Raw genomic sequence first — 270,898 nt, forward strand, 5'->3', positions numbered from 1 at the left:
CTACACACACCATCTGACTGTCCTTCCAGCACGTACACCTCCAGATGCTTGGGTTGGCCTGACCCAAAACAGTCTACTCTCCCGGCCAAGCCAATTGCCCCTGGGATTTTCTGCTCCTCCAAGATCCCGTGCATAGCCCTGGTGGTGGCTCATGCCCTTAATCCTTAGTTACTCTAGATGCTGAGGCAGGAGGATCGCTTGAGGCCGAGGAGTTCAAGACCTCCCCTCTCCCAAATATTTGTAAATGAAATTAAAAGAAAGATCCAGCCCAAGTGTCTCTTCTGCCCTACTGACTCCCACACTCTTAAAACAGATGACCTCACAGCACTGAGGCGGACGGCTCTGGTGTCCAGCAGGCACGGAATTAATACGCCTTGCCTGTCCTGGCCGGTTGGCTTGCCTCTCTCCTGCCAGAATGCAACCTGGCTTTATGCACCTAGATGTCCCCAGCGCCCAGTTCTGAGCCAGGCACATCAAATGTCAAGGAATTGACTGAACAAACTAAGAGCTCCTGGATGGGTCCGGGAACTCGCCCGGGCACAAGGTGCCAAAAGGCAAGCAGCCCGCCTCGCGGCCTGGGGAAAGAACCGACAGGAGGCCGCAGTGAGCGCCCGGGCGCCCGGCAGGTGGCGCCGCAGCCCCGGGCCCGGGCCCTCTTGTCGCGCGGTCACGCAGCCCCTCTTCCTTCCGCCGGCTGCGCACTCACAGTGATCCCTGCGCGCGTCTCCTGCTCGGGTCAGTGCGCCGCGCTGCGCTGGGCGCCATGGCGCTCCCCGGAGCCCGGGCTCGCGGCTGGGCGGCAGCAGCCAGAGCGGCCCAGAGGCGCCGCCGCGTGGAGAACGCAGGAGGGTCCCCGAGTCCTGAGCCTGCGGGCCGGCGCGCGGCGCTTTACGTACACGTGAGTAGGGGCGGGGGCGGAGCCCACGGTGTGTGGCCGCAGCCCTGGCCGTGACCGTGGCCGTCCAAAACCCAGGTGGCGGTTTGTCACTCTATGAACCCGCCTGCCGTGTTTCCGTGCCCCCGTACGAGGTCTGGGATGGGACCCTGTGCTTTGGCAGGGAAATGACTTGGTCCAGAAACCTGAAGTCTCTGCTACTCACCGGCTCGGTGACTCTGACCAAATGGTTCAAATTTCATAACAATTTTCCTCTTAGCAAGACAAAATTTTCTTAAGAGCAGTGTTCTGACTCGGTAGCTGGGAAAATGGCTCATAGGAAAATTGTATGAAAATTATATGATCCCAGAAAGAGCTTGGGTTGAATTCCTTCCTGACGTCTGCTGGTTGGAAGAGGCAGCGTAACAAAGGAGTGAGCCTCAGTTTTCTCACATTGAAGTGGATGTAATAACCCCAGTGCGACCTGCCTTGGGGAGTTGTGTGGCTTAGATGTCCTAGCTACTGTGGAAAGACCTCGGGATAGGGGTGGGGGTGGGGTTGGGGGTGTGTGCGACTGAACCCTGGAAGTGGCCAGGGCAGCTCTCACCGCGCACGTGCACTCACTGCCCCCAGTGGCCTTACTGCGAGAAGCGCTGCAGTTACTGCAACTTCAACAAGTACATCCCTCGCCGCCTGGAGGAGGCTGCCATGCAGAAGTGTCTGGTGACCGAAGCTCAGACGCTGCTGCGGCTCAGCGGGGTGCAACGGTGGGTAGTGGGGGCTGTAGGCAGCGTTTTGGGAAATATTTGGAGGAGTGGTGGGGGATAGGTGCAGGCATCCCAGAGGGCTCCCCCAGGTCTCATTTCTCCATTCTCTTTCCCCAGGGTGGAGTCTGTGTTCTTTGGTGGGGGGACCCCCAGTCTAGCCAGTCCCCACACGGTGGCTGCTGTCCTGGAGGCTGTGGCACAGGCAGCCCACCTGCCTGCAGACTTGGAAGTCACATTGGAGGCTAATCCTACTTCAGCTCCGGGCTCCAGACTGGCAGAGTTCGGGGCAGCAGGGGTTAACAGGTTGTCTATAGGCCTCCAGGTAACCCATGGCACTCACCCCATCCCAGTGCACCCCGCCCTTCAGTGCCATCTCCTCTTTGGTCACATTCATTCATTGGGCAAACATTGATTGAGCACCTTCTGGGTGCCAGGGACACAGTAGGGCCTAGTGCGACACTTTTATAACTCCTTAATTGTCTGCTGCTGTCATAGACCACAGACTTTATGAGAAAGGGATCAGGTGTGGCTTTTCTATTTCAAACACTTACCATAGTGCCTGGCACATAGTAGGTGGTCAAAAAAGATTTGCTACATGACACGGGAGACGCAGACATGTAGCCAGATTATTGCAGCATGGTAAATGTCACCTGTAAAGGGGGTCTCTATAAAAGGCTTCTAGAGTACAGCCTGAAGGGAGGTCACTCTGATGAAATCACTGAAACTTCTCTGGAGGAGATGTTTGAATGAAGAGGAAGAGTTCACCAGGTGAGGGGGTGTGGGGGAAACGACACAGGCCATGGAAGAGCCTGGCATGTTTTGGGGGAGTTGTGAGTCATTCCTTGTGATTGGAGAGGCTGGAAACAAGGTTGCAAGGTAGAGTCCAAAACCTTTGGTGCCTACTAAGGAGTGTGGGTTTTGTCCTAGTAATGATAGGGAGCCATTGAAGGTTTTTAAGTAGGGAGAAACCTAGTCGTCTCAGGTTGACCTCCGATATTTCCGTAGGACTTCCGGGTTGTGGGCTTTGTTCTGATGGAATATGCTGACAGAAACACATCACTTCTAAGATATTCTTACCCCAAAGCGCATATCTTGAATCTAATTGTCAGGAAACCCTGAATTAAGAGATTTTTACAAAATTATTGTGGTAAGAACAGACAGCATGAGATCTACCGTCTTAACAAGTTTTTAAATGTACATACAGCACTGTTAACTATAAGCACAGTGTTATACAGCCAATCTGTAGAAATTATTCATTTTAAATAATTCATTTAAATAATTATAATTCGTAAATAATAATAATTTATTTAAATTCATTAAATTATTCATTTTAAACAACTGGCCTGTATTCTTCAAAAATGCCAGTGTCATGAGAGACAAAGAAAGGCTGAGAATCTAAAGGAGACAGAAGAGACAGCTGAATACAATGTGTGGCCCCTGACTGGGGAGGAAGGAGGAAATTACTACAGTAGATGTTATTGGGACCATTAGCCAAATTTGAATATGACAATGTATTATGTAATGGTGTTGTGTCAGTGTTGCATTTCCTGAACTCTGTAATTGGATTGCAGTTATGTAAGAGAATGTCCTTGTTCTTTAGGAAATACACACCTAAGTATTTAGAGGTTAGGGAGTATAATATCTATAACTGCTATTCAATATAGTGGCCACTAGCCACAGACTAGTGAGCATTTGAAATGTGGTAAGTTAAGTTTAATTCACTTAAATTTAAATAACCACATGTGGCTACTACCTATCATATTGGACAGTACAGATATGAACATTTCCACCATTGTAGAAAGTTCTTTTGGACAGTGCTGGTTTATAATTTACTGTTAAATGATTCAGCATAATAACAGGTATGTATGTTTAAAGAGAAACAAATATGGACAAATGGTGAATCAAGATGAAGGTTTTTTTTGTGATTTTCTTTCAACTTTTCTATAGGTTAGAATTATTTAAAATTGAAAAGTAAAGTAAATAAAGACTTGATTTTGGAGTCAGACAGTCCTAAATTCCAGGTCGAACTTTGCAACTGTATGGCCTGGACAAGTTACTTAACACCTCTGAACCTCAGTTTTCTCATCTGTAAAATAGAACTAATATTGGAGGGTTACAAAGATTAAATTAGACACTACATAAAGGTGCTTGGCACATAGCGACCCTTCTGTGAATGGCAGCTCTTGGTGCCAGCTTGACCTTCCCCCTCCTGCCTTCCAGCTGCCTGCCACGTGCTGCGTTCTCCCTGTATCTGTGTCTACAATGGGGAGGAGGGTTCTTGTCTCTCTCTGAGCTGCTGGTATGCTTACACCCACCCTCTTTTCCCAGTCCCTAGATGACACTGAGCTCCGGCTGTTGGGACGGACGCACTCGGCCTGCGATGCTCTGCGGACGCTGGCAGAGGCCCGGCGCCTCTTTCCCGGGCGCGTGTCTGTAGACTTGATGCTGGGGCTGCCGGCACAGCAGGTGGGGCCGTGGCTTGGGCAGCTGCAGGAACTGCTGCACCACTGTGATGACCACCTCTCCCTCTACCAGCTGTCCCTGGAGCGGGGCACCGCACTCTTCGCCCAGGTGCAGCGGGGTGCCCTTCCAGCCCCTGACCCGGAGCTCGCAGCTGAGATGTACCAGAGGGGCCGGGCTGTCCTTCGGGAGGCTGGCTTCCACCAGTATGAGGTCTCCAACTTTGCCCGGAATGTAAGTTCTGGGGCTGATGGCTGGAGGTGGAGGATGGGCAGACTGCAGTGTGACCAGGGCGTTGTGACCTTCTGAAGAGAAGGATCCTGGCCGAGATGGTGGGACATTCTAACCTGGGGCCCCTTACCTGAGTCTAAAAATGAGGCCTGCCCTCTTCACTCTGCACTATTTCCTCCCTCCCCGCAGGGGGCGCTCAGTACCCACAATTGGACTTACTGGCAGTGTGGTCAGTACCTTGGCGTTGGGCCTGGTGAGTCCCGTGAACTACAGAAAGGGTGACTCAGGAGAGGAATGTCGTGGCTGTGTGAACTTGGGCCACATTAACCTCTCCAAGCCTCTATTTTCTCATATGTAAAATGTGGCAAAAAATAATACCTCCCTATAGAACTGTTGAGCATGAATTATAAGGGGCTTAATGTTGCACCTTGCACTAGGGTTCTCAGCCTTTAGTGTGTATGAGAATCTCCTGGAGGGCTTGTTAAAACCCAAGCTGCTGGGCCCCACCCTCAGAATTCCCAATTGGACAGGGCTAGAGGAGAGCCCAAGAATTTATATGTCTTGGCATTTTGGGATAGATGATTAAAAAAAAAAGAAAAAGAAAAAAGGGCCTGGTGTCATGTGCCTCTAATCTGAGCTACTTGGGAAGCTGAGGTGGAAAGATCGTTTGACCCCAGGCGTCCAAGACCAGCCTGGGCAGTATAGTGAGACACCACCTCAAAAAAAAAAAAAAAAAAAAGAAAGAAAGAAAGAAAGAAAAGAAAAGAAAAATAATTTATATTTCCAGTATGTTAGAGGCAGTTGCTCCAGGGACCACATGATTTAAATCTGGTAAACACATAGTATTAACAGCCATTAATGTGGGGATGGTTGTTGATGTTGTCAGGGGCCCATGGACGATTTATGCCCCAGGGGGCTGGAGGCCACACCCGGGAGGCTCGGATCCAGACACTGGAGCCTGACAACTGGATGAAGGAGGTGATGCTGTTTGGCCATGGCACCCGGAAGCGTGTCCCCCTGGGCAGGCTGGAGCTGTGAGCATCCAAGGGCACAGGGCTCTCCTCCAGGATCCCCACACCCCAAGACCATGTCTATTTGTATATCTTTTATTTCCTGTCTTGTCCTGGCCCCTGCCTTGCCACATACTGTATGGTCCCTGTTAGCCTCCTCTAAATGCATCCCAGTGTAGAATTTGGAGAATGGGAGGAGCACAGGCCTCCTCTCTAAGACTCCTTGGTGATTTTTCTTTGAGGCTGGAGGAAGTTTTGGCCCTGGGGCTACGCACCGATGTGGGGATCACTCACCAGGTAAGGAGTTAGGATTCTTGCACACCACTCCCTCCTAAAGTCTTGCAGAATCAATGCCCCCTCCCTGCCACCCCCCCCACACACATATACCTCCAATTTCTGTGAGATTGGCAGCTAGAAGTGGGGCCCAGGTCCAGCTGAGGCCTGATGGGCAGAAGCAGTGAGCAGTGGTGCATAGCTAAGAACCCTAGACCAGGGCTGCAGAGACCCAAGTTCCAGCCCTCATTTTACTGCAACCTTGGACACAAATCCTTTCACCTCTCTTAACCTCAATTTTCTGAGCTCTGTGAAGCAATAGATAGATAAAGGGTTTCCACTTGTTTTTAGGGAGCACTGAAACCTCTCATAGGAAGCACAGTAGATAATTATCAAGCAAATCCAGAGCTGCTCTGGATAAAGCAGAGCCATAAAGCCCTGGCTAGAGCTGGCTGAGAGGGGAGGGAAGAGAGGAGGCATAGAGGAAGGCCTGGCTTGGCTGGAAGCTGGGTTCCAGTCTCAGTGGAATAGGAGTGAAGCTGCCCTCCTCCCTGCTGGCCCATTGGCCTGGTTCTGCTTTCATGCATGTCAGCTGCTGAGATCTCCATGCTGAACTGGACCCTCCCCCACCTCTCACCATACCCCAACTATGTGGCCCAGAGTAGCCAGGCCAGCTCCCCACCTCTGACCCTCTGGCTTCCCCAGCACTGGCAGCAGTTTGAGCCCCAGCTGACCCTGTGGGATGTGTTTGGAGCGAACAAGGAGGTGCAGGAGCTGCTGGAGCGGGGCCTACTGCAGCTGGATCACAGGTGTGTTGGGGGGTGCCGGGCAGAGGGGGCTGAGGCATACCAGGGAGCCCTGACTACAGCTCTCCACAGACCCAGGAGAAGTGAGAAAGACTGACTGGTAAGGCGGGACCTGCGGGTGCTGGGAGCTCGGCCCTGCTGGGTGATGGGCTTGAAATTGGTAAGATGAAGTAGTCACCTTCAGGCCTCTTGGTTTTCCAGGGGTCTTCGGTGTTCCTGGGAGGGTCTGGCTGTGCTGGACTCTCTCTTGCTGACCCTCCTGCCTCAGCTCCAAGAAGCCTGGCAGCAGAGAACCCCCTCCCCTGTGCCAGGAGGATGACAAAAATGTTCCTGTGTTCCAGGGTAATGCCAGGTGGGTTTTGAGAGCTGGGTCGGTACTGCAGACATCTCTTCTCCGTTGTCGGGTGCCGTCTCTGCTCCTTGTGGTTATTGCTCAGCCCTGGCATCCCCAGGGGAATGGCAGCAGTGAGGTAGATGGGAGGACATTTCTGGTCAGGGAACTGGCATCCCATTCAGCATCTCAGGACTCACAGGCCAACATGTGTTCCATGGCTGGGAATTGCCTACCACCCACATCAGCTTCTGTTTACCTTTTTGGCATCAAATAATGAACAGTGTTTGGAAATCTTTCTACAGGCAATTACCTCCCCAAGAGAAGCCTTCCTTATTTTGGAGTAAGGTCCTAAGATAGCTGGATGAATCAGGAAAACCATGTCCCCTCTAGGTATTATTAATATAAGCAGGAAGGGATCTACTATAGGAATGAAGTATTTATAAACCACTGAAAGGGATAGAGAAGTGAACATTGGAGAAAGCCAGTAGCAACTGTGAGAAATCAGCAACTTGCAGGAGGCACAGAAAACTCCTGCTGATGGTCTCAGCTTCCAGCAGCACAAAAGCAGATGATGTACTGGAAAATGCTCAGAAGATGCTACAAAACCTCATGCCTACTGTCTGCCACTGCTGGAGAAGGAATCATGGTTTCTAGAAGTGCCTCTCATTAGTGGACTTTAAAGCAAATCCTGGCTGGCAGGAAATTCTGAGGAATATAGCTCTTAGGCTTCCAGCCTCTACCATGCAGGAGAGAACACAGAAGGACTGATGTATGTTGGTGGATCCATGTATGTGTCCAGCACAGCGGCCTGCTGGACTCTGAGAACTGGGAAAGATCAGAGCAAGCCTTGCCTCTTATCTTCGGGAAACCAGAATATGTTTGGGGTGGTAGGAGCCACACAGACTCTTCTGAGCCCCCTCACTCACTTCCTTCCCCCTGTGCCTTTCCTTTGAGAGTGAAGGTGGGTGGAGTTGACCAGAGAAAGGGGAGAGAATTCGGGAAAGACCCAAAGTGTTTGTAATTCTTCTTTGTCCTTTTACCTACAGAAATGGTCACATGGTTCTATTTAAATAGCCTAATAAACACATCTGGAGCCTGTCTTGACTGTGGTCCTCTCCTTTGAGCTCCTTCCTAGAGCGTGGAATCCTGATTTTGGGACTAGAACCTTAGCCTAGGGCTGAGATTCCTTCCCCCGCTCCCTACATTTTATTTTGAAGGATTTCAGACCTACAGAAAAGATAAAAGAATAGTTCATTGGAAGCCATATATCCTTTGTCTACTATGTAACTATAAAGTCTGGAAATAGGCAAATATTCATAATGCCATCAAGAACATCTTCAATCTATTGAAAAATATGATAGGCCAGATGGGGTGGTGCATGCCTATAATCCCAGCACTTGGGGAGGCCAAGACGGGAGAATCACTTGAGCCCAAGGGTTTGAGGCCAACCTGGGCAACATAGCAAGACTCTGCTTCCAAAAAAAAAAAAAAAAAAGTTTCCATACTTTGTGGTTACCCTATAGATTCATCAATTGTTAATTTTTGGCCACATTTACTTCATCTTTAGATAAATATGTCTGTATAATTTTTTTTCTGAATAATTTAAAAGTTGTAGACATCAGGCCAGGTGCAGTGACTCACACCTATAATCCCAGCACTTTGGGAGGCCGAGGCAGGTGGATCACTTAAGGTCAAGAGTTCAAGACCTGCCTGGCCAACATGGCAACACCCCTTCTCTACAAAAAAGAAAAAAAAATACAAAAATTAGCCAGGCGTGGTGGCACGCACCTGTAGTCCCAGCTACTCGAGAGGCTGAGGCAGGAGAATCGCTTGAACCTGGGAGGTGAAGGTTGCAGTGAGCTGAGATTGTGCCACTGCACTCCAGCCTGCGACAGCGAGACACCGTCTCAAAATAAATAAATAAATTCATTAGCTACATACAATCATTGTAGATAATTTTAACCTTTCTCCATTAAAAAAGAGCTTTCCATTTTTTAAAGGGCTGATACTTTTTTTTTTTTTTTTTTTGAGACAGGGCTTCACTGTGTCGCCAAAGCTGGAATGCCATGGCATGACCACAGCTCACTGCAGTTGTGACCTTTCAGGTTCCAGTGATCCTCCCACCTCAGCCTCCCAAGTAGCTGAGACTACAGGTGTGCACCACCATGCCTGGCTAATTGTTTTTTTGTAGAGATAGGGTCTCCCTATATTTCCCAGGCTGGTCTCAAACTCCTGGGCTCAAGTGATCCTCCCACCTCGGCCTCCCAAAGTACTGGGATGCAGATGTGAGCCATTGTGCCTGGTGAAGGGGTGATACTCTTAACCTGGAAGTTGTATGTTATATGTGTGAGACAGAGGGAGTGGGGAGGGGCATTTTCCTGGGAAGAGGCTCCATAAGTTTCATACCTTATGTCATAGGGTACCATGATGCCAGAAGTAATCTAGTACCACTGCCAAATGAGGCATGCTAAGCTCAGCCTCTAGCTGAGTGACTAAGAATGGGGCCTCCCCACCTCTCAGGTAAGCACGTGCGTTTCCCATGTGCCCAGTGGGTGTGAATATCAGTCCTTCCTTGACCCTGTGGTAATATGGTAAGTGTTACTACCTCTCCTTTATTCATGAAATATTAAGCAAGCACAAATGGTGTGCCAGGGACTGCACTGGGCAGCAGGGAGGAACAAGACCTGTCTTGGCCCTCGAGGCACTCACTGCCATGTTGATAGATGTGTAAAGAGATTAATTCCAGGCTTGTCAGTCAAGGTGTGCAGGCAGGTCGTTGGAGCCAGGGGCACGTTTGGTTCAGAGGGACTAGGAGCAGGACAGGGGATACCCTTTTCTTACCACCTCCATTGCCCCTGCTGCCCTGGAAAGCCTGGCCCTGGGGCAGCCTGTGGGGTCACCCGTGCTGCTCGGGGAGCTGTTTCCTGAGACTTCCCCTGATCTTGACATTCAAGAAGCGAGCACGGGGCCGAGGCAGGTGCGCCATCAGATAACCTGGGACCACTCAGGTTTCTCCCAGCTGCCAGGGCTCGTGCCACTTGAGACATCCGGGCGCTCCCTGCCAGGACACCTCATAAGGCCCGTGCAGAGGAGCTGGGTAGGAGCCAGGGCCAAGTCGGGGTGGCACAGATCACCTTCTGTGACTCAGTCTGGTCTTTCCTTCACCAGATGAATCAGAAGCTCCCGGAGGTGGAGCCCCAGAATCTAGTTTTTCAATGCTCATACATGGCCCTAATGATCATTCCCTTTTGGGAACCTCTGATTACAATCATTTCTTGCCTTCCATGCCAGGAGGCTGGGGGCAGGAGGAAAGGGAGACATGGCTATTTCCAGTGTCCTGTGACAAAGTGGGAAGGGGGGCCTTCATTTCACATCCCAGCCCTTCCATGACTCATCCATCAGGGGGCTTCTCCTCCTCCATAGTGGGACCTGGCTTGTCATCTTTTCACCTGCTCTACATGGATGCAAGTAAAAGGGGTGAACAACCCCCTTTGGTGATGAAGTTGGGGACATATAGTACATGTGGGTATGTGGTTACAGCTTGAAGCACCAAACCCTCTGTGTGCAGGCAGAGCACTGATCATTTGAAAGCCCTCCAACTGAGCCACCCCTCCCTGCTGCCGAATTGTGTGAGGTCAACAGGACAGCTCTTTTCATTTCCATCTTACAGATAGGGACATTCATGGAGGCCCTCTAACTCGACTCAAGTCCTATAAGCAGTAAGCAGAAGGCCCGGTATAACACTTCTGGGCATCCAGAACTTTGTGTCCCATCGTTGTTTTCTCCTTGCTGTAGGTCCAGGTCAAGTGGTCTTCCTCTTAAATTAGGCAAAGTCCAGACCTCTCAAATTTAGGGACAGGGAGGGTGAGGGTCTCACTGTGTCCCCCAGGCTGGAGTACAATGTTACAATCACAACTCACCGCAGCCTCAAACTCCTAGGCTCAAGTGATCCTCCCACATCAGCTCGCCAGCCCCTTGTAGCTGGCATCATGCCTGTGAGACCGCTCACTTCTCCTCTCACATCCTTCTGCAAAGAAAAGAACTTTAAATAATAGAATGAAATCACTTGTGTGGTAGATTGTATCATGTCCAAAATGTTTGCTACCCCTCCTTGGCATGAGCCTCACCTGAGGGCCTGGGGAGGATTATATACCCCTACCTTGTTGAACCTGGAAGGGCCACGAAACTTGCCTGGCACTGGTTGTAAGAGCCGGTGGGTGGTCCATCAGCTCTCTGTTGCAGTGACCTGCAATGTTCACATGGAGACTGTTTTGTCAGCCTAGGTCCCAGGGTGAAGAGGATGGTCAGAGCAGCCAGCCACAATAGACATGAAGAGTAGAGAGAAATTAACCCCTGCCATTGTAGACCAGTAGACTTTCCAGTTGTTGCTGCACCATATTTGAGACTAAACTGTCTGATTCAGTTTGTAATCCCACCATTCAAAGATTAGCCATTGTTAAGATTGTGGTGTGTATCTTAGCAGAAATTCTGATATGCAAATTAATGTATTTAGATACACAATCTTACAAAAATGGGATAATACACATCTTGCTTTGAAGCTTTATTGTCTTATCTAATATGTACTAAGTGTCTTTCCATGGTAAATTTATATCTAGATCCAATTTTTCAGTGTTGGGATCACAGTATGGCTCCATAGTGTACTAATGCATGGTTATGCCAAAAAATGTTGTTTTCCCAGTTTCTTTTCTTTTCTCTTTCTTTCCTTCTTTCTTTCTTTTCTTTTCTTTCTTTTTTTTTTTTCATCTCTGTCACCCAGGTTAGAGTGGAGTGCAGTGGCACAGTCATGGCTCACTGCAGCCTCAACCTCCTGGACTCAAGCAATCTTCCCACCTTAGCCTCCTAAGTAGCTGGAACCACCACACCTGGCTAATTTTTAAAATTTTTGTAGACAGGGTTTTGCCATGTAACTCACGTTGCTTTTGAACTCCTGAGCTCAAGCAGTCCTCCCCCGTTGGCCTCCCAAAGTGCTGGGATTACTGGGGTTACAGGTGTGAGCCACCGCCCTCAGCCTCCAGTTCCTTTTTTTTTTCTTTTTTTGAGACAGAGTCTTGCTCCCTTGCCCAGGCTGGAGTGCAGTGGCGCAATCTTGGCTCACTACAACCTCTGCCCCCCAGGTTCAAACAATTCAACATCAACCTCCCAGGCTCAAGTGATCCTCCTGCCTCAGTTCTCCACCCCTTTGTAGCTGATACTACAGATACACACCAGCGTGCCCAGCTAATTTTTAAATATTTTTACAGAGATGCAGTCTCACTATGTTGCCCAGGCTGGTCTTTTTTTTTTTTTTTTGAGATGGAATCTTACTGTATCACCCAGGCTGGAGTGCAATGGCGTAATCTTGCCTCACTGCAACCTCTGCTGCCCAGGTTCAACTGATTCTCCTGCCTCAGCCTCCCGGTGTAGCTGGGATTACAGGTGCCTGCCACTGCGCCCAGCTAATTTTTGTATCTTTAGTAGAGATGAGGTTTCACTATCTTGGCCAGGCTGGTCTTGAACTCCTGACCTCGTGATCCATCTTCAGCTTCCCAAAGTGGTGGGATTACAGGTGTGAGCCACCGCGCCTAGCCACCCTGGCTGGTCTTGAACTCCTGGCTTCAAGTGATCCTCCCGCATCAATCTCCCAAAGTGTTGGGATCACAGGCGTGAGCCACTGCACCCCCCTTAATTTTTAATAAATATAAATTCTGTGATGAACATGTTACGTAAATATTTTTATGCAATGGTTTGATCATTTTCTTAGGTTTAGGTTAAATCTCAAGAAGTGGAATTGCTAACTCTAAGGATTTGCACATCCTTTGTTTGGATACACAATGCCAGACTACCCTCCAGGAAGGCTGCCCAATTCACACCACTTTTGCCAGCCTGCTAGTGCTCTTTTCTCAACCTCATCAATGGCAAGCATGATCAATTTTTCCAGATGATTCCAACTTGAAGAGCATTCCTTTTTTATTTTTTTTTTGAGACGGAGTCTCGCTCTGTCACCCAGGCTGGAATGTAGTGGCTTGATCTTGGCTCACTGCAACCTCCGCCTCCCAGGTTCAAGCGATTGTCTTGCCTCAGCCTCCAGAGTAGGTGGGACTACAAGTGCACACCCCCACACCTGGCTCATTTTTTGTATTTTTAGTAGAGATGGGGTTTCGCCATGTTGGCCAGGCTGGTCTCAATCTCTTGACCTCGTGATCCGCCCACCTTGGTCTCCCAAAGTGCTGGGATTACAGGCGTGAGCCACCACACCCGGCCTAAAGAGCATTCTTGATCCTAGCTTTATCATCAGTACTGCCTTGGCAACTGTTTCATCCATCTGATTGATCACTGCCAAGTCAGAAAGCAAAGGGGATACAACCTCTGGGACCACCTAGGTAGAAGACTGAGCTGGAATTCAGTCTGATTTCCATGTCTTGTACATTACCTCTGAGTTTCTCTTACTCAGCCGACCCCCTCCTGGGAGAATCCTAGGTCTCCCTTTTATCTTTCTCTCCCTGCTGTCCCTTCTCCCTGAGGGGATTTTTAAGGCCAATTTTAAAATTATTATTATGAAACAAATAACAAAATAGAAACATTGGACAGAATTCTAAATGAAAAAGAAAAAAGGATCACCCATAATCAGTGGTCCCAACAAAATACATTTTTTTATTTGCCTTATTTGCTTGTGTTCCCTTCCAGTCCTAGTCCAAATGCAAGCCATATTTTTACCCAGATGTGACCCTGGCCCAGATCTAATTTTGCATTCTGCCCCTTTCAATTCTCTTGTCATAAGCAGTTTTCCACATTGCTACATGGTCATCATCTTATTCTAATTGTTGCACAACGTTCCAATGAGTGAATAATTTAATCATCATTACCCTAATGTAAGTCACTTACATGGTTGCTCAATTTTCCTATAATAAATACTGCTGTAGTGCCTGCTTTTGTGGATATGGCTTCTTCCTTCATTTGAATTATTTCCTCAGGTCAATTCTCAAGAGTGAGATAGGTCAAAAGGTATGAAGGCTTTAATGATTCTTGGCATGAGAACCGGAACATTGTTTTCCAAAGGGTTTTTCTTTCTTTCTTTTTTTTTATTTTCCTGCTCAAAAGTTAATACATGCTATCTTTCAACAATTTAGAAGAAAGCAAAAATTCTACTACCCAGAAATTACCACTACTAACATTTGGCCAACCATTCCTCCAGGCATCTCTGGATATACACATCTATCTATATGTATAATCTGCATAGATATACATATAGATGTAGACATAAAAATAATTTTTCACAAAAGAGATCACATCCCCATGCCAGTTTTGCAACCTGCTTTTTTACTCAACAACATGTCCTGGGTTTTTCTAATTGGTTCTGCCACCACCAGTGCCTAGGTGGTAGCAAAATGTAGTACAGCAGTAGCTGTAAGCCACACACTGTACCAAGAATTTTATGTACATTAGCTAATTTAAGCTCTGCAATAACCAAATGAGATAAGTTCTATTATCATCATGCCCATTTTACAAATGAGGAAACAGGCTCAGAGAAATTGCACAGGGTCACAGAGCTAGGGAGTGGTGGGGCTAGCACTCCAAAACAGATGTTTATACAAGTAATACACGAACACATGTCTATTGTAAAAGATAAAAATAATAAATGCAAGCAAGAGCATAGCATAGAAACTAAAGTGTGGGCCGGGCGCAGTGGCTCATGCCTGTAATCCCAGCACTTCGGGAGGCCGAGGCGGGCGGATCACGAGGTCAGGAGATCGAGACCATCCTGGCTAACATGGTGAAACCCCGTCTCTACTAAAAATACAAAAAATTAGCCAGGCTTGGTGGCGGGCGCCTGTAGTCCCAGCTACTGGTGGGGGCTGAGGCAGGAGAATGGTATTAACCCAGGAGGCGGAGCTTGCAGTGAGCGGAGATGGCGCCACTGCACTCCAGCCTAGGTGACAGATCGAGACTCTGTCTCAAAAAAAAAGAAACTAAAGTGTGAAAGTCCCATTTACACTTCCACAGAGGTTTGGTGTGTGTATCAGTTAAGTTTAGGTTCAATTGCATGTAACAGAAAACCAAAATAGCATAGGCTTAAACAAGATAGGATTTGTTTTCTTCACGTAAAAGAAGTCTGCACATAGCATTTCAGGGCTAGCATGGTGGGCCCATGCTCATTAGTCATGAAGAACCCATTTTCAGTTTATGGCTTCGTCCCTAAGGTCTCCACGTGGACTAATATTGTCCCTGGAGCTCCAGCCATCATGCCTGCATTCTAGGCAACAAGGAGAAGGCTGGAGGAGCAATGCCATGGTTTTTCCCAGATGAATCAGCCTCTCTCTAAAGAGCTTTCCCTAAAGTCCCCCACCCTATGATATAGCTTTATTTCTTTTCTAAAAAATTTTTTTTTATTTTTTTGAGATGGGGTCTCACTCTGTTGCCCAGGCTGGAGTGCAGTGGCACAATCTTGGTTCACTGCAGCCTCCACCTCCCGGTTCTAGTGATTCTCCTGCCTCAGCCTCCCAAGTAGCTGGGAATACAGACGTGCACCACCACGCACAGCTAATTTCTGTATTTTTAGTAGAGACAGGGTTTCACCATGTTGGCCAGGCTGGTCTCGAACTCCTGACCTCAGATGCTCCACCCACCTCAGCCTCCCAAAGTGCTGGGATTACAGGCGTGAGCCACTGCACCCAGCCTGATATCAGTTTATTTCTAATTGGCCACCCCTATCCACAGGGAGACTGTGCAGTGTAGTTTTTAAACTGAGCATTTTGCAGCTTCTCCAACCCCAGCTCCCCCCATAATACAAGTGCTTGGTTAACTTTTTTTAAGGGGGAAAGAATGGATATTAAAAGAAAATTAGACAATTCTGCCACCATGTATATCCTTCCCAATCCTTTCTTACAAATTTATATATGTATATATTGTGAAAGTTGATTGTACAAATTGGGTCATTCTTGCCATACTCAACTAAATCAGAGTCAATGGGTTGGGGGAAAAAGCACTTGGGACACATAACTTCGCTCCAAGAAGTACATTTTCCACGAGCTTGGCTGCTGAAACTGCCTCTTGTAACCTGAAACTAGTTTTATCTGATGGCTACTGAAACAACCTGCTGCAACTCTAAGACTGGCTTTACCCACCACCTTCACTCACCAGTCAGCACTTGCCATCCCCAAAACCTTACTGGCACCAATGAGCTATCTTTCAAAACAATTCTCCATTTCATAAAACCCCCAAGCATCTCTTTGTTCGTTGGCTGTACTAAAGACCACCCAGTCTGTGTGTATGCCCCAAATTGCAATTGTTGCTTCTGAGATAAAATGTTAAATTTAGAGATTCATCTCTACATTTTTATTTTGACTTTGACAGTATGTACATATATAATAACATAGTTTTAAATGGTACATTGTTTTAATTTACATTTTAAAGCCTTACTGACCAGATTAAACATTCTCCATTAAATATTTGTTTACTAATTATTGTGTTGTGTGCACAGTTAAGCTCTTTGCTTATTTAGCCAATTAAAACCTAGAAGATATCTTGATCCAGTTGAATGGACTATCAAGGTAAAGAGATAGAGGCAGTCTCAGTGGCTCACACCTGTAATCCCAGCACTTTGGGAATCCAAGGTGGGTGGATCATGAGGTCAGGAGATCGAGACCATCCTGGCCAACATGGTGAAACCCTGTCTCTACTAAAAATACAAAAATTAGCTGGGTGTGGTGGTGTGTGCCTGCCTGTAATCCCAGCTACTCGGGAGGCTGAGGCAGGAGAATCGCATGAACCAGGGAGTCGCAGGTTGCCGAGATCATGCCACTGCACTCCAGCCTGGGCAACAGAGCAAGACTCCATCTCAAAAAAAAAAAAAAAAAAGAGAGAGAGAGATAACAAATAGATGAATAGACGATAGGTATATTAACTCTTTGTATTACTTGCTGCAAGTGCTTCTAATATGCTATCCTTTTTATTTTTCATGGATTTTAATTTTTTTGGAAGTGAGTTTTCCAGAAATTTCAACTACATTTATATATTTAAGTCCATCTTTTGCCTTGGGGCTTTTTGTTAGTCCCAGGCTCAGACGTTAGTCCCACCTCCAGAGATATGGTTGGTGTTGAAGTTGGCCTTCTCCTCCCAAGAGGGACAGTCTAATGTTGGTGGCTAGGCCCACCTGGGTTCTAATTTGAATCTTGACTGTCACTTCCTACTATACAACTAGGAAAAACACATCTGTCATCTAAGTTCTAGTTTTCTTGACTGTTGGTGAGGGAGTTGTATCAACCCCAGGTTCTTAAACTTGTCTGTGCATCAGAACCGTCAGACGCTCCAAATTGCACATTCCTGCCCCTCCACCTCCACACCTCAGCTCAGATCTACAGAACCCGAATCGCTGTATCCAGGAGTTTGTATTTTTTAAAATGCTCCCCTGAGGCTGACATTCAGACATGTTCCAGAATCGCCGCACCAGCCAGTGTCTGAGAGTGCCTCCTACACCAGGCTCTCTGTGCAGTGGGTGAGTGAGATGAGGGTGGTGGCCCTTGGCCACTGTGTCCCCCGAAGCCAGTTGGCCCTGCCTTGTCCTCTTGGGTCAGAGCTCCCATTTCACATCCAACCTGAGCCGCAGCCCATTCTCCCTGCTTTCTCAGGGCTGGGGCTGGGGCTGGGGGTGAAAGGGTGATCAGGATCCTGCAGTGTGAGTGGGGTTGTGGGGCTGCCACAGCAATGCCCCTAGGAGGGGCCAGTGTTCCCTACTGGCTGGCTTCCCTTAGTGAAGCCTCTCATCCTGTGAATCTCCACCTCTTCAGCTCTGACAGCAGGACTGAGACCATGCCTTCCTTGCAAGGCAGTCCTAAGGTCTGCGATGATGGGTGGATGGAAAAAGTCTCGAGCAGTTCCTGCCACAAAATGTGCATTTGACAAATGTGGTAGATGTTACTATTAGTGCTTTCTTTTTTTTTTTCTTTTTCTTTCTTTCCTTTTTTTTTTTTTTGAGACAGAGTCGTTCTGTCGCCGAAGCTGGAGTGTAGTGACACGATCTCAGCTCCACCTTCTGGGTTCAAGAGATTTTCCCGCCTCAGTCTCCCGAGTAGCTGGGACTACAAGTGCTCACCAGCATGCCTGGCTAATTTTTGTATTTTTGGTAGATGTGGGGTTTCACCATGTTGGCCAGGCTGGTCTTGAACTGTTGACCTCAAGCGGTCCACCCGTCTCGCCTGCCTCGGCCTCCTAAAGTGCAAGGATTGCAAGTGTGAGTCACCGCACCCAGCCACTATTAGTGTTTTCATTGGAATTTACAGTTGTAAGGGAGGCAAAATTTTATCCCCTACCATCTTGGGGTTTTTTGGCTGGGACTCAGAATTAAACTGACATAAGACAGATTAACAGGAGAAAAACATTCAAATTTATTTAATACAGTTTTTATGTGGCACAGGAGACTTCATAAGGAAATGAAGACCGAAAGATGCAGTTAGAATTGAACACTCAGCTAGGCGCGGTGGCTCACACCTGTAATCCCAGCACTTTGGGAGGCCAAGGCAGGCAGATCACTTGAGGTCAGGAGTTCAAGACCAGCCTGACCAAAATGGTGATGTGAAACCCCCGTCTCTACTAAAAAAAAAAAAAAAAAAAATACAAAAATTAGCCAGGCATTGTGGTGTGCACCTGTAGTCCCAGCTACTCGGGAGGCTGAGACAGGAGAATCACTTGAGCCCGGGAGGCAGAGGTTGCAGTGAGCAGAGATTGCAACACTGAACTCCAGCCTGGGCAACACAGTGAGACTGTCTCAAAAAAAAAAAAAGTATACAGTTGAACACTCAAAGACTGACTTGGACAAAGGGTAGTAAATTATGAAAATCTGAGCAGGCTGTTGTGCTTGGGGTAGGGTAGTTAATTGGGTAGAAAAGTGACTAGGAAGATAATGGTTAGTTTAAGGAGGTTGGTTTGTATAGATTTACCTCAGCCTCAAATTCCCATCCTTGATAATAAGAATGATGTTTTCCTCTGGTATAGAGGGGATGTGTTTTACATGGGAATTTCATCTACTGCTTTTTTTTTTTTTTTTTTTTTTTTGAGACACAGTTTTGCTCTTGTCACCCAGGCTGGAGTGCAGTGGCACGACCTCGGCTCACTGCAACCTTCGTTTCCCGGGTTCAAGCGATTCTCCTGCCTCAGCCTCCCAAGTAGCTGGGATTACAGGCATGCACCACCACACCAGGCTAATTTTTGTATTTTTAGTAGAGACAGAGTTTCACCATGTTAGTCAGGCTGGTCTCGAACTCCTGATCTCAGGTAATCCACCCACCTTGGCCTCCCAAGGTGCTGGGATTACAGGCATGAGCCACCGCGCCTGGCCATCTACTGCTTTTAAGAAGCAGAAGGTTGGGAGGCTGAGGCAGGCGGATCACAAGGTCAGGAGATCAAGACCATCCTAATACAGTGAAACCCTGTCTCTACTAAAAATACAAAAAATTAGCTGGCGTGGTGTCATGTGCCTGTAGTCCCAGCTACTCAGGAGGCTGAGGCAGGAAAATCGCTTGAACCGGGGAGGCGGAGTTTGCAGTGACCCAAGATTATACCAATGCACTTCAGCCTGGACAACAGAGCGAGACTCTGTCTCAAAAAAAAAAAAAAAAAAAAAAAAGAAGCAGAAGGGGCCAGGCATGGTGGCTTACACCTGTAATCCCAGCACTTCGGGAAGCTGAGGAAGGAGGATTGCTTGAGTCAGAGGTTCGAGACCAGCCTGGGCAACATGGTGAGACATTCATCACTATAAAAAATTTTTAAAATAGCTGAGTGTGGTGGTGCAGCTGTGGTCCTAGCTACTCAGGAGGCTGAAGTGGGAGGATTGATTGAGCCTGGGAAGGTCAAGATTGCAGTGAGCTATGATCGTGCCACTGCACTCTGGCCCGGGTGACAGAGTGAGACCCTGTCTTAAGAAAAAAAATAAAAAAGCAGAAGGAAGGTTCACATGATCTTCTTGCACCTGCTATTTTTCAAATGCCTTTAACTCAAAATAGTCAATAAGCCAGAGCAGCAGATTTTAGGGTAGCATGTTCTTAACTCCACGGTGCCCTGGGCATGCTGGCTCTAGAGAACACAGGTCTTGAACAGGAATTCCTGGTGCCTGACAAGACAGAGAGAGACCTGTCATTTCCCTGTGCTGCTGAAACTTCAGTAGACAGCCCTGACTCCTGGAAATTTTTCCCTCTGGCTCAGCATAGAATTTGTCACCTCCTGGGTGGCTGGGAGGCTGTGCACCATGAGGCCCACTGGCAGCCTCCAGGCAGTGGGCACCCACACTATGTGACTCCTCCTACCAGTGCTCCCTGCCTTCTCTCAGCAGGTCAGGCAGGAGCGGCTCCATTCCTCAAGTGGCTGACTAATCCGGGCAGGGACTGCCCCACCTGCCTCCCAGATCCCTGACACCCGGGACACCCCAGAGGTTGCCTTTCCTCTGCCCTCACTCTAGATTAGGCCTCTCTTGGAGCCCTCCCTGCAGGCAGGGCCTCGGCTTAGGGAGGCTGCTTTAGATCTTCGGGGAAGTTGCTGAGGAAATGTGCCCCTCCTCCCAGTCCCCACCAAGCATGGACCCTTCAGATTAATCTACTAACAATAATAAGATGAGCTGTAAAAACCATCAGGCTGGCAATCCTCAGCTTGAGCGAAGTTCAAAGGTCACAGGACAATTTAAGGATCCTGCTCACACACCCTAGTTTGAGCACAGGAGCCCTGAATGGCTCCCACCTGGGTCCCCGGAGTGTGCATACTGTGTTCAGATTCCAGCTCTGCTGCCCATTCACTGCTTAATCCTGGGTGGGGCACTTAGCCCTGCTCTGCCTCAGTTTCCTCATCTGTAAAATGGGAATGCTAATGATATTCTCTACCTCACATGGTTGTAAATGTTCAGGAAGTTAGCACCCATAACTAAAACACCAAAGAAAAATAGATACATTGGAGTTCATCAAAACTTTAAAAATGTTGTACATCAAAGGGCACTATTAAGAAAGTAAAAAGAAAACCCACAGAATGGGGGAAAATATTTACAAATTATGTATCTGATAAGAGTTTAATATCCTCAATTTATAAAGAACTCCTACAGCTCAACAATGAAAAGACAACCCAATTTAAAAATGGGCAAAAGATCAGACGCAGTGGCTCACACCTGTAATCCTAACACTTTGGAAGGCCGAGGTGGGCAGATCACTTGAGGCCAGGAGTTCGAGACCAGCCTGGCCAACATGGTGAAACCCTGTCTCTACTACAAAGACAAAAATGGGCCAGGTGTGGTGGTGCACACCTGTAATCCCAGCTACTCGAGAGGCTAAGGCACAAGAATTGCTTGAACCTGGGAGGTGGAGGTTGCAGTGAGCCAAGATTACACCACTGCACTCCAGCCTGGGCAACAGAGTGAGACTTTCTCTCAAAAAATAAATAAAATAAAAATAGGCAAAGGATTTGAAAAGATGTTTCTCTAAATAAAATACACAAGTGGCTAATAAGCACATGAAAAGATGCTCAACATCATTAGCCATTAAGAAAATGGACAACAAAACTATGATATGACCCCCCCAACCCCCACTAGGATGGTTATAATAGAAATAATAATAATAACAAGTGTTGGTGAATATGTGGAGAAATCAGACTGCTGGTGGGGATGCAAAATGGTGCAGCTTCTGTGGAAAACAGTCTTGCAGTTCCTAAAAAAGTTAAACTTAGTGTCACCATATGATCCAGCAACTCCACTCCTAGGTATATGCCCAAGAGAATTAAAGACATGTAATCATACAAAAACTTATGCACAAATGTTCATAGCAGCAGTATTCATAATAGCCACAAAGTGGAAACAGCCCAATGCCCATCAATTGATGAATGGATAAATAAAATATGGCATCTTCATACAATGAAATATTATTCAGCAGTGAAATGAATACATGAAAACATTATGCTAAGTGAAAAAAAAAGACACAAAGTAGGTCTATACTGTATGATTTAATGTATATGAAATGTCCAGAATAGGCAAATTCATAGAGACGGAAAGTAGATTAGTGGTTTCCAGGGATTAGCGGGTAGGGAAGAATGGGGAGTGACTAATGGGTACAGGGTTTCTTTTGGGATGATGGAAATGTTCTGGAATTGAACAGTGGTAATGGTTGTACAACCTTGTGAATATACTAAGAAGAAAAAACACTGAATTTTATCCTTAAAATGGTGAATTTTATGTTATATAAAATTTTTTATGTAAATTATCTCAATTTTATTCAAAAAGGAATTATTACACATAAAATGCTTAGAAGGCTATGCAGGCCATGATAAGCCTTCAGTTAGTTGCCATTTAGTTTATAAACTCCACTGAATTTATGGGTTGGTCCAGATTTCCGAAGGAAAACATAAAAGGAACATCACCTTTAGAAATCGAATTCATGGCCTGGCGCGGTGGCTCATGCCTGTAGTCCCAGCACTTTGGGAAGCTGAGGCAGGCAGATCATGAGGTCAAGAGATTGAGACCATCCAGGTTAACACAGTAAAACCCCGTCTCTACTAAACATACAAAAAATTAGCCGGGCATGGTGGCACGCGCCTGTAGTCCCAGCTACTCGGGAGGCTGAGGTAGGAGAATCGCTTGAACCCAGGAAGCGGAGGTTGCAGTGAGCCGAGATCGCCCCATTGCACTCCAGCCTGGGTGACAGAACGAGACTCCATCTCAAAAAAAAAAAAAAAAAAAAGATTGAATTTGCATACTTAATACATGTTAAAGCATTTATTTGCATGTAGTTTCTTCTCTCATTTCATACTCCATCTTGATTTGACATGCTTTATATATATACATATATAATATATATAAGCATTTATTTGCATATTGTTTTTAAATTGTATTTTCATGATCACTTTTATCACTTTTGATATTTTTGAGGTGTGTCCAAGGCTTAAATCGCATTTGTTTTTGAAGTCTCAACTGGATTGAGTCTAGGACTGCCATGTAGCTCAGGGAATCCGCTTATGGTCAGGCCTGTGAAACAGCAGGATGCTCTTTGACTTTGGGCTGAAAGCCTGAGACGGAGGCTTAGCTCCATTGCTTACAAGCTATGTGACCTGGGACAAGACTAAGGTTGTCAGCTTTAGCAAACAAAAATACAGACACCCAGTTACATTTGAATTTCAGATAAACAATGTATATTGTTTAATGATTTTGTTTAATGATATATTGTTTAACGATATATTAATGAAGAACAATGATATTAAACAATGACCAGATAAACAATGAATATATTTTTTGTGTAAACATATCCAAAATATTATATGGGAAATACTTATACTAAAAAATTATTTTATATGAAATTAAAATTTAATTTATCTGTGAGAGTTTTCAAGGGAATCATATTTAATTCTCACAACGCCCCCTGCTGCCCTTTCCCATTTTTGTCATGAAAGAGACTGACTCGGAGAGGTTAAGTGACTTAGCCCAAGGTCATCGAGCTAGAAAATTATTGAGCTGGGATTTGAACTTGGGTGCGTCAACTGTAGCATGCTCTGCTACTGGAACTCAAGACAGATATGTAGCAACCTACTTTTTTTTTTTTTTTTTTTGAGACAGAGTCTCACTCTGAGGCCAGGCTAGAGTGAGGGCAGTGGCACGATCTCGGCTTACTGCAACTTCTGCCGCCCAGGTTCAAGCGATTCTCCTGCCTCAGCCTCATGAGTAGCTAGGATTACAGGAGCCTGCCACTGCGCCTGGCTAATTTTTGTAGTTTTAGTAGAGACGGGGTTTCACTATTTGGCCAGGCTGGTCTTGAACACCTGACCTCGTGATCCACCCGCCTCAGCCTCCCAAAGTGCTGGGATTACAGGCGTGAGCCACCGCACCTGGCCTGGCAGTGACCTACTTAATGATAGCCTGGGAGCCATGAGCTAACTTGGTAAGAACAGAAGCTTTCATGGACTGAGACGGACTTTTGAATAGGAGTTAGAGAATTCGATTTCAAAGTGTTTCTATGACCCTGTCTGTGTTAGTTTCCTGTTTCTGCCTTAACGAATGACCACATATTTAGTGGCTTAACACAAATTTATCTTGCAGCCTCTGGAGGTCAGAAGTCTGAAATGGTCCAGGTGTCTGCAGAGCTGTGTTCCTTGTGGAGGCTCTAGGAGAGAATCTGCCTCTTGCCTTTTCCAGCTTCTTAAGGCTTGCGGCATGTCTTGGATCGGAGCCACACACTCTGACCTCCGCTTCCATTAGCACATTTCCCTCTCTGACGCTGACCCTTCTGCCGCCCTCTTGTAACGACGCTTGTGATTACATGGGGCCCACCGGATAATCCCGGATCATCTCTGAATCTCAAGATCCTTAATCACATCTGCAAAATCCTTTTTGCCTTGTAAGGTAACATATTTACAGCTTCCGGCGATTAGGAGGTGGACATCTGTGGTGGAGAGGTTATTCTGCCTATCACACTAAGAGAGAAATGATCTAGTTGACTTGAGTGTCCCAGGCCTTAACTATAATCCCTTTCATCTGTATAGCTTTCACACACATTCTTTTTTCCACCTTGCATCCATCCTGGAAAGTAGATGAAGGCTGTGCTGAGCCCATTCTGTGAGGGAGGAAGATGAAACTCAGAGCGGAGGCCTCGTGCTGGGTGACACAGCTAAAAAGAGACTCAGGCCCAGGGCTTTTGATTCAGCATCTGCCCCCTCAGTTCCCAGCCATGCATCACTAGAACACTATTCTCACCGATGGAGAAGGACAATTCCTCAGCTACCCCCACAATTTAGGAAGAAGTCCCCAAGGTGAACCAGCTCCCTCAGCCCTGAATCTGCCCTCAGAAGGTGGCCTTCTGCCCAGAGCGAGGATGGAGGGGTGCAGGCAGAGAACCATTTTTTTGGTGGAGGTCCACGGGACAGAGCCCAGAACTCAATGTCCATCCATCTTGGGCGTGTCCTCCCCAGCAGCCCAGGCTGACTGGACCGGCGCAGGAACTCCTGCATGCTCAGAGGGAGCCCTGATTCTTAGAACTGTCTTCTCATAGCAGTCTTCTTAGGAGTATGTTGCTGTGGTTTGTGATTCTGCCCCTGGGTGCTGCTGCATGGGAGGAGCCAGCTCTCTCCCTGCCCCACAGATCATGGAAGGCAGCGACCATAGGCTCACTGATGCTCCTGCAGGCTCCCTACACCCATCCATTAGGATGGCCCACATGTGCCAGCCAGGAATGGGGGACACAGCCATGAAGCCGACAGATAGGCTCCTGCACCTCTGGAACTTGTGCTTTAGCGGGGCAGACAGATCCCACAGAAGTGTATGTGTAGGAGTTCTGAGGATGACAAAAAGGATGAGGCAATAGAAGGTGACTGTGACCTTGTGAGACAGGCACTGTCCCCAGTCTATCACTCTATTTTTGTTTCTTTGGGTTTTTTTGAAGCAGGGTCTCGTTCTGTCACTCAGGCTGGAGTGCAGTGGTGCAATCATAGCTTACTGCAGCCTTGATCTCCTGGGCTCCAAGCAAGCCCCCTGCTTCAGCCTCCTGAGTAACTAGGACTCCAGACACACACAAACACCACACCCGGCTAATTTTCAAAATGTTTATTTTTAGTACAGACGGGGTCTTACTATGTGGCCCAGGCTGGTGTCAAGCTCCTGGGCTCAAGTGATCCTTCTGCTTTGACCTTCCAAAGTGCTGGGATTGCATGTGTGAGCCACCATGCCTAGTTCACTGTCCCCACTCTAAAGCAGACAGCCCAAGTGGGGGCAAAGTTGAGAAGCAAACACACACTGTACTCCAAAGCCTCTGAAAATCCCTCCTTGTGTCCTTCCTAAGAAGGTCCCAGAGTCTCTGTGTCATCCCTGAAGCTGAAGTCAGTCCATTCTGGGAGCAGAGTCCAGCTGTGTCCTGTGTTTGGGGCTAAGAAGAATGTGAGATTCCTGCTGAGTGTGAGCTGAGCAAGGTTGTAGTAAGGAGGGCAGTGATGTGATGCATTGTTTAAGGGGTGCAGCTGCCAGATGTGAGTGGGTGAGGGCAGATGTGAGGGGCATCAGCCAGCTATGTGTGGGGGTGGTCAGACCTGGTTGGGGAGGCACAATGGAAACAATAGGGGAGCAGGCCAGGTGGGTATGCGAAAGTGAGACAGAGTGGCAGGATGAACCGGGAGGGGGATCAGATGTGAGGGGCTGGAGAATAGATGACCCCGAGCCTCAGTCTTTAGGAGGGTGGCTGTCCCTGGGAAATGGATGATGCGGTCTGTGGAGGAAATGCGCTTTCTATTTAGGGAGGCTGTTTAGGAGTAGCTGACGACATGCTCAGCACCTGGATGGGTGGAAATAAACAGAGACATGAAGCAATAATTTATGCCGTGTCCTCTGTCAACCTAGCCACCACCTCCTCCTCCCTGGGCTCCAGGAAGTTGCTCAGAGTTGTGGCGCTGGGAGGAGACTGCGGGAGCTATGCTGGTGAAGCGATGCTGTCATCTGAGCTTGTGCTTTACACACACTGGGCTTTTTTTTTTTTTTTTTTTTTTGAGACAGAGTCTTGCTCTGTCACCCTAGGCTGAAGTGCAGTGGCGCAATCACAGCTCACTGCAGCCTCGACCTCCCAGGCTCAAGCAATGCATCCACCTCACTCTCTTGAGTAGCTAGGACCACAAGGGCATGGCACCACATCTGGCTAATTTTTAGAAATTTTTTTGTAGAGACGGGGTCTCACTATGTTGCCCGGGCTGGTCTCAAACTCCTGGGCTCAAGTGATCCTCCTGCCTCAGCCTCCCGAAGTGTTGGGATTATAGGCACAAGCCATCATGCCCAGCCCCCTCCAGGCCTTTGTACCTTCTGTGTCCTCACCTGGAGTACCTGCCCCCTGAACTACCCATTGAACTCTTTATTTAGTGGCCCACCTCCTCTAAGAAGTGCTACCTCCTCTAAGAAGGCCCCCCTCATATCCAGTCTGTGGTTCCTAAATTGCAGCTAATGACTACCCCATGAGCTCACACATTAGAGTTGGAAATCTACTTTCAAATGACCCCACTTTGTGTCTAAAGCACTCTGACCTTCTTCTACCCCCACCCCAGTCGCACATCAGTGAGCTTCAGGGAATCTCTGGAATTGAATACAAAGTCATGTGCAAAATCAGATGTGCAAATGTATGGATAAACAAAATACAGTATACCCATAAACGAAATATTATTCAGCCACGAAAAGGAATGGAGTCACTGATACGTGTTAAGTGAAAAAAAAAAAAACAGACAGAAAAGGCCAAATATTGTATGATTCCATTGATATGAAGTATCAAGAATAGGCAAATCAGTAAAGACAGAAAGGAGCTTAGCGATTGTTAGGGGATGGGGGTCGGGGCTGGGGAATGACTGGTAGAGGGTTTCCTTTGGGGATGATGAAAACATTCTGGATGTAGGTAGTGTAGGTAGTGGTGATGGTGGCACTACATTGTGTGTGTACTAAATGTCACTCAGTTGAATATATTAAAATGGTGACTTTTATGTTATGTGTATTTTACAACAGTTTTAAAAAAAGTCAAATGCACGTTTCTCAGGAGAAGATTCCTAGGTTTGATTGGCTTCTCAAAAGGTGAAGCAGCTCTGATCTGGTCTGGACCCCTTCATGTCATGATGCAGATGGTGATACTGGGACACAGACAGGGGGTGAGACCTGTCCAAGGTCACTCAGGGGCTGGTGGCAGAGCCCAGCCAGGTTGCATGCCTGCCTGACCACATACTCCCCTACCTGCTTCTTCCCTTGTCCTTTGGTCACCAAACCCTCCCGTCACAATCCCCAAGCCTCTGTCCTGCTCCCAAACATGCCACCCACAAGCTGTGTAACTTCCCAAAGTTAAAAGGCCTTCTTCCTGAAACTGGGTGCACGGATTAGAGTTTCATGAGCGTTTGTCTTTTGCTCTAGAGTGGACTCTGAGCTCCTAGAGGGCAAGAGGAAATGTTTCTTATTTTCCTCCATATCTTACAGAGCTTCTGGGACAGCCACGGAGGTGAGCCATTCCTGTCTCCCTTCAAGAAAGAACTTGCCATTCACCCTCAAGGAGGGCAGTTAGCTGACAACTTCTAACAAACATTCTTTGCCCAGAGGACATGCTGGGTTGGCCAAGACTTTGTTAGATCTGCAGCACAGTCTGAGGCTCTCCCAGCCCTTTCCTGCTTCCTCTCCCTCACCGGCCTTGCCACTACCCCCTCTCTCCGCAATAAACCTCTTGCGGTCCTATGTTCATCTCAGTGCTTGCTTCCTGGAGGACCCACATGGCACAGCACCTAGCCTGCTGGATCATAAGTGCTCAGTCGCGAAGTAAACGGAACTGGGGATTCTCTAGAGGGTAGAGGGAAGCCAGAGCCTGGGCCTCGGAGAGCAGGAGAGGGGCTGTCCGTGGAGGATGCCTCAGTCATAAGGAGAGCAAGGTCTAGAGCAGTGTGAAGAAGGGGCCATGGCCCTGGAGCAGGACCCAGCAACGGGCAACACACAGGGAACTCAGGGATTCACCAGCACTGCTGGCATCGTCTCTAGCTCCTCCGCTGTCTGGGGCAGCTCTTGCAAACTCAGAAATGTCCCAGGAGACAGGGTTCAAAGAGCCCTGGCCTTGGACTTTAGAAAACCAGGTTCAATTTGTGCTTCCCGCTAGTCAGGTGACATTACACCCTTCTCTCTGGAGCTCAGTTTCTCCGTTTGTAAAATGGGCTTATAATGTGTCCCCTCCCTTCAACCCCAGCATGATTTTGAGAATTGACTGAGAAGATACTACAGTTTATGGAGGGCACCCTGTTTCGTAGTTTAAATGCACACTCAGGCCAGGTGAGGTGGCTCATGCTTGTAATCCCAACACTTTGAGAGGCCAAGGCGGGAGGATCGCTTAAGCCCACGAGTTCAAGACCAGCCTGAACAACATAGCAAGACCCTGTCTCTACAAAAAATTTAATAATTAGCTGGGTGCAGTGGCACATGCCTGTAGTCCCAGCTACTCGGAAGGCTAAGGCAGCAGGATCATTTAAGCTCAGGAGTTTGAAGCTGCAGTGAGCTATGATTGTGCCACTGCACTCCAACCTGGGCAACAGAGTGAGATACTCGCTAAGAAAAAGAAATACATACATATTCATTTAACCCTGGCAGTGGCCTTGTGAGAGCAGCATTATGACCTCCATTTTATGTATGTATATATGTATGTATGGATGTATGAGATGGGGATCTCACTTTGTTGCCCAGGCTGGAGTACAGTGGTGCAATCAGAGCTCACTGCAGCCTGGACCTCCTGGGCTCAAGCAATCTTCCTGCCTTAGCCTCCAGAGTAGCTAAGACTACAGGTGTGGGCCACCAAAGCCAGCTAATTAAAAAAAAATTTTTTTAGGCTAGGCACGGTGGCTCACGCCTGTAATCCTAGCACTTTGGGAGGCCGAGGCGGGCAGATCACGAGGTCAGGAGTTCGAGACCAGCCTGACCAACTGGTGAAACCCCATCTCTACTAAAAATACAAAACTTAGCCAGGCATGGTGGCACTCGTCTGTAATCCCAGCTACTCAGGAGGCTGAGGCAGGAGAATCGCTTGAACCTGGGAGGCAGAGGTTGCAGTGAGCCGAGATGGCACCACTACACTCCAGCTTGGGCACAGAGCAAGACTCCGTCTCAAAAAAAAAAAAAAAAAAATTTTTTTTTTTTTTTAGAATGGAGTCTCCCTACGTTGCTCAGGTCAATTTTGAACTCCTGGCCTCAACCAATCCTCCTGCCTCAGCCTTCTAAAGCACTAGGATTGTAGGCCTGAACCACTGTGCCCAGCAGAGAAAACCGGCTCTCTAGGTCAAGGCATTGGCTCAAGAACACACAGCTAACAAGCCGACATAGCTGGGATTAGAACCCAATTGTCTGGCTCTAGAACCCCTTCACTATTTGAGGTACAATTTACTGCCTGACTACTAGTGCTAAACTTTGGGTTGGGGGCAGGGCCTGAGGCAGCTCCTGCTCTCATACATTCTGAGAGCCAGTTTGACAATAGGCAACTACACAAAAAACCGAAATAATCCCAGAATGCCTCAGGGCTCCAGGGGAAGGCGAAAAAAGCGGGTGCGTTTATAAACTTAAAATAATCAGAGGCAGCATCTCCAAGGACTGTGAGAATGCCCCAAGTCAGGGCAAAAGTTTTGGCTGGTTTGGGAAGTGATGAAAGGCCAAAGTGGCTGCAGCGAGCGTGGACCCGGGAGGTCTCCAGGCGCGTTGGTGCGAGTTGGGGACGGCAGGCAGGGACACCTAAAACCTACGGTACGCCACGAAGGGGTTTCAGCACGTCCTGAAAGGCCCGATCCCCCCCCAGAACCGCTGTGAGGGGGGCAGAGGGAGGTCCCTCGACAGGATGTGGCCTTAGTCGAGGAAGGCGGGAAGCAGGGGCTGGCACCCCCGACGCCCCACCCGCCCCCCGTGGCCTAGCAGCAGGGCGGGGCGAGGCGGGTCATGCACCCCTACCAGCCAGCCACTCCCACCCAGCCCTCGGCTCCCGCAACTCGCGGGGGTCCTCGCCCGGGTCCCCCGCCCCGCCCCGCCCGGCTGGTGACGTCACGGCGCTCGTCGGCGCCGCCTGTGGCGTCACAGGCCGGGCCCGCAGGGCTTTCTAGGGGTCCGTCGCTCTTGAAGCCGCCGGCGGCGGGCGCGTGCGCGGCCCGATGAAGAAGGAGGTTTCCAAGCCGTCTCCGCCCAAGTTGATCGGTGGATGCGCGCCCCCGCGCGGGGCACCGGTTGCTGTGGACGCAGTGGCGGCCGTTGGCTGGCGGGTGCGGCGCAGCCTCGGTGTCTCTGGGCCGGCGGTGCAGGGCAACGTTTCATGGTGCCGGGCGGCACCATGAAGTCTCTAAAGAAGGATTCCCGCCTCAGAATAACTCCGACCAGATTATTAGAGGCCTCAGAGAATGTCAAAGGTTGGCGCTGGCTGCCTTGGGCGCTCGGGAGAACCCGAGAGGGGAAGCGGTCCCCGGAAAGAGTTCAGGACACGGGGCCTGGAGGATGGGGATGGCACCAGGGATGGAGGAAAGATCACGGGGAAGTGGGGTACTGGGCATAGGACCCTTAGGGATGGGGGGCAAGGCAGGAAGAGCCTACAGCGCACTGGGCCTTGGGGATGGGGACATAGGAAGTGGGAGACTGACAGAGGGGCCTCAGGGACCACTGGCTGGGGAGATGGCCTTGCGCTACCTCTAACCACATCTTAGGGTGGCATGCAGGAGGCAGGATCCCCGGACTGGATGAAGTGCAGAAGAGCCAGGAAAGAGTTTAAGGGTAGAAGGGCCAGGAATTGGGGTCCTTGGGAAGAGGAAAGAATGAAGTGTTGAAACCAGCCACCTTGATGGGATTATTTGGTAGAGGAGGGTCGGGGAGCGGGGCAGGCGTCACTTAGGATTCCTGCTGGAAAAACCCAGAAGAAAGGCCTTGCTTGGCTAGTTCTCTTTTTGACTGCCTTTTCCTACCACGTGCACTTTCCAGCTGGATGACACTTATCCAGCTCCTTTAGCCTGGAAAGAATCGCTAGATATGACTGCTTCCTACCCTCTACAGCTTTCTTCTGGTTGCACCTGGGAGAGCCACAGGGCGTCTGATAGCGGACTGACTTCCATGGACATGTTCTCACTTGCAACCCACCCCCTTTTGATCTTTTTTGGCTGTTTCCATTTATTTATTTTTAAATTTAATTTTTAGCTTTTTTTTTCTGTGTGTGTGTGTGTGTGTGTGTGTGTGTGTGTGTGTGTTTGTAAACAGGGCTCTCGCTGTGTTGCCCCAGCTAGTGTCAAATTCTTGGCCTCAAGCGATCCTCCTGCCTCGGCCTCACAGACTGCTAGGATTCCAGGCATGGACCACTGCGCCCAGCCTATTTTTGTTTACTGAGAGCTGATTTTGTGTGGTACTGTGGCTCACCAGAAGGGTATCGGTATTAACTGTGTGACCCTGGTCCTCAAGAAACTCAGTCTAATGAACACCTGGAGGAGTAACCTGACAAAGGTAGAAATACAAATGCTGTGATGTAGGTGCCCATCGGGCTTAAGGGGGCTCAGAGCACCTGAGCCAGACCAGGGATGGTTGTAGGGGTACGTCTTCTGAAGAAGGTGACATCTATGGCAGACAAGAAAAAAAAGGAGAGGTTTGCTTCTCTAGGTCTAGGAAGCAGCATGAGTTTATGGAACTGTAAATGTGGGAACCAGAAGAGGCTGCACAGGTGGGTAGGTCAGGGGCCAGACCATGAAAGGGCTTTATGTACTAGGTCAGAAAGCCTGGATGTGCTCTTGCAGGCCCTGGGGAGACCCAGCCTCAGAGTTGTGAAAGCTCATTGTGAGGAGAGGGGACCCTCAGAAAACTAACAGGAGCTTAGTCGCTTTTCAGTATGGCTTTATGTTTCTTCACGTATAAAAGTCCAACGTTGAGCCGGGCATGGTGGTGCACATCTGCAGTCTCAGCTGCTCAGGAGGCTGTGGCAGGAGGATTGTTCCAGGCCAGGAGTTTATGATCACACCTGTGAATAGCCACTGCATTCCAGACTGGGCAACACAGTGAGACCCCCATTATTAAAAAAATAAAAGTCCAATGCTGTTTTATGACATACTATATATATATATGTATGTATTTTATATATATTATGTATATGTGTATATATGTGTGTGTGTGTGTGTGTGTGTGTGTATATATATATATATATATATATATATATATATATATGTATTTTGAGACAGGGCCTCGCTCTGTCACCCGGGATGGAGTGCCGTGGTACAGTCATAGGTCACTATAGTCTTGAACTTCTGGGCTCAAGTGAACCTCCTGCCTCAGCCTCCCAAGTTGCTAGTATTACAGGTGCACACCACCATGCCTGGCAAATTTTTTTTTTTTTTTTTTTTGTAGAGACAAGTTGCCCAGGCTGGTCTTAAACTCCTGGGCTCAAGCGATCCTCCCACCTTGGCCTCCCAAAGTGCTGGGATTACAGGCATGAGCCACCGTGCCTGGCCCGTGACATACTTTTTAATAGTTGAGAGAGAGGGAATATCTGGTCTCCTTTCACAAGGGCAGTCAAGGGCTTTCCTAGCCACTGCCTCCTGCTCACATAGTTTCTGGGAGATCGTATCAGATTTGAACTGCTGTAAACAAATCAAGGAAAGATTTTTCACTGCATATTTATTTTTAATAAGCAGAAAATTTAGTTTGTTAATTAACCCTTGAGTTAAGAACATGCACCAGAGTGAGGAGGGAAAAAAAATGAAGTGTTTAGCATGCAAGATATCTTTTTAAAAATATCTCAGGGGAGCCTCTAATGTTGTAGAGCAGTACTCTCCCCCAGCCCCCATACAAGGCAGCTAATGACCCAGTGTCATTTTGTAACCTTGTGCGATGTTTCTCCAAAGTCTCTGACTCATAAGCAAAAAGGAAAGCAAAAATAGTGACTTAAACCTGTTTCTCGGGACCTGAGAGCCCTTTTGAGTCCTAGTACCCTCCCTTCCTGCTATGCACCACCTCCCCACCGCTGTCTTGTTGCTAAGAAACCAAGAACCCTCCTAGCAATATTAGATTCCCCTCCCCAACCAATTAAAGCTCTGCCCTAGTAGGGACAGCCCCTCCATGGTTCCCCCAGCCCAACCCTAAGGTCAGAATTTCCCAAAGACTTTAATCAACACTAAAAACGAATAATACTTAGATAAAACAAGAAGCAGAAGAAATAGAGTCCGGGTTTCTTCTCCCTCCATAGTTTCCCCGCTCCGTATCTCGCTTCCTACCCCCACCTGAGCACCTTGCTTCCAGCCCTCTGGTCCAGCTCCGACAAGAGACTGACTACCCCGTGCAAGCGGGGTGGTCTCTTTTACCCCTCACTGTCAGCATCAAGGGAGAAATGTCAGCTGGGTGGCTCACTAGGAGCCCTATCAGCTTGGGATTCCAGACCAAAGAACCAGAAAGAGCTGGGCCTGTATAGGCTCAGTAGTCAGACATACCTCAGCCCTGTGGAGTCTTCCTGCAGGTCCTAAAATGATCCCTGGGGCTCTTCCTTCCCTGGTCTCCCCAGCTTGCCTCTGCCTCTCCGGTCCATCTGGCTCTCTTCATCTGATGAATCATTCTGAAATGCACCTGTCATCAACTCACTCCCCTGAACCAAAGATCAGATGCCTGAGCCATGCTTTACAAAGCTGTCATGCCCTGGTTTCCCTCTCATCCCCAACATCACCACCTCTCCACCTCCCCAGCAAGTTTTCTTTTTTTTTTTTTTTTGAGACGGAGTCTTGCTCTGTCGCCCAGGCTCTGGAGTGCAGTGGTGCAAACTCGGCTCACTGCAAGCTCTGCCTCCCGTGTTCACGCCATTCTCCTGCCTCAGCCTCCCGAGTAGCTGGGACTACAGGTGCCCGCCACCACGCCTGGCTAATATTTTTGTATTTTTAGTAGAGACGGGGTTTCACTGTGTTAGCCAGGATGGTCTCGATCTCCTGACTTCGTGATCCACCTGCCTCGGCCTCCCAAAGTGCTGGGATTACAGGCGTGAGCCACCGCGCCCGGCCCCCCAGCAAGTTTTCTGTGTTATCGTGCCACTCACGTGCCATGCTCAGCCCTGCCCCTTGCTTTGCTTGGACTTTGACTTCACCTGGAGCATCTTGGTTTGCCGCTGTACCTGTGCAAAGCTTGCCTCTCCTTTGCAGCCTGCCTCAGCCTGTGGAGCCACCTCTGCAGCTGTTCCTCTGAACACTTCTTCAGAGCCCTGAACTGTGTAATCCACATGGATCTGTTCCTTTTTTGATGTCTAACCAAACCTATTGCCTGTACCGCAAATGTAGGAACTCCTCTAGCTATGATTGGTGTGTGTTCCTGTCACATTTTTCAGTACCTCAAGAGAAGGAGCCATATCTTAACCTTTTATACCATCTTTGTAGTTTATAGCACATAGAAGGGGCTTGGTAAGCACTCTCGAGGAGCAATTTAACTTTAAGATACATATATATCCCTGGGCGCACTGGCTCATGCCTCTAATCCCAGCACTTTGGGAGGCCGAGGTGGGCAGATCACCTGAGGTCAGGAGTTTGAGACCAGCCTGGCCAACATGGTGAAACCCTGTCTCTACAAAACATACAAAAAATAGTTGGGCGGCCGGGTGCGGTGGCTCATGCCTGTAATCCCAGGACTTTGGGAGGCTGAGGCAGGTGGATCATATGAGGCCAGGAGTTCAAGACCAGCCTAGCCAACATGGTGAAACCCAGCCTCTACTAAAAATACAAAAAGTTAGCCAGGCATGTTGGTGCATGCCTGTAATCCCAACTACTTGGGAGGCTGAGGCAGGAGAATCGCTTGAACCTGGGAGGCAGAGATTGCAGTGAGCCGAGATCACGCCATTATACTCTAGCCTGGGCAACAAGAGTGAAACTCCATCTCAAAAAAAAAAAAAAAAAAAAAAGCTGGGCATGGTGGCGCATGCCTGTATTCCCAGCTACTCGGGAGGCCGAGGCAGGAGAATCACTTGAGCCCGGGAGGCGGAGGTTGCAGTGAGCTGAGATCACACCACTGCACTCCAGCCTGGGGGACAGAGTGAGACTCCATCTCAAGAAAAAAAAAAAGATGTATATATCATTTTAATGAATATTTTAATAACTAGAACATACCACTCCCTGACTGTATGCAGTAACAGAGCATTTATTGGACTACATTAAAGATAACTTTCTCAGAATAACCTTAGACCAGAGTTTTACTATTTCAATCTAAAGCAAACATGAAAGATTAGCTTCTCTATCACTGAAGGGATGGGAGCTTTGGCCCCCAAAAATCTTCGGCAGTGTTGAAAGTTTCTATTGACACGTGGTAATTGTGCACCCACCAGTAAAAAGCACACATCTGGAGACGTTTAATCACTTGGAAAGATGTCAACCCAGCCAAGGTTATGGATAAAGGAAGCAAATGTCCTAGAAAGTACAGATAATACCAAAATATTTACAAAAACAGACCTTCAGCTGATCTCAGTTCTCATAGGCTGCCACCCACTTTGGTGAGTTTGTGTAGAAGGGAGAAGGGAGGTAGAAATCAAAGCCCAAGGCTGCATCCCCACACATGGCGGCAGATGAGACTGGAACTCGGGGTTCAGCCGGCAGCCCTGCATGTGTGTTTGTGTGCACAGAGCCATGCATTTAACAGACAGATACTTCCAAACCTCTGCTGACCCCATTACAGAAACAGACTGTGGATGATAGGCTGAATTTATTATTTTTTCTAATAGAAAAACAAAAATTATTTTTAAGGATAGGTTCTCCTGTGTTGCCCAGGCTGGTTTTGAACTCCTGGCCTCAAGCAATCCTCCCATCTCGGCCTCTCAAAGTGTTGGGATTACAAGCGTAAGCCACTGCACCTGGCCAACAGGCTGAATTTAGAACTATGTTTGGAATGATTTTGGTGTGAGTTTTTTTGGCCACCAACTCTATGGAAATTTCCTAAAAAAAGTTGGATTTTGTTAACCAAAACACCTGCCTTTATGTTTTCGTGATATTGCCTCTTAAAGATTACGGTGCTGTAAGAAGCAGTGGATAAAACCAAATTTTGTTTTAAACTCCCTAAAGGCCTCAGGACTTAGGTTTTCTTTTGATTGTTTTATGTAGGGCCTTATATCAAACCATTCTGAACCAGAGGGAAAATGACAGGGTTGACCAGCCAGAGAAATGAGATGTGTTTGATCCTGTTAAGCCACCTCTGTGAAAGGAAGGCAGGGAGTGTGTCCTCGTTGGAGAGTGACCTGTGACCCCCTTCTGCCCCGGGTGTTGTCAATGTCATGCTGTGGCTGCCACAACGGACTCTTAAATACATTCATACACTCATCCTCAGTCATGCAGGTTTTTTTTTTTCTTAGAGACAGGGTCTTGTTCTGTCACCCAGGCTGGAGTGCAGTGGCACAATCTTGGCTCACTGCAGCCTTCACTTCCTGGGCTCAGGTTATCCTTCCCCTCAGCCTCCCAAGTGGTTGGGACTACAGGCATGTACTACCATGCCTGGTTAATTTTTTGATTTTTTTTATAGAGCCCAGACTGGTCTTGAACTCCTGGGCTCAAGCGATCTGCCTGCCTTGGCCTCCCAAGATCTTGCAACTCTTAATCCATTCCTTGGCATGCCATTGCCCATGGGGTAAGCCTTCACATGGCTCACTGAGCTCTTCACGATATGGCGGCTGCTGCTGTCTCTGGGCTCTGCCTCTTCCCTCCCACCTCACCACACTCCAGCTATTCAAAAACACATGCTTTGAGTTCCAGGGATGTGCTCCATTCTTTGCCACTATGCCTCTTTATGTTATTTTCTTTGGAATGCCTGTTCCCCAGGGCCCTTTCCTTTCTCCAGCTTCTTCAGCTCTATTTAAACATCCCTTCCTTAGGAAGCCCTCCCTGACTCCCCCACCTCCCACGCCCGCCGACTCAGGGCTGGTTGTTCCCCCCCACCATGTTCCTGTAGTTACTCTGGCTCAGTCTGTTTCACGGTCTTGTTTCCCATTGGGCATGTGCTCTTTAAAGACAAGCTCTGGCATGTATCCCTAGAACCTAGCACAGTGCCTGGCATGTAGAAGCTGCTTAAACAATCTTTATTAAATGAATATGCAATAAATGGCCAGTGGTGAATGCTCTGCTTCCCCCACAGAGATTCTGCACTTTAACCAGTGTCTTGTGAAACCCTGTGCCTTCACCCAGAAGCATGGATCAGTGCCAGCACTGGAGGAGGCTGGCAAAACATCTAGTTCAGTTGTCCCAAACCACTGTGCATCAGAATCACCTAGGGAGTTGAAAAAAGTACAGCTCCCTAGGCCCTGGCTCCATGCAGTAGTCAGGAAGCTGTATTCATAAAACTCCCCCAAAGATTCTGAGGCAGACATTGGACTAATAACTTGGGAACCACTGATTTAGTCCAACTGACTCTTTCTACACATGGAAAGCCTGAGGCCTAGAGAGGTTAAGTGATGCGTACCCAAGACTGTCCAGCTTATAAATAGCATAGCCTGAAATGGAACATCTTTTTTGTATATTAAAAATAATCTTTTTTGTACAGATGGAGTCTCAACTATGTTGCCCAGGCTAGTCTTGAACTCCTGGGCCCAAGCAATCCTCCTGCCTTGGCTTCTCAAAGTGTTGGGATTACAAGCTTGCACCACGGCACCCGGAATGAAACATCTTTTTGTTTTGTTTTGTTTTGTTTTTGAGACAGAGTCTCACTCTGTTGCCCAGGTTAGAGTGCAGTCACACGATCTCAGCTCACTGCAACCTCTACCTCCCGGGCTCAAGTGATTCTCCTGCCTCAGCCGCCCGAGTAGCTGGGACTGCAGGCATGGGCCACCACACCTGGCTAATTTTTGTATTTTTAGTAGGGACGGGGTTTCACCATGTTGGCCAGGTTGGTCTTGAACTCCTGGCCTCAAGTGATCCTCCTGTGTCAGCCTCCTAAAGTGCTGGGATTACAGGCATGAGCCACCACACCTGGCCTGAAACGAAACATCTTCTGATCTCAATTCTGGCTACAGAAGTCTTAGTCACTGTGGTGAGCCAGGGGCTGTGGGTAGGGGGACCCTCCAGAGAGAACTCCCATTGCCCCAGCAAAGTGCTACCCAGGCCACCTTGGCAGCCTCTGCTATCTATCCAGCTGGTCAGCTCTGCCCCCCACCATGGAGTCTAGTATATATTTTTACTTTTATTTTTGTATGTATATATTGATATATACAGAAGGAGCTCTTTAAGGACTTAATAACTTTCTGCTTCTCTTCAGAAAAGAAGCGGGCAAAGGGACCTGAACAACCCACACCCACAATTCAGGAAGAGCCTGAACCTGTTAGCAATGTCCTACAAGGAGATGACATTCTTGCCTTGGCCATTAAGAAGGAAGACTTGAAGGAGGTGAGGATGAAGCCCAAGCTTCCCTTACCATAGAAACGTTTCCCTGCCGGCAGCCTGAGTGGTCTAGAACACCAGCCATGTCCCTACTCATGGGGAGTGTCTAACTCCATGGAAAAACCCACTGAACACAGATTCTTTTCACTTTACCACCTTAAGGAATTCACTGTGTTGTCTGTTTTAACATTTCTGAGATTCATATAGAACCACAGGGGAAATGAGATGATGAGGTATCTTGCTTCCCATAGAGGTAGGTGCCATCATTCCCATTTCACAGACCGGAGGATGAGTTTAAGGAGCCAAGGTACAGCTCTGGGTAAAGCTGCTAAACCCTAACCCCATGCTTTACCTGGGAGAGTCAGCCATCTCTCACCCAAACTGTCTGGAGGCATAAGATGTTCTTTTTTTTCCCTCCAGGATATTACTAAGTCACATATCTGTTACACAGGCATTTCCTTGACAGAACATATGGACAGAGCTGAAGAAACAGATCTGTCAGCCTTCAGGAACTCCACCCAGAACTAGAACAGAAGAGATGGGTGGTGCTCTTCCTCCTGCCACCACAGGTGGAATTCTCCTTTGTTTTATTTCTTTTTAGCAACACATTCCTCGCCTTACTGAAAAGGAAGATAAACGTGTCATCACCCAGAAATTTATCATCCGTAAACTCAAACCCATGGATCCTAGGAGGAAGGTCTGCCACCTTGTAGCACGTCCTGCGAATCCTGATGAAGCCACAAAGCCTCTGGACTACTCCGGTACACCCAGTCTCAGCCCTGGCTTCACTGTCTTTCAACTCATGGGTCAGCCTCAAGAGAAACCCAGTCTCCATCAGAAAGTTGCCCTCTTGAAAGTTGTCCACCCACAGCTTCTTTCCCCTTTCTTCTTTTATCCTCCCAGGTCCCGGTGACAGCTTCGATGGCAGTGACCAGATCCTGCCCCACCACATCTTGGGGAGTCTCCAGGATTTTAAGAGAATTGCACTTGCTCGAGGGAACACCCAGGTTTGTTTGCACAGAACTACCCGGATGAGAGCAGTCACTGAAGTCATTTTGGTCTCCCACCTGACACAGTCAAGCAGGGCTGGGGTTAAAGAGACAGTCTAGTCTGTAGGTTTTGAGTCTGAGTTGATAAGGGACCCTCTCCCAGAATAGTTGGACACTTCAGGCAGCTGAAGCTGGCTTCAGTGAAGTCAGGGATTTACTGTAAGGATTCCAGAGATTGCCTCATGGAACCCAAAGGCGGGAGTACCTGGGTCTGGGTAGACTGCACCCAAAAAGGCATCAGGACTCAGGGCCCACATGCCTCATTTCCCTCTGCTCTGTGCACTGTCTTGATTTTCCCTTCTCTGGAGACTGGCCTGCCCTCCTCAGTCCACGTGGTGGAGGAAGGTGGCTTCCCACTGCTTCCTGGGCCACGGGAAGATTCTGTATCTTTCCAGCCTTCCCATCATGCAGTGCTTCACCTGTCTCTTCCCCTTGCTTCCCTGGTTCCAGGCTGACTCTGATTGGTCAGGCGCTAAGGGGCCTGGGGCCCTGTAAGAATGCTTCCATTTACACATGGGTGAAGGTGGCAATCAACATCAGTTGTGAGGACAAATACACTAGATGTTGACCCCAATCTTGAAACAGAAGTTCCCTTTGTGGGGGAGAGTGGACTGACAGCTGCTTTCAGGGCCCCCTGGTTCTGGGATTTATTTTCTGTCACTGGCTACTCTGGAGTCCTGAAGAGGAGGGACTCTCAGCGCAGTGGGATAACAGCACGGGTTTAGGCCTCGGGAAATGTGTGCTCAGCCCTGCCCAGAGCCTTCTTACTGCCCTCCACATACCTATGTTGTACTTTTCAGCTGGCTGAGCGGATACCTACCTCACCCTGTCTGATGACCCTCATCTCTGCTGAAGGAGAGTCAAAGCAAAAAGCCCCAAAAGAAGAGAAGAGACCTCCCTGGGCCCCACCTCCTCAGCACAACTTTCTGAAAAACTGGCAGCGTAACACAGCCCTGCGGAAGAAGCAGCAGGAAGCCCTCAGCGGTGAGCAGAGCAGACAGGGCTCCCGCCCGGCCTCCATCTGGCAGCAAGGCTCTGCTGGGTTGTTTGCTCTCCTCCAGAGCCTGGCCTTGGGCTGACCACATTTGTGCTTTCACTCCCAAGAGTGTCTCACTCTGAAGCTTCAGTGGATCCTGAAATCAGCCCTGTGAGGGAGGCTGCCCGATGCAGACTGCCAAGGCCCCTGTTTGTTCTGGTTCGGCAGAGTGGCGGCAATCTTGCCTCTCTCTCTAGAACACCTAAAGAAGCCAGTGAGTGAGCTGCTCATGCACACCGGGGAGACCTACAGACGGATCCAGGAGGAGCGGGAGCTCATTGACTGCACACTTCCAACCCGGCGTGATAGGAAAGTGAGGCCACCTGTCCTAAGTGCCCGGGGGCAGGGGGGTCCATGGAGGAGGGGGCGGGGGCAGGTGTCTGGACACAGGGATGCTGGTCTCAGGTGGCACAGCTGGGGAGAAAAAACCTATCCATTGCAAAACATCATTAGGCCCTCAAGGCCTTTACTAAATTATATGATTAGTCAGTAAAGTTATTCAGCCTGTGGTGACCACACAGGTAGCAAGTTATTAGAGTAGTCTTAGTGTTTGTCTCCTAGGAGCTTAGACTGAGTGGAGCCTACACCCTAAAGAGAGAGGTTGAAGAGTCCCCCACCTTTTTTTCTGGTAGACCAGTGCAGTACCTGTACCAACCCACACCATCTGGCTGGGGGCAGGTAAAGATGACAACAGGGTGTCCAGAAAACACGGCAGTGGATGCTTCTGTTATGCAATCACGGCAGCAATGAATTCCCCAGAGGAAGCATCTGTAGCCTGTGGTGGTGCTCTTGTCTTCCCACATCTCCACCAGCATCTGGCTGAGGTGTCCTGGTAATCTGACTCACCTTTCCTTCCTTGCCAGAGCTGGGAGAACAGTGGGTTCTGGAGTCGACTGGAATACTTGGGAGATGAGATGACAGGTCTGGTCATGACCAAGACAAAAACTCAGCGTGGCCTCATGGAGCCCATCACTCACATCAGGAAGCCCCACTCCATCCGGGTGGAGACAGGTGAGGCGCAGGGCTGTAAGCCAGCTAGCATCTTGTGCCTGGCCCGGAGGCAGGGTAGTGTGGAAGTGGCCAGCATAGCTCTACAGTGAAACAGGCCCAGGGCCTGTTTCTCTGTGGTTCTCTGGGGTCTTAGGCAAGTCCCAGAGTCTTCCTGAAGTCCGGCTCCCTCTTCTTTTTCTTCAGTAAAACGGTGAGAGAGCTAGGAAACTGGAGTGCAGCCATAGAGCTGCCGTCCAGTGTGGAGCCTTGAGCCACATGCCGCTGGTGAGCGCCTGGATCGTGGCTGCCCTGCCTTGAGAAGTGCTGTCACTGTCAACTGGACACTGGCTTTAGTGTGAAAACAATATATTTTATTAATCATTTTTATATTGATTACATGTCAAAATGACAATATTTTTGATATACTGAATTAAATAAACTATATTACTAAAATGAGGGCGGGCACAGTGGCTCATGCCTATAATCCCAGCACTTTGGGAGGCTACGGCGGATAGATCACTTGAGGTCAGAAGTTCAAAACCAGCCTGGCCAACATGGTGAAACCCTGTCTCTACTAAAAATGCAAAAATTAGCTGGGCATGGTGGTGCGCGCCTAGAATCCCAGCTACTTGGGAGGCTGAGGCAGGAGAATTGCTTGAATCTGGGAGGTGGAGGTTGCAGTGAGCCAAGATCATGCCATTGCACTCCAGCCTGGGCAACAAGAGCAAAACTCTGTCTTAAAATAAATAAATAAATAAATAAATAAACAAACAAACAAACTATATTACTAAAATGAATCCCACCTGTTTCTTTTTTCCTTTTTCAGTGTGGCATCTAGAAAACTTTCAGTGACACGTGTGGCTTGTGCTTGTGGTTTGCATTCTGTTTCTCTTAAGCAGCACTGCTTTAGAGCCTGCCAGGCTGCCTGGGTTCAGGTCCCAGCTGTGTCGTGTTAGTGAACCCCAGAGTGGTTGAACCCCTCTGGCCTGTAGTTTCCTCATCTGTAAAATATGCACAGGGTTGTGATAGGGCTAAATGAGATATGAAATGTATTAAGAGGTTCTGGCTCATTGTTAAGCACTCAATAAAAGGTAGCTGCTGTTATTATTTTTATTATAATCCAAAGATTTGGCTATTTGGAAGCTAATTTTTCAGGAGTCTTGTGTAGGGCTGCTGAGGAGGTATAGGACAGGAGAACGGGAGTCTAGCTGCCACAGGGAAGCTGTATTTTTAGTCCTTCCTAGAAATGGTGTTGGGATAGGCACTCTCAGAGCCCTTGAGAAGTGGGTGAGCAAGGGGACATGGCAGCAGCCTGTGCTGAGGGTCCTTGGACCTCATGCTAGGATTACCAGCCCAGAGGGACGCTTCATACCGCTACACCTGGGATCGGAGTCTGTTTCTGATCTACCGACGCAAGGAGCTGCAGAGAATCATGGAAGAGCTGGATTTCAGCCAGCAGGTTGGTATGGCCTCCATGCCCCAGTCAGAAGCCCCTTGGGGCGATGCCTGTCTTCAGTCAGCTCATCTTACCTTTCTCCATCTCTCGGAGGATATTGATGGCCTGGAGGTGGTGGGCAAAGGGTGGCCCTTCTCGGCTGTTACTGTGGAAGACTACACAGTGTTTGAAAGAAGTCAGGGAAGCTCCTCTGAAGACACAGCATACTTGTGAGTGCAGCCTGAACCCTGGGGAGAGAGGCTGAAGAGTTCTCCAGCACCTACCAGTATTAAAGAGCGGGCTTCCCTCCCTGAGATCAGGGTGCCTCTAGCCTAGCTTCTGTCCAGTGGTTGCCACCCACTCCTTGAACCCATTCCAGCACCTGTGCTGGCTTTCCTATTGCCATCTGCTCCTTTCCAATAACCAACTCCTAATGGGGATTTCCCAGACATTCCCTTGCTGGTCAACTGAGGGCTCTCTAGACCCTCCCACTGCTATGCATCTTGAATGCCTCTGGCATGGAGAGTCTGTGTATTTCTGTGTACTGTGAGTGGCTCTGGCAAGAGGGCTTAAAGAGTCTGTGTGTTTCTAAGAATCTCCCATCTACAGCAATGGGTCAGGAGGAAGCTGCGTGGGAGTGGAGTTGATCATACTCCATTGCAGGGTAGAGCTGGTTGTGTTTCTAGGCTTCCTGGTGACCGTTTCTGTGGGGTTCCACATGGCATGACTGTGGCAGCCTAAGAGAAAATAAGTCATTGGCTTTTCTTACAGAGGCACATTGGCCAGTTCCTCTGATGTCTCCATGCCTATTCTCGGCCCTTCTCTGCTGTTCTGTGGGAAGCCAGCTTGCTGGATCAGAGGCAGTAATCCACAGGACAAGGTAAAACAGCCTCCACCACACCTGCTGGGAGAGCCTCCCTCAGGGGTGCAGCCCTGAGGTGACTGGCAGTTACCAGCAGCCTGCACAGTCTCCTGTTTGGGTTTTTATCTGGTCGTGCATTCAGCACGTCTGAAAATGGTGACAGCAACACTGACTTGAGCAAGAATAAAATCACAAGGCTGCGAGTGTCATAAGCCACTTGGGGCTTATACCCAGCCCCCAAGCATGTAAACAAGCAAACTCAAGTAGGTATGGCTCTAAGAAGGTTCCAAAATATTCTTCAGATGCTAAGGAATAGAAGTGTTCATTGGATATAAAATATATTTTATCTGGCCAGGCGCAGAGGCTCACGCCTGTAATCCCAGCACTTTGGGAGGCTGACGTGGGTGGATCACCTGACATCAGGAGTTCAAGACCAGCCCTGGCCAGCATGGTGAAACCCCATCTCTACTAAAAATACAAAATAGCAGGGCGTGGTGGTGGGCACCTGTAATCCCTGCTACTTGGAAAGCTGAGGCAGGAGAATCGCTTGAACCCGGGAGGCGGGGGTTGCAGTGAGCTGAGATCACGCCATTGCACTCCAACCTAGGTGACAAGAGCGAAACTCTGTCTCAAAAAAAAAAAAAAAATATATATATATATATTTGTTTTATCTTCTCTTCTTGCTATTGAGGGTAACCTCAGAGACAACCACGCTGGAGTAGGATACCACTCTGTGTGACAGTGGCCAAGCCCTGGAGGCCTGGGACACGAGACTTGCAGTGCTAAAGCCAGAAAAGTCCTGGGCAGACCAGATGAGTTGTTCACTCTAGGCCAGGGTTTGCAGCAAAGACATTTCTTGTCCCTCCTCCTTCCAGAGGCAGGTTGGGATTGCTGCTCACTTGACCTTTGAAACCCTAGAAGGCGAGAAAACCTCCTCAGAACTGACTGTGGTCAATAATGGCACCGTGGCCATTTGGTATGACTGGCGACGGCAGCACCAGCCGGACACTTTCCAAGACCTTAAGAAAAACAGGATGCAGCGATTTTACTTTGACAACCGGGAAGGTACTCGGGAGAAGCCACCCTATGTGCTAGCTCCTGTCTGGGGCTGGTTTTGTCCTCCGTGAGACATCAAAGTTTAGTTATGGCCCAGCTCCTGTAAGTTTGAGCCCTGCTTCCCTGCCTTGTCCCTCTCATTCCTTCTGTGAAATGTGTGGCCTGACTACTCATGTCTGTTGAGAGACTGATGGAACTTGAGAACCTGGGGAGGTGAGCCACCAGGGAGCAGAAGCGTTCTAGGGGCTCAGTTATCTAGGTGCACAGGCCTGGGGCTAGGATGGCCAGCTGTCTCTGTTTGCCTGGGACTTTAGCACTCAAATTCCCACATTCCAGGAAACCTCTCAGCCCTGGGCAAACTGGGATGGTTGGCCAGCCACCTGGCCTGGGACTCAGTTAACTGCATGTAGGAGCATGTAGGCCTGGGGCTCAGCCAGCTCCTGCATGTTGAAAACCTCGGGTCTCTGTCCCTCTCAGGTGTGATTCTGCCTGGAGAAATTAAAACATTTACCTTCTTCTTCAAGTCTTTGACTGCTGGGGTCTTCAGGGAATTTTGGGAGTTTCGAACCCATCCTACTCTATTAGGAGGTGCTATACTGCAGGTCAATCTCCACGCGGTCTCCCTGACCCAGGACGTTTTTGAGGATGAGAGGAAAGTACTGGAGGTAAGGGACCCAGGACCATGGCCCCTGTGGACATCAGGTAGGGTATCCTGGTGTTCTTCCTGGCAGTGACTGAAGGGATCATATTTCTCCCAGCCTAAGAGGAGAATTGGATTTTTAGCAAACAGGTAACTACTCTTGCTCCACAAACACTTCCCAGGGCTTGTGATTTAAAAGATGGGTGCGCTGGCTAGGCAGGCATGGAGCAGCTTGCAGCAATGCCATGCATGGCCCCACTGAGTTAGAAAGAAATTAGACTGAGCCTTAAGAGGCAGACTGTAAAGTACAATGTGTGGCCCTATGTACTGGTCTGTGTTTTGTTCATCGCTGTCTGGTACTACACAGTGGAGTTGCATTTAAGCGACAAGACTTCAAAACCAGGGAGAATAATTAATTAATACATAGCAGCATGAGTCTGCCCACCGTCCCACTCAATCAGCTGACAACTCGAGTGAGTGTGAGGTGGGAGCTTGGAATCTGTCGTCCGCAGTCAGTTTCACAGTGTGGCCATTTGAGCCGTGCATCCTGGGATTTGGTGGAAAGCTGTGCTTTTTTATTCATTGTGGCCCCCAATCACAAGGCCGGCTCCTTCATGTGGGGCTCAGCCAGTGGTGATCAAAGGTAATTTTGACAATGTCATGCTTGCTTTACTCATTGACTGTACAACCCATGTCTCACACAAGGCGCCCCTCCCGTGTTTCTGTGACACTCACTGAAGCCTGATGAAGGTTCACCACCATCCTCAGAAGCACCCCCACTATGTGCCCTGCCCCTTCTTCCTAATCTGGTGACATGCTAACTGTGTGACCACCAGGCCCCAGGCAGCAGCAGCTGTCACTGGAACTGGCCCTCCTCTGGATCCTTTTCATCCATTTTTAGGGAACAAGGATGTCTGGAGAGACTCAGAGGTTTTCAGGTCTTAGAACAGGCGTGTGTGTGTGTGTGTGTGTGTGTGTGAGAGAGAGAGAGAGAGAGAGACAATGGCAGGAACTCAGACCCTAGGAAGGCACAAAGTCCTGGGGGCTCCAACTTCCTGAAGGATGCATTGGTTTTGATAGCCTGGGCTGCCATCCTCTGCCACCTTCCCTTTTGCAGAGCAAGCTGACTGCCCATGAGGCAGTCACCGTCGTTCGCGAAGTGCTGCAGGAGCTGCTGATGGGGGTCTTGACCCCGGAGCGCACACCATCACCTGTGGATGCCTATCTCACCGAGGAAGACTTGTTCCGGCACAGAAATCCTCCGGTGAGGCCCAGCGCCAGCCCCTGCCCCCTCATGTGTGCCCTGCGTCAAGGGTCCCCAACCCGCAGGCCGCACAGCGGCAGGTGAGCAGTGGGTGAGCCAGCATTACTGCCTGAGCTCTGCCTCCTGTCAGATCAGCGGTGGCATTAGATTCTCATAGGAGCACGAATCCCATTGTGAACTGCGCATGCGAGGGATGGAAATTGTACACTCCTTATGAGAATCTAACTAATGCCTGATGATCTGAGGTGGAAGTTTCATCCTGAAACCATTCCCCAACTCCCTGCCATCCGTGGAAAAATTGTCTTCCACGAAACCAGTCCCTGGTGCCAAAAAGGTTGGGGACTGCTGCCCTAGGTGACAGTAATAGCAAACTCTTTTATGTGCCAAGCTCTGTTCTGCGCATCTTCCATGAGTAACTCACCTCTCTTCACAGCAGTCCTATGAGATGGGTACTATTTATTTTTGTTTATTTTTTTAAGAAATAGCGTGTCATACTGTCACACTCCAGGCCAGAGTACAGTGTCCCACTCATAGCTCATTGTGACCTCAAACTCCCCGGCTCAGGTGATCCTCCCACCTCAGCCTCCTAAGTAGCTAGGACTACAGGCATACATCACCATGCTCAGCTAATTTCTCTTTTTTTTTTTGGTAGAGATAGGATCACTCTATGTCATACAGGCCGGTCTTGAACTCCTGAGTTCAAGTGATCTTCCTACCGTGGCTTCCCAAAGCACTGGGATTGCAGGCTTGAGCCACTGTGCCTGGCCCTTGTACTATTTATGTCCTTATTTACATTGAAGAAACTGGGGCCTGCACCCCAGCCTCCCCCTCACATGCCTTCCCATCCTCTGCTGCAGCTGCATTATGAGCACCAAGTGGTGCAAAGCCTGCACCAACTGTGGCGCCAGTACATGACCCTGCCCGCCAAGGCTGAGGAGGCCAGGCCAGGGGACAAGGAGCACGTCAGCCCCATAGCCACAGAGAAGGCCTCTGTGAATGCTGAGCTGTTACCACGCTTTAGGAGCCCCATCTCCGAAACTCAAGTGCCCCGGCCTGAGAACGAGGCCCTCAGGGAATCCGGGTCCCAGAAGGCCAGAGTGGGGACCAAGAGTCCTCAGCGGAAGAGCATCATGGAGGAGATCCTGGTGGAGGAAAGCCCAGATGTGGACAGCACCAAGAGCCCCTGGGAGCCGGATGGCCTTCCCCTGCTGGAGTGGAACCTCTGCTTGGAGGACTTCAGAAAGGTGCTTCCAAGACCCTGGAAGGCAATGGTAGAGAATATTCCTGCCTCGAACCAACAAGGGAGGACCCAGCAGCCCCTCTTGCTCTATGGGCAAAGAAACAAAACCTGAGAGCCCAGAGAAAGTGATCTCTTGGGTTATCTATCTATCTATTTATTTATTTATTTATTTATTTTTGAGACGAAGTTTTGCTCTTGTTGCCCAGGTGGGAGTGCAATAGCACAATCTCGGCTCACTGCAACCTCCACCTCCCAGGTTCAAGCGATTCTCCTGCCTCAGCCTCCCAAGTAGCTGAGATTACTGGCATGTGCCACCACACCTGGCTAATTTTTTTTTTTGATGGAATCTTGCTGTGTTGCCCAGGCTGGAGTGCAGTGGTGCAATTTTGGCTCACTGCAACCTCTGCCTCCCGGGTTCAAGTGATTCTCCTGCCTCAGCCTTCCCAAGCAGCTGGGACTACAGGCATGCGCCACCACATCCAGCTAGTTTTTGTATTTTTGTAGAGACGGGGTTTCGCTATGTTGGCCAGGCTGGTCTCAAACTCCTGACCTCGTGATCCACCCACCTTGGCCTCCCAAAGTGCTGGTGTTACAGGCGTGAGCCACCACGCCAGGCCAATTTTGTATTTTTAGTAGAGACGGGGTTTCACCATGTTGGTCAAGCTGGTCTCGAACACCTGACCTCAGGTGATCCGCCCGCCTCAGCCTCCCAAAGTGCTGGGATTATAGGCGTGAGCCACTGTGCCCAGCTGGGTTACCTGTTTTTGTCTGGGGTGCCCAAGCTGCTATATTCCAGGAGGGGGGCCTACTCTCTGACCCTGGCAAATCTTGGAGAAGGGGTTCATAGGTACAGATTTCTGAGGGGGGTCCCTGGCTCCCACCAAAGGCACCCAGACAGCTCTCCATAGCTGCATCCCCTCCTGGTTCCTGGTCCCCTGCCACCCATCCCCACATCACCATGCCCTTCACTAGAGGACACAGCCTTGGTGTCCTGGTGCAGAATGGTGCCCATGACCCTGCCAGGCAGTGATGGTGCTCCCTGATGAGAACCACAGAGAGGATGCGTTGATGAGGCTCAACAAAGCAGCCCTGGAGCTGTGCCAGAAGCCAAGGCCATTGCAGTCCAACCTCCTGCACCAGATGTGGTAGGTGCCCTGCCAGGAGAGCTGCCCCATCTCCTTCCCTTTGTGGCATCTGCAGGGGTCCTGGGCAGGCAGTCCTGGGACTCCAGGGGTCTGAGCTTCCGTTGAGCTCAGGTTGCTAGAGCATGCCGCAAACATTCCACGTTCTGGAACCCTGCAGTGCCTACTGCTCACTGGAGAGCAGTCACAGCAGATCAAACACCTTATCTTTTTTTTCTTCCCCTTTTTGCCTTGTTCCTTCTCAGTGAGCAGGGGAATGGAAAAAGGAGAAGCCAGAGGGCAGGAAGAAGACGGGGGGCAGATTCCAATAAAAGCTTCATTTCTCTGTTGTCACCCTCCCCTGTACCTGTTTGGAACTTGCTTGTATAGGCGTGGGGTCCTTTTCAAGGCCCTCAGGACAAGCCCCAGGAGCCTTATGCTGGAAGTCTCATGCAAGGTTCAGCCCCTCCAGTGCGACTGGACCCAAGTCTGGCCCTGGCCTCAAGCCCTCTGAAGTAGGACTGAATTCATGCAGGCCTCCTAACCCTAGTCCTGGGCCATTTTTTTCTTGGTTGCCACCCAAGGCAAGCCAGAACCCCCTCCAAGCACTTGCCCTGGCGGGGAACAGTGAGGATGCTGGCTGTTCAGGGGTGTGGCATTTCCACAGCAGCTCGTGGCACCAGGGTCTTTGAAGGGAGGGACCCAAGCCTCTGCAGGTTCAAGGACAAATGAGGAGTGATGGCATTTCTCCACTGTGTCTTGCCCTCTAGTTTGCAGCTGTGGCGAGATGTGATTGACAGCCTGGTGGGCCATTCCATGTGGCTGAGGTCTGTGCTGGGCCTGCCTGAGAAGGAGACCATCTATTTGAATGTGCCTGAAGAGCAAGGTCAGATCTTGTGCAACCAACCACACCTCTGCATAGCCCTCCTCATCTCTCTGAATGGACAAGCAGCAGTGCCTGGGCCAGTCATACTCCTTTGGTGGAAGCTCTGCTAGGTTGAGCCCATGGAGTAGGCCCCTTACCCCTTTCTGTCCGCTGCCAGGATGTGGTACCCAGAAGCTACCTTAGTGACCACCTTGGTTTAGTAATCCCAGCAAAGTTAAATGACTTATCCATGGCCATTCATGGCATGGCAGAGCTGGGACCAGAACATAGGCACCACAGTCCTGTTTCATGAAGCCACGCGCCTACCAGGGCTCAAGGCTATTGCCCTTTGCTTTTCCACCTCCCCTCAAGCCTCCTCACGTACCTGCAGCATCCACTAGGCTGTTGGGGGCCTGCCATATTTTCTTCCACCCACCTCCCTTAGATCAAAAATCACCTCCTATCATGGAAGTGAAGGTACCTGTGGGGAAAGCTGGGAAGGAGGAGCGGAAAGGAGCAGCCCAGGAAAAGAAGCAACTGGGGATCAAAGACAAAGAAGACAAGAAAGGAGCCAAGCTGCTCGGGAAAGAGGCATGCTGGGGCGTGGTCTGGGCCAGGTGGGGCTGGGGAGGGGATTGGAGGGGCTGCGGAGGTGGGGGCTGTGGAGGTGGGCATGTGCCCAGGCTCTCCCAGTGAGCTACTGTTGAGGACATCCTTGGCCTACCTCTGGAGCTCCTGAAGGCTATGTGTGTCTCCCTCCCCCAGCAGGACCGTCCCAACAGCAAGAAGCACAAGGCAAAGGATGACAAGAAAGTCATAAAATCTGCAAGTCAGGACAGGTTTTCTTTGGAAGACCCTACCCCTGACATCATCCTCTCTTCTCAAGAACCCATAGACCCCCTGGTCATGGGGAAATACACCCAGAGCCTGCACAGTGAGGTGAAGGGAAGCGCCCAGCAGCCATTCCCCTGCCTCCCACCTGCCTTATTCATTCCGTTCAGTCTGCAGACAATAAGTGCCCACTCCATCATGGTGGAAGCAGAGCTGCTTCAGGAAGGGCATCCTCGTGTGTGAGACAGGCCTCATGAATAAGGAATGCGCCTAGCATGTTAGGTGATGAGTACGACGGGAGAGAAGATAGACCAGGCAGGGAATGGAGGCACAGAGGCCTCAGTGAGGAGGTGACAACCCACAAAGATTTGAAGGGAGGGGAAGGGTGGCCAAGTAGACGTCCAGTAAAGAGTGCTCCAGGCATGGGGAGCAACTGCCATAGGAGGGAGGGGCCAGAAGGGAGAGGGCAGTAGTGGGGAGCAGGTCATAGGGGTGGGGGATGGTTTGCAGGCTATTGTGAAGACTTGGGATTTTTCGGAGTGAAATGAGAAGTCACGCAAGGTTTTGAATAGAAACGCAATAGGGTCTGATAGGCTTTAGAAGGTGGCTCTGGCCGCCCTTTGGAGAACAGACTCTAGGGGAACAGAGAGGAAGGAAGCCCTTCTCTTTCTTACTCCCCGTTAGGTGCATCCTGGCAGATGCGTTCCTTGGGAGAACACCATGCAGGGTGCATTCCCATCAACTGTAAGAGTTTGAAGGACTAGAGAGACTTCATCCTAATCCGTTCTTAAGTAGCAGGTCCTTAGAAATTCACCCAGGTTTTCCGTTTTGTTTGTTAGTGTTGTTGTTTGTTTTGGAGGGGAGGTCCACAAAGCCATTTTCAATATGTCAGTATGTCTATTGGCGACGTCTTGCCTTCCTCTAATGTGGATAGCTGGGGAGCTGGGATTACATCATGTATTGTGGTCACACTCTGGATCTCATTTGATCAAAAGTTCCATTTGCCACTGGTGACATCACTAAGATATCAGATGGTTGATGGGGTCTAGAAAGTAATTAAAGGGCTCTGAGGACCCATGGGGGTCAACGTCAACCCTTCCATGGCTCTTTGATATTAAGAATCAACTTGCAGACCAGGTGCGGTGGCTCGTGCCTGTAATCCCAGCACTTTGGGAGGCCAAGGTGGGCAGATTGCCTGAGCTCAGGAGTTCAAGACCAGCCTGGGCAACATGGTAAGATCCCGTTTCTACTAAAAATTCAAAAAATTAGCCAGGCATGGTGACACTCACCTGTAGTCCCAGCTACTTGGGTGGCTGAGGCACAATAATCGCTTGAACCCGGGAAGTGGAGGTTGCAGTGAGCCGAGATCACGCCATTTCACTCCAGCTTGGGTGACAAGAGTGAGACTCTTACCTCCAAAAAAAAAGAATCAACTTGCTGGCCAGTGGCTCACACCTGTAATCCTAGCACGTTGGAAGGCTGAGGCAGGTGGATTGCTTGAGCCCAGGAGTTCGACATCAGCCTAGACAACACAGGGAGACCCCATCTCTGCAGAAAAAAAAAAGAATCAACTTGTCTGGGCTTGTATGATCCAACCCCATTGGAGGGGTCAGTCCCAGAGACCTTTCAGTCTGTGGATACAGGAAGGAAAATTGGCCTCCAGGAGGCCAGAGTAGAACTGGGGCTGAGCCCAGGCCCACCCCAAACGGCTAAATGGGCACCGCTCCATGGGCTCCCTGGAGTTGCCCCTTGAACAACTTAGCTCTAGTATCTCCATATGTCAAAGGTACCAGCGCAGGGCCACCTCCCCAGACTGGTTTGAAAAGTAAAACTGCAAAAGCAGGTGGATTGCTTGAGCCCAGGAGTTCGAGACTAGCCTGGGCAATGTGGTGAAACCCCATCTCTACAAAAAATAGAAAAAAGTAGCCAGGTCTGGTGGTGCACGCCTGTAGTCCCAGCTACTTGGGAGGCTGAGATGGGAGAATCACCTGAGCCAGGGAAGTCAAGGCTGCAGTGAGCCATGATCACACCACTGGACTCCAGCCTGGGTGACAGAGTGAGATCCTGTCAAAAAAAAAAAAAATCTGCAAAACCAAAAATTATTTCACAAGAACTTTGAACTTGTGAAATTCTTTCACAAACAACTGGTTTCTTTCCCCTCTCCAGCTATTCTCTCACAGCATAGTTCATATATAGGTGCTTCCCACAGAGTAAACTCTGCCTGTGATGTTGTCCCGTTCTTCCAGGTCCGTGGGCTGCTGGACACCCTGGTGACTGACCTGATGGTCCTGGCTGATGAGCTCAGCCCCATAAAGAATGTCGAGGAGGCTTTGCGCCTCTGCAGGTGACTCTCGGGCCCAAGCAACCTTCTGGAAAACGGGTTAATAAATAAATCAATAAAGAACCTTCAAGTTTCTACTACTTCCGTGTGCCTCTGTGTCTTGCATGATGGATCTTGGCTAGGTCAGCTCCTGATCCAGGTCCTCCCATGTTCCACCTGCCCTCAGATCCCCTCCTGCCAGCTGCCAGAGCCCTCCTGCAGGAGGACAGACAGACATAGCTGGGGAAGTGATGTGTGGGATGCCAAGCAGAGGAGCAGATTGGTAGCAAGACAAGGAGTCAGGTGACAGGACAGTGTGTCACCTCTGGTAGTCCCTGCCTCTGGCTTCCTTGGCCCACACTTTCAGGGTCGTGCTTCCTGGAGCCAGGTCTTCCCGAAGTGTCATCACCAAGTATGACAAAGTGTGAGATGAGGAGTAGAACTAGACCCATGGGACCTGGCTCCCTGCCATCTCCCCTCTTCAGCTGGGTCCCAGGGCCCCAATTCAGTCCCTGAAGATCATGCTCACCACACCTCTTCAGCTCTAGAGGCCACATCACCTTGTTATTTCGGGGTCTAGTCTGCCTTATCCCCCTCCTCATCTCAAACTATCTGGCCTTGAGCCATCTTTCTGCCTTAAAAACAGCTGCTGATCTTCATGCTACCTCCCTTGCTCAGGGGAACATGAAACAGGCTAGAAATGGCTCTCAGAAAAAAAGGTATTGTCAGCTCAAACTCAGGCCCCTCATTGTCTTCTGTCAGTCATAACCATTTGGGGCTGGGCTCCCTGTGTGAAGAGCACTCCAGGCTCCCAGAGTTTGAAGAACAACTTTGGTTTTTGGGTGGGTGGGCATCCTTAAGTGGGCCTCAGGCATCCTCCAGCTGAGATGCAGGAGGGGGAGGATGGACAGAAGGATCTGACTCCGTGTGGGAAAGGCAGGGAGGGGGCTGTGCTGGAGTCCTGATGCTCTCCTCCCCAAGAAGACGAGAAGACGGGGGCTCCACCAAAGAGCCAGCCCCAGGGAATGTCCCTGCCCTCTCCTTTAATGTCCTCCCGGCCCAGAGGAGGAAGGGGAGGGGTGTGGTGGGGGTGTTGGAGCCCCCCTCCTTTCCTGTTGAAGAGGCAGGGGAAGGGTTAACTCAAAGCAGAGGGGATCAGGTCGCCAGCACTGGCTCCAGATGTGCACTTCCTGGGGGCGGCCAACAGGCAGGCCCCCCACCTCTCAATGCACCACTTGCCTGGCCAGCAGGAAGGGGTTAACCTGCCCTGCACTTCCTCCTGTGTCCTGTTACTGCTGAGGCAGACCTGCCGGGCCAGCTGAGCAACTTTCCTCGGAGTGCTGCCTGGCGCTGGCTAGGAGGCAAACGCACGCGGGAAGAGCTGCTACCCATTCCAGGGACCCTGCCGCTGCCCCTCTGAGGGGTCTGCACCTCCTGGGAGCAGGTGGGTCTCTGGGACGAGGGTCCATGGTGGATGGCTCTGGAGACGCTCCCGAGGCTGTGCCGTCCCGCTGCTGCACAGGTCGGAGGGTCACCGCAGAGGCTACTCGGGCTGGGGCTGGGGCCGAGGGAGCCCGCACTGGAGGTAAGCTTCCTCCCTGGCCCCCTCCCTGGCAGTGGCGGCATGGAAGGCGGGGGTTGGTGGGGAGCAAACAGTGGTTCTGGGGCTTAGTCTCTTTTCCAGGTGCGAGGGAGAAGGCTGAGCTGTAGAGGACCTAAAGGCTTCTTTCCTGCCACCCCTCCCTCCCTGCCGCCCCCAAAAAGGGACTCAGGGCCCCCTCCCCAACCATCCTGGGACTTAGCATCTTTGGTGGCATCTTAGCATCTTTGGTGGCATTCCCCACAGACTCCTTCTGCACATCTCTGCTGTTTCCTCTTCTTCAGCCCCTCATGCACACCTCTAGCCTCAGGGCAGTCCCCCCTCCCCCATCTTCTGTGCTCCCGGGATGCAGCTATTACAGTGGCCAGAAGCTTAGAGTTCAAGCTCACCCCCTGTCCCTTACAGCATCAAGAAGGGCACTGTCATTCCCCACTGCTCAGGCTGGATCTGACTTGGAGGCAGGGGCTGGAGCCCACCTTAGCAGAGGACGGGAAGAGGGTGTGGGCTGGGCTGGTGGGTGCACAGACTTTACGCAAACTCATGCACGTGTGACTGGACAGATCTGGGTTCTCTCCATCTCTCCGAAACCCTTGCTGGGGATGAGCGATCTGCATTTTTCGGTCCTGACTTTTGGGAAACTCTCCAGATCCCCCCATCCTGCAGGCCCTGAGAAGAGCAGCCCCTCCCTACTGCGCAGTTCTCCTTGGGACCCTGTATGCAGGAGAGAGCTGATACTCCGTGCCCCGTGGCCCATCCCACCGCCTGCTGGCCCTGCTCCCATCCCCTCAGCTTCCTCCCTCCTCTGCCCTCTCGTCATCTCTGAATTCTCAGGCCCTGCCCTCTCTGTGCCCTTCCCTCCACCTGACAGGGTCTGGCTCAAGGTCACTGCAGTAATTCCATACCCAGCTGCCCAGGGCTGCTGCTGCTACCGCCACCGCCTTATCGGCCGCTGGGTTTCTGTTACACTCCCTTTTATTTCTGGGCATATCGTGTTCGATAAAACCCTTTGCTTGTAACACTGCTGGCAGCGCTCCCAGCTGCTCCCTCCCGCGTTCCCGCGTTCCTTCCTTTCCTCCTCCCTTCTCTGCGCTTGGGCAGGCTTCTTCCTTTCCTCCTCCCTTCTCTGCGCTTGGGCAGGCTTCTTCCTTTCCTCCTCCCTTCTCTGTGCTTGGGCAGCCTCACCTTGTCCCCTCAAACTCCAGAGAAGGAAAATCAAGGTGCCTCCCCATGTTTCTGGCCCCGCCCTTCCCCCCAGCCCCTGCAGGGGTGTGCAGAGAATGCCCACCTTCTGTGAGAAAGGTCCAGGCAGGGCCGCTGGGCCCACACCGAGAGTCCCCTCCCAGAGGCTGGTGCCCCCACACAGGCCAGGCCGGAGGGCCAGGGCAGCCAGGTCCAGGTAGGGCTCTGGTGCAGTCACAGTGCCCGACTGGTTCTGCTAGTTCCAGCGGCCAGCCGGTAGGGGCGTGTGCTGGGCGGGCTTTGGTGCACATTATTTCCCATCTTGACTCTGCCACCCCCAGCCACGGGTTGGGGAGGTGAAGGCAGGTCTGAGTCACTAGCAAGGGGGAGGGCAGGAGTTAAACAAGTTGTGGCCGTGGCATTCCCACAGAAGGCCCACGACCCGCTGGAAGGAAAGAGATAGCAGACAAAAGGTAGGCTGCGCTGTGGGCCAGGCACTCTCCACCTCGCCCACTCCCACGGTATCTTATTCTCTGGGCCCCCAACAAAACCTGCCAAGGCATGTTTTCAAAGCGTGGGGCTGCTTTGAACTGAGCCCAGCACTGGCGGGGCTGGGGTGGAAGGAGCGTGGAATCGGGTGCGAGAGGACAGTCTCCTTCAGATTCCTGCTTCTGGCAGCCTGGGGACCAGTTGGGGCACGGGCTGGGATGGAGGGTGGAGCCGAAAGGTGTTTGGTGGGTGGGGGACAGTTCACGGGTGAAGTGGAGGCTCTGCAGGCCCAGACAGTGTGTGTGTGCATGCACACACCAGTGCTAGTGTGGGAGGAATGGTGGTGGTCAGGGAATTCCTCTTTTGGTTTCTGAAAGGGCCTTTGGGAGGACCTTGGGCCTGGAGTTGTATTCAGCAGATAGCCTGGACCTGTGGCTACTGGGGGGAATTGGGCTGGCCCAGCTCTTCTCCCTGCTGGGGTACCAGAGGTCCACTATGTGTCCAGCGTTTTGGGGCTTTGGAGAACCCAGACTGTTCCTACTCTCAGGGAGCTTCCATTCTAGCTGAGAAGGTGGGACTGAGACAGTAAAGCAATCCGATGAAATAATGACCAAACTGGGTAACACTGACAATAAGAATTGGATTAGTCTTCTGGAGTCCTGGATGGTAGTCCAGGCTCTGCCACTTACGTGCCATATGATGCAGGCAGGTCCCATCCCCTCTCTGGCCTCAACACTTCCATGTGTACGTGGGGGTGGCATGCAGGAGTGTTGGCAGTGGCCAGAACTCTGAGGGGCAGTCTTCCTCAAACGATACTTGCTCTCTTGCCTTCTGGCCCAGGTCATAGCATTTCTTCTGAGCCGCCCTCCCCTGACTTGCTGGTTCACTCCTCCTTACTCTTCCCTTGTGATCTTGGATCTCAGCTCTGTCACCACCTCCTCTAGGAAGTCTCCCCTGATTTTCCTGGCTTGGGTCTTCCTGTGCGGCTCTGCACTCCCACACTGGACTGTGATTTTCTGTACCCTCTCAACTGAACGTGGGTGGACCAAGGCGTGTGTTCTGTGCCTGGCATGGTGCCTGGCTCAGAAAAGGCCTCCGGGAAATAGGTGTTGAATGCATCAAACTACAAAAATTAACAATATGAGAAAAGTGAGCTGAGGAGCTAGGAAGGATAGGTCTTAAGCTAGATCTCAGCAGAAACAGAGGCAGTGGCCGAGCAGAAGCAAGGCAAGCGGGCATTCCTGGAATCCTGTTAGCGTTCCCCCATGAGGCCATGCACTCTTAGGTGGGGCTTCCTGGGGTCATCTTGGTTCCCCATGCAGCAGCTCTGTGATCTCGGACAAGTCACTTAATATTACAGGGTCTCGCTCTGTTGCCCAGTGGCCTGACCATGGCTCACTGCAGCCTCCAACTACTGGCCTCAAGTGATCCTCTTGCCTTGGCCTCCTGAAGTCCTGGAATTACAGGCGTGAGCCACTGCACCGGGCCCATTTAATACTCTGAGCCCCACCTTTCCCATCTGTGGATGGAGGTAATGATAATAGCATCTTTGGGGTGTGGCTGTGAAGATAGATAGATGAGCATGCAAAGCTCCAAGTGCCTGCTGAATTGTAAGTGAAATAAGAACGTGTGCCGCTGAAGGCTGTCCCTGGAGGCAGGGACACTCTGGCCAGGCCTCATTTAGTTGGTCAGTGGCTGAGTGACCCATGAGGTAGGCCTCTGCCCCTGAGTTCCTGGCCCTCTCTTCCTCAGCCCCATGTGGAACCCAAGGATGCAGCTGCTCTGCTAACACGGCAGCCCATCCTTCAAGACTGTGACCTCGCCACAGTGGCCCTCAGCCCTCCACCTCCGGCGGGGGCGAGGGCCACCCACCTCCAAGTCTCCAGCCATGACGACCTCCGCACTCCGGCGCCAGGTGAAGAACATCGTGCACAACTACTCCGAGGCAGAAATCAAGGTGCGCGAGGCCACCAGCAATGACCCCTGGGGCCCCCCTAGTTCGCTCATGTCCGAGATCGCTGACCTGACCTTCAACACAGTGGCCTTCACCGAAGTCATGGGCATGCTGTGGCGGCGGCTCAATGACAGCGGCAAGAACTGGCGGCACGTGTACAAGGCTCTAACATTGCTGGACTACCTGCTCAAGACGGGCTCCGAGCGGGTGGCCCACCAGTGCCGCGAGAACCTCTACACCATCCAGACACTCAAGGACTTCCAGTACATCGACCGCGACGGCAAGGACCAGGGCGTCAACGTGCGCGAGAAGGTCAAGCAGGTGATGGCCCTGCTCAAGGATGAGGAGCGGCTGCGGCAGGAGCGAACCCACGCCCTCAAGACCAAGGAGCGCATGGCACTGGAGGGCATCGGCATTGGCAGTGGGCAGCTGGGCTTCAGCCGCCGCTACGGCGAGGACTACAGCCGCTCCCGGGGCTCCCCGTCCTCCTACAACTGTGAGTAAGCCCCGGTGTGTGGCTGGGATGGGGAGGTGGCCCGACTTCCATTCCTGGCTCTGCAATCCAAGCCATGGTTCATAATACCTACCTCCGAGGGGTGTTATGAAGATTCAGACATAAGGAATGTAACACGCAAGGCGCAACACCCGGCACATAGGAGGTGCTCAACAAGTTAGCTCAGATAATAACGTTGTTATAGATTCATTATCATTCGTTAGCTGCCTGATAGGATGGCGCGATAGTGGAAGCATGGGTTTGGAGTCAGATAGCATTCTATATTCTGCTTCCTCCAAGCTGTGTGACCTGGGCAACCAGTTCTCTGAACCTCAGTTTCCTCATCTGTACAGTGGGGATAAGCTCACCTACCTCCATTGTTTGATCTGAGAATGAAATGAGACCAGGTTCAGGAACGTCCTCTACCCTGCACCCAGACACATGGCATTCCCCTTCATCCCCCTACCTGAGGGCAGCGGCTAGACAGTCCCTGACTCTCCTGCCCCCAGTCATGGGGGCTTCCAGGATCTGAGGAATACTCAGAATGGCCCGCCTTCCATAAAGCCCTTGACAGTTTGCTGAGGGCTTTGAGGTTGTGACCTCGTTGGACTAGAACCTCCTATCCTTGCACCTCCCTTGCCCCCAAGCCAGGACAGGGTCCATCTGGAAGTCCAAGAGCTGGAGTCAGGGCACCTGGGTTCAAGTCCTGCTTCAGGAACCTGGTCAGGGGCCCTAAGTGCCGCCTGTGCATCTGCTAAGGAGGGACTGGAGCCGCCCCTCCATCCGGGATGGGTTGGGATGGGGAACTTACAGAGTGCCTGGCACACTGCTTGGCCCACGGGGGCCTCAACGGCCGTTGTTCCCCTCCTCTCAGTTCTCTTGAGCCTCAGCTTCCTGGCAGGCAGAGGGGTGTGGGAGCCGATGGGTAATCGTGTGGTCACAGAGACATGATGGTCATTGCAGCCTCCTCTTCGTCACCCCGCTATACCTCCGACCTGGAGCAGGCCCGGCCTCAGACGTCAGGGGAAGAGGAACTGCAGCTGCAGCTGGCCCTCGCCATGAGCCGTGAGGAGGCAGAGAAGGTGAGGCCATGCAGCCCCACTGCGGTGGGGAGGGGATGGGCTAGGGGGAGAGAGTGCCTGGGAGCCCCTTGGCCTTGACTCAGGCTCTGTCACCCAAAGCCCCAGTCCTGTGCCCAAGGACAGCACAAGACCCATTATCTCTGTCGGTTTGTCGCAGGCAGGGACTGCCTCCCTGCCTCCAGTCCTCTCCACTGGGCCTGGAAAGGGTGGCGAGTGTACAATTAGGGGCACATGCTATGTCTTGGGGTGCCTGCTACCACCTCATGGTGGAGTGGGTGAGTGTGCTCAGACATATTCCTAGGAGACACTGGGATATGCTTCCCACCCCCGCCCACCAGCTATCCTTTTGGGGAGACAAGGACAGGCCCCCGATATCATCATCTTTGCCATTACCTCTGTGGATCCAGGAAGACCAGGCAGGAAGCAGCTGGGCCTCACACAGGAGGGCCTGAGGAACTCTCAGAGGATTCAGAAGCGAAAGATCAGTCTTCCTGACCTTTAAACTGCATTTCAGATGCAGGCAGGGAGAAGGCCACGCCCACCCTGCTGACTGAGCGGCAAATGGCCCATGCACACTGAGGGTGGGCATTAGTGTCTCCATCCCCATGACCCAGGCAGGCCTATACTGCCCTTCTGGTCCCAAGGTGGGGGTACAGGGCCAAGTTTACCCCTCTCTTCCTCCGCAGCCTGTCCCCCCAGCCTCCCACAGGGACGAGGACCTGCAGCTGCAGCTGGCTCTGCGCCTGAGCCGGCAGGAGCACGAGAAGGTAGTGGGCCGAGCCCGCTGGGCTGCCGGTGCTGCTGCTGCTGCTGGTGGAGGTGCTTCAGGGCACTAACAGCCTCCTCCCGCTGTACCCGGTGGCCCTGCTGCTCCTAACCTCTCAGCTGCCTCCCACCCTGCACTCTCTCGACTCCAGCCTCTGGTGCACAGGTCCCCGGATTCCCGCCTGAGCTGCTCATGCTCCTAACTCTTTCTGTGCCTTCTGCAGGAGGTGAGGTCCTGGCAGGGTGATGGCTCCCCCATGGCCAATGGTGCAGGGGCCGTGGTCCACCATCAGCGGGACAGAGAGCCTGAGAGAGAAGAGAGAAAGGAGGAGGAGAAGCTAAAAACCAGCCAGGTAGGGAGTGGGCTGCGGTGCTTGGGATGGACAGGGCCTAAGAGATGGACTGAGTATTTGTAAAGAGAGAGCAGAGCAGTGCCTGGCATATAGTAAGCACTGATGTGTTTATTCGATGAAATAGGGGTGGGGGTGTAGCAGCCCTAGTCCCACATTGCATGGGCTGGTGACTGAGTTAACAGCAAAGTGGGATGCAAAAGGTTCCTGATTGGAGACCCCCGGATTCGGGTTCTGGATTTGCTGCCACTTACTCTATGACTTGGGGCATGTCACTGTCATGGCCTCAGTTTCCCCTTCTGCACAGTGTGCTTATTGGATAGTTCCAGCTCTGACATGCTAGGATTATGTGATACTGTCAATCAAGACTAGGGTTGGCCTAAGCACATGGTGCTGAAAACACCTCGGGCTCATGGACATATTTTCTCCGCATGGGGAGTGGGCAGCTGCTGAGTGCAAGGCTGCCCTCCAAAGCTGTCCATGCCACGCCCGGGTGCTGTGGTCTCCTTTCCGTCCATGTTCACTGTGGCCAGTTTCTCTTGGACACTGACCTAGGGAGGTAGGCTGGTTGAAAAACATCTGCCTTTGGCCTTCCTGCCCCTTTCTGCTGGCCTGGATTCTATCCCAGCTCTGCCTCTCCCTGGCTGTGTGACTTCAGGCAAACCCATTCCACCCTCTGTGCGCTGGCTGGCTCATCCATAAAATGGGTACATCATCTGCCCTACCTACCTCACAGGGTTGTTATGAAAATCAGGTACTCTGTGGATGAAGAAACATTATAAACTGTAAAGCACTGTGCAGAGGTGAGGGATCATGAATAGGTATCTGTGGAATGAATAAAGAGAATGAACTGGCATTAGCCTGACAGGTCAGGGCCTGCCCTCCCTCCAGGCCCCGCCCACTTCTGAGCCGCGGCTGCCTCTCCCCTCCACAGTCCTCCATCCTGGACTTGGCTGACATCTTCGTACCTGCCCTGGCCCCGCCCTCCACACACTGCTCTGCTGACCCATGGGACATCCCAGGTGGGCATGCAGGGCTGCAAGAGACTTCCAGGCTGGCCCAAGAGCCTCCTCCTTCCCAGCCACTTGCTGGGCCAAGCACCTCCTCCCAAAATCTGAGTGTCACCGGGCAAGTCACTCACCACCTTGAGCCTCCGCCGCCTGTGGGACAGGCTTTCGTAGTGAGGGCTATGGAGAATGTCTGAAGGGCCCAGCTCCTAGGAAACGCAGCAAAATGTTCTCTCGCTGCACTCACTTGCTCAGCACGCCTGGGAAGGTGGCCTGAGTCGCCCACACCTGCAGGTCCCAGTTCCTGGGGTCACTTGTCAAATAGGGGCTCCAGCCTGCTGGGTGGTCCTGAGGCTGCAGGCCATCTGTGACATGGATCTTCTGCCTCCCAACTTGGGCTGGGTAACTGGGAAGGGCCCTGGGCGAGGGATAAGGGTGGGCCTGGGATCATGTCTATGCTGTTCCCATTTCAGGTTTTAGGCCGAACACAGAGGCCAGTGGATCCTCCTGGGGGCCTTCTGCAGACCCCTGGTCTCCGATCCCCTCAGGAACCGTCCTGTCCCGAAGCCAGCCCTGGGATCTGACTCCCATGCTCTCCTCCTCTGAGCCCTGGGGCAGGACCCCAGTGCTGCCTGCTGGGCCCCCCACCACAGACCCCTGGGCCCTGAACTCTCCCCACCACAAACTCCCCAGCACTGGGGCTGACCCTTGGGGAGCCTCCCTGGAGACCTCCGACACACCTGGTAAGAAGAGGGCCAGAGAGTGTGAGTGAGGAGCTGGGGGACTTCCAGGCAGGGCCAAGGGGCAGCAGATACTGTTTGTGTTAGGAGGACAGCTTCTCTGGAAAGGGGTCAGACCAACACCTGCCCTTTTTGTCAACCCATCTCCTCTTCCTCTCTCTCTTCCGAGGTGGTGCCTCGACCTTTGACCCATTTGCCAAACCTCCAGAATCCACAGAGACCAAGGAGGGGCTGGAGCAGGCCCTGCCCTCTGGGAAGCCCAGCAGCCCTGTGGGTGAGCAGGGCAAGGGGATGGTGAGGCTCTGGGGAATGAGGGGCCCACCCCGAGCAGCCTCTGTCCTCTTCCTCCCACGTCGGGCGCCAATCCCTTTCCCCACCAATTAGCTCTAGCATTTCTATTCCAGAGCTGGACCTGTTTGGAGACCCCAGCCCCAGTTCCAAGCAAAATGGCACGAAGGAGCCAGATGCCCTGGACCTGGGCATACTAGGGGAAGCACTAACCCAGCCAAGCAAAGAGGCCCGAGCTTGCCGGACTCCCGAGTCCTTCCTGGGTCCCTCAGCTTCCTCCTTGGTCAACCTTGACTCGTTGGTCAAGGCACCCCAGGTTGCAAAGACCCGGAACCCCTTCCTGACAGGTAAGATATGCCCTTGTCCCTCAACCCAGGGGCTCCTGCTTTCAGAGCCTAGCCTCCGCCGGAGGAGCCCACTCTTCTTCCCAACTTCCACGACCTCCCGGTGTAGGGCTCTGAACCCCGGGTCACTCAAAGCCACTCTCGTTCTGCAGGTCTCAGCGCTCCGTCCCCCACCAACCCGTTCGGCGCGGGCGAGCCGGGCAGGCCGACGCTAAACCAGATGCGCACCGGCTCGCCGGCGCTGGGCCTGGCAGGCGGGCCTGTGGGGGCGCCCCTGGGCTCCATGACCTACAGCGCCTCTCTGCCCCTCCCGCTCAGCAGCGTGCCAGCTGGCTTGACCCTCCCCGCCTCGGTTAGCGTCTTCCCGCAGGCCGGAGCCTTCGCACCGCAGCCGCTGCTGCCCACGCCGAGCTCAGCCGGGCCGCGGCCCCCGCCCCCGCAGACCGGCACCAACCCCTTCCTCTGAGCCCCGCCCCGTCCCATACCGGCCTGCGCCTGCGCCGGACGCTCCGCGGCCCCGCCTCCGGACCCGGGGCTGGGCGGGGCGCCGGTGCTAGTGGAACGCCGAGCCAGTGGCGGCTGGTATCCCGCGGCGGCTCTGGAAGCTGGACGCGGACCACGGCCCGGGAGCTAGAAACTGAACGCCCGCATAATAAAGACTGGAACCCTCGTTCTCAGCTCTCACCAAGTGGACTTTTTGCGGGGTGTGGCGGCCGGGTCTCGACCACAGCGTGGATCACCGGCTGTTTAGGAAACTGCAGCTGCACAACGTGGGGTGCAAAACTGCCCCGCTTCCTTTACAGCTCTTCTCAACCCTCACCTCCATCCCCCGTCACCCAGGCACCTTCGCTTCCAGATGCTGCCAGGCTGTCACTCAATTCGGTCATTTCATTCATTTATCACACATGGGCACTGGGGTTGGGCTAACAGCAAGAGACAATAGGCCTTTGTTCCTATTTATTGGGTACTGCTTACGTGCTAAGCAGATCAGTTTATTTAATGCTTGCAACGACTCTCTGAGGTAGAAAATATTGTTAATTCCGTTCAGGATCCCGGCTACATAATCTGTGGGGCTCAATACAAAATAAAAATGTAGGGGCTCCTTGTTCAAAATCGTATGAAGAATTTCAAAACAGGGACAACAGAGCATGAAACCAAGCGCAAAGCCCACTGCAGTGCGATTGCACAGGTATCTCACCTTGCAGCCGGCACTACTCCCATTTTTCAGGCAAGGAAACCGTGGCTCAGAGAGGTTGAATGGCATGCTCAAAGTCACAAAGCTGGCATGGGGCGGGGCTGGAACTCAAGAGTCAGACAGTCTGGCTCCAAGGCCTGGAGATCCCAGGCTGGGCCCCAGATTTAATTCAGCAAATATTGACTGACTGCTGTGGACAAAGTGCTGGGCTCACCTTGGAGGGATCCAACCTCCAGGAGCTCGAGCGCAGCAGGGTAGACAAGCCAGGGGCACGTGATGCGGCTGTGGCAGAAGCCAAGTGCAGGAGCTCCCAGGCTCCTTTGTTTTACTGAGTCACCTTAAATGTAACTCTGCCCTCTCCCTTGCTTCGCCAAGGCTAGCGAGAAACTCAGTCTTAGCCACACAGGAGGAATCGGACCCCTTCTGGGGGTTTATGTGGAGTCTGGGAAACCAAGGGTGGGGTGAGGCCTGGTACTCAATCCAGGAGGGGCCCCTATGACCACCCTCGCCTGTTTTTCTTCTCAATGCTCCCTGATCACTGGACCACTGGACACTGATGTGTCCTCAGTGCTTGGGGTCTGGCTCTGCAGGCAGCCTGCAGCCAGCCTCCATCCCCCTTTCAGGGACAAATGGCCTTCCACCAGAGTCGGTGAGTGGAGAGGCACAATGCCACTCCCCTTCCTGAGGTGGGGGTAGGGGAAGGGAGTCCCACAATGCAGTTACAAACAGGATGGACAAGAACACCTGCTCAGGAGTCAGACTTACAGGGTTCAAAGTTCTGCTCCAAGGTTTGACCCTAACAAGAATCACTTAGTAATAAGTGGTTATGCTCTGTGACCTTGAGTAAATTACTTACCCTCTCCATGTCTCTGTGCCTGCGTTTCCTTACTTGTCAAACGGGATCAGAAGTTTCTTCCTTGTGAGGTTACTATGTGGATGTCCCCAGGCGTGTCCATTCAGCTCAGAGTCCACCCTCTTCAAAGACTGACCATGAGGCACGAACCCATCATGGCTTTCACTCCTGGTTTTGCCAGGCAATACCCAGAGTCCAGCACCCATCTATTAATATCTTCTGCTGCACCCAAACCTGGGATGTTCCATCCTTCTTGGCCCCTGATCCACCCTTTGTGGCCCTGCCACCCAGGCTCTCTTCTTCTAAACTGGATCCCCCCGAGGACTCCCAAGGGGAGCTGTTTTGTTTCCCACAAAAAAAGTTGGCAGCCTTGCTTCCTGCCTCCCTCCTTATAAGACCCCTCCTGCTAGGAGGTTGGTGCCATAAGTCATTCTGTCTCTTCCCTGCCTGGGGCTGCCACTCCACCTCACTTTTGGGATGCTTCGGTCTTGGCTCATGGTCTTCTCATCCAGCTCTTACCTCAATTTCAAGTCGCTCCATTATCCAAGGACCTTATGGCCCCTTGACCTCTCAATGACCCTCACCATGGTCACACTTGGAGGTTTGTCATCACCCCAGATTCCTCTACATTCAAGGCAGGCTTCTGGCTCTCTGAGCTTAACCTCATTCCTTCTAGCCAGAACATGTTCTTTGGAGCACCCACTGGACCCTCCGGCTAGCCAACCCTTCCAACAACCCGCCACACCCCACATTCTCAGAGTCACCCAGGACCACCATCTCTTCTATCCTTGATGGCGTCCACCACTTTCTCTCAAACGAATCCTTCCCATCGAAATGTGTCTTAATTAGCTCCATCCATCTTGACAGTGTCTTCCCATCTATCCTCTCATGTCAAGCACCCATCATCTCTCTCTGTCTCCCCTCCCTTTCCTCTTCCTCCTCAGCCGACTCGGCAACTTCTGCTCTCAGCCTGACTTCACTAGAACGACGCCCACTAAGCACACCAATGGCCTCCATGTTGCTGAAGCCAGTGGACATTTTTCTGTCCCAGCCAGGCTGGCCCCTCAGGAGTCTGACATGTAGGCACTCTGTCCTTCATCTCTGGGGTGCTGTCCTTTGCACCCTGGCTGCTTCCCTTCTGTGTCTTTCTTTCTTTCTTTCTTTCTTCTTTTTTTGAGACAGAGTTTCGCTCTTGTTGCCCAGGCTGGGGTGCAATCATGAAATCTCGGCTCACCGCAACCTCCGCCTCCCGGGTTCAAGCGATTCTCCTGCCTCAGCCTCCCGAGTAGCAAGGATTACAGGCATGCGCCACCATGCCCGGCTAATTTTGTATTTTTAGTAGAGATGGGGGTTTCTCCATGTTGGTCAGGTTGGTCTAAAACTCCTGACCTCAGGTGATCCACCCTCCTCGGCCTCCCAAAGTGCTGGGATTACAGGCGTGAGCCACCATGCCCTGCCTCCATCTGTGTCTTTCACAGGCTTACTTAAGCCTGGACCTGAGCCCTCTTCTCTGCTCCTCTGCATGGTCTCCCTGGATCAGCTCCACACCCACATGGTCTCAACAGTCAAGACCCCCAATCCTCTCTCCTGAAGCCTCTCCTCTGTCCTCCAAGCAGTGTCATCTCTGCCTCCATGTGCACATCTCAAACCCACAGGTCCCACAATGAACCCCATGAGTTGTCCCCCCACCCCCACCCCATGCCCTCTCTTGAGGGAACGGCCCCACCTTGCAAGTCACCCTGGACACCGCCTTCTTTGTCGCCGCCCATCCTGACGACGTTTCCTCCTTGACCGACTTCCAGCCCATCCCTTTCTCTGCATCTCTGCTCCCCCATCTCCCCCTGGGTGCTGCTATAGCCTCCTATCTGCCCCTGCTTTCACTCTTGCCCCTTTCCAGTTCATTCTCCACTGGGAAGCTGGTGGGATCTTTCCAAAACGCAGATCTAACTGGTAACCCTCCTGACTAAAGCCTTTCAATAGCTTGCTTCTACTGTCATCAAAAATCCCCTTCTCTGGCCAGGCACGGTGGCTCACACCTGTAATCCCAGCACTTCGGAGGCTGAGGCAGATGGATCGCTTGAGGTCAGGAGTTTGAGACCAGCCTAGGCAACATGGCGAAACCCCGTCTCTACTAAAAATACAAAAATTAGCTGGGCATGGTGGCGCGCTCCTGTAGTCCCAGCTACTTGGAAGGCTGAGGCACAAGAATCGCTTAAACCTAGGAGGTGGAGGTTGCAGAGAGCCAAGATCCACTGCACTCCAGCCTGGGCAACAGAGTGAGACTCTGGCTAAAAAAAAATGGGGTCGGGTATGGTGGCTCATGCCTGTAATCCCAGCACTTTGGGAGGCCAAGGCAGATGGATCACCTGAGGTCAGGAGTTCGAGACCAGCCTTGAACCCAGGATGCGGAGGTTGCAGTGAGCCGAGATCACACCACTGCACTCCAGCCTGGGTGACAGAGCGAGACTCTGTCTCAAAAAATAAAAATCCCCTTCTTACAGTTCACGAGTGTCTCCAAGATCTTGCCTCTGCCCTCATCTACTGCCTGTCTTCCCTCTTTCTGCAGTTGCTCAGCCCGGACTCACTGACAAGCCACGGGACCTTTGCACAAACTGTACCTCTGCCTCCTTCCCCAGCACTCCCCCTGAGCACCCTCCAAGTTCCTTTCTCTCGTTCTCCATGGCTTCACAAATGTGATTTCCTCAGGGAAGCCTTCATCCTTTGCCCCTTCCACCAGATCAGGTCACTTGTTACGTTATACCCTCACGGACTTGTCACGTGGGTGTTTATCGGTATGGCTGTCGAATTAGCATCTGCCGCTCTCAACAGACTGTGAGCCATGTGAGGGCAGGAGCCTTGTTTCTCTCTGCCCACCATTGTATACTCAGTGCCTTGCAGAGTGGCAGGCGGCAGGCACTTAATAAATATTGGCTGAATGTAGCCAATGAGGCCATGTGTAACCTATGAGACATAAAATGGGCTCATCAGTATTATTTAAGGAAGACTTCCTGGAGTGGGTAGGATTTGAGTAGGACCTAGAGACGAGGAGGCTGCAAAAAGCAAACCTTGTTAGCTGGTGGACCTGGCCAAGGTACGCCTTCGCCTTGGATCTCATTTCTCATTTGTAAAATGGGCAGGGGTTGGACAAAATGAGCTGAAGCTCTGGCATCCCATGTCCCTAGCATCTCCCAGCCCTAGATCCCACAACTCTCCCTATTCCCTTGAGAAGGGCTGTCCTCCCCAGGCAGGGGCAGAGCCCAGTTTTATGCACAGAATGGGTCCTCCCAAGGCTCGGGTGCCTGATCTGCAATTCTGCGCTCCGCCGCAGGGCGACGCTCGGAGACCAGCCACACTGTCCCAAGTCCCGGCGAAGACCCGCCCGCGGCTCCGTAGGTGCCCGGCCCGCCCCTCGCAGCCTCCTGACTTCCCTTCCTGTCCTCAGCGGCCGGGCCCACGGCCCCGAGCAGCCATGCTGGGCGCGCGGGCCTGGTTGGGCCGCGTCCTTCTGCTGCCCCGCGCCGGTGCAGGCCTCGCCGCGAGCCGCAGGTACGGGCGGGCGAGCGGGCCCCTAGGGCACTCCCTGCGCCTGCCTGCGGGCCCAGTGGAGGGTCTTCCGGACACCGGTCCCCAGTGCCAGTCTGGACCACCCCTGCATGCCTGGCCCTTCCCCCACCCCACCTCCGGTCTGCTCCTGAGACCTGGCTCTGGCTGTAAGGCCCTCCTCCCCTCCTCTCCCGTCCTCATCCCTTCCCTCCTCTCCCCTTCCTTCCAGTGCAGTGCCAGCTCCTCAGGGACTGTTCTGACACTGCTTCCAGGAAGCCTTCCTTGCACCCCAGTGCTGGATGCTGGGTCAAGGGCCTTTCTCCAATAGTACCCTGTGCCCTGTCACAGTCCTTTATTGCTGCATGGACCTTTCGTTATTTAGGTCTGCCTGCAGTCCCACTTCCAGGCTGAACTCCCTGAGGTCTCTGATTCCCTAGGTGTCCTGGAGTCTGGCCCAGGACCTGGCCCCACAGGAGTCCCAGCAGGTGGGCGCTGAGTGAGGGAGTCCCCATGTCTGGTTTCCTCTGTTTGTCCCTCACCTGGTCGAGTCCCAGACCCTACTGATCTTGGCCTGTCCAGCCACCAACAGTAGGCTGCCTTCCAGTGGGGCCACACCCAGGCCTGCCAGAGAGATGCCTCCAAGCAGCTGCTCCAGGAAGGGCCGGGGGAGGGGCCTGGGGAGGGGTAAGAATGGAGCCCCAAGAACCATTCTGCCCATTGTGACCCGCCCTGACCTCACAGCCATCCTTCCCACCGCCAGGCCCAGGAGGTTGGGGGAGACTAACCTGGCAAGGAGCCCCCAATGAGCCACCTCTCCTCACCCCCCAAAAAACATAAGGGGGAGCACAAAGGCCACAGTCTCCCCCATGGTTCAGAAAGGTGGGTTGGGCTGGGAGCAGGGGTCCTACTGGGGTGCTGAGTGAAATGGAGCAGGTGCTGGGGGGCCTGGGAGAAGGTGGGTGGAGGCCCCTGGCTTGCCTGATGCACCAGTCCTCGCCAGGGGTAGCTCCTCCCGGGACAAGGACCGAAGTGCGACGGTCAGTAGTTCAGTGCCCATGCCTGCTGGAGGGAAAGGAAGCCATCCTTCATCTACACCCCAGAGGGTCCCCAACCGCCTGATCCACGAGAAGTCACCATACCTCCTACAACATGCCTACAATCCTGTGGACTGGTGAGCACCTCTCCTGGGGCCCTGCCTGGAATCGCTGGGGTCCTGGGCCCCTCCCAGACCCCCTGGGCTACTGAGTGATGCCCCACCCTGCTGGGTCTAGGTACCCCTGGGGACAGGAAGCCTTCGACAAGGCCAGGAAGGAAAACAAGCCGATTTTCCTCTCAGGTAATGCTCCCACCTTCCCTGATGTGGGGGTGTGGGCAGGGAGTGGCAGTGGATGGGGGAGGGTCCTCTCGGCCTGGCGGGTCTTCCAGGAGACTAGAGGCCAGGACGTCTTCCATGTAGCCAGGGCCACTTGGCCAGCCTCCCTCTGACCCGTTGCTGGCCCCCTGACCTCTCCCCATGGCCCTGTTCAGTCGGGTACTCCACCTGCCACTGGTGCCACATGATGGAAGAGGAGTCCTTCCAGAATGAGGAGATTGGCCGCCTGCTCAGTGAGGACTTTGTGAGTGTGAAGGTAGACCGTGAGGAGCGGCCTGACGTGGACAAGGTGTACATGACGTTCGTGCAGGTGAGCAGCCCTCCTCGGGAGTGTATGCGCCACATGGGCTCAGAGCAGCTCCCCTCACCCTCGCCCTCTCTCCGCCAGGCCACCAGCAGCGGCGGGGGCTGGCCCATGAATGTGTGGCTGACTCCCAACCTCCAGCCCTTTGTCGGGGGCACCTATTTCCCTCCTGAGGATGGCTTGACCCGAGTCGGCTTCCGCACAGTGTTGCTGAGAATACGAGAACAGGTGGGTGTGCCTCCGGGAGTTGGGGGACCAGGGTGGGGGACTAGGAAACAAGAGCCCCTCCCCCTAGCTGACCTCCAGGTGTGCCCCCACCTCCCGCAGTGGAAACAGAACAAGAACACCCTGCTAGAAAATAGCCAGCGTGTCACCACTGCCCTGCTGGCCCGATCAGAGATCAGCGTGGGTGACCGCCAGCTGCCGCCCTCTGCCGCCACCGTGAACAATCGCTGCTTCCAGCAGCTGGATGAGGGCTATGATGAGGAATACGGTGGCTTCGCTGAGGCCCCCAAGTTTCCCACGCCGGGTCAGTGCCCCACGCCCGCCTTAGCCCAGGCTTTGGCCTTCTGATTCCTATGCTGGTCAGGGACCTACTGGCTCCTGGCCTCACCCATAGCTTCCTGTCCTCCTGACTGGCAGTGACCTCCTTGCCCCTAGCCTGTCGGTAGCTATCGGTGAAGACCCGACTGCTGGTGTCAGCAGTGACCCTCTCACCTTAACCTAGATGATGACCTTCTGTCCCCTGACTTGGTCAGTGACCCAGTGACCCTGACTTGGCTAATGACATTCTGGGCTCTAGGGGGACAAGTAACTTACTGGTCCTCTGTGAACCAATGATATTCTGACCTCTGGCTTAGGCTATTACCTTCTGTCCTGTGGGTTGACTCTTGACCTCACAGCCTGTCCAGAGACTGCCTGTTGAGTGAACTCCCAGCCTCTGCCTGGCCCAAGGCCTCCTGACCACCCCGATCTCTGTCCCCACTTTCCCATTCTCTCACCTGCATGTTCTTGGTGCCCCCACAGTGATCCTGAGCTTCCTGTTCTCCTACTGGCTCAGCCATCGACTGACTCAGGATGGCTCTCGGGCCCAGCAGATGGCCTTGCATACCCTGAAAATGATGGCTAACGGGGGCATCCGGGACCATGTGGGGCAGGTGACGGGCACTGGGTGTTCCCTGGAGGGGCAGCAGGGGGCTGTGGGGTGGGGCAGAAGCTGGGACTGGCCTCCAGCTTTGTATCCGCACAGGGCTTTCACCGCTACTCCACAGACCGCCAGTGGCACGTCCCTCACTTTGAGAAGATGCTCTATGACCAGGCACAGCTCGCTGTGGCCTATTCGCAGGCCTTCCAGGTGACCCCTGACCCCAGCCCAGAGAACAGGCATCTCACTCTGGCTGCCCCTCCCAAGGCCTTCCTGGTGACTGTGGCTTCTCTTAATCTGAATCCCCTGTTCCCTCCCATGTACCCACTACCCAGGCTTCCCTCCCCCGCCTGCCTCAGAGAATGTTGCCACCTTCCACCTGGGCCTCCCCAGTGACCTCTCTGTTCACAGTCTCCTTTCTTCCCTTTCTTAGCTCTCTGGTGATGAATTCTACTCTGACGTGGCCAAAGGCATCCTGCAGTACGTGGCTCGGAGCCTGAGCCACCGGGTGTGTGTCCATGGTGGCAGGCAGGCCTGGCTGTGGGAGGGGTTGGGGCCTCCACTGCCCTGTGGGCCGGGGCCAGCCAACTCTCCCCTCCCCACAGTCCGGAGGCTTCTATAGCGCAGAAGATGCAGACTCGCCCCCAGAGCGGGGCCAGCGGCCCAAAGAGGGCGCCTACTATGTGTGGACGGTCAAAGAGGTTCAGCAGCTCCTCCCGGAGCCTGTGTTGGGTGCCACCGAGCCGCTGACCTCAGGCCAGCTCCTCATGAAGCACTACGGCCTCACAGAGGCTGGTAACATCAGCCCCAGTCAGGTGAGGACTTCTGGGGTCACCTGACGGGCCCTGGTGCCTGCCAGGCGTGTGAGCTCGCAGACAAAGGCCATTCTCCTCAGGACCCCAAGGGGGAGCTGCAGGGCCAGAATGTGCTGACCGTCCGGTACTCGCTGGAGCTGACTGCTGCCCGCTTTGGCTTGGATGTGGAGGCCGTGCGGACCTTGCTCAATTCAGGGCTGGAGAAGCTCTTCCAGGCCCGGAAGCATCGGCCCAAGCCGCACCTGGACAGCAAGATGCTGGCTGCCTGGAATGGTGGGGCAGCACACCTGAGACCGAGCCTGTCTGTAGGATCCCCCTTCACAAAGCCCCTGTCTTTCCGGCAGCGGCTAAATGCTCACTCTCCCTTGATTAGCGTTATTATTCTCAGTTGACAAAAGAGGCTTAAGGAGCTTGAGTAACCCGCCCAAGGTCACGCGCAAGGGCTGGGAACCCCGCCATGTCTGGCTTTGGAGCCCAAGATCTTAGGGATCACCCATGGCTCCAGGGAGGTGTTGGGGCCTAAGGTGATAGGGTGGACATGCCTGGAGGGTCCTGGCCAGCTTCTTACCACTACTTGTCTCTCCTGGCTCCAGGCTTGATGGTGTCAGGCTATGCTGTGACTGGGGCTGTCCTGGGCCAAGACAGGCTGATCAACTATGCCACCAATGGTGCCAAGTTCCTGAAGCGGCACATGTTTGATGTGGCCAGTGGCCGCCTGATGCGGACCTGCTACACCGGCCCTGGGGGGACTGTGGAGCACAGGTTGGGGGCTGGGTAGACCGGGAGGGCCCGTCTCCCCAACGCGTCCCCAGCCTACCTCTGCCCTACTTCTCCCCTCCATGTGGACTCCAGTCCTGGCTCTGCCAGGTGCTTGCTGTGAGTTTGTAGCTTCCCTGGGCCCATTTACTCATCTGGGAAGTGGGCTGATGGCACCTGCCCAAGAGGGTTCATCTGGAGGGTTAAGTGAACAAATGCGTGAAAGGGCCTCCTCTGGGAAAGGCCCTCTCTCCTGGGGCTCTCCCCAGCCCCTCCCGTAATGCCTGTCCCCCAGCAACCCACCCTGCTGGGGCTTCCTGGAGGACTACGCCTTCGTGGTGCGGGGCCTGCTGGACCTGTATGAGGCCTCACAGGAGAGTGCGTGGCTCGAGTGGGCTCTGCGGCTGCAGGACACACAGGACAAGCTCTTTTGGGACTCCCAGGGTGGCGGCTACTTCTGCAGTGAGGCTGAGCTGGGGGCTGGCCTGCCCCTGCGTCTGAAGGACGGTCAGTGGGGGTGCAGGGCTAGTCTGGGGTCCTGGGAGGTGTAAGTGCAGCGTGGGTGAAGAGCTGGTGTGGGCAGGAGCCCTCCTGGCTTTGTGTCTCTGCTACTTATTAATGGCGTGATTTTTGGCTGCTGTAATATTTCTGTGTCTCAATTTCTTTTTTTTAAATAGAGACAGAGTCTTGCTATGTTGCCCAGGCTGATCTTGAAATCCTGGGCTCAAGTGATCCTCCCACCTCGGCCTCCCAAAGTGCTGGGATTACAGGCATGAACCACTACACTCAGCGTGTTTTGTTTCGTTCCTTTCTTTTCTTTTTATTTCCTTTCTCTTTCTTTCTTTCTCTTTCCTTTCTTCCTTTCTTTCTTTTCTTTCTCTCTTTCTTTCTCTTTTTTTTTTTTTTTTGAGACAGGGTCTCACTGTCACCCAGGCTGGAATGCAGTGGCATGATCTTGGCTCACAGCAACCTCTGCCTCCGGGGCTGAATCAATTCTCCCACCTCAGCCTCCTGAGTAGCTAGGACTATAGGCATGCACCACCATGCCTGGCTAATTTTTTGTAGAGATGGGATTTCTCCATGTTGCCCAGGCTGGTCTGAAACTACTGGGCTCAAGTGATCTGCCCACCTCGGCCTCCCAAAGTGCTGGGATTACAGGCGAGAGCCACCATGCCTGGCCTGTTTCTTAATAAGTAAAATGGAGCTAACATTGGTACTACCTTACAGGGTTGATGTAAAGATGAATGTAGCTGTTCTGTAAACATGCTTAGCACAGTAACTGACACCCATGGATTCAGATATTGACCAAGGCTCACTTGGTCTCTGCCCTCATGAAGCTTACAGTATGGTAGGGGAGACAGCGAAAATGCAGTAATGATGCAAAAACACATGCACAAATGTGCAGTTAAAATTGTGGTGAGTGCCATGAAGAAGTAGGACGCTCTATGTGTGCCTGCTCCCTATCACCCATGTGCCTTGTCTGTGGTTAAAGGTTTCTTTCCCAAAACTCAAATTTTAGCTCCTCAAAGATCAGGACTTTCTGCCACTGTTGTATCCCCAGGGTCTAGTGTGGTTCTGGCACATTGTAAGTGCTTAATAAATGTTAACTGAGTGAATGAAAGGGCCTTGGGAGAGAACCACAGAGGAGGACCAACTCAGCCTAGGGAGAGATTAGAGGACACCTGTGACAGGTGTCATTTAACCAAGGCCTGGAGGGAAAGAGGGGCCATGTGGCCATGGAGAAGCTGTGGAGAGAGTTCAGGCATAGGGAGCAGTGCATGACAGGCCTGGTGCAGGCAGCCTGTATCCTGGAGGACAGGCAGGGCCCGCGTGTTCCAGGAGGGCACCGAGGAGAATGCTGAGGCCGGCAGGGCACGGAAGCCGTCTTTTTTTTTTTTTTTTCCTAAGAAAAGAAGGCTGGTCTCAAACTCCTGGGCTCAGGTGATCCTCCCGCCTCGGCTTCCCAGGTGCTGGGACTACAGGTGTGAGCCACCATGCCCGGCTGGCAAGGAGGTTTTAAGTGGATTGTGATCTGCTCTGGTATGGTTTTAAGGAGGTCACTCTGACCACTGATGGAGAGAAGTGGGGGTGGGGGAAACAGGCGACCAGTTAGGAGGCCATTACTCGTGTTCAGTCCAGGCAGGCATTGGTGAAGGCTCAGAGGATGTGGAAGTATGAGATGGGGAGACATGGTGAGATTTGGATCTCTTCTGGCCACAGCCCTGGCAAGACTCACAGATGGATTAGAAGCGGAGGGAGAGGGAGAGGAAGGGGACAGGATGATGCCGCTCTAGCTTGAGCAGCTGAGTGGCTGGACAGAGGCATCAGCAGCGAGGAGGGAGCCTGGAGACCAACAGTTGAGGCTAGGACAGGTAGAGTGGAGGGTGCCATAAAAAAGACAGCAAAGTACTGATAACTGCTGGAGTGGCATCCACACCCAGAGCGGGGAAGGGGCAGGATGGGCAGGGCCTTTTCTCTGTCCCGTCCCCCAAGTGGCCCTGGATACAGTCCTGGGCAGGGTCCTGGGACTCAGTGACCTGCCCTTACCCCCACCCCCTGCCTCCCTATGTGCTGTAGACCAGGATGGAGCAGAGCCCAGCGCCAATTCCGTGTCAGCCCACAACCTGCTCCGGCTGCATGGCTTCACGGGCCACAAGGACTGGATGGACAAGTGTGTGTGCCTATTGACCGCCTTTTCCGAGCGCATGCGTCGTGTCCCGGTGGCGTTGCCCGAGATGGTCCGCGCCCTCTCAGCCCAGCAGCAGACCCTCAAGCAGGTGGGGGGTGAGGGCATCTGGGCTGGGACCTCGGGTAGGAGGGAAGTTGGGGCTGCGATGGCAGATGGGAACAGGGGGTGGGGTTCCTGGGCTGTCCCCAGAGCTCAGGTCTGTGTGTGTGCAGGCACGTGGCCTGTCAGACAGGGAGGCAGAAGTTAATATGAGTCCGTGGTGGCTGATGAAGTGTTTCTCTGTACGTCTTGGTGTCAGTGTAATTGCTTCTGTCCATACTGTGTTACTGGTGTGTGTGTACTTCCGGGTGTGTGTGACCCTGGAGGTGTGTGTCTGTGCACCTACCTTTGAGGGGGATGCTGGTGTGAGTGTTTGTCTGTCTGCATGTGGATGCCCCATCTGCAGGTTTGCCTCTGTGTCTGCCTGCATGCGTGTGTGTCTGGTGTTTGTGTGTGTGGTATCTGCCTCTGTGTGGGCATCTACTGTGTGTGTGTGTGTGTGTGTGTGTGTGTGTGTGTGTGTGTGTGACTACTCTGTGTCTGTCTGAATGGGTCTCTGTGTGCTCTGGGTCTTCTGGGTGTGTGTCTCCCCATGTTTGTATCTGTACCATTGTGTATATGTATGACATTTCCACTTCGGTATTCTCATGTGTGAGTGTGTGTGTGTGTTCCCACTTGCCAAGCATTAACTCATCCTGGCAGCTGAGATGAGTCCCTGTTCCTTCTTAGAGATATACGGTGGGGCGGAAGGAGGATGGGGAAGCCCTGGTGGTCTAGGGCTCAGCCCTCCCTCCCCTGACACACCGGAGTGACCTTTCTATTCCGGTCAGATCGTGATCTGTGGAGACCGTCAGGCCAAGGACACCAAGGCCCTGGTGCAGTGCGTCCACTCTGTCTACATTCCTAACAAGGTACCCATCCCTGTGAGCCCAATCTGCCACCTCCCCAGAGCTGCCCCCTCCCATCCTCAGCTCCTCAACATCTCCTTCCCCTCAGAATGTTGGGAAGAGGGAACTTCCCAGTGGGCCTTTCTAATGGGCAGGTGACCCCACCCCGGCAGGTGACTCTCCCTGCTCTGCTGCTGCCCTAGGTGCTGATTCTGGCTGATGGGGACCCCTCGAGCTTCCTGTCCCGCCAGCTGCCTTTCCTGAGTACCCTCCGACGGTTGGAAGACCAGGCCACTGCATATGTGTGTGAGAATCAAGCCTGCTCAGTGCCCATCACTGATCCCTGCGAATTACGAAAACTACTACATCCATGACTGCCCCAACCCCCTTGGGGTGGGGCAGAAGGTGAAGCATCCCAACTGACTAGAGACTCAGGCCCTGCAGGGCCCTATAGAACCTGTGGCCATCCCTGAGCACCCTGCCACCAGGTGACCTCGGCCATACTCACTGCCCCCCTTGGGCACCCACTCACCCTAGAATAAACTTAACAGTGTCCCGTGGTAACCTGAGGGCCTCAGCTTTGCTTATGAGGGAGGGACTGGGAACCAGCAGCTCAGGGCCACTTCCTCTGGCAGCCCCCACCTGACCCCTCTGCCTTCTCCCATTTCTCCTTCATCTTCCAGGGGTCAGCAGACTGCCCCTTTCCCTTCCATGGTCATTGTAGCCTGAATGAATTTAGTCCCCTGAACTGAGGTCAGGGGACTAAAACCAAGTAAAGATGCCCAGGGGTGGGCATGGGGGTGTGGACTGGCCCAGGAGGGAGAAAGCACAATCCTTGCCCTCAGAAAGAGGTTAAGAAGGGAACCTGCCCTCCCCTCCCCATTGTCTCCTTGTGTTGAGCTGGAAAGGGGGCAGAGATGCTTTATATGAGCTTTTATATTTCACAGAATGGTGACTTTGCATATGCCCTGGTGCATTGTGGGAGCTGCTATTGTCACGACTAAGACATTTCTTTTGGGGTATCCATCTAGCCCCAGCCTCGAAAGGATGGAAGCAGGGCCTCCTTGCAGGAGGTCATGTTGTCCATTTGTCTGCTTTCATACAAGCTGGTCCAAAGAAAGAGTTCTCTTTCGTTTGGAACATCTGTTGGGTTGGAAGTCCTTCCCCAAATCTATCTGAGTCCTTCTTGCTGCAGAGAAAGCCTTCCTGTGACCTCATCCTTTCCCCTAAATGTTGGGAAATGCTCCTGAGTCCTGTCCTTGACACATACATCTTCCTTGGGTTGAGGGATGGGGACTGGGACACATGCTTTGGGAAGGGCAGGTGCAGAGTGATGGGGCTGACGGGGTGGGGGAAGCAGGGGGAGGAGCTGTCCCTCTGAGGCCTTTGGGAATCGGCTGTGCCAGGCATCCTCAGCCCTCCAGCTAAGCAACACAGAGAGCCAAAAGAGGCTACTAGAGACAAGAAGGCCTTCATGGGGCCACTGCTTGTGGGGGATGTCAGCAGTGGGGAGGAGTGAAGCAGGAAGGAACCGGGAGACTGGATGGAATTGCTCCCTTCACACGGTCACACATAGCCACACATGGTCACTGGGACCAGAGTCAGCTCTGTCTGGGCAGCCAGGCCCTCAGTGCAAGCCACCAGCCCATCTGGAGGGGATTAGTGCTCCGGCCAACAAGGTCAGCTGGCCCCTTCCTAGCTGGAGCCTACTCAACCTTGCCAGGAAGTCAGAGAGCTGGACAAGTGGAGCCCAGCCTGGGGAGGTGGAAGAGAGGGAGGATGGAGCATGGTGAAGCACAGGTGGCCTTTTTGGCAGCCCCAGCCCTGGCTTTGGAACAGTCTGGGCAGTGTGCCAACCCCTCTTGCCACTGTCGTCCCATTGACCCTCATGAATGAGTTGCGAAGGCAGTTACCTTCAGCCTCCTATGGATAAATATTCGAGGCCCAGAGAGGGTAAGAGACCTGCCTGCGACCCCTCAGCACTTCTGTTTCTCTCTGGGGTCTTGAGGGTACAATAAAGACCCCTAAGGCTTCCTCTTCTCGCAGGAGGTCCAGGCGCAGCTGTGGGGGAGGGTGCCCTTGGTGTCTTCTGTCCCTGCAGCCAGTCTGCTTTCTACTCGGCAGCTCCTCTCTCCCTCCTGGGATGAGATGTGCACGCGATGATGGGATTCTGTAAATGGGTTGGGAAGAAGGAGTTACCTCCTTAAAGGGTTAGTTCTCCCAGGAGTGCTCGAATTTCTAAAGGGGGCAGGGTCCCACATAAATCTCACTCAGAAGCAGGATTATAAGAGTTCCTGCAGCATCCCTTCCCCTTTGCTGGTCCCTCTTGAGTGTGCACCCTGTTCTACCAGCGGAACACCTGCGGGCCAGGGTCACTGGAGACAGGGCCATACCGTCTGGGCAGTCACTTAAGTAACTTCATCATTCTGAGCACCCCCCTTCCTTATCTGAAAGGTGGGGGGCCATCCACCCAGCTCTCAGGGCTGTTAAGGTGACTAAATGGGATAATGGTTGTATCATCCCTGAGCAAAGGGTATCACAGATGGGAAGATTATCTTAGCTCCGCAGGGAGCCAGATGGGCTGTGAGGGAGGGGTAAAGGCAGGGCTGGAGGGGGCTGGAGGGGCTGGCTGAGCAGGGTATATATGGGGGGGGTTCTTCCTCAAACCCAGAAAAACTCTTAGTTAGGCTTAGTGTCTTTGTTGAGAAACTGAGGCCCAAAGAAAGGAATTTCTTGTCCCTTTGTTTCCCTTTCCCTGCCTGAGGTCATTCATTCACCTAACAACTTTGTGCCCGACACTAGACAAGGCCCTAGTGAGCAAAATGAACATAGCCCCTCTGGGAACACAGAGCCTAGATAGGGAGATGATCATTTCATTACTGCAAACACAAACATATAATCCCAGCCTGGGCTAAGTGCTGTGAAGTTCCAGACTTGTGTCTGGCTCGGTGCTGTATCCTAAGCACCTTGGCACTTAAGTGGCATTGAAATACTTGCTGGAAAGAAGGCCACTCTGAGGAGGTGATGTCAGAGCTGAGGCTTGGAGGGCTGGAGTTAAATAAAGATGGTTTCAGGTCTTCTTTGCCTTCCCTGTAGGTTCTGCCTCTGCCTCCTCTCTGGCACTCAGGCTAAGGGTAAGCATCTCCGACTGGCCATCAGCCCCAACATGCCGAGTACAGGGATCAGATCCTGTCTTGCGTGGCCGGTCTCCCCTAGGTCCTGAACCCAGGGAAGTGCATGTGGATCTCAATTTATCTAGATGGTGCGTTTGTGCCTGCCCTCCTTTCGGGCATGTTCTAGAACAGAGTTCAGTCCAGAGCCCAGGGGTGGCCGGGATGATGGATGAGGGTGTGGGGCCTGCTGACCACCAGGGGACCTGATCATTGGGCTGGGCCAGCCTCTCTGTCCTCATTTTCCCCTCTGCAAAGAAGGGGTGTTGGGCGTCCCTACTTCTCGCGCCAGCCCCGGGGCCTCTATCCTGGCGGGAAGGGCAGGCCGACCCGGCAGACTGCGGCCTCTCGGGAGGGAAGAAGGTGTCAGACGCGCGGAGCAACCATAAATAGCCCCCCTTTCCCAGAAGACGGCACGGGGTTCAAGACTCAGGCGCCGCATACTCAGAATGAGAGCAGAGACTCCCGCCAGGAAAAAAAGGCACTTAGGGGATCTGCTCATTAGCATGAAATGCAAATGAGCCCGCCCGGCCTCATTTACACAACTCTGTGCATGGATTCGGCGAAAGGGCAACCAGGGAGACGACGGCGCAGCAGCCACTCTGCCACTTCCCCCATCCCCTCCCCCCATCGGCCGGGGCGGGAACTGAGACGACCCCAACCCTCTGCGGTGGCGGGAGGTGCGCGGGGGCTGCGTGGGTGGTGCAGCCTTAGGAGAGTGAACAACGCCCAGGGGTGATGGCCTCAGCAAAGTGAGGGGTGGTGATGGAGGTCATCCGACCCATCCCGCCGCCTCTCCGCAGTGGCGCAAGCGCCCCAAAATCTCCGGAGAGGGAACTGACTGACCCACTAGGTTCCGCCGTGTCTACCTCTCGCAGATGTTGGGGAAGTGCTTCCCGGCGTCTAATCCTCGCTGTTCCCCCCTCCACCGGCGCCCAGCACACCCGCGGCGCTCCGCTCCCGGGTACCCACAGCTTTCTGGAGTGGCGCCGGCGGCAGGAGAGAGCTAGAGCCGACTGAGCCCCAGAACTCGGGGAGGTAGGCGGGGCAAGGGCCGGGGTCTGCGCGTGCGTGTGCACGCGTGGAAAGCACAAACCCACGAGGGCCCGCTGCCGGTAGGGTTAAGGTGAGTGAGTGAAGGCGGCAGACCCGCGAAGTTCCAGTTCCGCGGACACTCTTTCCCTAAGCCACATAGGGACTTAAGAGAAACTGAGGCACGAAGTTGGGGGGTGGCGGTGGTGGGGACTTTGAAGGTCGAGTCGATAAAGCCCAGCTCTGTGCTTCCGCCCCCTCCCACACACTCGAGACCCCCACAGGTTCCTTCTTAGGGGTCCTCGCTCTGCTCCGCAGCCCCTCCTGGGGATCCGGGCTCTGCGGTCCAGCGCGACCTGCCTGGGGCCACGTGTTCAAGCACGAAGCCCCTGCGTGGAGTCCACGCCCTTCAAAAGGTCCCTAGGGGCAAAGGGATGAAGCCCAGGAGCGTCAATGTGAGGTCAGGTCCAGCGGGTTAGGGTTACGAGGTCAGGGTCGAAGTCTCAGAATTGACTCGGGAGTATGACCAATAAGCCCAAGAGATTTGTGGAGGCCACGCCCAGACCATGCCTACCCTAGCCTTTCTCGAGCTCCGCCCGTTTCTCCAAGACTGGGCCCCTCCAGCCTGAAGCCCCACCCCCAGGACATCCAGCTCCGCTCCTTCCCTCCCCCAGTCCCGCAGCCAAGCTCAACTCCAGGGTGGGAGATTAACCAGGTGGAGACCTGGGATTTCGCTCTGGGACCCCCTGGTGACAACCCTCACCCCCGTGCCGCCTGTCTCCTTTCTTCCCCAGGCCCGCCCAGAGCTGAGCTCCGTCCTCCGGCTGCTGCCCAAATCAGGGGTCGTGGACAAAGGATGCCTGGGGCCTGCGGCCCTACGCCAGGACCCCGCGCCGAATACTCTGATTCTTCGGGCTCCCTCCAAGGGAGTCCCAAAGACCCCAATGGCCAATAGGAAAGTGGGTTCGGTCTGGGCAGCAGTCTGATTGGCTCCAGCCTTCGGGAGCGGACCCAGGGGCAAGGGGAGGGGAGAGGGGCGGTCCTGGGTTTTGGGGTGGGAATCGGATTCCAGCTGTGGTTCTCTCCCTGCGCTCCCGCCCGCACTGCCACGGCGGACGGCCAATGGGCGCGCGGCTCGGGGCCGGCGGCGTCCGGCGATTGGCTGCGGGGCTGTCTGGGGGCGGGGCCGAGGCTTGAAGTTGAAGTGAGGGATCCAGCTGTGGTGTGCGCGGGGCTCCTCGCCGCCGCTTTCGCTCGCTCGCTCCGCGTCTCGGCCGGAGGAGGAGGCTGTGGCGCCGGCGACAGCTACGGCAGCGGCAGCCACCGCGGCGGCTGCGGCGGCGGCATCTCCGCCTCCACTCCCGCCCGGGACTGCCCCCCACTGTCTCCCCGCCCCTCCCGGACAGTGAGCCCGCGGCGGGGCGGGGGAAGGAGCCGCCCCCACCCCCTCCAAGCCCACCCCTAAAGAGATCCCTCCTCCCCTCCCCCGCCGCCTGGCGCGGAGCCGGGACGATGCTGACCCCTTAGATCCGGCTCCAGCTGCGCCGCGGGAAGAGGGGGCGCCCCTCCCCGGACCCCCGCCCTCCGCCGCTGCCCCCCTTTTCGTTCGCCCTCTCGGGGCGGCTTCGCCGAAGGTAGCGCCGAATCCGGCAACCGGAGCCTGGGCGCGAAGCGAAGAAGCCGGAACAAAGTGAGGGGGAGCCGGCCGGCTGGCCCGGGAAGCCCCAGGGGCGCAGGGGAAGCGGGACTCGCGCCGGGCGGGGTTTCCCTGCGCCCCGGCGCCCCGCGGGCAGCATGCCCCTGCGGGCAGGGGGAGCTGGGCTGAACTGGCCCTCCCGGGGGCTCAGCTTGCGCCCTAGAGCCCACCAGATGTGCCCCCGCCGGGGCCCCCGGGTTGCGTGAGGACACCTCCTCTGAGGGGCGCCGCTTGCCCCTCTCCGGATCGCCCGGGGCCCCGGCTGGCCAGAGGATGGACGAGGAGGAGGATGGAGCGGGCGCCGAGGAGTCGGGACAGCCCCGGAGCTTCATGCGGCTCAACGACCTGTCGGGGGCCGGGGGCCGGCCGGGGCCGGGGTCAGCAGAAAAGGACCCGGGCAGCGCGGACTCCGAGGCGGAGGGGCTGCCGTACCCGGCGCTGGCCCCGGTGGTTTTCTTCTACTTGAGCCAGGACAGCCGCCCGCGGAGCTGGTGTCTCCGCACGGTCTGTAACCCATATCCTTCGGGGCACGACGGCCAGGCGCGGGGTCAGAAGGGGGACGGGCCGCACCGCCGGGGGTCGGGGGGGAAGAAGACCCACCGCCAGGTGAGTCGAAGTGAGCCCGGAGGGTAGGCGGATGGGGGGGGGGCTGCCAGGGAGGGGAGGGGGCACCAGAGTGGGAGCGGAGACGCGAGCAGGTCTCGTCGGTAACCCGGGCTTACCCCACCTGCGTACACACACCTCAGTCTTCCTGGGTTGGGGGGGTGGGGATCCAGGCCAGGAGAAGAGAGCTGTGCCCCGCTGGCTCGCAGCTGGACGCCCTCCAGATGTGGTCAGGGGAGGGTCGTCATCCTCCAGATGTGGGAAGCTTCGGGAGCCTGGGAGCTGTACTCTGCCCGCGCCGGTTAGCGAGCTGGGTTTGGTTTCCGAGTTTGGTGGGGGGTGGGTGGGGGCGGTGGGGAGGAAGCTGCGGGGACGGAGGAGGGGGGACCGCAATCTCCTGGGTTTCCCTCCTTCCCCCGCCCCAAAGTTTGCGGCGGATTCTAGGGTCTGATCCCCCAACCTGGTCCTTGAGGCTGAGGTTTTTACTGACCTAGAAGGAGATGTTGGGGGGCGGGGACCAGGTCCTGGCCCACCTCACCCCCCACCTCGCGGGTTGGAGGCACAACAAGGAGATTCCGGCGGCGGCTGATGTCAGGGGCGCAGAATGAGAACAAGATGTGGTGGAGGGGAGCTGTCTGCCCCCGGAGCTGGGAGTGGAGCCCCTTTCCGCTAGAGCCCAGTGCCGCGGGTGCCTCCTACCCGATCTCCATTCGATGCAGGGTGCTTAAGATTGGGTTGGGGAGTTTTATGCTGGATTTTTCTTGTGGAGGGAAAGACTGTGTCAAGAGCTTTTTTAGCAAGTGGGGGATGGGGTTAAGCTGGTCCAGGTTACTCCTCCCCTTTCACAAATAAAGAGTGCTCCTGCAGACCAGGTATGGGGGACTGCAGGCCCGCGAAAGTCTTGAGGGGACAGTAATACTGTCAGTGTGTTCACTAAGGAGGACTCGGGTCCACCACCCCAGCGTAGACTCCGCAGATAGGTTTGGGGAATGCAAGCCCCACATTCCAGGGAGATGGATTTAGCACTGCTCCCTGTCTGCCCAGGCTGGAGTGGTAGGGGAGACCCCAGCCCAGTCAGACCCTAGCTCAAAGCGCCACTTGACAGACGCCTGGCCCCAAGCTCCCTGGCGGGTCCTGCCACCGGGGGAAGGAAAGGTGGAGGGGAGGTGTTGCTGCCATCTCAGGTCTGGACAGCTTCTCTGGGCTCCTTCCTTCCAGCTCAGAGGTTCTTATAGACCCAGGGTGGGAGACCCCAGGTCTCCCTTGTAGCCCCTGTGAGCCTAGCAGGGACTCTGCTTTGGGGAAGGGGGGTGGAAGGTTGGTGCCGCCCTCACTCTCTGCAGCTCTGCTGCCTCTAGTGCGCAAAGCAGGGATGAGCTTGTGGCCCCCCCACCCCCATCCTCTACACCTTGTGGGTCTTTAGGAAGCTCCCCTCATCACATCCTCTTCTCATCCACTGCCCCTTCTTCCTTTCTCTCTGAGCTGCAGAAAGAGAGGTGCAGGCCTCAGAGGTCTGTGTTCTTGCTGAATAGGCACAATCTTGAGGTTTGAGCCCCCAGCCCCAGGCCCCTTTCTCCCAGGCAGGGATGGAGATGGAGAACTGATATGGCTGGAAAGGATGGGTTCCGAGCAACTCTCCTCTCTGCCCCTAATCATTTACCCCTTCCACGAATGGGAAAAAGCATCAACCTCTATGTCCTCCTTCTCAAGGGTCCCAGGGGAGGTAGAGAGAGCTCTTCTCTCCCCTCTCCCTGAAAACAGACCTCTAGGCTAGCATCTCTTCTCGCCTGCCCTATCTCCAGGTGCTAGTGGAGGGTCTGGAGGCAGACTCCTTCACTGAGTGGTCTGGACGGGGGCAAGTGTTGAGGCCTGGCATGGGGGAGGAGAGGTGGGAGGACAGCACTCACCTTGGGAGTTGGGGAGCAGCTTCCCCCAGGGGAGTGGTAGTTGGGTGTGTGGCATCAGCATTACTAGGTCTGGAGAAGCCTGGGTTGGCTGAGGATGGGTTGAGAACAATTTTTTGGCAGGGGACTGCCTAAGCTGTGCCCCTCACCACTGCCATCCTACCCAAGTACCAAGAGACACCTGTATTTTTGCTGCCAGAGGGGCTCTGAACTGCCTCCAGGGCCTCCCTCTTTCTCTTTGTGGTATCTGTGACTCCCCACAGGCTTCAGGAGGGTCCCTGTACGCCTCTGAGCCGGAGGGACATAAGGACACTCCCCTCCACCCCCAACTAACTGAAGCTAGTTAGGCTTTTCTTGGTACATTCTGCTTCTTGGCCTCTCCTTTTTAAGGGACCAGGTTTCCTAGAGAGGAGATCTAGACCCAGGTAGGAAGTGTGTGTGTGTGTGTGTGTGTGTGTGTGTGTGTGTGTTGCAAGGGAGGACAGCAAAAGGCTCAGAAGTGCAAGCTTTGGTGTGGAGAGCAGGGGTACTGGCAGACAGTCACCCCTGCCTCAGATCAGAGGGGAGCATGCTGGCCTTTCCAGTATGTGTTCCTGCAAGTGTGAGGGAGCGCGCTCCCCTCTCGGGGAGGAGTTCCTCCGCATTCCCTCTCTGGCTGTTGTGTCACATCTGGAAGTTTGTGTAGGAGTTTCTCCAAGCTCAGAGCCCAGCACAGCTTTTTCTCATTTGGAAATCACAGGCTGGCATTTGGGATGCCGAGAGAGGGGGAGTGGGAGGGGGGCCAGAGGGGGAGAGGGGAGCCTGCCAGGAGTCGGGGGAGGAGAGGGGGGGGAGGCCTGAACGGCAGGAGCCCTAATGGCTTCCAGAAGTGAGTGTGAGTGAGTGACTGTGCGTCACTCTGTGTGTCTGAGTGTGTCCCTCTAGAGGGGTGGGGGCACAGGAGTTTCTGGAGCCTTCCTTGCCACACTGTCCCAATGCCCCAAGTCTGCCTATTTCTCTTACCTAGGGAGAATTCTCCATTTCTGTCCTCAGAGGAAATGGTGGGGGGAGTGTTCTTCCTGTCTCTTCATCAATTCCCTCCTCCAATTTAATTTCCAAACCCTAAGCTCACCAGAGGAGATTCTGGGGAGAAGGGCTGGGGCTGGAGAATTGAATGGGATTGAGGGGGGGCCAGATCACCCCTTGGCATGCTTTCTGCCCCAGGCCCACTTTCCTTCTGGGTCACACACACATTCCTTCCCACCCGCTCTGCTCCACCGCTCTGCTGGGGGACTCCCCATCACCCGTAGTGCCAGTTGGAGCCATTCCTGGGATTACCCCCACCACACAGCCCCCCCCACCCTCGCCTGCTCCCGCCCAGCACTCACCCCGCCCTGCCTGCCTCAGCCAGGATGGCGACAGACACAACTGCTCACACGCAGACATGCGCACGCGCGCGCACACACACACGCGCACACACACACACAGAGTCACAGACGTTTGAATCAGATTTCTGGCCTATTTCCCCTTCCAAAGATTCCAGCGGGCCGTCTCTCTTGTGTCTCTGTGTCTCATGTCTCTGTCTCTGGGTGGAGCCGGCTGCCTTTCTGTGAGCTTCAGTTTTCAATTCAGCTGGAAGCCTCTCTCCCCCTACACCCACGCACTGAAGCGTGGTGAGGGGGGAACCACAGGGAAATAGGCTTGTGGGGTGGGGCGGGGGGTTCTGCTGGGGGAATCCCCCTTTGAGCTTTGGAGCAGGGCGGAGCCCCTACATCCCATGTTACCCTAGGGGTTGCCGAATCCGATAGACACCAGGAGCCTCTCTGTGGGATGGGTGAGGCAAGGACCTATCCCCCTACCTCCTCATTTACTAGAAGGCCAGGACTCCTGGGTCCAGGCCCATTTTCTCCTCAACGTTCCTTAGTCTCACATTTCCAGGCTCCTAGGTGGGAATGGGGCCGCTGGAGGGCCTGCTTGCCTTCTCAGCCCATGCCCAGAGCCCCTGTGCCCCTAGAGGTGTCCCAGCCACCCCCCTCCTCTCCCTACTTTCCTCACCCTTGCGGCTGCCAGGCTAAGCAAGGGCTCTATCTAGATAAAGCCCCACACAGAGGACTCATTTGTGGAGATAACATGCTCTAGTTCTCTCTCCCAGGAGGGAGGAAAGGAGGAGGGATGGAAGTGGGGTTCCTCTCTCTGCCGTTTCCTTTTTCTCTGCTTTTGATGGTGGGTTGTGGGGAGAAGAAAGATCCTCCCCTCTCCTACCCCCTCTTTGGGATCCACTCCAGCCCGGACAGTCACCATAGCAACAGTAGACATGTGACTGCACAGGTCTCTCATAGTCACTATGGCAACCAGTGTCCCCCGTTCCCTTGGTTACCATGGGGATCTGTCACATGGTTTTCCCCCAACCTGATAACCTGTGGGTCTCCCTGATTCTCCTCCCCTGCATAAGGACAAGACAACAGCCTCAGTCAGGGGAGATCATGTGAGAGGGGTCTTTTTAATTACCATGACAACAAATCCACACCACCTGGTGACACATCCTCCTGTCGTTATGGCAACAGAAGAACATCACACAGTGACATACTGCCATGTTCCCAAGGAAACAAGCCCTACTCTGAGAAGGGTGAAAGACCCCCCCCCCATCAATTATTCCTCTATTCAGAGTGTCCCAAATTGTCGTGTGCCTTGGTCTCTTCCCTGTCCGTTTATGCTTACGTGTCGTGGAAGGAGAGCTGTACAGGGTGGGCAGGATGTTACTTGGAAGTAGGCTGAATTGCCAAGGGACCCTTAAGAAGGGGCTGACATGATCAAGAGCTGTGCATGAGGTTATTCGGGGGCAGGCTTTGCCTGTAAGAGGCCTCCAGTCTGAGCCTGGGTAAGGTGGGGACAGAAAGAGGGGCAACTCCTCTGTGAGGTCACTTCTGTACCTTCCCCCAGTTATAAGCAGTTCACCTCTGTCAAGGGAAACAAGGCAGGAAGACCTGAATGGGGACACACATCTGGCTTCTAGGCAGGGAGACTTATTGATTGGTTGATTCGTTCATTCATTCATTCAGTCTTCCCAGGTATTGATCATCTGCTCCGTGCCAGGCACTACAGCAAGCTCCGTAGGGGATCTAAAGACGTATCAGAATGCCCCTGCCTGTCAGGAGCCCCAGCTCAGCAGGGGAGGTCGACAAGTGCACAGATTACTAACACGGTGGAACTCTGCCATTAGAGGGGTCCAAGCAGATGTCCTGGGAGCCCCTCTTCCTCAGAGATCTACTGCCTCCACACAGAGACATTCACTCACTGGGGCTCCTTCCAGACCCCCCTTTCCCTGCAGAGGAGAGGAGGGGACCTGCATGGGGAAAGCAGACCAGTTCTTGAGGGTAACTGTGTCTTTCCCTTTCCAAATGATGGCTCCCTTCCTGTCCCCCTTTTTCCAGGGTGACCCCTGGCTGACCCCCATTCTGGGGAGAGATCCACTGCACTCCGGCTCTACTCAGAAAAACAATTCCGTGGAAACAGAGCACTTTTTATTTCCTCCCTGTCATCTGCCTACCCCCAAAAACCTAGAACTTTTTTCTTAAACCCTCTTATTCTTGTGAGGGGGTGGGGGTTAGGGAAACTGCAGTGCATTAGGACTCTCGGGGTACCACGGACAGGTGGCGAGCAGGCATGTGAGTCTAGGGGAGAAGGGCCTGGGTGGTGGAGAAGAGACAGGGGAGGGCTGTCAGGGGTTTGAGGGATTCATGGGCTATGGGGGAGGGCATGTGGCTTGGGAGTCAGAACAGAGATGGGCTATGGCTGGGACCAGCTGGGAGGAAGGTCCATAGGTTCCTGAACATTCCTGCTGGCCTCTTCATGCCTGGCCAAAGCCTTCTCATTCCAGAAGCAAGATTCCACCTGCTCTGGGCCCTACAGAGTCTGGCTTGGTGGGTCATGCCAGGAGCTGCCACAATACCTCCCCCATCCCCATTCCCCAGGGGGTCTCTGGTCTCCTTTCCCCAATCTCCTGCTCTCTGATCTTTTCTAGCCTCTTTACTCTTCCCCACCCTTCTCATATTTTCCTTAAAGAAAATAGGATACTTGGTCATTTAACCGTGAGTCCAGTGCCTGGAACCTTCTAAGGTCCGGAGGCCGTTTTGTACATTCTCCTGCTGATGGGCTGGAAATGAGTCACCCCATAGAATCCACTGTATGGAAAGACCCAGGGTTTAGAAAGAACCCCTCTCTCCTGCTTGCTGTTTTGGCTGGTCTGGGCTGGAAGCCACAAGCAGGTGTGATGGCGGCAATGGCCTCTTGGGGGAGGGGGTAGACATTGTCCACTCTGCACGGCTTGGGAGCTATGCCCAGCATGGTGCCTGACACATAATGGGTCCTCAATATTTAAATGTGTGAATATGCCTAGTGGTCATTTGAGGGTGTTGAGAGGTTGGGAGGCTGGTGGTGGAAGAGGGAGCCCCGGGCTCTGGTGCTGTAGCAGCGGGGACTGCAGCTGTGGACGTCTGCCTTACACCTAGTGCCAGGGCGGTCATGACAGGCAGTTCTGCCTGCCTGAGCAGCTATGGTGTGCAGAGGAAACTATCATAGATCAGGAGCTTGGAAACCACCGTCTCATCCTGCCTTCTCGGGTGACCTTCAGCACATGACTTCGGCATTTCTGGGCCTCAACTTCCTCGAGTTCTGGGGAAGAAAATGATCTACCCCAGATATTTCACAGGGCTGTTGTGAGCATCAACTGTGGCATTGTGTGAAAGTGCTTGGTAAACTGTAAGGCAGGCATAATCCGACTTTAGGTTTGTATAACACATTCACATACAGTATCTCATTTGCTTCTCACATCTACCCTGTGAGGTAGGGAGAATAGGATTCAGATTCTGCAGCAAACTCATGGTGTCTGGCATTTCCACAGGCATGATCGATTTATTCCCCAAATGGCTTGTGCAAATAGTCAGGGTATTTGTGGCTTGTCTTCCTTTACAGATGAGGAAGCTGGGTCCAGAGAGGTGAGATGACCAAGGTGGGACTCCCCTTCTCTGATGAGGAGTCTGGGGCTGGGGGCTGGTCTGCGTGTATGTCAGGGCCCTGGCACCACACCTGCTTAGCCTCAGATGGAGCCAGGAGGTAAACGAGGAGGAGGTGTTAGGGCGGGGTCGGGGGGCCGGCCTCAGCTCCAGCCTTGGCCAGCTGTTTCCTTGACTGCCAGTACCTGGTTTGAGCGCATCAGCATGTTGGTCATCCTTCTCAACTGCGTGACCCTGGGCATGTTCCGGCCATGCGAGGACATCGCCTGTGACTCCCAGCGCTGCCGGATCCTGCAGGTGAGTGTGTGTGTGTGTGTGTGTGTGTGTGTGTTGTGTGTGTTGGGGGTTGGCCCCTCTTAATCTTAATACCCTCTACTCCTCTGCAAGAGGCCCTGACCCAACTGGTGGGGACTAGGGTGGGACTAGAGGGTATTCCCTCACCCACGTCTCAGTTTCAGCCACCTCTTGTCCCCACATCAGGCCTTTGATGACTTCATCTTTGCCTTCTTTGCCGTGGAGATGGTGGTGAAGATGGTGGCCTTGGGCATCTTTGGGAAAAAGTGTTACCTGGGAGACACTTGGAACCGGCTTGACTTTTTCATCGTCATCGCAGGGTGAGGACCTGGGCTGGGGTGGGAGAGCAATGGATCAGATCGGTCCCTTCCCCGGGGCCAGGGTTCTGGGCCTGTGACCTCTCAGCTCCAGCCCAGTTACAGCACCACTTTCTCCCTGGCTATCTCCTGAGGGTCTGAGGCTGCCCTGCCTCTAGCACTGTAGCCTATATTCTAAATTCCAAGGCCCTATTCCTAATTCTGCCCCCTTCTCTGATGGGCAATCTGTCCTTGTCTCGGGGTAGCCTTGCCCCCCAGACAGAGAGCCGGATCTTCAGGGTCCCTTGGTGAAGAAGAAGAAGGAGTCAGAGGTCATCCTGCTGCCCCTAAAGCAGGATTCCTCATTGACCTCTTTTGACCCCACTGTGGCCTCAGACTCAAAGGGCCTCCCTTTGGGCCCCTCCCTGCAGGATGCTGGAGTACTCGCTGGACCTGCAGAACGTCAGCTTCTCAGCTGTCAGGACAGTCCGTGTGCTGCGACCGCTCAGGGCCATTAACCGGGTGCCCAGTGAGTGACCCCTCAGCCCTCAGCCCCTGAAGAGAGCCCCAGGAGGAAATGTGGAACTCTCAGACCCCACCTCTACTACTGTGTCCTCACCTGACCCCTCACAGGCCCCGTCAGAGAAGGGCTCAGTGGGGAGCTGGGATTGCTGGAACAAAATGGAACTCCTGAATGTGGCACTATGGGAGTTACCTGGGAAAACCCCACCTCATTTTAGCCTGGCTTTAGGTCAGAGTCTCAGAAACATCTCAGATGACCCTCTTCCTTCAGCTAGATGACCACTCCCCCCAGGAGGATAGGGGTGTGGGGACTGGAGAGGCTGACAGGCAAGGAGTGGACGCAAAGTGCTAATGGCCTTTTCTAGCCAGAACAGCCTCTCATGCAATCTGGTTCTTGCTGGTGAGACACGCTGGCCACGCTGAACGTGACTTCTCTCAAGACAAGGCCACTCCATGTCTCACCCTCCGCCTCTGTCCCCTTCCTCCTTCCCGCCCCCTTCCAACCCATTGCAGTAACTGCCGGGCCCATTATCTAAATTAAACTGCATTGGTTTCTGGAGCCAGCGAGGCTTTGGCAGCTCTAGTTCTCCCTACATACTGCCCCCTCCCTTTGCTCAGGCCCCCTTTGCAACTCCCCAACCTACACAAGCTGCAGATGGTCCCTGCTGTGGTCCTAGGAGTGGGGTGGTTGGCGAGGAATGCATGTTTCTGGGGCTCAGTGCCTGTTTGTGTACCTGATGTAGCAGCAGCCCCCTGCGCTCTGTGTGTGTGTGTGTGTGTGTGTGTGTGTGTGATGTTGCTGCTGCCCCTGGGAGGGCAGAGCTGTTGAATGTGTCCTCTGGGGCTCGGGGTGTGTTGGTGTTAACAGGAGCTCCAGAAGAGGGGCATGCCTCGCCTCCTCTCCCGCCCCAGGTGATGGCTGGCAGATTTATAGGCCTCTGTCTAACCACCGGTGTAATTCCCTTAATGCAAACCCTGAGGAATTGATCTCAGTTGGAGCACAGAGAAGCTGAAGGGGGATGGGGTAGGAGGAGGGGGAGGGAGACTGAGTGAGAAAACTGGGCTGGCAGGGGCGAGGCTGGGCGCTGCAGTCACCAAGAGGGTTAATTAGCTGCTGCTTAGCAGCTTTTGCCCTGGAGGGGCCAGGGGGCCATAGATGGCACTTTGGGGGTGAAGCCAGCCATTAGAGATCTGTCTGCTTGACGAGGGCTTGGCGGACTGGGGGCTGGTTCAGACCATTTGGGCCGGTTGGGTTCTAGACCTGGAGTACGGAGAGAGGGAAGTAACCCTAACAGGGCTTTTGAGGAGGGGGTTTCAGTGGCTTTCCCTATGGAGGGGGTTGTAAATTGATGGACTTCTGAGAAGACAGTATTGTATCTCTTCAGGTCCTGATTTGGGGATCTGGACCAAGCAGGGAATAGTTTCAGGGAAGCAGGGCTCAGAGCCATAGTGAAGCACAGGGCATCTTGGCCCCTGCCTAGGAGCTGGCTCTCAAAATGAGATTCCTGCCTGCTGTCATTCCTCCTGGAGTTCGCTGCCTCAGTTTCCCTAATGACTCTGGTGGTGATAACTTAGAAAGGTCAAGTGACTGTGCCTGTTGAGAGAAGGAAGTAGGTAGGGAGTGTGCGTGTGAATGTGTGCGGGTGTGGGTGTGTGTTGGAGAGGGATTCGGAAGCCAAAGCCTGGGTTCGAGTTCCGGCACCTACACTTAGCAGCTGTGTGATACTGGGTGAGTCAAGTCATTTCTCCAAGCCTCAGACTTCTCATCTGTGAATTGGGAGTGATATTATCCACATGTGATGATGTTGGGAGAGTTAGGAGGGGCCACAGTTTCCCCAGCTCACTGTTGGTGGTACTGTGCAGATTACCGTGGGCAAGCCACAAGGGGAAGTGGGTCGGGGCAAGGGGCTGCAGAGGCTATCTGGGGAGTCAGAGGTGTCTGTTGGTCTCCCCTCCAGCTTGAGCCGGGCCGTCTCAGCCTCAGAGTCCCTGGTGGGGCCCCTCCGGGAGTGCTGCCGGGCCGTGGCAGTCAGCCTAGCCCGGCCAGCCTGGTGTCCCCAGCGTGGCTTCTGCCCCCACAGGCATGCGCATCCTTGTCACGTTGCTGCTGGATACGCTGCCCATGCTGGGCAACGTCCTGCTGCTCTGCTTCTTCGTCTTCTTCATCTTCGGCATCGTCGGCGTCCAGCTGTGGGCAGGGCTGCTTCGGAACCGATGCTTCCTACCTGAGAATTTCAGCCTGTGAGTGGTGGACAGGGTCCAGGGAGGACCTGGGAGTGGTTATGGGGCTGGGCACCCCCCCAAGTTCCTCACTTCCGGTTGCTACTGACATATCTGTTCTAACATCTGAGACATATCTGGTTCTCAAACTTGGCTACCCATTGGAACCACCTGGGGAGTTTTAAAAAGTACTGATGCCTGGGTGCCACCTCCAGAGATTCTGATTTCATTGCTCTGGGGCTCAGCTTGGATGTAAGGATTTTTTCAACCCCTCCAGTGATCCTAACTTGCAGTGAAATTTGAAAATCACTATTCCAGGATGTGACCTTCCAACATCCTGAGTCTGGAGTTTCCCCACTCAGGCCTCATGCTCCTGGTGCCCACAAATCCCTGCCCTGCCCAGTCCCTTCCCCATTCTTGGTTCTGCCCTGCTCACCCTATATGCCTCGAGCACTCGTGCCATCTCTCCCTTCCTGGGCCCTCTCCCTGGAGAGCCCACTCCCCAGTCTCACCCCTGTTCCCCTTCCCATCCTGCAGCCCCCTGAGCGTGGACCTGGAGCGCTATTACCAGACAGAGAACGAGGATGAGAGCCCCTTCATCTGCTCCCAGCCACGCGAGAACGGCATGCGGTCCTGCAGAAGCGTGCCCACGCTGCGCGGGGACGGGGGCGGTGGCCCACCTTGCGGTCTGGACTATGAGGCCTACAACAGCTCCAGCAACACCACCTGTGTCAACTGGAACCAGTACTACACCAACTGCTCAGCGGGGGAGCACAACCCCTTCAAGGGCGCCATCAACTTTGACAACATTGGCTATGCCTGGATCGCCATCTTCCAGGTGGGGCAGCCTGGGCCCCGGGAGCTTCCCCAGAACACCAGCCCCAGGACACAGCCCAGGATCGGAGTGGTCGCTCTCAGGGTTGGGGTGGGGGTCAAGGCCTCTGGAGGAGACTGAAGGAGGATTTGGTGGGCCCATAGTCAGCCTGCCCCTCTGCACCCCCTAGGTCATCACGCTGGAGGGCTGGGTCGACATCATGTACTTTGTGATGGATGCTCATTCCTTCTACAATTTCATCTACTTCATCCTCCTCATCATCGTGAGTGACTCCTCAGATCCCCGTGGGGATGGGCGATCCTGGGGACACCTGTGGGGGCAGTCCAGAGAGGGGATAGTTTGCTCTGTCTGAAGTTTTTAGCTCTCAGGACAAGTCCTGTAGAGAGGGCATCCATCATATAGTAGGAGGGACACCAGATGCAGAGTCAGGAGGAAATCCAAGGTCAAGGCGGGACTTAACTGCTATTGGGACCTTGGGCAAGTCATTCTCCATGAGGCCTCCAGCACTGCTCTGGGCCTCTGTTTCTTCATGGGTAAAATGAATGGTTCTCAACCTGAGATGATACCACCTCTCCCAGAGGGCATTTGGAAATGGGAAAGGGTGATTCTGGTTTTGATTTTTTTTAATAGCTTTATTGAGACATAACTCACATATCATTCAATTCATCCCTTTGAATGAATCCAGTGGTTTTTTAAGCATGTTTACAGAGTTCTGTTTTTTTGTAAGGACAAGGGGAGTGCAATTGGCAATTTGTTACTGGGGGAGGGGAGAGAAGCTAAACATCCTGAAATGCTTGCAAATAAAGAATTATTCTACCCAAAATTCTGATCAGTGATCAATTGGTGTTAAATGCTGCCTGATCTCTTATTCCTGCCAGTTCAGAAATTGCCAGACTTTAAGAAGGCAGAAGACGGAGGCAAAAGCAGCAATATTTAATAGTTTTAATCACTACCATTCATAGTTAATAACTTCATCGCCACCACTTTGAGCTAATATTTATTGAGCACTTACTATGCGCCAGCCCCTGATCTAAGCACTTTCAATGTGCTGGTGCATTTAATCCTCACCGTGATCCTCTCCATTTTACAGATGAGGAAACTGACATTTCCTCATTTATCTGACCCTACCAGACGCTTTGCCTATGCTGTGTATTAATCTCCAAGAGTGGGGCATCACTGCTGACGTATGCTGTAACATCTGCTGCCTGTTTAATCCTCGTCGTCCCCTGTGAGGTGCCAGGGCAGGGATTGTGGTCCCCATCTCTTAAATGAGAATTCAGCGCCCCAGAGGGTGGGTCACTGGGCCAAGATCACACAGAAAGTAAGCGGCTGGGGCTGAGAATTCAGTCCCAGGCTAACGACTCCACATTCAGCCTTTCTTCCATGTCACCAAGAGGCCAACGACAGAGCCAGACAGAGGGACAGACATTGAGAGAAAGAGATTAAGAAAGATTAAGATCTACTCAGGACCTAGGACTAGCTCCAGAGAGAGATGAAGACAAAATAAGGCAGCTCCTTGTGAGAGACAGAGGGTAGGCCCTGAGAAAGAGCAAGTCCCCAAGGCCACCTCATTCTGCCTGCGTAACTTCCCCTGGTGCAGAAGAGTGGGCAGGCTTGGGGCGAAGCCTGACTGGAGGCCTGTTCCCATCCCTGGCCACCACCTCAAGGGGTGAGGCCAGTGCTTCAGGGAAGTGGGGTCTTCTCACCATGTGCCCCCCCCACCCCCACTCCCTTTCCCTCCTGGGCTTGGGAGAGGGGGAAGGAAGCAGACAGGGAGATAAGGGGCCTAGTTTCCACCCTCCCACACACCCCCTGAAAAATCTTTCCTAACAGCTCTCTGGAATCACACTAGTGAAGCTAATTATCATAATTACTAGGACACGATCTAGAAAAAAAAAATCTGCTTTGTCACCATAAATATTCATTTCCTTCATTTGGGATTGTTGTCCAAGCAATGGCTGTTCCAGAGTTCTGGGGAAACTGAGGCGTGGAGATGGGGACTGGGGTAGTGTGAGCAAGTCAGGTGGCAGCCTGACTAGTCTGTAGGGTCAAGGGTTCAGCCCCTCCCACATCTGAGGGAGGGGGGCACAGGGAAAATGGGGACAGACAAGGCCAATGGTCCCTGTTTTCAGATGAGGATATGAGGTCCCATGGCTAAGGGTCTCTCGCCCAAAGTCACACAGCTAGAATTGGGGCTAGAAGCAGGAGTCTTGTAAATGATGTTTTTGTCAAGATCTCAAGGCTCAATATAATTTGAAAACCCCATGTCCCTAATATTGCGTTCATTTCCACAGCATTCGCTACTCCTAATGGAAATTGCGGAAGGGGTGCTGCGTCTCTGCAGGTGTGCGTGTTTAGGGACAGGGAATTTGAGAGATTGCAGGATAACACCATGTTCAATAGCAATATCTTGGAATTTCATAGAGCTTGGTTCCAGTCTTAGCCTTGCTCTGAATTAGCTGAGTGATCTTGGGCAAATGTTTGACCTCTGTGGACCTGAGTTTCCTTACCTGTCTGATGGAGATTACAATAGCATCACCTCCTGAGGCTGTCTTAAAAATAAAATGAGATAATGCTTGGAAAATAACTGAGCGTGGCGCTTGGCTCATAGGAATGCCTCCGTATGTGGTGGCTGGCATTGTGATTCACTTTTCTTCAGGACATTTCCTCTTCCTGTCCCCACCCCTACAGGTGGGCTCCTTCTTCATGATCAACCTGTGCCTGGTGGTGATTGCCACGCAGTTCTCAGAGACCAAGCAGCGGGAAAGCCAGCTGATGCGGGAGCAGCGTGTGCGGTTCCTGTCCAACGCCAGCACCCTGGCTAGCTTCTCTGAGCCCGGCAGCTGCTATGAGGAGCTGCTCAAGTACCTGGTGTACATCCTTCGTAAGGCAGCCCGCAGGCTGGCTCAGGTCTCTCGGGCAGCAGGTGTGCGGGTTGGGCTGCTCAGCAGCCCAGCACCCCTCGGGGGCCAGGAGACCCAGCCCAGCAGCAGCTGCTCTCGCTCCCACCGCCGCCTATCCGTCCACCACCTGGTGCACCACCACCACCACCATCACCACCACTACCACCTGGGCAATGGGACGCTCAGGGCCCCCCGGGCCAGCCCGGAGATCCAGGACAGGGATGCCAATGGGTCCCGCCGGCTCATGCTGCCACCACCCTCGACGCCTGCCCTCTCCGGGGCCCCCCCTGGTGGCGCAGAGTCTGTGCACAGCTTCTACCATGCCGACTGCCACTTAGAGCCAGTCCGCTGCCAGGCGCCCCCTCCCAGGTCCCCATCTGAGGCATCCGGCAGGACTGTGGGCAGCGGGAAGGTGTATCCCACCGTGCACACCAGCCCTCCACCGGAGACGCTGAAGGAGAAGGCACTAGTAGAGGTGGCTGCCAGCTCTGGGCCCCCAACCCTCACCAGCCTCAACATCCCACCCGGGCCCTACAGCTCCATGCACAAGCTGCTGGAGACACAGAGTACAGGTGAGAACTCTGGGTGGAGGCATGTGGGTGCCCTCGTCTGGGGACTGGGTGGCGTCCCAGAGGGGACTAGGGGGTCTGGAGTCAGAGGGACCAGGGCTTATATTCTCATGCTGCCTCTCATGGCTTAGGCACCTTCAACCAGTCACATCCCTGCTATGAGCTCGAATTTTCTCATCTGCTAAAGTGGAACTCATAATTCCTACATTGTAATAGCAGTAACTATCATGTAATAAGCACCTGCTTCGTGCTGTTTGCAATGATGTCTAGCAACTGTTGCACACAGCAATGGCTGTGTGCCTGTCACATGCTTTGCGGGCAAAATTCCATTGGATCCTCTCTACCCATTAAGTGATAGGCTTTCTTAGCATCCCCATTGTGTGGATGAGAACCAGGAGGCTTGAGGGGATTGCATGACTTGCCCAAGGCTTTGCTATTGGTGAGGGGCGGACTCGGGGCCCGCACTCGGGACTCCTTGTTGTGAGGCTCAGAGAGGAAATGGTGTGTGACTGTGCCCAGCTTCATGCCCCACTGGCTAAACCTGAGTCTCATTGCCTCCGCACAGGGAGACCCAGTTCAGGGAGCTGCTTGTCTGATGGGTGACACTCCCAGTGTCGTGGGGGCAGTGAGACACATAGGGACGTCGGGCTCTCCCCAGCAGACAGGTTCACTGTAGCTGCAGCCCACGGCCTGTGTTTCAGGAAGGATGTGGCACGTGGGGAGCAGCGGGATATTCGTGGGGATGTTACGTGGGAATGTGGGCTGGGACCAGAAGGTGCTATCACAGAACCCAGAGCGAAAGGTTTCTATGCCAGCTCCTCCACTACCCTGCCACGGGACGTGGGCCAGTCACATGCACCCACGTTTTTATTTCCTCCTGTGTAAAAGGCAAGGCTGGGCCCATAATTACTCTCAGTGGGTGCTTACTGACTCCCTCCTGTGTGCAGATGCAGTCAAGGGAGAAATGTCGCTGAGAGCCCACCTGGGGCCAGGCCCTGAGCGGGGGGCTTCCACATCCATGCTTTACCTGGTACTCTCTGAGGTTCTCATATTCTGTGATCAAAGCTGGATTTAAAGGGACATTGATGTCTTGGGCTAGGTCCCTGAGTGTGTGCGCACGAGTGCATCTAGTATGCGTGTATGCGTCTATGTCCATGAAGGGGTCCAGTGTGTGTGTGTGCGTGTGTGCATGCACGTGTCTGGTGTTCATATGCATATGTGTGCACATGTGCTTGATGTGTGTAGGTGCATGTGCGATGTGAAGCTCTTTCCTTGGTGTGTGTGCATGTGTGCATATGTCTGGCATATGTGCCGTGTGTGAATGTGTTTGTGCACACATGTGTTGGTATGTGCATGTATGTGTGCCCATATGGTGGTGTCCAAATAGTATACATGTGTACACGAGTGTGCGCATCTGGAGCACGTGTGCAGGTGCACGTGTCTGGTGTGGGTGTGTGTGCAAGTGCACGTGTGTGGGCGTGTCTTAAGGATCCCATGGAAAGTGCTGCTCAGAACAGTGTTGATGTAGTCCTGGCTTCTGGGAAGGGGAAGGGGAGCGAGGCTCCTTGCTGAAGGCACCTAGGATATAGGAGCTGTCCAGGACCTCAGAGGACATCCAGGCCACCTCTCTGAGCCCCAGGACACTCAGCAGTGACTGTCAATGAAGTGCTATTGACATTAGGGCATCTTGTGGGTCAAGACTGCCCACCTTGCCTGACATTCAGCACCCCTGGCCCACTAAGTGCCTAGCACCCCATCACTGTAACAACCCCAGACTCCCTGACTCATTTTACACATACTCACAGGGCAGGGTAGCCCCAGGTACGAGACTCTGGAGCCTCTCACCTCTACTCTCCTGTTCCAGGTGCCTGCCAAAGCTCTTGCAAGATCTCCAGCCCTTGCTTGAAAGCAGACAGTGGAGCCTGTGGTCCAGACAGCTGCCCCTACTGTGCCCGGGCCGGGGCAGGGGAGGTGGAGCTCGCCGACCGTGAAATGCCTGACTCAGACAGCGAGGCAGTTTATGAGTTCACACAGGATGCCCAGCACAGCGACCTCCGGGACCCCCACAGCCGGCGGCAACGGAGCCTGGGCCCAGATGCAGAGCCCAGCTCTGTGCTGGCCTTCTGGAGGCTAATCTGTGACACCTTCCGAAAGATTGTGGACAGCAAGTACTTTGGCCGGGGAATCATGATCGCCATCCTGGTCAACACACTCAGCATGGGCATCGAATACCACGAGCAGGTAGGAGAGTGGGCAGAGGCAGGGCTCCTGCCAGCTGCTTTTCGCCTGGGGCTGGGGCCTTCTACCTCCCTCCGCACCCCTCCTCCTGAGCTCAGCTTCCTCTCCATGCTGCTAGCCCACCTGGCAGGTAGGAGGGGAGGTGGGTGATGGAGCAATGCATGGGGATTCTCTAGAGGGAGTGCTTAAAGTCTCTGAGTATGGAGGTCGCCTCAGGTAGGCCACAGGGTATGTTCTACCCAGGAAGGCTGCTCAGAGGAGGCTGGCTTTGAAGGATGTGAACAAGTGGTGAGCATCAGCATGTGGGGAGAGGCGCGTCACTGGGAGATGTTTGGGTCTTTGGAGAAGGTGTAGTGCGGAGGGCGGGTGTTGGAGGTCCTGTGGCATCCATCTGACCCACTAAGTCCGGGTGTGACTGATTGGAGGCAGGAGGGGCCATGTAAACAGGGGTGCAGAGGGGAGGGTTGGTGCCTGCGCCTGGGTGGAATGAAGGCCTGTTGGGGTCAGGGAGGGAGGCAATCTTTCCTGGCCTCCCGTCTGGGAGCCGTGCTGTGAACCAGGGCAGCTCAGGGTGGATGAGAGTGCCCAGCATGGCAAGGGGACTTGAAGCCATCGCGTTTGAGGAATGATTCTAAGAACCGGGATGTTTAGTTAGGAGGAGCAAGGGCTCAGCAGGGACAGGCAAGCTGTCTTCAAATATTTGAAGGGCTGTCATGTGGAAGAGGAAGCAGGCTTGTTTTGTGGGGCTGATGGCTACAAGCAATAGGATCTGGGCTGAGGGGGAGGAGGCTTTTCTAACCCTCAGAGCTATGCAGAGATAGAAAGGGTAGCCTGGGGGACCCCACTGATCCCCCATCATGAGCTGAAGATGCCCGCTTGTTGGGGGTCCAAGCAGGCACCATGGGTCCTCACAACTGGGTTTGGCTCCCTCTTCCACAGGGTTCTTTCCAGAAGTCGCTCCCCCTCCCCCCAGTCTGGCCTTTCAGGTCACCCCTGTGGCTGATTCTTGGAAAAGGAGAGAGGCTAGCAAGCAGGTGCTGCAGTTCACGGTCCTCCCAGGCTCTGTTCTCCTGGGTGTTCTGGCCTCCCTGGGGTAGCACGGAGGCACTGGGCCATCAGAACCCAACCTTCCCTGGTTTGGAACGAAGGCCATGCACCTCCCCACCTCCGCACCCTCCCAATCAGGAGCAGAGGCGGAGGGGGCCAGTGGTGTGGAGTGGCTCTTACACCAGCACAGCACCCTGTGAAAGGGGCATCTCAAAAAGGTGGTACAGGCAGGGTGGTACAGGCATGCTGGGAGGTCTGGGTTGAGGCTGAGGGGCACAGGTCAAGCCGGGTCTGGAGCAGACAGTGAGGTGTTCACTTTTCCGGGGGATTCGAAGCCCGCCCCCACACCACTGACCTCTGCACCTGCAATATTTCGAGCACCCAGCTTTTACCCAAGACTGCTCGACCTGGCCAGGTGCACCCCTCCCCATCACCATCACACATTGGCGTCCCTTCCTCTAACCTCCACAGGGCCCCCTCCAAGCAGCCATGAGGTGGAGAGAGAGTGGGACCCTGGCTGCAGTGCCAGCGGGTGGGCGCACTTGACACCACGGTGGGCATGTTGTGTCTGGGCTACGTGGGTGTGGGTGTGTGTGCACATGCCAACTCTGCCAGCCTCCCAGGGAGAGGTGCTCCACTCTGCCAGATTGGTGGCAGTGGGGGGTGGGCAGCATTTTCTGCTTCCGGGACCCAGGTGGTGACAGCCCCTAACCTCCCATTACTCAGGCTCCCTGAACCTCAGCCTCCTTTCCCTCACCCCTGTTCCGGCCATGGTCAGGTGCCCCTCCCCCAGGGGGCACCTCCCCAGTGCCCCCTCCCTACCCCGGGGGGAGCACCCAGCAGTCCCTGCCCAGCCGATGCTGCTGGTGGAGGTTTTGATTGCACTGGGAAGAAGCTGAGTCACACAGACCCAGGGCAGATGAAGCCTTGGTAAGAGGGCTTTCAGTTAGATGTCAAGAAGGACGCCCCTTTGGAGAGAAGGCAGCAGCCGTCAGTCAGGGGTGCCTGCACCTTCTTCTTGCTCAGGCTCCTGAGGAAGGGCGGAGACAGCCCAGGGCTCCCACTAAGTCCTCAGCAGCAGGGAGGCCTCACTCAGTGACAGCAGTGTCTGCTCCAGGGAGGGTTTTGTCCGCATACCTGGTGCTGAGGGCCCCATGGGGGTGAGCGGGAGTCCCCAGCAGGCTGGGCAGATGACTGACAGCTGTCCAGCGGGCTCAGGGGTGCGGAGAGTAAGAAGTCCCAGAAGCTGCCATGGCCCTGTGCTTGCAGGCACTGCGGCGTGAACGTCCCGCCATCTGGGCCCTGGAGCCTGAGCAGGCTGGGAGTGGGGGGTTGCCAGGGAAGGCAGCAAGGAGATGTGGGGGGCTGAGACAGAGACACAGAGTGGGCACAGAGAGGGAGACAGAGACACATGGGGGAATGGGGACACAGAGGGAGACAGAGAGGAGACTGATGGGGGCGAGACAGAGGCACGGAGGGCAAGATGGAGACGGGGGAGGAGGGCAGGAAGAGAGACGCGCAGGCAGGGGAGAAAGGATATGGAGGGAGAGATGAGCCACAGCGGAGACAGACAGAGACAAATGGAGCCACAGAGACACACAGGGAGACAGAGACACAGAGAGGGAGCTGAAGACAGAGACCGAGTCCCAGATGCAAATGAGGGCAGAGACGGGGTGGGATGGGGAGACAGAGACTCCCCTGGAGCTGGCTGCATGAGGAGGCTCACGGCTTCCCTGCGGTGCCCTTAATGAGGCAATTGTGTCCATTGATCCCGGAATCGATTGGATGGGGGGGCGGGCACTGGAAAGGGTGTTGCTGGTGCTTTGCCAGAGGAGGAGTCCCTGCCCTCCCTCCTGGCCGTCACCGCTGCCCTCCCCAGGCCCTGTCCTCTCCCACCATCCCCTGGCTGACTCATCATTCGCTTGTCCCGTCCCCCCAACCTGCGCTACCCCACCATCCTCCTGACTGAGGAAGCACCTATATGTGATACCCCACCCCGCCCGGGGCTGGCCCCATGCTGTCCTCTGTCTCCTGCTTCCTCCACCCCTTAACCACCAGCTGGAGGAGAACTGGCAGGATTGGGTTTGCCCAGAGGGCTGGTGAGAAGGACAAGAACCCAGGAGACTGAGGAGAGAGCAAGAAAATGACCTGATGTCGAAGTGTGATCTGATATGGGGCCAGCCTACATGTGTGCCCCATCCGCTCAGGGCGGTACATGGAGTCCAGAACCTTTTTCCAATTCATCCTTTTGCACTGGAGTTGGGCCTAAGCAGTGATTTGCTGGTAAATGATTAACAACTAGCCCTTCTAAAATAATAAAGTCCTGATCTGTAGCATTTGCCAATTTCCATGGTGTAAATGCTCCCACCATAGCTGGTTTTAAGCTACCAACACGATTCCACCGAATGTGGGGTTGGGAAGAGACGTGGACAATTGGTTCTCCCAAGCCAGTGAGAAACAGCTCCAGCACGCCACTGGGCCCAAGGCACTGTCCTTCTTTTTAAAGAGGTCACAACAAGTAAACGGTCATATTTACTTGATGTGGCACATGCTCAGAGAGGGATACGTGGAGGAGGAGCCCTTAACCCAGACCAGAGAAGGAATTCAGGGAGGGCTCCGTGTAGGAGGTGACCTCTGGGCTGAGTCTGAAGGAAGAGTAGGACATAGCCAGTGAAGGTGAAGGGCAGGGCACAGTATGAGGGCTCCGGCAGTGGTCCAGGCAGTTCATACTACATCTTCATCCCTGGAAATGGAGAGCAGAGGGCTGGGGAGAGCTGGCTGGTAGCTGGATCTGCAGGACCCAATCAGTTGGAAACATGGGTTGAGAGGAGGCAGCAAGGATGACTCCCAGGTTTCTACCTGGGGTGGGAGCAATGTGGCTTGAGCAGATGTGGGCTGGGAGACATGTTGCATACAAGGTGCCTGCGGGCCATCCTGACCATATCCAGCAGGCTGTCGGAGCTCAGAAAAGAAGTTGCCTTCTCTTCTGTGTCCTGCCTGGCTCTGCACTGGGGCCAGACCTCTCCAGGAAGAGGGGAGTGCAGGAGTGGGGCCTTGGAGACACAGGAGCTTCCTAACATCTCCTTCCTGGCTCTGGGTCATGGTGGGGTGGGGGACAGGTGCTAGTCTAATGTTCTAGAAGAGGGACAACAGCATATGGGGAGAGGGGAGCTACATGTAGCCCAGTGGTCTCCTGGGCTGTAGACGGGGAGAGGAAGGGGAGGGACCAGGGTAGATGGCCTTGCAGGCTGAGAGAGGACAGGGCAGGTGATGACTCTGCTCATTGCTCACACTCTGGGGCCATCCTGTCACTCCAGATACATGTCCAGAGAGGGTTTCTATTTATAAGTGAGTGAGTTTGGCTGTTCAAGGCGAGAGAAGCTGGGGGTGGGGCAGGAGGAGGTGGTCCAGATATGGTAAGTCTGAACTTTGAAGGAGGTCATAGACTCCTTTTCAGTTCTGCTGAAGGCTGGGGACCCTCTCCCCAGAAAATCCCCATATGCCTGGACACCCTAAATGTGGCCTTTGAGGGCAAAGGTTGATGGACACCTCCCACCCCAGCCAGTCCCTTGGTCTCCAGATAGAGGAGCCCTGGCTGAAGAGCTAGGGCTGAGGACCAAGCAGAGCTTTGGGGGATGATCCTTTGCAGCTGACTGGCCCCAGACATTCAAAGGCTATCTGGTGTGGGAGGGAGAGGGGCATTGTTTTGGAGATGTCTGCTAAGGTGTTCTCTTGTTCTTTTAGGCATCCCCTGGCTCCAGGCTCTCCCAGTTCTGCAAACAAGGGGAGCATATCCTGTGCACAGCACACTAGAATAGAATATTAGAATATCAGGGGGTTGGGGGCTGAGCCAGAAACACCCAAGAAATGTAGGTTCTGGTGGAAAAGTCATTCTGTTTCATGGATGATTATGCCAAATGCCGCAAGAGAGGCTTCAGGGGACAAAGGAGAGCTGCTCATCCCCAGCTCTCCTTCGGAAGGGCTTCACGAAGGTGGTGGCTTTTGAACGGAGCCTCGAAAGATGAATGGAATTGACAGTGGCTTGGGTGGTGGGGGTGGGGGGAGGTGGGAGATGGAGGGGTGGGTAGGAGCAGAGAGATCTAGGTGGAGGGATTAAGGCACATGCACAGGGTGGCACTCGATGCTCTGAAGGACAGTCAGGTTTTCCTCCCTGCCCTGGCCCCGAGGTGTCTGAGCAGTGATTGATGTTAGCCCAGCGAGGAAGCCGGTGCTTCCCATTGGTGCAGGCTGGGTGGAGGAGGGCCTAGAGGCTATTTCTGTTGTTCAGATCAGAGGCAAAGAGGGCCCCAAGTAAGGCCATAGCTATGGGAACGAGGGGTTGTGGGTAGGACGCAATTTCACTGGCAGGTTCTCTGGGCCGGGGCACCTTAGTGTCCAGAGGGAGGAAGGGTGGGCAAGAATCCTAGATAACCCGAAGTTTCTAAGGCAGAATCCCGAGCATGATGGCGCCACCCGGGAAGGAGCAGGTTTGGGAGAGGAGGCGAGAGGGTTTGTTTTGGATGCACTGAGTTTGAGATGGCTGTGGGCCATCCCAGGAGGGAGATCAGGCAGGCTCTGGATCTCTGGATGAGAAGCCAGGGGCTTGGAGAGATTGTTTAGTGTCGTCTACACCCCAGTGACAGCCAGAGAGGTAGGAGTGGGGGTACTGGTGGAGGGAGCGGGCTTAGACTGAACTCTGAGGAATGCTGGCCTGAGGGAAGAGAGGCGGTGAAATGAGCACTGGGAAGGGGAAGAGGTGGTTGCTCAGGGTCGGGGAAGCCAAGGGAGGCTCAGCTGCTGCTGAGGCATCCACTAAGAGGAGGGCTGGGAAGAGGGTCCCTGGACAGAGCTGGAGCTGTGGGGCCCAGAGTTCAGAACTGAATGAGTCTGGAGTCCCACAGAAGCTTTCTGCTTTTAGGCACGGGGGAAGGAGATTGGAGAAGTAATGGATGCAGGCATAACTGATAGGCCAGGGCCCAGGGGAGCCGGGGGCGGGGGTAGGGGGTGACAGGGGGGCGGCGGGGGAGCACATCAAAGAATCAAAGTGCAGGTGGAGGAACGGCTGGCTCCCTTCCAGGAGAGGAAGAGAGACAGTGGGATGCACAACACAGAGCTCTTTGGAGGAGGGACGTGGAGCCCCCCATGTAAGCCTGCAACGAGGGGCCAGGTGGGGAGTAGGGCTGGGGGCTGCAGAGTCCAGAAGGATTGAGGCAGCTCCTGGGGGAGAGAGGAGACCTAAGAAGGGAGGAACCAGGGACTGTGAATAAAGGCATGAAACAGCCATGGGGCCACCACCCACAGGGAATCACTTGTCCAGTCAGCACATGTTCGTGCCTCTCTCTAGCGATACTCAGCACTTCCAGAGCCGCAGAGGAGAGGAGGAGGGCAAGGGCACTTACCTGGGCTGGGGCTGGGCAGGGCAGGAGCTCTTGAAAGTCTTCGTCAGAAGGGCAGCCTTTATGTGGCCTACTGTGGCCCACCATGGGCTAGACGCTGTGCAGGTGGACAAGGCACAGGGGCTGCAGCTCCAGCATTTTATTATTTATTTATTTTAAGAGATGGAATCCTGATCTGCCCCCTGGGCTGGAATACAGTGGCTTGATCATGGCTCACTACAGCCTGGAACTTCTGGGCTCAAGCGATCCTCCCACCCCAGCCTCCCCAGTAGCTGGGACTACGGGCACCTGCCACCATGCCTGGCTATAGCTCCAGAATTTTAAGTAGCAGGGGCCTTGGGTCAGCTGTCTTGAAGCTGAGTGGGCACCGTGAGTGTGCTGTGCCTAGTTAGCTTGTGTGTTTACTTTTGAGGGCTTCGGGGAGCTGGGAAATATCATGTCACCTACACCCCAATGACAGTGGAGAGGTGGGAGTGGGGGTGCTGGTGGGGGGAATAAGCGTAGAATGAACTCTGAGGAATGTTGCCCTGAGGGCAGAGAGGCAGTGACTGTGGCTAAAGCCTCTCCTTGGCACTGCCTCTGATTAGGAGGCCCTGGGGGCACCATGACACCTAGCAGTGTGCCCAGTGGGCAGGAGGGCACAGGAGGGGGGATCCAAACTGGAGAGCTTCCGGGGGCTGGGGAAGACCAGGACCATGATCTACATGATGAGGCCTGTGAGATTTCCAGGAAACCTCCTGCCACCGAGGTGTTCCCTGACTTCCCACACCTCCTTGAAGACTTGCCTCCCACTGACCCAGTGACCCTCACTGCCTCACTGCAGCCTGTCTGTGCCCCTGTCCTGGGTGGGTGGGAGCAGCAGGCAGGCCCATCAGAAGCAGAGGTGAGGTGAGCTGAGGAGTCTGAACAGAAGAGCAGAGATTTCAGGGTCAGTGGAGCAGGTGGAAGCTGGGGCGATGGCAGCTGGCTGGGGTCGGGCTTGGGCAGAGCACGAGTGACTGGTCCAAGCCTCTGCTCAGCTCTGACGAGGCCTGTCCAGCCCCTCATGCCCTCTCTGCAAGAGGCACATCACTGTCTGCCAGAGCTGGCTCTCAGGCCTCCTGCCTGGACTGCTGCAGTATCCTAATTGGTTTCTGTCTCTACCCTCCAAGCCGTCCACACGCTGCCACCACTGCAGCCAGATTAATCTTCTTCATACACTGCTTTGTACATCTCCTTCCTCCCTTCCCACCCGCCCCCAGGGCCTCAGTGGCAGCGTGGTAGGCAGAGACTTGTCCAGAGGGAGCAGAGGAAGGCTGTTCCACCTGGCCCTGCCGACCTTGTAGCCTTCTCTCCCACCAGCCCCTCTCACCCTCTGATCTGGGCAGACAACTTGATTCTTGGTTCTGCACTGTGCCCTGCACACCCCTTCCCTTGCTGTCCCCAGCTGGGGACACCCTCCATGGACATCCTCCCAGGCTGTCCTCCCCACTGGCCCACTGACCTCAGCCGGGATTGAGCTCCCGTGGCTCCTGGGTTTTGCCCCCAGTGTGGTGTTTAGTTGCAGCCTTGCAGATATCGGTCCTGCCTTCTGTGAGCTTGGCCCTGGGGCTGGGGTTTCTCACAGCCTTTCACTCCTTTGTTCTGTAGAGCAGCCTCCCAGGAGGTAGTGTTACCCTGTTTAACAGAAGAGGCCACTGGGGATCTGAGAGGCAAAGGGAATTGCCCAAGGTCACATAGGAAGAAAGTCTCAGAGTTGGTGGCACCTTTCTAACACCAGTGTTTGGCACACAGAAGGCACTTTTAGGGCTAGTTGATGGAGCAGCTATGAGGCTTGGGGAGCCCCGGTGCTGGGAAGTACTGAGCAGCTTAACGCTGCTGCAAGGTGACAGCCGGAGGGGAGGGGAGTGGAGGTGTTAGGAAATGGGAGATGGAGATTTACAGTCAACATCAGCACAGACAAGAGACCTGGGACCTCTGGGTGGGATAAGCTCAGGCTGCCTGGCCTCATTTCACCGAAACCTCCACTGGGCCTTGACATCTGTGAACAGCAGGAAGGATGCAGGCTAGACCTGGGAAGGGACTTCCACAGCTGGGGGTGGCCAGTGAGGGGTGGCTGGCTCCAGCCTGATGAGTTTGTGTGCTCTCTGTGTGAGCTCTGTCTGGGTATATGGTGGGGGCGATGTTGTGGAAAAGGTCTTGAGGGCAGAGATGTAGAGGGAGGCACAACGGACCTGGCTCTGCACCTCTCCAGGAGGGTGATGTGACCTCCATCAAGGCACCACACCCCTCGGAGCCTCAGTTTCCCAGACTATCTAGGAGGCTCACAGCCCTCCCTCGTTTGTTGTGAGCAGGGAGGAAATGAAATCCCACGAGGAGGTCTTCAGCCTAGTTGGCCTGTGGTGGGCACTGCCAGATGTTGGCTCCACCCCTGCCCCTTTTCAGCCGTAATTACAGCTCTGGTCCCTGGGGCAACTTTGTTGCTAAGATTGTGTCTCTATGTCCTCGTCCTGCATTCGCAGATCGTTCCCAGCCTCCAATTTAGTAACTTGGACAGACCTGGCTATCTGGGGGAGGAGGGCTCTTTTTCCATGGCTCACTGGAGGGAATACCGGGGCCCTGGAGAAGAAGTGGCATTTACCCTAAGTGTTGCAGGGAGACTAGAGAGAGCAAGGCAGGGCCGAGGGAGTGCGCCAGGCCCCTTTCCACCTGCATCAGGCTGCCCTGCTTTTCCAGGCCTGGAGTCACTTGGCTGGGCAAAACAGGGGTTCCAGCCTTTGCTGGCACAGCCCTTGACAAAGTTCAATGAGGCAAGCCTTATGGGACGGCAGGCTTCTCAGGAGCCTGGCATCATCCTTCTCCATAAGCCTCTCGGTGGTGTGCAGGAGAGTGAGGTGTGCACGTGTCCACAAGCCATCAGTACAGACTCCTGAGAGCCCCGTGGATAACATCGGGGAGTGAAGAGAACAGTCTCCTTCTCCACGCACAGTAGTAGTCGGACTTTTAGAATTCACTGATTGAGTAAATACATGACATCAAAAGCTACTGTGTTTTCAGCAACTTTTAAAAGAACGTTTCATTAATTTTTATTTTTAGCAGCTTTTTGGGGGTATAGTTTATATGCCATGAAATTTGCCCATTATAAGCGTACCTCAGCTGTGTCTTCACATCGAGTTGGTCTTTATTCCTAGAACTCTGTTGATTTGAATATAATTTTAGAAGACACGTTGTGTATCCAGTCCACCGTGTATCTGGATTCACAAGCCCCTCACCATCACCGTGGCTTGGTTCTGAATCCTGACTGTCTAATATTCTTGGAGTCAGAGGGATGTGGGATTGGGCCCCACCCCAGCTCTTCCTGCCCTGTGACTTTGAACATCATACCTGTGCGGTCCATGTTCATTTTAATCTAATCCAAGGCCCGAAAACACGGCGAGTGGCAGAGTGACAGGGAGGAGGGTTTGCCGACTCCCGCTCCCTGGCAGACCGGACTTGGAAGTACAGAGTGGGGGGATCCACTTAGCCAGGTGGGGTCTGAGCCCAGGGCTTTATATGCATTGATCCTGGCCCCGCCCCACCTCCTGTACTGTGCTCACGCCGGAGACACTAATGGCCCTGTGTGACCGGGCTAACCAGGTCAGGTGGCAGTGCCCCCACTCACAATCCACGGAGCTACGACTTACTTGAGATCTGCTGGAGCAACGGGCTCCATGCCATACTGGCCCCCACGACAGCCACTCCCCCTCTGCATAGCTGGCTGTCTGCCTGCCTGCTGGCCCTGACTCTGCCCCCAGGCCTGCCTTTGAACAGTCTGAAAGTTTATCTCTCTCTGAGTAACTGTTGTCCCCGAGGCTCCCAAATGCCGCTCACCTGCTAGTCAGAAGCCCCTTGTTCCGAGTCTTTTCACCTCCCATCCAAGCTGGCTGCACAAACTAGGGCCATTAGGATACATTTGGGTGTCCTCAGGCCTGGCTGCAGGCTTGGTTGGGCAGCTGGCCAGCGAGACAGTGAGAAGCAAGGAGAGGTGTCTGATGGAATGAGTGCCTCATTTGAATGTTTCATTAACCCATACTTTTTGAGCAGCTACTATGGACTTGGCCTCTGCCCTCCAGGCCAGACACCTAGTTTGTCCAGACATCCATCAGGTGGACAGTGGGGTCCATTGAGCCAACCATATCTCTTCTTGCTTCCCCAGCCCTCTGCCTGGCCACACCCCTCCCTTCTTCAACCAGAACCAGGCTGAGGTTGCTCATGATCCCCCCACCCCGTGCCACACCACCTAGACCCTTGGCTGGGGAGACTCCACAAACCCTTAGGCATTCAAGTGCTGCCTCTCTCCCAACTAAGCCTTTCTCTGTGTGTTCACCCCTCACCTTTTCTCCCCTGAACTCCCGGACTTGCTGCCTGGATAATTTATTTTGGCACTGAAGCATTTAAGGCCTCTTGTGGTTATTCAGCCGTTTTGTGTGTGTACAACGTGTTTCTAGCAGACACTGAGCTCCTGGGAGGCGGGGCGTGTGGCTGGCATGTTTTTGCAGCTCCTTTAATGCCTGGTGCATTGCTAGGCACTTCATATTGAAAGCGAGGTCACTAGTGAGCTGGAATGGCAGATGAGACAGGGTTCGTCATTCGTCCTTCTGAGGACTCTAGGGTGCATCCTCAGTCCCAGTCCCAGACTCGGGTAGGGAGCATGAAAGGAATTACCTCTGGTGTTTCACATTTGGCCAGAGAGGTTGAGAATCTTGCTGAAGGTCACAGAGTGAGTGACAGGATAGGCTGAGGATTAACCCGGGTGTCCCGGGCTCAGGCTGAGGCTCCAGGTGTCTCCTCAACTGTGACAACCCTTCCTGGGTGTCTGCGTGTCTTCCTTCTGCCTATCACCATGTGTGTGACTGGGAATGCGTGCATTTTTCTCTCTCTCTCTCTCTCTGTGTGTGTGTGTGTGTGTGTGTGTGTGTGTGTGTGTCTGGAAGGAAGCAAGAGTAGCCAACTGTTGTCCAAGAGAAAGCTGCCAAGTCCACAGAGTAATTGTGGAATACATGTGACGTTGTGTGGGGCTTGACGACCGGGTGTGCCTGTGAGGCCTTGGCGATCGCCCTCTGACATCCGCCAGCATTGTCATGCTGCTGGCCTGGGCCCGCTAGGCTTGCATTGTAGCCTAGGTCAAGATGGGCCATGCAGCTCCCAGCAGGAGATAGGGCGGAACCCACACCACAGGCCTCCCATTGAGTTTGTGGCCCCTGAATCTGAGACCCAGAGCTGGGGCTATGGGTTTCACGTGGCCCTTTCCTGGGGCCCCTGCCCCTGGGTGCATTTCCTCCTGGAGCCTTTGGGGCAGGGTCCTCCCCATGGGCCTGAGCATCCAGCAACCCCTCCGCACAAGCTTGCTATTCCTGCTCCTCCTCTCCCTGGTGTCCCATGTTTGGAGGACTGGATCGAGGGGCTCAGTGATAAGCCAGCTGCCTCACATCCCACCCTGCCCTGCAGCCCGAGGAGCTTACCAACGCCCTAGAAATCAGCAACATCGTCTTCACCAGCCTCTTTGCCCTGGAGATGCTGCTGAAGCTGCTTGTGTATGGTCCCTTTGGCTACATCAAGAATCCCTACAACATCTTCGATGGTGTCATTGTGGTCATCAGGTATGACTACCCCCCGGCACTGACTCTCAGTTGAGGAATGGTAGCAGGGGTGGCTTGGGGCCAGGGGCCATGCCACCTATTCCCCTGGGGTGGAGGGGTCTGGAGTCAGGCCCCACTGACCCCACAGGACCTGCCACTCCTCCTAGGTGGGGGGCTCTCTGTGTCCCCATGCCCCCTCCATCTCTCTCTTGGCCCCACCTTGCTCCTGTTGACCTTGGGCTCACCTCTTCATTGCCCAGGCCCCTCTTTAGTCTCCTCTCTCCACTTCTACCTCTTGTCCTTGACCCCACCCAGGCCTGGGATGGGCGAGGGTGAGATTGGCTTTAGAGGAGTTGGAAGAGGTATGAGGCCCAGCCAGCTGCCCGGCTCGAAAAGTGCTTGGAAATCATCTCAGACACCAGCAACTTGCTTTAGGGTTTCCAAGACCTTGGGAAAGTGCTCCGTCCCCGCAAGGCCTGGGGCCAGGAGAACCACTTTATTGCTTTTGGAATTGGCTTTAGATTTCATTAGAAGAGAACAAAGCAAATATTCCATAACTTGATGCAGTTGCATTGGCCAGATTTAGGGAGGGAGTTGTCTACTGCCAGGATGTGATCTCTGGCAGGGAGGAGAGGGCGGAGGGGGCCGGGGCTGTCACCCAAATCCTCACTATCTTGGAGGCTCCTGCTTAGAGGTCTGGGGGCCCACCTGTGCCCCATTTTCTCTCGACGTGCCCACCCAGCCAGGCCCTTGGGTGCTACTGAGTCCTCTCCGAGGGAGTAGGGGGAGAGGGTGAAGGTGCAGGGGGCTCAGGCTGCCTGCCCCCTTTGCAGCGTGTGGGAGATCGTGGGCCAGCAGGGGGGCGGCCTGTCGGTGCTGCGGACCTTCCGCCTGATGCGTGTGCTGAAGCTGGTGCGCTTCCTGCCGGCGCTGCAGCGGCAGCTGGTGGTGCTCATGAAGACCATGGACAACGTGGCCACCTTCTGCATGCTGCTTATGCTCTTCATCTTCATCTTCAGGTGAGGGCGGCATGGCACCTTGCCGGCTGAGAGACCGGCCAGGCTGGGGGCAGGAGGGCCTGAGGGGTGAGGAGCACTGGGCTCTGATCCCTAGCTTGTGGCCCCCTTGTGCCCACAGCATCCTGGGCATGCATCTCTTCGGCTGCAAGTTTGCCTCTGAGCGGGATGGGGACACCCTGCCAGACCGGAAGAATTTTGACTCCTTGCTCTGGGCCATCGTCACTGTCTTTCAGGTGCGAGGGTAACAGGGCAGGGCGTGGACAGGGGCCGTCAGGTGCCCCTAGTATAGGCCCTGATTCCTGTCTTCTGCCCGCAGATCCTGACCCAGGAGGACTGGAACAAAGTCCTCTACAATGGTATGGCCTCCACGTCGTCCTGGGCGGCCCTTTATTTCATTGCCCTCATGACCTTCGGCAACTACGTGCTCTTCAATTTGCTGGTCGCCATTCTGGTGGAGGGCTTCCAGGCGGAGGTAACCCACTGCTCTGCCCACCTCACCCTGCCCACAGCAGTCCCACTTCCAATTGGCTGCCTGTCTTGAGCCTCCTCCCTCTGTTGCCAACTTTGGGGGCCTGGGAAGTCCCACAGGAAGAGCCTCTTAGACTAAGCCGGGGTGGACCAGGGCGGGAGGCTCCAGATCTCGTGCAGCCCCTCATCACATGGGACACAGGGTGGTTGTTTGGGGTCCCTCCACCAAAGCTTAGCTACCGAGTAGACATCCCCTTCAGAGTTGGCTAGACCCCTTCCCCAGAGAGGCAGACCAGATAAGTGTCTGCCTGTGGTGCAGCTGGACTCCTGAGCACAGTGCTCTATGGAACACCCGGAGAGGACCCCTCTGAGCCGAGGGGTGCAGGAGGCTTGTGTGCAAGTTATCTGAGCTCTGACTGAGCAGATGAAGATGCCACTAAGACCAGAGCAGGGCTGAGCTGCCCAGGGTGAGAAATGAGCCCAATTAGCTACGGGCATGGCAGAGATGAGCGTCCTATTTCCAGCCCAGGCTCCATCACCTTCGTCACAGGCAGCGTCATCAATTAATATTGATTTACATTGATCCTGCCCTTGCCATGTCAGCGAGCAGCCTCTGCCCAGAGGGCTGCACCCCCTCCTCTCCCTCAGCTCTGCCTCTCTTCCCACCCGAGCCCCCAGACCCACCCCAGCTTGCTGGGGCTTCAAACAGGGCAGTTTGACCCAACCTAGAAACGCTCCAGGTTGGGTCTGGAGAAGCTCTTGGTCCAGTTCTCTCTGGGTGACCCGGATGGAAACTCCCGCTGCGGCCTGGTCTATAAATACCTGGCACACGGTGGAAAAACAAAAATCTATTTTCCGACTCTTTCCCAGTCTTTCAAGGGAGGGCTTTTCCCTGTGGGCCGGCTGGGTTGGTGGGGTGCAGCGTATCTGTCCCACACTGGTCTTTCTCCCCGCTACCCTTTTCAGTCTGTAGTTATCCGTTATCGCATTTCCTCCCTCCTGTGGGGCAGCCAGGGCAGCTGGTGGGGGAGGCTTTGGTGATGGCTGTGCCTCTTGCAGGGAAGGAGGGAGGGACGCCGGTATGCTCCCTGGAATGGGACACTAATTTGGGGGTTCCCTGAGGCCTGAAGAATTAAGGGGCACCACAGTACTCCCACAAGAGCCAGTAGACTCACTCTGCTGCTGCTCAGGGTCTATAAGAGGAGGAGCTGAGTGAGGACCGGGCCCCCTGGCCCCTTCTGAAGGCAGCTCCTGCCAGCCACGGTTCCCTCAGAAAAATTCCCGTGCAACTCTGTGGAGGGAAATGGAAAACACCGCGGGCCTATTCCCCTCCCCTCCTCTGCCACTCAGCCGCCAAGGCAGTCTGGAGGTGCCCAGCACAGATGGCCCCCTCCCCAGCACTCAGCCCTTTCAGCAAACACCTTGTTAACTTGAGTGCAGCTGAGCGGCCTGGTTGCTAGGCAACAGCAAAGCCAGAGTGTGGGAATGAGCGCAGCCTGGCCCTGGGGCGGCCTGGTCACTCTGGCCCTGCTGGGGGCCTGGGACTGCCCCAGTGTGAGGGCTCAACAAGGCCCACGCAGCCACACCCTCCCCAACCTTCGCAGTATCAGGACCTTTGCAGGGAGGGTCTCACTCAGGATGCGGTGTCTTGGGCTGGGATGCTTCAGGCCTGGGGTGGGATGGAGAAAGGACTTTAAGAACATCCCCTCTCCATGGGAGTGGGCAGTGACTGTGGCCCCGGAGTGCCCATGGGAGGGGCTGGGCCAGTTGCTCCCCTGTCCTGCATGTGGTGGGCAGGGCTGGGGAGTGTCCTTCGATGCCCATGGCCTGGACAACTCCAAGGCACCTGCCCTCTCCTGGGTAAGGTTTCAGGGGGCCCCACGGTCTGGCAGGGGAGTCTGGTTTTGCTGTTGTGGTGGCCTGGGATTTTTGTTTTTATTTTGACAAATAAGACAACCCACCTTGGCAGAGGAAGTGGCTGCCCCCATTTTGGTGGGCTTCCCCAGCAGGAGGCTTCAAGGGTAGCCCCCCTGCTGGCCTTGCTACCTTGCCAAGAGCTAGGAGGGGGTGGTCCAGGGACACAGCCTGCTTGGCTGGTGATTTCCTGACTTGCAGGGGGCAGCGCCCTGAATCCCTGTGTATTTATCATTCACACACTTAATTAAATGAACAGGCAGCAGGCCCTGTGTGAGGCCATTAATTGATACTAAATAACATCAGAGCCATCATCTCAGCATTACTTGTCACATCCCATCTCAAACGGAGCAGCTGGATCTGTTCTGATCTGAAGGGACTTAAGCTGAGAGCATGAGACGTTATGAGGCCTGACTTGGCTCCGTGTTGACTCTGACTTTCGTCCATTCCTTTCCTTGCTTCCTACCCATTCCCCAAGCCCACTGCCTCCGAACCGGTGAGAGGAGAGTGGTGTTCTGAGCCACAGACTCGGGTTCCAGGCCCAGATCCACCTCTTACTCTGTATGATTTGGGGCAGTTTCCGCAACTTCTCCAAATCTCGGGTTTCTCTTGTGTAAGATGGCGATCCTGGAACCCACTTCCTACCTTGCAAGGAAGCCAGCTGGTGTTAAGGAGGCAGTTTCCCATGCCAGGCACACCCTTAATGAATGGTGGCTGTTATTATTAGGATTATGGGGGGACCTGCCCTTGTCCCCATCTTTTTGGCCTCTGCACTCACCCTTCAGATTCATTCTGGCCTGAGGGCCTGTAGTTGAATTCTGGAAGGCTGTTCTGTCCCCTCTCTGCCCCCCCATTCCCCGTGTCTCTCAGTTCCCCTGCTGTGGGGTTTGCGCCCCTCCTTTTCTTCATCCTCTCTCGACACTGCCGATATCTGAAGGCCCCGAGCGCCTGTGACCAGCAGCCCTCCCCTGCCTCCCCCTTTCCCTGTAGGAAATCAGCAAACGGGAAGATGCGAGTGGACAGTTAAGCTGTATTCAGCTGCCTGTCGACTCCCAGGGGGTAGGTACGCGATCATGAGCCGGCATGCCTCCCGTGCCCCATGCCCGTGCCCCTCCACTCCGCCTCCGTGTCTCTGTGCTCGTGTTCACGCTCCGCTGCTGTGCAACCTGTCATAGCCGTGATGGTCATTGGTGTTGTGAGGTTTGCTTCGATTTTAAGTCCCTTCCCCCTTGAGGACACGGAAGGGAGGCACCTCCTTGCCTCTGCCCCCATCAACCCACCAAGGGCACCATCTCCATCCCTGCCAGACTGGTGGATGGGCCGGAGAAGGAAGGGACTTAGAATCCTCTGTGTGCACGTGTGTGGGGCACCCCGTGTGTGCGTGCCTGTGCTGAGGTCCCGGAGGAGTCCCAGACGTCCGGCTTCAGTGGAGTCAAGATCTGGCCGTAGACCATACTCCCCCATCTCCCACCCCTTCACCCCTTGCCCCAGGCCCCTGTTGGAGACCCCGCAAGCTGTCTCAGCTCAGGACAAGTCCTTGGAGGATGTGGGGATGGGATGTGGCTCTTGCCAAAATGTACCAATATTTTAAATCACCTCTGAGCCTTTGGCCCCTTCATCACCCACTTGGGTCCGGCTGGCGCTGTCAGGGCTGGCTCCCGGTCTGGCCCCACGATGAGCCTGTGCTCTGCTGTTCCCTGCCCCAGCACCAGAATTCGGGGCGAAGCCAGCATTCCTGTGGGACCCCATGGTGCTGCATATCCCGAGCAGCCCCCTGGAGATCCCACTTGATAATTAAAGGCCTCGTTAGGGCTGTAAACTGAGTTAATGAAAATGATCCCCTGAGATGCCAATTACCCAATATTTATGTCCTTATCAAAAGTAGCAATCAAGTATTTTTTAATAACTTCTTAAGGAGAAGTATGTAATTACTGGGGAACCTACTGACCTGCTAAGAAGAAAGAAAAAACTGTCCCAGAGACAGGGAGAGAGGTAAAAATGGGGCCAGGGAGGGGGCCGGGACTTGGGGAAGATGAAGGGAAGACACCGAGGGACTGAAGTGGCGTCCTCGGGCTGAGCTGTTCTGTCTGGGGTCTTTCAATTTCCTTCCAGGGTCCTCGAGTCTGAGGCTCAGGGGAGGGGAGCCGTGGAGAGAAAGCAAAGGGCCTCCAGTGAACTTTTGCAAGAGAGGCTCTAGTGACCACTTCACTCAGGTCCCCAGGTCCCCAGCCCCCTCTGGCCTGTGCCACCTGCCACCTAGCTACCCCTTCTCTCCCCAGCCAGCCTTGGTGACCGTTCAGCCAGGCTGGTTGTGCTGTGGGCTCACATAAGCTGTGGCCTTTTCTGAGGTGTGGCTGGAGAGGCAGAGGTGGTGGGGCCCTGGGAAGCCTCGGGCCCCAAGCCTGGGGGGTCTGGCCTGCGCCGTGCATGTCTCGTGCCGTGGTTGCTGGTTCCTGTGGCCTATATGTGGTGTGCGTGTGTGAAGAGAGGGAGGCCCGGTCCATCCCAACCACCCAAGCCTGGCCGGATCCCTAATGGTCCGCTGCTCCCCTGCCCTAGGGAGATGCCAACAAGTCCGAATCAGAGCCCGATTTCTTCTCACCCAGCCTGGATGGTGATGGGGACAGGAAGAAGTGCTTGGCCTGTGAGTACCTATCCTGGGGTGCGACTTTTGGCCCTGGGCCAGCCCTGTGTGGACTCGGGATCTCTCCCTCTCTCCCCGTGCAGTGGTGTCCCTGGGAGAGCACCCGGAGCTGCGGAAGAGCCTGCTGCCGCCTCTCATCATCCACACGGCCGCCACACCCATGTCGCTGCCCAAGAGCACCAGCACGGGCCTGGGCGAGGCGCTGGGCCCTGCGTCGCGCCGCACCAGCAGCAGCGGGTCGGCAGAGCCTGGGGCGGCCCACGAGATGAAGTCACCGGTAGGGGGTGCATGTGGGTACCCTGATGGTGGGAGATATTCCAAGGAGGACAGGAGGAAGAGAGGATGGAGGCAGGCGGGTCCAAGGGCACAGCCCCTGCCCCATGGGCTGGATGGGGCCTGGGTGTGCCTGGACAAGCCCCTGGGGAATCTGCGCCGGTGATGCAAACCAGGGTAGGAGCCCTAGCCTGGGGGCTGAAAACAGGGCCTAAGCTGACCTCTTCTGTACCCTAGCTGAGTGACCTCGGGCAAGACGCCACCGCTCTGATCTGCTTCTGTAAAATGGAGGTGGGGTGTCCATACCTCCTCAAGACTGAATAATAATAATAGCAGACCCTCATCTAGGTACTGACTCTGTGCCAGACACTGTTCTAAACACTACTCCGAAGCATTCTAAATGCATTTAATCCTCACACCAACCCTGGGAGGTAGGTACCACAATGATCCCCATTTTACAGAGGGGGCCTGAGCCTCAGATTGCAGAAGGGAATGGCAGAGCCAGCATTTTAATCCAGGAGGCTAGTGTTGGTGCCCATGCTCTCATGATTTTATTTATTTTTAATTTTTTTAAATTTCGCTTTTAATTGACAAATACTAATTGTGTATATTTATGGGGCACAATGTGATGTTTTGATATATGCATACATTATGGGATGATTACATCAAGCTAATTAGCATATGCATCACTTCACATACTTATTTTTTTTGTGGCATGAACATTTAAAAATCTACTCTTAGCAATTTTGAAATAAATATGCATTACGTTATTATTGACTATAGCCATCATGCTGTGCAATAAATCTCGAAAATTGATTCCTCCTGTCCAACTGAAACTTCGTATCCTTTGGCTAAGCCTTCCCCATTGGTCCCATCCTTACCTCTCCCAACCCCAGCCTCTGCTAATCACCATTCCACTCTCTACTTCTATGAGTTCAATTTTTTTGGATTTCACATATAAGTGAGATCATATGGTATTTATTTGTCTTTCTGTGCCTTGTGTATTTCACTTAGTATAATATCCTCCAGTTCATCCATGTTATCACAAATGACAGTCTTCTTTTTTAAGGCTGAATATTATTCCACAGTGCATGTATGCCATATTTTCTTTCTTTCTTTCTTTCTTTTCCTTTCCGCTCTGTCGCCCAGGCTGGAGTGCAGTGGCACGATCTCAACTCACTGCATGCAACCTCTGCCTCCCAGGTTCGAGTGATTCTCCTGCCTCAGCCACCTGATTAGCTGAGATTATAGGCATGTGCCACCATGTCCGGCTAATTTTTTGTATTTTTAGTAGAGATGAGGTTTCACCATGTTGGCCAGGCTGGTCTCAAATACCTGGCCTCAAGTGATCCACCTGCCTTGGCCTCCCAAAGTGCTGGGATTACAGGCATGAGCCACTGCACCTGGCCCATATTTTCTTTATCCAGTCATCCATTGATGGATACTAGGTTGATTCCATATATTGGCTATTGTGAATAATGCTGAAATGAAGATGGGAATGCCCGTATCTCGTCCACATACTGATTTCAAATCCTTTGGATAAATACCCAGTGCTGGAATTGCTGGGTCATATGGCAACTCTATTTTTAGGTTTTTGAGGAACCTGCATACCGTTTTCCATAATGGCTGTATTAATTTACATTTCCACCAACAGGACACAAGGGTTCCCTTTTCTTCAGATCCTCACCAGCGCTTGTTATCTTTCATCACTTTCATAATAGCCAATCCAACAGGTGTGAGATAACTCATTGTGGTTTTAATTTGCATTTCCCTGGTGATTAGTGACGTTGAGCATTTCTTCATGTACCTGTTGGCCATCTGTGTCTCCTTTTTTTTGAGATGGAGTTTCACTCTGTCACCCAGGCTGGAGCGCAACAGTTCACTGCAACTTCCACCTTCCAGGTTCAAGTGATTGTCCTGCCTCAGCCTCCTGAGTAGCTGGGATTACAGGCGTGAGCCACCATGCCCAACTAATTTTTTTTATTTTTAGTAGAGATGGGGTTTCACCACATTGGCCAGGCTGGTTTCGAGCTCCTGGCCTCAGGTGATCTGCCCGCCTCGGCCTCCCAATGTGCTGGGATTACAGGTGTGAGCCACCGTGCCCAGCCCTGTGTCTCCTTTTGAGGAATGTCTATTCAGGCCCTTTGCCCATTTTTTAGATTGGGTTGATTTTTTGCTGTTGAGTTGTGTTTCTTCACCCCATTATATATACTGCCACTCAGCTGATGATAACACTTCTCTCACCAAATAAATGAGGAATGAGCTCTATTGCCATATCTAGTTTACAGATGAGGAAACAGATGCACAGAGAGGCTTAATAACTTGCCCCAGGTCACACAGCTGGTTGGGGTGAGCCAGGATCTGAACCCAGGCATCAGAGTCCAGAGCTCCTGCTCACATCCCTACACTTGATGTGATGCCAGTGAGGCTCCCAGGAGACCGGGTGCACATGAGAGGACAGGGCTGCTGGGCCCTGCCTGAGACCACTCCTCCCCTGCTCACCCACAGCCCAGCGCCCGCAGCTCTCCGCACAGCCCCTGGAGCGCTGCAAGCAGCTGGACCAGCAGGCGCTCCAGCCGGAACAGCCTCGGCCGTGCACCCAGCCTGAAGCGGAGAAGCCCAAGTGGAGAGCGGCGGTCCCTGTTGTCGGGAGAAGGCCAGGAGAGCCAGGATGAAGAGGAGAGCTCAGAAGAGGAGCGGGCCAGCCCTGCGGGCAGTGACCATCGCCACAGGGGGTCCCTGGAGCGGGAGGCCAAGAGTTCCTTTGACCTGCCAGACACACTGCAGGTGCCAGGGCTGCATCGCACTGCCAGTGGCCGAGGGTCTGCTTCTGAGCACCAGGACTGCAATGGCAAGTCGGCTTCAGGGCGCCTGGCCCGGGCCCTGCGGCCTGATGACCCCCCACTGGATGGGGATGACGCCGATGACGAGGGCAACCTGGTGAGGCCCCTGTGGGCACAGTGACCCCTCACCCCTGACCTTGAAAGAGGGGAGGTGTGCCTGGCCTGGCAGGGTATAAGGGAGTTACCATTCCAAGCCCACGGAATATCAAGGGGCACCTAGAAACCGAGCTCCAAACAATCCCTTTTCTCCCTCTGCCCGCCTTGCCAAGCCCCAGATCCTTGTCATGCCTATGCCTGGGGCTGCGGCTCTGCCACCCTTGGTGGATATGAATGATTTTGGACAGATGTGTATGAATCTTTCATGGCCCTCCCCCTGTGACTCAGAAAGACCCATCACTCATCTCTCCAAACTGATGCCCCGCATCCCCCTTTCTCGTCTCAACCTCATCACAAGCCATGACTTCCCACTCTATCCATACCCATGTGCCCCTGCCCCAGCCCCTCATCACCACCATTCCCCCTGGGGATGGGGTGCAGTGACCTCAGGGTTAGCATGTGAAGAGCAGGGCCAGTGTCTCCTCAGCTGAGGTGTGTCTCTGAACAGACAGCTGTGTGGGGCCAGTGTTTGATAACTGATGCTGCTTCCCAGCTCAGCAGGGAGGACAGGCAGGGGGCTGGGCTGGAGGCAGGGGTGGGGAGAGGGGAGAGCGGGGTTGGGGATGCAGGGGAGGAGAGGGAGGAGGTGGAGAGGCAAGGGGTCCTCAGGGATGGGGAGGGGGCCTGGCAAGGTTGACAGGGAGATGAGGAGGTGGCTTTAGGAATAAAGGAAGAGAGGCAGGGCAGAGCTTGGGCCCCAGGTGGGAGAGGGTAGACAAGGAGTGAGGCTCGTGACTCTGCTGAGGAGCCAGGAGCCGGGGAACCTGGAGGCCTGGTCCTGCTCATACTCCAGTGTTTGTTCTGCAGAGCAAAGGGGAACGGGTCCGCGCGTGGATCCGAGCCCGACTCCCTGCCTGCTGCCTCGAGCGAGACTCCTGGTCAGCCTACATCTTCCCTCCTCAGTCCAGGTAAGTGACAGGGCAGGGGTCTGACCTGTGTCCCGACCTCTTCTTCTCACGGGAAATTACCGCTGGTGATGCTGTCAGGGATTTGAGAAGTGGCACCCTGCCTGGGGTGTGAGCAGGGTGGCCTCAGCTGGGAGGGCACTGGAGGGGCAGGGGCTGCGGGCGGTGCCTCTCGTTGCCACCTGCCCTGCCTCCCCCTCTCAGCCGTTGCCTCCATGCCTGGGCAGGTTCCGCCTCCTGTGTCACCGGATCATCACCCACAAGATGTTCGACCACGTGGTCCTTGTCATCATCTTCCTTAACTGCATCACCATCGCCATGGAGCGCCCCAAAATTGACCCCCACAGCGCTGTGAGTCACCAGCCCCGCTCAGGGCAAGGCCTCTCCTGGGGTTTGCACTCAGGACCAGTGAGGGAGGCAAGGAGGCCACAGTTGCTGACCTGCAAGTCACACAGCAGGGAACGAGGGGGCCAGGACTCTCCTTTAGGTCTCTCACCAGATCCTGGTCCCCGGGATGCCCCCTGTGTCCTCTCCTGCCTCAGTTTCCCTTCTATGATACATCAGCCCAGCTGGGTGCTTTGTCTCATTCCAGGCTATTTCTCATGAGCCAGAGCCTTGTGGGGCACACGCGTGAGTCGGGGAGTGCTGGGGCGGTGCAGGGGCTGTGTGCAGATGGGGAGGCATCTTGCCCAGTCTGCCTCAGGGCCTCGGGGGCATGCAGAGTGGCCATGGAAGCCGTTCTTTGCTCCTGGTCATCCTTCCAGGTCAAAACCAAGTAGATTTTCAGGGGCCATAGTGGGGACATGGGTCACTTCTGCTTGGCTGCGAACCTGTCAGTCCTTCTCAGAAGGAGAGCCAGAGGCCCTGGACATACCGCCCCAGGGTCGAACCCCTTCAGGGTGGGCCCAGCTCACCCTGGGAGCTGTCTCTTCCTAGCCTGGCATTATAGCCCTTCGCTGTCGGCAGCAATTCTGGTTCCAGAAGGATGGGTGGGGGGTGGTTGTGTTTCCGCTCACGGCATCCTGCACCACTTGCTTAGAGGTGGCCAGGGTTTGCCTCTCATCCCTCTTTGCCATCTCCCACACCATTGTTTAGATTTCAGCGCTGCTGGGGCTTCTGTTTTCTATTAGGGTCGGGGTGGAGGGAGCCTGAGGAATGGCGGGAGCAGCCCAAGACTAGGCGGGTGAGAGAGCACCCGCACTGGGGACCTCACACCCGGAGTCACAGGGTAAGGCAGGGGCGCTGGCTGCACTCCAGCCTTGGCTGCCTCCCGCCTGAGGCCCTGCTGTAGAGCTCTCTGTCACCATGTCACTGTCTCCACGTCTCTCTCACCATCTTCCCACTCAGCTTCTCCATCTCCAGCTCTGTCACTGTACCTGCTCCTCTCCTTCCCTCCTCTCTGTGCTCACACCCTGCCCGCCACCTCTCTAGAGATCTGCGCCTGCCTCCTGGCCACCCAGGGAGGGACTCAGTCCACAGATGCCAGGGAACTAGATGGCCTTCCTCCCTGCCCTGCCCCAGCCTGTGCCTGGGGGTGCAGAGTCTGTGTCAGGACCCCAGCTTCCACTGCTGCTCCATTTCTGGGGTGCACAGCAGGAAAGCAAGTGAAGAGGGTGGGATGGCAGGCAAGGGTCAGAGATCAAGTGAGATCCTGCCCCAGTTTTTAAAAGGAACCAGGGAATAGGGCTTAGGACGTGGGACGCAGATCACAGCACTGCAGTGCAGATCCTCTCCCCCTTGGGCTAAGTGGCTGTGGGGGCGGGGAGCTCTGGTCACAGACAGGGGTGTGACTGTCCACAGAGCTGCAGGGGAGTCAGGGGGCCTGGCACTGGCTCTGTGCGTGTATGAGAGGGGCGTGATCTACATTGTTGTGGAGGGTGGGGGTCGTTTTCTGAGTCAAATGTTAGAAGCAGGTTTTGACTTGTGTATGCAGAGCAGACCTGGCCCAAGGGTGGGGGCTTCCTGGCGGGCAACCCCTGCCTCCCCTCTCTTGCAGGAACGCATCTTCCTGACCCTCTCCAATTACATCTTCACCGCAGTCTTTCTGGCTGAAATGACAGTGAAGGTGATGGGGGCTGGTGTTGGCTTGGGACCTCTGGTTCCTGGTGGGGGTGGAGACAGCTTGGGCTGAGGGTGGGAGGGTTGGCTGCAGCGCAGGGAGGGCGGCCGATGACGTGGCGGTGGTCCCCAGGTGGTGGCACTGGGCTGGTGCTTCGGGGAGCAGGCGTACCTGCGGAGCAGTTGGAACGTGCTGGACGGGCTGTTGGTGCTCATCTCCGTCATCGACATTCTGGTGTCCATGGTCTCTGACAGCGGCACCAAGATCCTGGGCATGCTGAGGGTGCTGCGGCTGCTGCGGACCCTGCGCCCGCTCAGGTGACTCCCTCCCCAGCACTGGAACACCTCCAAGAGGTGGCCCCCTCCGCAGGGACATCTCCCACCGCCAGCACTCCCTGCCACGAAACAAAAGCCTGCACAGGCCAGCATCCTGTCTGTGACCCCCACAGGCGATCCTGTCCCCGCCCCAGACAACACTCAGATTACGGCCGCAGTAATTTCCCTCCAGGTGCACACCTGCTTTCCTCCTCTTCAACATGACATATTCCTCAGGGCCGCTGCACCATGTGATGTAAGGTGACTGCAGCCCTGTGCAGCACACAGCACAAGGGGCCACGAGCAGGACTCTCACAGTCTTCAGCTGCGGCTCTCCCTTGTGTGGCCTCTAGGGGTGACACTCAGCCCCTCCCCGTGAGGTGACAGGCTCCTCTTGCTGGCTTTCCCCATCTTCAGGCGCCTGCCAGTGACCACCCCCCGGTGACATTTCTCCTGACCAGGGATCCACCCTCTCAGGAATCCCTTTCCAATCAGCCAGTCACCACCCCCAACTCAGATTTTTTTTTTTTAATAGGGATGATGTGGACTAATGGCGATGCTTCCCTGACTGTGATAGTCCATCTCCCTCTGCCCCTTCCCCTCTCTGCCTGCTCCCCTACAAGTTTATCTCCTGGTGCCCCCAACCCACAATACACTGCATCTCTAGGGAACGCCTCACTTGAGTTGAATCCTCCCCACTCCCAACCCAAACAGGTCGTACATTTGACATCCTGGGATGGAGGTGGAGATGTGGGGCATGGGGATCTCTGCCACTTGTTTTGAGAGATTACAATAGGGGTCCTGATGGCAGGGGTCCCATGAAAAGAGGACTTGTGTTCTGCCACCAGAGGCCAGGAAGGGACCAGTGGTCAAGGTTGGGGGTGGGGAGCAGGGTCAAGGGACAAGGGAGGGTCTGGGCTGGGGGAAGCCTTATCACCTCCCTCCCTCCCCTCCCCAGGGTGATCAGCCGGGCGCAGGGGCTGAAGCTGGTGGTGGAGACGCTGATGTCCTCACTGAAACCCATCGGCAACATTGTAGTCATCTGCTGTGCCTTCTTCATCATTTTCGGCATCTTGGGGGTGCAGGTGTGTGGGGTTCTGGGGGCCAGCTGTGGGTGAAAGCCTGAAGAGGGCCCTTCCCCTTGGCCCCTGGGTCCTATGGCTCAAGCTGCTGTTGCTGCCTTCATTCCAGAAAGGAATAAGCAGGGACGCTTCCCTCCAGGCTCTAGGCCCTTTTACCTCCTGGGCATTTCAAAGAAAAGTGGGAGCCTAGAGGAAGGCCCCAAGGAGGACCGGGGCTGCCGAGAGGCTTCAGGCCATGGGAGCCGCAGGCTGCTGTTCCTGCCCTCTGCACGCACTCCCTGAGCACAGACGCTGGCCCGCGGTCTACTCCGGGATCCCCTCCCTTCCTTCCCGGCTCGAGCACAGTGGGCTGCAGGCCAGGTCTGGGGATCCAGGGCCCAGACAGCTGGGCCAGGTTAGCAGCGTGCTGGCAGGCAGGCGGGTGCAGACCCCAGACGAGGCAGGAAGTGGGGGCTGCTGGGGAAACTTGGCCTTGGGCCCAGGGAGGAGACTTGGCTTTGGAAGAGAAAGAGCCAGAGCTGCCTGCAGGATTCAGCAGACGCCTCAGGGGGCCGGGGAGCCCCTCCATCATAGTCTTCCAGGGCCCTTGGCTCCAGCTGTTTCAGCTGCAGGGTAGACAGCTGGCTGTTCAGGCAGCGTGGGAGCCCCTGGGTGGCTACACCCTCCCCTCCCCGCCCCTCGTTCCCTTGGCTTCCTGGGATGTCCACTCTGCCCTGGGTTGGGGGCTGTTCCCTGACTTCCTAGAAATTCTCTAGCCCTAGGGAACAGGCTGGGGTGCATTTACCAAAGCTGTGTGGTGCCTCTCTGTACACCCTCCCCACTCCCACCCAGTGCCCTTCCCCTTCCTCACTTCCCAGCCTCCTTGGGTCAGTAGAGTGAAGCATTGTTGAGCCCAGTCCTTCCGGTGGATTTAGGTCTGTTTTGAGCAGTTTGCTCAGGCCCCCTGGTCCTGCCTTCCGTTTTTCACTAGTGGTCATAGCCTGGTTTATAATGGAATGAGGGTGAGCTTTCCAATCAGACAGACCTGGGTTCGAGCTCCCTTTCTGCTACCTGCTGGCTATGGGACCTTAGTGAGTGGATTAACTTCTCTGAGCCTCCGTTGTTCTTATCTGTAAAGTGGGGTTGATGATACCCACTCCCCCACCCAGAGCTGCTGTGAGAATTAAATGCCCAGCTCAGTGGTTCTCAAACTTGAGTTTGCGTCAGAATCACCAGAACGGCTTGTTAAAAGATCGCTGCTCCCCCACCTCAGAGTGTATGATTCAGCAGATCTGGGCTGGACCTGAGAAGATGTGTTTCTAGCATGTTCCCAGATGATGCTGGGGACTCCCACTTGGCACACGCCTGGCCTAACCGTTGGTGGAAGATGAATGACTGTTACCCGCCTCCACCCTTTCCCACTGCCCGCCCCGATTACCTTTCCTCCCCACTCTTGGAAAGGAAGGGGGTGTCGGCAGGGGAGACTCTTGTCAGTGTTTCCCTGACTTGACTGGCCCCAGAGCAGAGCACCCCACACTCACTCAAAATGTGCCCAGGCTGGCGTGGGGGTGGGGCTCAGGAGTCCTGGGCTTCCTGTGGTCACAGCTCACTTTTCTCTGTCTCTGGGAATGTGTGTCCAGCTCTTCAAAGGGAAGTTTTTCGTGTGCCAGGGCGAGGATACCAGGAACATCACCAATAAATCGGACTGTGCCGAGGCCAGTTACCGGTGGGTCCGGCACAAGTACAACTTTGACAACCTTGGCCAGGTGAGCCCCAGGCTCAGAGGTGGGGCTGTGGTGAAGGAGGCTGGAGGGGGCACAGGGCCATGCTTAGTGATACCTGCTGACTCCGGTGGAGGTGGGCTCCACGAAGAGATCAGCCCTTCACACCCTCTGCTGTCTAACCACCAGCATGTCGCAAAGCCCAGTCCATCCCACAGTGCCCCAAAAAGTGGGCCCATGGGGTCTCTAGCCGTCCTTAAAGATGAAGAAACAGAGGCTCAGAGAGGGTAAGGGGCTTGCCCAGGGCCACAGAGCTACATGGTGGAGCAGGAAGCACACGTGGCAGTGGGGGCAGGCAGCCCTGGATGTGAATCCTGTGCAAATCCTGACCCCACCATTGTCAGCTCAATGACCTGGAGCAGCTGACTTACCAGGGCCTCAGTTTCATTAACTGGTGAATGGAGTCATAATAGAATCTCCTCGGAGGTCACAATAAGGATGCAATGAGATGATGTGTATATTTCTTTAACATGGTGGAAGGGACGGATATATTGTCAAGATAATTCCTTTCCTCACTCCATATTTGCAGAAACAGAAATGCAGAAAATGAAATTGCTCGCTCAGTTTTGATTCCCAGACCCACTCTGGTTTTGGTTTCTGGATTTCCAGGGTTTTTGTGTCCCTTCTCCTACCTGGCGGAGGGCAGAGGGTGTGACCATCTCTCAGGGCCCCTCCAGCTGCAGCTCAGTTATGGAACCCTGAGAGGGAGGGCTCTCCTGGAGCCTGGAGTGTGACTCCAGCTTGACCCCTCAAGGGCTGGGGTACTTGGAGCTGATGCAGGAGGCACTTTGGGGGCAGGTGATAGGTGATTCAGCCACACATCCTAGACTTCAAATGTCTCCTTCTCCTCCTCCCCATCAGGCCCTGATGTCCCTGTTCGTTTTGGCCTCCAAGGATGGTTGGGTGGACATCATGTACGATGGGCTGGATGCTGTGGGCGTGGACCAGCAGGTAGGGCTGAGGTGGGCAGGATCCATCTGTGGGCTCAGGTCACTCAGCATGGGCTGATTCCAGGACAGAAAGAGCAAGGCAGGGTGGCAAAATGCCATGAAAGAAGCATCATATTTTACAGCAGAGGCTGTTGCTGGTAGCCTGTGGGCCAAATCTGGGCATGTTTTATTGGTCTACAACATGTTTAACATGTTTTGAATTAGTGATGAATATTTTTAAACTGGTGAATTTGGGCTGTGTGCAGTGGCTCACACCTGTAATGCCAGTGCATTGGGAGGCCTAGGCAAGAGGATCACTTGAGGCCAGGAGTTGGAGACCAGCCTGGGCATCATAGCAAGACCCCCAGCTCTACAAAAAATAAAAACAATTAGCCGGGTGTGGTGGTATCATCTGGAGTCCCAGCTGAGGTGGGAGGATCTCTTGAGCCCAGGAGTTTGAGGCTGCAATAAGCTGTGATCGCACCACTGCACTCCAGCCTAAGCAATAGAACAAGACCCTGTCTCTAAAAAAAGAAAAAATAATGGTGAGTTTTACACAGAAATTCAGATTTGTGTCTACTCAGGAAAAGTCTGAAGATCTGGGAAGACTGGGCTTGCATTCCCTCAAGGCAGGAGTCAGCCAGAACAAAGAGGCAGTTTTGGATGGAGAATCTACTCTCCCCTTTACCACAGTCCCCGCCCCTCCCTACTGCTTCACATCAAACCCACACCATTCATTTCCATCGCCTGTCAGGCGGCTGTAGCTATTTGGGTTCGCAGGAACCCAGGCTGTGGGCAGCTCCTAAGACAGCTTGCCCTCGGGCTGATGCCTCCGCCTGTCCTTCCTGCTCCCCGCCAGCCCATCATGAACCACAACCCCTGGATGCTGCTGTACTTCATCTCGTTCCTGCTCATTGTGGCCTTCTTTGTCCTGAACATGTTTGTGGGTGTGGTGGTGGAGAACTTCCACAAGTGTCGGCAGCACCAGGAGGAAGAGGAGGCCCGGCGGCGGGAGGAGAAGCGCCTACGAAGACTGGAGAAAAAGAGAAGGAGTAAGGAGAAGCAGATGGCTGGTCGGTAGTCTTTCCACCTCTCTCTGGGTCGTGCTTGACCTTGGCCTTGCGACTGCAGGGGGCTGGGCGCTGGGGCCGGGGGCAGGGAGAAGAGGCTCCCACCCCCCTCCTCACCTCCTTCTCCCCAAGAGCATGTCTGCCTTTAGAGCGAGCATGAAGCAGACCACTTCAGCCCCATGGGTAGGGGGAGCTGTCCCCACCCTGGGGCCTCCCAGGACCTCAGCATCATCCTCCCCAGATGATGCCAAATGGAGGTTGACACCCAGCCTCCCCGAGCTTGACTCTCAGAGGAGCCTCACTGGCTGCTCCACTGCCCCATGCCAGCATCCAGAGGCCCAGGGTGGGCAGCAAGCATCTCAACCCTGCACCCACCTAGTGTCTGCAGCTGCCGAGCAAAGCCTCAGCAGATCTCAGTAATGGACAACAGCGTAAAAGAGAACCCAGACACCCCTCCCTCCCTATCTCTAACAAAACTTTCTACCATGATATATATATATATATATATATATTTCTGCTAAACTTAAAAAAAGAAAAAGCAAAAACAAAAACAAAAAAAGAAAACTCCCCTTGGCTTGGGGAAGTTCTGGAATAACCTGGGGCCCTGGAGCCCCTCACCTCCTCACCTGTGCTCCCCAGCATCTCTTGGCATTGGGTGGGTGAAGCCCCCATCCGTCCGTCCTCATGCCCTTATGCCATGGGTGGGCCGAGACTAAGTGAGAAGACAGAGGCCAGGAAGGATGTGAGAGACACAGCAGGCGCCCAGGCCCCTTTGTTTCTGGGGCATCCCCAGATGCGTCTGCACCTGTCTCCCTCTCTCCCGGGCTCCAGGGCTCCCATCTGCCTGGTACAGCGTAATCTCCGCGCCTCTCTCTCTCTCTCAGTCACGGCCCACGTCTCTCTAAGTGTCTTTGTGTGTGGGTTTATCTAAGCCTTTGTGTGTCTGTCTGTGTGTCTCTCTCTGTTTGGGGTGAGGGTTTCCCATGCTCTCTTCACCTTTTCACAAATCGTCTTCCTTCCGCCGATAAGATGGGTGCGGTGGCCTGAGTTTTCCTTTGGTGTGTTCACATGTGAGTACCACCAAATGAGTGAGGGGTTGCCGTGCCCCTGCCTCCCCTCTGCCCTCAGCTCTATCTCCCTCGGCCTGGGAGTGGCACTCTGAGGCGGGGGGAGAGTGTGGGAGTTGCAGACGAGGGTGGAGGTGGGAGGGGGCCTGTGTTCCCTGTGAAGAGCGGGAGCTGCTCCAGGATGTGGGGGAGACACTGGCCTCTGGGCAGCAATGGGAGGTGCCGTTCTCCACGTCCCCAACCCTCACTATCAGCACCCCCAAGGCCTTCTGCTCGGCTCAGGGTAGGGGTCCGGGTTCGGCTTCCCTGTGGATATCTGCAGCTGAGCAGGTGCAGTGTCCCCTGTGGCCACCGTCCCACTCCTGCTCCATCCTCCCCACCCCCACCTCACAGTCAGGCAGATGGAATTCTTTTGGCAGGCGGCACTTGTGGCCCCTGCCTGCCCAGCTGGCTCCCCTTCTGGGGTCTGTAGCTGTCTCAGGTGCAGCTGAGGCCACAACGCAGGAGAAGCGGACATCTGTTCTGATGACCGGCTGCCTGCCCCTCCCGGTGCCTCCCTGCCCCGTGACCCTGACCAGCTAGCCACATTGCTTGTCTTCCTCAAGTGCCCTGTGCCCCCAGCTTCGGGCTGGACATTCAGAGCCAGCCACCCAATGGGCTCAGCGCACCCCACCCATAGGCAGAGTGAGGTGGGAGCTGAGGGGAAGCCGCCCCTGAGGGGCCCTGCCCAGCGCACCTGGTCCGGCCAGTGACCAATGTCGTGTTTCGTTCTTTTAGATCTAATGCTGGACGATGTAATTGCTTCCGGCAGCTCAGCCAGCGCTGCGTCAGGTACTGCGTCTGGGGTGTGGGCTCATGCGTGTGGGGACATGCTCTTCACTCCCTCCCCGTGGCTCATTGATTCTATCCTCTTGGGGTGAAAGGGTGAGGGTCCCTGGGGCCCCCAAGAGGGCAGGGGCTGAAGCGCTGGGCTCTGCAGCATCCCGCAGGCCTGCGCCAAACTGGACGGGAGGCGAGGGCCTGAGGCCTCTCTGCCGACGCCCTTTGGAGAGCCCACCTTCCCAGCAAGGGCTTCCTTGGCCGGCCAAGCTCCCCACCTCCTGCCACCTCTTCCCTCCTGTGCCTCCTCCTTGTAGCTCACCGGTCGATTATTAGAGCTGCAAATCTCTCCTGTCTCCTTTTGTCTGAGGGGAGACTTTGATCCAAGGGAGCAGGATGAGAGGAGCAGAGAGGGGAAGGATTTGTTTTAAAAATGTAACAATGAATAATTGAACAGACTCATTAATAGTCAAGTGATCACGGTGGCTGCGTCATCGCTACAAACAGCAGGAATTGGGAATCAAAGGCCTGAGTTGGCCACGAGCTTCTTCCAAAAAAAGCCAAAGATTTGGGAGTGACTTGGGTCCTTATTTTCAAGAGCCATGTCTCTGGGAAGACTCTCCTGGTCCAGCCCACCCTCCATGGTCCCTCGGTCCCCTGCTCTCCTCTCCCCCACTGGCCCCCAGATGGAGGTGTGGAGGCTCATGGAGTCCGTGGCAGGGCTGTGGGGCCTCATAACACTATGTCTCCAGCTGGTGGTTCCCAAGCTGTTCATCCCCAAGGCCCCCAGTTATCATCTCCTCCAACAGACTTCACACTTTAGAAGGCTGTCTATGAAGTTAAGAGCACTTCAATAATGACTTTCTTTCATCATTTTTACTAATCAGAGGCGCATCTAATTGCTAATCACAGCTTCTGAGCTGCAGAAGGTTACACACTAAATGATGGCAAAGAAAGACCATTTCGTCATTAAATTAGTCTGTGGGGCCTTAACACAGGCAAAGTATAGGGTTTCTTTCAAGCTTTTTGAAGTATTGGAAAGAACATAAGGGCCGGGCACAGTGGCTCACACCTGTAATCCCAGCACTTTGGGAGGCTGAGGCGGGCAGATCATGAGGTCAGGGGTTTGAGACCAGCCTGGCCAACATGGTGAAACCCCGTCTCTACTAAAAATACAAAAATTAGCCGGGCGTGGTGGCATACGCCTGTAATCCCAGCTACTCGGGAGGCTGAGGCAGGAGAATCGCTTCAACCCGGGAGGCGGAGGTTGCAGTGAGCCGAGATCACGCCACTGCACTCCAGCCTGGGTGACAGAGCGAGACTCCATTTAAAAAAAAAAAAAAAAAAAGAGAGAGAGAGAGTGAGAACATAAGGACCCCCATGGCTGCTGCAGGCTTGGAACTTCAGTCTGGGAACCACCGGCTCCACTTTCCCCACTCCTCTGGAAGCTAGAATCAGGCAGATGCTGCCCTGGGGATGTTGGGTGTCATGATCTGTGGGGCCTCAGGGACCCACCCAAGAGAGAACCCCTGAGCCCCCATTGAGTAGGTCATCCCTGAGGCCCTCAGCGCTATGGCCCCATGATGCTAAGCAGTGGTGTTTGGCATTGAGAGACTGCCTCTCTGGGGCTCAGGAGTCTCTGGCTGGTTTGTGTCTGGATTGCCAGGGTCCCCACATCTCTGCATCAGGCTGTCTTGCAAATTCCTGACTTGTTAGGGGATGAGGGGAGGGAGGGAAGAAGTGGCCTTCAGCTTTTCCCTTACGGGCCCACCTGGTCTGTAGACTGAAGTGTGCACACTTTCACACTCACCCCAAAACATCCTAGCACAGGGCTAGCCCACAGAGACTTTTCCACCTTGGGTGTTATCCCAGAAATCAACACATGCAGACTCTCATGGCTCCTAAGACGTGACTCACCCACTCAGTGCTAAACACTCTCGTGACCCTTGCACTGCACTCCCATTCCGGGTACCTTCTGCTGTGCTCCTGAAGTGGATAGACCCCACTGTATCCTGGGGTGGCACACGCAGGCATGTACACCAGTTACCTTCCCTGGCTGTTGGTGAGGACTCAGAGACCCCGAACAAGGGCTCAGGTCATCCCATATCCCACTTCCTAGGACCTGGAGTTCTGCGTGGCCTATGCCAGAGCTTTTCAAACTTCCATGTGCATAAGAATCACCTGGAAAGCATAAACACAGATTCCTGGGGCTTACCCCAGAGGTTCTCCTACAGCAGTGCAGATGCACTGATCTACCCACCAGGGTGATGGGGACAGAGTCAAACGCAGTCCAGGGCTGCTGAGAATCAAACACGTGCACCGCACCTCCCTGCTAGCACTCCTGTCCTGGTGCTGCTCCCAGCAGGGGCGGGAGAGCCAGACCCTAGGGAAAGGCAGAAGAGCGGAGCCTGTGATTATCTGGGGAATGGGCCTGACCAGAAGCCTGGGTCCACCCCGGCTTCCCAGATGGAGGGAGGGACCGGGGCTGCTGGGTCATCAGGCTGCCCCACGGGACGGCTAAGCCTCCAACACCAGCTCCACTCTCCTTGGCCACCTGTGGCGTCGACCTTCACTCACTCACCCTCTTTCCTTCCACCAGGCCGGGACCCAGTGATCAGGCCTGGCCACGGCAGCTGAAGGTGTGGCCTCTGCCGTGGGGGGCCTGTGTCCTTGGGAGTGACCCCTGTCTTCTGCCTACTCATTGCCACTCCCCTTTGCAAACCCTCCGCCCTGGCCATGCCTTGGGCTCCCTGTGACTCCTACTAACTCACTGCCTGTTGCCTTGCGGCCCTCCTTCTGTACCCTTCCTCCCTCCCTGCCCCGAAGTGGGGACCTGGGCTGCCCTAGATATGCCCTTCCCCCCACTGTCTGACTCTGGTATTTTCTCCACCTAAGGCAGCTCATCCTGGTGGGAGGCAGGGAGGTGGTGCCACAGCTACCAATGCATCAGTGACCACAGGTCCAGGCTCCTCCTGGACTATGGTTGGAGCTCTCAAAGCAGCAGGCTTGCCCAAGGCTCCTCCCAGGGGCTTTCTATTTCTTCTCCACACCTGGGTGCTTGCCTGCAGAGCCGAGGTCCAGAGAGCAGCAAAGGAGGGTGGCATCGCCAGGCCCCAACTTTGGAGGCCTTTGGGCAGACCATCCAGGGGTGTCCTCTGGGCCAAGGCCTCAAAGCCTTGTGTCTGTACCCACCTGGCAACTGGCGAGGGACTCGGGCTGGAAGTTCGGGTCCAGCTCGGTCATGCCTCGTAGCTAGCTGAATGAGTCACTTTTTGCCTGGCTTCATTCTCTCCCTCTGAAAAACAAAGGGGTTGCCCGAGGAGATGCTGATCAGATTGGCCTGGTACTCTTTGGACCTGTGCTCTAATGGGGGATTTCTGGCAGCCTCAGCACCTGCCGTCTGGGGTAGGGGCCAGGGTGGAGGGGTGTTTGTACAGACCTCAGGGGCCGGGACCTGTCTATAAGCAGATGCCCTGCCTCAGTCCTCCTGCCCCGCCTTCCTTCTGGGCCTCTTGGAGGAGGGTCCCGGCTGAATTGAAGCCCACCCACCCCACAGACTCCTAGTGCAAGGCCAGAGTTGGTGGGAGCAGCTGCTCCGTTTGGCCTGGAACTGCCTACAGAGTCAGGCTGGGGTGACGGGGAGAGGAGGGCAACTCTCCCAGCCTCTCCTCTACATTGTCTCAGCTAATAATGGGGCTAATAAGGAGCCGCTTTTTCTAACCTAATTGTATTCAAACATTTTAGTTAATTCTCCATTCATATTTTAGCATAATGGGATCGGGTGCTCTCGGCATTTATGGAGATTAATGCAGAGAAAATGTTCCGGCTGCTCAGGCAATGCAGGGCGACTAGCGCCCTCTGGTTCTTGTGGTACTCAAGGAAGGAAGGAAGAGGCCCGGCCCACCCGGCCCACCCTCCACCATCGCGGTGTGGATGACCCGTAGCCTCCTGTCCTCCCTTGCCCCAGGCTCTCCAGCCCCACACTCTTGGGGCTCTGTTCTCGAACAAACAGAGCCACAGTTGGCTGGCCGATCTCTGAAAACAGGAAGATGGCCTCATGCATGCCTAAGGCGCAGCAGAGTGCCGGGGACTGTCTGCTCCGTGGTCATCCACACCTCAAGGCCGATGCTGGAGAGTGGCCAGGTGGGCCAGGAGCATGGCAGCCCACGAGGCTGGATGTGCAATACCTGGGTGCTCTTCTTCCTTCAGCCTCGGGTGGGGGCCCACCCCAGGCCGCTCCTTGCCTCAGTTTACCTCTCTGTTCAATGGTCCTGTGCATGGGAAAGGACAGTTACATCTGAGCTGGCCTGGGCCCAAAGCTTCCTGCTGCCCCTAAGCCAGCTACCCCCTGGCTCAGGCCTCAGAGGCGGCAGCCCTCACTGGCTGGCTTCCCCCTAGACCTCCTGAGACGGGGAAGGGCTGTCTGGGACCTGAGGCTGCCACACACCTCCCCGTGAAAAGCCTCTTCCTTCTCTGTGGCTTCGTGGGAGACCAATCTGTCAACTTCCTCCCAAGAACATGTGCCCCAAGTTGGCCTGGCCCTTCCTCAGCACCTGGAAGAGGGCCCCCCTGAAATCTCCTGCCCCCAGATTTATTCTGCCTCCTTGGCAGCCCAACCTTCTGGCTCTGTGATTTTCATAACTAAGTGGTTCACTAATTACGAGAGAAATATTATGCCTCTGACAGATCTCAGACAGTGCTTCCAGCCCAGCCTGCAGTCTAAGGCTGCCCAAACACCCAGGAGCAGGCTGGGCAGTGCCTCATTAGAAACTGGGTGAGTCCAACAGGTGGGGCCCTCCCAGCTTGAGTCTGGGATGGAGCAGAGCCCCAAGGCCTCCCCTCTTGCTCTCACTGACATGAGGGTACAGGAGGCCCAGGCCCCGCCTTCTGGAGGCCCTCTGGGTGGGTCAGTGCAGCCAGCCAAGAAGATGTCCAATTTCCAATCTCCGGTTTTATCTCCAAATCCCAGCTCTGTGTAATCTCCTCTGCTCCCCCGAGGGGCTGAGCTTGGTGAAGGAGCAAAAGCCTTTGCCTCCCCGTTGATGGCGCGTCCTCTGAGCCTGAGGAGACCAGTTGTTTTTCATCGTATCGATCTGGCCTTGCTGCGGAACACTGAGTCGAGGGTGTTATGAGGGGCTGGTGGATTTTGGAGGCTGCCTAGGGGAGGGGGCTCACCTGGCGTCTAATGTAGGTGGGGGGCTCTGCATGTCCTGATCCATCCTGCCCTCAACTGCAGCCAGTACAACAGATGCTTGGAGGGGGACACGCCCAGACGGCTGCCCCCACCAAGGGGCAGCGTGGGGAGGGCGAGGATGGTGATGATTATGGAATGTTTCAGTTCTGGCGTTAGAGGCTGGTGGCTGTGAGGGACTGGGGGTGGAGGGGTGCGGGGGGCAGGGGCCTGACGCTTGCTCTGCTCTTCCCCCTGCCCCATCAGAAGCCCAGTGCAAACCTTACTACTCCGACTACTCCCGCTTCCGGCTCCTCGTCCACCACTTGTGCACCAGCCACTACCTGGACCTCTTCATCACAGGTGTCATCGGGCTGAACGTGGTCACCATGGCCATGGAGCACTACCAGCAGCCCCAGGTAGGAGCGAGTGGACCAGCCATCTGGCCCCCCCACCTCCAGCTGAGGAACCTCTGGGCAAGGTTAACACAGCCTGAGCCAGGGTACCTCTGTGCCAAGCAAGTGCTAGGCACACTACATGGGTTCCTCTTGTGCCCCTTGGAGGTGGGTATCATCTTTGTTTTATAGATGAGGACACTGAGGCTCAGAGATGTTAGTTGATGTGGCCAAGGTCACACAGAAAGGGAGTGGAGGACCTGGTTTCTTCATCCAGCAAATGTTGAGCGTCTACTATGAGCTGCGCTCTGGATCTTTGAGGGTAAAAAGGCAGATGGATGCCTGCCCTTCTGGAGTTGAGATTCTAGCGAACGTCCAGCTCCAGAGCTCACCTGTGACCTTGCCACTTCTCCAGTCAGCCTCCCTTGGCTGCCTTCCAGCCGTCGGTTTCCCTGTCCATCCAATGAGGGGGTTGAATTTGTAATGCACAAGGCCCCTTCCAGTCCTGGCATGCCGTGTCATCTAGTACATTCTCATGTGATCTCCTCACCATCTCCCAAGGAGAAAGATCCTTTAGCATAAGGTTGATTCATTCATGTGAATAAGTGCCCTACTCCCTTCTGGGGTTTGGTGGCTAATGGCCAGCCATCATGATGGGAACAGAGAAGACAGGGCTCCTTGGAGTTCCCCTGCCTCTCAGACCTGGGCGGTATGATGGAGGGGCGGGGGGACAAGCCCCAGCCCTGGGCCTTAAGGGACCCTGCATCTTGCCCCCATCCCTGCCAGATTCTGGATGAGGCTCTGAAGATCTGCAACTACATCTTCACTGTCATCTTTGTCTTGGAGTCAGTTTTCAAACTTGTGGCCTTTGGTTTCCGTCGGTTCTTCCAGGACAGGTAACGGAGAAAAGGGGGGTCTTGGGGACTTGCGTAGAGATAGAAAGGAATGAGTCTCTTGGGGAAATACCCAGGAAGACCTAGTGTCTAAGACTTTTCTTAATTCCTGAGGTTCAGCCCCCACCCTGTGGCTGACGTAGGGGACTAGGGGATGGGAAGGCATGGTCTCCAGGACCAGGAGATGGGAAGGCATGGAGAGAATTTGACAAGACAGGGCCTGGGGGATGCTGGCAGCTAGAAATCAGTGTGACCTAGCCTGGGGCTTAAGAGCACAGAGCCTGGAGCCAGACTGCCTGAACTGGATTTGAATCCTGGTCTCACCACTTAGTAGCTGGTGGCCTTGGGTAAGTTACTTAACCTCTCTGTGCCTCAGTTTCCTCATTTGTAAAATGAGAGAAAATAATAGTATCCACATCACAGAGTTGTGAGATTATGAATTCCTATTTGGTTTTGAGGGTGTTTTTCGTTTTGTTTTGTTTTGTTTTGTTTTCTGATGCCCAGGCTGGAGTGCAGCAGCTCAGTCATGGCTCACAGCAGCCTTGACCTCCTGAGTTCAAGCTGTCCTTTCACCTCAGTCTCCCAGGTAGCTGGGACTACGGGCACCCACTGCCACACGCAGCTAATTATTTTTTATTTTTATTTTTAGTAGATACAGGGTCTCACTATGTTGCCCAGGCTGTTCTCGAACTCCTGAGCTCAAGTGATCCTCCCACCTCAGACTCCCAAAGTGTTGGGACTGCAGGTGTGAGTTCCTATTTGTAAAGCTCTTAAAAGTGCCTGGTGCATAGTGAACACCATATAAGTGCTAAATTAAAAATAAAAGCAAATGAATACAAATGAAAAGCAGAGGCTTTTGAGCTAAAGTCCTAGTCCTACTCGTGCCACCAGTTGGCTGTGTGGCCTTAGATAAGCCACGCCTCTTCTCTGTGGGATGGGAGGCTGGACCCGCTGATGTCTGCCCTCCTTTCAAGCCCTGTCTTTCTGTGCCACGACTGCCCCCTCCTTCAGGAACCCCCTCCCCCAACTCAGGGAGCTGTATTCTGGGCTTTCCAGGTGGAACCAGCTGGACCTGGCCATTGTGCTGCTGTCCATCATGGGCATCACGCTGGAGGAAATCGAGGTCAACGCCTCGCTGCCCATCAACCCCACCATCATCCGCATCATGAGGGTGCTGCGCATTGCCCGAGGTTGGTGCCCAGCCCACGCACCTGCCCTCCTAGGGTGACCAGCCCAGGGAGAGAGAGCAAGGGTCGGCTTTGTGGCTGGTCAAGGCCTGGGCGGCTGTGGGTTCCCATGGGTCTTTCTCCCAGCTTCTGCCAAGGGAGGCTGGAGACAGGGCTGAGGATGGGGATGCAACCTGGCTGGCCCGGAGATGGCCATCCCAGCAGCCCCAGCCCAGCCCTGGTCCTGACTCTGCCAGCTGTCTGGCCGGGGACCCAAAGAGGCCAGCTCATGACGTTGTCCTGTTCTGCAGTGCTGAAGCTGCTGAAGATGGCTGTGGGCATGCGGGCGCTGCTGGACACGGTGATGCAGGCCCTGCCCCAGGTAGCCGGGAGGTGGGGGGCCTCTGGGGAGGGGGAGGTGCTTTCCAGAGGGAAGGGGCTCAGAGAAGCTGACTGGGAGACCCAGCGGCATCGTTTCTATTTCTTCTCCTTTTTTCCAGGTGGGGAACCTGGGACTTCTCTTCATGTTGTTGTTTTTCATCTTTGCAGCTCTGGGCGTGGAGCTCTTTGGAGACCTGGGTGAGTTGGGGTAGGGGAGGGTGGAGGAGCCAGGGCTGGAGACCAGGGGGCTCCTGGACTAACATGGGCCTCTCCCCCTTTCCCTCCTCCCCCAGAGTGTGACGAGACACACCCCTGTGAGGGCCTGGGCCGTCATGCCACCTTTCGGAACTTTGGCATGGCCTTCCTAACCCTCTTCCGAGTCTCCACAGGTGACAATTGGAATGGCATTATGAAGGTAAGGGCCCAGGGTTGGCCTAGGCTCCAGGGAGGCAGCCCCACTTCCTGAGCTAGGATTCCTTGGGAAGATGAATTGGCCACAAATAAAAGCATGTGACCTTCTCTCCCCCGTGCTAGAACACTCTGGAACTCCCTCTCCCAGGAACATGCTCTGACTCACACTTGTAGTGCTCCTCTGCCCCCAAACACTCCCTCCTCCTCCCCTTCCTTCCCATCCTCCAATGCTCTGTGACACCAGTGACCTGATTTTCCACAACAGCTCCAACAACTGTCCTCCCCAGCCTCACCCCTCTATTCCACCCTCCCCAGGACACCCTCCGGGACTGTGACCAGGAGTCCACCTGCTACAACACGGTCATCTCGCCTATCTACTTTGTGTCCTTCGTGCTGACGGCCCAGTTCGTGCTAGTCAACGTGGTGATCGCCGTGCTGATGAAGCACCTGGAGGAGAGCAACAAGGAGGCCAAGGAGGAGGCCGAGCTAGAGGCTGAGCTGGAGCTGGAGATGAAGACCCTCAGCCCCCAGCCCCACTCGCCACTGGGCAGCCCCTTCCTCTGGCCTGGGGTCGAGGGCCCCGACAGCCCCGACAGCCCCAAGCCTGGGGCTCTGCACCCAGCGGCCCACGCGAGATCAGCCTCCCACTTTTCCCTGGAGCACCCCACGGTGAGCAGACACCCACCCCAGCCGTGAGAGGAGCTGGGGCAGGAGAAGGGTGTGGAGGGTGGTGGGCGGGAGCCAAGCGGGCAGCACACAAACCCTAGGCTCCTCCTGGAGGCTCCCGCCCTCCGTCCTGGATGCTGAGCGAGCAGTCACTGCCCCTCCCCAGGGATGGCTGCCCACACTCACCCCACAGGGCCACCCCAGCAGACGGGCCAGCTTAGCCATGCCCTGCTCCTCCAGCCTGGTCTGGCCTCCCCTTCCTGACTCATAGGTTCAAGGCTAAGTTTTCTGTTTCCTTCCTGTTTCTTTCTTACCCTTGCCCAACTGCCAAATCTCTTTCCTACCCACCCTTTAACCTGCCTGATTCTCTTCCATCTCTCCATCCTTTTATCTTCTCTTTACCGCTCTCTCTCTCTCCCCCCGCCGTGGGCTCTGCTCATTTTCCATCTCCCATCTCTCCTTCCTCCTTCGCCTTCCCTCTTCCCCACCCCCTCCTCTTTTTCTCTTTGTTGCTGTGTGTGTTTTTGTGTGTGTGCACATGTGCATGTGTGTTGTCTGGGTGTCACCTCTTTCTCCTCTGTTTCTCTTGTCAATCCCCTTCCACGACACTTCCCATCACTGCCCTCTGACCCCTGCTCCCCTGCCTCTCCGGCTCCCCTTACGGGCTGGCTCCCCAGGACAGGCAGCTGTTTGACACCATATCCCTGCTGATCCAGGGCTCCCTGGAGTGGGAGCTGAAGCTGATGGACGAGCTGGCAGGCCCAGGGGGCCAGCCCTCTGCCTTCCCTTCTGCCCCCAGCCTGGGAGGCTCCGACCCACAGGTTACTGTGCCCCTGTGCTGTGCCCTCTCCCCTGACCGTGCTGGGCTGTGCCACGCTGTGCCATGCTTCTGGGGAAGCTGGGAGTGTTCCTGCCCACTGGGTATCTGTAGAAAGTGCAGCCTTGGAGCCTCAGTTGAGTGCAAGAGGCAGTCAGGGGTTCTTCTAGACTGAGATCACCTCCAGAAAAGAGCTGGAAGGCAGGGCTGCTGAGATTGCCCCTCTGATGAGAAGGGTGTGTGGAGGAGGAGCTTGGGGAGGGGAGAGGGGATTTGTAAGAATCTGGAAGAGAAAAGAGGGGATGGGGCAGAAGATAAGTTAGCAGGGGGACCTTAGGGGGTGGAGGGAAGGAGGTATCAGATCCAGGGAGGAAGGCCTCCAGAGACAGTGTAGGTGGCCAGGGAGCCCGCTGCCAAGCTGCAGTCTCTCTATCTGCTCGTGTCCAGCACACACTTGCCAGTCCTCAGTTTGGTGGCTTTTTAAGCCATGGAGCCCACTGGGCATGGTGAGTGCTGTCAGGAGCCACTGATTTCTGTCCTGAGAGAGATAGAAGGCTCCAGCTGGGAGTGGATTTTGAGAACTTGGTGTGAAATAGGACTTGGCTTCCTGCCCAAGCCCAGCCCCTTCCCACAGCGCCACATGGCCCTCTCCCCCAGTCCCATTTAATTCCAGGTCTTCTGCTTTCTGGGCTGTTCCTGCCCTCCTCCCCTCCCCTTGATCCCCTCACCACGACCCACTACCACGTGAGAGAGGGCCCCACCCTCCCTCCACCTAGGTGAGAGGCTGCAGACCCGGAGTGGAGACAGGTGTCAGCTGCAGATAGAAAAGCCGAGTCCTCCAGAGGCCCTTTTGGGTGGTGGGGCAGGCAGGTTCTTAGGAAGCCTTTAGCCTGATCCCAGAAAAATGGACAGTGATCCTCATGTGGGAAGGGACCTTGCCTCTTGTTGGGATTCAGTCTCAGATCTGGCAATGACCTAGAATGATCAGTGGGAAAGTGAGTCCCTTTCCGAGGCCTCCCCTTCCTGAAAGAGGCTCACAGGGAAAGGTTGTGGGAGAAGAGGACACGATGGGAAGGTGATGGGGTTCTGGGAGGGACGGTCCAACTGTCCCCTAGCATCCTGTGGGCACTGAGGCAACCCCCTGGGTCCCAGGTGAGCCAGCCAGATGGTGTGGCAGCCCACCCGAGTGCGCCCACTTCAGGCTAACGGGAGAACATCTCCCAGAGCCCAAGTTGGAGAGGGCGGGCGGGCTGCAGGCAGGCGGAGGAGGGCCCACGAGGGGAGAAGCCAGAATCTGGGGGCAGGCCAAGTCCTGCCAGGCTGTTGGAAGCCGAGAGAATAGGCAGAAAACAGCCGTCAGATTGGTGGCATTGTCGCCGGCGCCCCCCGTGCCGCTCTGTCTGTGCCGGGAGGAGAGACAGTGCTTTGCTGGCCTTTCTTCATTTTTTTTTTTTTTGGTATCATCTTTTTGAGAGTCGCAAGCCCTCGGTCCTCCCGCTCCCTCCCTGGGTGGTGGTAGTGTGGGAGGGGCTGGGGAGGCTCCTGGGGTATCTTTAGAATGCGTTTCTGTGTCTCCTCGCTTTGTCAGTGTTTGCTCTGGCTCTTCAGTGCCTGCCGCAGCCTCTCTGATCAGAGCAGGGGGTTGAAGTGGGTGCGGGGAGGCACTGTCAGCTTGTTTGGGGAAAGGGTGGGGAGAGAGAAGGGATGCCTTTTTCCCGCCCCCCTGTGCTTCGTGAAAAGGGGGAAGTGGGGACTGAGAGAGAGCGCGTGTGTGCGTGTGCACGCGCGTGTGCGCTGTCCTGGTTTCTCATGCCTGATCATCTCTCTCCCTGTCTAGATCCCTCTAGCTGAGATGGAGGCTCTGTCTCTGACGTCAGAGATTGTGTCTGAACCGTCCTGCTCTCTAGCTCTGACGGATGACTCTTTGCCTGATGACATGCACACACTCTTACTTAGTGCCCTGGAGAGCAATGTACATACACACTGCCCTCACTGCTCCCGGCCACCCCCGGGGCTGGACTGGCTGCAGGGCTCCAGATCGGCCCAGGGAGGGTCCTGGGGCCGCCTCCTCTCAGTTTGCTGCCAGGCTCCACCCAGAGGCATCAACTGTCAGGACCTCGGTGGCCCACGCTTTGCTGGCACAAGGTCTTCAGGTTCCCCACTGGGGACAAAGAGATTAGATAAGTTTAAATTGGGGCCTTGCCCTGAAGGGTATAGGAGCAGCGGCAGCCATTATGAAAAAGTGAATCCAGACACCCAGGAGTGACACGGCCCAAAACAGGTGTCATCAGAGTCAATCTATGAATTTGGAGCCCTGTGCAAGCCAGCCCTCCCTGTGCCTGTTCCCCTCCTCCCCACCCCACCCCACCCCCCAACAACATGAGACCTTCACACCACGTGGTGGGTGAGAGCCGCATCTCTGCCACCGCTGCCATGCCCTTCTTCACTTGGAGCGCTGTTCCTGTCTCCTCCGTCACTGTCCCCGTGTGTCCCTGCGTCTTCACCAAACTCAGTGGGGTGAATGGGGCTTCTCTGTGCTCTGATAGCTTCCCTACCCTTTCCCTTCTCCAGCTCCCGTCCCTTCTGACTGTGAGCAGCCCCCTCCTCTCCACTGTTCCCCTCCTGTTGTCAGAGGAGGGCCCAGCTGAGGCAGGGACTGGACCACCGGCTGGGGTGTCCCTAGGGGTCTTGGGTGGCTGGCAGTAGTGGAGCCTGGGGCTGAGAGGGGAAGCAAAATAAGATTGTCCTCCAACTTAGCCATCCTCAGGCCTGCTGGGGCTATTTAACTGGCTGGGCCTGCATGGCGACAGGGCCCCTACAGCCTCCCTGGGAACAAGGGGTGAAGGGTTCAGGGGGAAGGGGGTCACAGAGTGATGGAGAAACCTCTTGAGAACAAACTAGGCTCCCTCATGCTGGAGTCCAAGGCTGAGTACCTCCCTTCTCTGAAACAGAGCAACAACCCCACTCCCACCCCGAGTCTGTCCACTAAGGGAGCAGCTGAATTTGGCCTCCACCCTCACCTGCCAGAGTTATTGGTTAAAGTGGAGGTCAGGGAGCCAGCTGTGACATGCCTCTGGTGGTCATCTGCCATTCAACTCACCTGAACCCAACCCAGGCCCTGTGCTGGGACCTGGGGCTGCTGTAAGAACTGGATGAACAGCCTGCAACCTGCAAGCTCTCCTGAGCTGCCTGGTCCCTGCTCCTTGGGAGGGTCCTCTCCCCCTCACCTCCCCCACTGACAGCACAGGGTCGTAGGGGCTGCTGTTGGCTTTTTTTTTTTTTTTTTTTTTTGAGACAGGGTCTCACTCTGTTGCCTAGGCTGGAGTGCAGTGATATGATCCCAGCTCACTATAGCTTTGACCCCCCCGGCTCAAGCAATCCTCCCACCTCAGCCTCTGGAGTAGCTGGGATTACAGGTGCCACGCCACCATATCCAGCTAATTTTTTTTTTTTTTTTTTTTTTTTTTTTTTTAGAAATGGGGTTTTGCCATGTTGCCCAGGCTGGTCTCAAACTCCTGAGCTCAAGCGATCTGCCCACCTTGGCCTCCCAAAGTGCTGGGATTACAGGCATGAGCCACCAGCCACTGTGCCTGGCCTGCTGTTAGCTTTTAATCCTCCCCTGAGCTGCTCTGGGTCAGGGCCCCAGCCCATCCCTGTGGACACCGGGACTCCCTTCAGAGCCTCTAAATGGGGCCTTTAGAATCAGCTTGTGAGCCACCTGCAGGGCTGGGGGCTGGGGGCTGCTCTCCCTTCTCTGGATACCTCCCCGCCCCTCCACCACCACAGTGGGAGCTTAAAGGTGATACAATGTGTGCAGTTTTGCAGGGGGTGGGGGGCAGGGCCTGCAGACTCTCCCGGCTGCCCAGACCCCCTCCTACCTGCTTCCTCCCCGCGTGTGGAGGGCTCATCCATGTGTCTGCCCCTCTCCCCAGCCATGCTCATGCCCATCTCTACCTTGTCCTGGGAGGGCACGGGGGTGAGGGCTGGGCGGGGGGCGCTGCTGCTTTCTGTTGTCAGCGCTGCCTCAGTTACCAAACCCACGCACACCCTCTTCCTCCACCTCCCTCCCCTGTTCCTTTTGCAGATGCAGCCCCACCCCACGGAGCTGCCAGGACCAGACTTACTGACTGTGCGGAAGTCTGGGGTCAGCCGAACGCACTCTCTGCCCAATGACAGCTACATGTGTCGGCATGGGAGCACTGCCGAGGGGCCCCTGGGACACAGGGGCTGGGGGCTCCCCAAAGCTCAGTCAGGTACCAGGGCTAGAGCAGGCCAATTTGGCTCACACAGGGAGATTCCATCCTGGCCTAAGCCAGTCCTGATCTGAGGGGATGGGGAACTGAGGCAGCCAAAGAGGTATCTCTGACCTCAGGGGAGCCTCCAGCCTGGGGGAATGGCTTTGAGTCCAGGGGGTAAGGGTAGAGGCCCTGATGAGGGGGAGAGAGTGGAAGGGAGGGCTCAGGTGAGAACCTGCTCCCCTGAACCCTCCAGCTCCATTCTCTCCCCCCACCCCTCCCCCGCTTCCCTCCCTCCACAGGCTCCGTCTTGTCCGTTCACTCCCAGCCAGCAGATACCAGCTACATCCTGCAGCTTCCCAAAGATGCACCTCATCTGCTCCAGCCCCACAGCGCCCCAACCTGGGGCACCATCCCCAAACTGCCCCCACCAGGACGCTCCCCTTTGGCTCAGAGGCCACTCAGGCGCCAGGTGAGCAGATGTGGAAAGGCAGGCACAGGCCTGGGGGCTGGACCCTCTGCTGCTGGTGATGACCTGTGTTGACACTTTCATTCTTCCAGCAAATATTTATTGTGTGCCAGTGATGTGCCAGGCTCAGTTGCAGATACCAGGGACACAGTACTGGGCAAAGCAGAAGTGGTCTGTGCCTTCTTGAAATTTGCACCCAGTTCCTTGTTCCACTGAGGAGGCCTGGAGACCAGAAGGGGTAGTGCTTGCCCAGGGTCATGCCTATCTGGTCGGAGGTAGAACCCCAGTCTCTGGTCTTTCCTTCCTCACCAACCAGAGCTGCCTCCCAATTCTTCTCCCCACTTTGGACTGAGCTATGGGGCACAAGGCAGGTTTTAAGTGTCTTCACTTTTGGCCAAGCCTAGGGCCCACCTTCCAGAGCCCAGATTCTTTTTTTTTTTTTTTTTTTTGAGTTTCGCTCTTGTTGCCCAGGCTGGAGTGCAATGGCACAATCTTGGCTCCCCGCAACCTCCGCCTCCTGGGTTCAAGTGATTCTCCTGCATCAGCCTCCCGAGTAGCTGGGATTACAGACATGCGCCACCATGCCTGGATAATTTTGTATTTTTAGTAGAGATGGGGTTTCTCCATGTTGGTCAGGCTGAGCTCGAGCTCCCAACCTCAGATGATCTGGCCGCCTCGGCCACCCAAAGTGCCGGGATTACAGGCGTGAGCCACCGCGCCCGGCCCCAGAGCCCACCTGTGATAAGGCCACAGCCCATGCCATGTGTGTGTCCTGAGGCATGAGCGTGGACACATGAGAATCTCAATCCCACATGCTTGGGGGAGCAGGCACAGTCCTTATTCATTCTGCAAATAGTCACTAAGCAGCCTCTGTGTGCCAGGCACTGGCGACACAGCCCCTGCCCCCTGAAGCTCACAGTCTAATAGTGGAGACATGCCTGCCATCAGATCATTGCAGCCTCAGCTCACAGCTGCCAGACACCTATGTGTGGAGGGCAGCAGGGACACAGAAGGGGAAGGGGTCGGTTTTACTTGGGGACAGAGACTGTCACACACTGTGTCACAGAGAACCTGAGTCCGTAAAATCGAGGGATTCTTGCCAATCAGGAAGGGTATTCAGAGCCAAAGGGGAAGTCTAGGCAGAGGCGGGGAGGCGTGAAGGAGCCAGCTCAGTGAGCAGAGATGGCCTGGCTTCTCTCATATCCCAGGAGGCAGGGGCTGCAGAGAGAGCGATTCTTGCAGGCTTAGGGGAGACCAGAGCATGGGGGAGGGAAGACAGGGTTTAGTGGGGAGAGAGGAGGCATGGTGGACAACAGAGGTCAGGCTGCAATGACCCCTATCTACTAGTAAGAGCGGCTACCAGGACCTCTGCTTAGGATAGTCCTGCTGTGCCTGGTGGTGGTGGGCAGGGGGCACAGCCAGCTTGACAGGAGGGCTAGTCCATGCTGGAGAGGAGACTGCTGGGCTGAGCCCTCCCCCACCCCATATAGGCAGCAATAAGGACTGACTCCTTGGACGTTCAGGGTCTGGGCAGCCGGGAAGACCTGCTGGCAGAGGTGAGTGGGCCCTCCCCGCCCCTGGCCCGGGCCTACTCTTTCTGGGGCCAGTCAAGTACCCAGGCACAGCAGCACTCCCGCAGCCACAGCAAGATCTCCAAGCACATGACCCCGCCAGCCCCTTGCCCAGGCCCAGAACCCAACTGGGGCAAGGGCCCTCCAGAGACCAGAAGCAGCTTAGAGTTGGACACGGAGCTGAGCTGGATTTCAGGAGACCTCCTGCCCCCTGGCGGCCAGGAGGAGCCCCCATCCCCACGGGACCTGAAGAAGTGCTACAGCGTGGAGGCCCAGAGCTGCCAGCGCCGGCCTACGTCCTGGCTGGATGAGCAGAGGAGACACTCTATCGCCGTCAGCTGCCTGGACAGCGGCTCCCAACCCCACCTGGGCACAGACCCCTCTAACCTTGGGGGCCAGCCTCTTGGGGGGCCTGGGAGCCGGCCCAAGAAAAAACTCAGCCCGCCTAGTATCACCATAGACCCCCCCGAGAGCCAAGGTCCTCGGACCCCGCCCAGCCCTGGTATCTGCCTCCGGAGGAGGGCTCCGTCCAGCGACTCCAAGGATCCCTTGGCCTCTGGCCCCCCTGACAGCATGGCTGCCTCGCCCTCCCCAAAGAAAGATGTGCTGAGTCTCTCCGGTTTATCCTCTGACCCAGCAGACCTGGACCCCTGAGTCCTGCCCCACTTTCCCACTCACCTTTCTCCACTGGGTGCCAAGTCCTAGCTCCTCCTCCTGGGCTATATTCCTGACAAAAGTTCCATATAGACACCAAGGAGGCGGAGGCGCTCCTCCCTGCCTCAGTGGCTCTGGGTACCTGCAAGCAGAACTTCCAAAGAGAGTTAAAAGCAGCAGCCCCGGCAACTCTGGCTCCAGGCAGAAGGAGAGGCCCGGTGCAGCTGAGGTTCCCGACACCAGAAGCTGTTGGGAGAAAGCAATACGTTTGTGCAGAATCTCTATGTATATTCTATTTTATTAAATTAATTGAATCTAGTATATGCGGGATGTACGACATTTTGTGACTGAAGAGACTTGTTTCCTTCTACTTTTATGTGTCTCAGAATATTTTTGAGGCGAAGGCGTCTGTCTCTTGGCTATTTTAACCTAAAATAACAGTCTAGTTATATTCCCTCTTCTTGCAAAGCACAAGCTGGGACCGCGAGCACATTGCAGCCCCAACGGTGGCCCATCTTCAGCGGAGAGCGAGAACCATTTTGGAAACTGTAATGTAACTTATTTTTTCCTTTAACCTCGTCATCATTTTCTGTAGGGAAAAAAAAAAGAAAAAGAAAAAATGAGATTTTACAAGTGAAATGGAACCTTTTTATATATACATACATACATATCTATCTATCTATCTATATATATATAAAATAAAGTAATTTTCCTAAATAAAAAGCTAATCACGGTCCAGAGTAAAAGCAAAAGGGATGGAGAGTTAGGCACGTCCAGATGGCATTGATGAGAGAGAGATCCTGGAGATGGGGAGTGGGCGGCGGGGAGGGAAGCTTCAGGGCTGCCTCTTTGTGTGTGTATGAGTGTGTATGTGTTTGTGTATATGAGTGCGTGTGTGTATATGAGTGTGAGAGTGTGTGTGTCTGAGAGTGAGAGAACCTGAACCCCTTGCTGTGGAAGGCTGCACCTCTAGCCTGCCCTCCCCAGCCGTGAAGGAGAGGAGGAGCCCCTCCGCCTGGTGCAGGCTGGGGAGGCAGGGTCTCTTCTGCTGCTATCAAAGCTTTACAGCTTCCTCTAGCTAGGCAGCTCAGTGAATGGGAGTAATTCCAGATTAACTCTTATTTCTGCTGACAGCTATCAGCCGCACATTGAAAGCTGGAAATTGGCATAATGAAGCTGTTTTGGTTAATGGGGCCGACTGAGGCTGGGGGAGGTTGCCTCAGAGGCTGCAGATCTGGATCTGTGGGTTGGTGGGGGAGGGGGGAAGTGTTTCTGGGTTTTCCTTCCTGAAGCTTCAGCACGGATTTGCCACACTTCTGGCTGGATGCGTGACCTGAGCTGTCTGGACTTCAGCCTCCTGCCTTGGGGGCGGGCTTAGCTGACTGGCATTACAGGCACTGTCCGATGGGGACCTCGTCCACCTGCCCGCAATGGAATTAAACCGTGTCAACGGAGTGGGCTGTGCTTCCTGAGGATGAGAGTCCAGGGCTGGGCGTCCAGAGGCAACCTCCTGGTGGAGGTGGTAGGGTCAGAGGCCAGGTGCTGAGTGGGGAGCTGGCCCCCTGGGCGGTGATGAGCGAGCGCTCAAGATGTTTACATGCACTGCTGCTGCTGCCTGCCTAGCGGGAGCCAGTGGAGGAGGGAGGTGTGAAGGTGGCCAGGGGCAGGCAGACAGGAAGAGGGGGAGTGGCGTGGCCCAGGCCACCTGTCTGGTGCTACTGCAGACAATATTCTCTTGTCTGAAATCTTGGTGCCAAGAGGTGGTGACCATGGGTCCAGCCAGCCTGTCACCTAGCCACCTCCCAAACATCTGTCCCAATCCCACTCCCTTGAACAGCCCCCTCCCCTCGCCCCCAGGGCCTTCAAACCCCAGGATTGGATTGGGTTTTTGAAACCTCAGTGGCAACGCTCGCTCACAAACCGTCTGATCCGGTCAACTGGGAGCTGGGGGCACCAGGCTGCCGGGCGAGTGGACCTGGAGGCGTTGTCCAGCATTGTTTTCTAAGCTGGGTGAGAGCTTTTCTCATTGCTCTTTTGGACAGAACTCATACCGCTCCTTGAAGCCAAAGCCTGGTTTTATCCTTTTAGGGTGTGCAATAATGTCAAACTTTTTCCTCTGGCCTCCTTGGGTGGGGAGAGGGAGTGCTTGTAGGAGCTGCCATTTAAGATAAAAAAAGCAAAGCTGTACAAAATTCCTAGAGTTCTGTCACCTGGATCTGCAGACTAAGCTTTTATATTTTTGTAGAATTCTATAGCTGTCTATTCCCTAATGACGTTGGAGGGTATGGGGAGGGGGTTCTGGGATCTTTCATTCTCCTAGTGGTTAGAAGATTCTGGGTCAAGGTGAAGCCAGAGAGCTGGACTCCTACCCCTCCCCACTCTTCCAGCACCCCCTCTCCCCGCTCCCGACCACCAGCCCAGCAGCACTAGAGTACTGGAGAGTTGCTTAGGTTGAGTCTTAGCATGCCTGGTTCTTTGTGCGTTCCTCTTCCCCTGGCCTCCTCTTCCCAGTAGGGACCAAGGAATTTGGGGTGAACTTACTATGCTTTTGGGTTGCTCTGTAGAGATCTGCAGGGACCAGCCCAGTGAAAACAAAAAGGTTCCCCTATTCCCTCCCCAGCAGCCCTCTCTGTGGCCTGGAGGGTTTCTCTGGAAGAGGGCAGTGCCTGGAGGGGAGCCTCTGGATAGTGATGTGGAAATATTAACAACAGAGTCAAAGCGGGTATTTTGGGGTAGTCGGGGAGAAAACTGTGACCTCTCCCCCCAATGATGTAAAATCTTTATCAATGATGGAAACTGTTGTGTCTCATTAAAAGGGTTTTGAGGTGGAAAAGCAGCTGCCGCTGGATCTTAATAATAATATCAAACTGCTAACCTCATGCTGCTTGTCTGGGTGGTTATTTGATGCTGCTCTGGGATACATAAGGGGTGGGGGTAGGGGGTGGAGAAAATGAAGGAGGCTGGGATGGGGAGTGGATGGTGGGGGCAGCAGGTCTTGGATGAGGACTCCAGGGGCAGAATGGAACTGGCTAGGGGCTTCAGGGATGTGGGGGCTTTTAGAATTAGGAATATCTACCCTGGTGCCTTTGTCCTCAGCCTTCCCCTTCGGGGTTCAGAAGAAATTGTGACAGCGGCTGTAGGCCCCCACCTCAAGCTTGGCTGTTTCTGCTTCCTCCACCCCCAAGACTCCAGGAAAAGGTCTGTGTGGGGGTGGGGACTGGGAAGAGGAGTGAGCTGAGCTGGGGATAAAAACAAATCTGAGGCTCATATGCAGTCTCTCACTCCTCAACACACCCTAGCAAGGGAAGTCTGATTGCTATTTCTCCATGAGGCAGCGGGGTTCAGAGAGGTTAAGTGAATTGCCCGTGGTCACACAGCCAGGAGATGGCAGAGCTGAGATTTGACCCTACGTCTGGCCAACCTCCAGCCCACACTACTCCTGTCTCTTCTCAGTGTGGAGGAAATGGGGCACGATGGGAAGAATCCTGCTCAAAAAATGACTTGCTGGTGGGCGCTTTTCCAAAGTAGTCACATTCACGTTCATACAAATATGCACACGTGTTCCCCGCATGGCAAACTCAGAGGCTTAGAGAGGCCCCCAGCCTCCCACCTGGTGGGCCACCAGCTTTTGGCCATAGGGAATGGTGGTGAGAGGAGTTCAATCACAGGAGAAGGCATCCCTCAGCTCCAGGCGCTTGTCCAAGAGCTGGCCAAGGGTAGCTCTGCAATCACTGTGGGTTCCCAGGCTCCACCCTTCCGCAGCATAACGCTGCCCTTGAACCCCATGGTACCTGTTCTTTTCCCCATCCCGCCTTCTTCTCTCTTCCTCTCCTCTAACCCTGCCCTACCTAAACCTCACCCACTTTCCAAACAGCTTTCACTCCTATCTCCACCCTAGTCCCCACCTGCCACAGCCTGGTGCCCCATGGCCTATTTTCTCTTCCCTTGGGCCAGCTGAGCAGCCCGTGGAGTGGGGCTGGCAACAGCAGTGCAATGAGGGCATCAGACACCAGGTGGCGGCACAGGGCACCCTCACCTGGTGCCACCTGGTGCCCCTCCTGCAAAGGGACCAAGCCAGGGAGAGGGCACCAACACCGATGGACACCTTCTAGGGACAGGTGCCCTGTATAACCTCAGAAGGAGGAAGCAGGCCTGCAGGGCCCAGTGAAGGACTTTGTGTATGGAGAAGCCCAAACAGGAATCCCCGCCATCTGAGTGCTGAGCCCACGGTGTTCAATATCCCTTGGCTAAAGCTAGGAGACTCAGGGCTAATCCAGGACAATGGTTGCCAGGAGGGAAACGAACTCTCAAAGCAAGTTGAGTTGTGGCCTGGAGTCCCACTCCAGGGCACAGCAAGGCAGGTCAAGGAGGCAGCTGCTCCAGCTAAGCCCCAAAAGGGAATTCTGCTAAGAATTTTGAAACTGTGTGTCTTAGCCTTGGTTCCAGGTGTGGGATCTGCGAACTGTGGCCCACAGAGCTAATTAATTCTTCTTGCTTTGAAAACTCCAGAATTGGGCACAGCAGCCAGCACTCTCCCCTGCATGCCAAATCAGATCAAGTGCAGGTTGGCGGCAGAGGGGCAGCCTCACTGAGGGCCATGAGTGGGGCCAGTGGGGCCACCATTAGGCTGGGGTCTGGAGGAAGCAGACCCCACTTCAGGGGAGAGGACAAGGGGGAGGCTGGGGCGTGGGAGCTGCAGCCTGGTTTGGGGGTGCTCCAAGCCTCCAAGGAGCCGCAAGGGGCTAAAAGGAATCAGGCAGTGCTTGGAGGGGAAGCTTTGCTATTCCACACCCTGCCCCTCTGTCTTGTCAGTTCCAACCTGCCTCTCTCCCTTCGGAGCATTTCCTGTGCCTGGGTCTCCCCATTGCCCCCATTCTGCTTTCTTCTCTCTGCTGTCATGCTTGCTCTGAGCTGTACCTTGCAATTATTTTATCTTTCCATCTCCTTGCCAGGAAATCCTTGACGCCGGGTTCCCCTGGGACACTCACTGCGGGGGAGGCACCGCACATGCTCCATCCATCCTGCCTGGAGCAGCAGTCAGTTGGGGAGGGAGGATGGGGCTTGGGCCATGAAGGCTGGGGGAGGTTTGGTCCATTTCTCTGCTGCAGCCCAACCCACAAGGCCGTTACTGCTTCTCCGGAGCCCTTCCAGCAAGAACCATCTTGGTTCTGAACACTCAAAAGCAAAGTGGGCAGTGCCCACTGCTGGGACTGTACTTAATGCCACAGTGGCCTTGTTACCTATGACTCCTTCTTAGGAAATGAGGTGTTTGCTTAATCAGTCAACAACACTTCCTGAGGACCAACTTCTCCAGGCACTGTCCTGGGTGCTGAGGATACAGTGATAAACAAACTTCAGTCCCTACCCTCAAGGTGTCCACAGTCCTCTGGGGGAGGTAAGCAAGACATCAGTGATTACAAGTGGGGGAAGCCTCCTAGCCCAGGACTGGGTTGGGGAGGTCCAAGGAAGGCTTTGACGGGGAGGGGGGCTTGAGCGAACTCTTGAAGAAGTTTGCCACTTGCAGAAAGGGAGGTAGGGTGTAGGTAGGAGAGTGCACCAAGCAGCCTTGAAGACAGATACAGGAAGTGCATCCCGCTCAAGGAGACTGCGCAGAAACAGTCTCCTCGGCAGACGTGGGGCGCCTCCTGCGTGTGCTGGGATAAGCTCTGTGGCGCTGAGCAAGCTGTAGGGTGTCTCAGGGCCTCAGATTTCTTGCTCTGGTGAGAACAACCAAAACAATAACATCCTAGAAATATTGTGGTTATTATTCAAGGGCTCTGTGAAAGGGGACACACTTCCTGAGTGGCCTGGAGGGGTAAAGCCCCAATACCTCAAGAGAGATGGGGGAAGGTGAGGATCGCTAAGGGCCCCCACCACGCCCTCAGAGTGCCCAACCCAGTGCTATAGCCTTGGGAAAGCAATAGCGATAGAAAAGCCTGGGGCTGCAAGGGATGGTGCTTCAGCTCCGATGCTGAAGCCAGAACCCAAGGGTCCTAGCCCAAAACTAGAGCTCCAGCCAGTGCACTGCCTGGCCAACTGTGGGGCTGGAAAGTCCCGGACGGAAGCTCAGGCTAGTTCTGGGCTCTCCATCTCAGAAAGGAGGTCTGATTGGGGAGCTCACCTCCCAAAGGGCCCTAAAGGAAAGTCCCCAGGTCTCCTCAAGCCCAGAGCAATCTGGTGCCTATGACCCCACAAGCCCTAGAAAAGGAATGGGAGAGGAGGGAGAGTTGGAGGAAGCCGGTGGGTAGACAAGGTCAAAACACAGGGGCAGTGGGTGCTGATGAAGCCATGACCAGGGTCATGGAAGGGGTGGAGGAAGGTTCCCAGCTGCCTAGGCCATAGAAGCCTGGCCCACCAGGGCTGGAAGAGAGCTTAGATATCACCCTGTCCACGTTTCTCAAGAAATGAAGTCCCAGAGGCATCAAGGAGCTTATTGAGATCACACAGTGTATAAAAGGTATGGAGGGGGATTGGAGGGGACTGAGTTAGTCCCTGCCCTTGGGGACCTCTCAGATTAGCAGGGAAGACAGACTCTTCATAACTAAATATAATCCAAGGCACGCCGTAACAAGGTGTAAAGCTCTGTAAAGTATTTTGCCCAGAGATGAAGGTAGGGGGACAGGAGAGGGAGGGTATGTGTGGATGAGTGGAAAGGAAGAGGGCAGACAAAGAAGGGGCTGAAAGAACTTGCCCAGTGGAGGGGTAGAAGTCCCTGGTCTGACTGCCTGGGAAAGGGGAATCTTCTCCACTCCCACCCCTATCCCATGCCCAGCCAGATCTTGGTTCTGATAGCCTATAGCCAAGGAGACTTCCCTTCTAGTGACCTCCTGGCTGCCCAGAGAGATAGGAGGTGGCTTGCCCCTTCTGCACTCTTACTGGCTCCCACCCACACCTGCCGCTGAGCAGCCAAGGAAGGAAACACCTTCTCTTGAGAACAAGGGCCAGAAAAGGGGTCACCGGGGTGAAACTGGACAGACCTGTGGGCAAAGGCAGGGAAGAGAAGGGCCAGGGAAAGATTTGCCAGGGAGAATTCCTTCTGAGCCCCAACAAGCGGTGCTGAGTTGGCGTCTGGGATTGTGTTAAGGAAGACAGGGCAACAGCGGGATTGAGAGATGGAGGGATCCCCGCATCTGAGGGGATACCGGGAGAAGGAGAGCTGAGGCAAGCAGGAGAAGGAGAGCACTGACAAGCCCATTTTACAGATCAGGAATGTAGAGTTTCAGCCTTAGGAGGAGGACGAGGACGAGGACACTCACGTGGGGCTCCTCCTGGGGCTTCACCTGTCCTTCCCCCCCCAACCCTGATCAGGCTGAAGCAGAGGGAATTCACACATGTTGGGTGCCCACTAAGTGTGCCAGGAAATACGCTTTGCCTACCCTTTCCATTCAATCCTCAGAGAACCCTGGGAGGAAGATTCTCTTCTATGATTGTCTCTATTTTACGGATGTGAAAGTAGAGGCCCAGAGACGTGCCGAGGTGATGTGGCAAGGTCAGGGAGCCACAGAGCCTAAGAGGGCAGCAGTTTAAGAGGACATAAGAGGCCCCCGCTGGACGATGCTGCGGCCCCCACCCCCGCCTCACGGGTACACACCCGCGGAGCACACCCCGTGTGCTCCCCGTGTGGCGCCTGCCAGTGGTCTCTGGAACCTGATGGGGAAGAGGTCAGCTTCCTGATTGAGCACAGAAGCCCTTCCCATTTTACAGATGAGGAAACTGACCTCCGGAGAGGAACGTGACCTTCTCAAAGATTCCTTTTTTACTAGGAAAGATTGTTAAATCCCTCTCCCTACGTCCCCTACTCAATGACTCATCGGCCCCACGGACTTGTTCGGGAGTGGGAGCGCCTGTGTATCCCAGTTCCCCCTTGGAAATAGACTCGACTCCTGGACTGTTAGCCTCGGTATTTAGAGAGACATCCCCCTGGCTTGGCCCAGGGGCCGCTCGCAGGGGCTGTCGCCGTGCCAAGGGCCCCCCCACCTCTGCCCCAAAGTCCCTCCCAGGGAGGCGCTGTCGCAACCCGCGGGACGGGGGCAGGGAGACCGGACCCAGAGGCACTGGGGTAGGGCTCGGCAGGGCGGGTCCGGGCGGAGCGCGGGGTGCGGAGGGCGGAGGCGGCTCCGGCGCCCGCTCTGCCCGCCGCTGGGTCCGACCGCGCTCGCCTTCCTTGCAGCCGCGCCTCGGCCCCATGGACGCCCTGTGCGGTTCCGGGGAGCTCGGCTCCAAGTTCTGGGTAAGGCGCGGGGCTCCGGGGTCACTGCGCGGGGGCCAGGGTCGGCCGGCTTCGCCCGGTCCCCGCCGCCTGCCTTCCCGCGGGGCCGGCAGGTATCCCGGGACGGAGCCCCTGAGACGGCCTGGGCGCCCGGGAGGGGGCGATGGGCTCGGGAGGGAGGTTGGCTGCGCCGCCCGGAGCCGGGTCCCACGCGGTGTCGGGGACCTGCCCTGCTCTGCCCTTCCCGGCTGCAGCACTGGGGAGCCCGGGAAAGTGAGGAAGAGTGCGCGGCTGGGGCGCAAAGGCACAGTGCGTGGCTGGGTGAGTCGGCTCCATCCCAGCCCCTCCGTCGGGTGCGGAAGGGGCGTTTCGCAATCAGCCGCGGGTTCCTGATGGAGGGTCTTCCCTCAGCATCTGCCTCAGGTTAGGACTCGGTTGCCCACCTGGGCATGGATTGCCCCCAGGGCATCCAGAGCACCTGCTCAACCAGGTGTTTTGGGAGGCCGGCTGTGCAGTGTCCCACCCTTCTTAGGAAGGTTTCCTGCCACCTTCTTTTCTCTAGGTAAGACTGAGGTCTGAGAGCAGGCCATCCCCACCACTCCGGACTCAGAAGGGAGAAGCAGACCCCAGTCTGGAGACAGGTGCAGGGTGTCAGGATTCCTGTAGTCCAACTCCCTTCTCACAGATGGAGAAAGGGAGGCCCAGAGAGAGGAAGGGACTTGCCCAAAGTTACCCAGTTCAATGAAGGCAGAGCTGGGATAGAAAAACAGGCTACAGGCCAGGTGCAGTGGTTCACGCCTGTAATCCCACCCTTTGGGAGGCAGAGGTGGGAGGATCACTTCAGCCCAGGAGTTTTAGATTACTGTGAGCTATGATCGCACCACTGCACTGTGGCCTGGGCGAAAGAGTGAGACCCTGTCTCTAAAAAAATAAATAAATAAGAAAAGAAAATCAAGCCTTTGGTGACTCTCACTCCAAATCTCTTTCTAAGACAGGCTGCTCTTCAGCCTGCTGACTCCAGCCTCCAGCACAGTTCAGGTGAGCTAAGTGCATACAGCCTAGGAGCTTTCTTACCAACTTGCAAAACTTACTTGCCTCTATGAGGCAAGTGATCATGTGGTCTCCGTTTTACAGAGGGAGCTCAGATTAAAGGTGCTTCTCTGTGGTCATTAAAGGGGTGTCCAGGGCTTGTGAATCCCAATCTCTAAGTCTTTTCCTATTTTGAGTATTTGTACATATATGCCCTTTGTGTGTGTACGCACACACGCAGGCACGTGGGGTGTTACCCAAGAGTTCGTGCTGTGCACGTGTGTGCACAGGTGTATAAGTCTGGAGCTATGCTCTTGGGCTGTGTTTAGAATGGGCTGAAGGCGTTATATGGATTTTTTGAAACTTGGGGCAATGGAGGTAAAAAAAAAAACTGTAAAAAGGCATATTTGGGATTCTCTCTTTTTCTGTGGGTGACCCAAAGGTTAATCCGAGATGGTGCAACTTCTCTGCCACTGCCCTTCTTTCCCAGTCCCACAGGAACTTCATGTATTATTCAGCATGGACAGGCCACTTGCCACCAGGGTCCAGAGGTTGTGCCTTTGCCTCATGAGCACACTTCCTTTCACTGCCCTTTGGGCCAGGCTGGTATGACCGTGGCAGGTTTGTGGTGCCTGGGATGCCAAACAGAAAATCAAGAGGGTAGTTGTGCCCAAGCTTCAGGCACAAGGGCTCATTGTTCCTGGGTAGCCTCCTGAACCCTGAGAGCTTAGGACTCTACAGAGACAGGTCTCCTGGACCCCAGAGTTGGGAAATTCAGGACTCCCTTTTTGTCCCATGTTCAGACATCCTCTGGCTCTACCTTAACATGGGATTGTGGAATCCAAGAAAGTGGGAGCTTGGGAGTTTGAAGCAGCGAGTCCAACCCCTCAGTGTAGAGCTGGGGAAACTGAGGCCAAGGGAGTGAAGGTCACAGGACAATCAAAGACAGAGTGCTGGGCTGGGAAACCGGACCCCGGGGCTGTGGTTACAGGGTTGCCATTGCCTGGCTGTGAGCCTTTGAGCCTCTGGGCCCTCTGGCCCGCGCACTTCTCCTTGATGCTCGTGAGCTATACACACCTCCTCTGAGGATGCAGGCTCAGTGGGAGTCAGCTCATCTACATTATGAAGCCCTCGTGAGATCTCTGCTTGGATACCTTAAATGGCAAACTGACCACCCCCCTTCCCACCCCAATCTCTAAACATCTTTCACATTCTCTTCTGGCTCCTGAAAGCTGTTCCAGGCTGCACCCAGTGTGGCTGGTGACTGGGGAAGGAGCGTGGAGAGAGAAAGGAGGCTCCCAGCTCATCCTCTGAGGGAATGACAGGGTTTGTACAGCTGAAAGGAGAGAGAGTCTACACTGGAAGCTGGATCCTCTGCCACAGCCTAATTACAAAAAAGGCCTGGAGTTCTGGGCTGTTCATTTGTGATGTGCTGTGTTGCATCTCATTTGCATGGTGTATTATTAAGGCACAACTCCCCCTGAACCTTTACCTTAGGGGCCTGTGGGTGACCCACTTTGTGGGAAGTGGTTCAGGGCAGCCCGGAAGTACCTGAACTAGGAGTGAAAATGCAAGGAGGGGGTGGGGTGTTCAGGCCCCTCTGGGCCGCTCATTTAATCTACCAAGATGCTCAGTAGCTCATCCTTATAGCTTCAGTTTCTCCACCAGTGGAATGGGAAATAACCCAACCCCTACCCACCTCACAAGATTTTTCTGATCAAATGAGACAGGGAATGTGGAATGATTTTAAGAACTAAGAAGTTTTCTATGGGTGGCAAGTTCTGACATTCCCCGGAAGAGGGAGGAGAAAGAAAAATGGGGTTAGAAGAAAATGTCAGACGTGGGAAGACCTGCAGGGAAAGAGCTGGTAGGGCTGTCGGGCCAGTGGCTCCCATTTCAGCTGTTTGCTGGGGAGCTGGGAGCTGTTCCTGGCTCAGTCTGAGGGTAGGAGACTGGAGAGGACCATGCCCCTTGGGACATGTGTACACACATCTGTGTACTCACACACCACCTGCCAGGTGAATGATTTGTGTGAATCCTTCTCTCTCTCACCCATATCGACTTTGAAGCAGGTTACCAACTTCCCTGAATGTGCCTTGGGAGTTTTTGTGGAAATAAATTCCAAAAGAGTGAACTGTGTAATTAAACCACCTCACTACTCAGGAGGCCAGAGGTGCCTCAGAACAAGGGAGGAGGTGGGATCCTCTGCCTGCAGGATTCCTCTCTGTTCTGAACCACAGAGGTTGGGAGCACCTGGGTGGTGAAGGGAGTATGTGGAGGAAGGGCCTGGAGGTATTTACCCCCCGCCAGATAAACACCTGTTGGCAGAATTAGCCTTGATCTGACAGCCCCAGGAAGCTTAGAAATCTGAAGATCCTGACCATGAAAGCCATCCAAAGATGGCAAGGACCGCCTGAGAAGTAGTGAGCTCCCTGTCACTGGGGGGTATGTAAGGACATGGTTAGTGACTGCTTGGCGGAGATGCTGGAGAGAGGATTCAAGCCAGGAAAGAAGGTGGGGTCCTGAGATTCTGTGACTGGGTAGAGGGAAGATGCGGCCAGTGGGGATTCATTAGTTCCTCCTCTGAGATTTCTGGACTCCTCCTTCCCTGGCTCTCTCCCTGCTCTACATACGGAATTTGCCTAGAAGCAGCTCTTGGTAGAGGCCTCTGGGTCTCCCCTTGGTTAGGCCCACATGGGAAAGGTGACCTCATTGTTCCCTTAGCTGTTTACCCATCCTAGGGAGGGGCAGATCCCTGGTCCCTTGGAGGCTCAGCTCCCTGTGTCTCCTGCTCTGTTTTAGCTAGCCCCAATTCTGCTATTCACCAGCTGTGTGACTTTGGGCAAATGACTCACCTTCTCTGGGCTCCAGCAGGGCTGAGGTGGGCTCTGGGGCCTGCTTCAGGTCTGGAGTTGCCCAATTTTGGAAGGATGAGCCTTGGGCTTGGGGGCGAAGGCTATGCATGATTAGGGCCCTTCAAAGCTTAGAGCTCCTGGGTATCAGGGTCTCCTCTGCCTTCTTAGTAGGCAGCCACAAAAATGTATGAGTAATGGGCAAGGCTCCTATGCCAATGTATTTTGACTCACAAATGAAGACAGTGTCCTGCACATCCATGGGGAAGCTGAGTGGGAGGTAGACACTCCTCCGCTTAGCAGACACCATAGCTCACCCTCCCCTCAGGAACCCAGTCCTCCCTGCAAGGCCAGAGCTCCCGGGGCTCCTTTCCTCCATCTCAGCTGCTGCAAGCAAACCCAGTGCTGGATGGCTTTGACCTCTGAGCTCTTGGCTTCTGGCTACGGCATTTCATTGCTTGTGGCCTCAGGCTGGCTTCTCCTCAATCCTGCTGTTCCCCCACTTCACCTGGGCCTTAGGTCCCTGAGGGCCAGAGAGATACGGGGAAGGAAGTGAGTCAGGGAAGTGGCATTCAGGAGGGAGCTTTGCCAAGCCCGCCTGTAGTCCCCAGACAGGGAAATGGTCTTGAAACACTGGGCAGGCTTCCAGGGAGGAAGGACTTGGCAGGGATGACCAGCTGAGCCACCCCGGAGTAGGGCCAGAGCACCCGGACTGTATTCAGTCCTCTCCATTGGGGCAGGATCCCTGGGGAGTTGGGGGTGAAATGAGACCTGGTATGCCATTGCTGGGGTGGCTGGGCCCCTCCCCTTCCCGAACTGAAGTTGTTTCTGTTTCTGGTACTGCGGTGCAGTGGTTGGGGCTGGCAGGGGGCAGGGTGGGATAGTGAATGAGAGCCTAACTCTAGGCTTGGATTTTGGATTTCTCCTTTTTTTTTTTTTTGTGACAGAGTCTTGCTCTGTCGCCCAGGCTGAAGTGCAGTAGCACAATCTCAACTCACTGCAACCTCCACCTCCCAGGTTCAAGCAATCCTCCTGCCTCAGCCTCCCAAGTAGCTGGGATTACAGGTGCACACCACCATGCCCGGCTAATTTTTGTATTTTTAGTAGAGACGGGGTTTCACCATGATGGCCAGGCTGGTCTCAAATTCCTGACCTCAAGTCATCTGCCCACCTCAGCCTCCTAAAGTGCTGGGATTACAGGCGTGAGCCACCGCATTCAGCCAGATTTCTCCTAACTGGATATTCAGGTTTCTAGTCAGGGGCTCCCAGAACCCCAGCTAGGCCACTACCCAGGTGTTAGCCGCTCTGCTCCCTCAGCTCTGTGAGAATAATTGCAAAAAGCAGGTGATATGAGAATGGGCTGCATGGCTGAAAGGTGATCTGGGTGCAAGTGCTCTATCCCCAGGGTGGGACATCATGCCGGAGTCCTACCAGGTGTACAGGAAACACTAATCCTGTGGGAAGGAGCTGGGCCCTGGAACAAAACTCTCTGGGTCTAATCCCAGCATCAGCCCTGGGTGTCAGCTGTCATGAGCGTGAAATGATCATCCTGGCCCACAGCAGGAGCTCAGTGAACCAAAGCCCCTTCCAGAAGCACATTGGCCAGTTGAGCCCGTGAGCCATCCCTGCAAGGGGCCAGCAGGCGCAGCACAACCAGTTTTTGTTTGTTTGTTTGTTGTGTTGTGTTGTGTTTTTGAGAAGGAGTCTCGCTCTGCCACCCTGGCTGGAGTGCAGTGGCGTGATCTCAGCTCACTGCAACCTCCGCCTCCCAGGTTCAAACAATTATCCTGCCTCAGCCTCCTGAGTAGCTGGGATTACAGGCATGCGCCACCATGCCTAGATAATTTTTTTAAATATTTTTAGTAGAGACAGCGTTTCGTCATGTTGGCCAGGCTGGTCGCAGACTCCTGACCTCAGGGGACCCACCCTCCTCGGCCTCCCAAAGTGCTGGGATTACAGCACAGCCAGTTTTTGACCCCTGCCCCCAGGCCTTCCAAAGGCTGAGGGAGGGTGAGTGGGGATCAGCACGTGTCCTTGCTCTCTCCACGCCTTCATTGCTGCTGAGTCAATGGTCTTGTCTGTTCATCCCTTCCCTATCTGGGACTTCAGGAGCTGCCCTGCAGTGGTGGCTTCCTTCTCCAGTACCACACAGGAATAGGGAAGTAATGACTCTTCTCATGACAGAGACTGTCAACAGGCCTGGGGCCCCCAGGGCTTGGGAAGTCCCTGGCAAAGCTGGGGCAGAGGGCTCCGGGGTCCTCACCCCCCGCCCCCATCGCCTGTATGAGTCTGCAGTGATTTCAGCTTCAGTGACCATGAAGTCTGCCATGAGGGGGCCTCTGCCACGTGGTCCATTCTGGATGTGGGACCTTACCCCTTATCAGCCCCATCCAGCTGTTTAATCGCATTATTAAGGAAGCTGTTGTTGCTGTGGAAACTGTGTGGGTGATGGTGGGGGAGGGGGCTGTGGGCTCAGCTCTCACCTCCCAGCAGTGCTCTTCAGAGCGGGAATGAGAGGAGAGCCTTGAGTAGGGATCGTCATCCTGCCCTGCAGGGATTCAGGGAGTGTTACAGGGTCCAGGGAATAACCTTCACTGGCCCTGTCCTCACCTTCATTTTACACATAACTGAGTTGGAGACCCTTCTGGGTGCCAAGAACTGTGGCCTTGGTACCAGGGAGAGAACACTGTGTTCCTGGGCATGAAGCTGCAGAGGCTGCGGCTGGAGTTGGCACCCTCCATTTATCTATTCATTTGTTTATTCATTCTTTTGTTCAATAGATGGTTATTGAGTACCTTCTCTGTGCCAGGCCCTGCTCTAAGCAACAGGAAATACCATCAACTGCAGAATACAGAGCTAAAGAATCTGTCTTCGTGGAGCATATACTCTAGTGGGAAGAGGCAGTAAAACAAGAATCATAAAGGCCAGGTGCAGTGGCTCATGCCTGTAATCCCAGCACTTTGGGAGGCCGAAGCAGGAGGATCACTTGAGCCCAGAAGTTCGAGACCAGTCTGGGCCACATAGTGGGACCCCATCTCTACAAAAAAATTAAAAAATTAGCTGGGCGTGGTGGCACATGCCTGTAGTCCCAGCTACTCAGGAGGCTGAGGCAGGAGGATCGCTTGAGCCCAAGAGGTCAAGATTACAGTGGGGAAAAAAAAAAAAAAAGAACAGTTGAATGTGGCACTGTCATGCCGTTCAACCTGTAATTTGAAGGTAGAATGGACAGGGTTTGCTGAGAGACCGGATGTGGGATGTGAGAGAAAGAGAAGAATCAGGGGCAACTCCAAGGACTCTGGTCTGGGAAGAGAGACAGGAGGAAGGAACTGCCATCCCCGGGCCAGGCAGGCTAGAAAGGCAGGGACGGCCAAGAGCTCAGTTCTGGACGTGTTTTGTATGACGTGTCCCATAGTTGATGTCCTAGCTCAGGGTCTGGAGTGAACCAAATAGGGAGTTAGGGGTGAGGGCCTGTGTGGGCGGGTACCCCCTGCCTCCTAGGGAGGGCCCTGCCCAGGTGGGACATGCTTATCTCAAGGAAAGGAGCCCAGGCTGAATGCCCTTGAGGGTCAAAGCAGCCACCCAGTTCTCACAGCCCCAAAGTCCCCTGGTTGTTGCCACAGAGCAGGTGTCTGCGAAACCAAAACACGGGCCTGACAGCTGGAGGCTCCATCACCCGCTTCCCTGAGTGTTGTCCCGTTGCCATCGAAGTGCTTTGCTGTTCATTCTCCCTCACCTTCTCCCCGCTGTGGGGAGGTGACCAGATGCTGTCATCACTCCCATTACTCACAGGTGGAGACTGAGGTTCAAGGGCACGAAGGGGCTCACCAACAGTTGCATGGCTCAAAAGTGGCAGAAGCCATCCTGGATTCTCCGCATCGGGGTTGGGTTCTTCCTGTGGCCACTCCCCACCCGCCTTACAGAGCCATGCCACCGGCCTGCAAGTGCACACAGCGATTCCCACCATGTCCCCACGCCTGGGCTCCTGTCCTCAACATGCACACTCCCTTGTGAGTCAATGGCCCCGTGTGGCATCACAAAGCCTGGGTGCCTGTCCCGGCCACACACTGCTGGGTGTCCTTGAACCTGTTGCCAAAGTGGGTGTAGTTTCTCTTTTGTACACTGGGCCTAACAGTGCCCCTCCTATATACCCCTGGAAGTTGTTCTGAGACAACATCCAGATAACAACTAGGTAAGTGCAGTAATAAAATGCGGGAGAAACATTAGGGGCCTTTATTTTCCTCACTTAACTGGCTGCCAGGGAAAAGCAAGGAAAGGTCAGAGGCTGGGGTGCCCCAGAGAGGCCCCATGTAGATGAGGCTCTGGCTGGGCCCAGAGAAATGGGATGTACACTCCGGCCCAGAGACCTGAAGATCTGGGTTCAGGGCAGCTTTGGGACAGGCTATCTGGATGGCAACTAACTGGAGTACCTGATCAGGCCTAGAGGTGTGTCCTGTGACCCAGTGTCCAGGCCTGGGCCAGCATGTCAGAGACTCAGCAAGAGTATGTGGGTCCTTGGCTCACATTGTTTGAGCAACTACTGAATACTGAATAGGACTACTGAATACTGAATACTGAATAGGACAAGATGTACATGGTACAACTTCTGCCCACCTGGGCCTTCAATGAAATGCCCCCAGGCAGCATGTCCCTGACTGCATGCTTCACAGAGCAGGGATAGGCCTGCCCAACGTGCCACTGTATCTGCAGAACCCAGCCCACTGCCTGACTCACCAAGGCCCTCACCAAACATTGTCAAGGCCAAGAGTGACGCTCCAGGGAAGGGGATCTCTCTAGGAGGAAGGGTGCTCAAGATGAAGAAGGTGGGTTTTCAGCCAGGCCTGTCACCCCTCCCTGGAGTGGTTAGGTTAGGATTTTGACAAGTGGTAAAAAGAGGGACTAGGTTGAGCAAGGGGGTAGGAGCAAGAATCTCAGAGCAGATTTAGGATGAAGTGAGTTGGCTGTGGGGGAAGGGAGCAATGGGAAAGGAGGTGGGAGGAGATGCCATGGGGGGGGTCTTGAGGACCAGGTTGGGTGCTAGGATGTGGCTTCATGAGCAGCAGGAGTCACTGCAGGTTTGTGGGCATGAGGCAAGAGGCACAAAGCTGTATTTTGGGAAGAGCCATCTCGCAGGTGGGCAGGGGCACTGGAGGGCAGAGGGCTGCCCCAGATGGGATTAAGAAGGGAAGGCAGGCCAGGCACAGTGGCTCACGCCTGAAATCCTGGCACTTTGGGAGGCTGAGGCGGGCGGATCACAAGGTCAGGAGTTCGAGACCAGCCTGACCAACACGGTGAAACCCCGTCTCTACTAAAAATACAAAAATTAGCTGGGCGTGGTGGCGGGCATCTGTAATCCCAGCTACTCAGGAGGCTGAGGCAGGAGAATCATTTGAACCCGGGAGGTGGAGGTTGCAGTGAGCCAAGGTCACACCACTGCACTCCAGCCTGGGTGACAGAGCCAGACTCCGTCTCAAAAAAAAAAAAAAAAAAAAAAGGAAGAAGGGAAGGCAGGCTGGGGAGGTTGGGGAAAGGAAGCAGGGAGTGCAGATCACTCCCCTTCCATGAGTTGTTTTCTTAAGATGCTAGAACTTGGCCAGGCATGGTGGCTCACCCCTGTAATCCCAGCACTTTGGGAGGCTGAGGCTGGCAGATCACTTGAGGTCAGGAGTTCCAGACCAGCCTGGCCAACATGGTGAAACCCCATCTCTACTAATAATACAAAATTTAGCTGGGTGTGGTGGTGTGCACCTGTGGTCCTAGCTACTTGGGAGGCTGAGACAGGAGAATCACTTGAACCCTGGAGGCACAGGTTGCAGAGAGCTGAGATCGTGCCACTGCACTCCAGCCGAGGTGACAGAGTGAGACTCCGTCTCAAAACCAAAACAAAACAAAAACCAAGGCCGGGTGCAGTGGCTCATGCCTGTAATCCCAGCACTTTGGGAGGCCGAGGTGGGCAGATCACAAGGTCAGGAGATCGAGACCATCCTCGCTAACACGGTAAAACCCCGTCTCTACTAAAAATACAAAAAATTAGACGGGCATGGTGGCGGGCGCCTGTAGTCTCAGCCAATCAGGAGGCTGAGGCAGGAGAATGGCGTGAACCCGGGAGGCGGAGCTTGCAGTGAGCCGAGATCACGCCACTGCACTCCAGCCTGGGCGACAGAGCGAGACTCCGTCTCAAAAACAAGCAAACAAAAAAACAGAAAACAAAAATTAGCCTGGCGTAGTGGCATGTGCCTGTAATTCCAGCTACCCAGGAGGCTGAGGTGGGAGAATCGCTTGAACCCTGGAGGCAGAGGTTGCAGTGAGCCAAGGTCGCACCACTGCACTCCAGCCTGGGTGACAGAGCGAGACTTGGCCTTAAAAAAAAAAAAAAAAGAAAGAAATTAACCAGCCGTGGTGGTGCACGCCCGTAATCCCAGCTACTCAGAAGGCTGAGGCACGAGAATCACTTGAACACGGGAGGCAGAGGTTGCAGTAAGCCAAGATTGTGCCACTGCCCTCCAGCCTGGGCGACAGAGCAAGATTCCATCAAAAAAAAAAAAAAAAAAAAAAAAAAAAGATGGGAGAACTCAGAACTCAAGCATATAGATTATTCAACAGTTCACATAGCCAGATAGTTCAAGGCCAGCTGTGGGCTTTGAATGCCATAGTAAAATGTTTGAACTTTGCCTTCTAGGCAGTAGGGAGCTACTGAAAGTTTAAAGGGATGGTATACTATTATTCTTTCATTCATTTATTCAATAAACGTGTATGTGTGTGTGTGTATTTTTTTTTTAAGAGTCCAGGTCTTGCTCTGTTGCTCAGGCTAGAGTGGAGTGGCATAATCATGGCTCACTGCAGCAACAAACTCCCGGGCTCAAGAGATCCTCCCGCCTTAGCCTCCATGTAACTGGGACTACAGGTGCCTGTCACCAGACCAGGCTAATGTTTTACATTTTTGTAGAGACAGCGTCTTGCTATGTTGCCCAGGCTGGTCTCAAACTCCTGGCCTCAAGTGATGCTCCTGCCTTGGCCTCTCAAAGCACTGGGCAATGTCCCTGGTCTTCAATAAATATTTGATTTATTTAAGCAAATCTTTTTTCTGAGCACCTACTATGTGCTAGGCACCATTCTAAGTACTTAGGATACATAGATAAATAAAATAAAGGTTCTTCCCTTCAAAGAGCTTACATGTCAGCAAGTAAAGGAAAAGATGAGAGAAAATATAATAAATCAGTAAATTATATATCATGTCAAAAGGTGATAGGTGTTATAGAGAAAAGAAAAAGCGGAGAAGGGTGGGAGAATTGGGAATACAGGGGTGGGACACAGGTGGCAGTATTAAACAGGATGGTCAGGGTAGGCTTCATTGAGAAAGAAAGACTTCAGGATGTCTGGGGGAGGAGTGTTCCAGGAAGAGAGAAGAGCAAGTGCAAAGGCCCTGAGACAGGAGCAGCAAGTGCATTTAGAAACAGCAAGGAGGCCAGTGGCTGGAGTGAAGCAGGAAAGGCGGGGAGAGGGTCATGGGTTGGGGGAAGGGACATTGTGCAGGTCTATGCAGGCTATTGTAGGGTGTATGGAGTGAAGATGTCAAGTCAGCAGTTAGATATGGAGCTGGAGATTTGGGGAGCAATGAGCTGGAGAGATAGACTTGAAAGTCATTGGCATATAGATGGTACATCATATCATCATATGAGACTGCATGGGATTGCCAAGAGGTTGAGTGCAGATAGGAAGGAGGCAGAGAAGAGGAAAGGACTGAGCTCCAGGACCCTCTTGCACCAGGCAGGGGAATCAGCAAAGAGACTGTGATGGCATGGCCAGAAAGGAAGGGGAAAACCATGCAGGATCTGGGACCCCAGGGAATCTGAAGGGAAGAGACCAGAAGTCTATGGCAATTGCTCATGAAGAGATGAGGGTCTGGCCAAGGGGCCAGGTGGGAGGAACCAGGTAAGAGATATTATCATCCCAATGTTACCCTTAAAGAAACCAAGGCCCAGAGAGGGGAGAGGTTAAGAACCTGGGTCAAGATCACACAGCTTAAGTGTGACTTCTTCTTTTTATTTTTTATTTTTTTGAGACGGAGTCTCCCTCTGTCACCAGGCTGGAGTGCAGTGGCACAATCTCAGCTCACTGCAACCTCCGCCTCCCGGGTTCAAACAGTTCACCTGCCTCAGCCTCCCGAGTAGCTGGGATTACAGGTGCCTGCCACCACGCCCAGCTAATTTTTGTATTTTTAGTAGAGACGGGATTTCACCATGTTGGTCAGGCTGGTCTCGAACTCCTGACCTCGTGATCTTCCCACCTCAGCCTCCCAAAGAGCTGGGATTACAGGTGTAAGCCATTGTGCCCGGCCAAGTGTGAGTTCTTTTAAGCTGTGTGACCTTGGCCAAGGTGCTTAACCTTTCCCTGCCAAGTCTCAAACACCTCTTTGTCCAGCTACTATGCTTCCATCAAGAATCAATAGGACCTATGTCCCTACAGGTGTCAGGGTAGCTGGCAGAATGGTGATGCCCTTGGCAGAGGCAGGCAAGGCCAAAGGAAGGGCTGGTTCTGGCAGGGAGTGAAGGATCTTACTTTGAGAGGTATTGAATATGAGGTGGCTGCAGACAGATGGTGACGCCATCTGAGAGGCAGCAGGAAGTAGGCGCTGAGGCTCAGGAGGTGATTTGAGCTGTTGATCTGGATTTGGGACTCCTCAGGACAATCTGTGAACAATGATGAGAGAGAGCACCAAGGACCAAGGTCTGAACTTGGGAGCTAGGGCCCATGTCCACAGGGTGAACTGGAAGGAAGATAAGGAGACAGCAAGGAATGCTTGCCAAGAAACCAGGAGACCAGGAAAGAGTAGTTTCCAAGAGATGGGGGAAGCCCACACTGTTGCAGGGAGGTCCTGCATAAAGTCTGAAACGGGTCTATTTAATTCGCCCTTGGAGGCTGGGCATGGTGTCTCACACCTGTAATCCCAGCACTTTGGGAGGCCAAGGCGGGTGGATGACCTGAGGTCAAGAGTTTGAGAACCAGCCTGGTCAACATGGCAAAACCCCGTCTGTACTAAAAATACAAAAATTGGCCGGGCGTGGTGGTGGAAGCCTGTAATCCCAGCTACTCGGGAGGCTGAGGCAGGAGAATCACCTGAATCCCAGAGGCGGAGGTTGCTGTGAGCTGAGATCACACCACTGCACACCAGCCTGGGAGACAGAGCAAGACTCTGCCCAAAAGAAAAAAAAAAATTGTAGTTGGAAGGACTTCTGGTTCTATAGGGTGGATTGAACACAAGACTTTATCTCCAGTCCTTCCTGATTTTCCATCAAAGTGACAGTAAGGAATAAAGAATGTAAACCTACAAGGACAAAGAGAAGAGGAGACAACAGCAGACAAGATATTAACACCTTTTTGGAAAGTGAGAAACAGGTTGAGGAGTGATCACTGACACAGCAGAGAACAACTGAAACCAAAGGCCATTTGGAGTCTGTAAAAGCTCGGGGATTGGAGGGCTGAAGGAGGCAAGGGGAAGAGCAGGGCTGAAAGCAGCGGCTGCTAGGAGAATGCATAAGGAGAGATGAAACACCCAAGATACTTATCCATCTCCTCTCAAAGCCAGGCAAATTCCAGCCACCTCACAGAAGACCAGCAGTTTATTCTGTGGAATTAAGTAAAAGTCTGCATACTGAAGGATAGAACCCTCAGCCCTCACTCCTAAATTGGTCCCAGAGAAAAGACCTCCAGATTCTTCCAGTTGTTGGGGGAGTCTTCCCTAAAGGACCAGGTTCCTACTTGATCACTCTGCAGTGAAGCCCAACAGCCAATAAGCTTGGTCCTCGGTACTCTGTCTTCAGTAGCTGTTTCTTGGTCCTTGGTCCTTGGTACTCTCACTCATCATTGTTCACAGATTGCCCTGAGGAGTCCCAGATCCAGTCCCAAATCCACCTGCCCCCAACACACAGAGCAGCCAACTCTTTAGTGTCTTACTCCAAAATATTGAGACAGCCAAGCCGCAAGAATCACCACAGGTCGGGTGCAGTGACTCACGCCTGTAATCCCAGCACTTTGGGAGGCCGAGGCAGGCGGATCACTTGAAGTCAGGAGTTCGAGACCAGCCTGGCCAACATGGCAAAACCCCTCTACTAAAAATACAAAAATTAGCTGGGCATTGTGACACGTGCCTGTAATCCCAGCTACTCGGGAGGCTGAGGCAGGAGAATTTCTTGAACCTCAGAGGCAGAGGTTGCAGTGAGCTGAGATCGTACTACCACACTCCAGCCTGGGCGACAGAGGGAGACTCCATCTCAAAAAAAAAAAAAAAAAGTCACCACACATTTGAGGAAAAATTCTGTTAAAATAAAAACTTTAGACAAATTAAATTTAGCAGAGTTTATCTGAGCAAAGAACAATTCATGAATCAGCCAGCATCCTGAACCAGTAGAGGTTCACAGAGTTTTACCACCCAGCAGTATGGGCAGGCAGTATTAATGGACAGAGAAAGGAATTGATGTATAGAAACAGCTTGATTGGCGACAGATCAGTATTTGCCTTATTTGGGCATGGTGCAATGAGGTGTTTGCCTTATGTGGACATGTTCTGATGATCTGGCAGCTTGTGATTGGCTGAAAATTCTGCTATATTTGGCTGAGACTTGGCTGCTTATTGTAAGAATATACTCTCAAGTTACGTTGCAGTTTGTTTACATATTGAATTATGCTACAGTCCACTATGTATGGAGTCAGCTTTATACCTGGGTGACAGAGTGAGACTTTGTCAAAAAAAGAAGGAGAGGAGAGGAGAGAGAGGAGAGAGATGAGGGGTGGGGAGGGGAAGGGAGGAAAGGAGAAAGGAAGGAAGGAAAGAAGGAAGGGAGGGAGGGAAGGGAAGGAGGGAGGGAAGAAGGGAAAGAAAGAAGGAAGGAAGGAAGGAAGAAAGAGAGAGAGAGAAAGGAAGGAAGGAAGGAAATAGGCAACACATAAAATAAATTTTTTTAATAGGATCACAGGTCACTGTGAACAATAGCCGTTCATTAAATGACTTCGGAGGCATATACAAAAAGTTACATAGTTGTAGAAAAAGCTTAGCTGTTTTAATAGCGAGTTCTCAGTTTTCTTAAGTGATCAAAAACCTAACAAAGACAGCATGAAGCACAGGAAATTATCTGGGTAGAACACAGAATCTTTGTTTTCTAGGCCAACTACCTAAAGAGAAAGAAAAACATTTTACAATTTCCTATTATGATCAGACCAATAATCTAAGAACACCATGTTGTTTTAATGGAGAGAACCAAATTCTAGTTTTGCATCAGTGTAATTTTGATATTAATGCTAGCTCTTATCGCCCAGGCTGGAGTGCAATGGTGCAATCTCTGCTTACTGCAACCTCCGCCTCCCGGGTTCAAGTGATTCTCCTGCCTCAGCCTCTCAAGTAGCTGGGATTACAGGCGCCTGCCACCACACCCGGCTTATTTTTTGTATTTTTAGTAGAGATGGGGTTTCACCATGTTGGCCAGGCTGGGCTCGAACTCCTGACCTCAAGTGATCCACCCGCCTCTGCCTCCCAAAGTCCTGGGATTACAGGCGTGAGCCACTGCACCCGGTCGCTAACTTTTATTCTTAAAAAACTTGTAAATAATTACCTCCTAATCTTAACCAGCTTGATCACCCATAAAATTTCTTTCACAAGATTCATCTTCCACAAACCTCCTACAACTCTTATATCCATTCACTTTTTGTCCTATACTTTCCTCTTCTCATTTTCGAAAAATCAGTCATTTCACTTTAGGACAAAATTTATTCTCTTTTTCCGTTATCAAAACAAAACATCCTCACGTCTTATAGCTTTTCCTTAGCTTCCTTTGTATATTTCTTTTTCATATATTCCTTTTTCTTACCTTCCTTGTATATTTTCATATAGATTTTCCCCCTTATTGTTTCTAGTAATTGTAGCTACATATATTAATTAGAATTCTTAACCCCGGCCAGGTACAGTGGCTCATGCCTGTAATCCCAGCACTTTGGAGTCCGAGGTAGGCAGATCACTTGAGGGCAGAAGTTCAAGACCGGCCTGGCTGACATGCTGAAACCCTGTCTCTATTAAAAATACAAAAATTGGCTGGGCGTGGTGGCGGGCACCTGTAATCCCAGCTACTGGGGAGGCTCAGGCAGGAGAATTACCTGAACCCAGGAGGTGGAGGTTGCAGTGAGTCAAGATTGAGCCACTGCACTCCAGCCTGGGTGACAGCGCGAGACTCCATCTCAGAAAAAAAAAAAAAAAAAAAGAATTCTTAACCCTTAGTGACCTTAATTTCCATGGACATTAGAAAGTAAGCATTTGTGAATTGTGTGTCACACCAGCTGTAGATTGGTAAATCTATGAACCATAATGTCTAGAAGCATGAGCTTTCTCATAGTACAATTTGTCAGTGTGGCACAGAACATGTTTCTCAATGGTCCAAAATGTCTTTAAGTCTCTCTGTAAAAATAAACTGTAAAGGAGGCAAAATTTCATTTGTATCCCTTTAGGTTTTTTGTTTGTTTGTTTTGTGAGGCCTGAAAACTAAATTGTTGTTTGTACAGATTTCCCTCCTCCTCAACTTTCTATTCTTGATGCTAAGAGTGTTAAAACCTTCTGGTGGCTGAGCGTGGTGGCTCACGCCTGTAATCCTAGCACTTTGGGAGGCTGAGGCAGGTGGAACACTTGACCTCAGGATTTCGAGACCAGCCTGGGCAACATGGTGAAACCCCATCTCTACAAAAAATACAAAAATTAGCTGGATGTGGTAGCTTGTGTCTGTAGTCCCAGATACTTTGGCGGGGCTGAGGCGGGAGGATTGCTTGAGCCCAGGAGGCAGAGGTTGCAGTGAGCCGAGATCTTGCCACTTGCACTCCAGAGTAGGCGATAGAGACCCTATTTCAAAAAAGTAATAATAAAACCTTCTGGTATAGGAAGGACATCTTTTACATGGGAATTTTATCTTACATTCATTTAACTCACTTATTTTCAACACTTATGCTTGGATTGCCTATAAAGATGAGATAATAAACAACTAGTCATCATTTTGTTTTTCTTGCTGACAAATTTTATAATATAAAGACAACATAAGCTTGTTTTACCAGTAAACCTAGATAGGAAATCATGCATCTTTATGATATTTAATCCCCAAAACTATGAAAACATGTCTGTTTCAGTCAAACCAACAATATTCTTATTTGCCAAAGATTACCCAAGTCAGATGAGCTGCAAAAGTATTTGAGGTAGTTCTTAATTTTCTGAGAGAATACTTCATTTATACAAGCACTTATTTTTCTTAAAGCCAACAAAATAGAGCTCTTTCATAATTTAATTTTGGAGCATTAAAAGGAGATAAGAAACTATGATACCTGTATCATACATACAGACTTATATAAACATAAACAGCAACAGATCTTACAGCTTTCATTTAAATATCTTAGCCATGTTCCAGGTACAGTAATATAAAACTCCTGAATTTATTAAAGACTATCTGGATCCAAATTGTTCTTCTGGCCAATGGAACAAGATTTCTTGCCCAGATGACTAAAGCTTTTGAATAAGATTCGTGAAGGAGCTTTTAAGATTTTTTTGTTTGATTTCTGTAAGGAACCTATTATAAAGAGGCAATTTTTTATTCATTTAATCTTTTAGATGCCTCTGTGTATCAATTAAAGAATGCATCCCATTGCTTTTGTGGCATTTTTGAACCTTTCTTTTCTAATGCACCTTGCAAGTGAACAGTTTTATCTAGGTCAAAACTTTCCCACTGTGGCCACTGTAACTCTTAAGTTGTCCTCAGCAAAGTTAACCCATTTTTCCAAAAATACACATGTTCCTCATAATTGTTGTTCATGAAGTTAGCCACCGTCCCAGAAAGTGGCGTCTCAGACTCTGGAGTCCCAGACTCCTTAGATTTGGAGGAACTCACTTTCAAAAGGCACCTGCCTGAGGCTTTTAACTGGATCCATTTCAGTTAATTATCAGATCTGATTTGCTCCTGGACCCAGTCCTACTTGACCCAGTCTAAGAATTGTTCAAATAAACTTGGAGAACACAAAACACAAATTCCTGAAGCTTGGAATCTGAGATAGAACTCACCCATGACCTCCAGTTGCTACAAGAGAACAATTGGCACAGTGTGCCCTGTCAGGTACCCTTACTTGGTCACTAAATGCTCCTGAGGGTCACTGGAGTTCTACTTCCGATCCCACTTCTGACACCAATCTGTTAAAAGAAAAGCTTTAGGCCGGGCACGGTGGCTCACGCCTGTTATCCCAGCACTTTGGGAGGCCGAGGTGGGTGGATCACCTGAGGTCAGGAGTTCAAGACCAGCCTGGCCTACATGGTGAAACCCCATCTCTACTAAAAATACAAAAATTAGTCAGGCATGGTGGTGGGCGCCTGTAGTCCAAGCTACTCAGGAGGCTAAGGCAGGAGAATTGCTTGAAGCTGGGAGGTGGTGGTTGCAGTGAACCGAGATCACGCCATTACACTCCAGCGTGGGGGCCAAGAGCGAGACTGTCTCAAAAAAAAAAAAAAAAAAAGAAAAAGAAAAAGAAAAAGGAAAAGCTTTAGACAAATTTAGCAGAGCTTATTTGAAAAAATAAGCAATTCATGAATTCAGCAGCATGCTAAACTAGTAAAGACTCGGCTGGGCGTGGTGGCTCACACCTGTAATCCCAGCACTTTGGGAGGCTGAGGCAGGCAGATCACCTGAGGTCAGGAGTTCAAGACCACCCTGGCTAATATGATGAAACCCCATTTCTACTAAAAATACAAAAAAATTAGCTGGGCGTGGAGGCACACACCTGTAATCCCAGCTACTCAGGAGGCTGAGGCAGGAGAATGGCTTGAACCTGGGAGGCAGAGGTTGCAGTGAGCCAAGATCACACCATTGCACTCCAGCCTGGGCAACAAGAGTGAAACGCCATCTCAAAAGAAAAAAAAAAAAAACCTAAACCAGTAAAGGCTCAAAGAACTCCACCTAACCATGTGGTCAAGTAGTACTTACAGAGAGAAAAAAAGTGACACATAGAAATAGCCTATTTAGAACTCGGCATTTGCTTTATCTGGACAGGTCTAAGCACTTTGCAGTCTGCGATTGGCTGAAAGCTCAGTTGCAATGATTGGCTGAGACTCAGCTACTTGTTACAAGAAACTCTCATGTTAGGTTTGTTTACATATTAAGTTGGGTTTCAGTTCACTATGTAAGGAGGCAGCTTAAGGCCAAATTTAATCTAATTTAACACCTCCAGCTTGAAAGACAAAACCAAACCAAATCAACCAAGAAACAGAAAAAAGAAAATTCAAAGATGTATGAGCATGCATAACTTTGATAAAAATAAAAATAATAATTATTTGAATTGGCAATTAGAAAATAGTTATATCCTCAGGTAACAGATGTCTCTAGGTGGATGAGATTGTGGGTGGTTTTTCTTGTTGTTGATATTTTCTGTGCATCTCTAAAAAACATCTAATGCTTTGCAAAGAACATAAGAAACAGATTAGTACATTAGTGGCCTTGGAGGAAACAATCTCAGTAAAACATGTGTTTATTAATGAATGTATTCCCCCATCCCTTTCCAAAAAAGTTCATAGGTGTAGTTATAGTCAAAGGTAAGAGGCAGTCTTGTCAGAGCCAGTAAAGTAACCAACCATCCTGGTTTGCCCAAGACCAAGCAGCTTCCCAAGACACTAGACTTTCAGTGCTAAAACCAGAGAAGTCCCATCCATACTAGGAGAGTTGATCACTCTAGTCTGTGTAATTTGCAAAGACTCTCCATATCCTTTGGTTCCTGTGAGTCTCAAATCCACCCAGTGAGGTACAGGTGGGCCGGTGGATGGTCACCTCCATTTCAGAAGAGAGGCAGCTAAGGCTCAGGGAATCTCCCTATCCCTGACCCGGGAAAGGCCTTAAGAGAAAGTGGTCTTTTAAACTGTGTGTATATATCACTTTGATAAAATTAAAAATTAGTTTTAAAGAAGAGAGAGGGCCAGGCGCAGTGGCTCACGCCTGTAATCCCAGCACTTTCGGAGGCCGAGGCGGGCAGGTCGTAAGGTCAAGAGATCGAGACCATCCTGGCTAACACAGGTGAAACTCCATCTCTATTAAAAATACAAAAAAAAAAAAATTAGCCGGGCGTAGTGGTGGGCACCTGTAGTCCCAGCTACTCCAGAGGCTGAGGCAGGAGAATGGCGTGAACCTGGGAGGCGGAGTTTTCAGTGAGCCGAGATTGCGCCACTGCACTCCAGCCTGGGCGACAGAGTGAGACTCCATCTCAAAAAAAAAAAAAAAAAAAAGAGTGAGGGCCAGGCGCAGCCGTCACGCCTGTAATCCCAGCACTTTCGGAGGCCGATGCGGGCAGATCACGAGGTCAAGAGATCGAGACCATCCTGGCCAACATGGTGAAACCCCGTCTCTACTAAAAATACAAAAATTAGCCAGGCGTGGTGGTGGGCGCCTGTAGTCCCAGCTACTCAGGAGGCTGAGGCAGGAGAATCGCTTGAACCCGGGAGGCAGAGGTTGCAGTGAGCCAAGATGGCAACACTGCACTCCAGCCTGGCAACAGAGTGAGACTCTGTCTCAAAAAAAAAAAAAAAAACAAAAACAAAAAAAAAAGAGTGGGAATCCAGAATGATAGAAAGAAAATGAGCCTGGGAGGGATGAACTGCAGAGGACCATAAGGTAACATGGGAGCAGTTTTGCAGGTGTATACAACTGTCAAAACTCACTGATTGTACACTTTAATTGGGTGCAGTTTTTGTTGCCCTTAAATTATGCCTCAATTAGAGAGAAAGAGAGAGAATATAAGGAAATGGGGGCAGCCATGGCGTCCTTGGAGAATTCACACTTGGGACGACAACTGCTCATTTGTGTACTCTCTCCTCCTCACCTGTCTTCCACTCCACCCCTGTCTCTGATGGAACATCTCTCCAGCTAAGCCATCTTCCTCAAGGCAGCCCAATTCTCTGTGGGGCTGCCACAGCACTAAACTGTTCTCTGTGTCCCCAGGACTCCAACCTGTCTGTGCACACAGAAAACCCGGACCTCACTCCCTGCTTCCAGAACTCCCTGCTGGCCTGGGTGCCCTGCATCTACCTGTGGGTCGCCCTGCCCTGCTACTTGCTCTACCTGCGGCACCATTGTCGTGGCTACATCATCCTCTCCCACCTGTCCAAGCTCAAGATGGTCAGTGGCTCAGGGATCTCCTACCGATGGGGCTGGGCCCTGGGGATTCTGCTTTTATTTTTTAATTTAATTAAATTAATTAATTAATTAATTTAGAGACAGAGTCTCACTCTGTCGCCCAGGCTGGAGTGCAGTGGCATGATCTTGGCTCACTGCAACCTCTGCCTTCTGGGTTCAAGCGATTCTCCTGCCTCAGCCTCCTGAGTAGCTGGGATTACAGGCATGCGCCACCACACCCAGCTAATTTTTGTATTTTTAGTAGAGATGGGGTTTTGCCATTTTGGCAGGCTGGTCTCCAACTCCTGACCTCAGGTGATCAGCCTCCCAAAGTGCTGGGATTAGAGGCATGAGCCACTGTGCCCAGCCAGCATTCTGGTTTTAATGAGGCCCTCTCCCACCTCCTCGGCTGGACTGGGTTCCCCAGTCTCACCTGACCTGCTTGGGGTCATGGGAATCTGACAACTGAGAATATATACAGCCAGCTGACATATTCCCCACTTGGGAAAGTTTAAGTAAGTTCAGCAACACTCTCCCCACCTCCAGCAAGCTTCTGGTCAGCTCCATTCCCAGACCTCAGTGCCAGTCCCAGGCAGGTCTAGTGGATTCTGGTGGCTTCAGGTACAAAGACCCCTTCCCAGTGAGGACTGTCCTTGCCTCTGGGGATGCGGATTCCAACCTGTGCTCTCTTCGCAGGTCCTGGGTGTCCTGCTGTGGTGCGTCTCCTGGGCGGACCTTTTTTACTCCTTCCATGGCCTGGTCCATGGCCGGGCCCCTGCCCCTGTTTTCTTTGTCACCCCCTTGGTGGTGGGGGTCACCATGGTCAGTGTGGGGCCCTGGGAAAGTGGATGGGGGAGGTCTCCATTGGGTTGTGGACTGTGATAGGGAAACTGTGGGCTCTGAGGAGAGGGCTGGACATATTGGGAATGGGAAGAAGAAGGGGGTGGCCCCAGAAACTTCTGGCCATGTGGGATGGGGAGAAATGGAGGCAGGTCCAGATGTGTGTGTTCTGCCCGGGCCTCCCTGCCCTCCCTGCACAGCTGCTGGCCACCCTGCTGATACAGTATGAGCGGCTGCAGGGCGTACAGTCTTCGGGGGTCCTCATTATCTTCTGGTTCCTGTGTGTGGTCTGCGCCATCGTCCCATTCCGCTCCAAGATCCTTTTAGCCAAGGCAGAGGTAAGGTTGGGGGAGAGGGGAACCTGCCAGGTTTAGCCCTGATAGGAGGGTGACCTCAGGGTTCAAAGTCACTGCTGGGTCCCAGGTCCCTCCCTCGAGGCTTCAAGTACAAACACAATTGTGTTGTTCTCCACTTGCTACATTTCTACCTGGAAGCAGGCTGAGGAGGGGGCACCAGTGTAACACAGGAATGAGCCAAGATGCCACCACTGTTGGACCATCATGTGAGGGTAGGGGGCTGTTCCACAGCACCCACCCACCAAGTGCAATATCTGACGTGGGTGTCAGTCAGTGCCTGTGTAATGAACACATGTATGCAGACAAGTGTGAAGAGTTCTGGCTTACCTAGAGGTCCCATTAGCATGTTCCCTTCCTTTCTTCCCACCTCCCTCAGTTCCTGGCCTTCCTCTTGATCTTCAGTGGCTGTGATGTTGGGCTGGTGGGATGGAACACTGCAGGCCAACCTAGTGCCTCCCATTTCTCCATCTCAGCGGGAAGCAGGCAAGGAGAGTAGCAAAGAACATAGGCTGTGAACAACCCACTTACTCCCCATGTGGGCTCGGGCGGGTCGCTGAAACCTTTGGAGCCTCATTTCCTTAATTGCAGAAAGGGCGTCATGAGCTGTCCTGCCTGTAGGCTGATGTCCCAGTTAGACAAGGTCATGTAGGTAAGGTGATGGCACCACACCTGGCACAGGTGCCACACCTGGTCCTCGCTGAACCAGAGCTCCCTTGTGATCCTTCCTCATCTCTCAGAGTCCTCTGAGTGGGGACCTGGAGGCCCCCAGGTGCTGCCTCCTGCCCCAGAGGAGACTGATGCCCCAAGGGACTCCGCAGGGCAGGGGCTGCAGGCCCAGGCTTTTCCAGTGCTTCTGACGCCCCTCCACTCTCCCACCCAGGGTGAGATCTCAGACCCCTTCCGCTTCACCACCTTCTACATCCACTTTGCCCTGGTACTCTCTGCCCTCATCTTGGCCTGCTTCAGGGAGAAACCTCCATTTTTCTCCGCAAAGAATGTCGACCCTGTGAGTTTCCCATGGAGGGTGCGGGGGCTCCACAGCTGAGTCCTCAGCCCAACTCTGACCAGCAGCCCCCAACCCCTCCAGTTCCTTTCAAAGTGGGAGAGAGGTCATCCCCACAATCTGTAAACTGGGGCTTGGAGCAGGAACAAGGGTCCCCTCCATTTCCCTACTCTGCTTTGAGAGGGTGGTGGGCACTCCTGATTCCCCCGTCCTATTCTCTCGCCTTCTAGAACCCCTACCCTGAGACCAGCGCTGGCTTTCTCTCCCGCCTGTTTTTCTGGTGGTTCACAAAGTGAGTTGGCTCTTCCACCAGCCAGGCCAGAGGGAGGGGAGGGATGGAAGGTGAGATGGAGAAAGGGGAGCAGGGCAGCAGTTTAGGGACCGGGCTGGCCACCTATCCCACCCCCCACCGCAGTGGGCACAGGGCAGATGAGGGTAGGGAAGTGGTCTGGGAGGGGGACCAAATGCAGAGGCCTGGCCTGGCCCAGTGCCGCCCCCAGGCTACAGGCCAGCCCTGCATCTGGCAGGCTGTGGGGACAGGCCCAGGAGGCTGGAAGAAGACTGTCATTAGTTCTGAGCTCCTCTGTTTGTGATAAACTTGCAGCCTGTCATCTCCTTGGCTGCGCCTCAGAGCGGCTTGAGCAGGATAACTGTGTCTGTGACCTGGGTGACAGCTCATTAACCCCACAGCACTGAGGAAGCACCCGAGGCTGGGGCCAAATTGCCCAGGCCTCGTCCTCACCCAGGGCCCCAGGCAGCGTGGATTCCATCACCAGGGCCTGGGGTGGGGAGGAGATGGGACACCTGGGGAGGAGGAGGAGAAGGGGGTAGTGGTAGGAACTTCGGAGGGAGAGCCAGTGACCTCAAGCCTATTCACTGAGGAAATGAAGGAGACACCTTTCATGGTCACAGTGCCCGAGGGAGACCCTCCTTTCTGGAGACCCTGGGGCCCTGGAGACACTGACCCTTGGCTCCAGGCTGCTAAACCCTGACCCTCTGCGGGGCTGCCTGCCGGGCTTCACCTCCCCCCAGGATGGCCATCTATGGCTACCGGCATCCCCTGGAGGAGAAGGACCTCTGGTCCCTAAAGGAAGAGGACAGATCCCAGATGGTGGTGCAGCAGCTGCTGGAGGCATGGAGGAAGCAGGAAAAGCAGACGGCACGGTGAGGCCCTCCCCTTGCCCCAACACCCAGCCCCTTCGCTTACCCCAGATCTCCTGCAGAGGACGCTGGTAGACCTTGGAGGGCGGCATTGCTGGGGTGGCAAGCAGAGCAGGACCAGGTGATTTCTTGGCAGCCTCGGGACCATTCTATGGGAAGCTTAGGCCTGGATGGCGCTAGTTCTCCCAGCTCTGGTGGGGGCAGGAGAATGGCTGGCACTTTGGAGCAACTACTCCATCCCAGGTCCCATCCTAAGGATATAAATAAACTCACTTAATTTTTCAACAGCCCTAAAGGGTAGGTTCAAGTGTCCCTGTGTTACAGATGGGGACACTGGGGCCGGGTGTGGTGGCTCACAGCTGTAATCCTAACACTTTGAGATGCCAAGGCAGGAGGATTGCTTGAGTCCAAGAGTTCAAGACCAGCCTGGGCAATATAGTGAGACCTTGTCTCTACAAAAAATAAACAAGATGAGCCGGGCATGGTGGTGTGCACCTGTAGTCCCAGCTACTTGAGAGGCTGAGGTGGGAGGATCATTTGAGCCCAAGAGGTCAAGGCTATAGTGAGCTGAGATTGTGCCACTGTACTCCAGTCTGGGCAATAGAGTGAGACCTTTTCTCAACAACAACAAAAACAGATGGAGACACCGAAGCACAGAAATTTAACAGAGGGCCTCCCAGGGTCCCCAAGTTGGTGGTGGCAGAGCTGGAATCCACATGGAGCCGGCTGGCCCCAGAGGTTCTCCTCATATCACTGCACCACCCTGCCTGACTGAGAGGGCTGATTCCAGGGCCAGGAGCCAGCACACCCCTGCCAATTCTGCCTCCTCCTGTCTGGAGGCGGCGGCTGAATGAGATGATCTTCCCCTGAGGGGTCTTCCCACTGTCAGCCTCTTATCAAGGACCACAAACCTGTCTCTGGCCAACTGCCTCACCAAGAGAGCTGACGCTGAGCATCATCTTTCTCCACCCAATTCTGACCCCAGGATTGAACCCTCCCTCCTCCCATCCACAATCCAGGCCTAGGAGTTCAATGTTTGCTCAGCCCGGAGCTTCCGGTTGTCACCAGCTGTTGGAGGAGCCTGGGGCTGGGCATGGTTAGCAGTATCCTGGCTTTCATGGCTTGGAGCCTCCACGAAGACCTATGGGCCCCCAGTCTGCCTGCTGCACCCCCTCTCAGTCCCTCCATGCCACTCCACCCCCTCCCTGTTCAGCTGCCCGGTGGCTGTACCAACAGCCATCCTTGATCTTATCTACCTTCCCTCTTGGCGTCCTCCCTGGAGCCAGCACTGGGGAGGCGGGGAGAGGGCCAGACTGGGGGGATAGCTGGGTTTTAGAGTCCTTGTGGTAGCAGTCTGGCCACCCCTTCAGATGCCCTCTGGCAGCTGAGGACAGAGTCGCTTGTGCAATTCTTATGCTGTCTGTTCCCCTCCCAGCTCTGAGAGCCAAGAAAACAGCTCCTTCCTCCTCCTCACTCCTAGCCAGCCCAGCCTAGCCCTTGGCTTCCTGGAGCCCCTGTCCCCATTCCTAACCCACTGCTCCTTCCTCCCTGGACCAGACACAAGGCTTCAGCAGCACCTGGGAAAAATGCCTCCGGCGAGGACGAGGTGCTGCTGGGTGCCCGGCCCAGGCCCCGGAAGCCCTCCTTCCTGAAGGCCCTGCTGGCCACCTTCGGCTCCAGCTTCCTCATCAGTGCCTGCTTCAAGCTTATCCAGGACCTGCTCTCCTTCATCAATCCACAGCTGCTCAGGTCTCTCCACACTCCGGCTCACTATAGCCCTGCCCTGGGCAGCAGGGCTGGCTGGCTAGCCCAGAGGAAGGAACAACGTACAGTGAAAAGAACCCCAGACCAGGAACCAGGGAGGCTAGCTCCACTTTCTGTGTGACCTTTGGCAAGTGGCATTGCCTGACTTGTTTCCTCACTCACATTCAACTTAGAATTGCTGTGCATATACTATGTGCCGGGCACCGTGGTGTGTACGTTAACAAGCATTGGGTCTTTAAATCTTCCCAACAATCCTATGCGGAATTGCCCCATTCCCATGTCACAGATGAGAAAGCAGGAACTCAGAGAGGTGAAGTGACTTGGCCAAGGGCACACAGCAAAGAAGGAATCAGGTCTGAGTCCAGGACTCTGAGCTCCGACTGAGGTGCTCTGTCCCCACCATCAGGCTCTAACATCTGTCTCAGGAATGGCTTGGACTAGAACGAGCTCTCAAATGAGAGGGTGGGAAGGAGAGCTGCCTAGTAGCTAAGTCCCCACCTCCTTGCCCCTCCGTGCATGCATTAATTTGTTCAGCAAACATTTATTGAACCTCCAGGGTACCAGAATGGTGCTCGATACTAGGGATACAGAGTTCAATAAGACAGGGTCTTGATGTCTTATGGGAGAAACCAGCGTGTAAATCAATTAGAATTCAGTGGGGGCAGAAGTGTTCTCGGGTGTCTGGAAAACCCCGGGAGGGGCAAAGAAGCCAGCCTGGGATGCAGCAGGAAGCACCCACTGGCTTGGGAGGTCAACGAATTTGGAGAGACAAGTAGGTGAAGAAACAGGGGAAAGTTCAGCCTCAGCTTAGTCACAAAGCCCTGAAACAGCATGACTCAGGTGTTTCTGAGTGGCAGAGGAAATGGCAACGAGAGGGAGGGGCAGGAAAACAGAGAGAGGGAGAGCTAAGGATATCCTTGAAAGATCTGAGCCAGGGAGGGGCATCTGGCTTCAAGGATCTCCTGCCAGGAGTGTGGGGGATGTAGGGCAGGGTGGCTGGATGGAAGTGGGCCAACCCGGTCAGATGGAGTCCAGGCCAGGAATGAGACAAGTATTCAGGAGCAATTTGGGAGATGGGCGTGTGCGCCAGAGAGACAGAGGAGTGCCAGGCAACCTGGGTGCTGGCCTGGGTAACTGGAGGACGATGGATCTTTTGCTGAGCTGATGGGCTCGGTGGGAGGAGGAGGCTGGGTGGGGGGCAAGGTGGTGGATGGAGTCTGGTCATGTGGGGCCAGTGGTGCTGGTGGGTCCTCCAAGGGGAGATTCCCAGCTAGCTGGAAGTCAAACTCTCGAGCCCAAGAGTTTGAGACCAGCCTGAGCAACATAGCAAGACCCTGTCTCTACAAAAAAGTTAAGATATTAGCCAGGCCTGGTGGCATACGCCTAGAGTCCTAGCTACTCAAGAGGCTGAGGTGGGAAGACTGCCTGAGCCTGAGAGGTTGAGGCTGCCGTGAGCTGTGATGGCACCACCGCACTCCAGTCTAGGTGACAGAGAGAGACCCTGTCTCAAAAAAAAAAAAAAAAAAAAAGAGAGAGAGAGACACCAGTCACTGGGCTGGGGCCACTGGGGCCCACCCTACTCCAATATGACCTCACCAAATGAGGCCACGTTCACAGGTACCAGGTGTTGGGAGCTGAACATATCTTTCTGGGAGACACAACTTAAGCTATCACAGAAGGGGAGGCCTGGCTATGATTATGGCTGGAGGGCTCCATGTAGTCGAGAGGAGAGTGTCCCAACAATGAAGAGACTCGGTCATGTCAATAGGTGAAGGTGTAGAGCTTCCAGCAGAGGTGGCCAGGGTGAAGCTCAGCGGCAAAGGGGGCAACAGCGCAGCAAGTTCCTGAGGAGGCAGAGGAAGGCCAGGGCTCGGGGGCAGGGGCAGCCTCCGACAGCCTGAGCACCAGAAAAAGGAGGACAAGCCACTGGAGGGCAGTTTGTGAGTGGCAAGGAGTTTGTGGGTGGCAGGGAGTTCTCAATGGGTGGCTAAGCAAGAAGGCAGGTAGCTGCTGAGAGGGGTGGGGGGCTGGGATGGGCCTGAAGGGAAGAGAAGAGAGGTGAAGAAGGCCCCAAGAGCGGGGGCGGATTAGGGACCTAGAGAAGGTTGCTAGGCAGTGCTGGGGGCCACTGAGTTTGGAAAGGTGGATTTGAGCGGCAAGAGTCTTTGTGGTCATGTGGCGGAATCTAGAGCCCCCAGCAGCCTAGGAGAAGGAGCAGGGAAGTCCAGTCAATGGAAACGTGGCATTTCTTCCCGCCATATGTCAGGAGGTAAGAAGGCAGGCAGGTGAGGCTGGTGGTGAGAGCGTCATCGATAGGGCGTGCAGCAGGGTCCATGGTGGATAGAGAACGAGGTGAAGGCAGAGTGGAGCCAGGAGGTCGTGGTCTTGAGGCAGTACTGGGTTGACCCTCCCTGGCCCAAGAGGTTGGAGGGGGTGGAGGTTTCAGAGGCCAGGGGTGCAGTGGAGACTGCGGGTAAAAGCAAAGGGCAGCAGAGGAGGGAGCAGCCATGGGGGCAGCACTGCCCACCTCACTCCTCTCTCCTCCCCACAGCATCCTGATCAGGTTTATCTCCAACCCCATGGCCCCCTCCTGGTGGGGCTTCCTGGTGGCTGGGCTGATGTTCCTGTGCTCCATGATGCAGTCGCTGATCTTACAACACTATTACCACTACATCTTTGTGACTGGGGTGAAGTTTCGTACTGGGATCATGGGTGTCATCTACAGGAAGGTCAGCTGGAGCAGGGCCCAGGGGAAAGGCTGGCCCTGGGCAGCTTGCAAGAGGCTCGCAGCCAAGTCCACCCACTACTGTCTACCTGCAGGCTCTGGTTATCACCAACTCAGTCAAACGTGCGTCCACTGTGGGGGAAATTGTCAACCTCATGTCAGTGGATGCCCAGCGCTTCATGGACCTTGCCCCCTTCCTCAATCTGCTGTGGTCAGCACCCCTGCAGATCATCCTGGCGATCTACTTCCTCTGGCAGGTGACTCTCCAACCCTGACCTCTGCCTCCTTCCTCTGACATGCTGCAGAAGTGGCAAGAGAGGATTATTCTGGAACTGGGAGCATGGCACATGCTTGTAGTCCCAGCTGCTCAGGCGGCTGAGGCAAGAGGATCACTTGAGCCCAAGAGTTCTGGCTGCAGTGCGCCACGATTGTGCCTGCGAATAGCCACCACACTCCAGCCTGGGCAACATAGCAAGACCTTGTCTCTAAAAAGAAACAAAGAAAACAGAAAAAAAGAAGGAGGGTTATTCTGGGTTAGCAGAGGGGATATAGAATTGACACAAGAGCTGGCTGGGCACGGTGGCTCACGCCTGTAATCCCAGCATTTTGGGAGACCAAGGCGGGTGGATCACGAGGTCAGGAGTTCGAGACCAGCCCGGCCAGGATGGTGAAACCCCATCTCTACTAAAAATACAAAAATTAGCCAGACGTGGTGGCGGGTGCCTGTAGTCACAGCTACTCAGGAGGCTGAGGCAGGAGAATCGCTTGAACCCAGGAGGCAGAGGTTGCAGTGAGCCGAGATCATACCACTGCACTCTAGCCTGGGTGACAGAGCAAGACTCTGTCTCAAAAAAAAAAAAAAAAAAAAAAAAAGAATTGACACAAGAGCTTCCCTAGGCATTGGTGGGGATGGAGGGATAGGACTTCGAGGATGCTGATGTCTGCAAAGGAATCTTCCCAACATCTGTTGCTATCCTTCCTGCAGAAGCCAGGGAGGAAAGAAAGTCTTGGAGGGAGGTGGGTGTGACTCTGGCTGTCATCGTCTATATTTGCCTTCCTGTGTGTCTGGACACCCTTCTATATCTGCTGTCTGTCCCTGTCGTCGTTATCTAATGGCTGGCTGCTTCTACAAATGTTGTGGTCATTCTGACTTTCTATCTGTTTGGCCAACCACCATCTTTTGCTTCCTGCCCATCTACACATTTCAAGTTAACAGGCCTCTGTTTGCCTGTTGGGTTCTCTCTGTAGACTTTGGTAATCTGTCCCTATGTGTCATCTATCCACCGGTGCCTCCTCAGAACCTAGGTCCCTCTGTCCTGGCTGGAGTCGCTTTCATGGTCTTGCTGATTCCACTCAACGGAGCTGTGGCCGTGAAGATGCGCGCCTTCCAGGTAGGTGCTGTCAGAGGTGCATCCTCCTGCCTGCAGCACCCGGCCGGCTGCCTGGGGGAAGGTGTCCACTAACCTTGGGGCCTCCCAACTACCTTGCTTCCTGAGTATGGATGGCTACTAGCCATTTGCAGAAACCATAGCTCACTCTTCCCTCACAGCTCTCAGAGGGTTTTACTGACATTCTCATTTTGTAGCAGAAGACCAACGCTTAGAGAAATAATGGCAGTCCAGAATCAGGCAGGGCTGGGACTCAAACCTGACTATCCTGGTCTAACAAGGAGTTTTCCCGCTGCACTGTGCTAAGCATGAATAGCCAGTCACTCAGTCTACTATTTGCAAACATTTCTTGAAGTGTTTTTTTTCTTTTTTTTTTTTTTTGAGACAGGGTCTCGTTCTGTCACCCATGCTGGAATGCAGTGGCATGATCTCGGCTCACTGCAACCTCTGCCTCCCGGGTTCAAGCGATCTTCCTGCCTCAGCCTCCCTAGTAGCTGGGACTACAGGCACATGCCACCACACCCGGCTTATTTTTGTATTTTTTTTTTTAGTAGAGATGGGGTTTCACCATGTTGGCCAGGCTGGTCTCAAACTCCTGACCTCAGGTGATCCGTTCATCTTAGCCTCCCAAAGTGCTGGGATTACAGGTGTGAGCCATCACACCTGGCCTATTGAAGTCTACTAGCTTCCCACTGCCCATAGGAAAAATGACAAACCCCCTAAGAAGACTCAGCAGGCTTCTGCTTACCTTGCAAGTCCTCACCCCCTGCGGACTGGCCAAGTTTCAGCCAGTCTGGTCTTCTTTCTTTTCTCCACAGCACCAAGCTCAGGGTACCTCTAGGGGCCACCACATATACTATTCCCTCTGCCTGGAATGCTTGTCATCCCCCTCTTGCCTGCCTAACTCCTTTCCTTCCCTTACCTCTCGGCATTGAAGTCACTTCCTCGGCTGGGCACGGTGGCTCATGCCTGTAATCCCAGAGCTTTGGGAGGCCGAGGCAGGTGGATCACCTGAGGTTGGGAGATCGAGACCAGCCAGACCAACATGGAGAAACCCCGTCTCTACTAAAAATACAAAATTAGCCGGGCATGGTGGCACATGCCTGTAATCCCAGCTACTCTGGAGTCTGAGGCAGGAGAATCCCTTGAATCCAGGAGGCAGAGGTTGCGGTGAGCCAAGATCGCGCCATTGCACTCCCACCTGGGCAACAAGAGCGAAACTCCGTCTCAAAAAAAAAAGTCACTTCCTCCAGAAGTCCACCCTGACTGCCCAGTCTCAGTCTAAGTTAGTTTCCCTGCCATCACCTCATTACTTTCTTACAGGATCCTGTGATTTCCCATCAGAACACACATAATGATTAATAATTAAGCATTTATTCAGATCATTGTTTGCTTATTGTATGCCTCCCCCATCAGATCGTCAGCTGTATCATGGCAGGGGCCTTGTCTGAATTCATCGTGACAAATTCTACACGTAGCCCATGGCCTGGCACATAGTAGGCACTCCATAAATAGGGGTTGAATGAATACATTAATCTGGTGTGCCACACCTTGGGCTAAGGTCTTGGAGAACAAAGAGAAATAAATAGTCCATCCCCTCAGGAAGCTCACAGTCTGATTAGAGAAACATATATGTAAAGGAATGGTTATGGAACAAAAGGAAAGTGCAATGTGCTTTAGAAACCCAGGGAAGGGGACCAGGTGTGGTGGCTCACACCTGTAATCCCAGCACTTGGGGAGGCCAAGGTGGGAGGATCACATGAGGCCAGGAGTTTGAAATCAGCCTGGGCAACAGAGTGAGACCTCGTCCCTACAAAAAAATTTAAAAATTAGCTGGGCATGGTTGTTCATGCCTGTAGTTCCAGCTAGTCAGGAGGCTGAGACAGGAGGATCAAAGGAGCCCAGGAGTTTGAGGCTGCAGTGAGCTATGATTGTACCACTGCAGTCCAGCCTGGGCAACACAGTGAGGCACCATCTCTAAAATAAATAATACTAGCAATAATAATAAGAAGAAGAAAAAGAAGTAGTAGGAGAAGAAACCCAGGGCAGGGGACAGAGGATGCTGCCTGGGGAGGCCGGTGCAGTGGCACTGAGGGTGGAGATGGATCTTGTCAGGCAGAGGACACAGGGAGGCAGGGGCTGTGCATTCCAGGCCAAGGCACAGCACAGGCCCAGCAAGGAGTTGTGAGAAGGAATGGTGGGCAGCGTGGAATGGCTGCAATGGATGAGAATGGATGGAAGGTAGGACCCTGTGAGCAGGAGGTCAGGGGAGGGAGCAGGTGTGCCACTGACACTCTTTCTGCCTGCACAGGTAAAGCAAATGAAATTGAAGGACTCGCGCATCAAGCTGATGAGTGAGATCCTGAACGGCATCAAGGTGCTGAAGCTGTACGCCTGGGAGCCCAGCTTCCTGAAGCAGGTGGAGGGCATCAGGCAGGGTGAGCTCCAGCTGCTGCGCACGGCGGCCTACCTCCACACCACAACCACCTTCACCTGGATGTGCAGCCCCTTCCTGGTGAGGCTTGGCACAGGGCTGGGTCCCTGCCTCCAGGGCTCTGGGTGCCCAGGCATGGCCAGGGCTCATTGGACTCTACCCTGACACCACCTCCACGCTGCTCAGGTGACCCTGATCACCCTCTGGGTGTACGTGTACGTGGACCCAAACAATGTGCTGGACGCCGAGAAGGCCTTTGTGTCTGTGTCCTTGTTTAATATCTTAAGACTTCCCCTCAACATGCTGCCCCAGTTAATCAGCAACCTGACTCAGGTAACCCTGGGTAGGGCTGGGGGCTCTACTGGAGTTGGAACAGGTTGTTGGGGTCAGGGAAGGGTCACTTAGGGCAAGGGATAATCAGGGGGAGTTATTGGATTCAGGGAAGGTTGCTAGCATTATGAAGAGCTATTCAAGGTTGAATGAGGTCATTAAGGTCAGGGGTCATTTGGAGTCACAGGTGGTCAGGTCGGGTGTCTGGAAACCTGAGTTCTGTAGATAGCCTCCTCTTACCAACCTGGACTTTCTCTTTGGGCAGTGGGAGCCATGGAAGACTCAGTCGTGGGAGGGACCCCAGTGCTAGTGTCTGGGCCCTCAGGGGGTCCTGCCTAGCCCAGGATGCTGGGGATGGGGCGAGGGTAGGGGTTGGGGGTTGGGAAAGTACAGTCTCTAGGGCTGACTCACATCCTCCCGTAGGCCAGTGTGTCTCTGAAACGGATCCAGCAATTCCTGAGCCAAGAGGAACTTGACCCCCAGAGTGTGGAAAGAAAGACCATCTCCCCAGGTCTAGAGAGCCCCTACCTGGGCTGCCTGCCCCAGTCCTTGCTCCAGAAAAACCTCTGTTTCAAGCTTTTCCTTTGTTCTCTCCTGACCCCTTTTCTTCTTCCTCTGTTCACATCTGCTTCGACTCTGACCTCCTCCCTCTTCCGGGTTCTCTGCTCTCCTCCGCCCTCCTCCACAGGGCTCCCCACATCCCTTTCTTCCTCCCTTTTCCCAAGGATCCCCTCCCCATGGCCCAGGCTCCTCCCCTGTCCTCCTTTCCCCTGCCCCCCAGCCTCCCTGCAGGCTACCCCATCCCTTGAGCTCCCTCCCTGACCCTGCCCACCTTGGTCCTCTCAGGCTATGCCATCACCATACACAGTGGCACCTTCACCTGGGCCCAGGACCTGCCCCCCACTCTGCACAGGTACCAGCTTCTCCCACTCCCTTCCCAGCTGCCCACGGTGGGCTGGAAGTTCAGATCAATAGCAGCACCCTGCAAAGCCTTTGACCAAGAATGCAGGAAGAGCTTCAGCCTGCCAGGGGGGTGTCTGGAAGGGCGGAGGGCTTGGTTCTGCAGGTGGAGGGTTGGAGACCAAAACCCTGATCCCTGCCTCTAACTGGACTCCTGGGGTCCTTGCCCCCAGCCTAGACATCCAGGTCCCGAAAGGGGCACTGGTGGCCGTGGTGGGGCCTGTGGGCTGTGGGAAGTCCTCCCTGGTGTCTGCCCTGCTGGGAGAGATGGAGAAGCTAGAAGGCAAAGTGCACATGAAGGTGAGAGAGGCAGGGGCTCCTGGGCAGGGTGTGGGGCTCAGCCAGGCCTTGGGCAAGCCCCGAGGTAAATTTCTCCTGTGGCCAGGGCTCCGTGGCCTATGTGCCCCAGCAGGCATGGATCCAGAACTGCACTCTTCAGGAAAACGTGCTTTTCGGCAAAGCCCTGAACCCCAAGCGCTACCAGCAGACTCTGGAGGCCTGTGCCTTGCTAGCTGACCTGGAGATGCTGCCTGGTGGGGATCAGACAGAGATTGGAGAGAAGGTACAGAGTCCTCTTCCATCCCTAAGAGGCTAGGGCATAGAGCTGCCCACCTCAACCCAGCCCAGGTCCATATATTCATCCCTTCATTCACACATTGGTGTAACGTTATGCCCAACTCTGTGCCAGGCACTGGGGAAACAGATCTATTAGCAGATCTGTTTAGTGAACAAGTAGGAACTATTGAATATTCTAGGAGCCAGGCTGAAGGCCTGTGCAGGGTACAGGGAGGGCACAGCAGGGAGCCTACATAAGGAAGAGCATCACTTTTTTTTTTTCTTTCTTTCTGAGATAAGGCCTCACTCTGTTGCCCAGGATGGAGTGCCATGGTGACATCATGGGACGCTGCAGCTTGGAACTCCTGGGCTCAAGTGATCCTCTCGCCTCAGCCTCCTGAGTATCTGGGACCACAGGCACATGCCACCATACCCAGCTAAATTTTTAATTTTTTTTAGAGACAGCGTCTTGCCATGTCGCCCAGGCTGGCTCAGGAGATCCTCCCACCCTGGCCTCCCAGAGTACTGGGATTACAGGCATGAGCTGCTGCACCTGGCTGAGCATCACTTTTTTTTTTTAGACAGAGCCTTGCTCTGTCACCCAGGCTGGAGTGCAGTGGCGCAGATCATGGCTCACTGCAACCTCCACCTCCCGGGTTCAAGCAATTCTCGTGTCTCAGCCACCCGAGTAGCTGGGATTACGGGTGCGCACCACCACACTTGGCTAATTTTTGTGTTTTTAGTACAGACGGGGTTTTGCCATGTTGGCCCATCTGGTCTTGAACTCCTGGCTTCAAGTGATCCCCCCGCCTCAGCCTCTCAAAGTGCTGGGATTACAGGCATGAGCACCGTGCCTAGCCTTAAGCATCACTTTTGACCTCAGTTTTAACAACTGAGGAGGAGGAGCTCATCATGTATCTGTTCATTCATTTACCATATATTTATTAAGCACCCACTCTATTCTGGGAAATAGTATACAGTAGTGAATACTAAAATGCCGGGCTAATATCTCTACCTTCATATAGCTCACATTCTAGTGGCAGGAAGAGATAATAAGTAAGATAAATAAGTACAATATATAATATGTTAGATAAATGCTCAGTGGAAAAAATAAAGCGGGGAAGGAATACAGGAATGCCTGCAGAGTTGAATGGTTAAGGTAGCTTGGGAAATCCTCACTGAGAATCAGAGAACTCAACAAAGAGACCGAGTGAGCCTTGTCTGGAGCCAGAAAGCTCTGTCTGGGGCCATGGAACCCTGTATGGGGTCTTGGAGTTCTCTGGCATGACTAGGAGTTGGGAAATGGAGGGAAAAGATAGAGAGAGGCAGAACCCTGATTACCTTGGTTAAGATTTTGGCCTTTACTCTAAAAAACATGGAACACTGGGGAAAATTTGGGGCTTTGCTTTTTAACAATTTTTAACTGTGGTAAAAACCACACATAACATAAAATATATCATCTTGCCCGGCATGGTGGCTCCCAGCACTCTGGGAGGCTGAGGCAGGTGTATCATTTGAGGTAAGGAGTTCAAGGCCAGCCTTGCTAACATGATAAAACCCCATCTCTACTAGAAATACAAACAAATTAGCCGAGTGTGATGGCGTGTGCCTGTAGTCCCAGCTACTCAGGAGGCTGAGGCAGGAGCATTGCGTAAGCCCAGGAGGCGGAGGTTGCAATGAACTGAGATTGATTGTATCACTGCATTCCAGCCTGGGCGACAGAGCAAGACTCTGTCTTAAAAAAAAAAAAAAGAAAAAAAAACTTAATCATTTCTTAGTGTACAGTTCAGCAATGTTAAGTACATTTACATTGCTGTGCAACCGATCTCCAGAACCTTTTCATCTTGCAAAACTAAAATTGTGCCTATTAAGCAACTCCTCATTCCCCACTGCCCCTAGGCCCCAGTAACCACCATTCTATTTTCTGTTCCTAGGAATTTGACTACTTAGTATCTTAGTCCATTTTCTATTGCTTATAAGAGAATGCCTGAAACTAGGTAATTTATAAAGAAAAGAAATGTATTTTGTACAGTTACGGAGGCTGAAGAGTCCACGGTCCAGGGGCTGCATCTGGAGAGGGCCTCCTTGTTGGCGGGGAGTCTGCAGAGTCCCAAGGCCATACAGGGCATCCCATGGCAAGGGGACCGAGCATGCTAGCTCAGGTCTCTCTTCCTTCCTTCCTTTTTTTTTTTTTTTTTTTTTTTTTTTTTTGAGACAAGGCTTCACTCTGTTGCCCAGACTGTAGATTGGAGTACAGCGGCGTGATCTTGGCTCACTGCAACCTCCGCCTCCCAGGTTCAAACGATTCTCCTTCCTCAGCCTCCCGAATAGCTGGGATTACAGGCGCACGCAACTACAGCCCGACTAATTTTTGTATTTTTAGTAGAGATGGGTTTCACCATATTGGCCATGCTGGTCTTGAACTCCTGACTTCAAATGATCCACCCACCTCGACCTCCCAAATTGCTGGGATTACAGGCATGAGCCACCACGCGCGACCTCAGGTTTCTCTTTCTTTCTTATAAAGCCACCGGTCCCACTCCCCCAGTAACCCATTCACGCATCAACCTATTAATCCATAAATGGATCAACCATTCATGAGGGCTCTGTTTTCATGACCTAATCACCTGGTAAATGCCACCCCTCAATCCTGCCACACTGGGGGGTAAGTTTCAACATGCACTTTGGAAGGAACAAATATTTCAACCATATCACCTAGGTACCTCACGTAAGTGGAATCATCCAGCATTTGTCTTTTCGTGACGGGCTTATTTCACTTAGCATAATGTCCTCAAGGCATATCCATGTTGTAGCATGTGTCAGAATTTCCCTCCTTGTAAGGCTGAATGATATTTCATTATAGGTATATACACATTTGTGTGCCCATTTATCCGTAGATGGGTTGGGCAGGACACCAAGCTGGGCAGGGTGGTGACCAATGGAGCAGAATGGCCTCACCTGCCCCAGGAGGACTTACCCTTTACCTCTGTCCCTCACAGCATTGCAGGGACAGACTAGGCCCCATGTGAAATATAGATTCAGAAGACTGCTGTTCTGGTCAGGCACAGTGGCTCACACCTGTAATCCCAGCACTTTACTTTGGGAGGCTGACGTGGGCCAATTGCTTGAGCTCAGGAGTTGGAGACCAGGCTGGGCAACATATGGAGATTCTGTCTCTATAAAAAATAAAACATTTTAGTCAGTAGCCAGGCATGGTGGTCCTGCAATCAATCCTAGCTACTCGGGAGGCTGAGGCATGAGAATTGCTCAAACGCGAGAGGCAGAGGTTGCAGTGAGCCAAGATCGCACCACTGCACTCCAGCCTGGGTGAGTGAGACCCCATCTCAGGAAAAAAAAAAAAAAATCTGCCATCCCAAATAACAGTGGACAGGCCGTTGTCTCCCTGTGCCTGTCTGACCCCATTTTTCCCACCCCCCGCCTCCCTCCAGGGCATTAACCTGTCTGGGGGCCAGCGGCAGCGGGTCAGTCTGGCTCGAGCTGTTTACAGTGATGCCGATATTTTCTTGCTGGATGACCCACTGTCCGCGGTGGACTCTCATGTGGCCAAGCACATCTTTGACCACGTCATCGGGCCAGAAGGCGTGCTGGCAGGCAAGGTGAGGCCTGCCAGAGGCTAAGGGGGCTAAGGTGAGATCTGAGGCCCGAAGAGAGAGCTGGTGAGAGGCTGAGGGGTTTGGATGAGACTTGGAGGTGTGGGGGGCGCAAGAAGTGGGCATGTGGGTTGGGCATCAGGAGAAACCTGTGGGGACAACTCCCCCACCTGCGAGGTTCTGAGCAGGCTGTGGCGAGCACAGGGTGAGTCACCCATGTGCCTGTCCAAGCTCCCTGGCACATGGGCACACTTCACACTCACTCTGTGGCTCCGTGCCTGTGCCAGGGGTGTGCTGGAGGGTGGTAGGGGTGAGAGCCTGCTGCCTTCTCCCCAGACGCGAGTGCTGGTGACGCACGGCATTAGCTTCCTGCCCCAGACAGACTTCATCATTGTGCTAGCTGATGGACAGGTGTCTGAGATGGGCCCGTACCCAGCCCTGCTGCAGCGCAACGGCTCCTTTGCCAACTTTCTCTGCAACTATGCCCCCGATGAGGACCAAGGGCACCTGGAGGACAGCTGGACCGGTATCTGCCATCCTGGGCCCTCTGATTCCCATGCCTTCCCAGCATTCCCCCTGTCTGGGGTCTCTGAGTGTGTCTAGACTGGCCTAGTGTTGTGCCAGGCAGGTTCTGGGAAACTTGGGCCATCTGTGTGACAGTCACCAGAGGTAAAGTAAACTGGACATAGTCGGGTCCCACTGCCTCCTCCATCCTACTCTACCCTAACTGTGGGAACTCAGATCCTCCGCCCCGGTCTCAGAGCCTGTTTTCTTTCTTTCTTTCTTTCTTTCTTTCTTTCTTTCTTTCTTTCTTTCTTTCTTTCTTTCTTTCTTTCTTTCTTTCTTTCTCTCTCTCTCTCTCTCTCTCTCTCTCTCTCTCTCTCTCTCTCTCTCTCTCTCTCTCTTTCTTTCTTTCTTTCTTTCTTTCTTTCTTTCTTTCTTTTTTTTCTTTTGAGGCAGAGTCTGGCTCTGTCGCCGGGCTGGAGTGCAGTGGTACAATCTCAGCTCACTGCAACCTCTGCCTCCCAGGTTCAAGTGATTCTCCTGCCTCAGGCTCCCGAGTAGCTGGGACTACAGGCATGCGCCACCACGCCTGGCTAATTTTTGTATTTTTAGTACAGACATGGTTTCACCATGTTGGCCAGGATGGTCTCGATCTCTTGACCTCGTGATCTGCCTGCCTCGGCCTCCCAAAGTGCTGGGATTACAGGTGTGAGCCACCTTGCCCGATCTCAGAGCCTGTTTTCCATCTGTTGAAAGCATAGGAGGGCCCAGGCCCAGCTTGTGTGGCAAGGCTGCTTCATGGATAAATAGTTTGGCAAGTATGCAAGTGCTTAGCAAAGCCGCTTATTTATCAACCAAAATTTATTGGACAATCACTATATACAGGCACTGTTCCAGACACTAAGCTATAGCAGTGAGCAAACAAAAAAATTATAGTCCTCATGGAGCTTGTTGACGTCTCTGGGCTCACAACATGCCCCTGGCTCCTTGTTGCCCAGACCCAGCTCCCCAGCCCCCAATTCTGGATTGGCTCACAGACCTTTTCCTGGGCTTTCTTGCCTATGGCTATACATACAGCCAACGTGCCTTGAGCATTTACCAAGTGCTGTGCCCCTCGCTCACACACTGGACACATTTTCTTTTAAGCCTACAGTCATGCAGATTTTTTTTTTTTTTTTTTGGGGACAGTTTCTCACTCTGTTGCCCAGGCTGGAGTGCAACGGTGCGATCTTGGCTCACTGCAACCTTTGCCTCCTGGGTTCAAGCGATTCTCCTGCCTCAGCCTCCCGAGTAGCCAGGATTATAGGTGCCCGCCACCACGCCCGGCTAATTTTTGTATTTTTAGTAGAGACGGGGTTTCACCATGTTGGCCAGGCTGGTCTCGATCTCCTGACCTCGTGAGCTGCCTGCCTCAGCCTCCCAAAGTGCTGGGATTACAGGCGTGAGCCACCATGCCCGACCAAGGACGTGAGTTTTAAGCTCAGCCAGTCTAACTCCAGAGCCCAAGTTCCTAACCCTTGTATTTGAGTCCGTTTCTCCATAATTTGTGAAGAGAGTTTTTCTTGTTGCTTAACCCAAGTCTTTCTTGTTGCCCTTTCAATCCCCCTCATTTTATTTTCATGCTTGTCCATTGAACCCCTTTCATTAGAGTGGGGAATGGGAGATACCAGGGGCTTGCAGGGAGAACTAGCTGAACCCTATCTCCTTCCTCCCACCCTACTGCAGCGTTGGAAGGTGCAGAGGATAAGGAGGCACTGCTGATTGAAGACACACTCAGCAACCACACGGATCTGACAGACAATGATCCAGTCACCTATGTGGTCCAGAAGCAGTTTATGAGGTGAGTTCCTGAGAGCTCCCAGCCCTCCCGGAGGCTGTATCAGGCCTCCCCAGGCCCTGCCAGATGGGGTGCAGGTTTCTCCCTGACACTCCCAGCCTCTGTCCTGGGGGGTGCTTGAGGCCCCCTCCCTGGGCCTGACCAGCTGCCTCCACAGACAGCTGAGTGCCCTGTCCTCAGATGGGGAGGGACAGGGTCGGCCTGTACCCCGGAGGCACCTGGGTCCATCAGAGAAGGTGCAGGTGACAGAGGCGAAGGCAGATGGGGCACTGACCCAGGAGGAGAAAGCAGCCATTGGCACTGTGAGTCGGTGGGGCAAGAGGGGCTGGAGGGGATGGACAGGCAGGCCCCAGCAGCCCCAGGGTTTATGGAGTCCCCTGTCCCTGACTGCCATGGCTGCTCCCTACAGGTGGAGCTCAGTGTGTTCTGGGATTATGCCAAGGCCGTGGGGCTCTGTACCACGCTGGCCATCTGTCTCCTGTATGTGGGTCAAAGTGCGGCTGCCATTGGAGCCAATGTGTGGCTCAGTGCCTGGACAAATGATGCCATGGCAGACAGTAGACAGAACAACACTTCCCTGAGGCTGGGCGTCTATGCTGCTTTAGGAATTCTGCAAGGTGAGCTTGTGGGGGTGTCCAGAAGGGGCTCCAATATCCCTTCTTCTCTGGGCTGCCAGGCCCCCCAAACCGTGCCCTTGCATCCAAGCCTCCCTAACCCACTCTGGTCAACCCGTGTCTCTGATTCTGCCCCTTTGTGCCCGCTCACTAGTCCAGGTGAGCCAGCGCCCTCTGCCTTCTCCAACAGGGTTCTTGGTGATGCTGGCAGCCATGGCCATGGCAGCGGGTGGCATCCAGGCTGCCCGTGTGTTGCACCAGGCACTGCTGCACAACAAGATACGCTCGCCACAGTCCTTCTTTGACACCACACCATCAGGCCGCATCCTGAACTGCTTCTCCAAGGACATCTATGTCGTTGATGAGGTTCTGGCCCCTGTCATCCTCATGCTGCTCAATTCCTTCTTCAACGCCATCTCCACTCTTGTGGTCATCATGGCCAGCACGCCGCTCTTCACTGTGGTCATCCTGCCCCTGGCTGTGCTCTACACCTTAGTGCAGGTGTGGGGTGGGCGTGATTCCAGTGTGGGCGTGGTGTTATTGGGGCGGGGCAACACATGGGCGGGGGCAGCAGGGGTGGGACACTTCAGGCCACCAACATTACAGAGTTTTGTTAGGGGCAGTCGTTGCTTAACATTTATGTTAGGGGAGCCATTACTTAACCTCTTTGAAACTCATTTGCCTCACCTGTAAAATAGAATGACTCATAGACCTTCCTCATGGAGTTGGTGAGAGAATAAAATGAAATAGTTATACATTGTAGCTGGCACTGGGACTTTCCTGTTGGCTTTTTTTTTTTGGGGGGGGGGGGACGGAATCTCGAGTCTCGCTCTGTCGCTCAGGCTGGAGTGCAGCTGCACGATCTCAGCTCACTGTAACCTCCGCCTCCCAGGTTCAAGCAATTCTGTTTCAGCCTCCCAGGTAGCTGGGATTACAGGCATGCGCCACCACGCCCAGCTAATTTTTGTAGTTTTAGTAGAGATGGGGTTTCACTATGTTGGCCAGGCTGCTCTTGAACTCCTGACCTCAAGTGATCCGCCCACCTCGGCCTCCCAAAGTGCTGGGATTACAGGTGGGAACCACCATACCCGGCCTTCCTGTTGGCTGTTTTTTGATAAAACATTGTCAACAGTTTGGGACACATTATCCTTTCCTTCCTTTTATACATATCTAAACATACGTGTATGCATGCGTTTAACATAGATGAGTTGATAACCTTCAGATACAGCTAACTGTAAAAGGCCTTTGCAGACACTGAACTCCTGTTCTGTAATGAATTAGTCAGTTCCCGGGGATAGATGCTCAACACCTGGGTATAGCGACCATGATCTAGGCTGTGCTCTGTGCTGGGCTAGGGGAGAATCAGATAGACATCCTGTATAGCCTGGATATCTGAGGCCACAGAGGAGAGGATGGAAACTGGAGGCAGAGCCGTGTTGTTGTGGGGTTGAAGCAGAGATGATCAGAGGGAGGGAGTGAATGACACATCAAGGCCCCAAGTCTTGGGTCCTTGGAGGTGGGGGAAGGCAGCGATGTCTCGTGGTGGGAGTGAGGCTGGCTGGGAGGACTCATCTGAAAATGGATGAGTTCAGAGACAGGCAGGACTGAGTTGGGGGTTCCATGGCCCTGACCCCAAACTCCTTCTCCCTCCATCAGCGCTTCTATGCAGCCACATCACGGCAACTGAAGCGGCTGGAATCAGTCAGCCGCTCACCTATCTACTCCCACTTTTCGGAGACAGTGACTGGTGCCAGTGTCATCCGGGCCTACAACCGCAGCCGGGATTTTGAGATCATCAGTGATACTAAGGTGGATGCCAACCAGAGAAGCTGCTACCCCTACATCATCTCCAACCGGTCAGAAGCCGCCTCCCTCGCTCCCTGCTCCTCCAGGAATTCCCAGCAGGCTCTCTGGTGTTCAGGGTCCTTGTCCCTCCTTTCCCCTAAGCAGAAAACTGGCCCTGCCCTGCCCCTGCCCCATTTCCTCCTCATCTGATCCCCCATAGGTGGCTGAGCATCGGAGTGGAGTTCGTGGGGAACTGCGTGGTGCTCTTTGCTGCACTATTTGCCGTCATCGGGAGGAGCAGCCTGAACCCGGGGCTGGTGGGCCTTTCTGTGTCCTACTCCTTGCAGGTATGAAGGGCCTGGACCCCAGGGCAGGGCCACCACTGGGACAGAAACCACACAGGTGTTCCAGGCATCTCCCGAGTGCCCCTCCCTGCTCAGTATGGGCACCAGCCACAGGGTCTGTTCTCAAGGACTGTGAGAAAAAAAAAAAAAGAAAAAAATCATTGAGTTGACAAGTTTATAACCACACACCATGGCTGGATGTTCCTACTTTCCTTCCCCAAGAAGCCCATGTTCTCACATTCAGAAAGAATTCTGTTGAATAATCTCTGTCCTCAAACCCCACATCTCTCTCCTGCTCAGCCGTCGACCTTGCCTGACACCTCACAGTTCAACTGGAGAGACCCCCATCAGCAGGAGATTGTGCTGCAGGCTGAGCAGGTCTTTGTGGCTGGAGAAACAAAATGTTTTAAAAGCCCAGAAGAGGGACTGGGTGCAGTGGCTCACACCTAATCCCAGCACTTTGGGAGGCGGAGGTGGGCGGATCACCTGAGGCCAGGAGCTCCAGAACAGCCTGGCCAACATGGTGAAACCCTATCTCTACTTAAATACAAAAATTAGCCAGCCGTGGTGGCGGGCATCTGTAATCCCAGCTACTCAGGAGGCTGAGGCAGGAGAATAGCTTGAACCTGGGAGGCAGAGGTTGCAGTGAGCCAAGATCACGCCACTGCACTCCAGCCTGGGTGACAGAGCGAGACTCCATCTCAAGAGAGAAAAAAAAAAAGTCCAGAGGAGTTTTCTTGCTTTGGGGTGTTGTAGAAATGATCTTGGAGCTTAGCCCCAAAGGACAAACAGAATTTCTCTTGTCTCTGGGCAAGTTGTAGGCTCATGTGACAGGTCAGGACAGTGTAGGGCTGGCATACCGCTCGCTCACGTTCACATGCTTGCAGAGAACGTACACAGACGAGGTGACTGAAGCCTGGTCTGCAGGTCAGGCAGGTCATCCTGATGCCAGCTTGTACTGTCAAAGAGTCACCTAACTGCAAACGGAATTTTTGTAAAGCAGATCACATTGTTAATACCTCAGGTGGCTCAAACCTTGAACGCGTTGGCAAACAAAAAACAATCCAGAAAGGTCAATTTTCACAAAGGTCAGTGTGCACATGAATCTACTTGTTAAAATGTACATTTTGATTCAGTAGACCTAGGATGGGGCTCAGGACTCTGCACTTTGATCAAGACTCCTTGGTACGCAAAGTGTGGCCCATGGGCCAGTTGCATCACCATCCTCTGGGAGCTTGTTAGAAATGAAGAATCTCAGGTTCCAAGTCCCACCTCAGACTACAGAATCCGGCGTTGCATTTTAACAAGATTCTCTGGGAAGTCTTATACATATTAAAGTTGGAGAAACAGAAACCAAGGCGAGGTGGTCCTTGGTTAAGTCTGCACTGTCACTGCCCAAGGGAGTCATTCGTGATTACAGCCCCAGCTGGCATGCCTGTGGGCTTGATCCAGGCCCACCTGGGTCATCCATGGGCTAGGATCCCATGGATGGGCACATGATCCAGGAGTCTGAACTCCTCCCAAAGCCATTACGGTGGGGAGGGGAGATCGCCATACGTATAACCCAGTCCCTTTGGCCAGGTGACATTTGCTCTGAACTGGATGATACGAATGATGTCAGATTTGGAATCTAACATCGTGGCTGTGGAGAGGGTCAAGGAGTACTCCAAGACAGAGACAGAGGTGGGTACTGGCATGAGCCCGGGACAGGGGGAATCTGAAGTAGCTGGGGAAGAAAGCTTGGTGGCTCTCTCTCCCTCAACATCAGGGCCTGCCACGTATGGGGCTCTTCATTCATTTACCCATTCACTCCTTACTGAGCATCAACCAATGCTCTATGCTAGGAGGTGTAGAGAGATCAGAGTTGAGCAAGACGGTGTTTGCCCTTAGGTGATTCTGATTTGGTGGGAGGGGTAAGACCTATTGCAGGGCTTTGCAGTGGATGACCAGATCTCTGGCGTGGTGCACCTGGAGAGGGCAGATGAGGGAGATCCTTCAGCTGGGGTGACCAGGGGAGACGAGCTTAGATGAGAAGGATGGACAGGCTTTGATAGACTAAGTAAGATGGTGGGGTGGGCAGTGGGAAGGTGAGCATTCCAGCCAAAGAGACCAGCCTGGGCAAAGGAGTGGAGGTGGGGCAGCATGCCCTTTGTTGGGGAAAAGGAGTTGTTCCCTACTGGGGGTTCCAGACTTTTCTCCACCGCCCCCTCTCATGGTCACACCTTAGCCCTCTTCATGCCCAGAAGCTGCAGCATCAGTGTCAAGCATCCCATCTTTGGCCCACGCTCCTATCCTGCTCGCTCTCATGCTCCAAGTCCCCCACTGTCACAGCAGTCTGCCTTCACTGGGACTCCCAATCCCATGACCCCCCTTTGTGTCTCTGTCCATCAGCTTCTCTGCCTTCACCTCCCTCCCCGGCCAGCCTAGAGTCTATGCTCCACCAACACAAACGCTCTCACCTGCCTTGCCCTTCTCTTTCTTCTCTCTCAGTTGTACTCACCTCCAAAACCCACCCCAGCTGAGCCCACCAATCTGCCTTCTTCATGCCTGCACTGAGCACTTAAAACCTTGCAGGAGGCGGGGCACAGTGACTCATGCCTGTAATCCCAGCACTTTGGGAGGCCAAGGTGGGTGGATCTCTTGAGGTCGGGAGTTCAAAACCAGCCTGGCCAACATGGTGAAACCCCATCTCTACTAAAAATACAAAAAAATAGCTGGGCGTGGTGGTGCACACCTGTATTCCCAGCTACTTGGGAGTCCAAGGCAGGAGAATCGCTTGAACCCAGGCGGTGGAGGTTGCAGTGAGCCGAGATTGCGCCACTGCACCCCAGCCTGGATAACAGAGTGAGACTCTGTCTAAAAAAAAAAAAAGCTTGCAGGAGAAAAATCACTGAGTTGACAAGTTTATAACCACACACCACGGCTGCATGTTCCTGCTTTGCTTCCCCAAGAAGCCCATGTTCTCACGTTCAGAAAGAATTCTGTTGAATAATCTCTGTCCTCAAACCCCACATCTCCCTCCTGCTCAGCCATCGACCTTGCCTGACACCTCCATAAAAAGTAGGTTCTAAGACGTGAACTCCCTCAACCTTCCTGCCTCTCAGTCTTTAAACCCGCCTGTGTCTCCTTCACCGTTGTCTCCTTTTCACTTTTAGCAGGAATCATCCCTTTCTGTTTCAAAGCCCAGCCCCTCCATTTCTTCTCATGGCCGCTTGAGGACCTGGCTTCCTCAGTCCCGCCCTCCATCTCCTGTCATTCTTGCTCCCTCTGTTGGACGCTTCCCATCCACATGCAAAAATATTCCATCACATCTTCCATTCCAGACACACACGCAAACCCTCCCCCCTGCACTCCACTGCCCCATTTCTCTGCTCTCCTCTGTCATGAAGCATGGTTTAAAGTATGGTCTCTACAAGCTGCATCCGCTTCCTCATCAGCCTTGATGTCATCTGCCTCCTGCAGTCCTCTTTCTGGCCCTCGCTCCACGGAGACAGCTCACCAGTGACCTTCCTGGTTCCAAATCCAGGGGACGCTTTTCTGTTCTCGTCTAATTCAACCTCTTAGCAACGTCCCAATAAAATGACCTCTCCCTTCTTCTTGGAGTCCTCGTGGATTCCGTGGCCTGCATTGCACCCGCCAGTCCACCTGCCTGACCCCAGCCTGGCTTCCCCAGGCATCACCCTCTGGCCCCTCACCCCTCACTGTCTGGGAGCTTCCAGTTCCCCTGCTTCATGTCTAGCAGCCCAGTTCCTGCATGGATACCCATGCTCCTGTCTCTGTATCCTATAAATGTCTGCCCTCAACCCCACGGCCCGTTCTCTGACGCCTCCTTGAGAGACCAATCTGTGCCTGCTGCTCTGCTTTTTCACCTCTGGCCGCGTGGTTTCTCCTGCCTCGAAGCAGGGCTGGCTCCACAGGAATAGTCACAGCGTCCCCACTCCCGGAAGAACTGCGCGTTTAGAGTAATGCTCTGCCGTCAGTGCCTTGACATTCTCCATCATTCTTCAACAAGAAGCCTCAGGTTTTCATTTTGCACTGGGCCTCCCAAATTATGTAGCCAATCCTATCTCAAAGCCACCATCATCTTATGCCCTGCCAGTCTATTCTGCTTGTAGCTGCCAAGAGATTTAAAAAAAAAAAAAAAAAAAATCAAATCACGTCATTCCTCTGTGTACAGCCCTCTAATGGCTTTGCATCTTAATCAGAGTTAAAAAAAAAAAAAGTCCTTAAAATGGCCTGCAAGGCCCTACATGATGGAGCCACCATTACCTCAGCCTCTTACCTCTTGCCTTTGCCAGTGTGCTCCAGAACACACCTAGAGCCATTTATGCCTGCTGTTCCCTCTGCCTGGCATGCCCTCCCTCCAGATATCCACTTGGCTTGTTCCCTCACCTCCTTCGGGTCTTTACTAAAGTCTGCCTCCTCCAGGAAGCCTTCCCTGACCACCCTGTATAAAGCAGCAACACTAAGCACTTCTTGGCCCCAGCACTCATCACTTCTTGCGTTGTATAGATTTGCTTATCTGTTGATTATATGCCTCCCTCTACTAGAACATAAATCTCACGAGGGTGAGGACTGTTTCAATGGGGTACCATTGTGTCCCCACTGCCTGGCACTGGGCTGCCACCCAGTAACAATGAATGGGTAAAGGTAATGAGAGGGGGAGTTAGGGCAGGCAGGGAGGGCACTTCAAGGAATATAAGGTGTGGCACAGTGGCTCACACCTGTATTCCCAGGACTTTGGGAATCCTCCTAGGCAGGAGGATCCCTGGAGGCTAGGAGTTCGAGACCAGCCTGGTCAACACAGCGAGACACAGTCTCTTCAGAGTTTTTCTTTAAAAAATTAGCCAGGTGTGGTGACACAGGCCTGTAGTCCTAGCTAATCAGGAGGCTGAGGCAGGAGGATGGCTTGAGCCCAGGAATTCAAGGTTGCATTGAGCTATGATTGCACCACTGCACTCCAGCCTGAGTGACAGAACAAGAACTTGTCACAGAACAAAACAAGTTAGCCAGGCATGGTGGCATGTGCCTGTTGTAGTCCTAGCTACTAGGGAGGCTGAGGGAGGAGAATCGCTGGAACCCAGGAGTTCAAGGCTGCAATGAGCCATGATTGAGACCCTGTCTCTCAAAAATTAAAAAAAAAAAAAAAAAGGAACATGGGCAAGCAGGGAGACTGGGAGGGGAAGGACAGGGGAGTGTTGGAGTAGGTCTGTGGGGAATAAAGTCAGAGGGATAAAGGAGTCATTGAACACAAGGCTGAGCCACAGGGGTGCCAAGGACCCTCCCAGGGACCATAGTTGGGGAGGATTGAGGGGCCTTGGGGGAGAGAGACCGAAAGGTGAAAGAGGGCTTCACTGGGCAGCTGATGTGACCCCATCTGCCCCTCCTGCCAGGCGCCCTGGGTGGTGGAAGGCAGCCGCCCTCCCGAAGGTTGGCCCCCACGTGGGGAGGTGGAGTTCCGGAATTATTCTGTGCGCTACCGGCCGGGCCTAGACCTGGTGCTGAGAGACCTGAGTCTGCATGTGCACGGTGGCGAGAAGGTACGCGTGGGGTAGGCGGGCCTGCGTGTGTGTTCATGCCTGCAGACATGGCCACAGCCCTTGTGGGGAGCTTGGGTCTTTTGAGAGCACAAGTGCTCCAGCCACATGTTTGTTCGGCCTCCAGGAGAGTCCTGGAGATGCGCCTTTGACCTCTCAGCTTCCCCCTCAGAGCCCCTTCCCTTCTCCGCCCAGGTGGGGATCGTGGGCCGCACTGGGGCTGGCAAGTCTTCCATGACCCTTTGCCTGTTCCGCATCCTGGAGGCGGCAAAGGGTGAAATCCGCATTGATGGCCTCAATGTGGCAGACATCGGCCTCCATGACCTGCGCTCTCAGCTGACCATCATCCCGCAGGTAGGAGCCTGGCATGGGCTGGCCACACTCACCAACGGCCCTGGAGGCAGGCCCCACCTTGTTCTGTAGCTTTAGGATGGAGACTGGGACCCCAGTCTCAGAGGCTTGGGCAGGTGGGGAGGGACAGACAGCAGGAAGCAGAGCCATCAGTGAGCCACCCGTCATGGATCTGGAAAGCTCAGACTTACCCTGCCCAGTCAGGCCCTGTCCTTTGACCTCCTGGGCCAGCACATGGGGAAGGACCCCTCCAAGAACCCCTTCCCCCGAGACATTCTGCCCTGGTCTTTTTGCGCAGCTCTAATTACATTTCACTTTTTCTGTCTCCTCCGGGGTATTTTTTGTTTCTGCCGAGTGGACACTTTGGAGTCAGATTAGTGGCTCTGGTTCCTGCTTCAACAGAGGTCTTCGTGATTGGCAAAGCTGAGGTTTATCACTCCCCTACAGGCAATTTTCTATCTCTTTGGCCATTGTGTCCTCTGGGGAGCTGGAAACAGAGTGGGAATGCTGCCACCTTAATCCCTCTCTTCTTCCCTGGACCTGGGGCCTATGGCTCCTCATAGGGCCTAAGCTGCCTCCCTCTGAGGCCACGTTGTATCCCCAGGACCCCATCCTGTTCTCGGGGACCCTGCGCATGAACCTGGACCCCTTCGGCAGCTACTCAGAGGAGGACATTTGGTGGGCTTTGGAGCTGTCCCACCTGCACACGTTTGTGAGCTCCCAGCCGGCAGGCCTGGACTTCCAGTGCTCAGAGGGCGGGGAGAATCTCAGGTAAACACTGGGAGTGCAGAGGTCAGGAACTGCAACCCTCCCTGGGAAACCCTGGCGGGTGCTGGGAAACCTGACACCAATGACACAGAGATGAGGCCAGCCCGGATGTGCACAGGGCTGTCCTTTCGTATTGAGCATATTCCGTGTGCCAGGCATGGTGTACTGCCCCGCCGACTCCTCACACAAGCCCCAGCGGTGGTCCATGATCCCACTTCACCGGTCAGGGAACTGAGGCTCAGAGATGGTAAAGGGCTTGACCTAAGTTGCACAGCTGGGAGAAGGCAGGTCTGGGATTTGAACCAGCTCTGGGAGATTCCAAAACCCTTTGAGGAAGCCCTCTCCCCTCCAGAGCTTTCTTACAGCCCCAGATTTTATGTCCTCAGCCACTGGGCTATGCACTGGAGGGGCCAGTAGTCACCTCTTACTGAGTCTAAAGGTTGGAGATACCTATACCTGTGCTAGCTGTGTGATTTGGGGCTAGTTGCTTAACCTCTCTGTGCCTACTTTTCTTTCACTCTAAAAGGCAGATAATAACAGTCCAAACCTCTTTGCATTATGCTGCCCAATAAAAAACAAAGCAAGTCATGCATATGAAGCTAATGTTTTTTTCTTATAGCCACACTTTTTAAAAAGGAAAAACAAGCAAAATAAACTGTAATACTATAACTTATTTAGCCCAATATATCTAAAATATTATTTCAACACATCATTGATATAAGTATTAGAAATATTTTGCGTTTCTTCCTACAAGTTTGAAATCCAGTGTATATTTCACATTTACAGAATGTCTCAATTTGGACTAGTCACATTTCAAGTGCTAATAGCCACATGGGGCCAGTGGCTACCACCTGGACAGAGCAGTGTTAGGGTCAGTGTGATGACAGGAAAAGCGCTTCGCTTGGATGCTCCTGTAAAATGTCAGCTTTTCCCCTCCTCCCTTCCCTCCATCTTCTCCTCCTCCTCCTCCTCTTCCCTATTTTCATTTTTATATTCAGTCCATACTCATGCACCCTCCCCAGACCTCAAAAACTAAAACAAGGCCAGGCACAGTGGCTCACGCCTGTAATCCCAGCACTTTAGGAGGCCAAGGCAGGTGGATCACTTGAGGGCAGGAGTTCAAGACCAGCCTGGCCAACATGGTGAAACCCTGTCTCTGCTAAACACAAAAATTAGCTAGGCGTGATGGCGGGCGCCTGTAATCCCAGCTATTCGAGAAGCCAAGGCAGGAGAATCGCTTGAACCCTGGAGGCGGAGGTTGCAGTGAGCCAAGATCTCACCACTGCACTCTAGCCTGGGTGACCGAGCGAGACTTCGTCTCAAGAAAAAAAACTTTACATTTGCCCAGCACTTAACAATATTCAAAGCACTCTGGCCTCCACTTTCTCCTTTAATCTTTACCATGGTCCTGTGGGCCAGAAACGAGCCTCCACGGTTTGAAATGATTTCCTCGCAGCAGTTCAGCTGGTAAGGGGCAGAGCGGGGACTCTGGCTCTGTCCCAAACCTTTCCTTGCTGTATCACAGCCACCTCCCTCACCTGGACAACATTCCCCAAGGCCCCTCATTATCCCAAGGGTGGGACTCCCTTGCCACCCACGCAGCCCTTAAGACTAAATATGCATCTTAAGTGGCTCTCACTTACATAACCACGTGGGGGTGGCTGGCGGACAAACATGGTCTCTCCAGACCCTGTGCCCCATGACTGTCTCTTGCTTGATCCATTCTTCTCACCTGCTTGCTCTCAACACTTCCCCCAGAGCATGCCCCACCCCGACACATGCCGTGATCAGAGACAGAAATCAGCTCCCCTCCTCCCTCACTGAGCTTGTAGCCACTTTAAGTATAACCTGTGTCCTGTGCCAGTTCCACCATAAATCAGCCCTGAGTTCTATCCGGCGGCTTATTCTGCTGCCAAAACCTTCATTAGTTGCGGGAATGGGCCAGGGAGAGAGCCCGGACTTTACTCCGGCTGTGGTGACTCACGCCTTTGGGAAGGGCTGAGGTATTTGTCCTTGGATGTGGGGATGCTGTGGCCTCTGGTTGGGAACACAGCCTCGTTTTGTCTGCTGGCTCTGGCTTCCAGAGCAGGAGGCTGAAGGCGTGTGTCCTGCTCCTCCTTTACCTCCTCAGTGACCAGACACAAAGAGTCCCCGGGTGTTCCTCTGCCCTGCCATTTTCTTGTCCCAGAAGCAGAGCCCTGGCCTGTATTCCCTATGGGGTGGGAGGTGACTGCCTGAATTGTGTGATATTAGGCTCAGCAAGATGGCATCGTGTGGCCTATTTGCAAATATCCAAGAAGAGCCATGCAAGTATGTTCTTACTAAGGTGTAAATGGCTGATAGAGTGAAGCAGAGAAACATCACGGCACTAGCTGAAAAGCAAGGATGGGGAAGAAAGCACCGAGAGAGGAGGCCAAGGGTGCCAAGAGCAGACCAGGGATTTCACAATGCCTTTTAGCACTGGCTCATTCCCCAAGGCCCCTCATTATCCCAATGGTGTCCAGACCTCTGCTCCGTTCTGGAGGGCTGGGCTGTGGCAGAAATGGGAGAAGTCAGACAGAAAACCAGTCCTGGGCCACTGAGGAGTGAAACAGGTCTGGGAATGAGGCCCAGAGGCAGGTGGGAGGCCCCCAGCTGGAAATGCCTGCCTTCTCCACTCCCAGCGTGGGCCAGAGGCAGCTCGTGTGCCTGGCCCGAGCCCTGCTCCGCAAGAGCCGCATCCTGGTTTTAGACGAGGCCACAGCTGCCATCGACCTGGAGACTGACAACCTCATCCAGGCTACCATCCGCACCCAGTTTGATACCTGCACTGTCCTGACCATCGCACACCGGCTTAACACTATCATGGACTACACCAGGTGGGACACGGAAACCTGAGCAATGGGGAACCTGGTGGGGCCACCTGGGGCATCAGGAATGGGCAGGGCAGATTAGGGTTATCTGAACAAGGCAATGTTCCTGGGATTGCTAGGGCATGGCAGGCAGAGCAGAGTTTCCCAAGATCTGGATAAGGGGCAGACCAGAGTGGGGTGGCCTGGGCTCAGGGGTGGGGTATACAATGACATTTTCATTTTTCTTCTTCTTCTTCTTTTTTTTTTTTGAGACAGAGTTTTGCTCTGTTGCCTAGGCTGGAGTGCAGTGGCTCACTGCAGCCTCAGCCTCTCGAAGTACTGGGATTACAGGCGTGCACCACCACATCCGGCTAATTTTTGTATTTTTAGTAGAGACGGTTTCACCATGTTGGCCAGGCTGGTCTCGAACTCCTGACCTCAAGTGATCCACCTGTCTCGGCCTCCCAAAGTGCTGGGATTACAGGCGTGAGCCACTGCGCCCAGCTTCAACAATGACATTTTCTAACACATGGGGAAGGGCACACTGGGCTCCACAGGCACTGTCTTTGTGCACAGGCCACTTGCATCCTGCCTCCTCCATGAGGCAATGTAAGGGGAACTGGAGGCTTCATGCTGAGTCCCATCACTTCCTAAGAAACCTGCTGGCAGAGTGCCTGCATGTCCCTCACCTTATTGGTGTCTCACAGCCACTCTGGTCACAGATGAAGAAGCAACTCAAGTGGCAGCTGGACCGTGACAGCACCATGAGGAGCTGAGCCTTGTGGGGAGAGCACTGTGTCTGGAGTCCCAGGCTGCTGTGTGACCCTGGGCAATTTGCAAAACCTTTCTGAGCCTGTTTCAAATGAAAATGATGCTTCGTGGGATTGTCGTAGTCAATGAGGGCTGGGCACAGTGGCTCACACCTGTAATCTCAGCACTTTGGGAGGCCAAGGAGGGCGGATGACTTGAGGTGAGGAGTTCAAGACCAGCCTGGCCAACATGGAGAAACCCTGTCTCTACTAAAAACAAAACAAAACAAAACAAAAACAAAAATTTGCCGGATGTGGTGGTGCATGCCTGTAATCTCAGCTACTCGGGAGGCTGACAGAGAATTGCTTGAACTCAGGAAGCAAAGATTGCAGTGAGCCAAGATTACGCCAGGACACTCCAGTCTGAGTGACAGAGTGAGACGTTGTCTCAAAAAAAAAAAAAAATGGTGGCCAACGCGGTGGCTCACACCTGTAATCCCAGGACTTTGGGAGGCCGAGGCAGGCAGATCATTTGAGGTCAGAAGTTAGAGACCAGCCTGGCCAACATGGTGAAACCCTGTCTCTACTAAAAATACAAAAATTAGCCTCTCATGTGGCAGGCACCTGTAGTCCCAGCTGCTCAGGAGGCTGAGGCAGGAGAATCACTTGAACCCAGGAGGCAGAGTTTGCGCCACTGCACTCTAGCCTGGGTGCAGAGCGAGACTCTGCCTCAAAAAAAAGAAAAAAGTCAATGAAAGATATTTAAACTGCAGGTGATCCTGGGAAATGACAGTGTCCTCCCCAGCCCCTTGCTCTAATTCTTGCGCTAGGCCCTCCAAGGATGAGGGGAGGGGCCATGCCCTCAGAAGCTTGTGGCTTCCTTGGAGAGGCAGACCACTCCCTCATTGTGCCAGATGTCAAAGTGTGGTGCTGGAGGTCGAGGAGAGAGGGCTGGGTGACTCAGAAGCCTCACGGGAGTGAACTGGCCCTGGCCTGGCAGGCTGTGCTCCCTAGAAACTAGAGGGGAGGAGGAGGCAGGAGGCTCAGACAAGTCTTCTTTGAAGGAGTATAGTGGGAATACCCCAACAGGCCTTCACTCACTCAAGAAACACTTGCAGGACGATGGAGTGGGAAGGGTGCCATGGACAGGGCAATGGGTCAGACCTTGCTCTCTTGGAAGTGCCCCCATGCAGCCAGCAGTGTCTTGGGAGCCAAGCTGAGAATGCCTGATGCTACCCTCTGTCTGTTCCATCCCTCTCCTACCCTCACCCCCCACTCCCATTTAGGACCCCACTGGGAGAAGGGAGGGTGGGCAGGAAGTGCTGAGCCCTGGGTTTGGAGGAGGGACAGGGCTGGGCTGAGAGGACCTGTTCCCAGGCCTAACCAAAACTGTTTCATTCACCAGCAGCCCTAGGGTGAGGGGCTTGGATGGACCTTGGAGGTTGGGAGTTCATTCATTCTAGTGGAACAGGCAGAAATTAATCAAATAATCATGTGTAAATAGGGCCCATAGGAAGGACGCAAAGGCCTGTGTGTGCAGGCCAGAAAAAGGCTATCCACACAGGGTGGCCAGGACACTTTCTCCTGTAAGGAAGGGATGCACCAGCCAGGCCTGAAAGAATGAGTAAGAGTTGGAGGATGGAGGTGGGGCAATAAGGTAGGGAGCGAGCTGAAAATTGCAGGCAAAGGATATAACACATGCCCCAAGGCAGGAGGGTACAGGAGGCTGGAGTGCGTGGGAGGGAGGCAGTAGAACCAAGATGGGGGTGGAGAACAGGCCGCACTCTGCTGCACTTTGAGGACCATGGGAGAGCATTCAGTCCTTACCCAAGAGCAATCAAAAGCCGCTGAAGACCTTGATTTTGGAGTCAGGGTTGGGATCGGCGGGAGGGGAGGGGGGGCGGTGGCCAGGCAGTGATGTCACAGACACAGTCCTTCCCAGGACACATCTGGGAGCCCAGTAGGCTGAGAACCAGAATGCAGTCAGCCCCCTCCCATGGAGGAGCACTTCTCCAGGCTGGGGAGAGCCCCTTCCCCTCCTGCCGTACCCTGGTGGAGCCAGCCCACTGGCCTTGTACCAGGTGCACTCGGTGAGTGGTTGGTGGGAGATTCTAACCCTGGGCTCAGGCCTAGCTGTTTGTGTGTGAGCTGGAGACCCACCGAGCAGCAGCAGCAGCAGCAGCAGCCGCAGCAGCCGCCACCAGATTTGCAGCCCAAGCCCCAGATTCCAGTGTCAGCCTCGCTGCAGCTGGTTTCCTGCCGTGTGCTTTTGTGAGCCGACACAAAGCAGATGGATGTGCACAGAGCCCAGCGCACAGGCCCATGGCTCCCTGCGCACAGCCTGCTGAAGTCCTGTGACCCCGGCAAGGGGAAGGGCTCATTAGGGAAGGTTTTCAGAGCCCTGACTAGCAGAGATGAATAGGACCTTGTGTTTGATCCCAGAAACTGCTTCACTTGCCAGAACTAACAGAATGGCTAAAATAACCAGCCTTGCAAGTGTGCACATGTGGTGCGGTGGCTGTGTTGGGTGGGTTGGCATGTCACTGTGGGCCTGAGCAAGTACCCAGAAGAGCAGGATTAGACGATGTGACCAGGTCAGGGCTGATGGAAACCTGACCACTTCTCTCTTTTTTGACTAGGGTCCTGGTCCTGGACAAAGGAGTAGTAGCTGAATTTGATTCTCCAGCCAACCTCATTGCAGCTAGAGGCATCTTCTACGGGATGGCCAGAGATGCTGGACTTGCCTAAAATATATTCCTGAGATTTCCTCCTGGCCTTTCCTGGTTTTCATCAGGAAGGAAATGACACCAAATATGTCCGCAGAATGGACTTGATAGCAAACACTGGGGGCACCTTAAGATTTTGCACCTGTAAAGTGCCTTACAGGGTAACTGTGCTGAATGCTTTAGATGAGGAAATGATCCCCAAGTGGTGAATGACACGCCTAAGGTCACAGCTAGTTTGAGCCAGTTAGACTAGTCCCCGGTCTCCCGATTCCCAACTGAGTGTTATTTGCACACTGCACTGTTTTCAAATAACGATTTTATGAAATGACCTCTGTCCTCCCTCTGATTTTTCATATTTTCTAAAGTTTCGTTTCTGTTTTTTAATAAAAAGCTTTTTCCTCCTGGAACAGAAGACAGCTGCTGGGTCAGGCCACCCCTAGGAACTCAGTCCTGTACTCTGGGGTGCTGCCTGAATCCATTAAAAATGGGAGTACTGATGAAATAAAACTACATGGTCAACAGTATATACACAGTAGTCTTTTTGCACTTGTTCACAAGGTTTGGGGATTAGGATCTTTGGAGGAGGCCAAGAGGAAGACTTTCTACACATGTACATGGTTGTAGTTACCTGAACTTCAGACCCAAGAGCTCTTGGCTGCAAATATTGCCTTCACAGCCAAAATTCCCTGGGTAATTGCCAGTAGCTCCTGCTCTGCTGTGCAGATATTGTAAAACGGTGAGAAAGGCCCTGAAATCTGACCTGGGGCCTCTTGGGAAAGCTGCTGTGAACACCTCCACGTTAATGTCATCCCTCAGCCCTCTATGCCTGTTTCTCTAGGGACTGAGAAGTGCATGATGCTTTTACTTCCTTGCTCATTTCGAAGTCTGTTCCAGACAGTTCCTATAACCAGTGAGGCCTCCAAGTCATTCATTTTCCTCAGTCTAGCCAAAGCTGAATGTGTGAGCACAAAGAAGCCGAGAGGCCACCTCCTGCCCAGAGAGAAGCCACCCACACTCCCAGGTTGGCAGACAAGATGTGAGGGGTGAATTAAATTTGTTTTCTTGAGCAAGCCAACAAAGAGTTTCTTTTCTGCAGGTCAGAGTCCACCTGGCTGGCACCGGCCTTCTATTTGGAATGGATCTCTTCTCCTTGTTCCTAAGTGTTCTGGTCTCCTCTGTCTCGCTCTCATTTCCTCTATCTTTGTCTTGGTATGATGTGAGTGGCTGTGGGTGATGGTGGTTTTCTCCCCAACCCTAAATGGCTTGCAGTAGATATGGATGGAGGTGGATCCTTTGACTGGTTTTTTCTATATGCTCTGGGTCAGCCTGTGCTGCAGGACCATTTGTTAAAGGTTAATCACATTTTTTTGGCAGGCTGTTTCTGCCCAGGATGTTTATGAGTATATGGAAGATGACTTCCATCCTTGTGATAAAGCAAGTATGAAAGCACAAATGCCCAAATTATCCTGCCTCTCCTTGGTGCTAAGAAAAGGTCTCTGCTATGCTCTCTGATTTATTAGGCCAATTTGGCTTGACGTCTGCTTTGTGAGGTGCTAGCTGGCCTGAACCAACAGAAAAGCAGACTCATTCAGCATCAGTATCAGCTAAAGATCTGGAAGTGTAAGGCTGTGTTTCCTCTCCTGTCTTGGGACTTTGCTTCTGAGCTCATTGAGGCCCTGACAGGTGCTGACAACTCAAAGGAGAGGCTCAGTTGGGTAAAGTAAATAGGATAATCAAAAAATGTGGTTAATAGGGGATGACCTCCATCTAACTGGCTCAGCTACTCCAGGGAAATGAAGCCGACTGCGTGAACTGGAAGGAAAGACGCCGCACAAAATATCCGTCCCCAGGTGCTACTGACAGGGTATGAACGGGATGTGGAGGAGGCTCAGGTGGAGAGAGGGCCCTTCTAATTTTCCTGCAGAGCTTCTGGTCTCTGGGACTGTCCAACAATTTGAACCCCCTATGATTAGAACTGTAGTGCTGTTTAGGAAGCCAAAATGAAGGCATATAGGATCGGTCAGTTAATATTTAATTTTAATAATACTTGTTATGTTTGAACAGTCAGCAATGCACAAAGAAAAAATCTTCAGTGAATGTTTACACACAGTGTGAACACATGCTTTAAATATGCAGTGGAGGAGGAGGGGTGAATTCACAGTTAACAAAGCTAAAAAAAAAATCCTTGTTATAAATTACACAAAGCATATAAAAATATTTCTCTGAATGCATAGATTAAGACTTTAAACTCACCTACCAGCAACTGTGCAGTCTTATTCCACTGCGATACGCAGTAGTCAGTTGACCACAGAGGATTTTATAAAGGAGAAGAGAGACCAGCATAGGACAGAGATACATCAAACCCACCTCTCACCAGAGACACCAGTCCCTTGCTTGCCTCTGTCGCTAAGCCCAGAACATGCCCTGCAGCTGCTCCTCTGGAGGCCATCTCCCAGCCAGGGGCTCCACTGCTCCACTTTAATTAATCTGGGTGGCTGAAAGTGTTTTAACCCAAGTAACTTAAGACATGAATTAATAGTGAATTTATTTCCTCTAGGACAGAACCAGACTTAACTTTATTAGTAAACTGTAACTGTTTTAGAAGTAAAGAAAAAAAAGGTTACTACATCTAGTTAAATTCACTTCCGATTGGTTGAAACACAAGGGAGGGGCTGGGCCGGGTGGCTCACACCTGTAATCGGAGCACTTTGGGAGGCCAAGGCAGGTGGATCACTTGAGGCCAGGAGTTCGAGACCAGCCTGGCCAACATGGTGAAACCTTGTCTCTACTAAAATACAGAAATTAGCTGGGCATGGTGGCACATGCTTGTAATCCCAGCTACTTGGGAGGCTGAGGCAGGAGAATCGTTTGAACCCGGGAGGCAGAGGTTTCAGTGAGCTGAGATTATGCCACTGCACTTCAGCCTGGGCAACAAAGCAAGACTCCGTCTCAAAAAAAAAAAGAAAAGAAACACCAGGGAGGTTTCTTCTTTAAAGCACTTGAGAGAAAGAGGGTAATAAGTAACCTTCACTCTGCTATGCAAACACTGTACAAGGGTGAGTAAGTCACCAGCAGTAATTGGTGGGATACAATTAAGTCACTAAACAGAGTGAGTCCATGAAGTTAGCCTTGAAAAACATCTCAACCTCATTTCAGCATTTAGGCAGCAGCAGGAGGCCATTATCTTAGCACAACATTCTCTTCTGTTGACATCTTCTGCACGTTCTCACTCAACTGTAGTGTTCTAATAAAATTAAGTTAACACAGTTAGGAAGTTGAGTTTCTTTGGAAACTATAGGCACTATGGGGAAAAAGCTTCTTAAGACAGCAGGGATGCTCTTCGACAGCTGGCTTCAAACCCCTGCTCTCCTGTTTGTCTAAGTGTGCTAGTTCTTATTTCTGAAGTTAAGCTGTTTGTTTCAACAAAACAGTGGCTGCTCTTTTAACATTAATGACACTGAAGGAAAGGAAAAGAATCCTTGAATGCATTCTTCTAAAAAATTCCTATGCCATACTCAAGAGCTTAATCAGGTGTTTTGTTTCTATTTTTCAGAACAAAGTCTGGTAGACTCATAACTGACTTTGTGAAGTGAATTGGTGGTAGTAGTAGGGGGATCACTAAGATCAAACAATTTGTTTACAAAAGCAACAGATTTCAGAATTGTGTAAAAATCCTAATAATTTCAAAATAACCTTTATTTTTGATACAAAAATAAAGATGCTAACTCCTTTAGCTCAGTTTCCCACAATAACCTTTAAAATAGCAACAGATTCAGTCTCAAAAATTGCTTTTCATTTGTAGTGGAAAATGAAAGTGGAGAACATGGAACAGCAATATTTGTGCTCTTCTCATAGGATGCAGTTACACACACATATGACTGGAATCACTTCAGAGTAAAAAAAAAGTGGGCTGGGTGCAGTGGCTCACACCTGTAATCCCAGCACTTTGGGAGGCCAAGGACAGGAGCATCACTTAAGGCCAGAAGTTTGAGACCAGCCTGGGCCACATAGTGAGACCCTGTCTCTATGGGCGGGGTGGGGGTGGGGGGCATTGTAAAAAAGCAGTTGTTCTTTTAGAAGGCATCAGAGAGCCCTCTAGTGACCACGAAGGGGAGTTAATGCAGAGATGACTCGAGACAGAGAAGCAGTCATGAGTGTTTACAAAGGAAAAAGTGAGGGAGGGAAAGCTCTTTTGGTTAACAGCATATTTACAATTAGTTAACTGTATTCTTAAATACTTTTAACCTGAGTAACATTTATAAATATGTTATAGGAAACCTCACAGTCACAAGTCACACTAGAATCCATCTGTCCAGTATCTGTGCTTTCCCCACACCAGAATCCATCTGTCCAGTATCTGTGCTTTCCCGAGTCTTCCTCTCTCATAAGTTCCCAATGTCAGCAGAGTTGTGAGCATGCAACACCAAGAAAAACGCATCCCAGCCCTTCAGGTGCACTGTCAACAGGAGTGGCTAGAAATAGGCTCCGCTCTCTCTCAGCTGCTGCTTAGACAACTCTCTTACATTCTGGACATAAAACACACTGGATATAGAACCTTCAGCTTCTGCCTCTCCAGACCACTTCTCAGCTGTTCAAAGCTTCAAGCAATAGGTTTACTGTGCACCAAGAGGCTTGGAAGAGTGGCACCACTGCTTGGGGGTCAGGGGCTTCCTACCTTGGCAGAATGATGTTAGTATATACTATGCAGTGGCACCAGAGGCCCTCCCGGGCATCTGAGGCATTTAGATCAATGGCTTGTCCTTGGCCCAGAGGTGATGCACACTGTCATAATACTCAGTGATAAAAGTCCCTGCTGCATTAGTAAGTCAGTTTTGAAGCTCTCCTGTTATAGCAAGGCCTTTCAGTCAGTGTGGATGCAGCATTTCTGAACAGAAAATTATTTTCACTTATCATCAGAACCAGTTCCAGCTCCTGGAAATCTTGGAGTCGAGCAACATCCTTGTCCTAAAACAAAAATATGTTAAACAGATTAACAGGAGCCACTTGTCTCCATATGTTTGGTGCACTCTATTGATACCAGTATCTTGTCTTATTTCAAAACCTAGAAGAAAAAAAAAAATCCCTGTGGCAGGCTAAGTCAGTGATAGTGCAACTAAGGCCCCAGGATGATTGGGTTGCAAAGTGGAAGTCCTTAAAAACAGCTCAGCAGCTGCGACAGCATGAGCACACACTGCGAAGGGAGAGGCAATGCACAGATCAGTTTCCCAGGTGCCCTGAGAAGCCAGAAGCCTGATGTCAAAAACCCAGAGATGTATGAAGGACCACACATGCATCTATGTGATTTGCTCTGTAACTGAACTTGGTCCTTCACTTGTAAAACAGAAGGCACATCTAGTAGTGCACTAAGTTAATCCTCACAGCTCACTACAGAAACCGAAAATAGGAACACGTGAATGATAATTCAGAAACTTCTCTCTGGTATCAACTTCCAAAAATGCCAGTGTGGCTGGTCTGAATGCAATGGTGTTTACAACTAGTTTGTAAGACTGTAACTGGCCAAACACCAGTTACAGATGTCTTTGTTCCTTCTCCACTCCACTGCTTCACTTGACTTGCCAAAAAAAAAAAAAAAGCCAGTGTCCCTATAGACTCAGTAGAAGGAAATGATTACATTTGGAAAATCACTCTTTGCTCCTTTTCTATTCTTTGTTTATTCCCTCAACTACCTCATATAACCAAGGAGGGGGCTAGGTATTTTTCAAATGCAAAAAGCAGCCATTCATGCTTAGACTTTTCTTACCTTCCTTAACAGAGTATTGGGTAACTTTCTGATCTTCTCCACTTGATCTGGATTAACACCCAGCTCACAGCAACACACTCTGAGCAACTCTTGGTAGGTGAGCTCCTGTCGGTCCAGTTCAATTTCAATGAAATCATTTTCTCGAAGAGATGGGTTCTGAATTCTCACCTTGAGTACCAGCTCTAGAAAAAAAAGGAGAAATGTTAATGAATAGTTCTGGCACAGCACAGCCCATGTTGTTTAAGATCTTTTCCAGAAGATGGTTATACTTAATCATGCCAAAGGTCTGTGCATGATTAACAGACCTGTTTGGTGGGAAAACCAAGTGCAGCCAGCAGGGTTTGCTCAGGCCCAGCTCTGCCTCTGCTGGGGCAGTTTCCTGCACTGTCGTCCGTACTTCTAAGGCTATGGTTCACAAAGTAAGAGCAAGGCAGGGGAAACCATTCCAGCTATGTAGAAGGATAATTTACTTCTGCCATTGGAGCTAAGGAGGCAAAGTCTTAAGAACAGGTTTGGGTATCAAACTATACATGAACAGGGGAAGAGGGAAGAAGGTTGGAAAGAAGGCATGGGCAGGATGTGAGTTACCCTAAAAAGATTTAACAATTATGGACCTAAAGGTATCTGTAAAATATGAAACTCCTTGCAAAAAAGACAGTAAAAGAGCCAAATGACAAGCTACTAATAAAAGCTAAAGTATAACTTGATTTGAATGTAGCACACCTTCATGAGGAAGGGGTCTTGGCTTATTATTCATAGGTCTGGGATCTAAGCAATCTGCTCCTTTATTCTGAACCTGGCTGCCAAGACAGCCTGAGTCAAGCACCCTGTACATTTGGCAGTTCTGCTTTGTTCCCTGTATATGAATCCCTTGTAGCACCCCAGGTCACTGTTAGCACCTACAGTAGTAACTCCTCAAAAACAGGAAGTGAGAGAGTTACTTCCAGGAAAAAAGGAAAAGTAAGACTAGCTACACCCTATGGCATTTGACTGGATTTGGAAGAATCAGGATGAACTTGTGGTTTTTAATATTTTTAAAAAGTTATACATAGAGAAATATTGATATCTTTCCTGGCTATGTCCTCTCAACGGGCCTAGAAGAAATGATATACCTGTAGCAATGAGGACACCTAGTGACCACATCCTGGTGTCTGAATACCATTCTCGGTGGGCCCAAGTGGGAGGCAAGTTTGCTGTGTGCCCTAAATACCATTCTCCACCAAAAAGAACCAGGGCTTCTTGGAGAAATGACTGATTCCAGGGTTGGGGCAGGAAAAGTTATGCTATAAGCCCGGAACATCTTGCTGCCCCAGAAAGTAAGGCAGTGCTCCAAGAACAATGAAGACACATGCAAGGGACATAAGAACTAGCTTCAAGGGGCTCCCACTGGCCAAATCTGGGATAATTTGAATAATTAAAAAATGATAGTAACAGATTATAACCCACTGAATAAAATAAGAATATATGAGTCAATACTGATATGAATGAAGGAGAAGGGAAAGCCCTTCTTTACAGTAAAATACCAACTAATAAGTAGAGAAAGAATGATAGAAAATCATATCCCACAAAAATAATTGGCCTGGACTCTTCAAAAAGATCAAGATCAAAAATGATAAAGGGTAAAGATTCCAGATTAAAGGAAACTAAAACAACGTGATAACTACATGCAACATATGATCCTGGGCAGGATGCAGGGGGCAGAGGAGTACAGATAGTCCAGATAGATATCAATAGTACAGATAGTACTATTTCTGTAATAGTACAGACAGTACGTATAGTAGATGAGGGAATACAAAAGGCAATGTTTGAGACAACTGACAAAATTTAAACATGGTCTATGGATTACAGAACAGCATTAGCTCAAGATTACATTTCTCAAATTTGGTCATTTGTACTGTAGTTATATAAGAGAATATCCAGCTGGGTGCGGTGATTCACACCTATAATCTCAGCACTTTGGGAGGCTGAGGCAGGCAGATCACTTAAGGTCAGGAGTTTGAGACCAGCCTGGCCAACATGGTGAAACCCCATCTCTACTAAAAATACAAAAAAAAAAAAAAAAAAAAAAAATTAGCCAGGCGTGGTGGCATGCTCCTGTAATCTCAGCTACTTGGGAGGCTGAGGCAGAAGAATCACTTGAACCTGGGAGGCGGAGGTTGCAGTGAGCCAAGATCACACCACTGTACTCCAGCCTGGGTGACAGGGCGAAGCTACGTCTCAATAAAAAAAAGAGAGAATATCCTTGTTCTTAGGAAAGATATAATGGAAAGAATACTGAAGGGTATCAGGGTAAAAGGGCAAAAGGTAAACAATTTGTGAATTTGAGTAAAGGGAGTTCCTTATGTTAGTCATGTAACGTTTCTGTAAGTTTGCAATTATACCCAGAATACCTCATTAAATCCCACCCCTCTGGACACCAACTCCCCTGTTGCAGAGGCTGTTTGCTGATGAGGGGTTACCTTGCATATTAAATGGAAATGCTCCAGTGAAGAAAAATGGCTGGAATGCTGGCGCTGGTCCTGCATACGTCCCATTTTGAGGCTCCAGAGACATTGGTGGCTTGGACGGGACAGAAGAAAACAGGGAGCGGCTCTGACTCACTGGTGGCTGACAAACAGGACCCGGTTTTGTGCTTTCTGGTGTTCTGAGTATGGCAGAGGGGGCCGACACATCACCATTCTGAACTAGTGCCAAAGAGGTGTGGTCCCGGGGAAAGGTCCCTAACAGGGGAGGTTCCCCAGGGGGAAGCAATGGAGGTGAGCCATCTGCAGGGGGTGATGCAGGGGGTGTGGAGGGGCCCCCATTCTGCATCTGGGCTGAATCCTCTGCTGTGGGTGTATAGATAAAAGGGAAGGCTGGGTTGGCCAAATAGTTGGGAACAAAGGGCAGTTCTGACTCCTTCTTCAGCTGGGGGAGGTTGTCATCATCATCATCATCATCATCTTCTTCTTCCACTTAAAAAGAAGAAAACAGAACATTTACACAGTCCTTTCAAAATTATCAAAACAAGGTGTCTTTTGAAAGTGGTGTCTTTTGGTATGTGACATTGGTCAGTGTCAGGTCAGAAGAAAAAAGAATACTTCATTAGGTTTATGATTACCATTTTTATCATTATCTTAAATTTTACAAATAAAAAAATAAAACCTTACAATGCTGACCTCCCCAGAAACAATCTGGAATTACTATCTTGGCACAGTAATTTGCTTTTAGAAATAGAACAGTTGCCGGGAGCGGTGCCTCATGCCTGTAATCCCAGCACTTTGGGAGGCTGAGGCTGGCGGATCACCTGAGGTCGGGAGTTTGAGACCAGCCTGACCAACATGGTGAAACCCCGTCTCTACTAAAAATACAAAATTAGCGAGACGTGGTGGCACATGCCTGTAATCCTAGCTACTTGGGAGGCTGAGGCAGGAGAATCACTTGAACCTGGGAGGCAGAGGTTGTGGTGAGCCGAGATCACGCCACTGCACTCCAGCCTGGGCAACAAGAGCTAAACTCCGTCTCGGAAAAAAAAAAAAAAAGAAAGAAATAGAGCAGTTGTTTGACCAGCATTAAGAACGTAGCCAATAATACCACAAGTCTTCAATGAGTCTGAGGAAATCAAAAGTTCCCCCAAACACAGACTCACCTCCCATAATCTTCCTGATTTCTCTCCTTGATGTTAACTGGACTGGCATTTCTCCTTTTGTGGTAAGAATTTCTTTGTCAGCTCCTGATTTTAACAGGTAAGAGACCACCTGACCATGGTTTCGTTTACATGCCCAGTGTAAACAAGTCCTGTACCAAAGAAAATAATGATTGAAAAAGAGGAGAAGTGATTTTGGATTTCAGATTCTAAACATTAGTAAATAATGTATAAACAAGCCTGTTAGAGTTCAGCTAGAACCAGGTAACCGGGCTGGTAATCTCAACTTTTCACAAAGCCGATGAGCAAAATATTTAATATGCTTAAATTTTGTTTTTAAATTTCATTTCTGGCTCCTGAGAAAAACTAACTTAACCTAGGAGTTTTAATTTCAATAGCCTCCAGAAGGTAAGCTCACTGGCTGGCTAACTCCAATGATACCGTGGAATATACTCTATCAGTATCGCTCATTAGATCATCTCAGTCTCTGAAACATATTTTTCTATTGCTATATTCCTTTTCAGGGACTATGGAAACTCACTTCATATGCCACCTGAAGATTCAATATTATCAGGATAATAACCATCTCCTATCAGCAGCTTGCTCTGTCACTTAAATTATTATTATGACAGCAGATATTCTTGCCTGAATCCCAGTTGCTCACTTTCTTTTTCCTTCTTACTTTTCTTTCCTTAACACACACACAAAGGATTTCCAAATTTCCATTTTTAAAAAGTTGGCTTCTCTAGTTCTCTCCAGAAGGCTACAAACATATCCTCATCTGCGTAAATGTAAGGCACTGCACACATACTTTAATTCCTGAGGTACTTAAAAAATATACATCAACAACCAAAATTCTTCACGAACAGGTTCTTCTAACATATCAGACTCATTTAAGTAAAACTAATCACTCAATATTGTACACAGAGGAAGCAATTCTGCACACTCTGAAGGGCTACTATTTTAATACTGTACAGAAACATAATTAGCATGCCAGCAAAAACTCCATCTTAACAGAAATGAAAGATTCAGAGCAACTAAATCCATCCCTAGGTGCCAGAGCTGACTGTATATTATGGAAGGAAAATACTTTTCGCCTGTGTTTTGAAAGGTCTTCTTTCACCAACTCTCTAACTGAACTGAGATACATATCTTCAGAGCTCTTATAGCCAAATACAGAAATGAAGATTAGAACAAATGTTCAATATTGAAGGTTAGTTCACTAACCTGGGAAGTATAATTATTTGGAAAGTTTATATGATTCCAGGAAAAAGCTGATTTGCCCTGGGCTTAACATTAGTAACTTACAGAAAGTTAGCATGTCTGGCTGGCTGGGAGCAATTCCATTGATGTCTCAGAGTGACATTCTACATTATGGTTCATTAGAATTAGATTATCCAGGTTCCTTTAAGGTGTATTCCATGATGCAATGACAAAATTATTGCTAATTTGGGAAAAATAAGAGTCTCGTTAAGTTTGGGAGAGAAGAGTCTTGATCAAGCTCCCTGAAGGCAAGGAAGTGTTTGCTTGGCATGTATTAATTAATATTTACTGAATGGGCCAGGCACGGTGGCTCACACCTGTAATCCCAGCACTTAGGGAGGCCAAGGCAGGTGGATCACTTTAGGTCGGGAGTTTGAGACCAGCCTGCCCAATAGGGTGAAACCCCATCTCTACTAAAAATACAAAAATTAGTGTGATGGTGCATGTCTGTAATCCCAGCTACTGGGGAGGCTGAGGCAGGAGAATTGCTTGAACCCAGGAGGTGGAGGTTGCAGCGAGCCAAGATTGTGCCACTGCACTTCAGCCTGGGCAACACAGCAAGACTCCATCTCAAAAAAAAAAAAAGTACCAAATGAGTAAACTAAGGATAAAGTGGACCTTGCTTGAAGTAGAAGGATCCAATCTACCCTTGATTCTGGGCAAACTGGAACCTTGAGTGTGTTTGTGTGTGGATGTCTGTGGCACAGGCTTAAAAAGTGAACAATTATAATGATAAGTGAGCCCTCAAAAATGAATGAAGCATGATGAGAAAAATATGCTCCCTTTTGGAAATAAAATGCTCACTTGCTAGTAGTAGATCACTTGTTCGTGGCAAGCTTGAGAGTAAAGGAGGTAATTTACTACCAGTGGGTCTGAGAGACTCTGGGACAAACCAACTTGCTAAACTACCACCCATGTAAAGCAGGGTTAAGTCAACATAGCGTGGCCCCCACAGCCCTGTGCCTTAGTGATCATCATTTACCGTCCAGAGCTGTGCGGCTCTGGGCAGCCATAACTCAGAGCCCCTGCAGCCAGGTAATATTTTCAAGTTCTTCATGAACCAAGGGTTATGCATGACACTTGAATTACAACTGATGTGGGGGAATGATTAGTGATCAATCTAATTGATAGATTACTCTATCTTTGAACTTCAACTCCTTAAGCTTTACATTTGCAGTCAAAATATCTTATTAGTGTCAGAAACTATTTCAGACCTGAGGCACTGGGTGTCATTCATCAACAGGGCATCACTCATTGGTGCTGAAATTGTGATTACTGAGCAACTAAGACTTGAAAGCAGTCACCATTCTGCTTTGCAAATGCAAGAGAGTACGTTTTTTTGAGGGTAACCTTATATTCCATTATCTAGCATATTGCTTCATAATAAGAAAACAACAACAATGGCTAATACAGGTATAATGCTTTACGTGTTGGACATTGTTCTAAAGGCATTACATGTATTAACTTATTTAATCCTCTAAACCCATGAGGTAATACTACTGTCAACATTCCCCCCATTTTACAGAAGAGGAAACAGACATCAGCAAATAAATAAGCAAAGCACGCAGTACGCTAGGTGGTGATGAAGTATGACAGCAATAGTAAAGCAGGGAAAGGCATTAGGGAATGACAGAGGTTGGAAAGGGGCATTGTGCAACTTTAAATTGAGGGCCCAGGAAAAGCCTTGCCAAGAAGGTGACATCTAAACTAAAATCTGAAGGTGGTGAGGAAGCAAACCATGTGATATCTGGAGGGAAAGCATTTAAGAGAGTGGGAAGACAAAACGCAAAGATCTTGAATCAGGACTGTCTGGTATTCCAGAGAAAGCAAGGAGGCCAGGGGAAAAAGGTAAGCAGAAGGGCAAATCCCATGAGATTAGCACAGAGGTAAGGAGGGAAGATGTGGGGACAGGAAGTAGAAATTGTAGGACCCTGTAGGCTTTTACTGAGTGAGATAGGAGCCATTTTTGAGCAGAGTGAAATGATCTGACTTATGTTTTAAGTCAGGATCCCTCTGACCACTGTGTTAATTAAGAAGACTGTATGATATAAGCTTAGGAGCAAGGACACTAGTAGGAGGCTATTGTAATAATCCAAGCAAGAGAAACAATGGTGGCTTTGTATCAGAGGTGTAGTGGTAGGGTTAGTGAGAAGTAGTCAGATTCTGACTGTATCTGAAGGTGGAGCTCATAGAATTGGCTGACTGGATGTCGGCTATGAAAGACAGGAGGCAAGCAGGAGGCAAGCAGGGTGCCAAGGGTTCTGGCCTGAGCACTCCTGAGAGGCTGAGGACTCAGAGGAGCAGGCTTGAGGTGGTAGAGGGATGAGGGGAGACTTGGAATTCAATCTTGGACATGTTGAGTTTGAGGGGCCTATTAGACAGTTCCTCCAATTAAATCTACAAGAGGCCGGGCGCGGTGGCTCACGCCTATAATCCCAGCACTTTGGGAGGCCGAGGCGGGCAGATCACCTGAGGTCAGGAGTTCGAGACCAGCTTGGCTAACATGGTGAAACCCCATTTCTACTAAAAATACAAAAAACTAGCCAGGCGTGGTGGCACACACCTGTAATCCTAGTTACTTGGGAGGATGAGGCAGGAGAATCGCTTGAACCCAGGAGGTGGAGGATGCAGTGAGCTGAGATCACGCATTGCACTCCAGCCTGGGTGACAAGAGTGAAACTCCATCTCAAAAAAAAAAAAAAAAAAAAAAACCTATAAGAAGCCTCTTCAGGCTACCTCAGAATCACTTCACTAAACACCTCCTATGGGGCAGACATTGTGTTTAGGAGGGTAGGTCTGGCATCAGATACCAGGTTTGTTTTCTGGCTCCACTAGTTACTGTCAATCCTATGACCTTGGGAAGGGGCACTGTGAAAAGTGAGGAAACAACTTACGGTTTCTGGGCCTCAGTTTCTTCATCTGTAAATGGAGAGAACAGTAACTATGTCCCCAGGTAGTTGTGAACAAGCTAACACATGTAAAACACTTAGAACCCTATCTGAGCTGGCCGGGCACGGTGGCTCACGCCTGTAATCCCAGAACTTTGGGAGGCAGAGTCAGGCGGATCACAAGGTCAGGAGATCGAGACCATCCTGGCTAACACGGTGAAACCCCATCTCTACTAAAAATACAAAAAATTAGCCGGGCGTGGTGGCGGGCACCTGTAGTCCCAGCTACTCGGGAGGCTGAGGCAGGAGAATGGCGTGAACCCAGGAGGCAGAGCTTGAAGTGAGCCAAGATGGCACCTGGCACCACTGCACTCCAGCCTGGGCGAGAGTGCGAGACTCTGTCTCAAAAAAAAAAAAAAAAAAAAGAACCCTATCCTATCTGTGCTGCAAAGCAAGTTCAATAAATGTTAGCTATTTATGCTTCATCTCATTAAGGGCTCACAATACTCTTCTGGAACAAGTAGAAAATGAAGCATCTCAGGCAAAGTCCCATAGCTAGGCAGGAATGGAGGAGAACCTGCAGGAAAGACCAGGCTCCTTCTACACAACACCGCCTCCCAGTGCCAAAATGGTAATTCACAGCTTTGAACCAGAGGAATGCTGAGAAAAGGTTACATACACAACAGCAAGTTTGCAAAGACCTGTAAAAAAAAAAAAAAACAGAACAAAAAGGTAGTATCCACTGTTTCCTGGCCTTCTGGACAGCTGTCCAGGCTGTTTTCTTTAGGGAAATTAGGTAGAAAAAAATTTTTTTTTGAGACTGGGATCTCACTATGTTGCCCAGGCTGGTCTCAAACTTCTGGACTCCAGTGATCCTCCTGCCTTGGCCTCCCAAAGTGCTGGGATTACAGGCGTGAGCCACCAGGTCCTACCAGGAAGATAGACTTTTTTTTTTTTTTTTTTTGAGACAGAGTCTCGCTCTGCCACCAGCCTGGAGTGCAGTGGTGTGATCTTGGCTCATTTCAACCTCCAACTCCCTGGTTCAAGTGATTCTCCTGCTGCAGCATCCCAAGTAGCTGGGATGACAGGCACACACCGCTACCCCTGGCTAATTTTTGTATCTTTAGTAGAGACAGGGTTTCACCATGTTGGCCAGAATGGTCTCGAACTCCTGACATCGTGATCTGCCCACCTTGGCCTCCCAAAGTGCTGAGATTACAGGCGTCAGCCACCGCGCCAGGTCCAGGTAGGTAGACTTTTGAGGCAGTCTGGAAACCATGGTTCTGGTGCTATCATATTAATAGTTATGTGGCCTAGGGCAAGTTATTCTCTGTGGTTGAGCCTCTCTCCATTGTCCCTTTCAGTTCCAAAATGGATGATTCCACTTAAAAAAACAAAATGTAAACTCACTTTTTTTTTTTTTTGAGGTAGAGTCTTGCTCTGTCGCCCAGGCTGGAGTGCAGTGGTGCAATCTTGGCTTACTGCAACCTCCGCCTCCCAGGTTCAAGTGATTCTCCTGCCTCAGCCTCCCAAGTAGCTGAGACTACAGGCATGCACCACCACGCCCAGCTAATTTTTGTATTTTTAGTAGAGACGGGGTTTCATCATGTTGGCCAGGATGGTCTTGATCTCCTGACCTCGTGATCCGCCCACCTCAGCCTCCCAAAGTGCTACTCACTTTAACTCTAAGCTAGCAAAATAGTCTGGCTAAGCATTACCTGAATCAAAATTTTAAATTTTAAATGCAGAGAGCGGAATAATGCCACATTCAGTAACTTTCTGTTTTGACCACCAGCAACATCTTAAGATGAGACTCCTTATTTAATTGGGAAGAATTCAATCTGCAGGCAGACATCTAAAGTCTTGGGTGACATTCTGTATTTGAAATTGTAATAAGAAAACTGGCCAGGAACGGTAGGCTCACATCTGTAATCCCAGCACTTTTGGAGGCTGAGGCGGGTGGATCACTTGAGGCCAGGAGTTTGAGACCAACCTGGCCCCATCTCTACCAAAAATACCAAAAAAAAAAAAAAAAAAAATTAGCCGGGTGTGGGGGCGCGTGCCTGTATTCCCAGCTATTTGGGAGGCTGTGGCAGGAGGATCACCTGAGCCGGGGAGGTAGAAGTTGCAGTGAGCCGAGACTATGCCACTGCACTCCACCCTGGGCGACAGGGCAAGACCCTGTCTCAAAAAAAAAAAAAAAAAAAAAAAAAAAAAGAAAGAAAATAATCGATAGGATAAACAAATGAGTTTTCCCTCAAACAGGCAACTACAGGCAGCAGCAGCAAATCGGTTGCAGTGAAACAACAGAGAAGCAGAATGGTGATGCAAATGTGTTTTTTTTTCCTGGTCTTGGCTAAGGAAATCGTGCTAGTTTATAAAATTCATATTTGCTCAGTTGCTTATGCTTTTAGCTCTGCAAGATGCGTTCTCCAGAAGCACCTACGGCAAATTAACTCAACACTCGAATTGGGGTGAGCTCCAACGCATAGTCGCTGAGAATCACTGCCTCCAGCACCGCTCTGACCAAGTGAGCCGGGAGCGCGGGGGAAGGGGGTAGGGCACCAGAGTCCCAGTGGGCGCTGCCCCGAGTGGACCACGTGGGCCGGGATTTGGGCAGGACGCGCTCCCGACCGCACGAGGCATGGGGGCCAGGGCTGGCCTCAAGAGAGCACAATCTCGGAGGCCCGAGGTGGCAGGCCTCGCCGTAGCCAGGCGTCCCGCGCTGGGCCCAGGTCGCGACTGACTGCCCCACGCCTTCCGACCGGCTGCCCTGACCCTAGGCCTCCCCCGCTCCCCACTTACCAGCCGTTGACCTCATTTTGGGAGTTCACATCCACCCCGCTCTCCACCAGTTTCTGCACCTCCCGAATGTCCCCTAAGGCCGCGGCCTCCCGCAGCCTCTCCTGCTGCTCCTTCTGCTCTAGGAGGGCGTTCATCTTCCCACAGCCCCAGGCCCCCGCCCAGGCCCGCCTGCCCCGCCCCGCCCGGGGCCTGTCAGCGCCGCCGCCGTCGCCGCGGCCCGCTCCCGGCCATGGGGAGGGAGCGCGGAACTCGCCCGCCCTGCTCGCGCCGCTGCCCGCGCCCGCCCCGGGACTTCCGCTCCCTCCCGCGGGCCGCCCCTGCTGCTCCCGGCCCGCAGGCCCAGGCCTCCTCCCGGGCCGCGCCTCCCGAAGGCCGGCTCCGGGGGACCCTGTTCAGTGTGACAACGCTGACCCAGATATTTTCCGTTCCGACCCGGGGCTCCGGCGCCCGGGCTGGCTGTTTATGTAACTACTGCACAATATTATATGCCATGATTCATTGACTATTTTTAGACTTCCCCACCCCGCAGTTTCAAGGGAGGAGGACAAGACACATGAAAAGAGAAAAAAGCATAGCTGAGGGCCAGAAAAGCCTTATCCTCTGGTGCAGGCTGTTTACCAGGCATCCAAAATAATTGGTGGGTTCTTTTTATTGGGATTTGGGGTTTTTTTGTTATTTTCCCCCAGTTTGGTTGGCTCCTTTTCCTTATCTGAGCCAATTCGTGCCCAGCAGGATGGGGAAATGGGCTGAAAACGATCCTACTATAATACGCCCATTATTACAGAGATAGATTAGACTCTTCTTCTTTTTGACAGTGCTTGGGGACAATTCAGTTAGAATATTTATTTCAATTGTTGTTGTTTTACATCTCATTTTAGACAGGATTTCTTCTAACCTGGCTTTCAGGAAAAATATTTATATTGTGCTCACAGTTTATGAACTGTAATTACTGCTTACAGATTGTAATTAGTTACTCTTCATGAAGGCCATATAAGGAGAAAAGAAAGGAAAAACACCAAAGAGGCTTTGGAGGTGTCCTGGTCCTGATTCCAAGTGCTCTGGGAAGAGCTGTGGTGTACATGTAAACAGCATTTTGCTTCACTTCTTGCCCGATCTATCTAATGAGGCTCAGAGCCTCAGTTGGCACTGTTTTATACCCAGTGGGAGAAAAAGGAAATATTGTTTTGTTGAGCCCAGGTGCCCTGAAGAGATCCTCCGATGTGGCACAGGATGGAACTTTACAGATGGGGTCAAGATTAAGGAAATAGCCCTGGGGAGGAAGGGAGGAAGGCCTGAACAAGGAGAGATGAAATAGGAAGGGATAAATTTAGGCATGGAGTTTTCATTTCCGTCTCTTGGGGCTGCTGGGATCTGCACAGCAAGCATTTTTCTTGCTACAGTTTAAGAAAAACCAATGTCTGTTTGTTTAGTATGATACAGTAATTCACACAGTACACAGTGCACACCAGGTGGTGCTGAATATAAACTGACTACACACTTAAATTGACCCCCATGGCAAATTGTAACCCTGCTTGAGCTTACATTTTCATTTGTTCCCCCAATTTAAATTTTAATTCTCACATCCAGCATGATACTCTATCTGAAACTGATGTGTATGGCACTGGATTTGAGTCCTTCAACACAATTTCAGTGACATGGGAGTAGGTAGTGGCTTGTTGTTTTTGTTTGCTTGTTTTTGAGACAGAGTCTCACTCTGTTGCCCAGGCTGGTGTTCGGTGGGGCGATCTCTGAGCTCCTTGCAACCTCTAAGTCCAGGTTCAGGCAATTCTCCTGCCTCAGCCTCCCGAGCAGCTGGGATTACAGGCCTGTGCCACCATGCTCGGCTAATTTTTGTATTTTTAGTAGACATGGGGTTTCACCATGTTGGCCAGTCTGGTCTCCAGCTCCTGACCTCATGTGATCTGCCAGCCTCAGCCTCCCAAAGTGCTGGAATTACAAGCATGAGCCACCGCGCCTGGCCTGTTTTTGTTTTTTTGTTGTTGTTGTTTTTTGTTTTTAATGCAGTTAAAAAAAATTGTTCGTGACTGCACCCCAAAGTCTATGAGTTCTTTTTTTTTTTTTTTTTTTTTTGAGATGGAGGAGTTTCGCTCTCATTGCCCAGGCTGGAGTGCAACAGCGCGATCTCGGCTCACCACAATCTCCACCTCCCAGGTTCAAGCGATTCTCCTGCCTCAGCCTCCTGAGTAGCTGGGATTACAGGCATGTTCCACCATGCCTGGCTAATTTTTTGTATTTTTAGTAGAGACGGAGTTTCTCCATGTTGCTCAGGCTGGTCTCAAACTCCCGACCTCAGGTGATCCGCCCGCCTCAGCTTCCCAAAGTGCTGGAATTACAGGCATGAGCCACCGCGCCCGGCCCCCAAAGTCTATGAGTTCTCTTTATGAGAGTTTGTCAAATGTCCCTTCCTTAAAAGGATTATAGCATGTACCCTACATAACTGCTGTATCCGTGAATATTAGTAGATCTTCTTAAACTCAACCTCTACTTACTCTGATTTCAGTCTTCTGTTTATTATCTTCAGATTAAAAAAAACAAAATTTTATCCACAAACAAAACTTCTGATCTTGGATATAACTGAATGTAACCTGCTGGCTGTTCTATTACTACTTCCATTTATCTCTACTCTGTCTTGTCTCTAGGGAACTACCTAACTCACTGAACTGTATTAAGCATGTGCTGTTTGCCAGGCACTGTTCTAGTCACTGAGGATGCTGCTGCAAATGAATCAGAGTCCTTGACTTTGAAGAACAGTTTATCAGGGGAGACAAGGCGAACAATAGAATGTGCTATGCATTACAATAGAAACAATGTGGCATAGTGGTAGTGAGTGTGGAGACAGACGCCAGACTGCCTGGGTTTGTATGCCAGCTTTGCCACTCATATAATCTTGAATGAGTTACTCAACTTTCCTGTGCCTCAAATTCTGCACCTGCGAAACAGGAATAATAGTAGCACCCACCTTGCAGGATTGTTCTATGGATTGAATGAATGGATATGTGCAAAGCCTAGACATCTTAAACATTCATTGGATCATAGGTGGGTTACAACAAGGTTTACGTTAGGAAAACTTAACCTGGCAGAATGGGAGGGCAGTGGTGGTCAAGAAACAAGGATAATGTTCGGGTTTCTGGATGATTAGATGGTGGTGTGATTTATTGAGATTTGGGACAAAGGATGAAGAGAAGGTTTGAGGTTTGGTCATGAATTCACTTTTGAATCTGTTGACTTGAACTTTCTGAGACCTTTTAATTACTACTACTCTTTACTATCTGCTACTATCAACTCATTGCCAGGTGCTGCAGGAAGTGCTGTACATGGATTATCTCATTTAATCCTCACAACAACTCCTCTGTAAAACAGGACCATCATTATTATCTGAGGCTCAGGGAGGTAATTAACTTGCCCCAGTGCTGGCCAGGCACGGTGGCTCATGCCTGTAATCACAGCACTTTGGGAGGCTGAGGCGGGCAGATCACCTGAGGTCAGGAGTTTGAGACCAGCGTAGCCAACATGGCGAAACCCCGTCTCTACTAAAAATACAAAAATTAGATGGGCGTGGCGGCAGGTGCTGGAGGCAGAGGTTGCAGTGAGTCAAGATCTCGCCATTGCACTCCAGCCTGGGCAACAGAGTGAGACTCTGTCTCAAAAATAAATAAATAAATAAATAAACAAACTTGCCCAATGCTATACATCGTAGTTTGTGATGGAGCAAGGCTTTGAACTCAAGTTCAACTTCTGAGCCTGTGCTTTCTTTTCTGATTTTCATTTAAATGGATATGTTCAGTAAACAGTTATGTGAATGGGTATTGCATTTAGGAAGGAGATCTGGGCTGGTGATTTGTATTTTGGCAGTCAGCAAAGGGTGCTAGCTGAAGTCATGGGAATAGAAGAGATAGCCCCAAGGGAGTCTGTGAGTGCTGAGAGAAGACTCCTGCCAGGCGCGGTGGCTCATGCCTGTAATGCCAGCATTTTGGGAGGCGGAGGAGGGTGGATCACCTGAGGTCAGAGTTCCAGACCAGCCTGGCCAACAGAGCGAAACCCTGTCTCTACTAAAAATACAAAAAGTAGCCGGGTGTGGTGGAGCGCACCTGTATTCCCAGCTACTCAGGAGGCTGAGGCAGGGGAATCACTTGAACCTGGGAGGTGGAGGTTGCAGTGAGGCGAAATCATGCCACTGCACTCCAGCCTAGGCAACAGAGTAAGACTCTGTCTCAAAAAAAAAAAAAAAAAAAAAGACTGCTGAAGACAGCCAGGAATGGTGGTTTGTTCCTGTTAATCCCAGCTACTCAGGATGCTGAGACAGGAGGATTCCCTTGAGCCCAGGAGTTCCAGACTAGCCTGGACAACACAGTGAAACCCTGACAGTAAGACCCTGTCTTAAAATAAGTAAGTAAATAAATAATTTTTAAAAAGAAGACAGCCAAAGACTGAAGAATACAGATGGTTCCCAACTTATGATGGTTGCAGTTAGGATTCTTTTACTTTACAACAGTGCAAAAGTGATACACAAAAGTGCAAAAATAAGTAGAAACCTTACTTTGTGTAACCAAACAACTATTCTGTTTCTCATTTTCAGTACAGTATTTAATAAATTACGTGAGATATTCAACACTTTATTATAAAATAGGCTTTGTGTTAGATGATTTTACCCAACTGTAGGCTAATTAAAGTATTCTCAGCACATTTAAGGCTAGGCTAAGTTATGATGTTTGGTAGGTATATTAGTCTATTTTCACACTGCTATCAGGAACTACCTAAGGCTGGGCACAGTGGCTCATGCCTATAATCCCAGCACTTTGGGAGGCCAAAGACAGGTGGATGATCACTTGAGGCCAGGAGTTGGAGACCAGCCTGGCCAACATGGAGAAACCCTGTCTCTACTAAAAAATACAAAAATTAGGTGGGTGTGATGGCGCAAGCCCATAATCCCAGCTACTCGGGAGGCTGAGGCACAAGAATCACTTGAACCTGGGAGGAAGGGGCTGTAGTGAGCCTAGATTGTGCCACTGCACTCCAGCCTGGGCGACAGAGCAAGACTTTGTTTAAAAAAAAAAAAAAGAAAAAAGAACTACCGGAGACTGGGTAATTTATAAAGTAAAGAGGTTTAATTGGCTCACAGTTCCACATGGCTGGGGAGGCCTCAGGAAACTTACAATTATGGGAAGGCGAAGCAAGCGCCTCCTTCACAGGGTGGCAGGAGAGAGAGCGAGAGAGCGAAGGGGAAGAGCCACACTTTTAAACCATCAGATGTCCTGAGAACTCACTCCCTATCACGAGAACAGCATGGGGGAACCGCCGCCATTATCCAATCACCTCCCACCAGCTTCCTCCCTGGACACATAGGGATTACAATTTTAGATGAGATTTGGGTGGAGACACAGAGCCAAACTATCCATAGGCTAGGTGCATTAAATGCATTTTCAACCTAATGGACGTATTGGGATCTAACCCCTTTGTAAGTTGAGGAGCATCTGTAGTCAACATTTTAATGACGGACAGAAGAGAAGAAATTCTCAAATGAGAGCAGAGGAGCAGCTATTAATAGACTAGCAGGAGGAAAAGCAAAGGAGTGGGAGGGTTTGGAGACAAGGGAGTGATCCACAGGGTCAAATGCTGCAGAAAGGGCAAGAAAGAAAGGGCTGAAACACATGAAATGGGTTTAACCATCACAAGCTTGCTGGTGCCATTGAAGAGGAAAGGTGCAGTGAGGTGGTACAGGTAGCCACCAGACTTTCTTAGTCCATTTGGGATGCTATAACAAAATACCACAACCTGGGTGGCTTATAAGCAACTGAAATTTTTTTCTCACAATTCTGGAAGCTGAAATTCCAAGATCATGGTACCAGCATGGTCAGGTTCTGTCGAGGGCCCTCTTCTGGGTTGCAGACTGCCAGCTTCTCATTTTTTCCTCACATGGCATGGCAGAAGGGGCAAAGGAGCTCTCTCGGGCCTCATTTATGAATGGCACTAATACCATTCCTGAGGTCTCTGCCTTCATGACCTAATCACACCTGAAAGGTCCTGCCTTTTTTTTTTTTTTTTTTTTTTGAGACAGGGTCTTGTTCTGTCACCCAGGCTGGCACCTGACCTAAAAAACAAACAAAAACAAACAAACAACAACAACAACAACAAAAAACCTTTCATTCTAAGGGAAGAAATTGCTATTTGCAATATCGTGTGACAAACCCAAAAATATGCAAGGATGCTTCAGGTAAAATGATGGCACAAAGAAGGTGATCAGTGTGTAGCAGGTGGAGGGCCAGGGTCCAGGGTGGCGTTGTGGAGCTGCTGAAACTGGGGCTGTAAGCTGAAAGATGAGTAGGGGCTCGTATCTGTAACCCCGGCTGCTCAGGAGGCTGAGGCAGGAGTGAGACCGTCTCTGAAAAAAGGATGAGTAGGTGTTGCTTGCTGCTGGAGTGGAAGAGCTTTCCATGCCTGGAGCAACGTAGATGGTGAAATGCAGGAATCAAGGGTCTTCCAAGTACTGGAAGCAGTAGCAGATGAAGTTGGAGAAGGGGGTCAGAGCACAGACCACCTTGTGGTGTTTGAACCTTAGAGTGGAGATGATGGGGAGCCATCGCCTCTAAGGTTGGAGGCGTTTTGTTTGTTGGTTTGTTTGTTTGTTTTTTGAGACCCAGGCTGGAATGCATGGTGCCATCTTGGCTCACTGCAGCCTCTGCCTCCTGGGCCTCCAGCAATCCTCCCACCTCAGCCTCCTGAGTAGCTGGGAATAGAGGCGCGTGCCACCATGCCCAGCTACTTTTTGTATTTGCAGTAGAGACAGGGTTTCGCCACATCACCAAGGCTGGTCTCAAGCTCTGGAGCTCAAGCAATCTACCAGCCTCGACCTCCCAAAGTGCTGAGGTGTGAGCCACTGCACCTGGCCAGTTGGAGCCTTTCGAGCAGGGATGAGACACATCTAGATTTACATTTAGAAAGGTGACTGATGGCTGGGCGTGGTGGCTCATGGCTGTAATACCTGCACTTTGGGAGGCTGAGGCGGGCGGATTGCCTGAGCTCAGGAGTTTGAGACCAGCCTGGGCAACATGGTGAAACCCTGTCTCCACTAAAGTACAAAAAAAAAAAAAACAAAAAAAACAGCTGGGCATGGCGGCGTGCATCTGTAGTCCCAGCTACTCAGGAGGCTGAGGCAGGACAATTGTTTGAACCTGGAAGGTAGAGGTTACAGTGAGCCGAGATCGTGCCACTGCACTCCAGCCTATGCAACAGAGTGAGACTCCGTCTCAAAAAAAAAGAAAGGTGACTGAGGCAGCAAGATAGATGGAGGATGGGGTCAAGGGGCCCGCACTGGAGGCTGGGAGGCTGGGAAGCAGTGAGAAGACCTGTAGTAACTGCAGCTTCCTTTCTATATTAGCTTGCTAGGGCTATCATAACAAAAATACCACAGACTAGATGCTTAAACAAATGAGATTTTTATTTTCTGGAGGCTATGAGTTTACGATCTGGGTGTTGGCAGGTTTGGTTTCTCTGGAGGCCTCTGTCTTTGGCTTGTAAATGGCCACCTTCTTACCATGTCCTCACGTGGCTTTTTCTCTGTGCAAGTGCATCCTTGGTGCCTCTTTGTGTATCCAAATTTCCTCGTATAAGGACGCCAGTATGATAGGATTATGGCCCAACCTAACAGCATTGTTTTAACTTCATCATCATCTTCAAATGCACGATCTCCCAATACAGTCACATTCTGTGGTTCCAGGAATTAGGCCTCAACATATGAGTTTGGAGGTGACAGGAACACAGTTCAGCCCATAACATTTTCTTCTTTTTTGAGATGGAGTCTCACTCTGTCACCCAGGACGGAGTGCAATGGCATGGTCTTAGCTCACTGCACTCTCTGCCTCCTGGGTTCAAGCAATTCTCCTGCCTCAGCCTCCCAAGTAGCTGGGAGAACAGGCACCTGCCACCACACCCGGCTAATTTTTTGTATTTTTAGTAGAGATGGGTTTCACTATGTTGGCCAGGCTGGTCTTGAACTCCTGATCCACCTGCCTTGGCCTCCCAAAGTGGTGGGATTACAGGCATGAGCCACTGTGCCCGAAGCCCGTAACATTTTCTATTAGTAACAGGTATGGAATGGGGTCTGGACACCACTAGCCGATAAGATTAAGTCATTTCCCATTCCATCATTGGGAAATAGCCAACTCCTGTAATCCATCAAAATTATCTGTAAAATGGGCTTTGTGACCTGTTAAGAAAGACTACTTTTACCTCTGGATCCCAAGACATAGCAGAGAATCTGATACAGATCACACTGGGGCTCACTGCATTAATGAAGGATGAATGAAGCAATTCATTATCTGTAGTGGTAATGCACACTGAACTGTGGCTTGTCCTCAGACTTTAGAAAAAAGAGAGTTGTAGAGTAAGACTTGCCTGGTGTATGACAGGGCCAGGCGCTCTCACCTCTGTGATTCAAAGGCATTTAATACTTTCTTTTTGAGACAGGGTGTCACTCCATTGCCCAGGCTGGAGTGCAGTGGTGCAACCATGTCTCACTGCAGCCTCGACTTCCTGGGCTCAAGTGATCCTCTTACCTCAGCCTCGTGAGTAGCTGGGACTACAGGGATGTACCACCACATCCAGCTAATTTTTTGTATTTTTTGCAGAGGCAGGATTTTGCTATGTTGCCCAGCTGGTCTCAAACTCCTGGGCTCAAGCAATCCGCCTGCCTCGGCCTCCCAAAGAGCTGGGATTACAGGTGTGAGCCACCATGGCTGGGCCAAGTATTTTCATTTCAAGACCAAATTGTAGTTGTGACATATTTGTCTCCCATAGGTCAGGAGCTCCTGGAGAACCAGGTTTTATACGTCTGTCTTTGTATTCCCAGCCAGTAACCCAGGTCCTGGCAAAGAGCACATGCACCATTATAGTTTGTGGAATGAATGAGATAATTAGATTAAGAACCTGTGATGGGCAGGAACTGTAATTTTGCAATCTGGTTGTGTGTTTGCGGTTCATGATGTGTGCAGTCCTGTTTGTTTGTGGTTCAGTTTTTTTTTTTTTAGACGGAGTCTCAGTCTGTCATCCAGGCTGGAGTACAGTGGTGCAATCTCGACGCACTGCAAGCTCCGCCTCCCGGGTTCATGCCATTCTCCTGCCTCAGCTTCTGGAGTAGCTGGAACTACAGGCGCCCGCCACCATGCCCGGCTAATTTTTTGTATTTTTAGTAGAGACGGGGTTTCACCGTGTTAGCCAGGATGGTCTTGATCTCCTGACCTCATGATCTGTCTGCCTCGGCCTCCCAAAGTGCTGGGATTGCAGGTGTGAGCCACTGTGGCCGGCCTTTTTTTTTTTGGTGGTAGTAACAGTGGAGAGCCCTCAATAAATGCTTCATTGGGAAAACTGTAACCAACAGCTGAGAACTGCCTCATCTCACTGCTAAATCTGTAAATTGATTTTCTTCTTTCTTGTTTCAGTGGAGAAGATCCTTTCTCCTATCAAAGGCCAGAGGTTTCAAATATGCCCTGGAGCCTAACCCATTACTTTTTTTTTTTTTTTAAGACACAGTCTCACTCACTCTGTTGCCCAGGCTGGAGTGCAGTGGCGCGACCTTGGCTCACTACAGCCTAAGTCTCTTGACAGTCCACTGTTTAAAGCGATGCTCCTGCCTCAGCTTCCCGAGTAGCTGAGATCACAGGCGCCACCACCACGCCTGGCTATCCTTTGTGTTTTTAGTAGAGACAGGGTTTCCCCATGTTGGCCAGGCTGGTCTCGAACCCATGACCTCAAATGACCCACCTCTGCCTCCCAAAGTGCTAGGATTCCAGGCGTGAGTCACCACGCCAGGACCCAACCCGTTACCTTTTTAAGATTTTAAGTCATTAACTATCCCCTTCTTTTATTTTCCACCTCTCTACTGGAATATCCCCAACATTAAACATTCTCTCATTTCCTACGTTTGGGGTTTTTTTTTTTTTGGTCTTTTCTTTTTTTTTCCTTTTTGTGGAGAATGGCGTCTTGTTATGTTGCCCAGGCAGGTCTTAAACTCCTGGCCTCAAGCTATCTCCCTGCCTCTGCCTCCCTAAAGTAGTGGGATTATGGCGTGAGCCACCATGTCTAGCCTCTAATTTCCTATCTTCAAAAAGGCTCCAGCCCCACTTGGTGGCTCACGCCTGTAATCCCAGCACTTTGGGAACTTTGGGAGGTCGAGGCAGGTGGATCACCTGAGGTCAGGAGTTTGAGATCAGCCTGGCCAACATGGCGAAACTCCGTCTCTACTAAAAGTACAAAAATTAGCTGGGCGTGGTGGCGGGTGCTTGTAATCCCAGCTACTCAGGAGGCTGCGGCAGGATAAACTTGAACCCGGGAGGCAGAGGTTGCAGTGAGCCAAGATGGTACCACTGCACTCCAGCCTGAGCGATAGCTCAAAAAAAAAAAAAAAAAAAAAAAAAGGCTTCATGTCCCATACCTCCTTTGAGTTCTCACCCTATTTTGCTGCTTTCCTTCTTAAAAAGAGGTGTCCACGACCGGGCGCGGTGGTTCACGCCTGTAATCCCAACACTTTGGGAGGCTGAGGTGGGTGGATTATTTGAGCTCAGGAGTTCAAGACCAGCCTGGGCAACTTGGCGAAACCCCGTCTCTACCAAAAATACAAAAACTTAGCCGGGCGTGGTGGCATGCGCCTGTAGTCCCAGCTACTGGGGAGGTTGAGGCGAGGGGGTCGCCTGAGCCCGGGAGGTTGAAGCTGCAGTGAGCTGAGATCGTGCCATTGCACTCCAGCCTGGGTGACAGGGCCAGACCCAGTCCCCCCAAAAATAAAAGTGTTGGGCTTGTTATCAATGTGTAGTGCCTTACATTGTATAAACTCATTTAATCTTCACAATAGCATCGTGGCTGGGGGCCGGGGGAGGACTATTGTAAACCCCATTTTACAGAAAAGGAAACAAAGGCACAGAGCGGCAGAGCTGGGATTACGAACCCAGGCAATCTGGCTTTAGAGACCATACCCTTAACTGTGCTAAAGCATTATCCCAACATACGTTGATATATTTGTGACTTTATTTCTTCAGCGATTATCTCCCCTCGCCAATGCACAGGTCTGCGGGAGCATGGACTGTCTGAAAGGTTCTGAGTTTAGCTTTAAGCACAGTGCCTGGCACATACCATTTGTTGAATAAATGGATCTACCTATCTATATATATGTGTGTGTGTGTGTGTGTATGTGTGTGTGTGTGTGTGTGTGTATATATATATATATATATATATATATTTTTTTTTTTTTTTTTTTTTTTTTTGAGATGGAGTTTTGCTCTTGTTGTCCAGACTGGAGTGCAATGGCGCGATCTCGGCTCACCGCGACCTCCGCCTCCCGGGTTCAAGCGATTCTCCAGCCTCAGCCCCCTGAGTAGTTGGGATTACAGGCATGCGCCACCACGCCAACCTAATTTTGTATTTTTAGTGGAGACGGGGTTTCTCCATGTTGGTCAGGCTGATCTCGAACTCCCGACCTCAGGTGATCCGCCCGCTTCGGCCTCCCAAAGTGCTGTGATTACAGGCGTGAGCCACCTCACCTGGCCTACTGGATCAATATCTTTTTAAAAAATTCCACACTGGGAGACATTTGGTGTAGGACTGAATCCCCGTATTTTAGAAGCCGCCTTGTCTCTTCTTGCCTCGATTTCCCATCCTGTTAATCAGGAGACTCAGGGCGGGAGGACAAAGCCAGGTGCAAGAGGCGTGAGCACAGCGACTAGGAAAATGGAGTCGGAAGCCGTAATCTTCAGTTTCCTCCGCTGCATGAGGCACCATGTGCACCACGTGGACTAAAGGAGACACTTTCTCCATTTTGAAGCGGTGTCCAGGCTTCAAGACCTAGGCTCCAATTTCTCACCGTGAAGAAGCTCGGGAAAACCGGGCGCTTGGGGAGGCGCGCGGGCAGAGGCTACCCGTCCCCGCGGCCTCTAGACAGGGGCGGAGTCCCTACCCGGCCTCCGCGGGCCCCGCCCCCGGACGGCGGAAGCCGAGCTCGCCCTCTCCGCCCGGGCCTGGGCGTGTCCCACGGGCGCACGGCATGCTGGGAAGGCGTCCGCGCGGCGGCCATTTTGTCTTGTCGGCTCCTGTGTGTAGGAGGGATTTCGGCCTGAGAGCGGGCCGAGGAGATTGGCGACGGTGTCGCCCGTGTTTTCGTTGGCGGGTGCCTGGGCTGGTGGGAACAGCCGCCCGAAGGAAGCACCATGATTTCGGCCGCGCAGTTGTTGGATGAGTTAATGGGCCGGGACCGAAACCTAGCCCCGGACGAGAAGCGCAGCAACGTGCGGTGGGACCACGAGAGCGTAAGTCCCGCGGGCCTTGGCCTGAGCCCGGGCTCCGTGGGGGAGGGGAGCGGGCGCGGGCTGTGGCCCTCCTGGCCGCGGCGCGATGTGGCCAGGGCCGCACCCGGGGTCGAGCGTCTGACCCGGTGCCCATGGAGCCAGGAGGGAGGATGCTGTCCGGACCCGGGGATGGGGGTGATTTGGTTTTGTTGTTCTAGTATCAAGGGGGTCCGGGAGAGCCCTTGGCATAATTGAAAAGCACCTTGATGAGGCGGGGAAACGCGGGAAAGAAGGATAGCAGCGTCTTATTAAATCTAGCGGCTCCGAGGTTTCACCTCATTATGAAATAGGGAGAAGGGCACATTTTTCTATAGTTTGGGTTGAACGTCGTATTTAGACTAAAATTTCTGACCAGGATTCATGGTAAAAATCGTGGCGGTATTTTATTTAAGTAATTACAGCATGACGCTTATACGGGGAAATAGAAATGTAAAAGAAGTCGTTTACTTGTTAGGGTTTACCGTGATGATTTACAAGTATTGTTCGTTAACAGTATTCTAAGAAGTCCCTTATAGAGGCAGCTGTCAAGGTTTTTTCTTCCACATAAAACTCATTTGATGCTCTTAGCCCGGGGAGTAAAGGTAAATATTATAACCCCAGTTTCACTGGTGAGACTTAAAAAGGCTCACCCAAAGTCTTGGCAACTGAGGAAACTAATCTTTGTAGTTCTGTTAGCTTTCCACAATCCTATGAAACTGGTTCTCTGCACCTACTGTAGCATTTCAAGTGTTTTGATCTAGTTTTGAACATGCAGTGTAATGTTTACTTTAGGTCTTATCTGGAGAATAGATACAGAATTTAATTTTACTTTGAGGTTATAATCTAACATGCTAATTTTAAAACAATTGCTAATCAAAATAGGAAGGAATAGTTCAGGTAATGCATGCTTCTTTAGAAAACTGTTTTCTTACTCTTTTTAAACGTAGGCTTTGGTTAAGGTAAAATTTCTTTTTTGCAGTGTAGGAAAGCAAGTTGGTGCTAGATGACTCCTTTTAGGACTTTAAGAAAGAGTAAGTTTGGCTCAAGTTGTGTTGGGGTGCTAACTGATTCCAAAGTAGTATGAAACATTCTTAGAGTAGAATTTATTGTTTTTAAGAGGTGGGTTTTTTGTTTTTAACATTTAGGCTCCCCATCCCCCCGACCATTTGTCACAATAGGAGACTAAGGAACTGCTTACCTTGACCATCTTTCTTTTGTAGGCATCTTTGTTATAGCGAAGTAACTTTTTTTTTTTTTAACTACCTGACTCTGTAACCTTTCAGTCTAAACTTTGCAAATGTGTTAGGAATAACGCTCAAAATCCTAAGTAAGGTAAAAAACCAAAACATTATGGCGATTTGGCTTATGTTCAATAGGTTATTTGTATATTTTGAATTCAAGAGAAAAATGCTTTCCATTGCACTCCTTATCAGTTGGAACAGCCTTGTATCTCTGCACCCTTGACTTTGAACACGTTTTAGAGAAACTGTTTTCTTTCCCGGGGTAATTTGTTGCCACATTGCATTGTATGTGATGGGTTTATGACTCTTCAATGATGAGGCCCTCAGAATAGCAATTTAGGTTTTATGTCATCTCAGCCGTAATCTGCTTTGCTTTCAGTTTTAGTACTTTTCACTAATTTTAACTTTCAGTGTTTATTACTAAAGTATTTAATGCCTTAATGACAGATTGCACTTCACTCTAGATTGAAGGATTTCAAGTCAGTTACTGGCATTTCAGATTGATATCTGCAGGGAAAATGTTGGTAGTGTTGAGCAAAAACAAAGCACATGGTCTCATCTAAATAGGTGGAATTATTGTATAATGAAGCTGGGGAAGCTGTTGATATCGTTTCCGGGTCATCTGCATATTCTTGTACTGTTGGCTGTTAGTGCTAAACCTGCAGGGATGGGCAAACCCATTATATGCTGAAAAGGAGTCACCTTTTCTATAGCCTAATATTTTAACATATTTTTGCATTCCTGTTCTATCTGGAAATTTTTCTTGGCCATACTTGCATTAAATGGAAGAAGCCATTTCAGCTGGATGGGGCCCTTGTTTTTTTTTTTGGAATAGAGATAAATACCAAAATAAGGAAAGGAAGCAACCATTAATTAAAAGACAGTTGCCGTGGCATCTGTAAGTATTTAACAGTCAAAATGCTAACTTTACCTAGTATTAAAGGTAGTCCCTAGATAGCTGTATTTGACCTGTGGAATTTGTTTTAAATGCATATTTCTGTACTTCAACCCCTTCAACTCCCCTTCCCAGAGAGTCAGATTCTGTCTGTCTTGGGGAAGGGTCCCAGTATCTGCATTTTTTATGGCTCCTCTTATGCATTCTTTTTTTTTTTTTTTTTTTTTTTTGAGACGGCGTCTTGCTCTGTCTCCCAGGCTGGAGTGCAATGGCGTGATTTTGGCTCATTGCACCCTCCGCCTCCCGGGTTCAAGCGATTCTCCTGCTTCAGCCTCCCCAGTAGCTGGAACTACAGGCGCCCTCCACCACGCCCAGCTAATTTTTATATTTTTAATAGAGATGGGGTTTCACCATGTTGGCCAGGATGGTCTCGATCTATTGACCTCGTGATCTGCCCGCCTCGGCCTCCCAAAGTGCTGGGATTACAGGCGCGAGCCACCGCGCCCGGCCGGCTCCTCTTATGCATTCTAAAGTTTGTGACCTACTGTTTCCTGACCCATCCTGATTAGTCCTGGGCTTTTAATTGTGCATATCTGCACAATTAAATCTTAATTGGTATTAATTTGGTAGTAGATTCTAATACTGTACTTTTTTCTCCTTTTCATGATGGGTAATAAGTGAGCAAGCAGCACTTGCGAAGCGCAGTTTCAAGTGAAGGATGCATCTGTGATGCAAAATCATCGACCATTTATTTGTAATGGTGTGTATGTAACCTTCACCAAGGTATTTTACTGGGGCTAGTGCTTTTACAGGCATTTCCAACTTTGTAGATTGCTACCTCTGGATCTGAGAAACTGCAGCTAAAGTGAAGTCGGCTTTAATACTGTTTCATGGATTCATTGGTACACCCTCCCACCGTGTTTATTTGTATTTTGCAATTGTTTGAGATTATTGTTTTGGTTTTTTGCACTAAGCAATTGCTTGGTTAATCCTAAACAACCACAGTGATGAGGAAAGCATGTGATTGTAACTAACTGCCTAGGGTGAGTACCTTTCAGTGAGGGTTTGATTTCAGTGTTAGCCAGAGAAGGCACTAGTAGCCATATTATTAGAAGATTGTAGTAAATTGTAAAGTCTGATCGGGAGTTTTGTTATTTTTTATGTAGCAAGACAGAAATTTTGTAGTTCAAATTGAGGTTTTTATATTCTAGATCTCAACCTGAAAATGAAATTACTTAATCATTAACACTGATTCTAATATCTGAAATGAGTTTTCTTCCATTTATCAAACTCAAGCCTACCCTTCCTTCCATGAAGGTTTAACATGAAGGTTTAATAATTTATGAAGGAAATTGAACTATGTTCTTTTCTAAAATCTTTGGAATGTTAGCAGATACTGTCATTGACACTGAAAAGTTGTTTAGAAAAGGAAAAATAGCTAAAGCTTCTGTCCACATTTTTTACTTGTATACTTTTTCTTTTTGCTTTAAAAATGTTCAGAATTTGGGAGCAAAAATTGAAAGCAAAAAACTAGTAATTATAATGCATGATGGCATCTATTAATATGTATTTTACTAGTTTTCATTCAGAGTCACCAAAATGTTCATAGTAACTTACTATGTTACTATGGAGTAAGATAGAAAAGCATTTTCTACCCTGCTCCCTGCCCCCCCCCCTTTTTTTTTTTGAGACAGAGTCTAGCTCTGTCACCCAGGCTGGAGTGTAGTGGCATGATCTTGGCTCACTGCAACCTCCACCTCCTGGCCTCAGCGTCCCGAGTAATTGGGATTGCAGGTGTGGGCCACCACGCCCGGCTAATTTTTGTATTTTTAGTCGACAGGGTTTTGCCATATTGGCCAGGCTGGTCTTGAACTCCTGACCTCAAGTGATCGGTCCGCCTCAGTCTCCCAAAGTGCTGAGGTTACAGGCGTGAGCCACTGCGCCCGGCTGGCATTTCCTACCTTACTCCATAGTAAAATAGTAAGTGTTGGCTTCTCAGAATTGCCAGCAGTCCATGTGTTATATGTGTATGTAATTGCTATTTGCTTTTCTTCCCAAAACATACAGAATTAGAGTGAATAGTATAATAAATTGAACTCCCCATGTACCCATGCCCAATTTAGCAATATTAGCACATAGTCAATATTATTTCCTCTGTATCCCTTCCATTATTTTGAAGCAATTCTGTTATTGTCAACCTTAAAGCGGTCATTGTATATCTGTAAAATACAAGGACTTTAAAAAAAAAACATAGCCGACCGGGCATGGTGGGTCACCTGTAATCTCAACATTGGGAGGCCAAGGCAGGCAGATCACTTGAGGCCAGGAGTTCGAGACCAGCCTGGCCAACATGGTGAAACCCTGTCTCTAATAAAAAATAAAAAAATTAGCTGGGCGTAGTGGTGCATTCCTGTAATCCCAGCTACTCTGGAGGTTGAGGCAGGAGGATCCTTTCAACCCAGGAGGCAGAGGTTGCAGTGAGCCGAGATGGTGCCACCACAGTCCAGCCTGGGCAACAGAGTGACACTCTGTCTCAAAAAAAAAATAGAATAAAATAACCACAATACCATAATCACTGAAAATTATAGTAAGGTATTTCGTAAATCTTTGGTTGCTTTAGGAAAATTGTGTGTGTGTGTGTGTGTGTGTGTGTGTGTGTGTCATTATATATGTTATTAGCCTTGATTTCCTCACAAAAGGAGAAGGTAGCTTAAGTTTGTAAATTTGACTTTTTTGCTAATACAGTTCTTCGTTTTATGAAATATTTTCTCTTTTTTTTTTTTTTTTTACCCCCGAGATGGAGTCTTGCTCTGTTGCCCAGGTTGGAGTGCAGTGGTGTGATCTCAGCTCACTGCAACCTCCACCTCCCGGGTTCAAGCGATTCTCCTGCCTCAGCCTCCAGAGTAGGTGGAATTACAGGTGCATGCCACCATGCCTGACTAATTTTTGTGTTGTTGTAGAGATGGGGTTTCACCATGTTTGCCGGGCTGGTCTTGAACTTTTGACAACAAGTGATCCTCCCTCGGCCTCCCAAAGTGCTGGGATTACAGGGGTGAGCCACCATGCCCAGCCTTTCTCTTCATTTCTTATAGTAAGTTAGGAAAATTGTTGTATTCATTTATCCAACAAAAATGTATTGCTCGGCTGGGAGCGGTGGCTCACGCCTGTAATCCTAGCACTTTGCGAGGCTGAGGCGGGTGGATCACCTGAGCTCAGGAGTTTGAGACCAGCCTGGCCAACATGGCGAAACCCTGTCTCTACTAAAAATACAAAAATTAGCCAGGTGTGGTGGCGCACGCCTGTAATCCCAGCTACTCGGGAGGCTGAGGAAGGAGAATCGCTTGAACCCGGGAGGTGGAGGTTGCAGTGAGCCGAGATCACGCCACTGCATTCCAGCCTGCGTGACAGGAGCAAGACTCCATTTCAAAAAAAAAATTAAAAGTATTGCTCTTAGGTAGATAACAGCAGGATAGTACAGATACAGCACTTGGTCCTAAAGAGCCATCATGTATTGGTGACAGTAAATGCACTTTTTTTTTCCAATGGGGATTATTCCAATTGAATGTAAACGCATTTCCATAACAGAATATGATAAATCCTACCATTGGGAAAAGTAAAATTGACCCTTGAACAACACGGGTTTGAGTTGAGTGTGTCCATTTATACGTGGAGTTTTTTCAATAAATATATTGGAACATTTTTTGGAGATTTGCAACAATTTGAAAAAACTTGAAGACGAATCACATAGCTTAGAAATATTTTTAAAATTTAAGAAAAGATAAGTACATCACAAATACATAAAATAGATGTATATACTAGTTTATCATTTTCCTACCACAAAATACATACGAATCATAAAAAGTTAAACTTTATAAAAACTTATGCACACAGTACATGGTGCCACTAGCAGTCCAGAGAAAGTAAAGCTTGAGTAATAACTGCATAAAATTAACTATAGTACATACTGTAATACTGTAATAATTTTGTAGCCACCTGTTGCTATTACAGTGAGCTCAAGTGTTGCCAGGCTCCACTTAAAATGCCCTATGACCTGTGACTCTTGATAATCTCTGCATGAGCAGTTGGTGTCTAAAGTAAATTGCATATCACAGTAAAAAATTATCCCTTGGTTCTTGTGTATTTTCATCATTGTTTATTGCAATACCGTATAAACTTGTTGTTTTGCTTTTTGTTGTTGTTGTTTTTGAGACAGTCTTGCTCTGTCGCCCAGGCTGGAGTGCAGTGGTGCCATCTCGGCTCACTGCAACCTCTGCTTCCCAGGTTCAAGCAGTTCTCATACCTCAGCCTCCCAGGTAGCTGGGATTACAGCCGTGTACCACCATGTCTGGCTAAGTTTTGTATTTTTAGTAGAGATGGGGTTTTGTCATGTTGGCCAGGCTGGGCTCGAACTCCTGGCCTTAAGTGATCCGCCCACCTTGGCCTCCCAAAGTGCTGGGATTAGAGGTGTAAGCCACAGCGCCTGGCCTATGTACAATACCATGACCTTTGAATAACGCCCTGAGACCCATACGAAGTGCAGCTAGTGACATTGGAAGTGCTCCGAAGAAGCAGAAAAGTCATGACAGTACAAGAAGTTAAATTGCTTGATATGTACGATAGACTGAGATCTGCACCTGGGGTTGCTGGCATTTGAGACAATTCATCTTTTGTATACAGATGACCTAAACTTAGGGTATTGATAAATACAGCACTGTAAATGTGTTTTCACATTTTTTTCTCTAGCTTACTTATAGTTATTTTTTTCCCTAAACATTCTACAGTGCACATCTCTAGCTTACTTTATTGTAAGAATACAGTATATAGCCAGGCACGGTGGCTTACGTCTTTAATCCCAGCACTTTGGGAGGCCGAGGTGGGCGGTCACTTGAGGTCAGGAGTTGGAGACCAGCCTGGCTAACATGGTGAAACCCTGTCTCTACTAAAAATACAAAAATTAGCCAGGCGTTGTGGCCGGTGCTTGTAATCCCAGCTACTCAGGAGGCTGAGGCAGGAGAATTTCTTGAACCCGGGAGGCGGAGGTTGCAGTGAGCCGAGATCATGCCACCGCACTCCAGCCTGGCTGACAGAGCGAGACTTTGTCTCAAAAAAAAAAGAATACAGTATATAATACAAATAATATACAAAATACGTGTTAACCAACTGTTAGTGTTATTGTAAGGCTTCCAGTCAGTGGTAGGCTTTTGATAGTTAGGTTTTAGGGGAGTTAGGGTCAGTAACTCTCTTAGTTGTTATAAAGGAATACCTGAGGTTGGATAATTATAAAGAAAAGAGGTTTATTTAGTTCAGTTCCCCAGACTGTACAAGAAGCATTGTAGCTGGTACCTATCTGGTGAGGGTCCCAGACTGCTTCCACTCATGGCAGAAGGGGAGCTAGCATGCGCAAAGATCACATGGCTAGAGTGCCAGGCTCTGTTCAACAACCAATTTTCCAGTCAACTAAGAATGGGAATTCACTCCCACAAGAATGTTTTTTTTGGGACCAAAGAAACCACATCCAAACCATAGCAGTGCCCCAGCCCCCCGAGTTCAAAGGTCAGCTGTATAGTGTACACAGGAAAGGAGTGCATAACCCAGATTGGGATGGATACTCAGGAAAGGCCTGTCAGACAAAGTGGTCTTTAAATACATTTACCTAAAGGATTGGCAGGAATTAGCCTGAGGGAGAGGAGAGAGAAGACACCTTACCAGCCTGAAGGAAGAGCTGGAGAAAAATCGGTGAATTTGGCAAATTTTAAATAGTATTGTAGTGTGTATGTTTTTGTTGGGTGGGGTAGTGTAGATAGGTAGGCAAGAACTTGGTTTTAAATAGTTTTTATAGGCCGGGCGTGGTGGCTCACGCCAGTAATCCCAATACTTTGGAAGGCAGAGATGGTGGATCACGAGGTCAGGAGATCGAGACCATCCTGGCTAACATGGTGAAACCCCATCTCTACTAAAAATACAAAAAAAAAAAAAAATTAGCTGGGCGTGGTGTGGTGGCAGGCGCCTGTAGCCCCAGCTACTCGAGAGGCTGAGACGGGAGAATGGCGTGAACCCGGGAGGCGGAGCTTGCAGTGAGCCGAGATCGCGCCACTGCACTCCAGCATGGGCGACAGAGCGAGATCTGTCTCAAAAAAAAAAAAAAAAAAGTTTTTATAAGCCTTGTTGAAAGTTTAGATTTTATTACATTGGGAAATAACTGAAGGCTTCTAAGCAGAAGAGAGATGTTTACTAACTGGCTGCTGTGGAAGATTGATTGAAATTTTACTAGAAGTTTGTGTAGGCAATAAATAGTGAATCATACCTGCAAAGGTATACGTAATAAAATTAAAGGCATGGAAATGAATGTGTGGTCGTGGTATAACTGAAACATAAAGCTATATGTTATCAGGGACATAATTTTTGTTATAAATTCTTTTATTAAAAATTATTTCTTTGGGGGTTTATCTTTAACACAGTGAATTGAACTCTTAGGTAAAAAAAAATATTTATAGACTGTCATAATCAGAATTAAACTATTAATATTGAGGCAGAAGTGACAAAAGACTACAGCGTGTAGGGTTGGTTTTTGTTTTTGTTTTTTTGGAGACAGAGTCTTGATCTGTTGTCTAGGCCGGAGTGCAGTGGCGCGATCTCAGCTCACTGCAAACCTCCGCTTCCCAGGTTCAAGCGATGCTCGTGCCTCAGTCTCCCGAGTAGCTGGAACTACAGGCGTGTGCCTCCATGCTTGGCTAATTTTTGTATTTTTAGTAGAGACGGCGTTTCGCCATTTTGGCCAGGCAGGTCTCAAACTCCTGGCTTCAAGTGATCTGCCTGCCTCGGCCTCCCAAAGTGCTAGGATTGCAGGTGTGAGCCACTGCAGCTGGCTTGTGTTCCTTTTTTTTAACCAATAAAATTTCCAGGTATTCCTGGATTTTAAATTAATATTTGTATGTGTATGGCATTTGAGGTATTCCAGTAATATGTCCTGTTTCAGAATACAGTAAGTCTGCATTTAACGTCGTTAATGGGTTCTTGGAAACTATGACTTCAGTTGAAATGACATATAACAAAAGTTTTACCATAGACTAGTTAATATAAAGAAGAGTTAGGTTTCTGTGGCACATTCTGGTTACAGAAACATAACTAAAAAGACCCAAAACATTTCTGATATCAAACATTGAGATAAATTTGAGGTATACATACATTTAAGAAAGATGAATAAAAGCGAGGTAATTACCCAGTTTTTGGTGAATCAGTGAGTGATGGCAATTTTAGTGGTGGTGAGTTAAGTCAAGGAATAAATGTTTACAACTTGAACATTGTCAGAAGCACCTCCTACCTCCATTCAGTTCCAACACAATAATAAAGATGGTAAACTCACCACTTTTGGACTATGCTGTTTATTTTCATGCATTTGTATGATTATCATATGCTTTACAGACTTTTATTTTACAATAATTTCATTGTAATATACAATATATTCATTCCTTTCCAGCCTCCTTATTCCAGTTCAGGGTGGTGGGTGGCCAGAGCTGATCCCGGCTGCCCAGGATGCAAGGCAGGAACTAACCCTGGACAAGATCCCCTCCCATCACAGGGCATACTCACACACCCACACTCACCCAGACTGGGACTTAGGCATGCCAGTTCACCTACCGTGCACAGCTTTGGGATGTGGAAGGAAACCAGAGTACTGGGAGAAAACCCATACAGACATGGGGAGAACTTGCAGACTCCTACACAGTTAGCCCCAGCTGGGAATAATTTTTTTTCCCCTCATCACATTATTCAAGGACTTACTGTATATAGTAATTAGGATTGGCTATTTAGATTTTTAAAATTTAAGTCCCTGTCAGTTTTACTGTTTCCAACATGAGTTGTGTTGCCAGTGTTTAGATAATCAGAAGTATATATTGAATATAAATACATTATATATATATATATATATATATATATATATATATATATATATATATATGTATGTATTTTGGGGGTGGGGAGGTGGGGACAGTGTCTGGCTCTGTTACCCAGGCTGGAGTGCAGTGGCACAATCTCAGCTCACTGCAGCTTCCACCTCCTGGGCTCTAGCAGTCCTCCCACTGCTTGAGCAGGCTCCTCCCATTCCAGCCTCCTGAGTAGCTGGGACTATAGGCCCGCACCACCCCTGGCTAATTTTTTTGTATTGGTGGAGATGGGGTCTTGCCACGTTGCCCGGGCTGGTCTCGAACTCCTGAGCTTAAGCCATCTGCCTGCCTCAGCCTCCCAAAGTGCTGAGATTACAGGCGTGAGCCACCACTTCCAGTCTATTATCTTTATGATAAGCAGTTTAACGAAAATAGTGCAGACAGGCCAGGAGTTCGAGATCAACCATGGTAAAACCCCATCTCTACTAAAAATACAAAAATTAGCCAGGCATGGTGGCAGTTGCCCATAATCCCAGCTTGGGAGGCTGAGGCACGAGAATTGCTTGAGCCTGGGAGGTAGAGGTAGTGAGCCAAGATCGAACCACTGCACTCCAGCCTGGGCGACAGTAAGACTCTGTCTCCAAAAAAAAAAAAAAAAAAAAAAAAAGACCTAAAAATAGTGCAGACAGCATTGAAAATATTTGATTAGCTCAAAGGAGAATTGTATTGCTTAGTGTTGGATCTAAGTAGATATAGAAAGACAAAAATCATTAAGATGTCCTTAATGGGCCTGGTGCTGTGGCTCATGCCTGTAATCCCAGCACTTTGGGAGGCTGAGGTGGGCGGATCATTTGAGGTCAGAAGTTTGAGACCAGCCTGGCCAACATGGCTTAACCCCCATCTACTAAAAATAGAAAAATTAGCCAGGCATTGTGGTATGCTCCTGTAATCCCAGCTCCTTGGGAGGCTGAGGCAGGAGAATCACTTGAACCTGGGAGGTAGAGGTTGCATTGAGCCAAGATCGTGACACTGCACTCCAGCCTGGGCAACAGAGTGAGGCTCTGTCTCAAAAAAATAAAAATAAAAACTGTTGATGAGATTGAACACTTGTCACTAGTGTTGCCTTAAATTTATTAAGAGGATAAGTTATGATTATGTAGGTATTTAGAGAGTTTGCATGGGTATTAATCTGTAATAAGCATTTATATCTTTTGGGGATTACTATTAAATGAAGACTGCTGGTATTCCAAAACTTGAGCAGTTCTCATGATTATATCCAAAAGTAAGAAACGAATTCTCTGGGTTTATTCTTTTTTTGAGACAGTCTCTCTCTGTCATCCAGGCTGGAGTATAGTGGTGCGATCTCAGCTAACTGCAACCTCTCCCTCCCGGGTTCAAGCGATTCTCCCACCTCAGCCTCCCAAGTAGCTGGGATTACAGGCACTTGCCATTATGCCTGGCCAGTTTTTGTATTTTTGTAGAGACAGGGTTTCACCATGTTGGCCAGGCTGGTCTTGAACTCCTGACCTCAGGTGATCCGCCTGCCTCCGCCTCCCAAAGTGCTGGGATTACAGGTGTGAGCCACCACACCTGGCCTCTCTGGGTTTGTTCTTATTATCATTATTGATGACTTTATTTGAAGAACCCAAATATGTTCTTCCCATTTTTTCGGATCACTTGTTAATATTTTTAGTTAAAATCATTCTCTGGGGAGAGTTAAAAGAAGCAGTCCAGGTAGCTGGTTTATTGTGTAGAGTAACAGATAATTCTGATGTACCATTAAATGGTAAAGCAGGAGAGTTGGAGTGGAAGGAACACTCAGAACTGGATTGGGGAAATGGAATCTAGTCTGGATTCTGTAGATATAGCTGGATGCTGTCAGGGCAGGTCATGTGGTCTCTGATGGGGTGATTGGACTAGATTAGGTAGCTTCTGGTTAGCCCACAGACAGGCATGTGTTATTTGGTTTACACAGTGCCTAAAAACATTTAAAATAATAATGTGCAGCGGACAGGTCTACGGAAACCTACCCCCAGAGTCTGAAGAAGCTGAGAGGCCAAAGAAAGAGGCTGACAAATCCAGTGTCTTGGAAACATGTAATAGGGACCTACGAACAGAAGCCAGGTCTGTGTCTTGGGCAGCTGCTGGCGTCAAGACAAGATGTCATATCCCCAGACCCAGGGCTTATATGCCATAGGGAAAGGGTATCTGTGCTTCAGAAGGCATGTGTAGGATAATTACTTATGGGCAGGATTTATGTTAAGTACAAAATCATCGAAATTGTTTTGACCTAAGGGCAGGATTTACAGTAAGTACATGTTCTTAACACAAGGAACAGTAGATAAAGTAGAAATCTTAGGGGCATTCCTGGAATTGGAGTTAATCGGAAGTCAGCCTGGCACTTTAACACCCAAGATGGAGTTGCTTTCGCTTTTACATACAGGCTAACACCTTTTTCTTCCAATTTAGCAAATGTACACAGTTTAATCTTTACAATCCCACTATAAGAAATTTATTACCTCCTTATTTATTTGAGTCTTGCCCTTTTCACCCAGGCTGAAGTGCAGTGGCATGATCACCACTCACTGCAGCCTCAACCTCCTGGGCTCCAACGACCCTTCCACCCTAGCCACCCAAGTAGCTGGGACTACAGGTGTGTGACACCATACCTGGCTAATTTTTTTCATTCTTTTTTTTTTTTTTTTTTAGAGACAAGGTCTTACTATGTTGCCCAGGCTAGGCTCAAATGATCCTCCTGCTTTGGCCTCCCAAAATGCTGGGATTACAGGCATAAGCCACTGGGCCCAGCCTATCTCCTTTTTTAATACTATGAAGAAACCAAGGCAGAATTACGACCTCTGGTTCTTTTTCTTTTTTTCTTTTTTAGACAGGTTGCGTTCTGTCACCCTAGCTGGAGTGCAGCGGTGTGATCACAGCACACTGCCACCTCCACCTTTGAGGCTCAAGCAGTCCTCCCATCTCAACCTCCCAAAGTGCTGGGATTACAGGCATGAGCCCCGCCAGGTACCCCTGGTTCTTTAGCAGATAAGCAACGGCGAAGATTCATTGTGCTGTGTTGCAGTGTACCAATTTCACATGCTTGAGAGTCAGGAGGGACTGTAGAGATGTGTTTATTCGTTTTTTTGTTTTTTAATGGTGAACCTTTCTGAGGATCATAGACGTTGTGTCTTACCTACCTTAAACTTACGAAACACTTAAATTGGTCATGAGGCTGTTAGAAGTCCTATTGAAAACAATAAAATTAATCTTTAGATAGAATAATCTCCAAAACCCTAGAATATATTACTGTAAAAATGGGAAATAGAAATGAAATGTTTATAAGTAAAGATAAAATTCACAGTAATAGTAAAACTTTGTTTTTTTTTTTTTGAGACAGAGTCTCGCTCTATCACCCGGTGGTGCGATCTCTGCTCACTGCAAGCTCCGCCTCCTGGGTTCACATCATTCTCCTGCCTCAGCCTCCTGAGTGGCTGGGACTACAGGCACCTGCCACCACGCCTGGCTAGTTTTTTTTTTTTTTTTTTTTTGAGACAGAGTCTCCCTCTGTCGCCCAGGCTGGAGTGCAGTGGCGCCATCTTGGCTCACTGCAAGCTCCGCCTCCTGTGTTCACGCCATTCTCCTGCCTCAGCCTCCCGAGTAGCTGGGACTACAGGCGGCCGCTACCACGCCTGGCTAATTTTTTGTATTTTTAGTAGAGACGGGGTTTCACCGTGTTAGCCAGGATGATCTCAATCTCCTGACCTCGTGATCCGCACGCCTCAGCCTCCCAAAGTGCTGGGATTACAGGCGTGCAGCCAGTTCACAGTAATAGTAAGACTTTTCATGTGTGTGAGGATGGCACACAAAATTTAGTTTTTAAATTATTTTATAACCATACAGTTTATGGCTATAAATAATAGATTCTGGCAATAACTTTTACTAAATATAGTTGTGTGAAATTTTTGAGTCTTCAAAACAGGGTTAATATAATTGAAAGGTTAGGTCACAGTAAAAGTGGCATAATTGTTGCCACATCCTCCCTCCCCCAAATAAACTCTCAAAGAAATGTTTATAAAAATCGAGTATTGGCATTGGTATTTTACTGTGTTGCATTTAAAGTGAACACAAAGTTGAACAAAATGGATGTTTTAAGAATTAGAAAATCATATGGCATCACAAGCAGTGGAACTTCAGAAATAATTTTTAAAAACATTAGCTTTAGATAGCATATAGTCTTTTTAAAATAAACTATTTGTGACAACAATGTTTAAGTTACAAAGAATAATCTTTTTTAAAACTTTTTTTTTTTTTTTGAGATGGAGTTTCTTTCTTGCTGCCCAGGCTAGAGTGCAATGGCCTAATCTCAGCTCACCGCAACCTCCGCCTCCCAGGTTCAAGCAATTCTCCTGCCTCAGCCTCCCGAGTAGTTGGGATTATAGGCATGCGCCACCATGCCTGGCTAATTTTGTATTTTTAGTAGAGACGGGGTTTCTCCATGTTGGTCATGCTGGTCTCAAACTCCCGACCTCAGGTGATCCTCCCGCCTTGGCCTCCCAAAGTGCTGGGATTACAGGTGTGAGCCACTGTGCCCAGCCTTTAAAACTTTTATTATGTTCTTAGAGACGAGTTGTCACTTAATGTTGCCAGGGCCTGGAGTACAGTGGCTGTTCACAGGTGTGGTCCTAGCACACTACAGCCTCAAACTCCTGGGCTCAACTAATCTTCCTGCCTTAGCCTCCCAAGTAGCTGGCACTACAGGCCTGCACCACTGTGCCCAGCTGCAAAGAATAATCTTAAAAATCAAGTATAATAACTTGGAAAGAAAACAGTAGAAAGATACTAAGACATAAAGCTGTATCAGAGTAATATTGGCATAAAACTAGTGGCTTGCCTAGCTTAAACTTATGGAACAATAGTTTTAAATTGGTCATGAGGCCATTAGAAGTCCTATTGAAAACAATAAAATGAGTCTTTAGAAAGAATCTCTCCAAAACCCTAGAATGTATTATTGTAAAAATGGGAAATATAAATGAAATTTTTATAAGTAAAGATAAAATTCACAGTAATAGTAAAACTTTCACGTCTGAGCGCGGTGAGGCCTGTAATCCTAGCACTTTCGGAGGCCGAGGCAGGCAGATCACCTAAGGTTGGGAGTTCGAGACCAGCCTAACCAACATGGAGAAACCCCATCTCTACTAAAAATTCAAAATTGGCCGGGTGTGGTGGCGCATGCCTGTAATCCCAGCTACTTGGGAGGCTGAGGCAGGAGAATGGCCTGAGCCCAGGAGGGAGAGGTTGCGGTGAGCCAAGATCATACCATTGCACTCCAGCCAGGGCAACAAGAGCGAAACTCTGTCTCAAAAAAAAAAAAAAAGAAAAAAAAAACTTTCGTGTCTGTGAGGTTGTTTAAACATGAATATTTAGATATGTTTTATGACTTTAATCCTGGATGCAGCTTATGGAACCACATTGCTTCAAATGAGTGTAAAGCCGTTGAGGAAAAAAAAGGCCTATTTCAGATTTAGCACCCAGTCCTGTCTAGAAAGAACTTTCAGGTTTAAATTTAACACTGCCTTTTTTTCATTTCCTTTCCCTTTTCCTTTTCGTTTTCCTTTTGCCTTTCCTTTCTTTTTCTTTTTCTTTTTTTCAAGACAGGGTGTGATAGTGTTGCCCAGGCTGGAGTGCAGTAAATAGCACAATCATGGCTCATTGCAGCCTCGACCTCCCAGGCTCAAGCAATCCTTCTGCCTCAGCCTCCTGGGTAGCTGGGACTGTGCCACCATGCCTGGCTACTTTCTGTATTTTTTATAGACATGGGGTTTTGCCATGTTGCCCAAGCCGGTCTCAAATTCCTGGGCTAAAGTTATCCTCCTGCCTTGGCCTCCTAATGTGTTGGGATTACAGGTGTGAGCCACCATGCCTGACCAACGCTGCCTTTTCTTTTCATGTGTTATAGTTGTGCATTAATAATCTCCCCAGAGCTGGGCACAGTGGTTCACACCTGTAATCCCAGCACGTTGGGAGGCCAAGACGGGCAAATCACTTGAGGTCAGGAGTTCGAGACCAGCCTGACCAACATGGTGAAACCCTGTCTGTACTAAAAATACAAAAACTAGCTGGGCATGGTGGCACATACCTGTAATTCCAGCTACTTTGGAGACTGAGGCAGAACAATTGCTTGAACCTGGGAGGCGGAGCTTGCAGTGGGCTGAGATGGTGCCACTGTGCTCTAGCCTGGGCAACAGAGTGAGTGAGACTCTGTTTCAAAAAAATATATAGTAATAATCCACCTAGTAACAGTGAAGTTTTGTGTGAAGGAAAGGTGATATTTTGGAATTTTGATTTACATGGTTTGATTTGTAGTGTTATAAAATTAAATTTGGGATAGAGCAGTTTTGGAATATATCTGAAGGAGTTACAAAAGTACCAGTGGGAGAGAATTAAACATTGGTTTTATGTTAATAGTTTTTCCCCATACTGTGGGAACCCACCAAGAGAATTGCTTGGAGCCAGGAGTTTGAGACCAACCTGGGCAATGTAGCAAGTCCCCATCTTTCCAAAATATTTTAAAACATTTGCCAGGCATGGTGCTTGCACCTGTAGTTGTAGTTACTTGGGAGGCTGATGTGTTAAGGATCTTCTAAGCAAAAAGATGGTGCCAAATTGCTTTAAATGAGTGTTAACTGTGATTTAGATGGTTATTTCCAAATCCTAATTTGTAAATAGGCCCTAATCTATGAAAGAGATGAAATGATAAGAATAGCGTAAGAGTTTTTAAAAATATAAAAATTGCCCTTTATTTTGGGATGTCTTTCCCATATTTGTTTTTGCTACTGGGGGGTCAGCAGGTGATGATTAAAAATAGATAAAGAAAATACTAGTAATACGAGTACTGCAGATTTATTCTTTTATCGAAATTCAGGAGTCTGAAAATCACTAATTTACCTAATATGATTCAACAAATGAAATTCTTACATTGGTTGAAACATACATACCTCAAGAAATGAGAAAATAGTTATTTGGCACCTTTCTCCAATAAAGTTTTAAAACCAAGCAATTTTTTAAGTACCTTTGTTTTTCTTTACTAGGTTTGTAAATATTATCTCTGTGGTTTTTGTCCTGCGGAATTGTTCACAAATACACGTTCTGATCTTGGTAAGTGAATTTTCTGTGTAACTTTTATCAAATTTATGATATTTAAAATGTTGAATAGGAGTGGTGAAAGGAAAAAAACTGATTATAATTCTGTGAAGTTTTTTCTTAAAGATTTGCTAATAAGTAATTTCTTACTTGGTTTAGATATTTGAATGTATTAATAAATGTCAGTCTGATTAAACATGGTGGCTTAATTAAACATACATGTCTATTTCCACTCCCTCCCAAAACTCCACTTAAATGAAAAAAATTTTAAAAAGATGTATTTGGAAGAGGAGATAACATTAGAGATGTCAGCAAATTTTTGGAAGATGACAAGTGGATGGAGGAGTAGCAGCAAACGCAACAGAGCAGAGCAACCTGTACCCTAAAAGCCTGCAGAAGGGGATACTAAACAGAAGCGAGTGTTTGATCAGCAGAACCCTGGACAGGCTCAGGATTTGGAGGCACCAGGTACCACAGAAGGCAGGGTTGAGTCATGGGGCTGAAAATGAGAGAGATTAGTCTGTAGTCTAGTTCAGGGTTTCTCAACCTTGACATTGTTGACATTTTGAGCCAGTTTTGGAGGGGGCTTTTCATGCATTGTGGGATGTTTAGCAACATCTCTGGCCTTTACCCACTAGATAACCAGTAGCACCCCCTGTTGTGACACCCCAAAATGTCTTCAGACATTGCCAGATGTCCCCCAGGATGCAAAATTGCCACTAGTGTAGGTGGTCCTGTGCATCTGTTGATCTTACTCTCCTCCCCATAGACCCCAGGAGAAGAGAGGGTTATTTTCTGGAGAAATTGGACTAGAGAGACTAGTTTATCTGAACCACAAAATAGAAAAAAATAATTGACTATTTCCTCAATTCTCTCAAGGATGGTACATAACCAGGATCATTCTGGATACATAAAAGAAGTCAATTCATTATGTACAATCTTTGCCTTAGAGCATTAGGAGCATATTAAGGCAGGACCAGTCTAGATCTTGAGATTTCAGACACAGCAGGGGCAGTAGTAAGTTAAAAAAAGAATGTAAAACAGAGTAAATGAATCTATATTTTTATTGGTGGGGCTCTCCTCTGCCCTGTTCCTAGAAGGATACAGCCAGATGTTTTTCCCCAGGCAGAAGAAAAGAGGATTCTTCTCTAGAGAAAGTGAACAGTTCCTGAGAAGTGATCTCTGCAGGTACTGACCCTTGGGGAATCTCTTAAAAGAAAGTCTTACTGCCTGATTTTCCTATGATAAAGCCCATTCATGAGCTGACAAACCCTGCCTAATCCCTACTAACTTCCAGTCAGATTTTGGAAGTGTCTTTTTAAAAAATTAGTTGCTTGCCAAGGACCACCAGCCAGACGTTCGAAGAAAGCCTTCAACACAAGAGATTAACAAAACCAACAGAGAAAGAAGAATTTAGTGGAATTGGAGATAATGGGGAAAGCAGAAGAGAGATTCTTCAAAATCTTAAGAAATTTAGTATCTTCAGAGACATATGAGAAGACACTATATTCTTCAGCAATAATACGATGCCATAAAGAGGGAACTTGTGGAAAAAGTGAAAAACATTTTCTGAAAAACAGCTCTTAGAAATTAAAACTGAAGAAATAGAACTAAAATCACCAGAAAGATTTGAAAATAAAATTAAGGAAATTTACTGGAATATTGGGCAGTACGACAGAAGGATTTTTAAAAAACTTAGTCCAGGAACTGTACTACCAGCTTAATAGTTGTGGACAGAATAAAAGCAGAGGGAATTGCTTAAGAAAAAAAATTTGCAGTACTAAAGGACATTCATCTTTAGGTTGAGCAGGTCCTACAAGTGATCAGGACAGTGAATGAAAAAGATCCATACCTAGGCATACCCCTGTGAAATTTTAGAACACGGGGGTGGTGGGGGTGGGTGTAGGTCACAGAATTATGAATCAGAATGGCCTAAGACTGGTCAGTAACAACGGGGGAAGTTGAAGACATTGGAGAAACATCCTCAGGGTGCTGAGTGAAAATGTGTCTGCCGGAGGGGGAAAAAGACATTTTCAGATATACAGGGTCTCAACTGATTTATCTCCCACGGGCCTTTTCTCAGGAAACTCCACCAAAACATGTCCATAAACCGAGAAAGAGGAAAGAAAAAACAAGAGATCCAGTAATTCTCATCTACTACAGAGCAGAAAAGGAATTCATCAGGACAATAATTCTATAGTGAGCTTAGAAAATAAGTATCCCAGATTGAAGTAAGGCAGAAGGCCCATGGAAGAAAATGAAACTGATGATGTGATATATTTTGAGTCATATGTGAAATTAGTATTGAGATAGTTTCTATAGCTGAGTTTGAAGTGTTTGAGAAGAATTTGAAAATATAGAGAAAAAACTAGGCTCACACCTGTAATCCCAGCACTTTTGGAGGCAAAGGAGGGCAGATCACTCGAGGTGAGGAGTTCAAGAACAGCTTGCCCAACAGGGTGAAATCCTGTCTCTACTAAAAATACAAAAAAATTACGCAGGCATGGTGGTGGGTGCCTGTAATCCTAGCTCCTTGGAAGGTTGAGGCAGGAGAATCCCTTGAACCTGGTGGGCAGAAGTTGCGGTGAGCCAAAATTGCGCCGCTGCACTCCGGCCTGGGCGACAGAGCAAGACTCTATCTCAAAAAAAACAAAACAACAACAACAACAACAGAAAACATCAGAAGTGTCTCATAATGAGCCTTTGTTTGGCCTGACAGTGAATAGTACTTGCATAATATAAGCACCAAGTGTTTATTTATCCAAAAATTTTGATGTCTAGGATTGATAAATAGCAAAATAAGCATAGAATTTTAAAAGGTGGAGGTAAATTCGGGAAGAAATAGAGAAGAGTTAAGATAATTGCTTTTTAGAGGTGGGAAGAAGTAGGGGTTAGGTACTAGTCTAGTGCTATTTGACTTTATATACAGATTTGAAAATAATAAAGTCGGCAATGGTTCAGTTCAGTGGTCTGTCCCCATCAGTTTTCTTTAGTGGCAATAAGGAACAGTTTCCTTTCACCTTCCCTCCTTTTCTCCCTCCCTCCTTTACTTCTCTTTTAACCATATATGGTTGCTGTCCATTATATTGACTTTGAAGACTGAGCAGATCAATTTTATATCCTATTTGGTTATGATGCTTCATGATTTAGTAGGATCAGTTTAGATGTCTACAAACTACTCAGTGATAAAGTGAATCCTTTTTCTTTTTAAAAAGAAAAATAACTCTTTTTTTTTGGCAAGAAAAGGTTGCTAATAATCACAGATAATTTATACAATTATATTTTTTCCCCCAGGTCCGTGTGAAAAAATTCATGATGAAAATCTACGAAAACAGTAAGTTATTTTGCTTGTCATTTCCACCCCCCCAGTTATTAGTTGGTTTAAGTGGGACAAGGGTTGAGGAATAATTGCAATTAAATGTAAAATGAGTGTCTGAGAGAAGTCCAGTCAGTGGCTGGGGATAGTAAGAAAGTTCTATAGCTTCAGTAATGATACTGATAGCTACCACATGAGTGCACCCTGTATGTCAGACTTTTTTTTTCTGTAGCCCATTTGCTGTTTTTTTTAAATGAGCCTCACTGTGTCGCTCAGGCTGGAGTGCAGTGGCATGATCTCAGCTTACTGCAACCTCCGCCTCCCAGGTTCAAGGGATTCTCCTGCCTCAAACTCCCGAGTAGTTGGGATTACAGGTGCCCACCACCATGCCTGACTAATATTTTGTATTTTTAGTAGAGACAGGGTTTCACCATGTTGGCCAGGCTGGTCTCAAACTGCTGACCTCAAGTGATCCACCCACCTCGGCCTCCCAAAGTGCTGGGATTACAGGCGTGAGCCACCATGCCCAGCCCCGATTTTATCCATGAGACTTGTCCTAGGTCCAGGGTCATAGATCCAGTACAGTGGTAAAGCTAGTGGTTAAACCCCTGTGTAAAGCTCTATGATGAGGGGCAATCAGAAAGTCACTTCAAATACACCTGGTTTACCCTGCAGCCTAAATGGAATAGTCGTTGAGGCTAGTTAAGATAGAATATTTGAGTTGTAATGGCTGAAGATTTGGAAATGAGTACTTGTTTATTTTCATGTTACCAGGTATGAGAAGAGCTCTCGTTTCATGAAAGTTGGCTATGAGAGAGATTTTTTGCGATACTTACAGAGCTTACTTGCAGAAGTAGAACGTAGGATCAGACGAGGCCATGCTCGTTTGGCATTATCTCAAAACCAGCAGTCTTCTGGGGTAAGTGAAGTCAATTCAGTCTTTGTAAACGGTCCTTGTTTTCTGGAGATTCAGAGACCTCCCTAATATTTTTGAAACTTGTCTTCTGTTCATTACTTTGTTCTTTAAAATGATATGAAACTTATAGGGCATTCATTTTTTTTCCAGTCTTTATTAGCAAACATAACACTGATTTTGCTAACCATAAGATTTTTCTTTGTTTTTATTTTTCTTGAGGCCAAGATTTTTCCCTTAAATAGTAGTAACTGACAATATGTGATTGACCAACAGAAGTTGAAGATAATTGAATTACTATCCTTTCAATTAAGCATTTTAATTATTAAATAGAAATATTATGTATGGTATGTGCAAGTTTGCATGTTTATCTTTGTTTTCAACTTGTTGGTAATACGTTTTATTGTCTTCAATAGGCCGCTGGCCCAACAGGCAAAAATGAAGAAAAAATTCAGGTTCTAACAGACAAAATTGATGTACTTCTGCAACAGGTGAGAATTGTGTGCATTAATGTCAGGAAGTAATGTGAAACAGACATGTAACCAGCAAAAATACAAGGATGGGCCAGGCATGGTAACTCATGTGTATAATCCCAGCACTTTGGGAGGCCGAGGCGGGAGGATTGCTTGAGCCGGAGAATTTGAGACCAGTCTGGGCAACAAAGTGAGACCCAGTCTTTACAAAAATTAGCCAGGTGCAATGGCGTGTACCTGTGGTCCCAGCTACACACGAGGCTGAGTTAGGAGAATTGCTTAAGCCTACAAGGGCGAGGCTGTAGTTAGACGTGTCTGTGCCACTGCACTCCAGCTTGGGCAACAGAGTGAGACCTCGTCTTGTGTGTGTGTGTGTGTGTACATGTACATATATATGTATCTGAAAGGACAGCAAATATGAAAAGACGCTCAACACTATTAGTCGTTAGGGAAATACAGATTAAAACTGCAATCAAATACCTATTTGACACCTATGAGAATAGCTAAAATTAAACTGATCATACCAGCTATTGGCAAGGATGTGAGCCAGCTGGAACTGGGGTATAATATTGCACAACCACTTTGGAAAAAATAGTCTCATTTTTTTCTTTCATATTCCTGTAGATGATATTGGAGTCTGTTTTGTTGTCGTTGTTACTGTTTTTTTGACAGTCTTGCTTTGTCACCCATGCTGGAGTGCAGTGGTGCGATCTCAGCTCACTGCAACCTCTGCCTCCCAGGTTCAAATGATTCTCCTGCCTCAGCCTCCCGAGTAGCTGGGATTACAGGTGTGCGCCACCATCCCCGGCTGATTGTTGTATTTTTAATAGAGATGGGGTTTCACCGTGCTGGCCAAGCTGGTCTCAAATTCCTGACCTCAAGTAATCCGCCCACCTTGGCTTCCCAAAGTGTTGAGATTACAGGTGTAAGCCACTGTGCCTGGCCCTGGAGTCTCTTAAAAAGTTAAAAATGTACCATATGCCATTCTACTCCCAAATATTTATCCAAGAGAAATGAAAACATATGTCTACACAAAGATTTACACTCCAGTGTTCATGAGTGCTATATTCATAATGGCACAAAAAAAATAAAACCCAGACTGGAATCAATTAAAATACCCATCAGCAGGTGAGTGGATAATTAAATCATGATGTATCTATATGGTGGAATGCCTGTCAGTAATAAAAGGGAATTAGCTACATGAGACAATATGGGTGGATCTTAAAATAATTAGGCTGAGTGAAAGAAGCCGGACAAAAAAGGAATATAGACTCTATGACTCTATATAAAATTTTAGAAAATGCATATTAACCTACAGTGACAGAAAGCAGATCTGTGGTTGCCTGGGGATTGTGTTTAGGATTCAGGCTGGAGGAGGTACTGAAAAGAGTAGGTGGCTCACACCTGTAATCCCAGCACTTTGGGAGGATTGCTTGAGCCCAGCAGTTCAAAACCAGCCTGGGCAACATAGTGAGACGCTGTCTTTCCTTTTTTTTAAAAAAAAAAACAGAGTCTCACGTCATCATCCAGGCTGGAGTGCAGTGGCACGATCTTGGCTCACTGCAGCCTCCTCCTCCTGGGTTCAAGCAATTCTTCTGCCTCAGTCTCCCCAGTAGCTGGGATTACAGGTGCCCACCACCATGCCTGGCTAATTTTTTTTTTTTATATTTTTAGTAGAGATGGGGTTTCACCATGTTGGCCAGGCTGGTCTTGAATTCCTGACCTCAGGTGATCTGCCCACCTTGGCCTCCCAAAGTGCTTGGATTACAGGCATGAGCCATCGCGTCTGGCCGAAAGTGCATTTTTCTTAACACATCAGTTATACTTTATTGAAGTATAAAAAAAATCCAGGATAAATTAAACCCAAAGAGGCTTTTGTAAATGAAACCAAACAAAAAAGATGGAAAACAACCACTAATGAACCATGGGGAAAAAAGACAATAGTTGGGTTTGAAAGAAATCTTAACTGTTTTTTTCCCCTACTCTTCTAAGATTGAAGAATTAGGGTCTGAAGGAAAAGTAGAAGAAGCCCAGGGGATGATGAAATTAGTTGAGCAATTAAAAGAAGAGAGAGAACTGCTAAGGTCCACAACGTCGGTGAGTAAACCTTATTTCACATTATCTCATCTGTCTGTTAACAGTTAGTAGGAACTCATTTTTATTTGAGAACCTTTGAAAACTGATGTTCCAAACTTAGAGTCAGCACAATTTGTAGCCCACAAGGTCTGTGGCATCTACTAAGCTCTGCCTTTGTGCAGTATGCAAGCAACTTTATATAGTACAAGAAACAAATGGGTGTGGTTGTATCCCAATAAAATGTTAGCAAAAGGCCTCTCTGGCTTGCCAATCACTGCCTTAAACCATAAATTTTCATATGAGCCTGGTTTTATTTTCATTTTTGTTGTAATAAATTACTCAGTACATACTTACATCTTTGTTAAAAATTAATACACCCTTAAATATCTAATTCTTTTAATTGGAGAATAGAATATACTTGTTTCAGATACTATTGATTGCAGAATGTAATTGGTCATTGGTTCCTCCATATTGAATAGGATATGTTCAGATTATAGTCAATGTGCTTAGTTCCTTAATTAGTTTTGTATATGGACATTATTCCTTGAACCTAAGCAAGGAATGTATTCATACTAAAATAGGTGGCTTTCTGAAAGGTGATTTAAATTTTGTAAGGTAATGTGGGTGTTGAACATTGAACAGTGGGTCTCAACATTTCTTCTGGATGATTCAGTAAGTTAGTTGCTGTTACCTTAAACATCCCTCTCTAAAAGTTGACCACTTGTAGTCCAATATTACTGATTTGGGGAAATGGAAAAGAGCAATTCACACACATTAGAAATCTTTTCTAAATGTTGAGTACTTTCCTGGGATTTGTTTCTCTTCCTCAGATGTTCTTAAAATAACTGATTTATCATTTTAGACAATTGAAAGCTTTGCTGCACAAGAAAAACAAATGGAAGTTTGTGAAGTATGTGGAGCCTTTTTAATAGTAGGAGATGCCCAGTCCCGGGTAGATGACCATTTGATGGGAAAACAACACATGGGCTATGCCAAAATTAAAGCTACTGTAGAAGAATTAAAAGTAAGTTTTTTTGTTTGTTTTGAGGCAGATTCTTGCTCTGTCACCTAGAGTGCAGTGACGCGATCTCAGCTCACTGCCACCTCCACCTCCCAGGTTTAAGCAATTCTCATGCCTCAGCCTCCTGAGTAGCTGGGAGTACAGGCATGTGCCACCAGGCCTGGCTAATTTTTGTTTGTTTGTTTGTTTGTTTATTTTTGAGACAGTCTCGCTTTGTTACCCAGGCTGAAGTACAGTGGCGTGATCTCGGCTCACCGCAACCTCCACCTCTGGGGTTCAAGCAATTCTCATGCCTCAGCTTCCTGAGTAGCTGGGATTACAGGCACACACTACCACGCCCGGCTGATTTTTGTATTTTTTTTAATAGAGACGGGGTTTTTTCCTGTTGGCCAGGCTGGTCTTGAACTCCTGCCTCAGGTGATCCGTCCTCCTCAGCCTCCCAAAGTGCTGAGCCACTGCGCTCGGCCAGCGTAAATTTCTTCTAAAGATACATTTTAGCTATTAAAAAAATCTATTTTAGCTATAGCTACAGCTTTTAGCTATCAGTAGCTATAGATAAAAATAACTATATTCTAATATGGCTTAAATGGAGATATGACCCTCTCATTGATATTTTCCTATGTGTAATTATTTTTGAAGCATTGTGAGTTCTGTGAAATTTTGCTATTTATTGAACTATGAAAGCACTTGATTTTCTTAACTCTTGAGTGCCAGAAATTTGGGAAGAATATTCCTGAGGATTAGACAAATAATGATACCTTGTGTATATACATGGTGTTGGAATGTCTACATTTCCCTTAAGGGCATCAATTCCATAAGTTGGTCTACAGATAACTTCACATTAGTTGACCATTGTTTAACAATGCTTTAAAGTTACATTTGCATAAGAATCCAACTTGATTTTTCTAGGAAAAGTTAAGGAAAAGAACCGAAGAACCTGATCGTGATGAGCGTCTAAAAAAGGAGAAGCAAGAAAGAGAAGAAAGAGAAAAAGAACGGGAGAGAGAAAGGGAAGAAAGAGAAAGGAAAAGACGAAGGGAAGAGGAAGAAAGAGAAAAAGAAAGGGCTCGTGACAGAGAAAGAAGAAAGAGAAGTCGTTCACGAAGTAGACACTCAAGCCGAACATCAGACAGAAGATGCAGCAGGTCTCGGGACCACAAAAGGTCACGAAGTAGAGAAAGAAGGCGGAGCAGGTATATATAAAACACCCTAAGACTGTCCAGCTCATAATGGGTGTGCAATAACAATAATAACTACTAGTATTATTCCTTGGAATGGTACTTGGGAAGCTCTTAAGCATCTTTAAGTGATAGGATGGGTTGCGAGAGCGGAATCAGTGAATAAAATAGTTCCATCTTCGGGGCAACTTCTGTGCCATTTCCCACCTGTCTAGGAAATTTCACCCAACCTTTTTACAAAGTTAGAGTACCTGATGGTCTCTTAAGTGCTTGTCTCACTGATTCCGAGAAATAAAATATGAAATCAGCCATACTGTTTTAATTATAATTACAAATTGAAGAAGAGTCTTAAAGAGCACAACGATAACCATCTTAGCACTATTGGAGATGAATTTAGAAAGATTTTCAATAATTTTTAGTTCTTAAGATTTCTAATGTAAATATGTTTTAGAGGGTAAGTTTTGCCTAGTCTTGTTAATTAATAGCATCTACTCCAAGGCCTTTACTTATTGTAATACTGGCTGAAGTTGCCTTTTGGTTTTAAATTATTAAGAAGTAGAGATCGACGAAGAAGCAGAAGCCATGATCGATCAGAAAGAAAACACAGATCTCGAAGTCGGGATCGAAGAAGATCAAAAAGCCGGGATCGAAAGTCATATAAGCACAGGAGCAAAAGTCGGGACAGAGAACAAGATAGAAAATCCAAGGAGAAAGGTTAGTTTATATGAGAATTCAGTTCATTAAGAAACTTTTCACACCCTAATCGCCCCACTCACTTTTCTCCAGACACAGGCAAAGATCCATTTCATACATACTCCTTTTCACTTTGAGGAATGCCATTCAGTAGGAGACAGGCATTCTTTCCCCCTCTCCTACTTAGATTTGTGAAAATGACAGTTTATCTGGTGTTTTCTTAGATGTTAAAAACATCTTTCAGTTGATAAACCTGAAGGTTTTTAATGTAGCTTCTTTTAAGTGTTATATTACCTTTCGGGGTTATTAGGTGTAGGATTTATTATATTACCTTGGTTATTGGCTCCTTTTTTTTTTACACACTGCAGTGTTTCATAATACGTCTTATAAAGTGAGTGTACATTGTTGCATTAATCTTCATTTGTAGCATTCATTTAAGTTAGTAATTAACATCTAAGTACCTAGAAGTTGAATTGCTTACATGTGTCTTACCCACGTTTTCAATGGGATCAACATGCTCTTTCCCCTTTACTTTTTCTTTTTTCTTTTTCTTTTTTTTTTTTTTTGGTGTGGCATCCCAGTAGCTGATTTACTGTGCTGTTGGCACTATTAATGGACTTTTTAATTTGTGTGGCATGTTTTCACAAGAATATTCTCATCTAACTTAGCCTTTATTGGAAGATAATTCTGTTAACCACCAGGGTCTCCTTTCTGAGTTTCATGTTCTTCTATTTTGTATTTTTTATATAAAAGATATAAAATATCTTTTATTTTGTATTGAATGAGCTGTTGTGCTTTGCATGGTTTTAGGAATGAGAGAAGGGGCCTATTTCTGATTTTCTCAGCTCTCCTTGTTTCATTTCATTCTACCTGTCTCCATGTTTAATCACCAGCATAATATATGTGCTACTATTAAGGTTTATTATACTAGTCTTTTGTGTGTTGTTTGTTTATTATATCCTTTAATAGAACTGTCCTGGTTTTTTGTTTTCGTTTTTCCTCTAGACTCAGCTAGAACTAGCAGCACAAACCATGGACATATTTTTTGGTCTCTGCTTTTATTTTCTTAAAATAAGCACACACTCTTTTTCTGAAATATTTAACATCTATTGGCTTTTACTGTAATGTGAGAAAGTGTTGAAAACTTTTGTCTTCCTGCCAGATGTGCTAGTGTTTGCCATTCAAGTTGAGAACTTGCTTCTGATTCAAAAGGCAGTTGCTACAAAGGGTTAACTGATTTAACATTAGATTTAAGAATGTTTTACCTAATCTTTTTGCAAGACTTTCTGTGTAATGTCTTTTTGGGTTGAGAGGTCAACTCTTAAGAGCCAGGTATGACTGTCAGGTCAAATTAATAATATTTGTTTTGAGAAAGTTTTTAGTTTTACATTTCCTATTGTTAGCTTTAGTTGCTCTATTCTGTGTTATCATTTGTGCCACTTAAAATTGTTGGGTTGGTTCTTAGGGATAAAAGCTAGCTAGCCTTCATAACTACTTGAAGTCAAAGTTGAGTAGTAAATGACACTGGCCTGACTAAAAACAGGCATATTTGTGTAATTTCTGGATAGAGCAAAAAGATGTCCAGAGTTGCTTACCTTTAATCCTAAAATTGTAATGATGATGACATGAAATTTAGTGAAACTTTTTTTTTTTTCCAGACAGGGTCTCAGTGTCACCCAGGCTGAGTGCAGTGGCACGATCACAGCTCACTGCAGCCTCTACCTCCCCGGCCCAGGTGATCCTCCCACCTCAGCCTCCTGGGTGGCTGGGACTGTAGGTGCATACTACCATGCTTGGCTAATTTTTTTTTTTTTTTTGGGGGGGTAGAGATGGGGTTTTGCCATGTTGTCCAGTGTGATCTCGATCTCCTGGGTTCAAGCAATCCTCCTGCCTCAGTCTCCTAAAGTGCTGGGGTTATAGGTGTAAGCCACCATGCCTGGCCCCTAGTAAAACTTTTCGTTAAGCGGAATAAGCTGAGTTACGTTTAGATTAGCAACAGACAGGGATTTTCCATGTGAGACTTGGTGCAAAGAGAGAAGTTACTAAGAAAACTGTATCAGGCTTGTCTCCCATGATTGGGTATGCTATGATAGAGTTAAACATTGGAATCTCTTTTAGAAGTGATATAATTTATTGGCATTTTGAAAATGCTATGTAAAAATAAATTAATTAAAATCAGTGTGCAGATGAGTGAATTTAAAAAATGTAAAAAAAAAAATACAGAAAAGAAACTACCATGTAGCCATCTAGGCACTCTTATAAATGACTGAAGATCTGGACTTTGGGACCAGGTGTGAGCCACAGTGGGCATTTATTAATGGCAAATGAGAAAAAGCAA

General features: G+C 51.5%; 8 protein-coding genes and 3 long non-coding RNA genes across 67 annotated transcripts in view, besides 39 other annotated features; 7 read left to right on the forward strand and 4 right to left on the reverse strand.

Annotated features, from left to right (window-relative positions):
- Positions 505-994: a silencer, noted in NCBI's record as "silent region_8699". NCBI's record gives its function as "represses an Ori minimal core promoter by ATAC-STARR-seq in GM12878 lymphoblastoid cells {active_cell/tissue: GM12878}" and the evidence as "EXISTENCE:reporter gene assay evidence [ECO:0000049][PMID:35858748]".
- On the forward strand, positions 739-7,853 carry RSAD1 (radical S-adenosyl methionine domain containing 1). Of its 2 annotated transcripts, NM_018346.3 has the most exons (9): positions 739-898; positions 1,508-1,641; positions 1,759-1,963; positions 3,970-4,335; positions 4,522-4,585; positions 5,219-5,366; positions 5,585-5,639; positions 6,321-6,424; positions 6,623-7,853. In NM_018346.3, the coding sequence occupies exons 1-9, from the start codon at positions 764-766 to the stop codon at positions 6,738-6,740; spliced, it is 1,329 nt and encodes a 442-aa protein (NP_060816.1). In that variant the 5' UTR covers positions 739-763; the 3' UTR covers positions 6,741-7,853. The 2 variants fall into 2 exon arrangements, 1 of the variants encoding a protein (NP_060816.1); NR_130911.2 differs by lacking the exons at positions 1,508-1,641; positions 1,759-1,963; positions 4,522-4,585; positions 5,585-5,639 and having other exon boundaries at positions 6,321-6,521.
- Positions 1,566-1,952: a silencer, noted in NCBI's record as "fragment chr17:48557048-48557434 (GRCh37/hg19 assembly coordinates)". NCBI's record gives its function as "represses an EF-1alpha promoter that drives an FKBP-Casp9 reporter gene in an ReSE screen in phorbol 12-myristate 13-acetate-treated (for megakaryocytic differentiation) K562 erythroleukemia cells {active_cell/tissue: K562(+PMA)}" and the evidence as "EXISTENCE:reporter gene assay evidence [ECO:0000049][PMID:32094911]".
- Positions 4,387-4,681: an enhancer, noted in NCBI's record as "tiled region #9450; HepG2 Activating DNase unmatched - State 5:Enh, and K562 Activating non-DNase unmatched - State 5:Enh". NCBI's record gives its function as "activates a minimal TATA promoter and a strong SV40 promoter by Sharpr-MPRA in HepG2 and K562 cells {active_cell/tissue: HepG2 | K562}" and the evidence as "EXISTENCE:reporter gene assay evidence [ECO:0000049][PMID:27701403]".
- A 21,803-nt stretch (positions 7,854-29,656) lies between the features above and the next one.
- On the forward strand, positions 29,657-53,380 carry MYCBPAP (MYCBP associated protein). 11 transcript variants are annotated; one of them, NM_001366294.2, is made up of 19 exons: positions 30,318-30,629; positions 38,449-38,576; positions 39,172-39,376; positions 39,474-39,577; positions 40,420-40,603; positions 40,853-40,968; positions 41,519-41,666; positions 42,989-43,104; positions 43,195-43,310; positions 43,852-43,960; positions 44,818-45,007; positions 45,476-45,663; positions 46,756-46,902; positions 47,760-48,146; positions 49,166-49,287; positions 50,034-50,149; positions 50,574-50,719; positions 50,894-51,067; positions 53,206-53,380. In NM_001366294.2, exons 1-19 carry the CDS (start codon positions 30,554-30,556, stop codon positions 53,305-53,307), a joined length of 2,874 nt encoding a protein of 957 aa, NP_001353223.1. In that variant the 5' UTR covers positions 30,318-30,553; the 3' UTR covers positions 53,308-53,380. The 11 variants fall into 11 exon arrangements, 10 of the variants coding, with proteins under 10 accessions (XP_047292864.1, NP_001353223.1, XP_005257783.1 ...); XM_005257726.3 differs by having other exon boundaries at positions 50,897-51,067; NM_032133.6 differs by having other exon boundaries at positions 39,172-39,331; positions 50,897-51,067.
- Positions 30,024-30,313: a silencer, noted in NCBI's record as "silent region_8700". NCBI's record gives its function as "represses an Ori minimal core promoter by ATAC-STARR-seq in GM12878 lymphoblastoid cells {active_cell/tissue: GM12878}" and the evidence as "EXISTENCE:reporter gene assay evidence [ECO:0000049][PMID:35858748]".
- Positions 30,334-30,393: an enhancer, noted in NCBI's record as "active region_12384". NCBI's record gives its function as "activates an Ori minimal core promoter by ATAC-STARR-seq in GM12878 lymphoblastoid cells {active_cell/tissue: GM12878}" and the evidence as "EXISTENCE:reporter gene assay evidence [ECO:0000049][PMID:35858748]".
- Positions 30,414-30,543: an enhancer, noted in NCBI's record as "active region_12385". NCBI's record gives its function as "activates an Ori minimal core promoter by ATAC-STARR-seq in GM12878 lymphoblastoid cells {active_cell/tissue: GM12878}" and the evidence as "EXISTENCE:reporter gene assay evidence [ECO:0000049][PMID:35858748]".
- Positions 32,985-33,184: an enhancer, noted in NCBI's record as "active region_12386". NCBI's record gives its function as "activates an Ori minimal core promoter by ATAC-STARR-seq in GM12878 lymphoblastoid cells {active_cell/tissue: GM12878}" and the evidence as "EXISTENCE:reporter gene assay evidence [ECO:0000049][PMID:35858748]".
- Positions 33,285-33,374: a silencer, noted in NCBI's record as "silent region_8701". NCBI's record gives its function as "represses an Ori minimal core promoter by ATAC-STARR-seq in GM12878 lymphoblastoid cells {active_cell/tissue: GM12878}" and the evidence as "EXISTENCE:reporter gene assay evidence [ECO:0000049][PMID:35858748]".
- Positions 42,545-42,604: a silencer, noted in NCBI's record as "silent region_8702". NCBI's record gives its function as "represses an Ori minimal core promoter by ATAC-STARR-seq in GM12878 lymphoblastoid cells {active_cell/tissue: GM12878}" and the evidence as "EXISTENCE:reporter gene assay evidence [ECO:0000049][PMID:35858748]".
- A 1,233-nt stretch (positions 53,381-54,613) lies between the features above and the next one.
- Positions 54,614-65,629, forward strand: EPN3 (epsin 3). Its single transcript, NM_017957.3, has 10 exons — positions 54,614-54,864; positions 58,300-58,997; positions 59,958-60,076; positions 60,763-60,843; positions 61,066-61,194; positions 62,126-62,213; positions 62,672-62,941; positions 63,108-63,212; positions 63,343-63,573; positions 63,723-65,629. Exons 2-10 carry the CDS (start codon positions 58,436-58,438, stop codon positions 64,034-64,036), a joined length of 1,899 nt encoding a protein of 632 aa, NP_060427.2. The 5' UTR covers positions 54,614-54,864; positions 58,300-58,435; the 3' UTR covers positions 64,037-65,629.
- Positions 55,480-56,156: an enhancer, noted in NCBI's record as "H3K4me1 hESC enhancer chr17:48610962-48611638 (GRCh37/hg19 assembly coordinates)". NCBI's record gives its function as "activates a minimal SCP1, AML or CMV promoter by ChIP-STARR-seq in primed H9 embryonic stem cells {active_cell/tissue: H9 hESC(primed)}" and the evidence as "EXISTENCE:reporter gene assay evidence [ECO:0000049][PMID:30033119]".
- Positions 56,157-56,833: an enhancer, noted in NCBI's record as "H3K4me1 hESC enhancer chr17:48611639-48612315 (GRCh37/hg19 assembly coordinates)". NCBI's record gives its function as "activates a minimal SCP1, AML or CMV promoter by ChIP-STARR-seq in primed H9 embryonic stem cells {active_cell/tissue: H9 hESC(primed)}" and the evidence as "EXISTENCE:reporter gene assay evidence [ECO:0000049][PMID:30033119]".
- Positions 59,173-60,633, reverse strand: LOC105371824 (uncharacterized). The gene is made up of 3 exons (NR_135675.1): positions 60,470-60,633; positions 59,806-60,040; positions 59,173-59,380 (listed from the first exon to the last, which is right to left on the reverse strand). It is a non-coding gene; the product is annotated as an uncharacterized LOC105371824 (long non-coding RNA).
- Positions 63,759-64,198: a silencer, noted in NCBI's record as "silent region_8703". NCBI's record gives its function as "represses an Ori minimal core promoter by ATAC-STARR-seq in GM12878 lymphoblastoid cells {active_cell/tissue: GM12878}" and the evidence as "EXISTENCE:reporter gene assay evidence [ECO:0000049][PMID:35858748]".
- Positions 64,935-65,435: an enhancer, noted in NCBI's record as "H3K4me1 hESC enhancer chr17:48620417-48620917 (GRCh37/hg19 assembly coordinates)". NCBI's record gives its function as "activates a minimal SCP1, AML or CMV promoter by ChIP-STARR-seq in naive H9 embryonic stem cells {active_cell/tissue: H9 hESC(naive)}" and the evidence as "EXISTENCE:reporter gene assay evidence [ECO:0000049][PMID:30033119]".
- Positions 69,053-77,731, forward strand: SPATA20 (spermatogenesis associated 20). Of its 3 annotated transcripts, none has more exons than NM_001258373.2 (17): positions 69,053-69,164; positions 69,544-69,646; positions 70,162-70,332; positions 70,433-70,497; positions 70,689-70,843; positions 70,922-71,065; positions 71,165-71,366; positions 71,864-71,994; positions 72,087-72,191; positions 72,415-72,489; positions 72,587-72,796; positions 72,877-73,069; positions 73,390-73,558; positions 73,848-74,059; positions 76,130-76,329; positions 77,111-77,191; positions 77,371-77,731. In NM_001258373.2, exons 3-17 carry the CDS (start codon positions 70,217-70,219, stop codon positions 77,539-77,541), a joined length of 2,229 nt encoding a protein of 742 aa, NP_001245302.1. In that variant the 5' UTR covers positions 69,053-69,164; positions 69,544-69,646; positions 70,162-70,216; the 3' UTR covers positions 77,542-77,731. The 3 variants fall into 3 exon arrangements, with proteins under 3 accessions (NP_001245302.1, NP_073738.2, NP_001245301.1); NM_022827.4 differs by having other exon boundaries at positions 69,599-69,646; NM_001258372.2 differs by lacking the exon at positions 69,544-69,646.
- Positions 69,063-69,332: a silencer, noted in NCBI's record as "silent region_8704". NCBI's record gives its function as "represses an Ori minimal core promoter by ATAC-STARR-seq in GM12878 lymphoblastoid cells {active_cell/tissue: GM12878}" and the evidence as "EXISTENCE:reporter gene assay evidence [ECO:0000049][PMID:35858748]".
- Positions 70,740-70,961: a silencer, noted in NCBI's record as "fragment chr17:48626222-48626443 (GRCh37/hg19 assembly coordinates)". NCBI's record gives its function as "represses an EF-1alpha promoter that drives an FKBP-Casp9 reporter gene in an ReSE screen in phorbol 12-myristate 13-acetate-treated (for megakaryocytic differentiation) K562 erythroleukemia cells {active_cell/tissue: K562(+PMA)}" and the evidence as "EXISTENCE:reporter gene assay evidence [ECO:0000049][PMID:32094911]".
- Positions 78,086-83,987, reverse strand: CACNA1G-AS1 (CACNA1G antisense RNA 1). The gene is made up of 2 exons (NR_038439.1): positions 83,807-83,987; positions 78,086-79,337 (listed from the first exon to the last, which is right to left on the reverse strand). It is a non-coding gene; the product is annotated as a CACNA1G antisense RNA 1 (long non-coding RNA).
- Positions 82,144-82,193: an enhancer, noted in NCBI's record as "active region_12387". NCBI's record gives its function as "activates an Ori minimal core promoter by ATAC-STARR-seq in GM12878 lymphoblastoid cells {active_cell/tissue: GM12878}" and the evidence as "EXISTENCE:reporter gene assay evidence [ECO:0000049][PMID:35858748]".
- Positions 82,414-82,793: a silencer, noted in NCBI's record as "silent region_8705". NCBI's record gives its function as "represses an Ori minimal core promoter by ATAC-STARR-seq in GM12878 lymphoblastoid cells {active_cell/tissue: GM12878}" and the evidence as "EXISTENCE:reporter gene assay evidence [ECO:0000049][PMID:35858748]".
- Positions 82,594-149,353, forward strand: CACNA1G (calcium voltage-gated channel subunit alpha1 G). Of its 35 annotated transcripts, NM_018896.5 has the most exons (38): positions 82,594-83,580; positions 90,749-90,860; positions 91,044-91,177; positions 91,585-91,682; positions 93,757-93,916; positions 94,433-94,733; positions 94,900-94,992; positions 97,422-98,205; positions 100,067-100,443; positions 112,350-112,501; positions 113,314-113,499; positions 113,618-113,732; positions 113,816-113,971; positions 116,872-116,940; positions 118,441-118,525; positions 118,609-118,802; positions 121,307-121,738; positions 122,605-122,705; positions 122,930-123,053; positions 124,699-124,767; positions 124,894-125,078; positions 126,034-126,160; positions 127,777-127,902; positions 128,779-128,868; positions 129,706-129,898; positions 131,761-131,814; positions 137,240-137,391; positions 138,154-138,263; positions 139,317-139,450; positions 139,738-139,808; positions 139,927-140,005; positions 140,101-140,222; positions 140,534-140,887; positions 141,562-141,705; positions 143,539-143,673; positions 145,786-145,954; positions 146,239-146,408; positions 147,896-149,353. In NM_018896.5, the coding sequence occupies exons 1-38, from the start codon at positions 83,339-83,341 to the stop codon at positions 148,628-148,630; spliced, it is 7,134 nt and encodes a 2,377-aa protein (NP_061496.2). In that variant the 5' UTR covers positions 82,594-83,338; the 3' UTR covers positions 148,631-149,353. The 35 variants fall into 35 exon arrangements, 30 of the variants coding, with proteins under 30 accessions (NP_061496.2, NP_938191.2, NP_938199.1 ...); NM_198377.3 differs by lacking the exon at positions 131,761-131,814 and having other exon boundaries at positions 129,706-129,919; NM_198385.3 differs by lacking the exon at positions 143,539-143,673.
- Positions 83,553-84,142: an enhancer, noted in NCBI's record as "H3K4me1 hESC enhancer chr17:48639035-48639624 (GRCh37/hg19 assembly coordinates)". NCBI's record gives its function as "activates a minimal SCP1, AML or CMV promoter by ChIP-STARR-seq in naive H9 embryonic stem cells {active_cell/tissue: H9 hESC(naive)}" and the evidence as "EXISTENCE:reporter gene assay evidence [ECO:0000049][PMID:30033119]".
- Positions 91,132-92,118: an enhancer, noted in NCBI's record as "H3K4me1 hESC enhancer chr17:48646614-48647600 (GRCh37/hg19 assembly coordinates)". NCBI's record gives its function as "activates a minimal SCP1, AML or CMV promoter by ChIP-STARR-seq in primed H9 embryonic stem cells {active_cell/tissue: H9 hESC(primed)}" and the evidence as "EXISTENCE:reporter gene assay evidence [ECO:0000049][PMID:30033119]".
- Positions 114,773-115,581: an enhancer, noted in NCBI's record as "H3K4me1 hESC enhancer chr17:48670255-48671063 (GRCh37/hg19 assembly coordinates)". NCBI's record gives its function as "activates a minimal SCP1, AML or CMV promoter by ChIP-STARR-seq in primed H9 embryonic stem cells {active_cell/tissue: H9 hESC(primed)}" and the evidence as "EXISTENCE:reporter gene assay evidence [ECO:0000049][PMID:30033119]".
- Positions 118,192-118,692: an enhancer, noted in NCBI's record as "H3K4me1 hESC enhancer chr17:48673674-48674174 (GRCh37/hg19 assembly coordinates)". NCBI's record gives its function as "activates a minimal SCP1, AML or CMV promoter by ChIP-STARR-seq in primed H9 embryonic stem cells {active_cell/tissue: H9 hESC(primed)}" and the evidence as "EXISTENCE:reporter gene assay evidence [ECO:0000049][PMID:30033119]".
- Positions 130,856-131,463: an enhancer, noted in NCBI's record as "H3K4me1 hESC enhancer chr17:48686338-48686945 (GRCh37/hg19 assembly coordinates)". NCBI's record gives its function as "activates a minimal SCP1, AML or CMV promoter by ChIP-STARR-seq in naive H9 embryonic stem cells {active_cell/tissue: H9 hESC(naive)}" and the evidence as "EXISTENCE:reporter gene assay evidence [ECO:0000049][PMID:30033119]".
- Positions 147,428-148,200: an enhancer, noted in NCBI's record as "H3K4me1 hESC enhancer chr17:48702910-48703682 (GRCh37/hg19 assembly coordinates)". NCBI's record gives its function as "activates a minimal SCP1, AML or CMV promoter by ChIP-STARR-seq in primed H9 embryonic stem cells {active_cell/tissue: H9 hESC(primed)}" and the evidence as "EXISTENCE:reporter gene assay evidence [ECO:0000049][PMID:30033119]".
- On the reverse strand, positions 148,909-153,819 carry LOC101927253 (uncharacterized). Its single transcript, XR_243718.2, has 2 exons — positions 153,619-153,819; positions 148,909-149,219 (listed from the first exon to the last, which is right to left on the reverse strand). It is a non-coding gene; the product is annotated as an uncharacterized LOC101927253 (long non-coding RNA).
- Positions 156,730-156,779: a silencer, noted in NCBI's record as "silent region_8706". NCBI's record gives its function as "represses an Ori minimal core promoter by ATAC-STARR-seq in GM12878 lymphoblastoid cells {active_cell/tissue: GM12878}" and the evidence as "EXISTENCE:reporter gene assay evidence [ECO:0000049][PMID:35858748]".
- On the forward strand, positions 156,760-214,132 carry ABCC3 (ATP binding cassette subfamily C member 3). Of its 2 annotated transcripts, NM_003786.4 has the most exons (31): positions 156,760-156,860; positions 177,711-177,887; positions 178,581-178,706; positions 178,925-179,062; positions 179,961-180,086; positions 180,314-180,375; positions 181,116-181,247; positions 182,802-182,993; positions 185,560-185,737; positions 185,829-185,990; positions 187,032-187,124; positions 189,433-189,636; positions 189,742-189,888; positions 190,309-190,396; positions 190,732-190,798; positions 191,019-191,145; positions 191,231-191,407; positions 194,850-195,017; positions 195,348-195,537; positions 197,241-197,355; positions 197,510-197,654; positions 197,762-197,969; positions 198,157-198,467; positions 199,623-199,822; positions 199,972-200,098; positions 201,677-201,778; positions 205,489-205,635; positions 205,828-205,986; positions 206,588-206,754; positions 209,415-209,609; positions 212,971-214,132. In NM_003786.4, the coding sequence occupies exons 1-31, from the start codon at positions 156,816-156,818 to the stop codon at positions 213,077-213,079; spliced, it is 4,584 nt and encodes a 1,527-aa protein (NP_003777.2). In that variant the 5' UTR covers positions 156,760-156,815; the 3' UTR covers positions 213,080-214,132. The 2 variants fall into 2 exon arrangements, with proteins under 2 accessions (NP_003777.2, NP_001137542.1); NM_001144070.2 differs by lacking the exons at positions 190,309-190,396; positions 190,732-190,798; positions 191,019-191,145; ... (13 more) ...; positions 209,415-209,609; positions 212,971-214,132 and having other exon boundaries at positions 189,433-189,806.
- Positions 160,510-161,709: an enhancer, noted in NCBI's record as "P300/CBP strongly-dependent group 1 enhancer chr17:48715992-48717191 (GRCh37/hg19 assembly coordinates)". NCBI's record gives its function as "activates an origin of replication core promoter dependent on BRD2, BRD4, P300/CBP, MED14 and CDK7 cofactors, with strong dependence on P300/CBP, by STARR-seq in HCT116 cells {active_cell/tissue: HCT116}" and the evidence as "EXISTENCE:reporter gene assay evidence [ECO:0000049][PMID:35650434]".
- Positions 162,159-162,929: an enhancer, noted in NCBI's record as "H3K4me1 hESC enhancer chr17:48717641-48718411 (GRCh37/hg19 assembly coordinates)". NCBI's record gives its function as "activates a minimal SCP1, AML or CMV promoter by ChIP-STARR-seq in naive H9 embryonic stem cells {active_cell/tissue: H9 hESC(naive)}" and the evidence as "EXISTENCE:reporter gene assay evidence [ECO:0000049][PMID:30033119]".
- Positions 162,607-162,901: an enhancer, noted in NCBI's record as "tiled region #2475; K562 Activating DNase unmatched - State 8:EnhW". NCBI's record gives its function as "activates a minimal TATA promoter and a strong SV40 promoter by Sharpr-MPRA in K562 cells {active_cell/tissue: K562}" and the evidence as "EXISTENCE:reporter gene assay evidence [ECO:0000049][PMID:27701403]".
- Positions 183,065-184,264: an enhancer, noted in NCBI's record as "P300/CBP strongly-dependent group 1 enhancer chr17:48738547-48739746 (GRCh37/hg19 assembly coordinates)". NCBI's record gives its function as "activates an origin of replication core promoter dependent on BRD2, BRD4, P300/CBP, MED14 and CDK7 cofactors, with strong dependence on P300/CBP, by STARR-seq in HCT116 cells {active_cell/tissue: HCT116}" and the evidence as "EXISTENCE:reporter gene assay evidence [ECO:0000049][PMID:35650434]".
- Positions 183,065-184,908: a biological region, named in NCBI's record as "P300/CBP strongly-dependent group 1 enhancer GRCh37_chr17:48738547-48739746".
- Positions 183,927-184,908: an enhancer, noted in NCBI's record as "H3K27ac-H3K4me1 hESC enhancer chr17:48739409-48740390 (GRCh37/hg19 assembly coordinates)". NCBI's record gives its function as "activates a minimal SCP1, AML or CMV promoter by ChIP-STARR-seq in naive H9 embryonic stem cells {active_cell/tissue: H9 hESC(naive)}" and the evidence as "EXISTENCE:reporter gene assay evidence [ECO:0000049][PMID:30033119]".
- Positions 199,207-199,501: a silencer, noted in NCBI's record as "tiled region #5804; K562 Repressive DNase matched - State 21:Repr". NCBI's record gives its function as "represses a minimal TATA promoter and a strong SV40 promoter by Sharpr-MPRA in K562 cells {active_cell/tissue: K562}" and the evidence as "EXISTENCE:reporter gene assay evidence [ECO:0000049][PMID:27701403]".
- Positions 206,527-207,013: an enhancer, noted in NCBI's record as "ABCC3 (B) eExon fragment used in the reporter construct". NCBI's record gives its function as "activates a pGL4.23 vector minimal promoter by reporter assays in HepG2 cells and mouse liver" and the evidence as "EXISTENCE:reporter gene assay evidence [ECO:0000049][PMID:25340400]".
- Positions 209,227-209,521: a silencer, noted in NCBI's record as "tiled region #2031; K562 Repressive non-DNase unmatched - State 7:EnhWF". NCBI's record gives its function as "represses a minimal TATA promoter and a strong SV40 promoter by Sharpr-MPRA in K562 cells {active_cell/tissue: K562}" and the evidence as "EXISTENCE:reporter gene assay evidence [ECO:0000049][PMID:27701403]".
- A 944-nt stretch (positions 214,133-215,076) lies between the features above and the next one.
- On the reverse strand, positions 215,077-229,793 carry ANKRD40 (ankyrin repeat domain 40). Its single transcript, NM_052855.4, has 5 exons — positions 229,400-229,793; positions 222,447-222,595; positions 221,278-221,772; positions 218,819-219,000; positions 215,077-218,022 (listed from the first exon to the last, which is right to left on the reverse strand). Exons 1-5 carry the CDS (start codon positions 229,531-229,533, stop codon positions 217,876-217,878), a joined length of 1,107 nt encoding a protein of 368 aa, NP_443087.1. The 5' UTR covers positions 229,534-229,793; the 3' UTR covers positions 215,077-217,875.
- Positions 229,129-229,398: a silencer, noted in NCBI's record as "silent region_8707". NCBI's record gives its function as "represses an Ori minimal core promoter by ATAC-STARR-seq in GM12878 lymphoblastoid cells {active_cell/tissue: GM12878}" and the evidence as "EXISTENCE:reporter gene assay evidence [ECO:0000049][PMID:35858748]".
- Positions 229,529-229,738: a silencer, noted in NCBI's record as "silent region_8708". NCBI's record gives its function as "represses an Ori minimal core promoter by ATAC-STARR-seq in GM12878 lymphoblastoid cells {active_cell/tissue: GM12878}" and the evidence as "EXISTENCE:reporter gene assay evidence [ECO:0000049][PMID:35858748]".
- Positions 241,189-241,418: a silencer, noted in NCBI's record as "silent region_8709". NCBI's record gives its function as "represses an Ori minimal core promoter by ATAC-STARR-seq in GM12878 lymphoblastoid cells {active_cell/tissue: GM12878}" and the evidence as "EXISTENCE:reporter gene assay evidence [ECO:0000049][PMID:35858748]".
- Positions 241,449-241,588: an enhancer, noted in NCBI's record as "active region_12388". NCBI's record gives its function as "activates an Ori minimal core promoter by ATAC-STARR-seq in GM12878 lymphoblastoid cells {active_cell/tissue: GM12878}" and the evidence as "EXISTENCE:reporter gene assay evidence [ECO:0000049][PMID:35858748]".
- LUC7L3 (LUC7 like 3 pre-mRNA splicing factor) overlaps positions 241,482-270,898 on the forward strand; it is a 36,617-nt gene continuing 7,200 nt past the window's right edge. For 6 of the 9 annotated variants that reach the window (NM_016424.5, NM_001330330.2, XM_005257452.2 and 3 more), the window contains exons 1-9: positions 241,482-241,710; positions 258,839-258,905; positions 262,185-262,224; positions 262,981-263,125; positions 263,536-263,610; positions 265,585-265,689; positions 266,531-266,692; positions 267,599-267,882; positions 268,421-268,581. In NM_016424.5, coding sequence (NP_057508.2) covers positions 241,612-241,710; positions 258,839-258,905; positions 262,185-262,224; positions 262,981-263,125; positions 263,536-263,610; positions 265,585-265,689; positions 266,531-266,692; positions 267,599-267,882; positions 268,421-268,581 — 1,138 coding nt within the window. In that variant the 5' untranslated portion in view covers positions 241,482-241,611. Of the gene's footprint in view, positions 241,711-258,838; positions 258,906-259,237; positions 259,359-259,987; positions 260,079-262,184; positions 262,225-262,980; positions 263,126-263,535; positions 263,611-265,584; positions 265,690-266,530; positions 266,693-267,598; positions 267,883-268,420; positions 268,582-270,898 lie in introns of those variants that run through there. The other 3 variants (XM_006721943.3, XM_047436248.1, XM_047436249.1) reach the window with 3 other exon arrangements.
- Positions 241,759-241,818: a silencer, noted in NCBI's record as "silent region_8710". NCBI's record gives its function as "represses an Ori minimal core promoter by ATAC-STARR-seq in GM12878 lymphoblastoid cells {active_cell/tissue: GM12878}" and the evidence as "EXISTENCE:reporter gene assay evidence [ECO:0000049][PMID:35858748]".
- Positions 246,815-247,314: an enhancer, noted in NCBI's record as "H3K4me1 hESC enhancer chr17:48802297-48802796 (GRCh37/hg19 assembly coordinates)". NCBI's record gives its function as "activates a minimal SCP1, AML or CMV promoter by ChIP-STARR-seq in primed H9 embryonic stem cells {active_cell/tissue: H9 hESC(primed)}" and the evidence as "EXISTENCE:reporter gene assay evidence [ECO:0000049][PMID:30033119]".

The sequence above is a fragment of the Homo sapiens genome, chromosome 17 (assembly GCF_000001405.40).
Source record: "Homo sapiens chromosome 17, GRCh38.p14 Primary Assembly".
Taxonomy (NCBI): Eukaryota; Metazoa; Chordata; class Mammalia; order Primates; family Hominidae; genus Homo; species Homo sapiens.

Bases quoted from the DNA above. Each gene is read 5' to 3' on its own strand.
- EPN3 (NM_017957.3), top strand. From the start codon at position 58,436: ATGACGACCTCCGCACTCCGGCGCCAGGTGAAGAACATCGTGCACAAC. The intron at 62,214-62,671 runs GTGGGCATGCAG...TTCCCATTTCAG, and splicing joins TGACCCATGGGACATCCCAG to GTTTTAGGCCGAACACAGAG. The intron at 63,574-63,722 runs GTAAGATATGCC...CTCGTTCTGCAG, and splicing joins CCGGAACCCCTTCCTGACAG to GTCTCAGCGCTCCGTCCCCC.
- ABCC3 (NM_003786.4), top strand. From the start codon at position 156,816: ATGGACGCCCTGTGCGGTTCCGGGGAGCTCGGCTCCAAGTTCTGG. The intron at 156,861-177,710 runs GTAAGGCGCGGG...CTGTGTCCCCAG, and splicing joins AGCTCGGCTCCAAGTTCTGG to GACTCCAACCTGTCTGTGCA. The intron at 195,538-197,240 runs GTATCTGCCATC...ACCCTACTGCAG, and splicing joins CCTGGAGGACAGCTGGACCG to CGTTGGAAGGTGCAGAGGAT.
- CACNA1G (NM_018896.5), top strand. From the start codon at position 83,339: ATGGACGAGGAGGAGGATGGAGCGGGCGCCGAGGAGTCGGGACAGCCC. The intron at 91,178-91,584 runs GTGAGGACCTGG...CCCTCCCTGCAG, and splicing joins TTTTTCATCGTCATCGCAGG to GATGCTGGAGTACTCGCTGG. The intron at 118,803-121,306 runs GTAGGGGGTGCA...GCTCACCCACAG, and splicing joins CCCACGAGATGAAGTCACCG to CCCAGCGCCCGCAGCTCTCC.
- RSAD1 (NM_018346.3), top strand. From the start codon at position 764: ATGGCGCTCCCCGGAGCCCGGGCTCGCGGCTGGGCGGCAGCAGCCAGA. The intron at 1,642-1,758 runs GTGGGTAGTGGG...CTCTTTCCCCAG, and splicing joins CGGCTCAGCGGGGTGCAACG to GGTGGAGTCTGTGTTCTTTG. The intron at 5,367-5,584 runs GTGAGCATCCAA...TTTTTCTTTGAG, and splicing joins CCCCTGGGCAGGCTGGAGCT to GCTGGAGGAAGTTTTGGCCC.
- ANKRD40 (NM_052855.4), bottom strand. From the start codon at position 229,533: ATGAACGCCCTCCTAGAGCAGAAGGAGCAGCAGGAGAGGCTGCGGGAG. The intron at 222,596-229,399 runs GTAAGTGGGGAG...TCTTTGGTACAG, and splicing joins CAAAATGAGGTCAACGGCTG to GACTTGTTTACACTGGGCAT. The intron at 218,023-218,818 runs GTAAGAAAAGTC...TTTTTGTTTTAG, and splicing joins CCAATACTCTGTTAAGGAAG to GACAAGGATGTTGCTCGACT.
- MYCBPAP (XM_017025205.2), top strand. From the start codon at position 30,425: ATGCGCGCCCCCGCGCGGGGCACCGGTTGCTGTGGACGCAGTGGCGGC. The intron at 45,008-45,475 runs GTACTCGGGAGA...TGTCCCTCTCAG, and splicing joins TTACTTTGACAACCGGGAAG to GTGTGATTCTGCCTGGAGAA. The intron at 46,903-47,759 runs GTGAGGCCCAGC...CCTCTGCTGCAG, and splicing joins TCCGGCACAGAAATCCTCCG to CTGCATTATGAGCACCAAGT.
- SPATA20 (NM_022827.4), top strand. From the start codon at position 69,088: ATGCTGGGCGCGCGGGCCTGGTTGGGCCGCGTCCTTCTGCTGCCCCGC. The intron at 71,367-71,863 runs GTCAGTGCCCCA...GTGCCCCCACAG, and splicing joins CCCCAAGTTTCCCACGCCGG to TGATCCTGAGCTTCCTGTTC. The intron at 73,559-73,847 runs GTTGGGGGCTGG...CCTGTCCCCCAG, and splicing joins GGGGGGACTGTGGAGCACAG to CAACCCACCCTGCTGGGGCT.